Genomic DNA, 288,358 nt, shown 5'->3' with positions numbered 1-288,358 from the left:
TGGGCCTTCTTACAGTTGCGGCAGCTAAATCTATTTCAAAAGCTTACGTAAGCCGACCACGGCCATGGTGCCAAGTCCCCTTGAACTCGTGGGGGTGCCCGGTGTGTGAATAAAATTTCAGAGAGGAGACGGGGAATATGTTTGACCTTTTGTGAGGCGCACGGTAAGGGCCTGCCTCCTGAGCTCTCCGGGGCATTAACCTTATCTCAGAGTCACATAATAGCCTATTGACTGCTGCCTGTATCTATCCTGTGGCTTCGAGTTCAATGGCTGCTGATGTATTTTTCTCTGGGAGGACTTTTGGTCCACCGTGGCACTAACACCACTGGGATAAGGGGTTTATTTCCTACTGGGGCCACCAATGATACCGCGTTTATGCATTCATGATGTGTGAGAATGAAAAGTTGCAAAGTTTAAAAAGTTATTCTTTTCTCAAAGGAAGATTAACATCTTCTTCCTCTTGATAAGAAATGAGATACATCCTTGCTCAATTCAGTAAACTCAGGGGTTTTGCAGATTTGTTATGGTCATGGATGTGTCATAAAAATGAATACTAGACTCCAAGATGGCACCCATTCATATTAATGAAATTGCTCACCCTGGCCCTGCCCACTCCCCACTGGGCTCAGGATTTTTTTTGTAGGGATGATGCCATGCTCTATAAAATCACTTTTCTAAGCTCTGGGATGCGACAGGTATAGGAGGTAGAAGGACGTCTTTTTTTTCAAGTGTAATCAATGAAGAAAAAAAACATTTCAAACTAAAAGGGACTTTTATGCTGCATTCCTAGACAAGAAGAAGTACAATGGAACGCCTCTTGAAGTTCCTACTTGTAAACTCTGGGCACATCCATCCACCCCGACTTTAAGGGGGAGCACTTGTCTGACATCACACAATGGCAGCACCCATGGGGGGGGTTAGGATGTATTTTTAGACGGCTGTATTTGCATTAGGTTAATGAATGGGATATTTAGATACACATCCAAGTATTAAAAAAGTGCCATAAAATAAAATGTTAAAGGCGCCTGTTGCCTTATGCGTCATTTATTGTCAAGGAGGCTGCAGTGCAGATGGTTCATTTGTGTGTACACTTGCCAAAGAGACATCATTTTGTTACAATCTGACAAGTTTTGCGTCGTACACATGGAACACTTGGAGCATGGCAGTTGGACATTTTCCAAGGAAATCAGTTGCAGGGCAGTGGTTGGCAACTGGAGCAAACTGGCAGCAAGATTTATGACTCTGCATCTACCTCTCCTAATAAAGCCATGGGTGTGACAAGTAGCTCATGGTGGCAGATGTTTAAACAACTTTAAACAGACTCTGTTGTGTAATTGACACAACTGAGTCACTTTGACTCTTTCTACTTTCATGCCATGTTTAAACATGTCACAACATTTCAAAGATCTTATCATAAAAGGCCGAGAAGTAAACACACAGAAATGTAAATGAGTTCCCAGAAAAGAAAACTGAAACCAATAGATACATTTCCTTCCATCCATGCAGCTGTCAGTTGTTCCAGTCATATCAGTTTAAGAAAATCAACCTGCTTAGGACCGTGAACACTTTTTTTTTGTGAAGGTTAGTTATATATGTCATGTGATATTGTTAGTTGCAGTCTGTCCATGATCCAAATATCAAAATCTGCTGTCAAAAAAGCACTGCATGCATGAGCTATTTTGTTGTTGTGCATATTGTAGAAATCAAAATATTTCCTGGAGCAAACACAGTTTAAGAGGTACAACTCATGAAATATTACAACATAGTGCTGCAAGTCTATGTTTTTATGTCAGTGTTCTGATCATACTATATGTGCTCATTGATCTATTTGTCTTGCTAATATGCTATTGTCTTGCTTTTGCTCTGCTCCTTTTGTAATGTTATCCATCCGGTAACATTAGAAAGTACCACTTGAGGATAATATGTGTTTATCTTTGATTGTGATTTAATAGAATGTAAATCCCACAACTAGACTGAGCCAATTCAGCTTGTCTCAGGGCTGCAGAACAATTTTACGTAATAAATACCATAAATACCCTATAATTGCCTGAGCTTGCCCACAGGCTCATCTTTGCTCTTCCACTACAATCAAGGCTTGGATTAAAGCTTCATTTTGGGTTTAATACTGTACAAGCTATCATTTCTCAGGCAGAGACACTTGCACAAACAGTAGGCTAAATGCATTCCCCCATATTGGATCAAATGTAAAAAGTTCAGCGGTCTAACGTTGTATCATGGAGAGTAATATTCAGTCAGCCTTGCAGTCCACTGCAGCCTTGATGTTCTCATACTTTGCGTGACACTGCTGCCTGTCTCATCCTAAACTCCACCTCAACACCTTAATCCCAAACGACTCTTTGTCTAAAATGCGAAGGAAAACAAAAGGGCAAGCCTTGATGCTATGAATCATGGGAAACTTTTTTTTATTATGTTCAAGATAAACTCTTGATACAATAATTGTATGTGGAAAGCACTGATTAATTCTCAAATTAAATTTGATCAATAGCAGCATTATCTTTCATCCAGTTTCTACATGCAAAAACATAATAACGGATGTGTGTAAAAGGTTTTTTCCCTGTTTGAACAGATTAAAAGCCAGCTCAGTCGCCAGAATGAAATGTTAATAGTTTTTCTGCAAACCACTGATACATTTACATTTGTATGTGTCATACATTCACATTACGTGTTTATTATCTGACTGTCATATTGCAATGTTGAGGGGAAGATGGTGGAGTTACAAGCTAGAGGGCAGTGACTGCAGTTCAACACTGGAGTTTGAACATTTATAAGTTTGAAACAACTGTATATATCTGATGCAGAATCGTAACGTTTCACCATTTGTAAGGGTGACATCACTGGATATTTTGAAAGAGACCCCACGACATCTCCAGCTGTGTTTGTGGCGACAAAACCAGGTGTTTTTAATTGACCTCCACACATCACCTGCCATGTTTGTGGTGACCATAGCAGGTATTTTAAACCCAAACATTATCTCTTCCTAAGCCTGACAAGTAGTTTTTGTGCCTAAACACCTTAAAGGTTCTATTTGTAAGAAAAGTTGATTTTTGAGTCTCATTCCCAACTCATCAAAAACTGATGCTTTGAGATTGTAGGACGGGTCGGCTGCCATCCCAAAGTGTCAGTTTTTGATGAGTGGGAAAACCAGAGTGTCATTATTTGACAAGGTGGGACTGAGACTCAAAAATCTACTTTTCTTACAAATAGCACCTTCAAGCACAGCATGTTCAAAAAAGTAAAATGTAATGTGAAGTTTCAACATATCTGTGGACTGCAGAAACATTTCCAACATTTATTTGGGCATAGGGCCGTTCAAAAAGCTGTTAAGTGTAATAGAAGTAACCCTGAAGGATAATGGCCTTCTTCGCCATGATCACAACGAAGAAGACATGAATGAATCTCAAATCATCTCCATCCATGTGCTTTTTTCTCCAAACGCTTTATAATATGGCATTGCTAATGATCAATAATGCGTTGACATTATTGGAAGAGCTGACTTGTCTTCTGTGAATCTCCTGTTGAATCTTAATGGGCTGCTTTTCTGCTGCTGTGGGTCCATGCAGAAGAGAATCCTCTGGAGACCAGCGCTCCAGCTGAGGCCCAGCAGGCCTGGCATGGATCGGTGCATTTGAATGAGTTTCAAGAAATAATCTGAGTGTAACAGAAGCCTATGAAATGATGATCCGCCGCTACATTTTCATCTTGAATCAATCACCAGGAGCAGTGCAGCTTTAAACAAGAGTAAAAATTAACATCATAGGGCACTAAATACAGATTCTAATGTAACACAATATTCATGTTTGTCTTTACTTACAAAGTCTGTCACACTTTGGGGTAATTATTACAGTAAATGGGCTTTATTGAAGAAAATGCCTACAAAACGCAATGCAATTGAGTGAGAGTGGACACTTCATTTAACTCAGAGCAATTTACTCCAACTCCAATGATTAAATAAATCATATTCATATTAAGTATTGAACCAGTTAATGCCTTTGATTTGTAATATTGGATAGACAATAAGTTAAGTTAGCAACAATTTATGTTGAACACTGTATGTACTGCCACATGGCACAAAGACAAACTCATTTATTGTAGCTGGCAGGCACAGCTCCAACTGGGGAAACTGATCCATCTTCCTGCTCCAGCTTGAAATAGAATACGATACCACAAGAGCTCAGACTTCCTTCTCACCGGACAGACTGCAGCCTTTATTAGTTTTAAGAAAAATGACACTTGCTATGCGACAATATGAGCCTCAAGAGGCTGCTTTAAAATTTCATTTGTGTTCATGAATCACCAAACTGCTTGACTGTCAGTGTTCCTGCTGTCAGTCTGCTTTGATCGAATTGTTATTAAGCGCGTCCTGCATCAATTTAACAAGCAGGCGGGTTTTAGGAATAAGTTTGCGTGTCACACAACAGAGACAAGCCTCCGTATCATGAGCTGCTTGATATAAAGAGATGCCCATCAGCGCCAGACAGAACCTGATTCTACTGTGTGAAGCATTTTGTTCTGCAACACGATAGGGAGCAGATGTACATGCTGTAAATAAGCATACCAGGTAAATGTAATAAGGGATGTAGACTTTTGTTGTGTGACACAAGATACAGCCCTGAGGAGAAATCCTTCACTTCCTATTGCATGAGTGCTGCAGTCACGTTAGCATCCATATGGGACTATGAGGTGATATCCTGACACCACTCTGTTGTTGACCTCAATGCCCACTGGGAGTGTTTCACAGATAAAGAAGTGTTGGACAATGTACTTCAGGGTTGTTTTCCACCTAGGTGCTGCTCCTGTCTGTCCTCTACAGTGGGACAAAAAGGCCTTTTAGCAAAATGACAAAATAGATCATTTGTCATTGCCTTCCGAAACAATCCACATAAGCAGTTAGATTTGCTGAGATAATTCCTTCTTTTGCTACACATTGCTCACTAATTCACTGTCAGCACACAGTGGGAGAGTCATGACTAACATGATTACAAGAGCAACATGGGTCATTTTAAGGGTTTTCTGAAACAACCAATTCTGTTGTTTGGCTAGAGAAGGTAGAGAACTGAGTATGGATAATGGTTGCCTAGTCCGTTCATTTATTCAATCATTTACAAATAAATTGATCTATAAAATGCAGATAAATAGAGCTAATGGAGACACCCTCACACTGCTTGTTTTGTCTGACCAACAGATCAATTAATCAAGCTTGCAAACTACTTTGGGACGGCCAGTCACTGATTGTCTGGTTATGACTTTTGGGATTTCTTTTCATAATCAGAAGCAATTTAACTAACAACTTAACATAAATGGAGCCTGTGGAGAACTGTGTTGTACAGCATGTCACCGATATTACCATCATGCTGCAGCTTGCACATAAGAAATGAAAATGCGACACTTCCCGTATATTCTACCTTCTAACTTTTCATTTGAGTATTCATTGAGTATTCGTCTTCATCACATTATTTTGCTTCAAGTTATTTTTATTCTTCTTCGAGGCTCAGTTATGTTTTCCTCCCCCTTTGTTCAACAGGGCTGAAGATGCATTATGAAGGAGCCGCTCATCCAAGAAGTGTACATCCATGACTCATCTTAACCTATTTTGCTGTACATCGCCGCTACAAGCATGAAAACTAAATTCTTCAACACAACAGAAGTGATATAAGACGATGCCAAAGTGATTCAGTCAAATATGTCACAGCATAAATGATTCCCGTACGCAGCTCTATTTGTCATTTTCCTCGATATTTTATCTTATGTAATCTTTTGCCACTTGTACGCTTCACTGTTGGCTGCCTGGGTGATGGAAATCTAGGAAATGTAACTTTCTTGTGATACTTCTTCAATGTATTGAAGAAGAAATGTCCTACACCTGAACAGGGAGATCTAACCAACAGAGGCCTGAATGCAGATTGTCTGGTTGTTGGACCCACAATCAATGATGCACCAGAATTGGTTCACATATACACCAATGTTAGGGGCAAACATTGGGCACTGAGATGGCCCAAGTTTGGCCATTTCCACACCCCAAGAACCTAACCAGACTGTTGACAGGACACCTTGAACTTTAAACAAAGTCAATGTGCTGAGTGTGCTCCGTCATAATTGCATCATGATCACAAGTGGTGCTTCTGTTTGTTTAGGGCAGCTGGTAACTGAGTGTCTGTAGCAGAGGTGCTACTTGCACACTCTCCCCCTTACACTCAATCCCTGCTTTTAGAGCAGACTAATTGTAACAAAGCTATAGTAACAAAGCTATAAACAGCAAATGTAACCAAGTTAAAAGTAGATTATTTATCATCAACTAGTTGAGTGTGGCCTCAAGTGGCCTTCAAACAACTGCAACCTTTTAAACCATAGTGTTATACTGTGAATGTCTGAGTATTTATGATATGTTGGTATGTTACTGTTGGTATCAGAGAATCAAACAGTGCTGGAGAAGATTCGTAACTTCCTTCTCACACTATATTTACTTTGAGCGCTTCTTAACACCGTATTTCCTGTTTCCTGATGCACATTTACTGCACTCATCTTTTATCTCATTTCCCCTTCATGGGACCCTTTAACTTAAAAGGTTTATCTCTTTCATCCTTGTTTTTACATTTGTAAACACTTCCCTGTTTGGCTTTTCCTGAAGAGGACAAACATGACTGAGTTTACATAACTCCTACTATCTGCCACAGCCTGGAACCCAGAAATATGTAGATTTGTTTGCTCTAAAGTAGCGACGCCCCCCTGCTGTGTCATGTTGTACAAACAAACTGCAAATGTGCCACCAAATCCAACCTGGCAGTAGACGTGCCACATGGAGGGTGGTTAATTTGTCTCATCATTGGGCTTGTTTATTTTATTTATGGTGATTAATGTAATGCTTTAAAAATGAATGCTGTTAATGAATACTTAATGGCAAATTGCTATTACACCATTAACGTGAATGGGGACAAGATAGTCGAGACTAAAAACACACATATGAGCCATATCTACACAAGAGTCCACAGCTGCAGTCTGTGTGAATAATGTCACACTATGACTGATGGCTTCATGCCAGGCGAGACTTCACACGTATAACGAGGCAAGATAAGGGGTGTATGGGAAAACTGGTTTTCTCTCGTCAATGTGAGGGAAGTGTCACACCCTCTATAGACCTAATTCTCATCTCAGTAAGACTGCTCAACACTCCTGGGGCCTCCTTCTTGCTCAATAATTCATTCAACTTTCATTCCCGGTAACTTCTTAAGAATTCTATAAAAAAAAAACTTTTTTGGATAGTGACAGACCTGGTTTAATGTATGACACATGATTGAAGATACCAGTTCAATCATCAGTGTCATAAATCACAACTTTGGCTCATCTACATCAGATGATTTATTCAAGCTTTGTCTTCAGCAAGTAGTTTTCCTCACTAATCAATATTTTACTGGAGCCCCTTGTCTTTTCACTTATATTAAGTATATTATTGATCTGATACAGTGTTTTTTGCAGGTTTGCAACACTCAAAAAGAGCACTGAAACTGTCGGGGTTTGGATTCAAATCCTCTGAACAGCTCCTTAAAAATCTTTGTAGTCCACTGTCTGCTCTGTCATTACATCAAATCAGACACAACTTAGTGTGAAAAGGGCTGTATTGTAGGGCATGGTCAATATTCAGCAGCCCAGAAGTAAAAACATTTTGTGAATCTGACCCAAATGTAAATGCACATCTGTCTTATTTTGCTCTTGTTTGAAGCTGCTTTAATTTAGTTTTTATGGCCACTTGAGAGCAGCAAATATACATAATTATCTCTAAGTTGTTGTGGCATATGTGGTCATGAACAACTGCCATTTTTCAAATCCAGGGGACACATAGAGACATTAGCATTTACTGTTTGGAGTGTGTTTCTGCTCAGAGGACAATGTACAGTTTGTCCAATGTTCATTCTCTTTTTAGCTCTGTTTTTGGTTTCCTCCATCTCCTGAGAGGAATATTTGGATCTTTAGCTGCTAAACACTCTGTTCACCAGCTAACTTCATCTTGAGTGTAGTTTTAGACCAGAAAACCAAAAGTAAGGTTCAAAACAGACTTCCAGACAGGCGCTTAGGGAGACTGCAAAGTCCTTGTCACTCCGAGCAATCCCAAACAGTCCATTGTTAATATAAAATAATTATTAGTGCAGCTTTAACTGTCCAATGTTATTTCAAAGATGCCTCACTTTATTCCTCTTGGAGAATCTTGAGTGCAGTTTTCCACATCAGATGCTGTGTGTTGTCATTTGAGCAGTAACTTATGGATTTAAAGTATACAGATGGGTGATTATAGGAGAGAAGTTTCAATGCTCCTTGGTATTGTCTCACTGAAGCACAATGGAGGGATGAACAGCTTTCTTCCAAAGGATATTACCTCATTTGGTGTTTCGATGATGGTGGTTGAGACCACTGTTGAACACATTGGTCCTCCAGAGGTGTTCAGTTTAGTGTAAGGCAGGCATAGCATGTGATTCACATCATTGTCTGTCTGCTCCTGAAGGAACTCAGTGTATCTTAAAGGCTGCATGACATGTTCAACAATGTGTACAGAGAAACACATAGCTGATCAGCACCACCGCCACCTTGTAAACCACCACCTGGTCATCACTGCCACTCTTTCTTGTCTCTTGTGTATGAAGTGCCTTAGTCTTTCCTTTTATGCTTTGGTTCCGCCGACTAAGTGCTCCATCGTAACACCGGTGCTCTGCCATCTTCCATCTCCACTGATGAAAAAGGTGAGAGAGTGAAATACTCAGTCCCACCTGGTGCCCCCCTCCAATGTCTTAAAGTGGTTTCAGAGCCGCTTGTGCCATGCTTTAAGAGAAATATCATTCTGTCAAAAGATAAAGGACAGCAGCCCTGTCATAGCCATCCTCAAACTCAACACTGAACCCTGCTGCTGTTAAATTCATACAGCCATAGGCCGGGAGCAAATGTCCCACTACAGTAAGTAGGTTTCATTGTTCACCCACCTGGTGGTGTGTTCACTGACTCTTTCTAAATCCCTAATATGTGTCTGACATGGTTTTTGCAGAAAAAAGCATAATTACCACATTAAAATACTAAATGGCAACTATTCCTTCCTAACTAAAAATTCCAGAGAAATTCCAAGAATATGCAAATATTTTGTCACGTTTAGTTTAACGGCTGGACACAAGATGTCTCCTACTTCACTATTAGGTCCATTTTCAGTGTGTGTGTGCATACTGACAGCTTCAGGACTCCACGTAACACATTTGTGCTCTGAATATTGACCCAGGATTGGCTTCCAAACTATTTGTGATGTCACAAATCATCCTCATAGGCAGACAGAGCAGGATCCTCAATCCTGCTCTGTCTGTAAGCTAATGTAAATTTCTGTTATGCTTTCTAGCGAGCCTGAAACATTACATTAAAAAATCTAAAGAGCTGTTAGTCACTCGTTACTTGGAAGGCCTTGTTTCTAGTTTTTGTTGTTAGAGGGGTGAGGAGCAGTTCAGTGACATTCACAGCTCCATTGCACCCTGCAGTCATTGTCTTCGTCACTCCCCTGCGGCACTTCTTCAGTGAGAAGGCGTAGATTAATGCCTATGGTTTGCGAATGAGTCACATGTGAGTGTGATGGGTGTGATGTTTGACCGTCCATATACTTTTGACCATATATTGTGTGACCCTGATGTCTCAATAAATGCTGAGCAAACTCATCCCAACATCCGACAGAACATGTATCCCTGCGGTTTTCAATTACAGCAAGTGTTAATTGTTAATTATCACCTTCTGATGTTGAGATCTATACCACAGAGGGTATGAATGTGAATGTGAGGGAAGCTGCAAATGAAAAAAGACTGAACTGATAAGTTTAGAAAGGGGGCTTCTCCTCAAGACTGTCTCACACTTTAACCAGCAGATGGCGTCATGATCCAAGTGTTCGGCACTTTTCCATTTGTGATTTCCATTCCTCTGTAGAAAGTTTTCATATAGACTATACTGTCAGAACTATGTCAACACCAGAATGTAACACCCGAGATTCATATTGAATCTCAAAATTATTATTATGAGGACCTAATAGCCTCCACTCTCCACTGGCTGAAGGGATTTGCTCCCATGGCCACTGATCTTGGATGATCCCGTTTATCCCAAAGGTGTTGGATGATGGTTGAGGTCAGGGCACTGTGCAGGCCAGTCACATTTCTTATTTGAGTTAGAAGTACATTACTGTCTAACATATCATTTTGTAGCATCCAGAGTTCCCTCAACATTGACAGTAGTGTCCATATACCTTTGGCCACATGTTGTACTTCAACAGGCATCTAACCACCAGAACTTTAAACTGGCAAAGTTGGGCTGTATGTGAAAAGTGTATCTCTGTGTATTTTCTTTATTTTTTTACTAGGTAAGTTCTGATATGTTTTTTAAGCATCATTAAAAAACCTTTAAATAACAAACAGGCATTATCATTGTCGAACACACTTCACAGAAATCCCAAGCAGTATATTTTAACAAGGAGAAAATAAAAAACAAAACAAATAGATACAAATATTTAAAGCTTTTTCAAAAATTGAAAAAAAGATTTTCAAGTCATTTTTAAATTCCAGAAAACTTGGAACAACTTCAAAAAAACCTACAAAATGTACCCACTGTGTAACCAAAAAATTATTACACACAAAAAATCAGCATCTTAAATAAACACCAAACACCAAAATTATGTCTGTATTATTTATCACTGGAGCAAATGGTGCTGATCCTGTGCTGCCATCCAGTGGACTAATACAGAACCAACTTACACTGAATTCAACTTCACATTTACATTTTATAGCCTCCAGATTCACGTTCCATTAGTGTAATTTGATGTACACAGGCTACCAATATTCCCATTATCTTATCTTAAAGTGAGCAAATCCATCATTTACACCAGCTTTGTCTTTATGAGCCTTGTACTTTAATCCAAGAATCCAGCCCTCCCTCAGCCTGCATAGACGTGCTCCCCACGTATATTTACAGCATGTATGAACTACCTGGGGGTGTAAACCAAACACAGTGATGTCAGATTTATGGGCCACTGCGGGGCTGCCGGGGAGCCATGCTGCAGTTTGGGTTGGCCAACACACAGCAGGAGCCATCTCCCTCCCTGTCAGCTTTCATGTGGAGGAGACATTCATCTCATTCGTCTGTCTGCGGTCAGATTTCTGCTGCTGGAAAGTGGAACTTTTCATATGCTTTTATGGGATTGTCCTTTGATATGTTTGTCTTAAAGTTGATGCGACACCTTTTGAAACACAGCTTGAAAATGTCACTGCAAATAAATATGTGCTATTCTCCTTTGACTTTAAAGGATAAGTTCACCCAAAAATGAAAAATTCAGTCAGTATCTACTCCATCCTTCCATGCTGATGGAAAGCCGAGTGAACTTTCTTAGTCCATAAAACATTTCTTTAGCTTCACAGCAATTATCATTATTATATAATATTCTCCTCAACAACTGAAGTAGATGGAGACAGGGTCGAACTTGTGCACCCATTTCAGATGAACACTTTTAGCTGAGAAGCCACATTGAAGACTTTGGCTTGAAAAGGGGTGTAAATAATGTCTTTTCAAGTCAATACTTGAATCTCAGGGCTTTTGAAGACTTTGATTTCTAACATCTAAGACTATGGTACAATGTGTGCATGTTTTCTCAGATCATTCTTCATAATGTCATCCAGTTAAATTGTTAAAAACATTAATATACAACCCCAAGTGCAAAGGAGTTGGGACGCTGGTTAAAATAAAATAAAAAAGAGAATGCAATAATTGGCAGATCTTTTCCCATCTACAGTATATTCATTTGAATACCGTACAAAGACAAGATGTAAGTTGAAACTGCTAAACTTTGTTTTTTGTAAATATATTCTCACTATGAAGCAACACACAAAGTGAGAAGAACCACAGTGTCCCAACTTTTTTGGAATCAGGGTTGTATTCTTTAAATTCTTTCTTATTCTTATTTCGACCTAAATACCATACATAATTCAGATTCAGAGCATTTCCAGATAAACTGTCCTGACACCAGCAGTAATGATTGTTCCCAGGAATACTCATTACAGGATCAGAGAGATCCCACACTCCTAATCTTCTCCCCTGCACAGTTCCTCCCTGCTGGGACTCTTGAGCCTGACTGCAGGCTGAGGACTCCAGGCACATCCACACTGGGTCCTTTATCACTTCTAAACAGTGTGAGTCCCTTAAACCTTTAAATACTGACAGAGAAGGAAAGGAACACAAGCTTCTGTGTGGCAGTTTAGTGCCTTTCTCCTGAAAAAGCTGCAATATCCTGACAATCCTGCTGAGAGGTCACAGCTTCACCTCAATGTCCGGAATTCTGACAATGGACGTGGACAGAACCATCAAAACTTAATGGTAAAACACAAAACTGTTTCCTACACGGTATTGAGTTACCATTTGTATTCAACCATGTCAACGGCATTTCCATATAAACAAGGAAACCAAATTTATTTTAATATGAAATGATTTCATGATCTTAAAATGTACACAAAACTTAATTAAGATGAATGTCAGAGGAAAAAGTATCATCAGTTTGTACAAATTGCAAATAACCGTGCGATAGCATTTTGGCAGAGAGCGTCATCCTGCAATTATGGATTTGTTCTTTGCAGTTACAGTGTCAAGATTAATTTGACAAGATTATATAAATTACTCACTGGATGAGACTGTGGGAAAAAATTTCATGACTCATCAAAGCAAAAAGAGCTGAATCTAAAAACTAAATCTAGAGTGGGAAATCATTCATATTGAACAGTGAGTCTATGAAGTCATGGAGCTATATTAGGCTAATTATGTCGTTTGAGAGAAAAATCACTGGTTCAAGTTCAATTATCCAAGTAGTAAATCATCAACAAATCAAACCACAAAAGGAGGTTGTCATGATGAGGCAGAGAAGGTGGACGCAAATGCAGGAGACGGCAGGCAGGGGGATCACTGACACACAAAAGAATAGGCAAACACAACAGGAAAACACAACAGATGACTCAACAAAGACTGAACTAGAGGCTGGACTTATATACAAACTAAACTTACAAGACAGGTCATAATTAGTGGAAAAACACATGGAACAGGGCTGGAGATGCAGTGCACGTGTGGAGGGAAAACATACTGGGGAGTAGCGCAAGAACACAGGAGGGAAACAACAAGAGACACCACAAAAACCAAGAAAACAATGACAGGATAATGACAAAGGTGTCATTTTCAGCATCTGTCTTAAAATGTATAAGCTTTAACTCTCTAAACATTCTATTTTGCTGCAGAGATGAACTGAATGTTTATAGTTACAGTTTATATAATATACAGTAGTTGCTGTATGTGCTGTATTTTACGGCCTGACCAAAGGCGAGGTTAAACTAACCATCACATCAGTCAAATCAGTGTTGTCTGATGACCAGGTTTGTTTGTAATTGTTGGCTGATTCCAGCCTGTGTCAACATCATGATTCTGCAGGGGTCCTGCCTCGTCTGACTATTCATGAGTGAAGCATCTGTCAGAGCCAACATTATGATTTTCAACTGACAGATGACTCAGTGTGTGAGTGTGTGTATGCATGTTTGTGTTTTTCATTTCAAGTATGACTTGCATTAAAGTTTAATCGGGCAAACACATTTCTGTTACTGTGCAGCTTGTAAAGAAACAGTAAATGTCATTTGAAACTTTTTTTTGGTTTGCAGGACTGCAGTATTGTTATTGATGCATTCAATTTTCTCAGCACTGGTTGTGAACACAACCTGTCCTGCACCTTAGCTTGTTTAATGATCTATCAAAAGAAACATTCATTGGTAAAAGCGCTCCGCTAACGCTAGTTTGCAGGCTAGTTCGCTAACTGGCTGGTCAACTGCAGCACATTGAATAGCATGTAAACTCACCTACAAATATCACTTCTTGCTGTTTAGATGCTGGTGTGGTCTTCACTGTTAAATACCACTACACACAACACGCTCTCTGCTCATGGCTTGTATGCTACAGCTAAGTTTTTTTCTTGCTCATTCCCCTGCTGGGGCTTAGCCTGCCAATGCCACAAATCAAACACAGACACCATCATGCTCGTCCTGCCGTTATTACTGATGTATCCTTAAAGACAATTTTTTTTCATTTTAATAATAAAGAATGTTGACAATACATTTGAAAACACATTGACATTATTTTTGACTATCATTGATTACTTTGATATTATGGCAGCCGATGAGAGTTTGTTGATTTTGAACTGCTGCAAAAAGTAGCTGACTCATCCCAAAAGATTCTCACTCAAGGGTTAATTTTGGGAGAGGGGTTGTTGTATAAGCATAGAGGGTGTTGTATGCAGTGCAGACAAGGCTAATTAGTGATTTGTGCTATTGGGAAATGTGGATAAATTCCATTTTCACCTGCAAAACACCCAAGTGGATGCCAGAAGCTGGAGGTCCCTAGTCTCGCTGTTGAAAGGAAGGTGGACACTGATGCATAGACATAACTACTGGCCCCTCACTGCAGACCATTTTTCTTAGATGACACATGTGGTATATAATTATATTAAACCAGCTCCAGTTAAAGACTGAATGCATCCAGTTTTCCCACAAACATGGACAAGGTGGGAGATGAAGTCAAAGCACGATGGCTCAGACAAATTGCTGCATCATAGAGGACTTATTTCATTTCACTTCAGCAGGAGCTGTTTCCATCACTACAGCCTGATTACAAATCCACTTCAACTGCAGTGGGAGGAATGGGCAAAGGAGAACATCAACAGACCAACACCTCAAATTGACATCACCAAAGCATATAATTTGATGAGAAAGTCTTCTGACCACTTGTGGGAGAAGAAAAAGGGGCAGTAGGAGAAATATTACTGGAAATCCAGCACACATAACAATTTAGATGTCTGTCATTCATCCTGCTTGGACCACATACACAAAGAAAACTAATAAAGGCTCAAGAAAAACAAAACATCTAGCAATCAACCAGTATTTTCACTCATGAATCCATAAATTTAAGAAGCTGGAACCATAATATGTTTGACATTTGTGCTTGAAAAATTACCTAAACGATTAATTGATTATCAAAAGTGTCTGCAATTAATTTTCTTACAACCGACCGAGCTTGATGTAGAGTTTGAATATATTCAGATATGAGAATTAAAAAGAGCCACCATCTGCCTGTGGGAGAAAATGTGGACTGAAGATGTGAAGATTTTCCACATCCTCAGGTTTCCAAATTTAGCGTATGAGCATTATTAGGGTTGGGAATCAGAATTCGGTTCAGAATTGGAACTTAAATTCCGCTTATTAGAGGCTAAACGCATTAAAACCTTATTATTGTAAATTAAGGCTTCATTTCGTAGCTATATCTATCATGGCTCTCTGGATTTTACTTCTGGTTACAATGTAATTGTGTGATTCCTGGCCAGCACTGTTTTTTTCTGTTAATATTTTCCATTGTTGTATAGAAATAAAATACAAATCATGTTTTTGTTTGCTTTGTATATTTTTAAAGAATTTGAATTGACTTATTTTAATTGAAACAATAAAAGTAAAAGTAAATGCTTAAAACAGTGAAGATGTTCTTTGCATAATGCAGCTGCAACCACAAACCTAAAAATAAAAGTCGGCTCCAAGTCCCTCCTTTACGTATGTCTGAGTATGGAATGACTTACACATGCTTTGCATCCTGACTTGAATCAAGAAATATGCGTCCCTGGTGTCTTATAGATCTATCATGATAAGACAAATGCTTTGTCTTAGTGTTTGTTTTGTATAAACCAACAAAGAAATGGGTATAGCATGTGTCGCGAGAGCCATCAGAGCACCACCCACACAGTCACCACAGTGTTCGACTGACATGTGTGAAGTACTGCTGTTAGCACTTAGCAACAAAAAATGTGGCTGTCACACAGTTAAAAGTTTAATGATACGATAGCGACAGTTGGCCTGACTTTAATGACACGACTTTCGAGTGGCAGCCTCCAAGTGATGTCAGTCAAACCTCATGTACAGCAGGGAGATGACATCAGTGATTAGCTAATAGTCAGTTAGATTCTCCTTTGGTTACGGTGGATTGGACTACATTTACCAAGGGACCCGGCCTGCAGCTTTCCCACAGTAACGCTGCTACATGCCCTGTATGTGCTTTGGTATATGCAGATGATGCACACACACGATGCACAATAATAAAGTCCAGACACAAGACACACACAAACCCAGCTCCATCAAGCTGACACACACACTCATATTTCGCTCTGACATATCTGGTAACTGGACACTTGCTCTGACTGACAGGCAGCAGCAGAGATCCAGATCCCGTCCCAGCTCTTCCTAATTGGATTTGCGAGGCATCCTGCCGCAGGCCTCTAATAGCCTCTTGTAAGCCACCTCGGGCCTGTTGTGGACCACTTCCTCCGCGCACTGAGAATAAGGGACCTCCTGAAAGGCATTTTTGGCTGCACACCCTGATTCCTCAGAGATATTAGGCACTTGTAGAGTTTGACGGACTTTGATAACAATGTCAGAGCAACAGGACATGTGGTAGAATAAAGGAAATAAAAACCTTGCAAACAGTGCAGAGCCTTTTAGTGGGACATTTTAGGCTGGTTTGGAGAATTTGGATAAACAGTTTAGCTCACAATTTGTCCCATTATCTTAAATATCGCTTTGGTTTCTTCCCCCATCGTGTCTTCAGATCTCACATTGTAGTCTGTTGAGTATGAAGTTATCATGATCTATAGAATGAATTTCCAAAATTATTAAAATAAGACCAAAGTTGTAATAAAAGGGATTATCTTTTCAGGGGCATTACAAAACTTTTGAGTACTATGTCACAATGATGTATGTGTATGTGATGTATGTAAAATATTTGTCTTTACTTAGACTAAATACACTGATAGTGTGTCATTCTTTACAGTAACATTAGTAACATGATGTGATAATAAGTTATAAATTACTACTTGTAATAACAAACACAATGTAATACATTTTTAAGTCAAGGGACATTTCTAAAGAAAGGTGAAACATTTATATTATATGTAATATATAGGGTTTACTATAGCTATGTGTACCCATTGGCACTGTGAATAACTTGGGCACATATTTGAAATGTAAGGATACATGAGAAAAATAGTTTAACAAACAAAAGAAAAGTGAGAGTTTTTGAAGGAATAACTCCCACACAGGTTTTTTCATAACCCTAACCCCTCTAAAAAAGTTTCATAATAATGATAAAAGATCTTGTAAGTATGAGAAAAGATCTCCAGACACAGGGTGCACAAGAGCAGCCCTGAAATACAGTGATTTTTATTTAAACAAATGGTTCAACAGTGAGACTTCCAAAAAGAAAATACAAACCTGAAAATGTGTGTAATGGCCTCTTTTAAATTCAAGACACCTCCATAGAAAAATCTCTAATGCACATTATATGGTGTGTTTTCACAATACATGGTCGGCACAAACAGCTTGTAGCAAAAAAAAAAAGCACAGTAAGAAATAAGTCCCAAAAAAAAAAAAAAAAGAAAACACAGTTTAAACATCAAATTGATTAAATACAGGTAAGACTAAAAATAAAGATATGAGTTTGAGGGTTTTTTGTTTTTATGTCCTATATGTCATGGTTACCTACTGTCTTTAAAGAACGTATCAGGTGAAAACTCATCATTGCTGTAGCTGTATGAAAATACACATTACATTGTCATTAATGGCAAAACTGACATATTTGCATAGTGTATGCTCTGAGGTCTGCGGATTTTATCTGACAACAGTTAAATGAGCTCCGCACACTGATTTAATTTAAGTAGCATACATCAAGTCTGACACAGTAACCACTAGAGGGCTGTGAAGAGGCAACTATATGGCTCTTTGGACTTTCAATTTGGATTAGCAAACATTTCACTGCTGGCTTCCAGACCTGGGGAAAAGACCTAATGCACGACATAACTGCCCGAGCCTGCCCAGAAACACAGCTTTCATAATTTATGAAGAGTGCAGGACAGAAAGATAATTTCTGAGTATCTGAGTCGTACGCTGTCCTTTTGAGCCTCTTTCATTTTACACAGCTGAGACCAAGGTCCTTTAAACTTTTAGAAAATCCGAAAGTTGAGCAGCTTGCCTGTTGATTTACAGATTGTATGAATAATAGTCTTCGATACTGCAGTTGTAAGAGGAAAAAAACAGTAATCATCATCAGCAACTAAGAGAAGAACCTTTCAAAACCTTTTGAAACACGCTGAACATAATGATCTTTGTTATATTACAATCATGGATTTTCTTGATTCATCCAATCTGTGAGTCATAGGCCTGATAACTGAAGACACAAGGTCTGCCTGCTGCTGACTTATATTAACAGCAGGTCAAATGTGTTATGTCAGGTCGTGTTTCTGCTTTCAGGTCTCAAGACAGGTCAAGTCTCATGGAAGACAAGGTCAAGTCTTCACTCCCCACTTGACTTGTTTTCTCTTTCACTCTGTTTCATTGATGTGAATTAATGAAATGCTTTACACATAAGCCTCCACCAACTATTAGTTATAGGAACAGCATATGTTTATGCTTAATTCAAGAAGTTTGCCTTTGCCAAACACTCACAACAAAGTCTGATATCAAATGACCTCTAAAGGAGCACAAACCGGTCTAAGAATATCACACACAGCCAGGGAGGGAGAGGGCTTATGAGAAATAATGTCCTGATAGGAAAAAAAAGAAGATGGACCGGTGGTGAGCAGGTCTATCCATTCCAGGGGAGAAGAAGAAGTAGGACATCAGTGTTGAGTGATTAGAATAACAACAGTGGGAAGACAGCAAGTGTAGATCTCTGCTGTGGAACATACGTGACCGCCGACTCCATTTTTCAGCCTCCTGCCGGCACAGCGTTTGATCCAGCTCTATTTCTTCACGTCAACAGCCATTTGTGTGTGTGTGTGTGTGTGTGTGTGTTCGTGTTCTCAGATGCACACACACATGCCTGTCCTCCCCCGTGTGAGGTAGTGCGGGAAGTAGGGAGGCAGGGGAGGGAAGCTCTTATATTAATGGCTGCGGTTAACCTGAGAGGGTCAAACCCATTGGAGCTGCTGATGGATCTGGTCTGAAGGAGCTTTCTCCGTCTCTCTGTATCATACACACAAACACACACACACTTGTACACATGTGCTCAGGCCTGGTCTCATGACCATCAGTCTGTGGTTGTCGAGGCACAGTGTGATGACCACTGCCCTGCAGAGAGATGAAGGTGACTGGAGGGGAGGGCAGCGATAGTGGAAAAAAAGATGACGGATGTAAAAGAGCATATTGGAGCTTTAGTTACAGACGTGTTTATCAGAGGCAGAGGAGGAAGAAGTCATGTCAGCAGATGTGGTAAACCTCAGGGGGTGGATCCACAAAATGAGTACCTCAAGTTGGTGAAGTGGAGAAAAAAAAGGAAATCTGGTGGAAATAGAAACAGAAAAACAACTTTTTTTGCTTTGTCATGAATCTGTGACCAAGCTATATGAGCTAAGCTACAGTTTGCAGCTAAATGCTGTGACTAGTGGATGCCCAGCACACATTTCACCCAAAAATCTCTAGGTTGCATAAAATTAGCTCTTTCTCATTGTCACGTCTTTTTTTTTAATCTTCTTTCAGGGTTTTGTCTAACTCAGTGTTGGTAAAAGTCTTCCAAATGCCCCTTCACAATCAGCTCCTCATATCTCAATAACAAAAAAGGGTCATTTGTCTAATAACTGACAGAGATGGAGTCAAGTTTATCCAACTCAAACTTCATGGTAAGGGTTAGGGAAAGATCATGGTCATGGTCAAAGGAACCCAAGGTTAGGGTTGGGATTAGATGATAAAATTCACCATGATGTAAAATGGTCATATATCATGTAATGCAGTGGGAAAAACGACTAAACAACAGTCTACTACTGCCACCCATTGAGCTAAAGATGCAATGCTGTAACTTTTGAAATGGTCATTGTCAGACAAGGTTAAGTATGCATTTTTACGAAATCTACCCTGCAAGTTACACTCTAACTGTTAGGAGACAAACCCTGATCTGGTTGTTTTAGCGTGAACCAAAGATACTGGTGGGTTCTAGTTTTAGTGGTTGATTTAAGATTTATTGTATCCATGCAGAAAACCACTAAACAAAATCCATCCATTACAAGTGTTCTCTTTGTGGAGCCCACCCAAGATGGGCTTATGGCTATAGCTTACCTATGACGATACAATGGGTCATGATTATTCAACAAGGTAGCACAAACCAAGGACAGCTTGTCACATATTGCAATTAACAATGGCAATGCGAAAACAATAGTTTTGCTGTAATGCATTTGCAAGAACATCCAGCTATGGACTGCAAACAAACTTGTGTTTTCATGCACACCATTTTAGCACCAAGAGAAAATTATGACCAGTATCAGTAATCTAGCAATGGCAGGGGCATGTTGGAAAGAAAACTCTGAATTAACTGGAGCCGAAAAAGCCAAAACTGTGTCAACTGTAGAAACTATAGTAACACAAAATACACAGGGGTCCAAGCACTGAATAAACGTATTTCTGCGTAATGTTGTTATGGCTATAAAATATTATATTTAAAGATTACTTGAGAAGCATTATGCGTTTTACTCACATGCCAATTGTAATGTTTACAAGATTCTGCTCATCAGAATAAATGATTTATTGTTTTAATGCCAAAGTCACATTTAAAGACCCGCTTACCAACCTGACTAACATGCACAACTAAAGTAGAATATCGATCCAAGCATGTCCCACTGTGTGTCCCTGTCTTAAAGAGCAGCCCTGTGCCAAATGTTCCAATACTTTTATTATTTTAGTTTGTTTTGTGCTCGTATAGTATAGTATAGTTTTTAGATAATGATGCTATTTAATCAGAATTACCTCAAAAAAGATGACACAACCGCAGTTCAAGTCACATCGCTGGATATTTTTAAGGAGATATGGAAATACTTCCAGCCACTTTTGTGGCCTCAACACTGGGTATTTTTCATGGGAAGTTGGAATTTCTCCACATGTGATCGAGGCAACCAAAACAGGTATTTTAAGCCAAACCATGATTTTTTCCTAACCCAAACCCAATGGCGATAAAAGCTAAGTGGGACCTGCTAACAAGAAATGAAAGGACTCGACCCTAAAATTCATCCTCCCCTCAGTTGTGACAAGCTTATCATTAACTGCTGCATAAAATTCAACATATGACTATATGTCTAATCATAATATAATCACGATACAGTGAATACAAAATGTGTCTGTGCTAAATAAGACCAAGAAACACCTTGGTGCAGCACCAAGGAACAGATCCAGCACTGTTTCCAGGACACTTCAGGATCAAAGCCTTTCTGTTATGATGCGTGCAGATAACGTACTTTAGTTTGTACTCCTAAATGGCAGTAACCAGGAAGTACCCCAAGGAAACAAACTGGTTTCCAGAGCGAAGCATCTGACACAACTTACAGCCTTAATTGAATCAAGCCTACCGTTCCTATAGACAGGGTTTCCCTGAGATGCTATCAGTGATCTCAGAGCAAAACAAAGGGATGATGTCAGTAAGGAAACAGAGGAGAAAGAAAGACATGCTCCCAATTACATGACAGTATGATAGATTAAAGAACAAGCACTGTACATTTTAGAGCAAACATGTAGTAATGAGGCCTTGTGGAAATAGCTACTATTGATGAATGAAGAGATTAACTGCGTTTAATGAGCTGACCTGATTGTTTCCAGACTACAAAGGTGAGGCCTGATTTTGGGTGGAGTTTAAAGGATACGGTTGGTTATATCGTATACTTCTTATTGTCAACAAAACCCATTTAAAGACAAAGCCTAACAACGGATTTACCTTCTAACCGGTATTCTGGAGCCAAATCTTGATCTATCTTCTTCCTCTGTGCCATAGAGCTCCATTTTGCCACACTGTTGAACTGGGTGTCATGTTCCTGGGGGACCGCAGGTTATTTTGAATGAATCCCACATAAACCACCTTGACATAAATTCTTGCTAAGGCACCAAATGCGTATTAACCTGCAACTGGAAACTGTCCCCAACAAATGCATAGGAAGTATTTTTTCAAAATAAAATCAAATATTTGTGACCCATTCTTCAAAGTTTTTACATTTTCAGTTGGCTGCCGGCTGAGCAACACAGAAAGGATACAGGGAAGTTGGGAAGTAATGAGTTAACACATTTTTTATCGGGTCTTTTCATGACACTGTTGACAGTAAAAATAAATACTTATCCTTTAAAGTGCAGCAGTATAGTGTTGAAGCATTTCATTAATTAATCAGACTGACTAATCTACAGCAATGCTAACTGTGTGTGTCATTTATTTTTTTAACTCCGAAAATGTGAGGATTTGTTGTTTTTCTCTGTTTTATATCATCCTAAATTGAAAGTTTGCGACTTTGTGGACATAAAATTTTACAATTTAAAGTCATCATTTTAAACGTCTGACATTTCATAGACTGAACAAAAACTATCGATTCAAATAAAAAAAAAAATTAAAAACGGTTTAATCAATATTAATTATAAAAAAGGTGTGGGTTGCAGTGGTGTAGTTATGTGCCATTGCTAGAGATGAAACGGTTGCGTCAAGCAACAGAATATCTGCTATAGCTCTTTTTACGGAACCAATGTTTTTAGTTAAGTATGTATTTTTTCTCAAATACATAACTTCCATAAACTCTTAAAAGTGTGTGATTTTAATAGTCTTAAAGCTGGTGTTACTCTTAAACACCTTAAGACAAAAACCATCAGTCCACCTCTGATTACTGTGCTTTCTGGACACGGTCCCACTGGTTCCTACTGATGATGTAAACATTTTAAAACAGGTCACAAATAGAGGCTATCTTTTTTTTTTTAATAAAAGTTTGAGGAATTTCCTAGATTAGTTGGTCACTGTAGTTTGTAGCAAACATTACTCAATCATAGTAAATAGTGTTGGGAACTATTTTCAGCTGCGGATTAATAACACATTCACATAACACATTTGGCGCTGTAGTGAGTATTTAGGACAGCAGGAGGGTTTATGTGGGATCATTCAAAAAAAACTACAGTGTGTGTTCATGAGAATGAACACTGATATGTTTTTCATAGTTTTTGGGCAACAACTGAGCTTTATGGCACAGAGGAAGAAGATACATCAGGCTTTAGATAAACAAACAGTACTTCTGTGCTTTCAACTTCTGGTGCTTTTGGTCTTTTCATGATGTTTGCTGACAGAAAGAAAAACATACAATTTTACCAGACTTGTCTTTTAAATAGTGTTTTTTTGTTTGTTTGTTTGTTTTTTTAAAAAGTACAATCATGCTGGATCAAGTGACATTCATTTATTATGCTTCCATGACATAAATTTACAACACAGTTTTAAAACCTGCCTCCTCTGCCTGCACCGTGCACCTGTGATACAGAACAGAGGCAGACGACAGAGATTATAGAGCTTTGCTGCAAAGCACACAGACACGTCAGTACGTCAAGTCAGTCCGTCTCCACGCTGCTCATCTTCAGTCCTGAGCTCGAACGAGGGGGAAGACGAAAGGCGCATGTAAAGAAAGCTTATTCACAGTGCTTAGAAATGCTGTAGTGGTTCGGGACCCCTCCCTCCGGATCCACATGTACCCACACTGGGACAACAACAACAAAGAAAGCTTATCCACATCACAGCTCTCACCTCAACACATCATCGACTGTCTGGTCTGACCAGAGAGGTTTGTGGGCTGTAAAACAATGCACTGAACATTACCCTGAAAGTCTGAATGATATGAATGTATTGCTTTAATTAAGCTACATGAAGGTCTGGACCATCACCTTTCGAAAAAGTATCTCTGACCACATGATAGTACCAGTACAGCTGATTATAGATCTGCCTCAGACACAAACACAGCTGATTGTCTGTCACACAACATTACTGCTATTTCATTTTTTGTTACGAGCTTGAGCTTATTATTTTGCAGCTTTTAAAATATGCAGGGAACACAAATCCTGACACGTTTTCAATTTACATACTTTATCCAGACCCTATTTTATTGACCCGGTAGACAAAACTGATGTAACTCAGAGTTACATATGTGCAGATCTATATAGCAGAGCAGTATGACTGTCAAACTGATTTCCACTCACAACAAATGAGCGACATCTAAATGTTGTTACATCTGTACTGTGAGTGACAAATGATTTCAGACCCCCAAACTTCGTAAAAATGGAAAAAATCCTAAAAATTGTTTTGCCAGACGTACATATGGAACCCTGATCACATGGCCCACGAGATGTTGGCTGTGTGCTCCTTGGCCTTCATGCGCAGCACGGCGATGCTGGATGAGCGCCTCTCAAACTCAGGCTTGGTCTCGAAGGCGTGGTGACCGTTGGCGGCCGGCGTGAGGAGGGAGTCTGCACTGAAGAAGTTGTTGAGGGAGACATGACCGAACTGGTTCTGCTGATTGGGGAAGCCCACGTAGCCGTGGTCGGCGGCACCGGCAGTCGAACGAGGGGAGTGTGAGTAGGAAGTGACGCAGGGAGGGGAGCCTCGGGGCAGCATGCAGGAGGAGACCACAGAGCCACCGGGAGCAGGACTCGGCCACAGGTTGTTGGGAATCTGTTGGGTGAAAGAAGGTTTTAGATACTCGAGAAAATTACCTTAATTTAATTAGGATCCACTAGAGCACATCCTCTATTACTTATAATAGATGGTTAATTTAGCAAACACAAAGAATTCAACTACATAGAAGTATCATGTAAATATTAATACATGTTCAAACTGTACACATATATGTACAGCATAAACACTTCACTTGATGACAGCTGAATAATTTCACTTGCTTGACCATTAATTATTAATTAATTATAAATGTATTTTATGGGAACTTTAGTGTCCCGTCAGTAATTGAATGTGTAAGTATATTTATTCAAGTACTCTATTTAAGTACAATTTAAACAGTAATTCCAGGCAAACACTGAACCAACCTCCAATACATTTGCTTTAAAAACTTTAGTTAGTAGGTTTGTCAATTTCATGCAGCATCAGAGCCAAAGTAGTGCATTTTTAAATGAATTGATTTATCAGCTATGGCATTTAAAAAGCACACACACAAAAAAAACACTGATTCTGATAATCACGCTTTAAGACATTTACTCAAAGGTACTTTTCGTAATTTTACCGATTTTAACATATCTTTACTTTTACTCAAGTATGACTCTGGGGTACTTTCAATAGCACTGTGTGTACCGCATTAAAAAAATACACACTAAATTAAGAACTAAATTGCTACAGAAATAAAACTGTAGCTACAGATCTGAATGAAGTGCTCTAATGTAGCTTTTAAAGTAATACTATGCTATATCTTTAAATAAATATAGCATAGTGTGGAAAAATGTAGCAAAAATGTAAATTTGTTACTAAAGGCTTATTTCACCCATATTTTCGCATATTTCACAAAAAGAAAAACAACCAAGAAACACACACATTTTCTCATCTAACCCTGTCTGAATGTGCGCTGAGTTTTGTTTTTATTTGCCTGTGTTTTGAGACATCCCTTTGACTTTTATAAAAATTCCTCCTCCTCCACGGTATTAGGATGGAGGCAAAAAGATATAGAGAGATATAAGAGATATTCAAAATCTGGACAAATAAAACCAAAACTATCAGCGTGGCTAGAGGACAATACAAGAAAGTGAGAAAGTGATTGTTTCTGCGTCATTTATCTCAAACGTCATCTGAATGCACACTGGTCCAACCAATTCCAAAGACACAGGGCTTCTTATAATTTTTTGGGGAGTACTTATTTTTAAATTCATCATAAAAGTGTCATGTAGCCTCTGTTGGCATTTTATTATTATTATTATTAGATTATCAGAGAGCAAACAGGACAGACCGAACAAAGAGGTCTGTATACAGCAAATATTACTCCAGTCCACCAAACAGTATGTCCTTCTTTAATGTAAAATACGGCCCGCGCTGACAGCTCAATCACATTTAAATCATTTCATCCACTCTGAGGCAGTTCATTCGATCTCATTTGCCAACATTTCATTCAAACCGAGAAGACAAGCCAGTACAAGTAAACAGCATGTGAATAGCATGCAAATTCATTTATTCCTTAATTGTATTTTGTAAGAATTAAATGTGCCACTTTCATTTTCTTTCCCTCAACATAAATCAATGTGACATTTCAAGAAAAATAAAAACAAATAAATGCACCACAATAGTCCCGTAGGTTTTACATCAATAAATAAACTGTCTGTACCTGCAGTGTTCACAGGAAATCTAGAAAAGTATACAGACTGAAGCGACAGGATATGTTTTGGCACAGGACAGCACCTTTAGCCAAAGGCTGCCATATAGACAACAAATACCACAAACCAATAGTGGTTTGGTAAAGAGTAACATTCCACTAGGAAAGTTATATAAACTTCCTTCGGAGCAGGAAAATATGGTTATAGCTTGAGAATCAGAGTGATCCTGTCAACATGTTCCATCAATACAAAGGACCGAAATGCAGCTATATTGGCCAAAATCTCACTGCCAACAAAACAGAACAGAACTCTTTGAAACCCACAAGAATGCAATCCATGTCCACTGTGTTCAGGGAGACAAAACTCCACCCACTGCCAGCACAATTACACATATGACAGTCCATTTGGTGACAGTAATCCAGAATAGCTGTAAGAAAGGGCATGGTTGGTATCCAGGAGTATCTATCAGAAACATGTGTGAAGAAAATACGAGGCAGTCCAACAGATCTCTGACCTGGTCGTGAGCCAGAGCATAGCAGAGCTGTGACTCTGACTCTTTCTCATTTTTTTTTTTAACAATTCTTCCTCTTTGAATTCAACACATTAAGTGTTTTCTGTGAGCTTAAAATGTCAGCACACAGCCCTCTGAGGAGCAGCCTATCGCCTCCTGAAAAATCTACAAGACACTTGAGGCCTAATGTCAGTTTCTGACAGAGAGCACTGACACTGTGCGTCTCCTCTCACCTCATCTTGTACCTGACCTTTGTCCAAACAGCAAGAAGAATGTTCAGCTAACATGAAATCTGATATACGGCCATTCATTCAGACGTGACACCTCACAAGAGGCTCTAATCAGTGCTCAGCCTCTTATCTGAAGATGGCCTTCATAATAAGTGATTAATAGAGCCACAATGACATAAACTGATTTATGCAGATTCATTTCTTGTGACGTGTTTTAGAGGAGAAGAAGGAAGATAACAGGCGGCTGTGAGCATTACGCACCAGGGGCGTCACACACGTTCAGTCTGCTTTAGACGAATATATTAAATTCCCATCAGAGTTTCATTTTACATCAACAATAAAAGCCTAAATTGTTAGAAAACACTGAGCACAACTCGCCTGTGTGTAGCTGTCGGTCCTCGGCAACACTGATAAATCGTAGGTGGCTGCGAAGTGAGTTTTGGCTTGTTGGATCTGCCCGTAGCGCTCTCTTTTCCTCCACTTTGCTCTTCTGTTCTGAAACCACACCTGATTGGAAAAAAGAGAAAATGAAATTAGACAAAACAAAATATATTCAAATAATCGGGACAATTTTGAGAAGGCGTTTGCGCAAAAAAAAGACGTCAAATCAAAATCATGGCGAAATATTCTGTGAAAAAAGAGCTGCAGCAGCATAACGTTAAAATAAATTCTTCTGCACTTGTTAAATAAAAAAGAAGAAATATAAAAATGTGTGTTCGATTAAGAAATTTGTTTTCATTACTGGATATATTTTTGTGTTGTATTTATATGAGCTACATTGATGATTTTGGGGTTTTACGCACAGCAGCTAACTGTCTCTCCACATTGTATGTCTTTCTTTCTTTGTTTCTTATCTCGATACGTGAAAGTTAATCAAAATGAGAGTCTGGTGATAAACTCTACCTGCACTCTGGCCTCTGTTAATTCCGTCCTCATGGCCAGCTGTTCTCTCACATAAACATCTGGATAATGAGTTTTCTGAAACACTTTCTCCAGCTCCTCCAGCTGCGCGCTGGTGAAGGTCGTCCGGTGTCTCCTCTTCTTGCTGCTGGACACGTTACTGTCGCACTTGTCTCCCATGTCGTCCAAGTCCGTTTTCTCCTGTCCGGTTGTCACGGGAGACGCTCGCAGAGTGCAACAATTGTCCATCGACCTCCCGAGGTCCGAGTGCAAAGTGTCGTCGTCTGTTTTTGGCACGCCGTAATTGCCTAGAACGAAGAAGTGAAAGTTAATTAAAAATATATATTTTATGCTCGCCATGTCGTCGCAGCTTAACTGCAACTTAAAGCATAAAATAAATCTGGACGACAGAAATTCTTACTGTTCAGTTCTTAAAAAACGAAATTAGGTCAAATTTGATCTTTTCATTGGAAAATAATCTACCAGAAAAAAATCAAATACCAAGAAGGATTTAAATTTTTTAAAACTGTCGAAAAACATAAAGTAATTTAAAAATAAGCCCCTTCTAATGAGAATAACAACATAATGCATGAGACATTTTTGCCAAAACCAAAAAAGGATTGTTTGGATGTTAAGTTTCCCTCCTCTTCCTCTCTGTAACTCACACACACATGCAGACAAACTCCTGTAAAACCTGCAGCGTTGACGCACAAAAAGTCAAAGTCAGGAAAACAAACTTTTTACGCACCGTTCTGGTCTCCGCAGGGCGAGGAGCGGTGCTCGCCGCTCTGCAGCCCGAAGGCCTGCACGCATTTCGGGGAGGACTTGTTGAAGTACTGCGCGCTGTCCAGGCTCTCCATGACTTGGTCCATGTAGTAATCGCTGGCCTTCATCGCTTGGCTCTTCAACGCAAACTTATCCTCCATGTACTCCATCGTCTCACCCGAAATCCGCTCGCTTTAATCAAATGCCACCATAAAAAAAAAAGAGACACTAATCGCCGTTGCGCACCGATGAGCCGAGCGATGCCTTGTAATGCAATAATTCGCCAATGGAGTTAATTTGCTCCGTCTTGGAGGCACAACGTCTTTATAGCCCCGAAGAGAAGGAGCTCCTCAAAGAGCCCCCCTCCTCCCTGAACTCCACCCACGACCCGAATCCAAACCAAACAGCAGTTTGAAGTGATCCTGGACGCGCAAAGACTCTGAGAGGAAACAATGAAAACTGACTTTAATTTACAGCATGTTTAGACGTCCACAATGAGCCGATCATTTATCTGCAGCGACAAGCTGTGACTGCAAATAGGATTTCATCTGAGTCCTTCTCTCATTTCGTCTTTGGGCAGTTTAACCTGTGATTTAGTGAACAGCAAATCTCTAATACTTAGTGAGAAGGTGCAAATTAACATCTATTTATTTTATTGTAATTATTGTTATTATTAAGACCTTTATGTTCTTAAACTAATTAACCATATATTTTTATTAATTAGGCCTTTCCAAATTTTCCAAAACCTTCCATTTCAAGTCTATAAAAGCAATATATGGCTAATTTAACATTTACAAATATTTACAGAAAAACAAATTGATTTTTAACCTTTAATGAGGAAAAACTACTATTTCTGTAAGGCTACTTCAATAAATACCGAAATGTGTTTTCAATACCGAAAGCGTGTTTGGCTCCATCAGGCTGCAGAAGAGACAAGAAATTAAGAAAAATAAACAAATTTACATAGCTGCATTTAACATGACATCACAGTCAAAAGAAAATAAGGATCCAAATCATGTTTTGTTTTTCATTTTTATGAAATTGTTGTCCTTAAGTAGTTTAATACGTATTTACACGTGAACGCAGGCTTCAGGCTGAAGACGCACTCCAAACATGATTTAAATACAAAGTTTTTAAGTCCTGACATTTGGACAAAAATATACATTTTTCATGTGTTCAGAGGCTTCAGACAGAGATATATTTTTCGTTCACGTCCAATATGTCCAACACTATTTATCACACTCCGAGTCGCACTGGAGAACTTGGTAACAATGTTCATTTCTTTATTTTCAATAATGTTAAGGACGTTCGATAAAGTGGCGCACGTGTGACCACGAATTGTTCTGAATGTGAATGATCCATGTTTTAGGTCACATTTTTGAAATAAATATTAACAGGATTTAGTCAGGAGAAAAAGTGCTTATGAAAGAGAGTGCTTATGAAAAAGAAAAAAAAAGGAAATTGTGACATAAAAAAGCTGTTAAATTAAACAAGAGTGTCTCTGAACTTTGGCAATTTATTTTCTATCTATCTAATATAAGTAACATCAAATCAGAATTAATATTCCATATTCAAAAGTAAATGCGGTATTGACCTTTTCTTGTTGGACTTAAAGAGCAAACATCCTCCTCATGCAGGAAAGTTGAGTTTCATTGAAGCCAGCAGACACACAGGGCTCAAACAGGGAGGTTTGCACAAAGGACAGGAAGAGCTGTTCTTCTATTTCTTCTCATTGGAGGAATTATGTTACCACTAACCAAAGCCCATCTCCCACCTCCACATCTCCACCCACAGCCACACCACCTGCAATGCACGCCATGCCTGTAGCTTTGGTTCGCCCTGGGGTCAGTGGCAGTTACCTGGAGCTTCCCGGTGCCACAGGAGAAAAAATCAAAATAAATAGAGGTGCTCTTAAGTAGCAGGGGGGTGTCTTATTGGGCTTCTAGGATGACCTTGCACGCTGGCTCATGCTGAGGAGAAAATGTGAAAAGTTCACTGTGGTTTGGTGGGTCTTCAGCTGGAAATTCCTGCCACAATAGATGCTGCCTGAGTCTGAGAGCTCGGTCACCTTTAGGCCGATCAGTCAGACTAATTCTTGCAGTGCTGCGGCCAATATGTCATGTGAGCCACCTGGAAAGACCTAAACCTTCACTTTGAGTACTGCCAGTTTGTTATAACATTATGTAGCACTCATCATGGTCAAAATATGATTGAACTGAACTAATCATCATTCATTTCTTTCTCAGTGTGACTGATCACAGTCCAACACAACCAAACCAGGGTCTGCAAGGCCAAAATGTGCCACTTCAGAAGGCAGAAACATGACATCATGATGCACAAAGCCACCCTTGGGTCTAATTCAATCTATTGAAATGTCTTCAAACTCTGGCTAGCCACGAAACACAAAAACGACCAGCGTTTATTTTCCCCAAAAGCACACATTTTGTGGAGCTCATACAGAATGAATGTCATTCGATCCTGCAGAACTTCTGGCTCGTAAAGCTGAATTATCAAAAAGTGAAAGCAGCTCGTTTGTGCTTTAAGAGTTTGTTTTCATTTTGTTTGTTTGTCTTGTGTTTTTCCAGGAGTCAGGCATTCCTGAGCACTGACAAACTTCAGCGCTCAGTCACGTGAATGAGTCATCTGGGTTCAAGTCGACATGTTATACAAGTCACCTATGACTGAAACCAGAACTAACCCGCAAGCAACGTCTTTCAGAATAAACCCAGATGCGGACACAATTAAGAGTAAAGCAAATTTTAATAACAATAAAACAAAAAAGAAGACTTTTCTCACGTTACCACTTTAACCATCAAAAAGTGCTTTACAGAACAAATACTAAGCATACAACAACAATCAAGAAGGGCAAGATGAGCCCACACATGATCACATTTTAAATGGCAGCTGAAATTAAAATGCACAACAGATTTAGGTCTAACCAAACAGCCAGGAGCATCTATGACTGGTTGGTTTTACTCTGATTATTTTCATTTTTAATAATAATTTAATTTAAAAGACAACATTAGTCAAAATAACATTTATTATTTCAGGTTCATAGAAAAGTTTGAGTATAAACAATTTGTTATATCGTAATTTTTGAGTCCAGTTGCAAAAAGAAATGCTGTTTATCATTTAAAAACACAAACTACACAAACCTGGAGACACTTTAGCTGCAGATACGATAAACATTATCATACCGCAGATCAATTCTTTTTAGGATTTGTTTCCCCATAATCTCACTTCTTACCGCAAAACAAAATATAATGCAATTACACGATCAGACTTTATAGTAAAAACACAAATAAAAAAATCTGATTATTATAAAAATGTACATATCAAAAAGATTTGTGTGTATAAACAAGCATTTCATGATGAAAGTTTAGACATTTTACAAGATATTTCAAATGTCACTTGCCATTTACACCCGTTACATTTAAGTGACTAATCTGAGTTTACAAATACGTTAATAGTCTTTTAATTTTGGGTAATTTTCTCGCACGTGACATCGGTCCTGCCCTCAGTTTGAGTGACTTTGTGATGTTTTAAGCCAACAGTTGTCATTCAGAGTATAAATTAACTTTGACTTTTACCAGCAGGGTCCAGAGCAGAATAGTTTCTGCTTGTGTGAGTTTATTCCCAATTTCTTTATAAGTCGGGTTCACATTTCCAGGAGAGCTTGCACATTCCTCAGAGTTCATACCCATTTTCTTTACTTTGGCGAACAGGGTTGGCTAATTGTGTCATGAGGCAGAAATACATAAGAAAAGAACCTCTCTTATGTCAATTTCTTTGCAAGTGTTTGTGGGATTTACGGTTATTTAACATTCTGAAGTATTTCCAGTGCTGAGACTTAGTACAGCCATATCTCTCTGGTAAAAGCTATAATTTTCTGTTTAAAGGATTTACCTCCTATTCTAGTCACGTGATTAGTCTTTTTTATGATTTATTATTCACTTGAATTTTAAAATGCAACAGCACAAGACTAGATCTTCAATTCAGCTTTGCTCTCTCTATAGTACAACCACATGTCCTGCTGCTTGCACACATGTGCTGCAGATTGTCTATTGTATGCCCCAAAGTGTCTTTTAATACAAGAGGCACGGTCATTGTCACAATATGGTGCTGTCAGTATCACTTTTTTTTTTTTTTTGTACACTTACTTTATAATTTATATCAAAATTACTTATTTTGCAGGCCACATTGTTGAGATTTTAGATTTTATTATTTTTCAAGGCAACAACTCTCTTCTAACAATTTAGAGATATCAATCAGCACACTCTTGAAAATATCATCAAAGTGCAATAATTTTAAATAAAAGTTACAATCTTTTTCTATTACATAAAGTGCATAACCATATTAATAGGAGTCCACCAATGTGGCTTTTTCAGGGCTGATACTGATTATTAGAAATCAAGGGCCGATATTCATTTGCCGTTAAAAAATGAAAATCTTAGTGTCAAAATTTAGAACAACCAGTGATGGAATGGACCTAAGTACAGTTAACTAAGTACAATTTTGAGGTACTTTACTTGAATATTTCTGCTACTTTATCATATAAGTTTCGTGGAGAAGTATAAATTTAGTTACTAGTTACTTTGCAAATTCATATCATTTTATTGTTTATAGGCTATTAATTGTGATGTGATATCAGTCAGATAGTAATGTGGGCGGGACATTGTGTGAGAGGATGTTGCATCATGTTGCAAGTAGCACATTTTTAAATTAGTTTATTTTAACGGCAAAAAAATGCAGAACACCAGCTGATTATCGGCCAGGCTGATAATCAGTCTATCCCTACCGTATGACACTGACAAAAAGTTAACACACACTCGATGATCGGCGTGATTAAATACGCAACTCAAGCAACTCAGCACGAGTGTGCTAATTTAATTCATTTCCAAATATATGAAAAATGAATGGAAACCAACGGCTGCCTGGAATATTTTACAACAAATGTCAAGAAAATTTAAAATTGTAAGGCATGCATTCAAAAATGATCAGCAAAAATGTACAGTATACATAATTTGTCTCTGAAACTTGCAGGCACACTGTTATGGTCTTTAAATGCATCTGGGATTCTGACAGAAAACCTCTGTGCCAGACTTGAGGTCAGGCTGGCAGGGCAGTCCGGGCAGAGAGGGACATTCTTTATCTTATCTAAATGTGTGGTGGAGCGCTCATTTCACCAGGCAATGGATTTTGGATGTCTTAGGTTACATATAATTTACCCATAACCCAAAAGTAAACAAATGTAATGAAGACTGCTGGACGATGGTTTAACGAGTCAGAAGTTGTAAAGAAGAACTCTGAAAGCTAGGAAAAATCTGATCGTGTGTCAAACAAAACATTAGAGACAAGATGTGCATTTACAGCACTTTAATGTCACCTGTCTGAGTTCTCCATTATTATAGCTTAGTAATAACAAGTTGATGACAGAGAAAAAAAAACCCTGATGTCCCCCTGAGAGCCTGAAGAATCAGTCTGCCCCCTGAAGCGGGACAGAGCTCTTGGGTTTCACAACAACCCCCAAGTGGGCAGGACCACCACATCTCTGGCATTATCCAAGACAAAAATCCCCCAACAGCTCTCGTACAGTCAAAACACACCCTCCAGACATGTGCAAGTGAGAGATAGAAGGAAAGTAAATAGGCAGATATGCATTTCCTGCCAGGGAGCCACTCTGCAGCTCTGACTATTTGTTTTGACATTCATTAAGTTATCGTTTCCAGGCGGTGCACCAGCGAGAAACCTCCAAGCCTCCGAGAGGTTCGCCACCTCCGGCAGGGCAGTGTTTGCAGACCGACGCCTTAGCTCTCCAAATTCAAATAGACAGACAAGGCCATTATAATCCACGACTGAAAATAAAGAAAACATCGTTCTAATTCTAACACCAATGTTTGTGCTCAGCTCATAAAAGCAGAAATGTCAAGCCCACTGTTGGCAGCAGGAATTAAACATAGCCACAGAATGGGGAAATTGCACTTGGTCTTTATTAAACATTACTCTTCAGAGAGCACAGGAGGAGTGGAAAAAGCAAGTCTCTTCCCATGGCTACAAACTATGTTTTTTGTCAAGAGATCGTATCAGCACAGAAACAACAGTTCAGCATCCCAAAAGCACAGGTATTAAATGTCCTGGTTCTTATTTCCTGCCATCATTTGCATATCAAGCGTGACATTTGCCGAGGGTTTGTGATTTCGCTCCACGTGTTTTGGTGCTGGTTGGCTGCGATCACGTTCAGGCAGTGACACTTGAGCAGAATCAACATAATGGAAGTGCCTGGAGATATTTGGGCTGGTCCCGGTCCTATTGGTCTTAATTGATTTTCAGGAGAGGGAGCTCGAGTTTTCAGCTCAGTTTAAAAGGAACAGCTGCAGGCGGATTCGGTGCAGGCGATGAAATAGCATTACAAATAAAAATAAAGACAGTCTTCCTCATGTCAGGAAAAGATAAAATGTTATTACCACAACACATAGATAGTTTATTGAAAATGCTGCATTCTTTGTAGGGCTATGTATCAGAAAAGACAGCAAAAAAAGGCGATGCAGCTGTATAAGAGTCTGTGTTTTACTTGTACACTTTGCCCCTCTTCTTGCCCCCTCCCCAGCCGCCGCTCAGCTGAACAGGGTTGTCTCGGATGGAGATGCGCTCCTTTATTGATGGAGCAGATGTGGCTCCTTTAGGAGATGGGACCTCTTCTCCTGGAGACACAGAAGGAAAATGTGTCAATATCTCTTATATAAATAGATTAATCATAGACTTGAAATGGAAATTCATACAATTTCTGCTACTCAAAGTCCCCCTCCAGTCAAACATGTGTCTTTCTCCTTGTTTCTCCTCACTGTGTAGAATGATGCATGTGCAGAGTTTAACCTTCATTGTTGAAAGTGTACATTTTCTCTGTGCTCATTAAAAATCAGATTCTAAGAGGCACGCCTACAAGCATGATTTGTGACATCACAAATAGTTTGGAAGCCAATCCCAGTCCAATATTCAGGATTAACAAGCGTGACATGGAAACTTGAAGCCTCCAGTGCACATACACTTTACAGCGAAGTAGAAGATATCTTGAGTCCAGCAAATATTTGCATAATCTTATTCTGGATTATTTTTTTATGAGGAGGAAGTGGGGTAATTATACTTATACTTTCTTTTCTGCAAAAAACACATCAAACAGAATTTTGATGTATGACTAAATACATGTGTGGAGGGGATCTTTAAATATTTGATGCAAGGCATTCATCGCTGTGTTGTTTTTGCATTTGATCATGATTTTACTGGATTTTTGCTGACCAGGTCTCTTCTTGTCTGCCGAGTCATTTCTAAGGTCCTTGATAGCATGGGTATCAATAATCAATATCAGAAAACAGGTTACTAAAGGAAACCTGTGCATTCCAAAACAAACTTACTTTACCAATGTAAAGAAAAAAATCTAAAGAACTCCAATTTCTATTGTTGCACAAAATATATAAACTTCAAGCACTGTAGGGACGCTGTTCATAAAAAATCATGAAAATTCCAACTTTTCACCATGAGCTCATTATCTGTACCATGTAAGGCTGAGTTTGTGTAATTTATCCGATCCATTTAGGCAATTTTGTGGTAACAAAAGAGAAGAAAAGAAAAAAAATTGCTTTTTCTGTTGGTCTTTGTAACCAGCCAATCAATTTTAAAGCTTGACGCTTCTTTTATTGATTTTCATCAGACAACTAACACAGAGACAAACACTAATCAATGAATTAAGCAATTTAAAAAAGTCGCATTGGGATATATAGAAGTTTTAATGGATTAAGTAAAGTTTGACTTTTTTATTGCTGTATATTAAATGACAATAAGTGGAATTTTTTTTACTATAAGACACAATTTTAGTTTTAGTTTGACAACACCATATTAAATCTCACTGCAAAGACTTAAATCTGAGCAGGTAAATTTTGAATCGTGAGTGCTCCATCTCCCAGGAGCGCTGTGTTCTGTACCAGAGGCCCTTCCATTTCACCTGGGGATAAGTGCAAAGCTTTTCAAACACACGGAACAAAGGCAGCGCTTCTACCGGGCATGATGCGTTCCACGTGTAGAGCCCAGGCCCGCGGTCTCCACAGCCGCCCCACACAGGGAGCCAAACAGCGGGGAGGGCTCTGGAGGAGATGGGGGGGCCTGGGACGCATCACAGGTACTGACCCAGCTCCAAATGTCTGCACAGCTGGCACACTGTATAGAATATCAATACACTCACAAGTCAAACCTAATCCTAGTTTTTGATTTAAGTCATGTCCGTAGTGTAACACTGTGATTTTCCTCTCCTCGTGGTTTGTGTAATGGAGTTTAAAGATAAACCACCGCAGTCTTTTGTGTTTATTTTAAGACATTTTAGGCCAGCTTTGGTGGCTGAGTTTAGTTTATTAAAGACTTTTGTCCAATTATCTGTTCTAAATCAAAAACAGAATGCAAAACTTGACGCACATGTTGCTAATTTCAATGCAAGTTGTGCAGTCATGCTATTAAATGTACAAAGGTTTAAACAAATGGCCACACATTTGACCCACCCGCTGTGACCAAACAAATTGTTTTTCGATCATTTTACTCCTATTAGAGCTGAACAGCGGACAAAATTGAGGGAGCAGATACGCAACTTAAGTGGTTTCCTCTGCACATGTAATGAAAATATTTTGTGGGCCTGGAAACGCATTTTATGGCACCGTCCCAGCGAGTGGTGAGTATCGCATTGCAATAGGTTATAGAGTAGGTTATAGAGTATTTATGTAGTCTTTACTGCTATGGCAAACTAAGTGAACCTTCTCACTTTAAACCTTCACTTTGATGTATGTACACCACTGTACAGAGGCAAAGGGATATACAACTGTTTGATAATTACAGTTTGTTTTCTGTTTTTTCAGTCTCACTCTTTTACTGACTCGTGTGGACTGACTATAAAAAGATTTTTTGTCGAAGAAGCTGCATTCCTACTTTCCTGATTCCCTGATTTTCCTCTGATATGATGAGTTTTTGATGATGTGTTCCAAGTTTATGAATTATCTAATTGGCTTTTTGAGAAATGCTCTTGCCTTACACATACATTCATATTTCAATTTGTCCTAGACAATTTCGATAAGTGGTGTTTTCATCAGTTCAGACAAAGAGGCTTTCTTTCTCCCAGCCGTATTCCTTAGGGGAACAACAGTCTGCCTGCTTAGCCCGACGACTCTCGCTCCTGCTGCACCTCGTGGATATCATTTTGAAATCATCACCGGAATCCAATTTGGCTTCGTTACCGGGGACAGGGCTCTCCTTCACTTGCTCGTTTAATGTGGTCATCTGCTTTCAGCCTGTCAGTGGCATCTTTGTCATTCAAACTCCTGAGCCCCACTTCTGCTGACAGAAGGACCAGTCATTCTTCACTGAAAGAACTGGGTTTTTTTTTTCTTTCTGCCCGTTTCCTGTCAGAGGAGAAATTCACGGCACTCTGTCCCCGGCCCGACCTTGTGGCTCCCCTCCCCTCCCGGAGCAGCCGGCCGGTGGACTCAATCTGAGCTGAATAAGCAGCAGCCTTTATCCCTGGCTCGACGCACTCAACACCCAAGGGTGCAAGTGTGCAAGTGTGCAAACACAGAAACATCTGTACACACATGTGCTAAATGTACAGGTATATACACACACATGTGCATACATAGAAATGGTTGGTGCAGTGTTTGCTGGTGTTTATAATTACCATTGACTTTATGAATTAAATTAGTATTTTCATGTTACTGTTTAGTTTCTGTAGAATTTTCTGTCATTGCAAGACATTTTTTTAATGTCAGCTCAATAGTAAGTGCCGTAAAAAACATATTTGCATAAATTATACCGACTATGTTGTATAATCATACTGTTGCATATACATTACAGTACACTGTACATCTTCGCATGTCAATCATTCCTAAATACAATATGTTTGTATTTTTGCATATTTATGTGTATAAAATAATTTGTGTTCTGAGTGAATCAGTAATGCCCAACCAGGTAAGTTTGCTAAATAACTAGCTTTAGCATTAGCATTGGCAATAAACAGGGTTCACAAGCCTTCTTTAAGTGGAAACAGACAACTTTTCCCCCCCTAGTGTTCGCAAGTGGTATTATTGGGCTGCCAGTCTGACTGGATCACCAGTCAGCCGTCATTTTCCTGGGAGATTTCATGCCCTGTGGCAGACAAAACTGCAAAGTAAAAGTGAGGTTTAAAGGGAACCAATCCAAACGGCGACGGTGTCATAATTCTCTAGTTATTCAATTGTGCAATCAACTTTTACTTGGTATTGATTCGTTACAACAATGTCTAATTTGTCTAATGCCAGTTTAAACATCAAATTCAAGGACTATTCAAATATTTTTTTAAAAGATTTTTAGTTTGAGACATGGATTAAGGAGCATTTAATGATGATGAGAAGCAGGCTTTACAGAAGCTCGCAGATAACAATTAAAGAGAATGAGAGGCTTAAATGTGTGAACACTTCTCAGTCGTGCTGCTGTGTTACAGTGATGGCAGAAAACTGCAGGACACACACTTGCAGACGGCAGAACGTAGCCTATTTACTAATGTTAAACAAATATTATTCTTGAACAATATATATATATAAATTCAAGCACTTTCAAGGATGCATGACTATTTATGTCTATTTTCAAAACTCTTCAAGGCCTTGAATTTTTTTCCTCAAATTTACAAACTTTTCTAGGATTTCAAGGACATATGGAACCCTGAATAAATGTCTCTAAGACAATTTATGTGGATAGGTTTAAAGGTTTTCAGATTCTGTTAAAAGTTCAGTGAAAAGTGTAACATAGTGATTCTGGGTAGAAAATCAGCTGTGAAGTTCACAAGACTCACTTGCATGACCCAAAGAGTTTCTGCGAGGATAATTGTTCTCTCTGCAAGGCTGGGCAGTTAAACTGCTGTTGGCCCACAATCCACTGGCATGATGTAGACGTTCTGTGTATCCTGGGTCTGCCTGCACACACCACACACAGAAACACACACATAAATGAGGCCCAACATGACACGTCTCACGCAAGCAGTCCAGCATTTTGAAAAACATTCAACAACCAGCGGCTCTGCTGTCTGAACATATCTAAGAAACAGGAGGAAGAGGGCGGCTCCTCTTGCCAGTGATCATAACTCAAACTGCTCTATAACGGCACAGGGAGACCTGCAGTTTCTGACTTCAAAGACCTCACGAGCATCAGCATCGTTCTCGGGTCCTGGCAAACTGCTCCAAAGTGACACTGGGATTTCTGCAAGTAAAATGCAGAAATTGCAGCCAGTTGATCCAATTGAAAGTGTCACCGTGGAGCTAAACCTCAGACTCACCTCCCCCCTGCCTCCTTTAAATCGAAGCTGATGAGACAGGCTCCAAGGGAGGGAACCTACAGCGCAGACATGACTCTGACTGGTGAATATAAATACTACATACCCTCACATACATGCAACTGCCCCCCAGAAAAGATTCAAATCAAGATTCACTGTCATTCTATGAAGTGAATGAACTGCTGGGAGGGGACTGTACTCACCACAAGCTGCACTCGGCCTCCATTCAGAATGTCTGAGCTGATCTCCGGTAAGAAATGCACGCTGAGGAGAAAATAACAGAAAAAGCCCAAACATTTGGGCCAATTTCTTATCAATTCAGCAGTTTCCTCTCCTGAATTCTGTGCAATTACCTCCAACATATCATAGAATAAACACAGATGCCATGTATGATAATCTTAATGTCTATTTGTTAGGTAGGGTTTAGCACAGGCCTGCATGCTGACTGCCTATTACTCTGTTTTCAAATTCATCTGCCCAAGGGGTAAAGTTTCTCTGTGCTCAAGTTAAATCTGAGTTTATGACGTATATGATTTTGTGACATCACAACCAGGGAAGCAGCTAGTAACCAATTTCAGTATTAGTATCAGCTAAATCAAGTGTTTCTCGTCTCACTCTCAAAACATGGACATTATGGTAGATTATTACGTAAGTAGCGGTGAGTTAAGAGTTGGGATTTTAGTGCCATGTTAACCATTGCAATCACTTTAAGGGCATAACCCCTGCATGAGAGCATTTTCTAAATGTATTTCTTTAATTTTTACGAAAAAAGCCCTTTGGCCTGACTTTTTGCTTATTTTAATCGATTATTTTGTACTGTATTATTTGGCTAATTTTCTATTTCTGTTTTGCAAGGAAGTAACTATTAAAAAGTGAATATTTTAATGAAGTACAAGATATCTTTTTAAATGCAATATATATGCATATACATAGATTTTAGATTACTGAGGGAGAAGGACGAGATTTCAAGATTTTTTTAAGAGATTAAGACGTTATACACAAATAATTTACCCAAGCAGAATATTAATTTTGTCTAAACATGTCTGGATAATAATAGCAGCTCATTAAAGGGTCAGTTTACCCAAATTACAAAAGACATTCCCTTTAGTGGCACTTAGCACAAATACTTTTGGCTTTTTGCCCAGGTTTAGAGATTCCCATGGATAAATTAGAAAATACATTTTTGTCATTTGGTGAAGCAACCCTTTGAAGCAATTTGAGCTACACACCAGCTACACCACCTTCTGACCCACACTAAGCGCCTCACCTCTCTGAGTCCCTGTCAGAGTGAGCAGCCTGGTTGTGCAGCCACTGCCGAGCTTGATCCTGCTTCACTCGCTCTGTCTTCTCTGCCTGCTGAAGGCCCAGCTCGGCCTCACGAGCTGCAGGAAAACATCACATAAACGCGACAGGCAATTATTGATTTTCCTCCTCCAACTCCTTTTGTTAGTAAAGTAACTTTCTTGATGGCAATAGTAGCAAAGAATGAGTGTGCTGCTTTATCAGCGAAAGTTGGGGTGAAGGAGGAATGTTTCTAATTGACAGGGAGGCGTAATCAATACTGCAGTGAAGGAGCACACCAAAGTACAAGTTTAACAAATAAACAGCTCATGAGCCTGATCTGTAGCAACATTTGACATGTTCCACTGTAATTACAGCTGGCCAGGGTTTCCAGCACTGGGAAAGATCAGTGGTCAAAGCTCTCTGTGTTTATGTTTGGGCTTAAGGTGGTGTATTTGTTTGGAGCAGTCAGGAGCATTACTATAATACATTTAACGTTGCTGAAAGATGCAACAGGAGAGGATCTGCTTTTTTTCAACAATAGCTGGGGCCCTTGTGGTTCTTTGCAAAATTAAATTCAAGCAGTGTTCCAGCAGTTTGTTAAGGAAAGAAATCTGAAAGGCCACTGATTTACGGGTTGCGCCAAAATCCCATAATAAGGTCGTAATTCAAAGTAAACATTTATGTTGCGCTGACAGTAATGCTGCCGTGGATGGGTGTAAACTGATAATGAATTTTGACAGCTCAATGCTGGAACTAATGATGCATTTATTTAAGCCATTTACTTGCTTTTGCTGAGCTGTAAAAAGAAGAAGAGAAGCTTTACAGTTTTCATGGGTTAATTGAGAAGCCCCACTAAAGATGTCAAGTGATAGATGCTTCCCCCCGGGGCAGCAAAGGCCAGGAAACAGCTACTCTCACTTCCCAAAGCTGAAAATACACAGAGAGACAGGCAGTTCAGAAAAACCCTCAGAGAAATGTTTTTTTAAACAGCAACTTACTTATGTTTTGTGCTTAGTATAGCTCTGTATGATCCAAACAAAGGATCTATATTGCCTGTTCAGTTTTTATAAAGGTCCCTCTAATCATAGGATCTGATATGGATAGATAAAAACTTGCTACAAAGACTAACAATAAATCTGAAATCCCCAGAGGTGAACGCATAGCCTGGCAAACACATGTTAAGTGTGTACATACAGTGTGAAAAAAGTTCACATTTATGTTGCACTCAAGTATCATAGAGACACTCTCCTTTCCCTTTTCCCCTGTGAACTCCACACTAAAGCCCCCTCCTGACCCCCTCCAACCTCCTGAACCCCCCTCGAGAACTCCTCCAGGACATCAGGAGGGGGCCTGTAGGAGTCACGCCTGTTAAGAGAGGCTCTTAAGTGCATTAAGTGATCTCGTCTCTACTGAGAAGGAGAGAGCACTGACTTAATATCAGAGAGTTTGGGGAGGAGGACGAGGGTGGAGGGTTTGGCCTGCAGCAAACAGGGCAGGAGGAGAGACACGATGCTGGCACTTTGTAACTTGAAGAGGTCGGAGGGGAGGAGGCTCTAAAAAACACAAGGTCAGGCAACGGACCAGGACCAGTGCACACCCTAATAAGAAATGAAATGGTGCCATGAATGAGTTAATGACACGGTGTTTTTGCGACTCCTGAATAGGGGTGCAACTAATTATTTTAATCATCGATTATTCTGCCAATTATTTTCATGGTTAATCGTTTAGTCTATAAAATGCCAAGAAATTGTTAAAAATACTCATTTCAAATATCCAGAGTGACATCCTTAAAGTGCTTCCTTAGTCCAAACAACAGACCAAAGACTCAAAGACTCCTCATTTACTACCATAAATGACAATGAAAAGGAGCAAATCGTTACATTTAAGAAGTTAGACACAGCGAGCGTTTGACATTTTTGCTTGAACAATGACTAAAAAGATTAATTAATTATCAAAATAGCTGGTGATTAATTAAACTGTAATTACAGTTCTAGTCATCTCAAAGGACAATTCTGTCCTCAGAAAGTAATTGCTGAGATATGGAGGTATATGATATAAAGGACAGGGCAATAAACAAAATTAGTCAAACAATCAGACTCTAAACTACTTGCGTTGTTGTAATATTTTTTTTCTGCATTTGCAAAGAAAAACTTCAGTGAGCATGGTAATTCAGCAAGTAACATGAAATACAAAGTCAGCCTGTAAGAGATATTTACAACAGACGAATTTTAAGGTCCCAGTGAACTTGCAACAAACGAGTGTGACATGTCCTCTGACCACATCTGAAGGCAAAAGCATTTGCCAAATTCGCAGAGGAGGCAGAAAGCCTGCCATCATAAAAATGGAGATAACCGTGCACACTTCTGGACTGGATTGGACAATGTCTCATTAAAAGCATTCAGTGTTGCATTCATTTTTACAAACAAAAAAGTGGTTGTGTGAAGAATGAAAACAGGGAGCTTGAAAGAGAAGGACACCGTCTACTTCTCAGCTCTGCAGCCTGGCAATTTATTGTAAAAAGCAGGTGTGAATACTGGATTTTATTGTCCGATGGCTGTTACACTACACTACAACGGTCTGATACGATCTTCATTTGATGCATTAACTTTTCACGCTCTTGTCTAAATAACTTTGGCTAAGCTTTTGATTCGTTTACACTTCAAAAACATAAAACCCAAAAGATGACCCAAAATGATCTGTTAATCATGGGACCTACTTATTGACCCTTTGTCACTACTCATTACAGCTCGAAAAGGAAATATTAAAATACTGTGTTAAGTTAAGGGTTAGCATTCAGAGACTTGACAAACTTGCATTTTGGCTTGCTATAAGCTTAAGACTGGCATTAGACCAACAGAAAGAATGTGAAAACTGTAGACTTACTCTGACAAGAGCTGTAACGGTTAGGTGATTAATGATTAGTTGATCGAAATAAAATGAATTGCCAGCTATTGAAAAATAGCAATTTTTCAATCAAAAGTGTCAAACATTTGCTGGTTCCAGCTTTTCTTTGGCATTTTGTAGTTAATGAATGAGTGAGTCTTTGGGTTTTTGTCTGTAAGTCAGACAAAAGAAACAATTCGAAGGCATCAGTTTGGGCTCTAGGAAATTGTGTTGAGCAATCATTCTTCAACATTTTATAGACTAAGCGATTAATTGATTCATCATAAAAATATCCCACAAATGAATCAGTAATGTAAATATTCGTTCATTGCATCCCTATCTGCAAACTTAAAACTTACCTCATAAGGCCTAAGAAAAGCTAAGCTAAGGCTAACTCTTACCTTGTTCTGTATAGTACCACGAAAACCATTTTGAGAATCTTATTTTCATGATATTTGCAGAGTGGAAGAAGATCAGAGCATATCTGAAATTTGAGGACCCTAACTCAGGGTTTTCAGTCGGATGTCTGTGAGTGCCAGTGCACCTCAAACATACTGTACACTATGAAAAGAGAGTTCCAGTGCCTGACATAAATAGAAGCTCTGAGATTACGGGGGGAGAAATTGAATGCATATGAATGGTGGTAAATAGTCTGACATTAAGTTAGTTTGGATGATGGATGATAAACAAGATGATTGTGTTTCAGTTGGACTTTGTAGATGACTTGAAGTGTGAAATCGAGTTAAGTGCTCGGGAGGTAGGGGTTCCAAGCTGAAATAAAAATATATACCCTCGTGTCCCTCTGACATGAGGACGGATGTTTGGTGGGGCTGGATCTCAGTTTGGATGGAAGAAGGAGGTTGGAAGAGTGTGTGTGCCCAGAGGGGGGGTTGAATGGAAGGCGTTGGTGGAAAGAAAGAGGAGAAACAAGGAGAAACGCTTGGAGGCATACAACATCTTCAACATCTGCAGCACACAGACACTTGACGATCTAAAAAAAAATGCATTTCTAAATTTTTTGCCTTTAAAAGAAAATGTCTTGTGGCTCTGCTACATTCTCTCCCTCTATCTTCCTCTCTGGGTATGTAAGCCGATACCCATTTCAAGTGGGTTACTCATGTCCAGCACATCCACACAAAGAGCCCGGATAAAATAAACACGCCGCGTCGGATATCTTGGAAAGAATCTGTCATGGGTTTGGGGCTAATCACCTCCAGAAGGGGCTTGACTCAAAGCCTGAAACGTTAGCCCCTGTCGGGGAGCACTGGCTGGGCTGGGCTAGGCTGGCTAGGCCCCGGGCACTGGGGATGGATCCGGAGGAGGGGGTGCCTTCCACAGGTCAGGACCAGGGGCGCAAGAGGGGAGGCTGGCTTTGGCCCGTTTACAGAGTCTTGGGATCACAGAACCATGAGCCAGTTCCTGACACGCCACCTCTGACGCCGCCGTCGCCACTGTCACACAGTTGCCTGTAAAAAGGCAGCAGGAGTCGTCTCCTCCAGAACCGAGCTGGTTAGGGTTACTCATTTTACAGGATCCCTCTCAGTCTGATTAGAAAACCAGCTGAGGACACGGGGTATTAAGAAGAGAGGGAAGGGTGATCCTAACCAGTGACCCTTGTTACTTTATCAGCTGATGTAGCTGCTTCACTCCATTGCTCGAGAACACCAGTCCTGTTTGATGAATTATCAAGACAAGGGTGGAGAGCAGAGATAAGGACACTGGAAAGAAACTGAACTGGAAATATTGTTGTAATGTAATAGGTCATTTGGATGAAACCGGCCCTCGACTGCCAACTGGCTGAGAGCTCAATCGTAGCCATATTGTGCTCAGACACGATTCCACTGGGAGTAATTATAGTGTTGGAAAGTTGTCATATGTAATACACCTGCAGTTAATGTTAATACTGTTGTCATACTAAAACTCAGTTTTTAATGTAATAATTAAATTAGTAGGAAAAAAATAAACATCCATCCAATAAATGACAAGTTTGTCAATCTTTGCTTAAGTTTGGAAATTACTGGCTGCTGATGAAGATAAATCATCTTAAAATATCAAAATAAGTTGCTGCTTAATCTTACACCGCATAACAATGAATCAGATTTAATGGAAACAAGGGGACTCCTTCACAATTATTCTACAAACAAATTACCAAAGCGTTCCACCCAAAAAAGATAAAGTGGAAAGGAAAAACATCCCAAAGTTGGAGGTACAGTTTGTTCTTCTTTTTCTAGCTGTAACATAAAATGAAGCAAACATACTGTATTCCTCCACAGCTAATTGAGAGGTATTTCATGCTGATAGCAGCATTGGACTTGGACCAGAAAGAGACCAGTCACTTCACTGTCTGTTGGCAAACGCTGTTGTTGCAGTGTCCCTCTGACTGCTGGATGACCGCGAGCGTCGTGCTCTCTGGATGTGAGGCCTTGACCCCGGTGGGTGGGGGTGGCGGTGCGGTGCAGAGGAAAGATGGAGACAGGCCCTCATGATAAAAGCCAACTTCCCCTGTCCTCCCTACTGCCCTCCCTCCAGCTCTTCCCTTCCTTTTAAGTCTGGATATGGACTTCACAATGCCAAATCATCTCTCCACCTCAGGGCAGGGCAGGAGGCCACAGCAGAAAAAGATGGAGGGAGTAATTTGCCTCTTCTCAGACTATCCCAGTACTTTACGCAACAGTCTGTACCTGTAAACTCTCAGGATTATTTGACCAATTATTTAATTGGCAATAATAAAAACTTAAGGGAAAGAATGTCATATGTGATAAGTTAAAACCTGTTTTTTTATGTGTTATTTTGGCAATAATTAATCTTATGAAGCTAGACAACACGGCACTATCAAGGTATTTAGGCTTTTCTGATAAAACCCGAGGTTGATCTGGTTGACCTGCTAGGAGGGTAAGTACATCAAAGTATTGAAACTGTCATTTCCTGTAGCCAGTAGGTGGTACTGTGACTATGACTGAAAATTGGCATGTAGATGTCTTAAGTCAAATTTCAGGGACAATATTCACAGGGGCATGCTGTGTGATGTAAACACAACATTTTAACTCTAGGAGTTAAAGTGCATTGCATGTAAATGGCAAAAATTTAAAATAAGGTCAAAATGGCCTACTTCATGTTGGGTTTATGGTATGGCACCAAGAGGCTTTTTTGTAGATCTAGATGTGATACATATGCCTACTGAATTCCGTACATGTAGGTGAAACGTACTACGAGGGCTACCTTGTTGAAATTTTGTAGGGGGCGTTGTCGAGTGTTTTTGCCACACCTTATCTTGTGACCCATATCAGATTGCAATTTTTGTGCACATTTTAGTGAGTTTTCGAGCATCCCAAAAAAATGTGTTGCAAAAGTAGTGAAATTATTATCTCTGCAAAAACATTTGATCCATTGCAAATATTCTTTTAACTTAATACTGTGAACTTAAGCATATTCCCTGGTCAAGATTTTTGCACATTCCTGCATGAAACTGAACAGCATCTATACTTCTTGACTTGCAGTGCTTGCTTTTATGTTTTTTTTTTTATTTAAAATTTTCTATTATGTCTAGTGTTATGCACCAATATACCAAGGCAAATTCCCTGTTTGTGACACATGCTTAATAGATTTTAGATTCAGGTTCTGAAGTGCACAACTCCACTCTGTACAGATGTTCATGTCTGACCAAGAAAGACTTTTAAGAAAAAAAAGCTATATTTACAGGTGTTTCTACAGGGCACAAACGAATAGCATGTCTCAAGTCCTACCTTTTATATCACTGCTGTTGTGGCGTGCCTTCCTGTTCCGTGCCTCCACTGGACCCGGCTGGAAACCGCAGTTTCTGAACAAGGCAAGGCGGACAGAGGGATCTAGGTAGAGTTAGTGAGAGAGAGAGGGTCAAAGAAGGACAAGGCAGGCTGAAAACCAGAAGCAGAGAACCAGAACATTCGGAAAATATTAGAACAGCGTTCTGGTTCCACTGAGGTGGATGCCATTAGGAGTTAGTGCAGACAAAGACCTGTGTGTCGGTGGAGCGAGATGACAAGAGGCCTGCTATTGGAATCATGCATTTGCAATTGTGATCAAAGAGCAGCCTCCCTCTACATGACCGTGGCATGATAACTGGGGCAGGACTACTGTTTCTTGGAGCAGAGCAGAGGTGAGGTCACCTTTCACTGCAGCCGCACTCAACCTCTACAATGAATCGCAATGAAAATCATCACGGAATGACTTGTCAAGAGGTTTCTTGGCAATAGTTATTTCCTTTGCAGGCTCTCGACTAAGACCCAATAAGAGGCGACAGGCCCTGGTTTCTGCTGTCTGTTATGGCTCGTTAATGTACACGAGGTGGAAAGGTTCGCTGCTGTTGAAGCACGGTTGAAGAAACAAAGACAGGAATGAACAGAAGCAAAAATCACTGTGGATTTTTTCCCGTTTAGAAAATAGATTTATGTCCTAACTGGTTCTTTTTTACCGTGAGGGATTCTTAAGAAGGAAACCATGAGAGCCTCTGACCAAATCTGCATATATAAGCATATTTCTGCCATTTGCTCACAATAATGTTTCAAAATTATGCTGGCTAACCTGAAATATTAGACACATGAAATTAATACAAAGCTCAAATATATATTTTTACCCATACGTTTCTACACATACTCACCTCGACGTCTCTTTTGCTGGTGCTTCTTTGACTTCATATTCTGGGCTCTCTTGAGCATTAGAAGAGCTGTGTGGTGGTTAGTGAAGCCCCTACAGACAACAAAGACGAACATGAAAATCCAACAAGATAACAGAACACACACACACACGGTGATAGAAACAATCCTAGAAACAGTCATCATGAAGACTCAGTGTATAAGAACATAATGATTTACCATTCTTCGAGTATCTTTTCTGATCTTTTCGAAAGACCACTGACCACTGAGGTTGAGGCAGGAGATTTGCTTCTGAAATCATCGATAAAATATTGTCCCCATAATCATGAAATGCAGAAAAATATACATTCACATTCTATTATTTTACTTCACATATCAATATACTATCCCACCTTATCTTTTCTCATCTCATCTGGGTTACCCTACCTGTTGTAGCTCAATGGGGAAACACCCTGCCTTTCAGAGTCCACCTGTTCTGGAGCCACCCAGGCCTGCTTTGACTTTCTTTCAACCGGTGGTGGGAGTATGTAATGGGAGGGTTCAGGAAAGGGCCGTGGAGGCTGAAATACATACATCAATCAGTGTCAGTAATAATTTACAGCTCTTGTCACTTATTTGAGAAGATTTTTCATAGCTCACTTTTTAGACAAAAGTCTGTAAAGCAGCCATGTATCTTAGGAAACTTTACATTACATTACATTACATTTACATACAAGTCCACATTGGAGGTGTGTTTTTAAGGGTGAGGAGAGCTGAATGGAAAAACAGAGTTATATCTCTGTCTAGACAACATACAGTATAGACTCAGAAATGAAATACAATGTATACAATAATGTCCAGTCAATTTAACATGCATGTTTTCTTTCTAGGTATTTGGCTGACTCTTTAACCAGAGCAAGTTTTCACACTCAAGGAATGCTCATATTTAAGTCAAACTAACAGTTTAATTACTCTCCAGATCCCATTTTCTCTTAGTGGAAGCGCTAAATTGTTCATCCCCGTCTTTGATGTGTACCTCAGTGTCAACACATACAGGCCGGCCACGACAGCAGCTGCATCACACCAGCTGGCCTAAATCGGCTACCATGATGTACAGCACTGAGCCCGCTCCAAAGAAAAGATCCAACGAGAGGTAAATGAAGGGGAAAAAAACAGGACGACAGTCCGCCAGTGTGAAAAATGACATCTGCTGGTGCAGAGCAACCTTCAGCCCTCCAGGAAATAATCTTATTTTTCAAGAGAATAAATTTAAAGATCAATCAGGGAGAGTGAGACAAATCCTGGAGGGGGCGATAACCAAGATGCGAAAGGGACAGGGCAAGAAAATAACTCATCCATTGACATGACACAGGGGCTGGTAATTCCCAAATTTCACGGGCCGCTTTCTCTAAAATACCAGCCCACCAGGTTTTAAGAAAACTACAGAAAGGCCCGGGACGGTTGCTTTACCTTCAGAGACAGTGGTTGCTCTGACACTGGGTAACGTCTGAGAGGTGAGTCCTCAGAAAGTGGCAATGTCCAGTGTTTCTCCAGTGCTGCCTTTTTAAAAATAAAAATATTTTTTTAAATATATATATTTCTGGACATCAACAGGTGAGGAACAACAAAGAAAAGTGCCTTGAGATTCAGAACTAAACAAATAATACCATGAGTATTACATTTGTGTATGTGTTTTGTGTGTAATGTGTGTGGCTATGGGTGTACATGTACAGGTTAGTGTCTGTTCTTTATTGTGTGTCGTTGTATGTTTCCCTGTTTTTGTGAATGTGTCCAGCTTTACATGTAAAAAAAAAAACAGGTTTGCATATAAACCCTTTTTTGTTGTCATTTCCAATGCAAATATGCAGTTTTTTGTGCACATGTGCATGTTATTGTATGTATCTTTGCAGATGTGCATGTGTGTAGGATTGTGTGTATATGTAAAGAATGTTGGGAAAGTTTATGTATGAGTTTATGCATTTTTGGATCATCATCTGTACAGGTTTGTCTGTCTGAGGGGGGCGTGGGGTGGCGAATTACTGAACCATGAAAGTGAAGAACACATGAACTTGTGTGCATACCTCATCAAAGACAAATTCATCCATGTCTACCTCCTCAAAGGTGTCGTCCTCTCCGCTGTCGGAGCATGTGACAGCAGCCAGAGCAGATGCGAGCCTCCTCCTCAGAGTGAAGCCCCTCCAGAATGCCTGGAGGTACCCAAAGAAGAAATGGTACAGTAGAAAACCTTTCATGAATCAGGCAAACGTAAATATTGTGTGCTATCCCATTAGGGAAATAAAACATGTTAACCTCTCTTTTAATTGCTGAGTGTTCTGCTGTCTGAACTCTGCGTGACTCCGGGCTGTTCCGAGACAAATGGAGCTCCAGTGTGCCTCTAAATCCTCCAATTCCCAACGGGCTGGGGGGGGCACACTTCACTTCAAGTTGAGCCGAGCAGGAATCCTAGAACTCTTACTACCGCACTTCTTTGGAATCTGATTAATCACTTTGTACCCCCCCCAACAGGCACATACACTATTCCACTAGACCACCACCCCCACCTCCTACCTCAGAGAGCCCTAAAGGACTCATCAAACACTTTTTGTGTTGAAAAGGGATTTGGGAGGAGTGTTGAGTAGCATGTTTTTTAGAACAACAGCTTATACCTATGTACAGAGGATTAGCCAAATAAGCCTCCACAGCACGTATGAGGCCTGAAGATGGATGTTCAAGGGTGAAAATGGTCATTTCTACTGAGTGAAAGTGACTCCAGTCCTCAGTTACAATACTGGAAAATTTAAGATGTTCAGTATCAGTAAGGTCCTTGAATACACATGGTCAGGTTAACAAGAAGTCTCTCGTCCATGCTAAACTAGGCTGCTAGTGCAGATTAGTGCTGAAACAATTGTTGAAGAGTCAACTGACAAAATGAATTGGTAACAAATCTCATAATTGATCAATCATTTAAGGCATCCTGAAGAGAATGATATCACGCACATCTGAGCTTCTCTGTTCTTTGTTCTGGTGGCCCTCTCTGTCCTCCCGCATTTGTTTTAACATGGTGGCCTGGTAAGAAACAGATCACTAAAGTATATTTTTGAAAACATTTGAGGCGAGAAATATGCAGTAACAGAATCTTGATTCATATTTGATTAGCCTAGTTTTACAGTTTGATCCAAGTTTCGTGAATGCTGTGTTTGGATGCTGCTTTTTGTTTTTTTTCCAATTTTATTGGTGAACAACGCGCACATTAGTTTTGGTCTGAGATGCTGATGGTCTAGTGTGATATCTTGTGACAGTGAATGTCCTATTTTTAACCTTTAAACTGTGGGAGCTTGTGATGGGTATTGTTAACTATTTTCTGACATTTTATCCACTAGTTAATTGATCGCGGATTATTAAAAAATTCAAGTTAAAAATGCTAAAACGGGTCGCCAAATACACTTGGATGGCCATTAACATACCTGAGCGGCCCGTCCAAGTAAAGTCTACGTGTGGAAAACACTGGATCTAATTGTTGTTTTGAATTAAATACCACATAATTACTAGAGCATTGCCTCCAGTTTTGTACAAGCTCAGGAATCACAACCTAAATTTGAAGAAACCTAAATTTGTATCTCTGATTACAATCAAACTAACCAATCATTCACAAATACTGAAAGTAGTAGGCAGTCTCTAGCCTATAAGACTCTGTGGGTGGACTGTGTTGAGCACATACAACATACAGGGAAGTTGTTCATTTCCAACTCAACAGACACCATGACAGTATCCTTTCAAAAGAGCATCAGAGGGAAACTAGTTTGGTGGAGGATGTTGCAAAAATGACAAAAAAATCTATGTAAGCTGCAGAGGTATGCTTTCTATGTACAGTAATAAAGGCGACACACAGCTTGAACATTGCTGCCCTTTATTATAGCCTCCAGTTATGAGATTTAACCTCCTGTACAGTAAGTCAAACAAAAAGGTCAAAATGCCTGACAAAATTCCAACAGATTTACCTGGATGACAGTTGCTGCATGATCTTGGCCAACAACGCTCCCGTTAATATAGGAGGGTCCTGGCCCTGGCTTCACTCCATCTCCTCCTCTTCCTCCCCTCTTCTCAGCTGTGGAGGGGCTGCTGATGTTCCCACATTTCTGTCTGTATTTTCTCCACAGCTGCTGAATCACGACTGCTGCTGCGCTGCTCCAGAAAGGACACACACACAGACAAATCACAAACACACACACACAAAGTGAGGGCTATACATGATGTCATAGCACCTTCATCTTTCAAAACATGGATTTATTTCTGAGCAGACATCTGGAGAGCAGGACTCTGGAGAGTTTAAGCCTGTCCAGAGACACCCTTCACATGAACGATATATTGTCCTCCCAAAGATAGTGCAGTGTTAATGATGAAGCTGCGTGTTAAAATGAATAAGATGTTCAACATCTTCAGCTGTAAATCACATAAAGGAGGTTCCAATGATGACAAATGCTCTGCAACAGAAACTAATAAAATGCTGAACTGCTATAAAAAGAATTATATAAAAAAAAGAGTGTTTGCTTTAAGCCAGCAGTGTCCACTCGTGTAATATGAAAAAATTTGGAGGCTTCCATTAGAAACACTACATCAGCTGATCTCACTGATCTCTTATCAACAGTGTAGTGTTGGATGGAATGGATGCACACAACTGAACTCTATTGACTCAGAATATTTGGTGACTTACATTTGGAGGTCCAGGTTGAACACAGGCGCCATTTTGAGATTGGTGGAATTTGTTTTTCTCTTTGTTGCCAATGAGTTTACACTGCCAGAGTTCGCTTTGCTTACTGTTGGCCCTGTCTGTGGACCTGTTGTGTCAGTGTCAAATGTGTCATGCCGACTCTCTGCAGCTGACTTCTCATCCAAAGTCCAATAGCTGCATCTGATATTATCGCTGATTGGTATAACAAGTGGAACTTTTTCAGTGGACTCAGAAAGCTTCTCAGCATTGGCACTGCCCATGTCAACTGTTTCCTCAGGTATTGTTTGGCCTGCAGCCCTGTGTTGGTCAGCCACATTGGTGTCACCATATTCATGGGCAAATCTCTGGTCCGCAGCCAGCTGCAGAGCCTCAGTGTAGTGTCGGCAGGAGATCATTACAGCATCCAGGGAAGATGAGGCTTTGCTGTGAATACACAAGAACACACTGTTTTAGGTATGAATGTTCACTCTTTTTTAGAATGTCTGCATGTACTGTAGGTGAGCCTGTGAAAAACACCCACTCACACACACATTTCAGAAAATAACAGTTAGATAAAATCCTAGCTCCAGTCCTTATGGATAAAAAACAGACCTACTTATTGGGCCTTTGCAGTGATTCATGAGGACTGGATGCACCCTCCTCTGAACTAAATGGCTGTAACAGTGTACTACACTTGATGGTTTTGCCAATGCTGCATAAACACACAGCAGATACATATCAGGAACAGCAGTTTTCCAGTTTAAAGGCTACTGATTATGAATTGATTTTTGTAATACTGTGATTGATTTGACACTGGTAATGGGCAATAATATTAATAAATCATCTCAGAGCTGTGGATCATTGGATCTGGAAAACAGCGTAGTTGTAACCTGCATGAGATCGATTCTGTAGGCCTGCAGTTCAGATTTAAACACACTACCTAAAAAACATTTGTTTCTGAAAAAGATTTCAACTTTTTAAAAGTGAATCAAAGCTATACTCGTGTACCACATATACCACAACCAATAATATATCAACATCTACTATTACCAGAAGCAATTCTAACAAAATGCAAAAAGGTACTATATGTAATGTGAAGCAATTTAGAGCTGGCCACTTTTTGCAAGCTAGCCAATTTACCAGCCAGATACATGAAATAGAAATACTATCCTCACTGTTGGAAAAATCTATATGAATGGAATATCAGATTTAGCTGACATTTAGTTCTTATCATCTGAGGTGAGGTGAATGACTGTGAGCTTGTTTGTGTGTCGCTCTGTGTGCCCTAATACCATATAATGTCTCTTTCATTGAGGGGATAAACTGACTACAAAGCCACCTCAATGGAAACTTAATGAATCTATTAGCAATGCTCTGCTCTGCTCCCCTCCCTGTCTTTACCCCCGAGGGGGCAGAGACATTTTAGTGCCCAGTCAGTCTGGAGGGCCAGTAGCCTTAGGTAGTACAGCTTCTTCTCTACAAAGACCTAGCTCTTCCTTCTCAGTGGGACAAGAGAGAGAGGAGTCGGGAGGTCCTAAAGGATTGTGACCCCACTGACCCCAGCCCCCCGTACCTGCTGGTTCACTGCAGGGTCACCATCAACATATATACCACTGATATAAGAGTGCAGGAATGAATAAAATTGTGTTACTCTGTAGAAATAATATCGACAAGACTCATATTGAGTATTGCTAGCCTGTGTCTGTCTGTAACCCTGTTACCAGAATCCCCTGTGGTCACTCGTCTTTTCAATTATTGTTCATTATGTAGACGTCATGACAGCAATAACTGGTGGAGAGCAGTAAGCTACTGAAGACCAGCTAGGGTCAAGACAAAGCCTGTACCCAAGTATGTTGAATATAGTGTTTTTTACTGCAGACTGGATATGCATCTATGGCAGGGGATATACAGATGCAGTTAATCTCAACCTCAGGATAGATGGCAGCTCACAGGATAAAAAAAAAAATGGTAGGATGTCAAGTACTACGCTATAGAAACTAAAAGCAAAAATTCAGTCAATGTAGTATATAGTATCACACACAGGGAATTGTATACTAAAAAGACTACAATTGTTTTGTTTATTGAACGAATAATGATAGATATGTGTCTCCTGTATCCAAAAGATTGATTGCATAATTTTGGAAAAAGTTTTTGTGAAATTTATGGACCTATCAGATGCAAAGACGAAGAATGAGCTCTACCTGATGAAACATCGGATCCTATGGTTAATCTGAAAGACTTGATTAGAACAAGCTTTCAGGATCTATGAATGTACAAAAGATGGCTTTATGGCTGAGAAGTTGTTCTTTGTAATTTTTTACTTTTTTCCAATATCCCTTGGACTGCACTCTGGACCTTAGAATAGCATTAATCAGCATTTGTATTAAGAAAAAGAGCTTTTAGTTGCTCAGTCAAAGTCATAAAAATTCATATGTAAGGATTAAACAGAGGCATTTTGTAAGGAACAGAGGATTCAGCCTCCACCCTACACCCTGTAGAGAAAAGTTGTGAAACCATACCCCTGATAAACCCCATGGTTTCCCACCTTACAGCCACCAGCGGACTGACGTGTGGCACTCTTCTCACCTCCTCTAAACCCCAGTCAGACACAAGGTCAGGCCAGGGGTTAAATGGCTGTGTTGGTCCTTGCAAAGCCCCCAGAATGGCTCATTGTCCAGAGGCCAGGGGGGTAGAGGGCACACAGTGAGGGGTGAAGCAAAGGGAGCGCCACGCTACCCCTCAAGCCATAGGAGTCCTCGGTCTGACCCATATGGGCAGCCGCAGCCATGTTTCATCTTTTGTGCTATGTAATTTGGAAGGGTCATGAAGATAAGCAGAAAGTTGACCACTGTTTTAAGTGTTGGTGGTCCATCTTGCATAGGAGCGTCAATGTGTGCAGAGGCTAGTGACATCGAAGGACTTGTGAAAATAGATGGACGTTGTCTTTAGGCTCACTACGCCCTATGTATCAGACATAACAAGTGGATAGCTAACATTCCTGACTGCTTCGTATCTGTCTGTCTGACAGGCTGATCAGCGTGAGATAAAATGTGTAATATGACCTCTTGTAAACAGGTTTGAAGTTATTTATATTGTCTTATCCTGTTCAATTTCACTGGGGTTTGCCGTTTGATTCAGTTTTTCTTTTTCAGTGTGTTATAATGCCTTCAGGGTTTCACCCCTTGCATGTATGTTTCCTTACTTTTCTTCTTTCTTTTCCTCATACAAGAAATACATTATAGAGAAAAAAGCTAAATGAATGAGAGGACAAATATGACAAATGCAGATGCTTTCATAGAAGACACAGGGTCAGTGAATGGCTTGATGAGAATGAAAATGTGAATGAACACCTTTGGGAAAATGGAGAAAGTTACAAATACTAGGAGGTTTGTGTTGGTGTTTGCTTTGTACCAGTCTCATTATGTAGTGAGATTTCTTTGCTGCCCTTGTTCTTTCTAGTTGAGGGAAATTTGTGAGCATTTTGTAACCTAGTTGAGGGACCAAAATCACCATTCAACTAGGCTACCTGCATCAGGGCCCGTGCTTGTTTGTGCGCGTGTTGCTTGCCTTTCAGTCGCCAGGTGCCTGCAGGATTCTCTTGTTTTCTGTCTTATCTGAATCCCTCGATATCCAAACCGCTCTATACACCTTCAGTTTTTTCCCATTTCATTTCATTGGGGACTTAAGAGGCTGTAAAAGAAGTATATTTCAGTTCCATCATTCCCTAAAGAGGATCATTGATCATTATCCAAGTTGGCATTCCCCATATATAGATATGTTTTTTGTTTATATTTTTATGTGGTTTGAGGCTGGTTTGTAGGCAATACAATACAATACTGCCAATACCACCACACCTTTGATTTGTACTGGTTGACCATTTTTACTTACTTACTTACTAAAAATCCCCTCCCTGCTTCCCTATTTGATCCTTGGTGTCAGTATTAGAGAAAATGATTCTAAATGAAAATAAGATTTTTTTCTATTACAATTTTAGAAAGGATTAACAGTAAATAAATAAATAAACACCACACCACTTTCTCTGATTGCATAAGCAGTTAGTCATTTGTCTCTTACCTGAGCTCCCTGCTGTGCTGCTGCTGTAAATCACGAGTCTGCTGAAGCTGAGCCTGGCAGAATGCTATGAAGCTGCCTGAGGCCAAGCTGACTTGTTGAGCAGCAGGTGGCGATAAAGAAGAGTCTGTCTCCTGGTCATCAATGACCCTCAGGCCAGGCAATGCTTTCTGTAGAGTGGATCTGAAAAGGAGAGCAAACTGGATAAAATATCAGCAGTCTTTGTGGCTATTAAGATGTTTTATTTTGTCTTGATGTCTTATTTTTTAGTTACTATAATATCAATACAAAGTAATTTAGTACAAGTATCCTTCTTAAATGAAAGTACAGTATATTCAAAGACGATGAAGGTCTTTGAGAGCAACATGAACAGAATTCAAAAAAGAAATCTGAAATTTCAGTGACACTTGTTAGAGAGAGAGGTTCTGTCAGGTCTAAGATATAAGATGTGATGTTTCTCTGATACAGAAGGGTTAGAGCTTGAGAAGGAGTTTTGAGTCCCACTGAGGCAATTCATTGTACATGCTGCTCTGTATGCACTGTACATTTTGTCCTCCTGGCTAAGTGGACTAATCTATTTTCAGTGATTTAGTGAATTTGCTGTGCTTTATCCACTGGTACAAATGGTGCACACTGTGATCTGGAGACACAATCTGAATACAATTTGAGACAGTTTGGAACTGTTAACTTTGTATTGTTTTTTGGAAGTGTAGTCACACACGCCTTCACAGTGGAGGGGAGCCCTGAATGGCTGTGAGTCTGGGGGAGAGGTAACTGCTGCCTGAGGCTAAGGATGTACAAGCAGAGGAATCCCAGCTATCTGCCAGAGAAACAGACTCAGAGCGTCCACCAGCGGAGGCCAAATGTGGTCAGTGTTCAGTGGGAAAATGTGGAGCTGGAAACTCTACAAGACACTGGGGAACAGCAACAATAAAATCTGTGAAAAAATACAAGCCTTCAGGCTACAAAGTCAATTTTTTTAAAAACATTTTGAACAACTGGGTTTTTCAAAATTGATTCCCAGAGCACCATATGCTCTTAAATCTTGTCTACCACGTCACCAGAGGAGGATAAAACATGTGTAGAGGGCGAACCTTTCATTTCACCAGCTCAGGATGTGTGTTTTTGTGAATATTGCAGTAGTTCTTATTTCATACACATGTGCACCTCAAGATGTTTTACCTATCAATGGCTGGAATTTAATTTTATGGGTAGCTCTTGCTCCATTTTACTGTAATGATCAACTGTTCCCTACAGTCTCAACTGATAAGATGAAGTAGAGAGCATAGTATTAAATCCAGTTTGAAAATACACACACTGATGGTGGAGTAATCGTGGTGCTTAAGGTGATTATGTCTGGATTGTAAAGCCTTTTCTTCCGATCCCTTTGGGGATTTTAAACCTGTATAAATGCTTTGTACTGTATTCTGATAGCATGCAAAGTTTTCCAGACCCTACTGCCACACTGAGACAAACATGACTGCAAAGGACAGGATCTGTGCATTGTCAGAGGGATGCGGTTTTGATGTGGCCCACTTGGTCTCTCCAACACAGATCGGGATTAGATTCCAACCCTTCGGGCATGTTGTCTGGTTGGCTGTCTTCAAATGAAGTTCCAAACCTAAATACGACCTTTTGATCGTTACATGAGCTCATTGAGGTGGGGAAAGTAATTCAATTCAGGAACCGACGCCACTTAGACACACTTGGGAGAAGACAGATTATGTACAAAACAATTAGATGCCATCAGTTGTGGATGTTTACGATGGATGATTCCAGTTAAAGAACTGGGGACACTGAGTGTTCCAGGGGTTCTGAACTTAACCAGATAAAAAACTTGTAATTCTTCAAAAGAAGGTGGGAGCATCACAATTTAGATGCTATGAATCTCTCTCCTCCCTATAGCTACATCTACTTTGACTATACTTGGACTTGAACCTGAACCTTTCCTAAATTGATATAAATTTCAACCTCCTCTCTGAGGGAAACACTGTGCTTTGCACACATTCCTTCATCCTCCTTCCCCAGCCCGTATGAGCACAAGTCCGTATTTCATTTAGTGAAGACTTCCTCCAAAACACATGCTCTTAAAGTGGCCCTGATTAATCAGACCCAGTGTTTTCTTCTTCCACGTCTCCTGGATCACGGGCTGCCTACAGGGAGCGTAATTCTTAGAGCTTTCCTTTTGGTGCTTTAATTTAGCCCGTGTTATCACTGGCTCGGGATGAAAGGGCCACGGCATGAGTGTGGAAATACAGAGGGTTAATTCCACTGTTGGCATTGGAGGTTAGGTAAAGTTCAATGAAAAATTGAGGTAATGTTTCAGTTAAGGCTTAAGAAGGGTGAAATGTCCAGTGTTTTTTTCAGGTTTTTGGACAGAGAATGACCAGCTACACAAGAACATCTACAAATTAAAAATCAGAAATGTTCCAACTGTCAGCATTATTGACCAAAATGGCCGGTAGTACATAAGGCGGGAATATTACAAGTGCAACCGACATTCAACACCTTACACTTGTGATTTTGATGATTTAAAGGTGAAAAAATGACAGATGAAACTTCCTCAATACAACAGTGTAAATGCAGTTAGCAAAACAACCTATAAAAGAATTTTCTAAAACTGAAACAAAGGTCATAGAAAAGTAAAACAGGGTTTTGGGCCGGGCAAACAAAGTATAGATTTCATTTTTTGGACATTTTGCTAAATGGGTGTGAGTAGCTCTGAGGAGTTAAACAACTTTGCGAACTTCTATCAGCTGACATCATTGTTCATTACAGGCCAATAGAAGCATGAAGAAAATAAGTGGTCATTGCATATTTTTGATATAAACTCACAGCAACTGTCTTCACATCGGTAAAATAGTTAGGCAAGATAAGTGAATGAGCAAATTGACACTGAAAGGATAATTGATTTTTCTGTTGTGTCAATATTTTGGGAATTAGGAGCACTTAGTGCGACGTACGTACACGCAGGTGTCGGTGGCACATCGCAGTAATCTAATAGCGGACGCGGATCACAGTGCTAATCCTGGGAAGTGGACAGGAAGGCCTGTGCTCTGCAGGAATGTTTAGACTACCTGAGCCAACAGAGAAATACTGGCTTTTCATTGGTATGCTCCTTTGAACATCCATCATTGCGAGTGATGTTACAGAGCAAAGGAAGCTGAAACTGGGACTTTTGTCCAAAGAATTTTTTGAAAGAACTGCGGAAATTTCTAGTTACACCATCTTGATTTGAAACTGTTTAGCAGGGACTCGGAGGAGAGGGTGCTATAGCTAGAAGTGAAAAGCTATCCAGAAATTTAAAAGCGCACCTTAATACAGCACTGCCCGATTCGTCATGCAAGGAGATGCATACAGATTACAAAACAATGTATTTAGATCCTACAAAACAGTAGCCCATATATTTTGCTCTACCTCCTCCAGCTCTCGCCTTACCTCCAGCCACTCTCCTGCTGAAGAGGATTCCCTGTGAGGTGGACCTCTTGCAGGAGGTGACATCCCTCAAGACTCTCACACACAGTCTGGAGCTCTGAGGGAAAATTGGGAAAGCAACTTTGTCTACTCAATGTCTATTTTTCAGTGTGTTCCTCACTTTCACCAGTGTCCAATTCCAGAGACTTGTGAACATACTGTAAGCATCTTATTTCCACAGAGTCATATAACATGCTTGCAACGACAACAGAGCCATCATAAAAGCAGCAGTGTCATATAATGGATGGAAAAAAGTTTTTATGCCTCAAAGTTCAGTGCATGTAAATTTGTAACTATTCCAACTTCTTTTGTTAAGTGAAATCAATCTGTGACTGTGTGGGAGTAAGGGAATTTGGTTATGCAAGTGTCACATAATAGCAGTAATAGCATAATAATCTTTGATATTAGAAATGTTTCAAAATAAGAGTTACAAAATGCTTCACACAAGGCAGCAAATTAAAATCAACAAAATATAGAATCATTACTTACAGTCAGAAAACAGCAGATAAAACAACACAGGCTTTGAATTTGTCCACATTACATGCACAGTAGAAGTTGGTAAGCATTTACGATGAGGATATTGGATTTATACAGTCTGTTTAATCAAGACAATCTGTTACCTGACATGCAGTTGAATCGAAGATCCAAATTTTCAAGGGACACAAAATCAGATATAGAGGGCAGCTGGGTAATTCTAGGAAACACAGAAACAAATTATGACATTTCGAAAGCTTTACACTCCATCTCGAGCTAACAGTCATGTCGCTGTTTAGTACAGACACAGTCTGAATTAAGTGACTGGAGTTTTAATTTTTGATATCAAATTACTAAAAAAGAGAGAAGCAAAAATTGCAGTATGTGTTATTTTTCCTTTGTGTTTCTGTAACATAACAGGCCTTGAACTAGAGGAATGTACCTGTTTTGGGGCACAGAGAGATGTTGCAGGAGGGGAAGCCAGCAGGCAGTGAGGCTCTGCAGGGAGGAGATGCTGTTGTCATCGAGATGCAGCTTTCTGAGGAGGACCTGGTTGTTCAGACTGGGGGGCTGATGGACCAACAGGGTGAAGTTGACAGTTAACACTGGTCAAACTGTGGGGTTAGACTAACTTTACGCTGCTGCTGCTGCTGCTGCTGGTTGAGAGATGTCTAAATGACCTCATCCATCACTGTCAGTGGTTTTTGTCCTACTGTGTTTATAGTCATCATTGAGTGCCAGAAGTTAAGCTCTGCTGCAGTCAAGGGGTGCCTTAGGAAAAACTAATGTTGCATATATTAATATAATTATTCTTTGTTTTTATGTGCCTTCATTTTGAATGTTTCTCTTTCTTGAATTGCCTTGTTAAGCCATTACGAGTGAATTATGCTATAAAAGAAGAGAAAGATACATTTCAGTATTTGGACATACTCTCCAAATGATGTTTATAGAACATTCAAACAGAAGATATTGATTAATGGAGCTAATAACATTAATTAGTGCCTTTGATTTAGGTCTGCCAGACAGAGCCCTGGTATTGTGCATGTTGACTGTTTTGCATTTCTTTTTTTAGTTCACACGTAGCCTGTGCAACTCACAAATTCAAGATTGCATATCATGCTTCAGGCTGATGTGTCTCAGACTTGCAGGTCAAATTTCATTTTTGTACAACTTGTTACATCAAATCCTTTTTTTGATCCAAAAAGGCAATTTTGTTTGATGGAAAATGTGATGTTCCTTCATTTCATCCATCCATTTAAAACTGTAACCCGTGTTACTCGTATGTATCTGTAACACTTTCAAGCTTTTATTTTGAAGGTTTTAAAACCATATAAGAGGTTATCATAATTACTACCTTTTTAAATACAGAATCCTGATCAGAAAGCAAATTTGGGGTTTTTACTTTAAGAAAACAATAAATGAATATAATTTCATACTTTGTTTCAGCAAAGAAAAAGAAAATGAAGAAAATGATTATTATCCTACGAGATGAAAAAGGAATGATTTTGGCTGAATTCAATAAAACCTAGGTACAGGCACCTCGCCCTCCTCTTACATCCAAATCGGTTTCTCTACAGAAGTCAGACTTTTTTCTTTCTTTTTTTACCTCAGTAAGGCTGTTGGCTCTCAGGTCCAGTGTGTTGAGCAGAGCACTGTTCTCCAGCCCCTCCACACTTGCCAGGTGATTGTGTGAGCAGTTCAGGTGGAGCAGAGTGTAAACATCCCTCAGCCCTTTGGTGCTGATGAGCTGGTTGTGATCCACTGACAACCTCTGCAGTCTCCTCACAGACTCCAGACCAGCTAGTGATGAGGCGGAAAAGAGAAGCCACTTATTCAGATAGGAAAAAAGCACGAGTCAATCTGCATATAAGCAGTAAATAAGGCATAAGCATGTCTAAAAACCTAAGTTGAATTGAAAAGCCCCCTCCTTTTTTTATGAGTTCATGAGTCACAGAAATATGTTAAGAGTAGCTCAGTGTACAATTCAATGTATTTAACCTCTTGCCTGGCCGATATCTTTTTATGACTTTGGCCTCAGGGCCCAAGTCTACTTCAGTAAATAAATCACTTTTCAATGCCCTTGTGACGTGAAGGAAGACCAGGACTGAAAAGAAGAGCGATGCTGACCCCTTGTGGAGTGTTACAGACTTGGCAGAGTTCTCATTACATTTATCTTCCGTTTCCTACCAATGCGGGTGATGGAGTTGTGCGAGAGGTCCAGAACGTCCAAGTTTTCAGCACCAGCTAAACCGTGGATGGACGTCAGCTTGTTGTGTCCGAGTTTAAGAACTCGTAAACAGATAATATTTTCACAGTTGATAAAAGAGATGTCATTTTCCTGTGACCAGACAAAACAAAACACACAAAATTGAGGTAATATTTAACCAGCAATACCAGAGATCTGCACTATTCAACAGCACAAAATAGAAATAGGTAAAAATGAAAAATAGTGGTATTGGGGCAATGAATTATAATCATGTATTGACTGAATATCCACCTGTACATCGATGTAGCAGAGTTGCGGTAAGTGGTTGATGCCTTCCAGAGATTTGAGGCCGCAGCGTCTGAGGCTGAGGGACCGAAGTTGAGTGCACTGGGCGAGAGTGGATAAACTACAGCCAGGTAAGTCCTCCAGGGTCACTGTGGTCACCTGAAAGAGAGGCAATGATGCTTCAGTGCTCAGGAGTTTTCTTGGATTTTATTAAGTTGGCATGTCAGACATCCCTGTGCATATGTCATTATTAAATTAAACATTATATTTTTGATTTCTGATTTGAGCATTTACCTGTTGCAGAGATTTCCAGCCTGTGGACTGAAGCAGAGACTCTGGGCACAGAGGTGGCAGACTGCTGGCCTCAGCTGCCCTCCTCAGCCCTCTCCGACTACGGACAGATCCTTTCTGCTTCCTCCTGTTCTGGAGGGAGAGTTTAGACCAGGGGATGCAGTCCTTCATCCATGACAGCCTCCTCTGCTCTGTGTGCTCGGGGAGGCACACAGGTAAAGAAACAGACCCAGTGGAAGGCCTTGCAGAGGTCTGACTGATCTTCTTGTCTAGTTCTTGGTGTTGTGGTATGGCCTCAGAACCAGTGGGGCAAATTATAGACTCGAGGCTTGAGGAGGACCAGGAGGTGCTGAGTTCTCGTTGTGAGGAGTTTTCTGTTTCATCTATATGTTTTTTCTCATTTTGACCTTTCATGCTGTGTTCTTCTCTTTTCTCTTGCAGCTCATGTGCTTTTACCACTTTTACCTCCTTTTCCCAAACCTGCATCATTCTATATTTGCTTCTCTCCTTTTCTTTGATTCTCATTTCTTCTCCCATTGTTTTGTTAACCTCTTCCTTGTTTTCTTCTACATCCCTTTTTCTTTTCTCCTCCTCCCGCTTATTCTGTTCATCTTTTGTTTTGCTCTTATATTCCATCTTCCTGTTGTCCAAATAATTTTCTTCCTTGAGCCTCATGTCTTCCTCTGATTTTCTGCAGGTGTCTTCATCCCTCGGTCTCCTCATCTTTTCCTTCTGCCTCCTACCCCGTTCTTCCTCTTCGGTTTTCCTTTCATCTTTATTCTTCTTCTCATCCTCTACAATGGGTCTTAGTTCTTCTTTAATTTTTCTATTTTCCCTTTCCTGGTCTTTCTCCTCCTCTACCCTTTTTCTATGATTTTCTTCTGTCTTTTTCCTCTCAAGTTTTATTTCTTCATCTACATTTCCATTTTTATCCCCCTTCCTCATCTCTTCATCCATCTTTTCCTGAGCCATATTTTTTCTATCATCAGCTTCGTTTTTCTTTTCTGTCACCCCGTCCTGTTTCTTCCTCTTCTCAATCTCTTTAGTTACTCTCTCCTCTTTGTCTTTTCTCTCTTTCTTCTTTCTGCACTCGTCCTCCTTCAGTCTTATTTCTATCATCATTTTTCTCTCTGTCTCCATCTTTTCCATCTCCTTCGTTGCCTCTTCTATCTTATTTTGTTCCTCCTCTTCTATTTTCCTTTTCTCCTTCTCCTCCTTCTTTTTCCTCTCTACCACTTCTGCCCTTTCCTTCTTTTCTTCCTCCTTCATCATTCTTACCTCATCCTCCAGCTTCCTCCTTTCCAAATATATCTTGATTCGCTCCTCTTCTCTCGATTTTTCCCCCCTCTCCATTCTCCTCCTTTCTTCTTCCTTTTTTTTAAGTTTAATCTCTTCTATTTGTATCTCTTCCTCTTTCTTTCTCCTTGTCTCTTCCTCAATTCTTTTCCTCTCTGCCTCCATCTTAACTTTCTCCTCTTCTCTTTTCCTCTTGTCCACTTCTTCCTTCATCCTCCTCTGCTCCTCTTCCCTCATCCTCCTCTCTTCCTCCTGTCTTTTCCTCTCTGCCTCCATCTTAACTTTCTCCTCTTCTCTTTTCCTCTTGTCCTCTTCTTCCCTCACCCTCCTCTCTTCCTCCTTTCTTTTCCTCTCTGCCTCCATCTTAACTTTCTCCTCTTCTCTTTTCCTCTTGTCCTCTTCTTCCTTCATCCTCCTCTGCTCCTCTTCCCTCATCTTTCTCTCTTCCTCCTTTCTTTTCCTCTCTGCCTCCATCTTAACTTTCTCCTCTTCTCTTTTCCTCTTGTCCTCTTCTTCCTTCATTCTATTCTGCTCCTCTTCCCTCATCCTCCTCTCTTCCTCCACTCGCCTCTGTAAGTTGCTGATCAGTTCCTAAATGGTAAATCATTACAAGTCAATACAACAAAGCAATTGTCCCATTTCATTAGAAACATTTACTTGCAGGTACATACAACAATCCACATACAAAATGCAAGACCTAAAGCCTGAAAACCTAAAATGTTGTTTATTATAATCTGATATTTGAGGTCAGAACCTCTTAATTGAAAAGTCAAACATACTCAAAATGGCAAGTGGTTTTCCACATTATGTGCTGACTCCACAGTGTTGAAATAATAATGATTTTTCAGATTATTAACTTTGCTTGGAAGTCCTAGGACTTATCAATGAGCAAGGGAGAGTGCCAACAACCAGCGGTGGCCTTTGCAGACGGACAAATGGTGAAAAATGTGACAAGAAGATTCAAGCTTACCTGCTGGAGCAGAAACTCCTGTTCAAGTTTTTTCTGAGCTCTCTTCTCCATCAACTCAATTTCCTTCTGATGCAGCTGGATACAGAGAGATACAATGAAAGAATAAACATGATAATGGTATACATTTTTTCTTTGATGCCTTCATTCACACAGCATACGTTTTTCTCACTTGCTGGCAACTTGCTATCTGTCAATCAACTATTTATCTTGTTGTCAAATTGAATACATTTGTTTTCTTTGGATTTTCTCTCTCACTACAGAATGATATTTCTTAAAAATCAAGGACGCAGTATCCTTCTCACGGCTTTTTGCAGGTTGTCTGTTTCCATGATTAAAACATCCATTTTTAGACATATCTGAAGTTCCAGGTTCTGTTTTAATTTTTTTCAGTAAGACATTCATGAGGACCCCCAACAAAGTGGGCGATTAAAGATTTGCTCAACTGAAATACTTAACAAAAAATACATCTGCTATATTAAAAAATAATTACAACAAGTAATCATGTCAAGTAAAGACAGTCCAGAGTGGCTCACCTTCTCTGCTTCCATTATCTTCCTCAGCTCCTCCTGGAAGTCTCTTTCAATTTGTCTCTTGCGCTCTTCCATCTTCATCTCTTCATACTGTCGTTTCTTTTGCTCTTCCTCGTACTCACTCATTTTCTTTCTCTCCTTGTCGTTCAGTGAGATGTCGAGGGTCCTCGTTTCAAACAGCAAATGCTCCTCACTCTCCATATTTGTTCCAGCTTCATCTGTGTACAAAAATGTAAGGCTTTTTTAGTAGCTCGTCGAGCAAGAAGGGAAAACATGCACATTCAAACTTGGCTCCCTTTGAGCAAGTCATCCCTTTTATCTGCCTTCCCATGATTCTGGCAGCACTTGAGCAGGTCAGGAGGAATCTACCGTCATTCTTCCAAGTTTATTTGAAACTAGACTAGTGTAGCAGTTATGGTCTGTCAAAATATTAAATGTATACTATCAATAAGAGCATTTCCATCAGCTAGAACACTAAAATATATATAAAACGGTTTGGGTTTTTTTTAAACTAAAACATTGTAATTCCAGACATGCAGCCAAAAATCTTCATTACCCTCAAAGCTATAACCACCGACAGGACTTAAGAAAGTGAGAAAGTTCAGGCCTGAACTTGTAAAAATATAACCCTTTATTATCTGTTCAAAAGACAATGATCTTTATTATTACTATACCACACGACTGTCATTGATGAGTGCAAAAAGAGGACAACAGCGACCTCTTGTGGGCAGCTGTTCTATCACCAAAGAAGTTTTATCAGACCAGATGATCAGACCTTTAGCAAGGCCTCAACAGTGCAATTAAAAGGAGAGGAAAGAGATATAATTTAGCATCAACTTCCATCAAATATGTGCAGTTAACTCCAACATTTAACATGTTAGTTACTTTGAATTTACATTGTGTTGTCACTCAGAAATAAGTACATACTGTGCAAGATTTTATTGTATTTATTAGATTTGTATGACTTTTTTATGTTTCCAAAATTCGTCTGCAATTCACTTCATTTCTCTAAACATGTACTGTACCTTCATTGTTGGGACACAGTGACACATTGTGAGTACAAAGTCTGTCTGACAGTGTTTCTGTCTCTGTGAGTGCAGGAAGAAGGCGGGCGTCAGTGGAAGTGTCGTTCTCTTCATTTTGTGGGTCACAAATGACCTGCATCAGAGAGAACATAGATTAAGAATAGTTTTCCACATTTCATGAACCGAATGTACTGAGATGTTTGAGGACCTGTAAAGAGAGCATTTACCTGCTCATTCAGTTTCATCATGTCCTTATCAAGTCCAATAGACGAGTTGGTCATGTCCTCAGTGTGATGTGATACAGTGAAGTCTGACAAGCAATTAAAAGAAAACCAGATATGACCCATTATCATGGAAAACAATCTCAATCATGGCATCATTTGGAGGTCTTTTTATTATAAATCTCTTGAAATACAGCACAATTTATTGATAGAATCATAAAAGTGACATGTTAGTCCACCACAGAGAAGCCTCTAACAGCAGGATGTTGCATGATGTACTTGCTATTAAACAAAATGTCATACCTTCAAGGTCCTCAAGGATGAGCTTCTCACAAACTGCTGCTCTGCTTTTTGAGGTTTCAAAGTAGCTGAGCAGAGATGGTGGAATGTCATCGAACCCCTATTGTCAGAATACAATAATGGTTAAGGTTGATATTTAGTCTTGTATCTACATAGCAGAGATGTGAACTCGAGTTGAATAGATTCATTGTTTTATTAAATTGTAACTTGACTTGACATCAAATAAATGACTTGACACTCAACTCTCGACTCGAATTGACTTGGAAGTTAAAGACTTGTGACTTGACTTGAAACATGATGACCAGAATGACTTGTCTGTGTTCATTTTATTTTAAGGAAATATCAAAAATGTAAAAGTATTTCTGATTTAGAAGAAATTGAGAAATAAATAAGCTTTAATAATATTATTTGTTTTATTGTCATTAAGTGTACTTCACTGAATATTAAAAAAATATAATATGGATTGAATTAATTGTTATACTTTTAAAGAGGTAAGAAAATTTGGCCAATAATATCATTATTATACAGGTATAGGACATTGTCCTTTCTCTTTTTCTCTTTATCTTTTTTATAAGTACTGAATACTGCAGGTAAGACTGCAGGACCTTGAGGGGGAAACATGGGACTTGACTTGACTTTTCTTTACTTGCCCCCTCAAAAAAGTGACTTGGGACTTGCTTGCGATTTGGACCAAATGACTTGTCTGCTACATTGAACTTGAAACATGTGTAAAGTGAAGCTTTGACTGACTGGTTACATGGAAAAGTGTTAGCCTATATAAATAATTGTAGTTAATATGCATAGACTGCATTCCAAATTTGTCCATAATCCATCCATTATCTGCCCCTTGTCCTGTTGAACATCCCAGGGGCTACTTCTCAGTTGTGCTATGTTTTAATAGCCTAACTTATATGGCTTCCAGGTGTATTTTCTTGATGGGTCTTTCATGCATTTATACAAATGCAATGAATGATAGCTTGTGAGGAAGTTAACTTTGAACTTTCACCTTTGACTTATTGGCCCCTAAAGCTAACTTAAAGCCTTAAAGACTTGAAAATAAAATATAAGAAATTACATTAAAAATACAATATAAATAGCCTACGTAAAATATATGCTCAAACCCAAGACTGCAGCTGACATAAAATAATAGCTGCTACTAGCTTACATTTAGCTTGCTGTCAATATTATCTGAACATTATATTAACGTAATATGTTAATACATTTAATCATCTTATATCAGTGTTCTGGAGACTAACGTCATACTTACTGCCTCTTCGTGAAATGAAAAACTCTGCTGCTCTTTACTTTCATCAGTATCAGACAGAACTACATCATTTAGCTCACGCATGATAGTGTCATACATCTCATTAGCATCCGCCATGGTTTTAAACCGTCAGCCACTCGTAAGCATTTAACGTTTACACTCAGTTACAACATTCGTGCTTACAAAGTTATCTTAAGTTGTTGTTGTTATTATCGATAAAACCTAAACTTGCTGTTTATCTTGGCACGTCAAAGCTAATTTAACTCTTGCTAGCATGCAGAACAAGGTCCTTTCGCGTCTAGTAGGTACTTCAGTCTCCATGGCAACAGCGCTGTGAAGTATGAAGCCTGGTGAGGGACAAACCGCGCAAAAGGCAAAGGGAAAAGTCAAGTTTCTGTTTTCCCACTTCCCAAGAGTTAGAAACTAATAAATGCCTTAACACACTGCATTTTCATGTATTTGGTGTCGTCTAAAGTTATAGTTAAACATCAACATTTAGCTATCTGAACTCAGATGTTGAGTGTTTATTGGATCAAATAACACAATCATGATCCCAAAGGTGTCCAAGAATGAAGAAAAATATTAGCAAGTAAACTAACAGGTGGTCAAGCTTTTCCTGCAGGGAGGCCCACTTTGAAAACCTCTGGTATATTTATATTTAAAAGTTAAGTGCAGTAACTTTTCAGTAAAAATCATTTTTGGGGAAATTTATCAAACACAGTAATATTAAAATCTTCATACATATAAAAACAAATTGAGAGTCATTATTCTCCGACAAACATTTAAAAACATTTCACAACTAGAGTTAGAGTTTGGCAGAATAAGCAGTTTGAAAACAGCTGAGCTATTCGGTTGCAGCACTGCTTCGTGGAGATAAATTGTAGTGTCATGGACTTGTGTGGGCACTTTGGCAGCCAGCTCGAAGGGGTCAGTGGGCCTAAGACCTTGTAGGTGAATCACAGGACCAGAAGAACAAAAAATGTGTCAGGCTGTGAACAATGCACACTTTTTCCATGGCATTTCTGATCACAAAGACCGGTTCCTCTCTCCCGTGGTGAAGTCTTTGCACTCGTGCTGTACTCCTTCTCTTTGAGGAGATTCCAGTGGCCCACACAGGTTTTCCCATACACATTCCCGAGGGCTTTCTAAAAGGAACCCAGTCTCCTTCCTCAAACTTTCAAAGAAGAACAGCATGTCCTTCATCCCAAACTGTCTGCTCCGGAGACAAACTCAGGCCTGTTCTCCGTTCTCGTGACGATCCAGGACGAAAACAAAACAACAGAATGGCGCCACATCAGACTACTTTTTCCTTCAAAGCCCAAAACTGAATTCCATAACGACAATGAAAGGCACCACATTGACAACACTTATGTGGCCTACAAGGTCAACAGCATCAGAATCTTCACAGGTCCAGCACAGAAGGGCTTTCATAAAGGTCATAATGGGTCAAAGCACAACTTCAGTCCTGAGGCTGATGGGCAGAAACAGGACACTTTGGTGCTGCCCCCGTTGTTGGAGTCAAACTGCCTGTCCCTTATGTTTCATTAGGTCCTCTAAGATTCATTGACCAAGTTCAATTGCTCAAAAAGGCTCCATCAGCAACCCTTGTCCACTCCGATTAGGGCCAGGCCCTTTGTCAGTGGGCAAGGTGTCCGTCGCTTTTGTCCAAGTGCACGGAACCCAGACAGCAGCCAGACAGGGCCAAGCTGCAGATTTATACAGCAGATTATGCCAGTCAATGGCGGCTCCGGCCCAAACGCAGTAGTGGTTTGGATAGCAGCCGTGTGTTTACACTGTCAAGGGTTTTCTGTTACTCGTCTGTAGCCATTATCTTGGCAGCCATTGGGCCTATCAAGCCTATCATTTCCATCTGGGGGATTTGACGAAGGAAGGGATAGGAGGAAAAAATTACCACAACACAAAACTACCCTTTCACTTTCTCTTACTGCCCATTTTAACTGCACAGGTTGCATGTCATAGATTTATTAATCATGATATATTAACAATGCATGACATGAAATACTTAATAATTATGGTTTTGTGCTTTTGGAAGCGTTGGGAATGGATAATTCTTCTCAATGCACTGAGCCAGATTATAGGCTTCTGAGGGTAAGGCGCCTTGTATGTAGACCTGATGGTAGTTAAAATATATTAGGTGCACGTGAGGGGGGAAATATTTAAGCGAGCTAATCCTGCACGAATGCAGTTGTAAGCCTAATCACTCTGTTGCATTCTTGTACTGTCAAATCAAATTCTTGCCTGCACAACCCATCTCTGATGTTGATTCTTCACAACTTTCCAAAGATGTACCTGCCCCGCATTTGCTCAAAGTTCAACCAGTTCATCCTCAGCACCCTCCTAACCAAGATAATCTCTCCTTCAGTGGGATGACAACATCAGTGAATCGGTTGGGCTTGGACACAGACTTGGATTGCCTTTCAAAGTTATCATTACGCTGCCAGTGTGACCTTAGCACATCTAAATCTGCTTCAAATGACCGTGGGATTACTGTAATCACAATTCCCCCTAACAAGCTGGGGGCTGGGAGTAGTCTGCTCCAGGTTCAGTGAGTTACATTAACAGATCTGCTCATTTTTAGTCATTATTTTGACACTTCTTCTCAGTTATTTGCTTTGTAAACTCTATATGTGGTATTGCACAATGCTTTGAAAATTAAATCTGAACATTTGCATGTGTCCTCTTTCAAATATTTAATAGTCACATGCTGAGAATGGGATATTACCACAGGGCTGTCAGTGGTAACATTGATAACCAGGGGCAAAATGAAATGTGAGCTCTTTTGTTTGCTTTAACTATAGGACTGAATACTGTGCAGGCACAAAGAGTATCTCAAGCCAAACTCACTGTTTTGTGCTGAGCCACAGTGACTTCCACTGTGTAGAGGCAGACTGGCTCTCAGTGAACAGAGACAAACTGTAGAGGACTCTCACTGTTGGCTGTCTCTGAATATTAAATGCAACATTTGCTCTTGAACAGAACATGCAGAATAGAGAAAAAATATTAAATTATACCTTTTTTCGATGAAGCTTTAATCACTGGTTATTAGCAGCTTTTCAGCAGCCTTAATTTTAGCTTGATAACAATCAATTTATATTGGTTTTTAATCCATTGTTAATCCATTGCGGATAATCTTGAATGAAATGTTGAGATTCAAGTAAAACTTCAGAAAAAGTTGAAGTGTGTTTCACCTGCTTTCACCTCTCCGAAGTACCAAGTGGATAGAATTTACAACATGCCACATCAAATGTCACTGCTGTCAAATACTGACATCTAATATTAAAATGTGATTTTCTGACCTTTATTGTCCTGTCATGCATGGCAAAACCCACCTACATGGTGTCTAAGTGGAATAAAACAAACCATAAAGAGGGCACTTGGCCCAGGTTTGGTATTATTGCTGTGATGTTCTCTGTTGGGTCCCATGACTTGTTCTTGGCCGTGTGTAACAGGACAGTTCCTGGTGCAGCTAATCCTCTCTTTGAAAAAGCATCTCCACCTCCAGCCAGCCAGCTCCAGAGGTGAGCCTGAGCATTACTGCGATTATCTTGTTGAAAATGAACTCTGTGTGTGTGTGTGTGTGTGTGTGTGTGTGTGTGTGTGTGTGTGTGTGTGTGTGTGTGTGTGTGTTGAATGTCCCCTTTGACATGGATGTCATATTGTGTGCGAGTGCCTGTAGGGCTGGGCAAATATTCAATATTATTGTTTATCATTCCAGAGCTGTTCAAGACAATAGAACACACATACTGAAAGTTTGTAGGTTGGTGAGTTTAGTGCGTTACTATGATGTTATAAATAGTTAATCTATATATAAATACATCATAGGGTTTGATAACAGTTGCAGGATGTTACCTCTCTATGTGGGAATAATACAGATCTTAAACTCAATGACTTTTTACTGGCCAGTCCTGCAAGTTCAAAATTCATCTTCCACTGTTTTACTGACTTGACTTTATATCTATGCATGTCACTCTCGATTCATTTTCTAACTACCCACCACTTGCTATATACTGTAAGTGGGATGTACAAATTAATAGGAACACTCGTCAGCACCTGTCAGCACTGTTAACACCTCTATAAACATTGAGACCTTCATGAAGGTAGTATTTATTATTGTATCAGATTAGTTTTAGTTCCCATTTACAGGACAGGACAGGACATTATTTGTATGGCATTAGAGTAATCTAACTATTTTTTAAGATTTCTTTCCTTAGCAATGATTTCCTCTTTCGTGTGCAGAGGTGTGTTAGAGGTCAGTTCAGGACAACTTGAAGGCATCATGTTACCATAGTATTGTTTTACGTCTGAAAAAACACTGTGGCTCGAATATGATTTTAAAGCTTCAAAATGTAGCTTTCTAGAGAAAGATAGTTGATTGTTACGTCTCATCTCCAGATCGTCAAATGGTAAAAAGATTTGGGTTGGCAGCTCGGGTTGGACGCCAACCTAAAGATTCAGCATTAGACAAAGTGGGGATGAGACTCAATGATCAAGTTTTCTTTCTCCAAGAAGTTTAATTTTGTTGCTTTAATCTTTTAATATCATTGGCTGTTGCAGACCATAGTGTGGGCATAGAAGCTCCTATCTGGTCAAATTAGGTGACAGACACACAACTACACAAAGAGAGACAAAACAATCACCAAGTGGTTGCAGTCCTATAAAAGAGGGATAGGAGGCCTTTTACTGTCTGTGTCCAGGGGTTCGTCATCTCCTTGGATAAAAGACCACCCATTGTGGCCACATTGCTGTAATGATTGGCAGTTTCAACATTTCATGGACTCAAATGCCATTAGAGCACAGAGACACACTTAGTCTTAGGAGCGGAAGTGAATCTGACCAGTACCAACAGCTGCACCTACTGTATGATATATGAGGTGGCAGGACGTCACCTTCAGCTCAGTAGTTCAACAAAAGAAAAGGAGACTGTATGGAAACAAAGGGCAGAAGAAAATCCCTTGGGTAAAAGAGAAACCACCTTTAAGTAACCCACAGTCACAAACTAGGACACTTTGACTTAGACAAGACACAACATGGTGGGAGCAGATAGCATTTATCATTATCAAGTGTTTCCATTCTAATTTCACCCATCCAAACTCCAGCCATCAGCACTTCTCATGGCCTCGCCGTGTCATTTTGACTCTCGTCTTCACTGGAAAAAACACAAAAGTGCATCAAGGTTGTGAGGGTGAGCGTCACTGTTACCTCACCACTCACTGTTTTCTTTTGTTTTATCAGACCAGGTTTGAGCTGAACATTGCATACAGTATCACAGCACACAGGCTTTACCATTTATCAAAGCAGCTCCCAGGCAGCACATGAAGTACACTTTGTTTCCTCTGGGTGTAAACTGAGCTTTTCAAGACAATAGCACACACACACACTGCAGGTTTGTAAGGTAAAGAGTTTAGTGTGTAACTATGATGTTATAAATAGTTCATCTAAATATAAATACATCATAGGGACGGATAACAGTTGCAGGATGTTATCTCTTTATTTGGGAGTAAATACAGTTCTCTCAAAACTCCAGGTAAAAGTTCATCTTTCATGTGCTTCCATGCATCACTTTCACTTAATATTAAAAATAATAAAATAAAATAGCCATTACTTTTTGTTTATACAGATAGCAGTCTCCGAAATGACAGTTTACATCTTATAGATCTAATGTGGAGGATTTAGAGTGATTTAAGCAGAGCTATTGGCAGGAATGGAATATAAATGTTCATAATTATGTTTTAATTAATGTATAATCACCTGAAACTTCATTGTGTTTTCATTAACTTAGTGGACAATGGACAAACCGAACATTGGCTCTAGAGAGGGACTTTCATGTTTTTTTGCCTTTTAGCAGCCACCATAGGGAAGGGGATGATGATGATGATGATGATGATGATGATGATGATGATGATGATGATGATAATAATGATGATGTTGCTGCTTAATCATAAACACTGGACCTTTAATTGCCATCTTTATACACTTTGCATTTATCCTATAGTACTTGGACAACATGAGTGTATGACTGGGGTGAGCGTGAGGAATCAGAAGCAGCATTAAAACATTTTCTCATTCATGACAGCTGTGGGTGATTCCCATTGGCTGAGAACTTGCGTGTCTGTGACGCAGTGAAAACCAATATGCCTCGACTTTCCATCAAAGGTCTGGGAGGGGTAAACTCGTGACGCCGGAGGGCATCATGTTCCCAAAGTCAGGGTCAGTCCATGAAGAATTCAACAGGTAGGCAAGGTAAGCCACCATCTGTGACCAGCTCTGTGTTTACCAGCGTAAAATCAAAACAGCAGCACAGACTGGAGAACACAGAGTGCCTGGTGTTCAACACAACTTATAAATTAAGCAATTGTTTTATTCCTATTTCAGAACAAGGAACAGTTGTCATCCTTGGACACTTTGGTTGCTTTCATACAAATTTCACAACTGACAAACTCAAGTCTAAGTTCAGGTTCCAAAAAACAGGGCATGAGAAAAAAAATACATTTCTATTTCTGATCTGAGTTATCAACAAGATGACCTATGCACACGTGAGACAGCTGTGTTATTGACAGCTCAACCAGCTGTGAAAATATTGAAAATACATTCTAATCCAAAAACATGGGGCAGCAGACAACAATACTGGAGATGAAGCAGAGCAAAGGTCACGGCACTGCAAGGGGCCACAAAGAAGCCATGAAAAAGTTCATTTGTTAAAAATGAATTTTCTGCATAGCACGCTTTTTGCTTTTTCTTTGTAACTATTCACCTTTGGATCTTTACTTCTTGTCATTTGGATCCAAAATCGACATCAACTAAGCCTGCCAGGTTCATAGAGTCTTACTGCTTTAATTTACCAGGCAGCACACCTTCATAGCAGCATTAGTATTTCATGTGTTTCACTCAATTTATCAGGGTTTCCCATGGGGCTGTCACCTATTTGTGTGTTATAAATATAATGAAAATTCAAGAGAGGCAAGCTTATGAAGAGGTTTTGCACTGCAACATGTGAAATGAATAATTAATAAAAACATCTGCCAACTATCACAACTCAACACAAGGCACCACCCACTGAAAATAAACAACCTGATCAATCAGTCCATACACACAGGAAGCTATGTAAAATAACAAATTAATATCATAACAGTAAACACTTATTATTTACAATATTATTGCATAATTCCACCACCAAAAACAAATTTCAAGACCTTTTGTTGGATCATGAAGGGTATTAATTACCATTACAAATAGTTTACATGTTTTATCATTATCATCTTCCATTAGATTTTTTGGACATTTTCTCTCAAAGTCTGATCTGTAATCCTATCCTTCAAGTAAGTTGACCTTAAGAAATGGGAGGTTTTGATCATCCTCTTTTTTATACTTTATCTTTGATGACATAACACATGGCTGACTCATGACGAGGTCACTGCACTTATCGTCATGTTCTATGAAGAAGGAGGCATTCTTCCAGCCAGAGGGTCATCCCTTGATACAAAGATGCACACAGTATACATACAAATAAGCAGAAACATGCACATTATCATACCCACTACCAAGAACATCCTGGACATAATTTATATTTGTGGAGCTGTGATAATGGCTCCTCTCAGATCTGTAAGCGTGTGACCTTCAGAAAAATCACAGTACGCTGAGCCCCAGCTGATGCTGCTTACTGCCTGCAGATTAGACTAACAGAGTTTAGTTTAAAAAAAAATAGGTATAATAATAAACAACATCATTGTTGGACTAGACTCAACCAGTTCAGGTAAATATGACGTGCATAAAGGTCCCAGGGCCCACCAGAGAAATGGTTGTTCTTTGTCTCTGTAGATTGAGCTGTAAAGTGTTTTCTGCCTCTGAATCCACTATGCCATCGAGAAATCTTCATAATCAACCAGAGCTACTGCTATCCTATTAGCCAAAGCCGCTGGCTGCTCCTCTCAGCCGCTGCTTTATGACTTGACAAATTCCCTGACCACAAAAACCCTGAATCATTCACAATCACCATAATACTGTACATGATGCCATATATCTACTGCATCCAATTCCCAGTGAGTTAACCCAGGCTTGTCAGCTTTGCTGTTAAGCCTCAGCTCATAGTTCTGTGTATTTGTTTTCTGCATCTCCAGTGAATATACAGAGAGGACAATCTGCTGGATGATGAACCAGCAGCAGGGGTAGTAGTTAGGTTTTTGTGTTGCTGATAGTCTCTGCTGTGACACTAAAGACCTAAACATCATGTTGTATTTCCAATTTCCTCGCTTCATGAAACCATGATGGGTTTTTTTTCTTCCCTGTTATATGAAGAATCATTTGGTGAATGTACTATAGTCCTTGTGTTTGACATTTTTAGCCATCCTATAGCTGCATGGCGATCCACCTATTTGATCCAGACTGAAATATGTCAATAACTGTTACATTGCCATGAAATTTTGTCAGATATTCATAGTCCCCAGAAAATGAATCCAACTGATTTTAATGATACCCTGACTTTTCAAATAGCACAATAAAGTTGACATTTGCAGTCTTGATCAAATATCTTAAAAACTGTTGGATAGATTGCTATAAAATTTGCATCACACATTTAAGTGCCCTTAAGGATGACTTTTATCTAGTGCTATCATCAGGTCAGTTTGTCCAACCCTTTTTAACTGATAATCAAATACTTGCAAGACTACTGGGATACCCTCAGCTGTACTTTTAAGCTCAGCTCAGTCGCTAAAACATAAATGTTGTCATTTTACTTTTCTGCCATCCACAGATACGTTCAAATTTGTACTTGTCATACGTATCATATCAATATTTCCACAATATGTGTCATATCACATTATGTGTTTATGAGCTGACTTTCATCTAATGAAGTGGAGAGATTGGTGGCGGAGTAACATCTGGGTGAGAAGGCTGCTATGCGAGAGAGCACTGTTGGAGACGTCATGTCAGCATCTGTAAGTGTGGAGTGGACATGTGGATATTTTTAACAAGATGTCCGGTCCAATTTCCAGCCGTATTGTGTTATGAAATTCATAAGTGTTTTCTTGCCTAAACCTAACCAGAGCATGAGTACAGCGTTTGTCACAACTTAATATGGAAAATTGAACATACAGAAACGTATAGCTGAAACAAAATATACCTGTGGTTTGCAGAAACATACATTTCCAACATTTATACTGGCGATTGGATTGCTTTTATGTTGAGCGCTATTTAGCAAATGTTAGCATGCTAGCAACCTAGGCAAGGCAAAAAAAGGTACGTTTATTGATATAGCACCATTCAGGCACAAAGCAGATCAAAGTGCCTTACAGGGGAATAGAAATACACTAGAAATAAGACATTAAGGAAAAGTTAAAATTGCTTTTAAAAAACAATAAAAACTAAAGCAAGCAAATAAAAACTTACAAATTAAAAAGCAGACCTATAGGCATTCTGGAAGCTTGTTCCACATGTGGGGAGCATAGAAACTAAAAGCTGCTTCACCTTGCTTGGTTCTGATTCTGGGAACACTGAGTAAATCCTGTCCCAGATGACCTGAGGGGTCTGGATGCTTCGTGATGTACAAGTATTTAGCCCCGATACCGTGTAGTGCTTTATAGACAAGTAATACAATATTAAAATCTATCCTTTGACACACTAAACTGAGATGGTGAATTAATAAACAAATTCCTTCTTTAACATCATCATGTTAGCACTGTCAGTGTTAGCATGCTGATGTTAGCATTTAGCTTAAAGCCATACAGAGTTGCATGGTTTTATTCTCTAAGTCTTGTTATCTCTCATTTATCTCATGAAGTTTGTCTTAACACAAAGTTTATCATTGCGCTGCACTCACACTGACACATATTCCACCTGAGAGCCGGCCACAGGAGGTGATGTGCTCAAACTGCCTTTTAAAGGGGCTACGGATGAAAAGAACAACTACATTTTCACAGCTTTTCTTTAACAGGAATTCACAGCGCTACTCTCAGAACAGATTATAATACCTCTCTTGGTTTCTGAATGGGTGGTGGCAGGTACCTGTGGTATGTATATGTGAACTGCAGCGTCATCAGCCCAACAAAATATACATGCACTAATCGAATTAACATGAGCATTGGTTTTCTTTCACTGCTCTCAGGGTTTCTGTGCTGCCCTGCTGATGAGATGGAGGCTATTAGCAGCAATCAATAAGTCTGCTCTCGCTGAGCACGTGCAGAGAGGGGAAACTGCTGTGAGCAGGCAATATCTCCGACATTTTGTACAGTGAAGGACGACGGCTTGTGTTCATGGTTCATGTCAGGAGCACAGAGATATACGACACAGTGTCTGAGATACTCTTCATCCTTCAACAGAGCAGAGTTGGAAAGAGCAGCGATAAAGGATATGAACTGGAAGTAATCGGATTTGTGTGAGCATCAAATGCACAATCTCACACACTGGCAAAGACCTCCTGATCACTTCTGTGAAATTTCTGTGATGATGTCCTTGATGTACCTGAAACACTGTGGGTGGGTGCAATACCAGGCGCTGGGGCAGCTGAGGACAGAGACTCGGGTGGTTTTGGTCTCTCTTTTAAAAACGTACAGTTGCATGATTTCCATTTCACATCAAACACAGATTTCCAGAGAAAAAAGGGGGGTTATGTGAGGTATACATTTCTTATTCTGCTGTCTTCATATCTATATTGTCCAGTAGTGGATGAAGTATTAAGATCCTTTACTTAAGCAAAATTACTAGTACCACAAAAAATACTCCACAATGAGGAGAAGTACAGCCTATCTAAAGTCCTACCTACCATTATATCTGATGTTATTGGATTAATATTACTGCTGCATTTATGCGTATGCTGTATTTTACTGCTGTAGATGTTTAAATTTGAGCTTATTTTACTACTTTATATACTGTTGGTGGCATCATATTGTATAAGATATGTTTGTAGTGTCACTGTCCTGTGAGAATCACATATCTCTTAAAAGTCAACTTTTCAACAGCCTGTTTTCAGCTTTGTGACGATGGAAGAGGGTTTTAAATAGTTTATTTAGGAACCCTTTGGAGACACATGGTTTTCACTGTAAAGGGAAGGGTATCTGAAAAGTAACTAGTAACTAAAGCTGTCAGACAAATATAGTGGAGCATATTTTTCTATGAAATGTAGTGGTGCAGAAGTATAACGTTGCTTAAAATGGAAAGTAAAGTACAAGTACTGAGAATTTGTTCTTAAGTACAGTACTCGAGTAAATGTACTTAGTTATATTCCACCACTGATGTATCCCTTAGATTTAAACTGTGAAGAGGCTCTTTTTCTGGGAAAGGTCTCCGTCTGGTTCTCCATCACAAATATAATTCCTTACGATGCCTTTCCATTGTTTACGTGTGGGAGGTTTGATTTTATGGTTATTGACATTTAATTGCCTGAAACAAATAGAATGTAACATTTCTGCATATAAATGTCTAAAACCACTGTATTTTGTTTGTGCTTTGCCTTGCAGCAATGTGCTGCAGTAAAGACTCAGCCATGAAATGTGGTATGAGCCTCTGTTGTGCCCCTTAGTTTCACTTTGAGTCATACATTTTCACAATGAGGTTTTAGCTGAAGTATTCTCACTTACCTCTCACGTAGATGTGCCTTTGCCACACTTTTAACTGCCAAAACTGTAACCTCAACCAAAGCTCTTCTGTGAACTACATAGCAGTTAGCAGACTTGATGGTCTGCATGTAATGTCACGTTGTAGATGGCGGAACTTACATGTTAATGTTCATATGAAATCTGTATTTCGGCGTTGTGTTCACTTAAACAGATCCATAGTTCCTCCATTGTATCATAGTGGGCAAATATTGATTTAATTTTAGTCTTTATCGGGTCACATTTTGTCATTACTCAATAGTATCTTGGATTTTATAGCACTTTGCATGATATAATATCCGATATTCAGCATTTTTCTGACTATTAGAATCAGTGTTTTTTAATCTGATCCAATCTAAATTAACTAATTTTAAAATGTGCTACTTTTGCTAATAAATATAGTAAATTTAGTAATAAATATATTGACTAAAAAGTACAATATTTTCCTCCAAAATGTAGTGGAGTGAAGTACAAAGGAGCTGATTGGACTTAAGTACAGTACACTCCATCACTAGAAATAAAACAGCAACAGCAACTAAAACATATGCATATGAGTCCACCCACGCCATAGAGAAGAGCTGCAAGCCAAAATTTCCAGGACATTTTATACTCTTCATGGTTTCATCACACAAGCAGTCCCAGTATCCAAGGCATGGAGAAAGGAGGAAACTACTGAACCAGTTTAATCATTTCTCACACAGAACAGCCTATGCTGAGAAAAGTAGAAAAGAGGTGCATCACATTAAAGTTGCTGAACTGAACTAAATTTTCCCATAATAATCAGAATTAGGTTTTTTTTCTTTTTTTATCCAAACATTGAACACTTAAAGTGACTTATAACCAGCTTGTAATGTATTACATCTAGCTGTAAGAAAGGGGTTTCATTACTTTACCTAAAGCACCCTGTGGCCACTTACAATAACTTATAATCTCATGATAATGCATTATAAAAGTGATTCTAATGTGTTATGGGAAAGAAAGAAAGAAAGAAAGAAAGAAAGAAAGAAAGAAAGAAAGAAAGAAAGAAAGAAAGAAAGAAAGAAAAAGATCTTCACTGAGTTATATTTTTATGCCTAAACAAACTAAATAAACAAACTCTCTTTGTTTTCATGATTGAATAAACTGAATAAACAAACTGACCTTAAAGGACAACACAATTTCATACTGTTTTACTTTGTTTATATTTGGCGGACCCTGCCACCTTTCTAGCTTCAAACAGTGTTCTGGGACCTTATTTTCCTCTGAGAACAGCTTGATGTAAATATTCTCGTCAATGTGCAATAGTGTAAATATTTTGGGAGTTCTTGTTTCTTATTTATATTGTCTCTACTGCTTTTTTTTACTTATATTTTCTATATATTCTACTTAATTATTACTAATGTTTTAATTGATGCTCTCTATTTAATAATGGGAATTTCCCCATTGTGGCACTCTTATCTTGTCGTATCTTGTTTATTCAGTTATGGAAAACATCCTACATAGTGCCCCTATGAACAATGATTATTCTGATAGACCTTTGTTTTAACTATGTGTTCATGCTTATGTTTATCTTTATTTATGGTAGCACGACTCAATGTGTTACTATAATGTGTATGCTGTAGTCTCGTTGTGTGAAATGACTCTACATGACCATACATTTCTTAATTTAAAAGAAAAGCCTATTTATGAAATTCAATTTATTTTTTTTCCTGATTAGGAATAAAAGATTTCTAACTCGCCTTCTGTTTGGTCACATTTTCGCAATACAGCCACGGAGGTTGCGCGAACGGATGACGCGCAATACGCCGACCTTGACTAAAACCTCGCTTTTTACGCGTTAAAACGATGCCTCAATCCTCGATACAGCCTGTGATAAGATATGAAAAGACAGCATGACAATTAAATCGGTATAATGTCCAATTTAATATGTCCAGTGAAGGAAACGAACGTTTATAAACAGACGCACATTGCATTCATCCGTGAGCCGGCCCCTTCCTTGTAGTAGTGGAGCGTACCAAAGGAGAACAACAGGGAGGTTACACAATGGATTACGCTTAATTTACCTTAAATCTTACTTTTCCTAGCATGTTTAACATGTGCTGTCATAAAGCAGATATATAACGTATTTGCCGTGACACATAAAGTGGATAAGGAGTGGGAAAATAATGCGTCATAGGGGCGTGGAGGGCGGTGCACCCCTCTGAGCGTGGCGTGTCTCTGGCTTAGAGCTAAAAGGAGCCAACCACCGTGTCTGGGACTCACTGGAGAGTGATTCACACAGAAGCAAGTATGCCTGCCCCTTGTATGTGCTCTCATAATTTCATTCCTTGAGACGCATCATTTCAGAAAAGGACGACTGTTATTCCACACTGGTGAGTACCAACCACTGCATCCTCAATGGGATGTATTAGGTTAATGATAGAGGCGTGTGATGTGTGTGAGCGTGTGAGGCTGACTCAGGGTACCGCACTGGAGGATGTGGCTGGCCAGTGAATGATGAAACACTTCACATGGATGTCATGAAGACTGGGCGGGAGGGAGGGTATTAATTTATGCGCATTTCTCCGAGAACAAATTGTGCCCGGCTAGAACAACGAGCCACATGGCACCGGTGTGACTTTGTTGGGTTCATCCTCTTTTAAATGCTCCATCCGTATTTTTCTCATTCTGGCTCAACCATCGGCCCGTTTCTTTCTTTCTTTTTTTTTTTTCTTTCTTTTTTTTTTTTTTTTACTCATCATTCCTGAGTCATGTGCAGACAGGGAGGGAAAAAAAGGAAAAAGCCTCTTTACCTTTTGTGCGCTCGCTCATCCTCTGCTTTCACTCAGACATACCCTGATTTGCCAGCAATAACTGCGATGCCATTGCCCATCACTGCCTCAGCATCAGCCGTCGTTTTTTCGCTGGATTATGAAACGACGGCCTTTGCCTCATACAAACCAGGCTAATCTGGAAGCGGTAAAGGAAATCTATTAATCACTTGGTTGGTGGGGAGGGGCGGGGGGGTATGTTGTGTTTCAGCAACATGGGCGCGTCGGAATTGTCCCATCACGTTTTATGAGGCTAGGGAAATTTAATGTCAAAAATATGTGAAATGCATCACCAAGACGCCCTAGGATGCTGAGATGTAAAGGACAAGGATGTTGCGCACCTAGCCCGCCTTTGGGTGGAAAGTGTCCACACCCTTGAATCTTTCCGTGTGCTATTTATACTTAAACCGATGCCATGCAGGTAATACATTATGATTATGTCTTTTATAGGACAAAAAGAGTATAACCCAATGCTTCCTCGGCTGTTTTAGTCATGGAACAGGCGCATGTCTGCGCGTATTTTCATTCTGAAAGTTGATATTTAGGGCTTTCCCCATCCCTGAGAGCTGCGGGGGGGGGGGGGGGGAAGGAGTGTTTGGGTTCGTATGCAAATTGCCTCCTCCCTTCAATTATTCACGAGGGCTGGAAACGCGATAGTCTCCATACCTCCAGACCTGTCACTGTCCCGGTCACCTCCACAGCCAGGCCAATGTTCCCAGGGTTTATTGTTAGAGCAGCCATTCATACAGTAGATTTTGCAGCCTGCGTCAGCCATGTGATTTCCATGTGAGGACTAACTCTGCATCCCCGGGATAATAACACCCTAATGCATTAAGGGGATAAGCAGGGAGTGTGAACTTATGGATTATGTTGTGTGAATGAGTATATGGGATGTGCATGCTTAGAATCAGACTCAAACATTACTATTTAGATTGTTCTTTTTCATTTGTGTAAAAGGTTGTAGTTAGGGGTTTAATTTCATTTCTTATATTTTAAAAAATGGTGAACAAAAAGTCAATTCTTGTCCTTGTTTTCAGAAGTTTGCAGATTTTGTGTTATGCAAAGTTCATTCAGGGTCAGTCAGACGGCCATTTATGAGGGCAAACAAGAGGCTGAAAGTAAACACAAAAGTCAAACTGAACTGATGACTACACTCTTAGCAGTGGCTCATCAAATGTGTTCCCTCAGTGACAAAGCAGTGACAGAGTTTTCACTTTTATTGGCTCTTTACTGACTGAAATGTTTCCTCTTCTCCCCCATAGACACTTGGTGATAATGACGAACTAAACTTCGTGATCACTCAATCCTCCACAAACTGTCTCAAACCAAACCTTCAAACTCGCAGCTTTGCACGGTTCAGAAAGTGACATTTCACAGACGACCGGCCTTGCCCTTCCAGCCCGCCAACCACATAGACGTTCCACTCCTCGCCCTTGATTGCTTTATCAAATGCCCAAAAACAGCAAGGCCGTCAAGAGAGAGCTTGACGACGATGTCACAGAGTCTGTCAAAGATCTGCTTTCCAACGAGGACGCCTGTGACGATTCCTTCAAGAAGAGCTCGCTGATCGTCAACAACCATGAAGGGGAAGGGAAAGAGTGCGATGTGGAGGAAGGGGGATCGGACAGCGAGGAGGAGGAGCGCCCGGCCTGGAACAGCAAGCTCCAGTACATCCTGGCCCAGGTTGGCTTCTCTGTAGGCCTTGGCAACGTCTGGAGGTTCCCCTACCTGTGTCAGAAGAACGGAGGGGGTGAGTTACCGTCAGCAGACATCTTGAAGTTTCACTGTTGGCAACCACATGAGCAGTAGGAGTGATCAGTGTAGAACAACACAACCACGGTGATAGTCATAAGAAAACATCCAGATATTGATGGCTTTCATTTCATATTTTTGGCTGATCATTCATAGAAGTTAATCAAGATTCAAGATTCATTTTAGTGTTATTATTATTAGTAGTATCATGTAACAAAACTCCAGTTGAAGTTCTCTATGCTACTCACTCAAAGCTACACAAACTACTGGATAAATAATTGAAAAATAACTTTTCATGGTGGAGTGTTCAGGATGAGTAAAGAAGCTGCTTCATAGTCTGGCAGTACAGCATTGGTTACATGTTACTGTATCTGTTGTCAGAGACCATCTTACTGATAACAACTCATTTACTAAAGTAATTGCTGAAATCTGGAAATGTCCATCAGGGTGGAAAAAACAAGCAATAAAACAATGAGATTGGTTGTAAATAATTCAACAGATTTGCTAAATTTTAATTGGAGGTAAAGCTGAAGAGGAGAGCACCCAAAATGGCAGTAAAATTACTTTATGTACAGGAAAACCAAAGTCAAAGTTGCATCAGGAAGGTTGTCTGTAACCTGTGACAGTTTGTGTAATAAGTTTACCCTTTGCTCCTGGTTCCTCCATTTGACTAACCAGAAGACCTGTCTAAAACATGTCTGTGCATCTGATTACTGTGGCATCTTTCCACATCAGAATTCTTTGTAGCAATGTTGCCACATTGTCAGATCTCAGCAGGTAACTTGTGAGTACAGCATTGTTACCAATAGAAATAATTGCCACAAAACTAAAAGATGCAAAGTGTAATTAACTGGAGTGATCTTTTAAATTGAGTACAGTTGGAGAATAAACCTGCAGTAAGCCAGCAATCATTTCACGTATGCTGACATGCTGAAAGTTGTCAAATTAAGCACAAAATGTCGTGACAGTGAGGCATCAGGATCTTATGGGTGGGGGCTCGGATGAAACACTTGAATAAGTGTAAAGAAGACGACTGTAATTCTAGTTTCTGAGAGTTAAGAGATCCAAGTTTGGACACATCGGTGCATTGTTTATTTAATTACAGAGGGCAAACGAGGACAACAAGAAAGATTTATGTGATTCACGTCTATGGCGTTGAAGAGTAAGCTGGAATGCATACATGTATAATAATAACACAGAGACATGCAGGTAATTGTATCTGAATACTGTCAGGTCAGAAGTATAATCTTCCTCTTTATACTGTTTTCAGGTTGTGTAGCTTTTTCTATCATACTGTATGCTGTGTTTAAAGTTTGGGTGCAGGGTCCCATATCAACATCAGTGTTAAAGTGAATGTGTATGTCTGTGATAAGAAATACAGTTGTAAGAAAGATCAGCCAAAATCCTCCAATAAGTAAAAAATGGATCATCAGGTTACAGCTCTTAGACCCTAAAAAGACTCATCATTATTAGTCCTGAATTGCATATTTAGCATCAACATGCACCAGACAGATGCTGGTATCATGTGCAGTGTGTTCAGTGCTGCCTGTGTCAGAAAGATGGAGTCCTTCCTATTTTGCACGCATCTGTCAAAACCAGACTGCTAGGTGACCTTCAGTATTGACATGAGTGTCATGTGACCACCTGTGTCTCTGTCTGTGTGCAGTCTGCAAATCAAAACCACAATACCCTGAAATGAGCACATGCAAGACTTGACCGCGGTCTGTACTCTAATGTGTACGTGTCCCAGGAAGGAGACAAGGTGTTGCACTTCCCACCTGGTGATTATGTAAAGCCATTGACTGACTCAAGAAAGCTGATTAAATGAAAACCGTCTCAGGCAGGTTGTCTTAATCCATGTCAAGTTTATTTGTGTAGCCTATTGTTGTTGTGCCTGTGGGCTTTACTGAACCACAACAGCGACAGTTCCTGTTTTCGTCCGACTATCGAACAAGACACGGAAAAGTCCCTAGAATATTGTTAGCATGTAAGGAAAACAATGGAACCTTGATAAAGGAAAGTCCCCTGGTCTTTAAAAGGACAGATGTGGAATAAGTTGTTTAAAACCAATATTTATAATCTGCGTTTATTGACTTTTCTGTCTAACTACACATTTTATTACTTTACCATCGTGTTATTACAAGTCTAGGAACATGCTTAGTATATGGTATGCTTTACATCCCTATAGTATCGTCACAATGTCAATATTTAGTTACTGTATCAAATATTTGGTCAAAAAATTTATACTTGATTTTTTTTTTTACCAAGTCCTGGTATTTATGAGTGTTTTTGAGGAGATCTCAAAATATAGATATAAATATTGTATATTGTGAAATAGCCTAAAACACAATAATTCTCAACTAAAAGTGTTATTACAAAGTATTTATATTAAAGGAGTTCATTGCTATCAACATCAATTAAATTATTTTGATTTTATATGTGATTTTGCATAGATTTGCCATCATGTAATACTAATGCTGTATAAATGTATTGACTATATCATCCAGCTCTAATACTCACCTAGAATTTTTTAACATGAATGTCAAACTCCCTTTGTCCATGCATTATTATCTGTCATTATCCTGTCAAGTAATCCCATGAGGGATCGTCTGTTTCAGCAGTGTGACGCAGCCAAAAAACATTTTAAAAAATACATATTCTTTCCATGAAAAGTTGCCAATGGCAGTAAATGAACAACATTTGTGTTAATCAGTAGAACAAAATCACAATAAAGGTATTGTTATATACTTAAAGTCAATGAAATCAGTCCATTGAAAGGAAAAGTTCAATAATATAAAGTCTTTACATCGTTCCAAATTAAAGGTCAGGTGGTGATGAGGGGTGAGGTCTGTGGACGGGGGATCTTTGATGGATGTGAGGTTGGATCGATGAAGTCTGTCTAAAGTTTGGGCAGCTTGGTAGAGCTTGAAAGATTTAGGAGGGCCAGCTGTGTGTGTGTGTGTGTGTGTGTGTGTGTGTGTGTGTGTGTGTGTGTGTGTGTGTGTGTAAAGTGAATCATGTTCTTACAAGTTTGTTCTTGTACATAATTTGCGTAAGACCCATCTGTTATTATCTGTGTGTGTGTGTGCCTGTGTGTGTGTGTGTGTGCCTGTGTGTGTGTACAGGGGCAATTCAGTTCAAATCATGACCTCTCTCTAGATCCTGTCATGTTTTCGTGTCTGTTTTAAACAGCTCTGGTCACCCTGCTGTGTTCAAATAATTAGATTACAATGGGGCAGGTCTGTGTGCCTGTGTGTGTTTTTGTATGTCATTTGTGTCTTTATCATCTCACACAACCACAGAAATATATTTATATATATATATATATATATATATATATATATATATATATATATATATATATATATATATATATATATATATATATATCGTGTGCAGTGTTCATACACGTGTATGTACATCATTGCCTTTCATCTACTTACTCTAAATTTCATTTTATGGCTGCATGGCAAGTACAGAGGGGCCTTGTTCTTTGAGTGCTGAAGTTAAAAGATTATTTCATTTCATATTTTCAGTTCATATGAAACTGTAAAATAAAAAAAAGAGTCAAATCATTTTCAAAATGCTTGTTTTCAGTGCAAGCAGTGCAAAACGCTCTGGGATGGCAGCCAACCCGTCCTACAATCCCAAAGCATCGGGTTTTGATAAGTTGTGAATGAGACTCAAAAATCAACTTTTCTTACAAATAGCACCTTTAAGGAAACTTTGAAAATTGTACAGCCCTTTTGCTTAAAAAACAACCAAAATAATTTATCAATCATGAAAATAGTTGCCAAGTAAAGTAAAGGTCAAGTAATTGATCAATCAACTAACCATTTCAGAGCCCCAAAAAAAGGCTTGACGAGTTTCCTGAGGAAGGAACAATGATGAGTGATGATAGGTGGAACTAACATAAGTAACAAAATAACATATAAACTGAAGCACTGCAGCATTTTGAACGTTTAGAAGCGTAAGCTAAGAGGGCTAAGCAATAATAACAGTGTTTTAGTATTCACCTGATAAAGTTTCTATCCTGGATCTTGATGAATGAATGACACACCATATTTATCAATCTAAAAACGAGGATCAGCATCCTGTTAACATGGAAAATACTGGTTACGTTACAGGAGACGCCGGAAGTCTCGCCCATAATTCACGCAAGGTATCATGTGGGCTGGCAATAAGATTGGTAAGAAAAAACGGGCATTCGATTTTAGAAACGTGGCAGATTGGGATATAGCAAATTCAAAATGAATTGTCTCGGCAGTAGATATACCAATAGATACATGGTCTAGGAAATTTAAACCATCGTCATATGGTTTGAGTAGCCTTTCATTCATAATTTACTGCTCACGTTGTCCCCCATCTTCATTGTCATTGCCATACAGACGTAACAACAGCTGCCTTGTGAGGCAGCCTGGCGAATCTATTTGTGCTTGTGTCTGAACCACAGTGGTTTGGACCAATCCCCATATTCTGAGGAACTACTGGGAACTACAGGTGCAGTTCGGGTGTGACAGCAGAGAGAAATCCTCAAGAGGTTAACATAGATGCTGCTTCATCATCAGTTATGTCGGAACTGGGTAATATTTTTTCATTGAGAGATAAGCAAAGATTAGCACTGAAGGCTGCATCTCCCAGATGGCTTTGGCAGGAGTTTGATGAACCAACTGGTAATCTTAGGATAACTTACGAACTTATGATTCCTAACTTAGGAAATTCTTCAGTTAGGACATCCTAAACTAAGATAAGATTTCAGACTTTCAGACTGAGTAAGGTTTCTGTAATGAGTCATCATCCTGTGTTTTATTTCTCAGTCCATTTCTCCTCCATTCCATGAGAAAGTCTGTCAAATGATTTTCAAGATCGTTTTGATTTGGTCAGTCATTTGTCATTTCTTGTAATGCAAATTACATGCAGTGCTGCCAAAAAAACACAGAAATGTATCTGGTCTGAACAGAGTGGATAAACCAGCTACTTTACATTCATGTACTGAGAAGAACTGTGAAACTATTTTAAGAAAGATGAAATGCACTCTTTTCGGGCTGTTTGCTTTCTCAAAGTGCCATCAAAGTGTTTGAATGTCAGAGGGAGACTGTCGAGGGTTTTAAAAGACAATGGAAACCAGAGGAGGTTTTGATGTCGAAGCCTCCTCCCAGAGTGAGCTGTGTACTCAGTGAACCAGAATTAGATGTTGTAATATTAGAAACCAGTTAGCATACTGTACATATACAAACACACGTGCTTAAAACAACAGATAGACTCGCACACACACGTGTACTTCCTGTCTGTGACCACTCCCATCCAAGCCAGACCTGGGAGGGACAGCAGGACTCAGGAAAGGATGTGAATGAACGTCTTGCCAGGTGAAACAATAAACTGTGTTGAAACAGGGATGAAACTAATCTTCAAAAAAATGCACCCATGGCGGAAGTTTTGACACTGTCATCAATGACACATGGCAAACCTTACAGCGCCCTACCCCGACCAACCACCAATGCAATGTTGTGGTGTAGCATGTGAGGTGAGAGGAAAAAGGTCATAAAAGGGGATTTTCAGATCTTATTTTTCAAGTGCAAGCAACACTGTCGCAAAAAGGTGTGTTTTCAAGAAAGGGATGGCTGGTTTCTTCATTTGTAGCGTGACATCTTTGAAATGATGTGATGGTTTCAAAACCTTCAGCGCACACACAGGTGCTTTGATTTCACGTGAGAAAAATCTTCTGCGCTCCATAAGGAACTGGAAGATAACAGGCACATTATCTTAAAATCTTCTTCCACTGAACATATCTTACCACCGGCCATTTCTCCTAAACAAAGACTTTTAGGTTCTCTTCCCACCATCATGTGCCTGGTAGTCTCACTGCTCACGGGCACTCTGACTGTCACGAGAGATGTGGCCCCCTGTATTTTATTGCACCACACTATTACAGCCTCTCCTAATGTTAGTCATTCACCCTGAAACCTTAATTCTAGAGAGGAATGTCATCTTTATAATGTGCCTCAGAGTAATCCCACTGTAATTTTGGTAATTTTAGACTTCAGTATCTTTCCTGGTTTCCAGAATTTTTTTGATTGCACCACACGCCATGGGGGACGTATTAGGTGGAGACGCACAGATACAGCTCAGCAGATGTGTGTGTAGTAATTTGTGTGTGCCTGTGTGTGTGTTGGGGAGATAATGAGACAGATACTGTTATAGAGGCTGCTGTGTATTTTTATGTGCTTTTAGGCAAATGTGTCACCATCAGGGGGATGTTAGGCAGAAGTAGTTAAAGTTTAGGAGGCTGCTGTGTTTGTGTGCGTGAGTCTGAACGGTAGTAACCAGGTGGCAGATAGAAAGATAAAGAAAAGCTGGTGTCTGTGTGTGTGTGTGTGTGTGTGTGTGTGTGGTGCCATGTGCTACTTTCAGGAACTGAAGTAGTTTCACCTTACAGTTGTCTGATGACATTGTTTCCCTTCATTGCGTGTTCTTCGTCTAACTTGCTGCCTGTTTTTTTTGTTTTGTTTTGACTGGCAGGAGCGTACCTGGTGCCCTATCTCATCCTGCTGATACTGATCGGCATCCCGCTGTTCTTCCTGGAGCTCGCCGTGGGACAGCGGATCCGCAGGGGCAGCATCGGGGTGTGGAACTACATCAGCCCTCGGCTGGGGGGCATTGGCTTCGCCAGCTGTGTGGTGAGTCTGCAACTGGGGCCTGAATCAATCCTCTTTATGACACATACACCGAGTGTCGGTATGTAACTAAGTACATTTAGTCAACTGCTGTACAATTTTGAGGTACTTTACTTCAGTATTTTTCATTTTCTGCTACTTTATATTCAGGCAAATGTTTTACTTTTTACTTCACCACATTTATTTGATCATTTCAGTCACTAGTTACTTTGCAGATTTCATGTTGCATCATAAAATAGCGCACATTTTTTTATTATCTCATTTTATCTGCAATTAGATAAAAAAAAAACACTGATTCAGATAATCAGAAAAATGCTGAATATCAGATCGATAGGCGATAGTCGACCCACAGTATACAGTATATAGAAATATAATTGACCTCTACTTTTGATACTTAAGTACATTTAATATTAAATTGCTTGAAGCATTTTACTCAGGTACGATTCATTTCTCTTTTACCAAAGTGATATTTTAACACAATATCTCTACTCAAGTATGACTTTGAGGTACATTGTACAACACTGCAAAGAAGAGGTGAAGCAGAAGTATGAAGATTTGTCAACAGCACGGAAACAGTAGACATTAAATAATTATGCTGCTATAATAAATGAAATATGAGGAATTATACAATTTTAATTTAGTTTTAAATTACACAATGTTTTCAGAATATACATATCTATCATGAAAAAAAATTTAGACTAGAAATAAGTAATGTTTAATTTAAAGATATATTTTCTAATTATGAACAAACCCAGAGAAATCCATAATTAAAAACTGTTTTTCATTTGGTCCCCTGTGGCTAAGGAGGAAGGAAGTTGGCTTTCATGGCTCAACATAACCTGAATAAAACTTAAAAAATATTACCTTGTTTTATGAGCATTTCTGTCGGACATTTTCATTTTCAGTGGTGGTTGTTTAATAATGACGCTCCAAACTCCATGCTACGTCACAAAATCATTGAAGTGCGTCTTTTGTTTCAAAGAGAGACCTGGCAGAAATGACATAGCATACTGTTAATACTGTTTAATAAACAAATTCATACATTCTGACTTCAAAAGCAAACAGCTTGGACCCCAGGATAACTAGATATTTCTTTTTAAAATGAAACACATTAAGGAAACTGTTCTTTTGGAACATTGCTATATGTTAAAAATAATACAACCTATTTATAACCTGAAACCACTTCATTTCTATCTCTGGTGGAATACAGGAAGTGATGTAGTCTGCGTTCCCAGCAACAGCGGAACTACGTGTTTGCACAGTGGTCATTCATGCATGTCTAAATGAGGCAAGAGGAGAAGCAACATTTCTGTAGTATTCAGGTTTTTTTGTGACACTTTTCTCAAAAGATTAAGTCTTGAGTCTCTGCTTGTTAGGTTTGGTGCCTTACAGGATGATTTACACTGCTCCAGAGATGATTTTGAAACTAACTCGCCTCTCTTGCCTGTAGGTGTGCTTCTTTGTGGCTCTCTACTACAATGTCATCATCAGCTGGAGCCTCTTCTATTTCTCCCAGTCCTTCCAGCAACCTCTGCCGTGGCATGAGTGTCCACTCGTCAAGAACAAGACCAATACATGTAAGACACATCAGACTTCTTAAGACCAGAGTCACCAACCGAGTCATTGTTACAGGCCACAGTCTAATTTTAACTCCTTCCAGAAGCCTGAAGGGCTTTCATAGCTGAGGCATAACTTCTACCATTTTGTCCAAAGATGTGGTGCCAGAGTGTGAGAAGAGCTCGGCCACCACCTACTACTGGTACCGCGAGGCCCTGGACATCTCCAACAGCATCTCTGAGGGTGGAGGACTCAACTGGAAGATGACTGTGTGCCTGCTGGTTGCCTGGTCTATGGTTTGCCTCGCCATGATCAAGGGAATCCAGTCTTCTGGGAAGGCAAGTCTCTCTGTTTGCATTGTTTCCTTTCTTGATATTTTCTGCAGCACTCGCTCTTGCTCTCCACTTTGGGTTTCCACAAGCTGAAATAATTGGTGAAATATTAACAAGTAGGAAACGAGGCAGACGTTGAGACAGTTAGTGAGAGCCGGAGAAGACGAGAACAGAGGAAATGGTTTACTACAGCTGCCCTGCAATCCCAGCAGCTTTGCCTATACAACTACTCAAATACAAATGTTGTACTCTGGTAAATGGGGAACAGTGCCACAAACAAAAAGCCCCTTCCTGTCAAATGTTTAGGAAAATCCTCTCAGAAATACTTAGCTCACTTTAAGGTAGAGCGCAAACTCAGGCCTGGTCCAAAGACGCTGCTAACTGACTCCTGTAATGTGACTTGACAAATTTTTCTAATGATTCAGTCTCAGATTTGACCCTGAGAGCTCATGTGATCTTGAGTGGGATCAGTTTCTGGATCAGCTTATTTTATCTCCGTGTAGCAAAGCTGACAGTAGCGTGACTAGCATCCGGAAGGATTAGCCCACTGGCTAAAGGGTTGGCGTTTGCTTGCAAACTCACCCGACTCCTTTATAGGTGATCTTTATCATTCCACACTTTCTCGTATCACATGACAAGCATTGGCCGGCGTACTTCCAGGGTCATAGTCAAGCTTGTGCTAATTGGAAAAATGGTCACACTTTTTAATCTTCCCAGAATTAGCTTTGATGGGGAAGTCATTTGATTCTGGTATTATCCTCGCTTCTTATGTCAGGCCTGGGCCGGGTTGCAGCAAAGTGCAGGGTCAGAATTAATACAGTATATTTCAGCGATCACATTTTTTCTCTGCAACACAGTAAGGTCTAAGATTTAAATGAACTTAACTCAATGAAATGAGTCTTTGTAATAGTGTCAAGATCATGAAGAGTTAGCACCCAAATCTGCAGCTCTATTGGGATTTTTAGCCTCTTTTAGCTCATTAGTTTAGTTTTACAGCACATTCACTCTGCGGTTCAGTCTCAGCTGCATTCATCAAAGTGTTGTGCGCAAATGTTTCCAACACAAAGGCTCTGATATAGCTGCTGTGCGCTAACCTGCCCATTGATGGGAGACACGAAATTAGCCACTAGCTAGTGAGGAAAGTGGAAAATCTAGCAGGTAAAGAACCTGATATTTATCTCAGTAGATGGTGGAGAGTCACTTGTACTTTATTTATAGTTGTGTTGCTCTGTGCCTGTTGGAAGTGGTGGCTGTTTTGGCTGTGGTGGCCAAAAAAATTATGCATCTTTAAAGACACGGTCTTCAGGTTATTAAACATGGGGTCAAACTAAATTTTACAGTAAGGTTGTAGATTTAAATGTACTTGACTCACTCAAATGAGTCTTGGCTTTACAGCACATTTATTCTGCGGTTCAGTCTCAGCTGCATTCATCAAAGTGCTGAATGCAGTAGACACAAAGTTAGCGACTAGCTAGTGAGGAAAGTAGAACATCTAGCCGTTATGACCCAGATATTTGTCTCAGTAGTTGGTGGAGAGTAACTCGTAGCCTACCTTATTTATCAGGTAGTCAGAAATATGACTCCAATGCGTCGCTCTGTGACTGTTGGAAGTGAAGTTGGCAGTTGTTTGCTAACGTAACGTTAGCTATTAAAGCTTTTCAAGCCAGTAGAATGTGGTGACTGTGTATCAGACAGCTTGTTTGACCCCTACTGACCAAAAAAATATGCAGCTTTAAAGATTCAGTTTTCAGGTTATTAAACACTGGGTGAAACATTTTAGGTGAAAACAATCGAGTTTCACCTTTGCAGAAAATAAGGCTAATATACAGTGATACATTTAGTCTGTATAGGTTCTTTTAATGGTGTGCGAAACGTTAGCTGTCACCAGCTAAATACAAAGTTCCCACCTCTGTACCAGACATTGTCCTTAGCTCAGGTCTTATCCCAACAGCTGTTTGCTTGGCTCCACTGAACGATCGTCTTTTGCACTGCATTCACCACAACAGCCACAGACAAAACAAGATGGACGCCCTCAACAAGAGAGGTGATTTAGTCTTGCAGTGTGCCACGATGGTTTTGCAGTGCCAGACAATCTCATTTCCCCTGTCTGTCTGTCGCTTCCTGGAAAGGATAACCATCTTGCTGGTAACCACAATCATTGTCACAATCACTGTCAGCTCATTCGGAGGGGTTGTATTTGCATAAGGGATGTTCAAGTCCTTCCACTGACATCGTAGAGAAAAAAAATAAGAATCGCTAAAACAAAGCTATTAAGGAAATAACTCTTTATTTTTGCAAGCAGACAAAGAGAACCACCCAAGCTACTGATTTATTGAACAGTTTGAGCCAGATGGTCTTCCACCAACTACCTGGTGTGTTTGGATGGCCTTTTGAGTTGGCCAGAGTAGAAATGGGCATGAACTTTTCCTTGAAGGGGCCAGCTCGACGCGTCTTTGAAGTGTAATCAGCACTGTGTGGTACAAAAGAATATTAATGCCCTCTCCATCAATGTTCACAAAAGCCTTTTCCAAGGAATATCCCCACTGCGATCTGCATTTCTCTCCCATTCGTGTGTGTGGGTGGGCGTGAAAGGGATCAGACCATTTTGGTTACCATGGTTATACGCGCTCTTTTGGCTTGGCTTGATTGTCAAGAGTGTGGCAAGGAAAGAGGGGAGGGGGCATGATTGGCTTACGATGAGGGAAAGAAGAGAGGGGGCTCGCGTGGACTTAGTAACATAGCGGTGAAGTTCATCGAAAATATTTGAAAGAGATTAAAAGAAGCCTTTAGATTACCTCCGCACTGTGTATGAAAAATCTCAACAATAACATATCTGTCACCATGGGAAAACTGAACATTTTGTTTTTGAAGATTACAGCGCAGTTCTCAGAAGATGACCTTTGCAAGAGGCACATGCTGTCTGGCATGACGCGTAATCTTTAATAATAAAAGTCCCTTTTTTGATGGAACACAAGACCGAGGTTACAAAGGAGCAGACGTCTTCTTATCACACAAAATAGCAGCCTGTTTGGCTTTGTGCTGACCAAGGCCACGACCGTGTTCTTAAACAAGAGCACAACGCTGGGAGGTGTAATCAGAAAAGCGCTGACAAGAGCTGCAGCTGAGAAGAGAAGTTACAAAACAAAGCACCGAAAAGTATTCCAACTGTAGCATTTTGCTCTATATTTTGTGATAAATGGTGATTTTAAGTTCCTTGAAGAAAATGTATTTCAAAGCTGTGATGTGCCATTTCACACTTGCCATACAACCGACTTTGAATCCGTGCTGCTGTCAAGAAACAAACCTGTAAAATGTGTCTGTGTGCGGTCACTGCACAACAGGAAATTCCCCAGTATAATTAAATTTCATTTTATGCTTCAAAACTGCACATTAGCAGAAAACAAAGCTAGGGGACAAACATTTTAGACACGGAAAATTACAAAAATACTTGTTTACAATCAAACTGCCAAAATATATGAATGAATCCTGCTTTCCCTCTAAGACGAGTCATTACACTATCTCCCTCAGAGCTACATGTGGACCACCGTGTAGTAGACGTAATGTCTCTGAATCAACTATGACTCAACCTTCAACCATCTCCTAGTGCCTGCCCTGCACCCACACCTCTCTGCCGGTCCTGTAAGCCCACGTGTCACAGTGCAGCGGCTGAGTCAGGCCTCTCGCTCTTTAAGTAACACCTCGTCTACACAGAAATGGAGAAAAAAGGACAAGAGGCCCGCTGTCTAATTAGCAAGATGGCTGGACAAAGGGTGCTGCACAGGCTCAGCAGCTACCAGTTCTGGCCTGGGACCCTGGTTACACAGCTTATAATGATACCTTCAGTCACTTCTACATTGAAGATGTTTAAAAATGTAAAGACATGCCATCGAATTGCTCAGATCACTCTCCTTTTTGCACAATTTGATGTCAAATTATCTTGATTGCCCCTGCATAAATAGTAAGACAGTCAGATCACACCACATTTATTTTTACACTCTGTTGTCTGACAAGTGTTCTTCAAAGAGGAACTGAACACAGACACGATTTATAAATGTTTCTCTAGAAATCAAGAAACCCATTAAAAATCTGTCATATACCGGGTAAAACACAATCTAGCATGTTCTAATTGTTAGAAACGCATTTTGTCCTTGCTGCGCATCAATGTCACAGTCACAGTGTGACACGCTCAGAAGAGGGACGAGACGTTCCAGACTGACTTTATTGAAGTTTAGGTGGTTTAACAGGATGTTCTATCTGCTTGCAGGTGATGTACTTCAGCTCCCTGTTCCCCTACGTTGTGTTGATTTGCTTCCTGGTGCGGGCTCTGCTCCTGAAGGGCTCTGTGGATGGAATTCGACACATGTTCACACCAAAGGTAATTCACATTTTAAGCCACTTGAACTGTTGAAGAGCAAATTCAGAGCAAGGAAGCTTTTGGGAGTTAAATGTGGTCACCAGAGAAAAATGTTTCTTTGAGGTATGTATCTTGATTGCGGGGAGTAGAAACATGGGGGGGGAAATGGTCACAGTTCAAAACCTACATCAAGTTTACTATCTTACATGATAAAAGGAAAGCATCAAATCCTCACATTTGACCGATCGATCAGTTGACCGAGCACGATTTGTTTGAAATGTTAGATATCCCCAACTGAACATTTGGAGTGCACATCAAGGCTTTCTGTATCATCAAGCAGCCACTGTTAAATTAAAATCGCTCTCTGTTAAAAAAAAAAGTGTGTGAACTCAAAAATTACATCTCCGCTGTAATAGGCCGGCTCTTCGGCAGCAACAGACCAATGGCACCTCAGGCTGAAGAATCATGTCACCATGGAAACAGGAGTTACTGAGGCATTATGTAACGGACCAGCCGAAGACGCTCAGATGCAGCAGAGTCTGCCTGTCTCGCGTCTGCTCTGTCTCATCGGTCGACATCTTACGACTTCAAATGACACCGTCTACCGTGTACCTGCAGACATCAAAGTCCTGCTGGGTGTGTGTTCTGCTTTGTGCCCGGAACAATTTGAGACTCTTGTAACTGAAAACCAACACGCGGCAACTGTCAAGGTGCCAGATGTCATGTGGCACGATGGTACATTGAGAGTCTGCAAAATACAAGCAGAAATAAATGTAATGATATCAGATAAATGGAAATGATGGACTGTTGATTAAAATGCATCCGTGAATTAACTTCGGGACGTGACGTGTATTGTCCCCAAAGTCAAATTTCTCTTGCAGCCTCTTGCAGACAACGAAAATATGTAAACAAATGCTAAAACCCCCAAACTAGGTCCAATAAAACATGTGGCAGCATAACACCCAACCATCAACGTCCAACCCAAATTTCAACCACTGTTGCTTGGTAATCTGCCATAATTTTACAGCATTAATTTAATGTATTTATAGCCATATATTTATGTGTACAGCTGCAAATGTGAATTATAGACAATTTCTTAACTTGAATGTTGAAATGTTCTCATATTGCTTGTTTTGTCCAACGAAGAGTATAAAACCTAAAAGATTCAATCTACAATGATTTAAACAGGAAGAATATACGTATGGCAAAATAATCTTTCACTTTCAACCGCAAATGTTTATTCAGTTGATTGATTGAAAGAAAATTCATCACTTTGCTGATCGCTTAATCGTTTCTGTCACTGTGTCAAATATTTGCAGGTACCAGCATCTTAAATGTAATGATTTGTGCCTTTTCTTTGTCATTTATGATAGCAAATCAATCTCTTGGTTTTGGACTGTTGGTTAAAGATTTTAATTGAATAAATGATTAATCAATGAAACGTTAAACTAATTGGTATATTGATGGATAATGAAATTAATCATTTGTAGCATCCCTATATCTCAAAGTCCAACAGCGTTTGGAACTGGCGTATGTGTTATTCGTGGAGGATTCGTGGAGAAGCGTGAACAAGCAAATGTTTGGCACATGGGCAGTTAACAGATAGCTGTTGATTGACTTTTTGTCAATTAAGTCAGCAAAACCTTTATATATATGTTTTCTTTTCCTCTGTAAAGCACTTTGTGATGTACCTCACAAAGGTACTTTACAAATAATGTTTATTTAACCTTTGCATTTTGCCGCTAAGACATTAATTTGGCTTTCCTCAGCTATGAATAGATACCAACTCCCCAAAGCCCTGAAAGTTTTTTGTTTTATGTTTGTAATAATCTTGTGCATACAAGATGAAAAAAATATAATTCTCTGTGACTTGGGGAGCACCATATATTGTGGATTTTCTTGTTCATTTTATCATATTTAGTCATAAAGTATTTAGTTAGTTTGGAAAATAATTTATGACCATACTTCACAGGGTTAGGGTTAGGGTTAACCCCACAAATATCACTGTATAAGAAAATGTCAATGTTCCCTAAGAACATACACCTATATCTCATATATTAAAATAAATATAACTGTTTCCCTTCAGCAATACTAAACTCAGCCATATCTTATTGTGTTTTCAGTTGGAGATCATGTTGGAGGCCAAGGTGTGGCGAGAGGCGGCCACGCAGGTCTTCTTCGCCCTGGGCCTCGGCTTCGGGGGCGTCATCGCCTTCTCCAGCTACAACAAGAGGGACAATAACTGCCACTTCGATGCTGTCTTGGTGTCTTTTATCAACTTCTTCACCTCTGTGCTGGCCACCCTGGTGGTGTTTGCAGTCCTGGGCTTTAAAGCCAATATAATGAACAGCAAGTGTGTTGCACTGTGAGTACGAGCTTCCTCTCACATATAGATATTTATAGACATCGATGTAGATATAGAGGCATTTCCTGCCGATGAACAAAGAGCTGATCTAGACGTTCAAGTGTGAATGTAACTCACAGTCTAGTCATGATTGTGGCTCGTAGTATTTTTATTCTTTAGATATTATAAAAGCAGAGAAGGATGCAGTTTGGGGTAGGATTTTTAAGTATAAAGTTCAACTTGACCACCTCCAAACAGCGATTGCTCACTTGTTGTGTACTCATAGTGCACATAGAGATTGGGATTTTTTATTTCTAACCATTCCAAAACCAAAAGCACAAGAATGCAAGTGTCAGCAATGTATAAAAATGATAAAGAGCAGATAAAGTGTCTTTAGTTGCTGACCTGTAAAAACTTCTGCCTGTTTTTTAGGAACACTCACAAGATTGTGACGTTGTTGGGGAATGGCATTGAAGAAAGCCTGATCCCTCACCACATTAACCTCACCCAGGCGAGTGAGATCAGTGCTGAGGACTACCATCAGATGATAGAGGTCATCAAAAAGGTGCAGGAGGGCGACTTTCCGAAACTGGGACTGGAAACCTGCAGCATTGAGGCCGAGCTCAATAAGGTACGTGCAAAAATGTAAAAAAAAGTTAATAGAGAGTTAGACGAGAGGATTGATACCACTGTCATATTTATTTTGTAAATATGAGGCTATAGCAGCCGGTTAGTTTTCTGTTAGACTGCTGACTGATAGATTAGCACAAAGACTGGAAACTTGGGGAAACAGCTAACCTGACACTCGCTTATAATAATAACGCAAATGTTGAACTATTCCTTTTACTCCATCAGTATAACAAAATTTACATGTCAGACTGACTGCTACATTGCTTAGATTTATGATTTTAAGCTGCTGTTAAACATCTAATGCTTACACAATAAAAACTTTACAGCAAAGGGAGGTTATGGAGGGAGGGAGGGAGATTATGACTTAATTTAAAACAGATGAGACTGTTGGGTTTTCATCGTACATACCTCAACTGGGGTAAAATAAAGGCTCTTCTTCTTCTCTCACCCTTACAGGCGGTCCAAGGCACAGGCTTGGCCTTCATTGCCTTCACAGAGGCCATGACTCACTTCCCAGCCTCGCCCTTCTGGTCCGTCATGTTCTTCCTCATGCTGGTTAACCTCGGCCTGGGCAGCATGTTCGGCACCATCGAGGGCATCCTCACTCCGCTGATAGACACTTTCAAAGTGCGCAAGGAATTTCTTACAGGTTAGATCGAGCAGCTTTTTGAGTCCAAGCCCTTCAATTTGAAGTTGTTTTGTAGTGTTAAGTAAAGGGACTGTGATCCTATGGGTCATGCAGGTCCCAACAAATGTTGTGGGTGCAGGATATATGGTGCAAATGCGGGTGGATGCAGGATTGCAAAAAGTGTTGTGCAGACTTCTTGTACTGTATGTTGAAAACTGAGGTAAGATTTAACTTAATCCCTGGATGTCTGTGAAATCTGAAGCAACTCCAATCGGAAATATTCAACCTCTTCATATATGGAGGGGTTATCTGATATGAATGTACAGATTTTTATATTTATACATATGCAAATTAACAAGGACATTACAGTACAGTACATCAAATTGCCAAACCATTTCCAGCATAAAGTATAGTATAAGTAGTAGCATAAATTAGTATTATTTGTGACAAATGTGTCTAAATGTGTATTTTATAATATTATGTTATATAACGAATTTAATGGTCGATTATGGCCAATAAAATCTGTAAATCAGAGATGGACGTCTGTGTATTTGTTGTTTACTGTCTAAATGCATTGATGTTTGCACGATCAGCCCCTAAAATCAAGTATCGGTCAATGCTCAAAGCCCCAGCAATATGGATTCTTTTTCTATTTTTGCAAAGCAGCTGCTACTTGATTCCCTAGACATCCATTAACTAAAGCTCAGACACTCGAACATACCATACGGTATCAGCATTCTATACCTTTATACAGCATTCAGAGGCAGAGGAAAAAGGAATACCCATTTCCTAAGGCACCCAAAATTGAACCATTCCCACGTACAGCGGTGTAGATAGAAACAAAGAAGCAGCAACATCACAGGTTTGATTAATGATGCTCCTGACTCAGTAGTGCTACACACTACACTGAACAGATGTGGGCCATCCCTCCGGTCGTTTGACTCCATCAACTTTAAATGCACTCCATTTTAGCTCAATTTATCTCTGCTCCTCTTATTTGAGTTTGGCAGTGAGTGGAGGAATAACGACAATAATTAATCGCACTGTAACTAACAACCTGCTTCTCTCCTGCAGTGGGAGTCTGCGTGATGGCCTTCTCCATTGGTCTCCTGTTTGTTCAGCGCTCAGGGAACTACTTTGTGGCCATGTTCGACGATTACTCGGCTACTTTGCCTCTGCTCATAGTGGTCGTACTGGAGAACGTTGCAATCGCTTGGGTCTACGGGATTGACAAGTAAGTAAACAATGTCATCATCTGCATACTGTTGCAACTTTTTCTGAATTACATATCAAACAAGTGCAGAATTTAAGCTTTTAATGGCTATTTAAGTCTTGCAACTAAGTAGAAAAACAGCTATCATATCAAATCGAGTTTCTAATTGAAATATCATGACTAATAAATGTATATAAAAAAATACCTAGTTCAGTTTTCATTACATGGAAAAAGATAAGAAAACTACCGACAAAGCAATCGCAGTTTAGATTTTTGGGAAGTTTTGTTTCAAATATTTTTAACGAACAATCTTTAAAAACCTAAAATGATATTTTTATCAATGTAAATTTTTATACACAAGTAGAAAAAAATAGGAGACATAGCTTTTTTTCTACCTTGCATACCCTTAAAAGGTTGGAGTGTGCACTCACTTATGTCCAATTACTTGATAATTAATTATTTCTACATGCTGTATGTAATTCCTGTAAGAACCAGCTGTTACTGAAAGTCACACCATCATTTCTAGGCCACTATTTTTGAAACCAATTAATGAGTGCATGGTTTAAATTAAAACATGTAAAATGAGCCATGAAAGCACCATATACGTAATCATCATGTAAAGGGCATCAGGTTTATGCAGCAGAATTATGAAACTATTGTGAATTCTGTACCACAAGCATCTGATCTCAACTCCTGCTGTGCCACCTCTCTCTCAGATTCTTTGAAGACCTGAAGGACATGCTCGGCTTTACACCGTACCGCTTCTACTATTACATGTGGAAGTACATCACGCCCATCCTGCTGCTGGTCCTCCTATGCAGCAGCTTCATCCAGCTGATCATGACGCCGCCCAGCTACAGTGCCTGGATACAGGAAGAGGTGAGTAAATGTCTCCGGTTTGTTTCTCTTGGGACCAGGAATCAATGGAGGTGGAAGTTCTCCAAACCTGGAACAAGTTAAAAGCAAATTAAAGGGTTCAAAGTAAATGAGGCAGTAGCTAAAAATGGTGGAAAAAAGACAAAGTTTTCACAGATAAACACATGTTCAGGCGTCTTTTAACCCTCAGACAATCAACAGGATGTGGTCTGCCCCAGAGACATTCAAGCACCTGTTTGATCACATCAAGAGAAAATTTTAATTCATTTTAAAAGCTTCAGTAAGTGGAGTAAAGGCCAAATGGGGAAAAGTGTCCCCGCATTCATTTGTCCAGTGAAGCTAACACTTCTCAGCTCACCCGGACAGCTAATTAAATTCACCTGCAGCTGAACTAAGCCTCACTGTGAGATGGATTTACCTTACCTGAGTGAACACAATGACTTGTCATCTGTTCTTGAAGTGCAGACTCATAATAAATTCAAGTAGACCCTGAAATGAAGCGGTGAGAGCAGGGCTGCAACTAACAAACATTTTCATTACCATAAAACACAACTTTTGATTAATAGATTTTGTTGCTTCATTAAGATTAATACATACTTTACAATAAAATTACTGGTTGTAATTGTTTAAAATAGTTGTATTGTATTACCACTCAGTTATTTTAATCATAACTATTTTACATGACTGTACTTTGTGTAACTGAATATTATTTTACATTATTTAAATTTTTACATTTTGAATGGCTTTGGCTATTTTTACTAGCCCGTTGTGGGACTGCTTTTACTTTGTTAGTATTTCTCTTTTATATTTTTTCTTTGTTTTGTTTGACTTGATGTCATTGTAAATAAGTTACAATGGTTAACCCTCAAAGATCTCTCGAGTATAAATATAGCTTGATTGATTTATCATAAGCTCACAATGCGCCTTTTAAGTTACCTGTGCTTTTAGCAGGTACTGACTCTGAAGTGAGAACAACTGTCTTAACATCTAACAATAAATGTGTTAATAATGCTATTATTAACACTTCTATAGTCTAAATAAAATGATTAATTAATAAGGACTTATAAGGTCCTTTTTACCTAACTAATGCTTATTACAAGGATCTTTATTTAAAGTGTTACCAATCAATTGATACATTTCCCAGAGCGCAAAGTTACATCCTCATAGTCTACAATCGAAGATATTCAATAAATAATGATAAAAATAGAGAGAAAAGCAGCGTTACATTGAAGCTGAAATGAATTAAATTTTCTCATTTTTATAGTGTAACAGTATTGAATAACATAGGCCTGATATCGAGACGACTTCAGCAAAAATCACAAAAAACATTATAGACTTATAAAATATACCATTAGTATTTAATGAATGTGGCTGTTGTTTACACAAGATGAGGTGCCACAACCTGAGTGGCTATTTTAACAATTTCTTGAGGGAAAGAGTCCCTGAGTCCCTAAGAGTTTCTGTCATTTAAACTCTAAATTATGAGCACTAGAAAATTCAAAAATGACAACATTCAACATTTCACACTAACGTGCTGTCTAATTTTGTCTGTCTTCCAGGCCAGTGAGCAGACCTTGCGCTTCCCTACATGGGGCATCATAGTCTGCATCTCTCTGGTGGTGATGGCCATCATGCCGGTGCCTGTGGTCTTCAGCTTGCGCTACTTCAACATCATCGACGAGAACACCAGCGGCCTTTCCACCGTCTCCTACAAGAAGGGCCGCATCATCAAGGAGAGCGCCCGGCCGGGGGAGGATGATGACGCCAGCCTGATCCAAGGCAAGTCGCCCAGCGAGGCGCCCTCGCCGATGCCCGGCAACAGCATCTACCGCAAGCAGAGCGGCAGCGGAGGCACTGATGCGGACACCGCACCCAACGGCCGTTATGGTATTGGTTACTTGATGGCTGACATGCCGGATATGCCCGAGTCGGACTTATAGACTGACTGTATAGTAAGCCCTGCCCGGCCATACCGGCTGGCCACTCCTCCCCTCCAACCCTCCAACCCTCTGCGTGCGTTTAATTGGCCGTATCATCCATGTAATTTCACTTGTAAAGTATATTCTTTGTAGATATCGTAGCTGCTCTTTTATTTGTCGTCTCTGAACCTTATATGACTGTCTACCTTAAAAAAGGTGTGGGAATAAATGTCATCCTTGTCTAACCCTTTTGCTTGGCTGCATCCCAAACTCATCTCTAGCGCCTGCTCCCTCCAGCCTTTGCTTCCTCCTCCTTGCAGATGCTATAGAAAAGAAAAATTGTAAGCAATAAGGTGGATGTTCCACAGGGCCTACTTGAACAAGAATCTGCACAGAGGAGCCTGCAAAGGGGCGGGTTAGGAGGTAAAGAGGTCACCTTGGGACTGTATCTGTGTCTATGGGCAGTGTAAATCAAGCCAGCTCCGAGTCCTGCTGTAAAATAAGTGGCTGTGTACATTATGACCCCTAACTGCTGGCCAACAAGTACTCAGATTACTGTAGTAGCAGTGTAGCCGCTCTGGATGGCGTAACGATGCAAGAAGAGATTTTTGTTGGTGAAAGTTCAGGTCAACCGAGTTCAAACAGCGAGAGGATGGCCTTTGAAAACCACTCCCATGATTGTTTGAGACAAAAGTGTGCCTAAGTAATTTATATTTGTTTATAGAATACATGATGGACGTTGTATATTTAAGGTATTCTGTAAATATAATATAAATATTATAAATATATTTATCTTGATAGTTTGGATATCAGAACACCATGTTTTTAAGGTTCAGAAGTACTTCAATCCCTTAACTCCTGTGTCTTCGTTTTTTTTACATTTTACTAATGTGCTGTCAATGTTTGAGAGGACTCCTTGTAAATAATTTTTCCATGAAATGGCTTCAAATGCAATGTCTTTTTTCCCTTGTCGAGATTAAAGATCAAATATGGTCCATACCCTGAAACTGTTGCTTCTGATTTTTTTTGTCACTTCGAATTGAATTTCTCATCAGGACAAATTTCAGGTTGTTCCCAATACGCATGTCATTATTCCTCTGAAATTACAGATATTATAATGTAAAAACCACAATATCAAACATACTAACATCCATCAACAAATACAAAATACTTGATGTAAATAAATGTACTCTGGAAAGCATTAAGGAGAGAAATTAGTCATTTATGTTCTATAAATCTATAAATCCAGTAAGTACTTTTACTTGTAAAAAATAACCATTACACTTTTCCACTTGTCTCCTGTCCACCATATCCTTTGTACAATGACAACAACATACACAGAGAGCCATCGCAGTACATAAAATAATATTTACTCACATGTTCTGTTTGACACAAACATCACAAAAAGTGATTTCAGGCAACACAACATAAAAACTGTGTACAGAGCAGGCAGCATTTGAGAAATCCAGCGTTCCGTTTAGTGATGTGGAGTGAATGGGCTCACAGGTAAACACATACACATACATGAGAATAAATAATCAAATATACACGTTTAGAGGCTTTTTTCCTTTGGCTTTCTTTCCAGTTTTGTTTTTGTTTTTCTTATCATACGACAGGTAAACAAACATCTCTACTCATGAGGAGCAGGAAGTCCTCTTGAACATCTGCACTGCTCTAAGCCCTGATCACAACACAAATTAGACCATCTGTGTCCCTTTTACAAAGATTGTCCTCATCTCGTAAAACATGGCCCATTATTTCATAAGTGCATGACAAAAGAGAGAAAAAAAGTAATTTCTTTAATCAAATTCTAATGTGTGTCCCCTCATGAGTTCTTTGTCTTCAGGATCAGTGCACTGGAAAAGTGCGTATGGCTGTCAGAAAATGAGGTAAACATCCCCTTCAACGTGTCCTGCTGCTGACACATCGATCCACTGGGGAGTTGATCCCTTTACGACGAACATTCTGTTAATAAAGTAAAACAAAATGGTATTGTTTATTTAATGTAAAATTAAATAAATGCCAATATAACAAAAAATTTAAACAGAAATTAATTTAAAAAGGAGGTTATAAAGGGGAACAATACATACAAATGTGTAAGCTCAGTTATGATGGAGCTGCTCTGTCATTTTGGCTGCGATCTGCTCTCTTTTCTCGGAGTGTCTATTCAGGTCTTTGACCTCCATCGGCAGTGTGCTGTTCCACACCATCAGCACCGACTCCTCGTCTGAGAGCAGAGACAAACTCACACTTCAGACCAATGTGGAGAAAATGTTTTTACAAAACATGACACAAACAGAGAAAAATCAGACTCACCGAACTGATTCTTGTCTTGTGGGAGTCTCCTGCCCAAAACCAGCACTACATTCTTCCAATTTAGTGTTTCTATTCATGAAAAAAAAAAAAAAAGATTTGTAATTACTCACCAGACACAAAGGCTTAACAGAAAGGCTTGTTTAGATGCAGCCTTTAAACAAGAAAATAATGACAACAAAGAACAGGGGGGAAGGAAGACATATTGTTGTGGACAAAAGAATCAGAATGACTCAATATGCAGACAAAGTGAGCAGCATGCTGGGTTGTTTGTTTCACACGTTTCTTCACACAAACAACCCCGATAGACAATGAATCACTCTGAGTGAAGACAAAAGAAATACCCAGCTGTAGTGTTATGAGTTTGTTCTACTGATTACACTTCTTTTCTTTATTGTTTTTAATCATTTTCTGTCTCTGTAAAGATCTAACCAATAACTATTTTACCTGATTTTTAAGCCAAAAAGTTTGAAGTTATCAATAGTCACCTGAGCTGTTATTATCACCATCTCTTATAAAACATGAACACTGATGCCAATTAGGTCAATAAGAAGGGTAGGGGATTGTATTATTTAACAAAATTCCTCTATACTAAGACTTATTATGTAACAGCTGTCAGTATTGACTCCTCACTTGAAGAGAGAGCTGTTATGAAATTATTTTTCCTCATTAATATGCAAATTTAGGGAACATGGTGCTCCAAAATCCAGTGAACTCATTTAGTATATGGGGTGACTGTGGTGGACTGTTTCTGTATCAATAAATGTACCAGGGCCAGTTTTTGCAGGAAGCATCCACACACGGACACTGTGACAACATATCATGTAATGGCTTACACATGTGGCACCATGCTCTAATGGTCGAAAAATACAACTAAGGAAATAAATGCAGAAATAGTTAATGAGGTGAATAAAAGTGAAGCAACACCTATGAGTGCAGAGGCAATGTAGCGTATGGAGTCGCAGCGGGGGCCGATGACCTGCAGCGTCTGGTGTTTGGAGAGCTCCAGCAGCAGCAAGTGGCCCCCTCTGGTGCCGATCCAGAGAGTTGCAGCGCTCTGCACCAGCAGGGCCTTCACTCTGGCCCAGGAGGGAGCCGCCTCGGTGGGCAGCTCCACCTCGCTGCCCTGCCGGCCTCTACAGCCAGAGTCCTGCCTGCAGGGAGAAATTAACACACAGCTGCATTCTGGAAGACTGTAACAGCAGATCATGGACTATATTGGGAAATGATACATAATAATTGTTCGTGCATGCATGTGTGTGTGTACCTGATGATCTGAGCACAGTCGATGCAGTCCACCATCCTCTCGCTCCTCTTATCCCAAACCTCGACGGTTGGTGTCCCGGCTTTGTTTAGGTAAACGTATTTATCCACAACCATTCGAGACACACAGGCTTTACCGGCCAATGACCGCTGCTGCCTGAGGGACACACACACATAAGATGTACCGATGACAATGACATAACAACTGACCTTCACTTTAAACTTCACTTTTTCAGCTTGTCAAACATGCAGGAATAATTGTGAAGAAAACACAGATTTATGATGGACTCATACCATTAACAACCTTTTTATGCAGGAAAAGTTTTTTATGAAAGTACAAGTGCTCATTCTTCAGTCGCACCCAGCTCAACACACATCAACACTCGAAGTTGATTTGATCCAAAAACATTCTCTTTCCAAACTGCGTCAGCTCAACTTTCAACAACAAGCTGCTTCTCATTTCCCAACGTGACATGGACTCACTGGAAGATGAGGTTTGGTCTCGTATCGATGGACTTGCACACATCGTAGTCGGTGGTAAAGGAGTGGATCTTGGTCCCGCAGCCGGCCCACACAGACCTGCTGTCCAGCGCATGCACCGACTGGCCCAGGCACATGACAGGCGTGCTGATGTTTCCCACAGCAAGGATTTTAACCGGCTGCCCGTTCTCCTGCTGGAAAGAGAAGAAGAAGAAGAGAATGTAGGTCCAAACTGCTGATGGATACAGTATCAGGATATATTTACAGCAGAGGACGATAAGGCATGAGTAACATCTGAAAAAAATGTATCAATATCAGAATATCAATGTTTAAAGAAGAAAAACAGTCATGTTTTGAGAGCAAACATAGTGGGTGTTTTATTTAATATCTAATATTTACCTTGAGCACAGAGTCCTCATAAACTGTGAGAATTCCATCAGCTGTCCCAACCAGCAAGTAATTCTTTCTTTGGCTGAAAAGAAAAAAAACAAAACAAAAAAAATGCGATTTTAAATAGGTTGAAGAGTCAGCATAATTATCTGACTTCAAATGTTCACAAATGTTAAATGTTACACATGGATCTCCAAGAAGATTTACACAAAATGTAAACTGTGAATTTAGTAGCTCTAAATCAAGAAATCAAATTACCAAAACTGGAATGTATCTGTATGAAAATGCTGCAGAGCATTAGTTTTATTTAATAAGAGGCCATGAACAGCCATAAAGAGCTGTGGATAACATCAGTATTAAAAGGAGAGGTCTGTACATTTTTACCTCAGGATGCCACAAACCGTAACCTGACTTGTTATCTAGCAAACATGATCAAACAACAGCAGTTATCTAGTACCATGTTTTAATAGTCCTTCATGTTCAAGACCAAATTTAGTCCAATATTTGGCAAAATTACCAGCTTGTGATACTGAAAGCTGCATTGTGACACAATGCCGATGTTAGTCAGGACACTTGGTTGGTCGGCTCATTTAAATCTTTGGCCAGATTCATGAGATATTCATCATCCTCAGAGAATGATTATCTAAATATTAAGCAGACCCTCTGATTCACAATATCCTCTAGCACCACTGTTAGATCGAGATGCCCACTTCACAAGAGATCTGTAAAATCATTTGTAGGATAAAAATTAACTTTGTACATGTATATTCATGGTTCTCAGAAAATGGAAACCAATGTTTATGTGAGCCCCTAACTTGTGCTAGTGAGACCAGAAAATCAATTTGTTTTTGTTATTAACGTAATACAGTTAATATAATACATGAGAATAGTTTAATGCACCAATTAATAAAGTAAAAAGGAAAGTGTAGCAGCAAGACATTAAATCCTCCATGAGTGTACAGTCGCATCAGGTTTTAGTGTTTTGTTACACTTACGTGCGTCGAGGGTGCACATGGAAGTACAATGAGGTGACAGCATCTTTGACTCTCTGCAGGTGGTGCCACATAGACATGTCCTCAGTGCTGATGACCACTAAGGAGCCCGATTGTGTGCCTGCCACCAGCCAATCACAGGCCTCGTCAGGGATTTGGACAGTCACAAGACACAAGACAGGACTGGTGTCAATCTCCTGCAGGAGTGAGAAAAACAAACATAAAAGGAGAACATGTTGCAATTAAACACTGGGATTCACGCACTCAGCGTTTTCAATACCGTGCAGCTACAGCTACACAGAATTTCAAGGCAAGTTTCAAGTCAAAATCAAGTACATATCCAGTGTTGTTGGTACCTGTGTAGTAACTTTGTTGGTGTCTAGGTCCACAGCTGTGACGGAGCCCAGTCGCTGGGTGCTGCTGCCTCCACCCAGCCAGGCTCTGTGGCTGATCAAGGAGCCGTCACTGCTGCCGGAGCTCACAGTGAAGCACTCAGCATTGAACGCCCGGGGAACCACCAACTCCCTCATCAGGCACAACATCTCCCCTGAATTTAATCTATCGAATACCTGCGCACATCACAGGACACAGGATATAGTCTAAATACAGAACTTCTTTACAGCTTATCTCTACATTGCTCTGCCTTCTTCGACTATCTCAGTAAAATGAAAGCAGCAGCAGCGCCCTCTAAACACAGATACATATTCTTCAGGTCCTGACCTGAGCTGAGGTGGGTCGAGCTTGAGGGCTGTCCCTCAAACAGTCCTTCATGAGGGCCTGGAAGCCCGGCCAAGGTGAGCAACCGTAGTGTTTTACTGGATCTGCGTACAAAACAGGGAACATGCCACTCATGATTACAATTGTAAGCACAGCAGAAACAAGTGAACAATTTTGTGTAATTAACATGGTTTCGTCCTCTTACAATTATGATTTGTGTGCTGCAGTTTGAGAATAGATCAATCCAGAATTAATTTTCTTTGTTAAATGTGATTCTGTATCTAAGTGAACTGACACAATTAAGAAAAGAAAAAGTTTTCTATACAATGATTAATTAAAAAAGTGTGATCTCATAATATCTCCTAAAAATCACAATTCTCAAAATGTGGTACAAGAAACATGTGCAGTATGCAAGCTCCCTCTAGTGGAACGTAGAGGAATCCCAGATTAAATTTTTTTTTAATAAAAATACAGTATAATACTATTAAAATACTGCAGAAAAAAAACTTCAAATGGGACTCCAAACAGTAATGTTGATGGCAATGAACAGAGCACAAGTGCTACTTAAGCACCACAGCTGGAGCATCCAAAACACCTGATGACAGTAGCGCAAAACAGTTGAGTAGACAGCTGAGTAGGCCGACGCTACTGTATTTTAGAGTCAGTAATGATTGTGGTACTTGAAGAATACTTTCTGAGGTGGAACTGAAACATTACAAGCATCAGCACTAAAAAGGATAGTGGCTCATCATCAGTTGTAATGTGAGTTAATATCTGGTTACAGATTTGATGTTTAAGCTTCAGGGAAGAACTTTTTATTTATTACCTGGCAGTTTTCCCTGCACTGCGACCTCATCGAACTCACTGGGGAACTTCATGCCGTCAGAGATTCGCTCACCACAGGTCAGCAGGTCGTAGAGCAGCAGGCCGAAAGAGAACACATCCGCCTGCTGGTTGTAGATCACATTACCTCGGGCGACCTCTGGTGCCCGGAAACCTGCCAGACATACAGTCATTAATTTCAAGCTTGGCATGACCTTAAATATAATCAGGATGTGAGCTCAAGGTTTGCAGAGGTGTCTGACCTGGTGTTCCCTCGGAGCTCCTCACTCCCATGCTGCAGCAGTACTGAGCGATGCCATAGTCTGTGATCTTGGCGATTATCTCCGAGTCCGTCTTCAGGTTGAACAGAAGCACATTGTGGGGCTTCAGATCCCGATAAATGATCATGGATGAGTGGAGGTACCTGCTCACACAGATGAAGCAAATTTTCACATTTTTAACACCATAGTTTTCCAAATTTGAATCTGATTTAGAGGATTAGTTTGGTGTTAAATATGAGTCATAAACTGTTTGGTTGATTGTGTTTACCACAATTAAAGATGCTATGCTTAAACTATGCTTCCATAAATTCTATAGAAAAAAAGGTTGGACAGGCTAGACAAGACAAGAAATGTCACAGTATCATCCCAAACTCTCTACCTGAGTCCGTCGGCCACCTGCAGGGCGATTCTGTGCTGAAGTTTTTGGTTCAGGCTGCCGTTTTCGTGTTCAAACAAGGAATCCAGTGAGCCTCGCAGAGCCAGCTCCATCACCAGGACCTGCGGAGATGAGCCGGCTGCCAGGAGACCTACCAGGCTGGGGTGACGGAGGCGACCCAACACCACCAACTCCTGGAGAGAAACAGACCAGGACAGAAGTGATGTAAAGGAAAGATCGTGGCAGTAAACTACAGGTTAGAAAAAGCTGGTGTTCACAAAAATCCTTTCAGTTTCTTTATTTTAGGTTGTCAGTGGTACCTGTCTAAGGAGTCTGTAGATGTAAAGCTCAGATGCATGCTTGTTGAATATTTTCACAGCTACTTCTTCATTTTTGTAGACACCTCGATAGACGGTCCCAAAGCCACCATCCCCTGAAAACAAAAAGTATCATAAAATTTTGTGTTTCATTTAATATTGTTTTTTAGAAAGTTTTTAGGGTTATAATAATATTATAAAATTATAGGGTTTAATGGTCATTTATTAAATGAGATATCATAAAAATGTTTATGTGTGGAAATTAGATAAGCGTACCCAGTCTGTTCTCTTTAGACATGTCTACCTCCAGCTCTTCACTGTCCAGTATTGTTCCTGCAGGCTGATCACTCAGCACCAAGTCAGGAGCGATCTGAGAGATGGGGAGAGTGCAGCGGGGGTCCTCTGAGTTCACCAGCAGAAAATCTGTGATAATAAAATCAATGACATAATAGATAATTGATAGATAACTGGAAAAATGCAGCGCGTAAAAGAGGTGCTACTGAACGTTTCTAGCAACCAAACACAATGCATTTTGAACGAAGTTTCTATGGATTAAAAAAGGAACATTTTTGGCTCCACACTGACAAAACACGTGTTGTTTTTCAGTGTAACTTCTGTACCATTGTCGAAATAGGTAAAGAGGTCCTCGAGCAGAATCTTGCTCCACTCCTGTCCGTCCTCGAAGCTGTAGAGAGCCCACTTCTTCAGCAGAGCCTCACCGCTGCCGTGCATGTCTGTGTTCAGCAGGCCAGGAAACCACTCCTCCAGCAGGGAGTCGATGTGATCCACCACCTGACCCAGCAGCACCCGGCCTGGTGGGAAAAGAGTTAACAATGATGGTCATCATCACGGACATGATCACTACTAGCAACAGTAGCAACATGTTAAGTTTACTTAACTAATAAATTACTGAATTAAACTTCCGGAAATCACAGCAGTCGTCTAAAACATGACTAAAAGTAATCCCCTACAGTGTTTCCCCTACAAAACACTCCTCATGTCACGTAAACAGAGTCATCCCTAGATATTTGGAGTCTGATAAGACCTGAAATTTTAAAAACAATAGCACCTTTTCTTGAAGAGGGCACAGTGATCCTGACGAAGCTGGAGGGGTTCTCCTCCACTGAGGCAGCCTCCACCAGACAGTAGGCCTCTGGGGACCAGCTCAGGTACACGCCTCTCCTCCAGTAGATCCGGTTAGGCCGCATCACTTTTTCTGGATTAAACACAAACCAAGATAACTCATTTTATAAACCACTGGGTAATGGAACAGGGACTGTATCTACTCTATATCTACTTTACCTTTTCCACAAAGCAAATAAGAAGAAAACTCCAGTAAGCGGCTGATCTGGCGAGACCAGTAATCCATGGGGAAGTACGGCATCTCGTACAGACGCACAATCACCTCTGAGTTCTCACAGTGAGGCAGCTCTATCACCGGTCTGTGTTTGGACAAACTGTAAAAGAAGAGAAGAGTGAGTGATAGAGATGGTGAAATATTTGGATATGTTCATTTCCTAAAACAAAACATCTGTAGTTGTACATTTAAACATACCTGCTGGGTACCAGCAGCTGGTCCTCGCCGAAGGGCAGAGCGATCTGAAATTTCTCCAGCAGTTTGAAGAACTGCGTCAGGTGGCTCTTGGGGAAACATTTGGTCTCAAACAGAAACTTCTCCACCATCGAGCGCTGAACAACTCCTTTAGGGTGCTCCCAAAGGCCACAGCTCTTTAATGTCAGTTTCTACACAGAGACACAGACAACACCTGACTCTGTGCACCTGACAGCGCTGACACATTCTTTAATCATTTCATTTCATTTACTTTTAATGATAACACACATAAATCACCGTTGGGCGACATTGTAACCTATAAATTTATCAAATTTGCACAACGAAGAAAACATGATGCCATAAAGAAAGCAACGACAACAAAAAGAAAATTCTAAAGACAGAATGAAAAAAAAATTGTCCACAGGCTTTTATAGGCAATGGAGAGAGACAGAGGAGGTCTAATTTTTCAATCTGAAACTGATTGTTTCTTCAAGCATCTCAGTTAGCCTGAACAAAGACACAAAGCTTGTGTGATTGTCTCTGTGTGTTCACATGAGGCTACCTGGGAGATGATGTGGCACAGCCACTGCGGGTCGATGAAGTAGAGCTCTTGGAGCTGAAGTGCCGGATCGTCAAAGTGCAACAAAACCCCTTCATTGACAGAGAAGGAAACAAAACAGTCAGACAGATATATTGTTGATTCTTCAGACAATATTTAGAACATTAAAGTCATGGTGATATATATATATATATCACATATCATCCTGTTGTCTGCCTGTGACAGGGACACTCTATTCTACTAAAGCTTTATAACAATCATCCATTTCTTTCCATAAAGTTGAAGGTCTGTATGATGTTGAATGTTTCTGACCGGCTTCACTGAGGAAGTGGACAGCGTGAGGCAGCTCAGCTTCCTCCAGCTGCAGCTGACTCTCCTGGATGAGCTGCAGCAGCTCCTGGTGCCTGAGAACGGGGAACTCTGGGGGAACCCTGGTTCTCTCCTGCAGAACGCGGCGCTCCAGCTCCACGTAGCATTCTGGAACCAGCTGGCCCATCACAGGCTGGCCCTGGATCTGTGACATGGAGAGGAGATGAGAGGGTGAGGACATGGGAGAGGAGCAAGAAAGGAAATGTTTACTCAGCTGTTTGAATCAGTTTACCTTAAAGCTGGTGACCTCCCTGGCGATGGCCTTGCGGAGCTTGGTCATGGCGTCCGAGTCCTCACAGACGGAGACCATGTGGTAGTCCCTGATGGCAGGGAAACCCTGGTGGTTCAGCAGCTCCTCTCTGATCTTGGTCAGGCAGGCTTGTAGTTGCAGCTCCTCGCTCACATCGGTGTGTGTTCCCACCAGGATGACCGGGGACAGAGGAGCTACAGCCTGAAGGACAGATGAGCAACGATTTGACAGAAGATGGACAAAAATATGCTTGTTGTCTGAGCTAGGTTAAATTGAGAATGAGGAGGATCTATTTTTGAATCGCTGTCCTGTCTACAAGGACATAAAGGATGAGAACCCAGGAGGGTTGGGCACTTTGTGTGCATAGCATGAAAATTAAAGAAATTAAACGATGCATGTACATAATTTATTTAATTTCAAAGTTAGATGTGATTTCCAAACGTTTTTATATTAGAAACTTTAGACATTTCTAATTAAACAAGTGCAATTAGTCCGTCACTGATGTGTTTTCTAGTGTTTTTATGATGCTATTTTCAAATGAAGCTTACGTTGATTCAGAAAATTGTTGAAACATAATTCTTGTCATTACCACAAATACATTTTTACCTATTTTTTAAAAAAAGTGACATTATAAACTGAATTTTAGACAAAATGACCGGTATGCTCAGTATGTAGTGTAAAATATGTTAATCCTAGAAAGGCTTAACACACATACATACGATCATACACATACTAAGAATGAACATTGTTTTCTCATGCTCTCTCCCATATCCCTATCTCCTATCATCTATCGCAGTAATCAGCAACTTACATCTCTTCAAATAATGGTTTAAGAAATAAATACATTTACATTCTACCAATATAATTTAAAACTTAAACTCATTTGTGATTTTTTTTCTAAATTGCACAACATGATTAACAAACAAATGAGGGTATTCATCACCCCTCTGATCTCAATAGTTCATCATGATAACTCTGTGAATCTTTGGTCTATGACTCACTTTGATGTTGAAGAGCCAGGGTTTGAGGGCGTCCACCTGACTGGCTCCTTTGCTGAGGTTGTACACGACCAGGTAGAGAGCTCTGGAGGTCAGGAAGTGAGGGTGAGAGCCACTGAACTCCTCTCCTCCTGTAAAGGGGGAAACATGACATAACATACACGACTTAAAACATATGAATTATGTACATACTCTGTAATAATCTTGTTTTGTTCCTCATAAGAATGTCTACAACTTGTTCTTTGAAAATTGATTGCTTGGACAAAGACGGAGGACAATGTTCACTTCTGTGCATGTGAAAAACTTCTTTTGATTGTTTTTCTTGCATGTGTACGTGGTCATAAACTGACAACTTGGACCTGAATACGTCAGACACATTTTTGATATGATCTTGGTTACAAAGGGGATTTGGGCTCTAGTACACTGTTTAACACACATCTCTGCAGCTGTCACCTGCTGTAAGGACTGTTGCGTAACGTTAACTGTTATTTGTTGACCAACCTGAGAAGTCCCAGACGTTCAGCACCATCTTCTTCCTGTCCCGTTCCCTGATGGTCCAGTCACGGACGTCGATGCCAGCAATGGTCCGCTTCGAGTTCACCTGGGAGCGCTTCAGCTTCATCAGCTGCTGGATCAGGGTGGTCTTCCCACTGCCTGCGTTCCCCACCACGATGAGCTTCATTCGGTAGTACGGCACCGCCTTCTTCAGCCGCTGCTGCAGAAACCTGGGGAGGGAGGAAAGGAATGGCTGATTTATTCTGAAGTTAGGTTAATTATATTTCTTGTTTTACAAATTCAAGATCATAAAGTGTGGTGAAAATAGAACAAATGTGTGATATTTAAATCTTCCAAAACCAGCCCCTGACCTGACAATGTCTTTGGTCTTGCTGCCAATGAGTTTGAGGTCCAGCTGGAGTTTCAGGCCGTCCAGCGGCAGGTCCCACAGTCTACTCAGTTTACCCATCTCATCAGGGAAGGAGCGCAGGTTTGTGTTACGACTCACATCCAGGGAGGTCAGGCCTTCCAACAGGCCGATCTGTGGGGGGATCTGAACAGAGACGAGACAACCATCAAAAGCAGTGCTCTGTCATTAACACCAGGATATTCTCTACTTTCACAACATTTCATGGTGAACAATGAAAAAAGGGCTGAGATAGCTGAGAAAATCATGTCAAATCTTTTGAAAGGTAACCTATTCTTTACCTCAGTGAGCTTGTTGTCACTCAGGTGGAGTTTCTCCAGTCTGACCCATTTGTAGATCGGTCCACTCAGATCCAGATCTTTGATACAGTTCTGACTGAACATCAGCTCTCTGAGGTTGCTGGACTCCCAGAGTCCCGGTCCAGGCAGAACAGCAATGTTGTTGGTCCTCATGTCGACGGACCTCAAGCTGGACAAAATGAGGTATGAATCAAGTGTTACTAAAACATTTTTCTTTAGTATAAAGCTGAAAACCAAGCTTTAACAGACAGTTAGTGATAATGGTCTGGAAAATTGTATGAATTAGAACTATAGAAAACTAGTTGAGTATCTGACTTACTTTGGGAGATGAAGTATCGCCTCAGAAACTTCCGTGAAATTGTTGTTTGCTAGTTTCAGTGTCGTGATCTTGGATGAGAGATGTGACAGGGAACCTGGAGAAAAACAGTAAAGATCAGACACTTTATAGTACACATATTAACCATTAAGTAGTTGCTTGTTAGCATGCATATTGGTAGCATATTGGCTCTTTATTAGTCATTATAAATCACTTATTCATGCCTTATTCTGCTGAGAAATATATAAAAAAAACAAAAAAAACACAAAACTAAAACTAGTTAATATTGTCCAAATAGCTCTAAATTAAGTCTAACTGTTTCTATTTATTTTTCAATTAAACTGACTGGCCAACAAAGCCAATGTCTTCATTTCTAAAATGCCTTTACAGCTACGTTAACAGTCTGATTCTACTGTGTTTTGGAGGGAATTCTGTTTTGATTAAATATTCTCTCATTAAACCCATTTACTCTGTCTGTCCACATGATCTTCCTCAAGGTCACTTGGTGCTTTAGTGTTTTCCAAAGTACAAATTGGGCAGACAAAGAAGGTACAGAGCTCTTCAGCTGCAGGTTTTGAATCTAATAAACAGTTACTTGAATGGTACTCACAGATTTTGTTCATAGAGACACTGAAAGTTTCCAGTTTGGGGCAGCCGGTCAGGAAGTCTGGAGAAATATTCTCCACACTGTTCTTGCTCACATCCAGCAGCTTGATCTCCGGCAGACAGAGAGGCTCACAAAGCTCAGTTATACTGTTACTGAAAAGAGAAAAAGAAAAACGTCACCACAAATGGAGGCTTGATACTGTTGACATTAAAAATGTGTTTTTATGGAGGAACCTGATTTGACAAAGATGCAAAAGGGCTAAATTTGACCAATACCTTAAAATGACAAGTATGACAAATTATCATGTTTTCAATGCTATTTTCTATTTTCTTATAAACTACTGCATTTAATTGAAAACAAAAAGTCTGCACATGTATCCCCTGATTAACATGACTGCAAACATTTTCTGTATGAAAATAAGAGGTTTGTGCAGCACTGGTGGAGCTGTGTGCTCTCTGAGTGCTTTCTAGTAATGCCTCAGCACAACAGTGATTTATTTAGAAATGTATGTGACGAAACTGAACCAAGATAATGAAGTTGAGCTTATTAAGATTGGATTGCACAACCCTTTTACACAGCAGGAGTCACTGTAAACCCCCGTCAATGTGTTGGCCCATTTAAGGGAAAACACGACAATCACTGGAGATGTGCCAGGCTTTGTGCTGTGCAATAAATTACTGAGTGAAGTGAATTTTATAATTTCATAATTTTCCACATTTCCTCTTTCTGAAATGGGAAAGTCCAGAGAAAAATGTGTTATGTGGTTCTGCTGTTTTTATAGAAACCAACACATCAAAACAGTGACAGTGACATTAATGTGAGTGCGTTCACTTCCTTATAGCGACAATGAAGAGAGTTTCTCATCAGAACTACGAATAATTTGGTGAAAAATCGAAAACAACAATACACGTTCCCTGCTAATGTGTTCAAACCAGCAGCCTACCCTTCCATAAACAGCTCCTCCAGCTGATTCACGGCGCGGCCCAGCTCGTGAGGGAATGTGGTGATTTTGTTGAAAGACAGATTGAGCTGCCGCAGTGATGGGCAGGTGACAGCGGGGTCAAAGGTCAGCAGAGGACCCACACAGTTACGGGAGACGTTCAGCATGCTCAGTGAGAGCAGAGACAGCAGCTCGACTGGCAGCGACTGGAGCTGGTTGCCCTGAAGGTCCAGTCGAGTCAGACTCTTCAAATTCTGTCAAATCAAAAACAAAGAAGCTTCAGCATAGATTTCTTCCAGTCATTTTATATCTTGTTGCTTCAGCACATATCAGAGGGATTACCTGGCAAAGAGCTGAAGGAAACTCCAGCAGACAGTTGTGGCTAAGGTCCAGGCGGAGGAGATGTCCCAGCTGTTGCTGGACGAAGACATCATCCATCAGACAGGACAGAGAGTCCAACTCATTTCCTGACAGGTCCAGCAGGCGGATCCTCTCCTTCTCTTTGGGCAGAGCAGCAGAGTTGTCACCTGATCCAAACACTGAGGAGGAGACGGATCATTAGCTACGGTTTATTATAAGTCAGGAGCTTTCACAATGGCAACAATGATGTGTAGAGAAAGATGTATAATTACAAGACATTGTTGCTCTTTTAAAAAACAAAAAAGGAACTTTTTGCATTGTCAAACTCAAATTGATGTGGAATTACAGGAAAAATAGCAGCATGTTTTGAAACCTTCACTGAACTTTTTAAAAAAACAACCTCCGTTTATTGTCTGTTAGTTAGCAGAATAAGTGACTTGTTAAATCCTGTTAATTTAAGAATCTTGTGAGAGGCCATATTTAAACATTTTAACTGTTTAATTGTCTTTGTAACAAATTGGCTTAACGCGACTGAAAAATAATCTGGTGTGTTGTGTGTCCTGTGGTTGTCTAACACTGTGTGTTTTTGAGGAAGATCCAGATCCAAATGCAGATACATTCTCCAGATGTTAAAACATTTTCTGTCATGAAAGAAGTCTGTTTTCAGAGTGCTTTCTATTATTAATACTTTTTCTTCGATATCCAAAAAACACATCCTACACATGTTTAAGCTTGTATGTAATTACTGCATAAAAGTATATATTCCTTCACGTTCCTGTTATTATTATCCAAGGCATAGTTCTGTATATACAGTTAGATCTACAGAGAATCTGTGTTTTCTTCAGCAGTTTTGGATATTGTTTAAATAACTGGCAGCAAGCTTTTTTTAGTTGACTAACAGTCACTGATTAAATGAACAGTGTGTTCCCCCTTGTTAACTGTCATATGAGAAGCAAGTTACATCATCATCAACATGTGTAGGTCAAACAGAAAAGCAAACAAAGTTTTTTGTGAAGCTATGTTTGACAGAATGAGAATCAAATCGAATCTGATGGAGATACCTTTTTGACCTGAGCCGGTTCTTCCATATCTCCTGTGTACGGACTCACTGTGTTCAGTCTCAGTCTGACCACTCTGGAAAAAGAAAGAAAGGCACAGACACCAGAGAGAAGAAGTGACAGTGAGGGAACAGACGCACATTTAGGTGGGATTTACAGTCTTACTTCTAAGAAAGGGACTGCAAGGAAAGTAAATCTTAAAACTAAACTGCATAAAACAATATCAATATCAGACAAGCATAAAATTTGAAATGTTGATAAAGAGGTCCTACCTCTGCGCTGGCATGTCTGCGACGCCCCTGCTTCCTTTTGAAGGACCCCCCTCTCAACTCTTCTGTCGAGTTATTGTGCGGCTTTGGAGACAAAACCCCTGATAATGAATCACTGCCTACAAAAGGAAAAGGACACATTGAGAGGTGAGGACATCATCATCAGGAGGTAAACTACATTTGATAATCAGGAACGAGCTATGCTATGAATTCCCTCTCAGGTTGAGGTGCACTTCAGGTATGTTAGAAGTCTCGGCATTTTAATTAAACCATTACCATTGATATATAAAAATATTTTCTTTTCTGTTTTCAGCTCCCAGAAAGATGCGTATGAGGAGACATCTATTTACAGACAGTGGAAATGGTCATATTTTTATCATGTGAGGCTTTTAAAGCTACAGTCACTTAAAGAAGACTTTGAACTAAATGATCACACACCAAAGAAACATAAATTACTGGTAAAAACATCACTTCACTATGTAAAAACCAACCAAGACAAATCACAAGCTGTGATGTGATCAGTGTGACTTATTTGATGCGCAACAGGGAGAGTTAGAAAGAGTTAAGATGGATGACATAATGTTAATCAATGAAGTGGAAACATACAAGATGTAACTGTGTGGGATCTGAAGACAATGTTACAGTAAAGAGATTTTACTTGAAGTGAAACAGATTATTGTCCTCAGTTTGGTCTGTAGTAGAAATACATTGTTTGTCAGCACAGCTGTGATTCAGGCGCACAAATCGAATATCAGTTCCACTTCAAGTGTGAACACATTTTCTGCCTTTGTTGGAACAGAGTGTAAAAATAACTTATATAGGTCATACTGTTATTAGTTATTAGTATTAGCTTAAGCCAACATCTGTGAAACTTTACCATCACTCTCCATGTCGTCATTGAAAAACAGGCTGTCGTCCATGGAGACAAAACTGAAGCTGGAGTCGTCGCTCTCTTCAGAAATGTAGCCAGATGTCAGACAGGGGTCAGCCAGAGATCTGGGAGGACCACTGCTGCTCTTGGACCTCTGGAAAGACTGAATGTACCTCGCCAAACTAATACCTTTACCTCGAAGACAGAACACAGTACGTAGAAATGAAAGATTTGGCTGCAAGTAAATATTCATCCCATCTGCTGTTTACTTCTTTCAAATAATTCATCAGCTGTTAAGTCTAGAAAATGTCTGAAAAGACAGAAAAGCATAAACTCTTCCTCACTGTTGTTGTAGCGCAGACTGTGTGTTCTGCCTCTTTCAGCCAGCAGGGGGCTGAGCCAGGCGGCGTCCAGGCGGCCCAGCCTGAAGCCCCCGAGGCAGAGGGCGCTGTTGTTGAGGTCCAGACCCAGACGGCCCAGCAGCTGGATGACCGTGGGTCCGTCGCCCCGCTTCACGCTAACAGCCAGAGCCCTGCGGAGGTGCTGCTCGTGGGCGCCTCGGCTGAGCAGCAGCTCCACGAGCTCAAGGGGTCCGCCTCTCTCACACACCTGGAAAAGATGGCCATGATTGAGTCTGAACTGTTGATTATTTGAATTATTGATTAAGCTATCTATTAGTATGGCTGTGCACCATTTAAAAAAAAATCAACAACTGTTTAGCACCAAGAACTGTCATCAAAAGTCGGGACACATTTGTCGGCTGGTAAAAGGCAGGAAATTAAACATAAACTACTCCAGTTTGTTCCTAATGGTGTCCTGTGGGTTTTGTGACCTCTGACCTGATAGATGAGAGATTCAGTTTTGGTCTTCTTATTGATGTCAGCACCCAGCTCGATCAAACACTCCGCTAACGTCATGTCTCCATCCTCGCATGCTTTTTCCAGCATGCTGTAGTGTAGCTCTGAGTCGCACCACATCTTAGCCAGAGCGAGGCACATCGACTTACGCAGCTGACAGCAGACAGAAGGAGAGAAGAGACTAATCAGTTTATTAAATTACAGTGAAGGTTTACAATATCCGTATAACATAAGAATAAGAAAAAGACAAGTGGTCCTACACGCTTAATCTGAGCAGTATTAAAGCATGTCTGGTATGTCCTGCTCGGCCCTTTTGTACTGCATGTTCCTCTATGTGTACAGTACAGCCTGTGTTTCATCATGACAGCAGATCAAACTGAAATACTCCAGAATCTAGGAAAATGCGGCCCTGTTTATTTTGGAAAATAGCAATTAAAAGAGAAATACTTGTTTGTCTGGAATCTGATCTGTAAATTCAGTTTTTGCAGTCTGTAATGAGAACTCACAGGGTTGTTGCTCTGGTCAGGAGTCTCTTCTCTGAGGTGTTGGAAGATCTGCCTGTCAAAGTCTTCTCTCTGCAGTTCAGCTGCAGCTCCTGAACAGGCATCCAGCATCCTGAGACCCACCTGGAAACCCTGCAGGACACACGACCAGAGACAGATCGGAAGTAAAAAGCACAAAACTATAATCAGTAACAGTCAAGAGAAGTCAAGTCAATATGACTTACAGTATATAGCCTGTAATATCTACAGAATACAACAAAGTCTACACTGCTACGACTGAAGTTCTGAACCAAGACAATTAGCAATCAATCATATCAACATTTAACATTACAAGATAGCATTTCAGAGGTTACTGGCTGGTTTTTAATTCTGAGAAACACTGTAAAATTAAAAGATAAGTACTCAGTTTTAAAGCAGGGCTGCATGATGTGGCGGTCATGATAATACATGACATTTTGACATAATGTGTGTTTGATTCAAAGCAGTTAATGCTGTAATTGGTCACTCGTAAATCATCTTTTTATTTCTATTCATTCTTCACATTTCAGTGGTAGGTAGTGGTGTCTAGTCATCTTGCTGCTAATTCCTGACAAACTGTCAACAATACAATTTAAGGATAACCTTTTGCATGATAAAAGATGGGAAACAAATATTTAACATGTATTGTGGTCAAACAGAATAAAAAAACAAGACTTTTCTTGATTTAAAAAAAAGGGAATGCAGCAGTCACATTGATTTTCTACGTGTTCTATCACTGAGGTCACCTTCAGGAGCATCTCAGAGTCTTCTTTGTACTGGACGAGTGAGGCGACCACAACCGAGGCCAGAACAGGTACGATCATCCTCGACAGCTTCTTCTTAGATACGAGGTAGTTGAGCAGGGTGAGACCCCAGTAGTGTATCTCTGGAGGAAGTTTGGAAGTTAGTGAAGGAGGTATGATTTGACCATTTTAACATTGAAATCATGATATTTTAACTGCTCAGATAAGGGAATGTTTCCATAATTAATAATTCCACTAACCCTATTCCACGAATCAGTGGTGTCTTAGTCAAAGAAATGTTGCATTTTACTTTTCCTCTGAAACTCTTACTTCCTACTTTCAAACCTGCTTTTATGGACCTAACCTCAAGAAGGGAACAAAATGGAGCAATTACTAATAACTGACATATTATTTTTGTGTCAATTAAATAATTAGTCAGTTGTACCAAGATTATCATTGTAGAGGCAAGACTTGTCCTGCTGCAAATTCTGTTTAAGACACTCATGATTCATCATGAATTATCAATTATCAATCACCAATTAAAAATCATCAATTATGATGAGGTTTAGCTGATTTTTCCTCTCCATTGCAATCATGAAACTGACAAAAATCAAATTTTTGTTCCTCTCTTTCAGGGCTATTTTTCAAAAATAACTATATGCCTACCTCGTTCCTGTGGGAACATCTGTAGTGTATGCAGCACTGTGTCTATCGCCCCCTGCTGGCAGAGCAAGTCCACTGCACCGGAGCAGTCAGCCAGAGCAGAGAGCACCTTCAGACCAGACTTCTGTATGAGGGAGCTGCTGATGAACTGCACATAAACACAAACAGCACTGAGTATCAGGCTGGTTGAAGCTCTTCATACTCTGTCTGCGTCTAAATAACAAATATTGTTTGAATATAGTACAATTTCAAAGTGCTGTGGGTTATTACATGGCAGACGTGAGTCTCAAGCAAGTCCCAAGTCATTTTTTCCTTGGGCAAGTTAAGTCAAGTTGAGTCCTTAGTCAAGTCACCCAGTTGAATTTGTGTTGTTCTTTCTTCTTTTATTTTGGACATAAAAAGATGTCCCATCTTCAAATGGATTATATCTACTTCTATGACAAAACTCTTTGTATGGTGAAAAAAGAAGTTAAATAGCATAGATACTATGGTTAATTATTGGCTTTTGACTTTCCCACTGACATGTGATGCTTCTTTTCTTGTTCCTCCCCTTTACAGAAGCTGTTTTTGTCCCTGTTTTGAATCCTGCCCTCGGGCAGTGGGGTACCAAACAGCCACATGGGAAAAAAAGAACATGCTCAGCATTCATTCGTACCATCAAGTCAACTGGCAAATTCTTTTTAGAAATGTAATTACACCGTTCCGATGTTCTGGTTGCGGGAGAGGCTACTGTATAATTTCTGCAATGAATGGATGGACTGTTGTTTAATTTATGTAATGAGTGAGAACTATATGTACTGGCTGAGTATTTGTACACTGCTTCTCTTTTATGAGCAAAACAAAATCTTTACCTTCTACCCTCCTGTATTTTTTTTGGGGGGGGGGGGGGGGGGGGGGGGTTATATCATTTTGATTTTAATGTATTTTGTATGGTGAGATTTTTTTAAAAAGCGTGTAAAGACAAAAAAGTATCAAACAGTGAAAAGACTGACAGAAAATGTAAAGAATTAGAGAGATATTTCAGGGTTTCTCAGTGCTTCCGTACCCTGTTGAGAACCTCCAGGTAGAGGGTGTGAGCTCCTTCCACCACACACTGGTTTTTCAGGACCTTCAACGACACATCGGCCATGTCAGGATCTGAGACCGAGGCGCCGTTCTCCCTCAAACTTCTGTCTGAGAATCCACAAACACCAAGGAAAGATGTGAAGACAAAGAGGCAAGCAAACTTACACACACAGACAAAACTGCTCTGTTACATTCAATAATCTAATCAGGAGTGTTAACAGTGCAATGCTGGGAGCAAAGGAAGGGTAAACTGCAACCACATTCCCCTGAAGCAGCTTTGAATTCCCCTGCTGAACAAAGAAAATGTATAGTTGCTCTGCCATACATAGTGGAGAAATTATTTTCTGAGTGAGCATTGTAAAATCAAGTGCATCCACCTTTGTTGAGGTTTGTCTTGTTTTTATGCACACCACACAGACAGACAATAACACATACTGTACATGGACTGATGAACTTCCTGGTAAGTATGAATGATAAAATCTCAGAACTGTACTTGTTCCTTGATTTGATGCAGGAAGAATTGCAATGTAATGGTTATTGTTACAGCTGCATAAATAGATTTTTATTGGCCACTTTGAGGCTGCAGATTTCCAAACAAACTGAAAGACAGAAACTAGTCTATTGCAGTTTCTTGAGGAACATTATTAACATTCATTTAGACTGTTGCTTCTGTCCACCAAATGAATCCAAGCCAAATAGTTTCATCTGCTGTCCCACTTCCTTCACCGGATAGTTAAACTTAGCAAACTTTGTCTGTTTGATGTTTGGTGCTGGGCAGGGAGTGTACAGGGTTTATTAGAGCTTGTTTACTGCTGGAAACGATGTGAGGCTGATCCAGAAAGCACTTGTGGTGAAAATCCAAAACAGTGTTTAGTGGATCTTTTTAGTTTCTTCTTACTGGAGGAACAAACTTGGTATTTAGCAAGAACAGAAATGGTCACAAAGGGAGTGATAGAAAAAGATAACGCTGTCATCAAAATAACTTCACCATCAAAAACCTAAACGAAAAGATCAGCACAAAACCAACATTGATTGTCAAGTCAACTCTGGGCCATTCATAAACATGACAGAAGGAGCATTTCTATGTAAGTGAAAGTAGAAAATACACATTAGTGTACCTGGGCAGAGAAAGACCAGGCTGGCCTTCAAAGCCTCCAGCTGAACATCTGGCTCGAAGTTGTGGATCTTCATGGTGCTGAGTATCTGACTCATGGCCATGTTCAACTCATCTAGATTGGCTGTCCTAAAGGCAAAAAGAAACAGGTTTGACTCAAAAATGAAATATCAATGTTATGATATTTTGATAAGTCAGCAAACAAAAGAGCGGCACACAAATGTGGAAAGCAACAGTGCACTCCTCAGCGTGCCTGTTTTTCCCATTCTGACTTCCTTTTTCTAAATCCAACAAATGAGTCATAGAATGGGAACTATTTGTGCTCACCTTCCCTGGAAGAGCAAACTGAGCAGTTTACAGGCGCTGATGGAAACTTCAGCTGACGTTGAATGTCTCTTCATCATCTCCACTAGGTTGACATGGAGGCCACTGGACAGCAGCAGAGAACACATTTTACCTGCAAAAAGAGAATAGCAGACATTCACTGTATGAGCCAACAAAACAGTATTTATATATATGGTTGCATCTGCACAGATTTCTAGATAAATGGGGTCTTACTACATCAGCATCTTTCAGAAAGCTCCACTGAATCAGAGTATATGGAATCACATCTAGAATGAACTTTCTCACACTGTACTGTGTATTTTCTTGATGATGGTGTTGGTATGGTATGGTGTGGTTTTACTAATCATTTTGCAACCAAACACGTTGAAGATAACATGAAAAAAAACACAAAAACTATAAAGCTTCCTAAAAAAGAGAGGTGCTGCAGATTCAGGTGATAATTCTCTCTGGGCTCATCACTCATTTCATATGCATTATTATGATAAAATACCAGTTATAAGTGTGTACTGTTGAAGACTCACTGTTGTGTGTGATGAGTGTGGCTATGGCACTGGTAGCAGCTTCAAACACACTGGGAGAGGAGGAGTGGAGCAACATAGCTGCCATTAACTGTCTGTGAACAGGAGTCCTGGAAACCATATCCGAAAAATGTAAATATATTATTATTATATCATCAGACATTTTAATATATTTCTCAAACATCCCTTGTGACGTGTACAAGTGTAAATTATGCTGACCACTGAAATCTGATTGCCTTCATTTTCTTAAGTCTAATAGAAGTCAAAGATCATTTTTCATTTCTTTTGTCTGGATTTTCTTTGTCTGCTAAGAAAATGTGACAACTGACTACAGATATTTTAACCTTTCACAAACTGGAATATGTGCTTCAGAGTAAGGAAGTCCAGATGTAATAACACATATGTGGAGGGTGTGAGTGTGTTCAGTATTTCAATGTTTCAGTGTGTACCTCTCATCTTGCTCCTCCTCTGAACTGCTCACTCCAGCTCCGTGTAGTAATAGATTGTGAATGGCCCAGCTTGCAGCTTCCTAATGCAGCAGAATTATATGATTAAAATGATTCTATGTAAAATATTTGCTGTATTTGAGGACCAGCAGAAGCTAGACTGACCTGAACGGCTGGTTCAGCAGCATGGAGATCCAGTGCCATGCAACAGGCCTCCATCCAGCCCAGGCCCATGTCCTCCACCTCCTCCTTACCCCTGTTCTCCTCCTCCTCCCCTTCCTCCAAACCCTGCTCGGCCACCGCTTTGTTCTGCACGATGGTTGCAGCTGACGGAAGGAGACATCATGGTACAATTATTATACTGTACAAGATCTGATTTAACCATCAGATTACATTCACAGACTATGTGAGTCTTCTGTTCTTCGGAAGAGTCGCAGTCAAGTTAAAAACTATTAGTTTGTTCAGTTTAACTCTGCAAGATCTTCAGGATAGAAGTGTTTTGTGGTAGAGACTAAAGACTACAAACAGTCACATTTAAAATTTACACATGGGGTTTAAACAAGAAGAGATGAGCGTGTGTTTAGATTGGGGAGCGGCTACTTTTTCATGCCAAAGAAAGCCAGAAAATCAGTAGGGACAACAGCGCCAACAATTATTTATGTTAAGTTTCCAAGTGGTATTGTTGTTGCCGCAGCTGTTGCAAAGACAACTGGATCGTTTCTGTTTTCCTCAGAGTCGCAAATAACGACAACACAGGACAAAACGTGAGGTTATTCCATCATTTAGACTGTAACAGAAATAGATCACCAGTTAACCTTTCCTTTCCCGGGTGACCGTGCGCTCCATAACAGACAAAATTGCATAGTGATCGCGAGGTTTATGGGGGACCAAAGTAATGAAGTAATTTAATTAAATGCTTATTCAGAGTTACCTATAGATCTATTGCACAGCCTGGAAACTATAAGTTTAGTAAGCTATTCGTGTTCATTATTCAACACTCTGGAGACACAAGTTGTAGGCACATGACTGACAACTTGAGGGAATCAAACAGCAGGCCCTCTATAAATAAAATGTGCTGTTTTTGTACCTGGATATAATTTCTCTTCTTGTGTGCACAGTGTTGGGTCAAGGCATTGTTCTGTTGTTTCTATCACTAATCCATCTTTGTGGATATAAATAAATGGGTTAAATATAGTATGTGAGTGTTTGTGTGTCCTCACTGAGATCAGCCAGGCAGGAAAGAGCAGCAGCTTGCAGCTTGGCATTGTCTGGGAAAGTCTGACAGGCTCTCACTGCGACCCTCTGGACGCCGTTCAGTACCAGGATGCTGTAGTAACTCTCTACAAGATAACACAGAACAAACACGACCCGGATTAAGCTGATGTCTCCACTGACCTCTTCAATCTTAATCTGCCAATTTGAAAACACATTCACTTATCAGGATGAATAAAATCCAAACACTGCTGGACAGATAGTGAGGATTCATTGATTTCACAAAGACTGTTATCATTAACGACCTTCGATAACTGAGGAGATACTCCAAAGTTGTTCATTGACAGTGCATTAAAGAGCAATTCCACTTATTTTACAGATTCAAGTGTGTTTACAGGTCTTGGAGAGTAAGACAGTGAAAGTGGCGGAAGAAAAAACTTAACTTATCCACAAATGCAACTAAAAACGTCTCATATTGGAAGAAAGCAGGCATATTAAAATGAGTCTTAAATATGAATTAATAATTAATAAAGGTTGTAATTTTGAACATTTGACCACTGGCTCTGACCTAATGTAAAGTTCTTGAACAGGCAGCAGGCCATCTCCTGCAACTCCTCCACCTCAGGGAAGGCGTCCATGGCGGCAATGATCATGCTGTAGCAGCGAGCACCTCCTGACATCAACATCTCCACGTTACTGCCTGGAGGAGACAAGATAATAAACTCAGAGCATCTGTGATCTCTGCTTTTTGCTTTTCAAACATCAACCTTCATGTTTTGGCTGGATTTGATTATTTCAGTCTGCGATCAATATATGAAGTGATATTGCAGGTTTATACAGTACAACACAGCATGTCAGTTGGGTATGTACTGATTGGCAGTCACAACTATACTATATTATTAGGTTCCTAAACCAAAAAAGGTTTGTGTAGCAAATTCAAAATGGTAATAAGAAAGAAGAAGAAAAACAGCAAATAAAAGAAAAACAGGAAGGTCAGAGAAGAGTGATTTCTCCAAATAGCCTGGAATCCCCCCATGACCGTGATAAATTATACATCTGTGGAAAAACACGGATTAAAGTGGAAAAAGTTCATGCCTGAAACTTTGTCTCTTTTCTTCATCTGCGGCTGTACTTTTCATGCAGAAATCATGCAGCTAATTAGAATTTCAGTGCAGAGCAAAGTCTCTGTTTGTTCAGTCATTTCTGATGTTCATCCAGCTTTAACTGAAATAAAAGTAATAGTTGTCATCTGCAGAAAAAATACATGACATGGCGCCTGGTCAGCCACAGGCTTTTAATACAGACGGAAAATCTACTTCTTGCAGACACAAACAGATCGATATGTGATCAAGCTTCTTTCTGCACAAAACAAGGAACACTATTTTGATCTGGAAAAAAAAGCCGGGATGGCCGGTTTTTCCATCTGATATTCATCTGTGCAGCATATTTAATAGCCAGCAAGGAACAAGACATTGTAGTGCAGAAATGACAACTGTAGTAAGTATGTAAGTGTATTACATAACTGTAAAACAACCTATTTTAGGTTGTTTATAACCAAATGGAAGTGATCAAAAATGCATTTATATTGCTTTTAATTGTATTTTTTATTATTGTAAAGCACTTTGTGATTTTGTATCTGTGAGAGGTGCTACAAATAAACGTATTTAAATATCTTTTTTTAATATTCGTCCATCAATTCAATGACTAAATGTACAATAAATGCCCAAAATCTGTGCTAGCCTTTTAACTTATGCATAGCTAGCAGAACTGTACAAACTCACATCAAACCTTTCTTTTCTTAAACATCCTTTCCAGTGAAGCCAGAACAATGTACTCCTCATAATACAAAGATTACAAATACACAAGCCCTCCCTGAACTCTGATAACTGCATTAGTATTCCAATAATTAAGATTACATTTTCATGGAAATTATGGAACACTCCAAGCCAGTTATCTGTTATATCACAATGCCCTTGCGAGCAAGCAAACAGACATAGTACACGAGGAGTTGCTGTGTTCTCCACCATCAGGGAATTTCCATCAGGATTTGACCATTTCGACACACACCACCTTCTGTCCGACAAACAACTGTTCTGCAAAACATCTCCCATGGTTACTAGCGTTGGTGGTGGCTATAATCTAATTTTCATCAAGACTGTTTAAAAAGCGTTACAGTGACATCATGGTCCGGTGATGATGCTTGAAATAGACCGTGTGAGATGAAGAAAGAGTTGATGTGTTGATGTTTAATGTGCCTCCTTCATGATCAACATGTGGTGTAACACATCAAGCATTACATTAGTAGAGTGAGAGCACACATTCCTAGACCTCTCCACTAACAGAGATCTAAACTGAATCCGACCCTCATCGGACTGAGGTTCAGATTTACTCTGTAGTTTGCAAATACACACTACGTTCAATCAAGATCAATCAACCAATCAGAAATCAATATATGGCAGGACTCATAGTGCTGACATTTTAGCCCCAGGTAGTTAAATTCATACTCTAATTGTTGTCTTTCCCTCTTAGACCTCATAAATATATTAAGGTGTAATGAGGTCTTACCAGGACGAGCCAGTGGGAGCAGCACCTTCATGGCCTGCAGAAGCAGTTCGGAGCTGTCTGAGAACGTCTGAAGAGCCGCCAGAACCACAACATGATCCTGGTTCTCCACAAACTCTACGAGGTGGTCATCACTTACTGGAGACACAGACACAAAAGATATATTCAGCTGGTGTATACACAAGCATTTAGAAGGATGTGATTGCAAAGCTAGCTAAAATGCTGGTGGTTGACACACATATTAACATGCTATCAATAGGCACGTTATCTGGCTAATGATAGTGTATTAGCAGTTTCGTATGCTAACATTACCTGTGCTCTGAGATGGATGATAATTTTAGCATTTTGGAGGCTAAGTGAGTTATTCTTACATGTGCTCTGAGCATGTGTTGCAAGCATCAAATTCATAATGACTGTATATTTACAAAAAACAATAAAGTTCATCAGTTTGAACATTAAAAATCCGGTCTTTGTACTGTTTTCAATCAAATATAGGTCATAAAGTATTTAAAAACCTGTTGCTTTGTTTCCATTTTACACAGCGTCCCAACATTTTGGAATTAGGCAGGCTGTTTTTTCTTCTTTAAGTGGTAAGAAATAAATAATAGTAAAGCTTCACTCTATGTAAAGAGCATTTTAGCCTCACAGGACTCCAGGCATGGCTATGACATGGCTATTACGCTACACAAAAGTTAAATAAGTCCAACTATTTGTTCTGAAACAAAATACAGAATCAGAAAACATCTAAAATGTATTTCCCTAGGATTGGCTGGGGTAAACCTCTACAAGCTAGTATATATAAGGTTAGAGTCTGCTCACCTCTCTCCAGGAGGAACTGCAGAGCTATACAGCCGTGGAGCTGCACCTCTTCACTCGTAGGGAACGTCTTCATCGCCTCCACCACCAGGCCAAACACATCCTCCTCCTCCTCCTCCAGCACCAGCAGAGGAACCATTTCTTCATAAACATGAATTAAACAAGCATAAAAAACACATCCCGCACCTAAACAACCATCTGACCATTACAAAGAACAATTTATTCATCCAACAAATGAGCCATTTTAAAGTCAAACAATTGCAGATATGAAAGTGTTTTTTGGGGGGGATTCTGTAAATATTTTCTTTAAAAATGCTACTGAGAGTCAGAGGCAGGAAGTATTGGGTTTGCTTGATTATTGTGTTTGGCAGTGCAGCTACTGACAATGTACTTTCACAGACAAATCAAAGCATTCTGCAGACCATGTGATTTACTTTTTAGTCTAACCTCTGCTTTTGTCTGAAGCTTGTCATTGCACAAAGCGTGATGAAATACCGGCCATCGCACATTATATTGTAAATGAGCATAAACAAGAGGTTTGAGATTAAAATGTTGCTCTAAAAAATGCAAAAAGACACTTAGTGTTATTAAAGTGGCCTTTGAAAAGAACCCCTACATACTACAATAAAAAGTACTCGACATGCACAGATTGATAGCCAGACTGTAGTTCTTTTATTCATAACTGATTTGGTTTTAACATTTTTCTCTTCTTCCTTCCTAAAATGCTATTTAATTCAAATACCTTCAAGATTCCTTTTGTATTGCTTTGATAACACTTATGCAGCACAACATAAATCTTATTCCAATCAGATGTAGAATCAACCTTTGGGAACTGTGAGATTGTTTTTAGCTGTGGATCACAGAAAACGGTATTTAAATGACTTTCAATCTTCAAGCGCTTGTACTCTATACTATATGTACTATATGTAGCAGGAGTGAGGCCCTGATGTGTTGTAGTATGTATGCTGTGTGATTGTGTACCTGATCTGAGCAGGAGAGCCAGAGCTCTGAGTCCAGCCATCGTCACTTTGCAGTCTGCTCTGTACTGAGATAGTACCTTCAGGATCTGCCTGGAAAACAAAAATTGAGGGCAAAAATTAACCAGGAATGTGGACAAGTCACTTTAACCATTTTCCTATCTACAAGCCAGGTCCTAACTTTTGCACACATAAAGCAGTTGTAAACTTCAAGCTGATTTACAGACCTGCATATCATTAGGTTAAAGAATTTGTTTTATTACTTCTTACTGTCTAAGCACACTTGTAAAAGCACTACTGCAAACACTAGTACTAGAAATAGGGGAAACATGGCTTAAATCAAGAACTGAAAAAGTAAAACAGTCTGGTGTAACACAAAGTGATTTGGAGATGAAAATGTGAGACACAATATAAAGGAACTGAAAAGAAAAAAAAAGAAGGTAAAACTGACATTGCGTGACAATATAATTTGACTATATCCAGTTACTTACATCGAACAGGAACTGAAAATTTAAAATGACATCTGTACAATCTGAACCTGAAACATCTGAGAGCCAAATCAAACCATCTATTAATCTATTAAAAATGGGTTTATAAAGGGTACATGAGCGTCCTGCTCTAATGTATAATGACAAAGACTTATAGTTGCATGCTCCTGTTTAGCAGGTGTAATGTTTACTAAGTTCACAAGTTTAATATGTTAGCTTTCGGTAATTAGCACTAAACACTAAGTACAGCTGAGACTAATGGGAATATCAGTGTCTGCTCCGCAATAAATCTAATAGTTGTAGAGATGTTTGGATCAAGGTGGTGGACTGACCACCCAACAGCATTTCCATCTCTACAGCCATCTTGCTAACAACTAATTGCAAATGAAAATATTGACATTGCTTTGCCCTAGTTGGGGTCAAAATGTGCACCACAACTTCAGAAAGATACAGCGTGTAGTAGATGTATTAACATATGTAATTACTGACCAAATCCATGGCTTCTTTTGAACATGAATGCTATGTAATCTAATCAACTATGTCTGTGTGACATAGTCATGTGACACGAGCCATTAGGGGCATATGACAAGAAAATGGATTCACTCTTTCACAATTAAAAAATAGCGCATCACTGCTACTGTGCAGCACCCAGTAAGTATGTCTTTACTTACTGGTGCACTCCCAGTACCTCCCAGTCCTTGGCTGCCTTCAGAGGTCTGGTCAGAGAGTCCAGCGTACCGGGGCATATTTCAATCAGCCGACACAGCAATGACCAGCCCACCTGTAGGAAAAATATTACACCATGACACACTTGAAATCAAACAACCAACAAATAGAGAAAAGTAGTCATTCCTGAACAGATGAAGGAAGTAAACCTGACAAATGATCCACTAGTGAAAGTGCGCCTTAACCTGCAGATGATTTTCCAAAGAGTCGTTTATGATTACATGAGTCTCACTATTTGACTTTCATTTTGTGCATAGCTGCAATCTCAGCTCTGATAAGCTGCAGTATACAGTAGTCACGAGACGCCATAAACATGCTGGATCAGGCACAGGCATGTCAGCTGTGGAAGACTGTCTCAGCAGGTGATGCTGTTCAACACTTGTGTGTTTACATGAGGACTACACACTAATCAGTCTCTTTTTTTTTTTTTGATGCTTTTTCTCTGTTTCAGGCAGACAAAGTTCAAGATTTTTTGTGAAAGGATAACTAAAGTACACAGTCAAAGGTTTATGAGGTACCTGCTGGACTCCTCGGCTGTGGATGTAGGATGACAGCACCACCATGAGGGGGACGTGGACATCTTTGTCTTCAAACAGTTCAGCTGCTGCATCAAAGAACAACAGATAAGAAGACATGATGTGACAAGTTAGCTTTGAAGAAAGGGACGCAATGTTTCACTTTCATTATTCATTTCTATTTTTAAATGCGAATAGCAAGGCTTGAAGACCAGTCTAGCAATAACACGGACTCACTTCTAAGGGTGTAGCTGTCTTTTTTGCATTGACAAGTATTGTTAAAATGAGCAGCACTCAATCACACTGATAGAAGACTTAAGACACTAAAAAAAGGAAGATTGAATTGACAAGTGGCAATTCAGTTGTTTAAAAGAGAGCATCTTGACGTTTTCTGATTATATCTGTGTATGGCCATGCCACAAAATAAAGATTTTAATTACATAAAACTACATTAATATTATCAAAAAGTGTACATGAGTATTGAACGTTAACTATGCACGATGATAAACTGAGGTGTAGATGTTGATTTTTTTTTGTTGGATTAAACCACCTCTACCAAAGTAATAATGAATTAATGCGACTAAAGTCTAAAACATCTGGATCTCTACGTGTCATATCTTTATCTGCAGACTAATAACTTCTTCATGGGTTGAGTGTAGGGCATGAACAGGAAAAGTAAAATAAAATTTACAAAAGGAAATTGGAAAGTCCCAGAAATATACTGAAACTCTTTATCTGTGGATAGGAAACCCCACCAGACAGGTGAAACTTCTTTCATGCCAAACGGATCAGTAATGAAGTTATTAAGTCAACCTCGAAGTACATTTAATAAAGTGTTTTGAGGTACTTGTACTTCACTGTGAGTATTTAAGTATTCTGTTCAGCTTCTTGCTTCTGCTCCAATACATTTAAAAAGCAAATATTGTATCATTATGATTTCCTTACATTTCTCTTACAGCTCTAGTTATTGATCACTTTGGAGATTATGTACAAATGTATGATCAGTTTATCATATATGATGAGGTGGTATGGATTAAACTACTACACCAGTATAAGCTCAATCAGCTACAACATTCAAATGATTCTTATGTGTTAATGCATCAGAAATAATAATCCAATAACACAATACATCATTTAGCATTAAGATTTGGCATTTTCCTGCACACCTTAGTAGACACATTTAATTATAAATACTTTATAAACTGTCATCTACAGTGAGATTTTGAATGTAGGACTTGCAACAGAGTATTTTAAGGCCTACTCATAGTTAAATTAAAGATCTGATACACTTCACCTACCATTGCTCTTAAGTCAAACAACATGGCCAAAGGAAATGGTGCGTGTGTATGAAGCATGATACACATGCAGGGGGAATGTGTTTCCTACCATTGTCGGTGTGGGCCAGGAAAAGCAAGTCCTGGATGATCTGAATCAGTGTGCACAGTTGTCTGTCCTCTTTCGGGGTTTTCAGCCTCACCAGGAGTTTCTTCAGCCTTTCCTCCAGTTCCTCTGTGTTAACCATGGTCTTTAAAATACTGTTTCCCAGCTGACGGGGTGCCGTGCATTTAGGTCGATCAGTGGAGTCCCTCCGAACCGACGAAGGGCTTCAAGCGGCCACACTGCTGAAGCATTGCTACAGCAGCATGGAGAGAAACGACTAAAAGCGCCACTATATCCACTCATATCATTACATCACGCTGCTGAATATTAGCCGCGTTACATCATGTTACATTAGCTACAGTACAGCTAAGCGGCTGTCACGATTAGGGAAGCTGTCAGTGTCGCGGGGTTTCGGTTCCGACCGTTGACATCACCGTCCGCGGCTAACTTTCCTCGGCCGCATAAACATGTTCCTCTTTGTGGAGCTGGAGCCTCTCTGTGGGGGAAAGCTCCTCACTGACAGGCGTGTTCCTGCTTCCTACAGTCGCATCATATGACTCTGGCAAGAAAAACTTCCCGTTTGTTAAAGAGGAAACTGGAAATTAGTCACCGCGGCAGCAGCAGCAGCAGCAGCAGCAGCAGGAGCAGCAGCAGCAGGAGCAGCAGGAGCAGCAGCGGCTCCGGGTGGGAACGGCGACTACGGCTAATCAAGTTAACTGCCACACAGACCGACAGTGGTTCAGTCGAACTGTCGGTAAAGTTCCGACACAGATGTATCACCGAATCGTTTTGGACTCAAATTAGATCGGGTGAGGATCAATCAAATGGCATCCGTATACCTCAGAAGCTGCAGCCCACCCCGCTGTCTAATGTCACCTACTGATTTACCGGTTTAGGAACCAGTGAGATACGCTTGGCACTGATTTGCGCCATATTTCGTTCAAAAAACCCCTAATTGAAGTGTTTGTTTGCGCGTTCGCACACACACCCGGCGTGTACAGCCGATATTAAAACTTTTAACGATTTCTTGAGCGATACATGCAAATTCGGCATGCATGACTTCAAAGAAATCTCAACTTTTTCTGTCGGTTCTTCTTCACCCACCTTTGGTACGTTTTGCACTGCGCATCTAGCACAGTAAATACGGCATTGTCACTGTCGCTGCAATGCTACAACTTCTCAGTCAGTATTAGTGATAAAAGTAATATTAACATGTGTACAACTTGGGGAGTGGGCCAGAATCAGACTCCAATTTTTGTTTAATAATGTAGTGAAAAAATAATGACTGAAAACAGGTTTCTTTATTGAATGTCTAAATATTAATAGTGAATAAATAAAAGATGAGAGAACAGCTGATATGAAAGCATGTTGTGATATTTTACTTATAGGTTAGGCTACTGCAGCCTTAATAGCTACTTCGATTTATGCAAATGCCTGCTATGTGATGAGGTTGATCAGGTAAATACAGCTAGTCTGCTACCTGGAGAAAAACTCGAAGGACAGGTAAACTGGTCATTACAATGTAAATGGGCGTGTCTCCCCCTTCCTCTCCTGCGGCAGGATCATGTGAGTGAGCTATGACCCGGCCCTTCAGACAAACTTCCCCTTTGTTGACGAGGACTCCGCCGCTGCAGCTGCTCCTTAATACGCTTCTCAGAGGTGTAGTTGTGAGAAATTTGCGCAAATAACATCTGTTTCGGTAAGACATGGTATATGTGTGATGTTGACGTTTTATTCCGTGAGTGAGGCTGTTCACCGACAAACGATAGGCTCATGATGAAAATGTATGTGGGCAGAAACTTGATGACTGAATGTGAATAGGGTTGCCTGTGTGACAGTGTTTTTTTGTATTCCTATAGTTAAGTATAGGCTAGTTTATAGCTTCGTTTAGTCCATATGAATATGTAAAGCAATACGCGTACTCCATTAGTCCACATTTTCAAATCAGATGCGTGCGTAATGAGATATTACTGGCAACCCGCTGTGGACAGTACTGTGATCCAGTCACGGTAGATTAGGTTCACATTTAAAATTTTGCATTATTTCATTTGTGAACCCACCCACGTCATACATTTAAGACAAAAAACAACACTAAAAACAGTTGAGATTCAACACGAACCAATAACAAGCCCAGTCAATGCTCTGTAACAAAAACAAAAGAAAATCCCATGCAAGAAAAGATCACCCTACTAAAACACAGCTGTGGCACATGATTTAAGAAGGGATTCCATAATTGGCCAAATGTCCTTTCACTACCACACAAGACTGGGGGTAGCCATTAGATTAGGTTAAACTTTATTGTGTACAGTTCCTGAAACAATGACATGTAGTTGAACAGCTAACCAGTAGTGCAAAAAGCAGAGTGCAAAGCAATGCACATGCTGTATGAATGAACAGAAGGGGATAGATATGAATACATTAAAATACATAGAACCGTTATAACACCATATTATAATATGAATACGATAAGATAGCCTATACAGTATGAACAGAGAAAGATATGCAGTGCAGGTATCAATAGTAATGCAATAGTGAGAAACCATAGACAGAATAAACAGCTTGAGATATGAGTATATGCTCTATAGATCAGATATGTGCAGTGGATACAGTATGGACAGTAGTGTACATTTATATGGGTAGGGTTGGTATATAGTGCAATCAAATCCTACACAGACTGGAATACAACTAGTTCATATCTGATGTTATTTAAGTATACATTTATTATGTAACAATGTGAAGGATGCACTAAAATGCAAAGTTTTGAAGCATGCTGTTGCTATTTACAGGTCTACCTGATTCACTTGTCAGTAACTTGGTCAGCCTATATAAATGGTGTTGATGAAACAGGTATTGATTTATAAGCTAAATTGTGCTACATTCATCTGCCACATTATGCCGAATTGAAGAGAAGACCAATAAATGGTCTGAACTTCTGGTTCACCGATATGGTATGTATAGATAAATTAGAATTCACTAAAATAAGAGATTACTTTAGGGAGTCTGGCGCTGTGTACCGGGAAATGGCTGTCACCTTGTTCCCAAAAATAAATAAGTAAAAATGTTCAAAAGAAATAGCTATCAAATAACTGAAAGATGACTCGGATGCGGATTACACATCTTATTAATGAATACGTCCCGTTTTAATAGATACATTTTTACATAGCAAGCTGTTTGAAACTTTTTTTCTCTTTTTTTTTTTTTTTACCTTTGCACTGACGGTGACGTCACAAAAACATGGCCGCGCCCTGAGCAGAGTTGCAGCTATCAGGGCCAAACACTCGTATGAAGTCAGATTAAAGCCATTTCACTGCACCGTTTAGGCAAATTTCTCCATGATATGACAATCTGCTGCGATAACAGAAACGTGTGCATAGTCAACCACAGGGGCTTAATATGAGACGTTATCGTTAGCTAAATTAGCAAGGAAGTTAGCTACAAGTTATATATCGACGTGTTGTCTTCTCCCTTGTTTCTTCTTTCGGGCTGGACTGCGAAAGAGAGGTCGGGGTTTTCAAAATATTTGGACGTCTGTTATTGAAAGAATGTAGGACTATCATCTTTTATTGTTTGGGTCCACTTTTTCTCGACTCTAACATGTTTGGAGGGAGTTTTTAACAACAAATGACAGCACCTCATTAGTAAAGAAGTAAGAACAAGAAGGTTCTTGTAAACCCTGGCTTGAGCCTGACTCCTGGTTTCCCCTATGTCCAGCAGCCACGATGAATACAGCTTGAAGCACATGGGCAACCTTATGGGCAGCAGGAGACAGAAAGCAGGGGATGATGGAGAGCAGAGTCTCATTGGACATCCATCTAGGGACTCTGCCACTGGTGGGGACCTCCTGGACCAAGATGCCCCCACATCGGGGTTTGTCTATCTGTTGGCGTTTTTCTCCGCCCTGGGAGGATTTCTCTTCGGGTATGACACTGGGGTGGTCTCCGGGGCTATGCTGCTCCTGAAGAAGGAGATGAACCTGAGCAACCTGTGGCAGGAGCTGCTGGTTTCCAGTACAGTCGGGGCTGCAGCCCTCTCTGCTCTAGGCGGGGGCTCCTTGAATGGGTGGCTGGGGCGCAGGATCTGCATCCTTTTGGCCAGTTTCATCTTCACTGTCGGTGGCATCGTCTTGAGTGTTGCCCCTGACAAGGAGGTGCTTCTTGTGGGCAGAATCATAGTTGGTTTGGGCATAGGTGAGTTGATGTTTGGAAATTATGAAATAGGGAATTTGAATATGTAGTCTTTATCTATATAGCTATTTGGTCAGATACTAAAGCTTGTTTTTGTTTTCTTAGATTAAATATTTTTTATCCAAACCTGGAAACTTTTTTTACCTTTTTAACTGTATTTTTTATTGAGGTTATTAACGGCAACTTTGCGTAATGTGTTAAATGAAAACTCTGTCAGTTCTCAGTTTTCACTTTTTTACATTTTGTCATGGAATTCAGACCAGAAGCCTCAAGCTATCTTCTCAGCTCTGTAGATTACCACACCCTGTTATTTTAACCTATATCTAAGCTATGTACAGATACAAAGTCCCTCCAAGCAACCTCTTACATCGCCCCACCTGACCTGCTTTTCCAGTACTAGTATTGGCTTGTGTTTGCCTGAAAGAAGGAAAGGACTGTGAATTATGTAACAGAGTAGAATTAGAATTTATTGTCTTGACGGTTGACTGACTGACTGATTAACATGAAGTGTGTTGGTCATTTTATGTGTACGTCAAAATGAAACCCATTCTTTTTTCCCTTCAGGCATTGCCTCTATGACAGTTCCTGTGTACATTGCTGAGGTTTCCCCCCCTCACCAGAGAGGTCAGCTGGTCACTATCAACTCCCTCTTCATCACTGGTGGCCAGCTCATTGCCAGTGTGATTGATGGAGCTTTCAGCTACCTGAGTCACGACGGCTGGAGGTTTGCGTTGGTTCTACACTCTCTTCTCTGTTAATAACTTTCCATGACAGAACTTAACTTTAGGTTTGTTTGGTTGTACCTTCTCTGTGGTCCCTGAGGGGAAAGGAAAGAGATGTCGCTCATCCACTTAGTAGACAGACTGCAGTGAAAGTTCTCCATCTAACCAGTTCAGAGGCGCTTTACCTACAGCACTCATTAACAAAATGTCTACTCAAGCTGTGAAGTTAAAACAGTCGATTAGCAGAGCAGCGGCAGCATCAGTCCTCTGTCTAAGTCTACACAGGATGCATTGAGGCACAGCATTCAGAGAAAGTCACCCACATTTTGGCAGAGCTCAGAGGTCGACACAAAATATATGAATATTCGCACATACTGTAAAACTGAAGAAAATAGACTTTAAATGTAAAAGTACTTCAATTACTGCTATTACACACATACTATATAGCGCAAGACATCATGCATCTTTTGTAGAAAGCTGATTTGATTAAAATAAGAGTGTATCTGTCCCATTGGACACACATCACACAGACCACTGAAAAAAGTTGCTGAAACTCCTCTTGTGTAGACGAGCTTTGACACTTGATCTCAGATATATTGGTATTAGCGAACAGTTAAATTGGCGATCAGAGAGCACTGGCAAGAGTATTTGTTAAGTTGTGAGCAAACAAAGGATCATAAGTGGATTGGGTTTTAAAAAGACAACTGATCCTAAAAAAAGTCAAATGCTGGGATTGGAGTCTAAAATATTAACTCAGATTTCAGCCATGTGGATCGGTTCTGAACATCCTCAGTTATGTGTCTTTGCCGCCCCAATCCATGATGATGCAGCTTGAAATCGACCCCCTCCAAGACATTTGAAAGTATTCAGACCCCCACTTTGAGAATCCCATTGATCCAGTGGTGGCATTCCTTCTCCCCTTCACTCTTCCTCGTTCTCTCCATACTGTAGGTACATGCTAGGTTTGTCCATTGTCCCAGCAGTGCTGCAGTTCATCGGCTTCTTCTTCCTGCCAGAGAGCCCCCGCTGGCTTCTCCAAAAGGGCCGCAGCCAAGAGGCCCGTGAAGCTCTCAGCCAGATCAGAGCAGGCCAGAGCATTGACTTGGAGTATGACACCATCAAAACCAGCATTGAGGAAGAGGAGAAAGAGGCGGGTGGAGGTGAAAGAGTTCTGTGAAACAGAAAAGAATAACAGCAGTGACTGAATTAGCTTTGCCTGGATGTAAAAAAAACATGTTTGGTACAAACATTTTGTATTGTATTAAATATATATTTTTTTTTTCTTGCTTGTTGTTTAGGAGGGCTTGTTATTTTGAGGATCCTCCGTCACGGTCCGACTCGCAGGGCTCTCATCGTTGGCTGTGGCCTCCAGATGTTTCAGCAGCTGTCTGGGATAAACACAGTCATGTAGGTCAACTATTTATCTTGTAACAGCTCCCACATAATTATCTTATCTCCCACCATTGTAAAAGCCCCTGTCTAACTGGGAACACAAAAAAGACATCATCCATGAATTGATTTGGCTTTTCAGTGAGCCTCTGCTCTCTTATCTAGGTACTACAGTGCAACTATTCTGCAGATGGCGGGGGTGCGGGATGATAAAATGGCTATCTGGTTGGCTGCTGCAACTTCTGCCACCAATTTTGTGTTCACCTTGGTTGGAGTCTGGCTTGTGGAGAGAGTGGGCCGCAGGAAGCTGACCCTGGGCAGTCTTATAGGTTTGTCATTTGGATAGTCATTTTTAAAGACAACTTGTGACTGACGTTCACTATTATTATTTTATTTCTATTTTTTGTATGTGTTTTTTCTTTGCGCCACGATTAGGTAATTAAAACACAATTTATATATTTATAACCCATATGTTACCATTGCATTTAGTTGTTGATCTTCTTTAGAGGGACATAAAATGCACAGGTCTGTCAGATACAATGTCTTGCTCTATATCTTAGTTGAAGTCTTATGCAGAGTTCTGTGCAGGATTTATGCATTTATAATTTATGCAGACAATATTATTCTTCTTTTTCAGAGCTTTATGTGGTGTGTTTATTTTCTATAATGCAGGTACTGGACTGAGTCTCGCCTTGTTGGCAGTCGGGTTCTTGCTATCTGCCATGAATTCTCCGCCCATCACCCTCCATCCAGTGGACTCACAAAACTCAACCTGCAACCTATATGCGTAAGAGAAGGCACCACATCAATCCTAACCACCAACCATTAATTTTCATTTTGAGATGTTAGTTTATTGTTTCTTATTCATCCAGATAACAGGTTTATGTATTCAATGTGACTTCATGGCAAGATATTGCTACTCCAGTATCGTTTTGGCTTAATTGTTAAATATTTCTCAGAATTTCAAACTTCAACAACAGATGTCCCAACAGTGAAAGATTGTTTCTAGTCTCATAATTTTCGCATTATAAAAGGAGAAACAAAGTGTAAAAGAATCACCAAGACCACTTTCTACACTGCCAGAAGCTACAATCATGTTACATTTTAAATACTGTCACTTTTTCTCAACAAGGATTTCACATTTCCTTATTACCATCACTCTCTTCACCTACAAGCAACCCAGAGCTAAATACATGAAGTCCTTTTTGAGGAGTTGTTCTAAGGCATTCTAGGAAATGTAGGAAATTGCTTACAAGAAATACATGTCCATTAGAAGTCTTGAGGTAAAGTAGTTTTTAACACTTGATGTCTAAGGTGTTGTAATGAGTTCAACATCATAGTGATTTGTGTACCTATATTTGCTTTTGTGATGATTTGACCAACGATCCTTGAGAATGAATCCATTGTTCTTCATGCATCCGTGAACATTGTTTTTAAAGCTTCACTATCCTTGTGTTATCAGAGGCTTGAGTTATCACTGCTGACAGTGGTATGTGTGCCTGTCTATTGCTTAGCAAACAGTGTGACCGCCCTGTGTGTTTGGACATGGATGTATTAGCATATGAGAGGTTTTACTTTCAGCTCTGTCCTCCAGGTCCTGTGAATTCTGCATGTTGGATCCAGTTTGTGGATTTTGTTATCGTGACAATGGCACCACAGTGTACGACGCCTCCTGTGTTCCTGTCAATCAAACGTCCACAGATCACGCCTCCTGGGGAAGGTTAGACACTCATTATCTGTGTGACAGAGAGGGTGAGAGATAGTTGAGATAGGAACATATGTGTCACAGTACAAACTCACGAACACGAACACCCAGTTCATGTGGGTCATTACAAGCTCATCATCATATGTTTGCCATTTTAAAATCTACTTACAGTTAAAGCACCTTTGATCTGCACTGCAGTGAGATCGCTTTTGCTGGATTTGAATTGAAATTGGTCAGTAGACAAAACCTGTAGAGAAATCTTGGTATTGATTTCTTGCAAAATTTCTTTCATACAGGTGTTCCAACCAGACAGAGGCATCTGGCAGCCTGTTCTGGGCCTATAACTACTGTCCAACATCCTACTCCTGGATCGTCCTGATGGGCCTCCTCCTCTACCTTGCATTCTTTGCTCCAGGTCTGAAATTACTTTCTCAATGTCTTTCAAACATCTCCGATCTAACAGTTGTCCAGCAAATTTAAGAAAAGTTAATTTATTTGTATTTATGCAATACATTTACAACATAAAAAACCACAAAAATATCACACAACTTTCACGTACTGTGACACAAACCATTTTGGCTTATGCACAAAAAAGTTACCAAATAAATTGGATGCTTTCCTGTTTTTGGCCCTAAACATGACAATAAATCTCCCCGCTAACAAACACCTGCACCAACAATTATGTTTATGATCACAAAGAATAACAAATACACAATATATTGCCACATAGCTCACATCAAGAAATGATACATGCAGTACATACATTATGTTTGTGAATATTAAAGAACACCTCTGTGTGTTAGGTATGGGCCCCATGCCTTGGACAGTGAACTCAGAGATCTACCCACTATGGGCCCGCAGCACCGGCAATGCCTGTTCAGCCGGTGTCAACTGGATCTTCAACGTCCTGGTGTCTTTGACATTTCTACACGTTGCTGAATTTCTGACCTATTACGGTAAGACTATATCAGGAGGTCTGATGATAGTTAATACATCGTCATACCATGAACTGCTTTTACATGTAAGGTGAGACATTCTATCAGAAATATGTGTTGTCTGTAATCATTTCTTTTGTTCTATGATGGTATTTTTAAATTATTTTAACTGTTTGCCAGGTAAGAAACAAATAGAACCTTTTTCTGATGCAGAGCTGAGTTTCTTTCAGAGGTGAACGTACTTGTCCCTCAAAATCTTCCATTTCTTATTACATTCAAACTGATGAAACTGAAATCGCTTTCCGTGAATTTGCTGCCATCTGACACTCTTTGTAGTGTGGTGAAGAAGAGTCGTACAAAAGTACATATTTATTTACTTCTTTAGTTAACCTCTCCTTGATTTGGTCCATGTTTACAGAGTAGAAGGAGCAGTTGAAAATGCACAAGAGGAAATGCAATGCTACCAAGCAGACTTATTACAGTCATTGCGGTCTGAGTCGCTGCAACGTGCGGTTACATTTCTCGGGAGGTGCACGTCAGGCTACGGCATTGGCTACAGCAGAGGTCATGCATCAACACAGTTAAACAAAGATGCATACATCAAGCTTTAATGTATTGTTTCGTCCCATTTCATACTTTACTATACAGTAAGTAATGCTATGCTGCTCACAGCTCTGCTTGTGAGTCATGTCCAGAATTCCCTGGTTAATTAGTTCATTACCTTTATTCCTGTTCTGTTGTCTGATATGTGTCTATTTTTAATAGAAATGTAAGAATATGTTGTCAGTGAAAGCATTTCCCTGCAACTTTCACTCTAGTCTTACCCAGAAATGTTGTATTTACTCTTTATATAACCAGGCGTGGTCACTATAAACAACATTTTGTTTATAGCAACAGGACTGTGGCGAGGGAGATGAGAACTGAGTTTTGTTTACAAGCAGTGTGAGACTAAACAAACAATGTACATACAGTATAAAAATGTTGAAAAAATATTTTTTTTAACTATAAACCATTAATTTATCACAAATGTTGGAGCCATCTCGCTGTGTATTGAGGTGACTGTGAAGTCTACAGTTGAAGACAAAGCAGCAAGAAATGCTCGTTTATAAACGTTTATAAACAAACAGAAAATATGATTAATAGTGGCAGCCATAACTCAGAATGTAAATGTATATGTAAATCTCTCTACAGGGGCGTTCTTCATGTACACCGGCCTGGTGGTGTTGGCCCTCCTATTCGTTCAGGGCTGCCTCCCAGAGACTCAGGGACTGCAGCTGGAGGAAATTGAGAACCTGTTCACCGGTCAGCTCTGCTCCTGTGGAGTCTCCTCACCAAGTGACAATAGCCACATCCACTACATCCGGGTAAAAGGCAACAACCGCCTCCTCTCTGACAGCGATGCCTCAGATGTAGAGTAGACTGGGAAGATTTTCTCTCTCCACTCTGTCTTTTGGTTTGCTGATGTGGGGAGGAAAGGTGATCATGACGCCCGCTGGTGGCTGCAATCAGACATAAGCCAAATTTTTTTACGGCTCTTCAACGAGTGATTCAAATGGGCTCTTTCTCCTCACTCAGCTGATTCTTTTGCCAGTCTTCTGTGTTTTTGTACGTTTGCCTTTGTCTCAGCTGGGAGTTGTCTACTTTTCTTTCTTTTTTTTCTTTGGAGCAGCAGCTTCTTGTTTCACATCATTCCCCATGTCATCATAAAGGGGAACACAGAAGCAAGACTTCCTTGCAGTGTTGGAACAGTGTTGTTGGAATACTTAATATTCCAGGAAAGCTATAGCATGTCAAAATAATGTGACACTGAAACTAATGGTGGTACTCTTCCATGGAATTTTCTTGTTTAACAAACTGATCATCTGTGTCTTATTAATATTAAAGATGAACTCTGGGGAATGATTTTTGTTTTCCCAGCAAGTAACATTTTAGTAACAAGTCTTTGTTTTTCCAGTGGGTTCAGGAACCAAGTGACCTGGTTGCTGAATCATTATTTTTAGACACTGTAAAGAAATCTTTGCAGGAGTCCAAGTGTCAGTTTTTTGTAGAAACACTCAAACTTCTGATATTCCAGCAAGAATGTGTTTGTATGTGAGTCTTTATTATCAGAAGTTTTAAATTTATTAAGATTTTAGATCCACAACATGGACTATTTCAAGTACTTGTCCTTGATTGATTTGGCTTATTGAGACATTTGCATATCTGCACACTCTTTTAAAACAGTAGTTTAATTCCTGTTTAAAAACTACTAACATGGGTTTGATCTTTTAGTCGGTGCTGGTGTTAAACAAAACAGTTGATTGTGGGTTGCTGCTATTGTGTGTACAGTGGGAGAGATTGCACTTTAAAAACCAAACTGGTGTCTTGCCTTTTGAAAGAAGAAGATGTTTATATGTCAGGTTGCCAGAACAAGTTGCTCAAGTCTTTGATTTTCTAGCAAGGATCGGAATTCAGCACAGCACATTACAGAGCGGTGGATTCAGACAACGCCATAGCCTTTATCACTGTAAGTACCGTATCAAGGTGTTAAGTGTGCTAATAACTTTTCCGCTATGCTACAATTCTGCTAAATATTCTTTAAATTTGATGTATTTGTTTTTGCAGCTCAGATAATGGTGTCCAAGTAGTCCAAAACAACTTACATCACGTTTGTCCAGAACGTCCTGTTTGCACTGTGCAGGATTCCTCATGAGAAGGTTTCTGACATTTCTGTGCAAATAATAGATGTTGCTTTCAGTGTTTTTCTGAAGAACAAACTTAATTTTGTTTCTAGTTACGTAGGACTCCTATGAACTTTTAAGAATGTTTAACCTGAATAGTTTTCTGATGAGTGAAATATTTGGATATTGCACAAAAACCTTCATCCTTATGGGAACAAATCTTTTTTCAGTATTTATAACTGCATATTTTGTGGTTGCAGATCTGTAATTATTTCACATTGTGTCATATTTGTTGTGAAAACTCACAAGCAGTAGGAAAGAAGTGATAACATCCAGCCACTATTCATGTGAATCTCATTGATTACCAGCATGTGCGAGAAATTCAGAAAGGAAAATGTTTTCTTACTTTTGTATTATAACAGAGATTGTAAGCCATTTTGTACAACCATATTTATCCTCAGGTGAACTAAAGTGATGAGTGTACTGAGAATGATATCTGTAAAGACAGCAGTATATAGGCCATAAAACATTGATATCATGACATATAAGATGTGTACATTTTGTTATGTGTAATGCACATTTTGTGTATGAAATGCTCGCGCTGTAAATTAAATTACTTTCCATTTCTCTCATGTTCCATTCATCATGTTTTCCATTATTTAGGAAATAAACACAAGCGCATTGAAGACATGAGGTCAATCGTGACATTGTGTCAAGATTGACCTCATGTATGTATACATGTATACCTCATGTATGCCCTATGGTTTTGTTTGATGCTTTACATTCGGATAGCCAGTAGTTGTGCTGTTTATTTGTATGTGTATTTAATGTATAAGTACATGTCAGAGTACTGTTAGAACATAGCAATGAACCAACAAATAGCTCCTGTATTAGTTGTGTTGTAGGGCAATAGTTAGAGGGGTTTAAAGGGTCATTTCATCCAAATAACGAAAACCAAATCCATGAGAGCTGATTTTATGATCGATTCATTTGTAATTAATGTTCTGCCATTTTGTCCATGACAATGAAGTCATAACGTAGTGGAAAATGCACTTTATAACATTCAAATTGCTCTTTTTATCCGACAAATAATGGGATGTAAGTCTACTTTGTTTACTATCATACATGACAAATGAAAGAACTGGATCTGCATGTTTGAGATGCTTGAATTAGCAAAAGTATTGCCCAACAATTTTCTCTGAACCCTTTAGTGCTTAATTCATTAATATTTTTAGCCCTAAAAAACAATGTTCTTTCCTACTGTTTGTGTTTTTCCTATGCAGATAGCTTTCGGGGGGTTTGAAATGTCCTCTGACATTTCTGGCACCACAATGAAACATGGTTAATGGACTGACACAATGACACCATGACACAATATCTCCAAACTCTGCATGGCTAGATGCCACCAGAGTTGATGGTGATGATGTTTTATATATAATTTTGGTGGACCCGCCCTCTAAATGTTGTTTAAAGTTTTCAAGCCAAATAGTCCAAATCATTTTGTAGCCTGTATTTCTAAAACAAAAGCTTTATCCAAGCAGAGTTTGTTTGATTTGGAGTGTAAACATAACAGTTGTAGATCTATTGATTCACACAGTGCAGGTCTGCAGTGAATGGGAGGAAAACTGTGTCATCTGTGACACATTTTCTTTGATAAAAAGAGTCTGTTCAGTGTCTGTAATGCAGTCTTTGGCTTGGCTTCACTATAATATGCACTGACATGTGTTGAGTCATTAGTGAGCCTGTAGTTTGCCTGCTGGTAACTTGATAGGCTTGTAACGGGACTCCTGTATTGATGGTATTATCGCCCAGCAGGAAGTTGTAGGGTGGAGTGCTGGAGGCCTTTACACACTAACCTAACTCTTAACATGTAGCCTGGGCTTGCTTTGTTCCATTACCTTTTGCTACCTTTTGTTTCTGTTTGTTTTAAACCACTTGCAGCTCCAACAACAGCCACAAAAACATATGACTTAAATCTGGGATGTATGATTTACATAATACATAGTACATATCATACACCAAGAGATCATTGCACACCCAAATAAATATTTTGTAGGAGTATGAATATACTGTTTATAAGAAAACATGAGTCCTGACAGTGATGCAACAACTAAAGAGAAACAAGGAAGATAAATATTTATTACAAAAAGAAAAAGGAAACATATGCCCCACCTTATAACCCAAAGATGTCAGTTAATTTCAGATGTATCAAAGTATTTTTTGTGTAATCAGAGATATTTGTGCTAGTATCAATAAACAGTAAAATGGTCCTAAAGTTGGGTGTTTTTATTTCATTTATTTATTTATTTAGTTATTATGTTTCATGACCCATTATAGGCTCCGCCTGACTCTACTCTACCTTTAAGCTGCCTCTCATTTTTTTCTCTCATCCAAGCAAAGATCAGCCATGTAGCTCCTTGTTGTGACCTTATATCTACATTGTATCTGCTTAGGCTACACTACCTACTTGCTTGATTTGGCAGTTTAATCTGAAATGCCACAGCTGGCTCAGTAGTCATCTCCTGGATATCTTACTCTACTCTTACAAATATCTAATGCACTTTTATTTCGTCCTTGAATTCCTGTTTGTAATCAAAAAGAAATTCTTCGTAATAACCAAGGAAACTTCCTTAATTGATGTAAAGTTCCCACTTAATCTTCTTTAAACCTCTCCAGCACCTTTTCACAATAGTTATGGTCAACAGCCACAGGGTGGCACTGAACGTTCACTTGAGTGAGAAACTCAGAAACTCTAGTATAAATTAGATTGCACTAACCTGCAGGTATGCAAGCATCGAGTCCAGATTACACACACAAACAATCTTATTTTAATGTGGTACAAGCAATATCTGTATGTATGTCATAAAAAGGTTTTTGAGTGCCCATTTCATACAATGAAGATTATCCTGATCACTTTATGTAGTTTGCTTTGTGTTATGTTATATTACTCTACTTTGGCCATTCAGTGCTTGGAGGCCTAAATTATACCACTTTAGATCCACGTTGGTGTGTGAGAAAACACAACTTCATCATGAGAGTATCACACAAATGTCAGGATGCGCTTCATGCCCTGTCACAGAATAAATAAATAAACCTAATAAATCCTGATTAAAAGCACCTCCAACATTAATAAACCATACATGCAAAACAACACTATTATCTTAAAAACATAAGCTAGTAAATGGACCTTTAGTTGAGATTTTTTGCTGTCACATTTCCTGGTGTACTTTTTGTTCAGTTACAGTAAGAAAAACAATCTGATATCACAGGTCAAACAAAACAGAAATCACATGGCCAAAACGACAAAAATTTGAATAAGGGTTACTACAAAAAAGTAAAAAGATTATAGTAAATAACACAAAAATAATGTATGTTTAAGCAATTAAAATGTGCTGCGGGGACATTACATTTGGCAGTACAGTTTCCATGTGTTTTAGACACTCAGACTGTTTTTGTTATTTAAATTTTTATTGAATTTTAAGTTTTGGCAATTTTTAGTGTACAAAAACAAGGCAAGTCATTCATACTCCTCATCCTCTAGGATCTTGGCATAGACCATGTTGAACATGGGATATAGAAAAGTAAAGCAGTGAAAAATAAGCATGATAAAACAAACAAACAAACAAAATAATTATAAAAAGGAAAATATGGAAGTGACAAAGTTCAGTCCATAAAATAAAAGTGTAGCACATTCACCGGTGATCTGTAATGACTTCCAATCAGTCTTTATATGAGTCCAAAAGAGATCCCAGGGCGTTGTCCCCTCACCCCCACTGGTCCTGGAGGCTGTGACCTGACCAACCATAATAACAGAAAAAGACTTGGGGGAGGAACTGCTGAGCCAGACCAGTTACTCAAGATATTAACAACTTTAACCCAAAATGGTGTCACAAATGCACACTCATACACATTTTTAACTGGTAACTGTTGGGAGAGTTTAAACAGTTTAATTTATAGACAATATAAATGATTGATTTCATTATAAATCCCATTTATTATAATGAAATTAATCATTTATTTTGATTTGGGTGTACACCTTTGCAACAATGTATTTGACACTAAACTGTATATGGCACGTTAAATCACGTAATAAATCCTGTAAATCTTTACCAAATCAAAAGGTTTTTCTGACTTTGTGACAAAAATGTGCACAGCACCCTTGTCATGACGTCACCTCGCAGCCGTTTCCCAGGAGAGGGCGTGGCTTGCTGACGCATTGCGGCTCCCTCCCCGGTGCGTAAACGGAGCAGAGAGAGGCACGGCGGCGCGTGAATCAAGCGGTCCTCACGTGTGTGTGTGTTTGTGTGTGTGTGTGTGTGGACGCGCGCGTGGATGTCTCACCTATCAGCGGCAGCGGCGTCAGACTGCATGTGGAGCTCGAGCCGGAGCTGAAGCATCCGGGCCGGACTGCGCAGAGATGCGGCGCACGTAGTCGCGACATGCGGACACACCGCCTCGCCTCCTCGCTGATATCATGGTTGAAAAAACTCACTTGAGATAATTTTTATGTTTTGTTTTTTTTTGTTTTTTTCATTAATGGCGGCGCTGAAGTCGAGGTGAGCAGCTCCGTTGCTCGGTCCTGCGCACTTTTTTCTCGCTCTTTTGCCAGGGCAAGCAGCCAACACAGAGAAATACGCCTTTTTTTGTTGTTTTTCTATCGACTGTTGTGTGAGGAATCATGACGACGGGGCAGGATGAAAGCTCAGTCCGAGTGGCACTGAGGTAAGTCGCTAAAATGTCTTTTAATTTTTTTTTTAATGCGTAGCTGTGTCTTAATTGCCCGGTGCCACCTGTCAGTCAGTTCCGCGGGCCTAGCAAACACCTGCAGGTCAACAGGCAACATCTGCTGACCCACTCACTCACTGTTTCTATAAATTATCAGCCTCATTTCACTTTGAGCACTGTGACCCACATCCACAAAAACTCCTGATGCTGCTGCCTGCTTTTAGGGGCACATCTTCGGTCTGTTTGTGGCTCACCTCCGCTGAGATTTGCTGATGCACAGTCCCCTTTTCTGCAAAAAAACATGAAGCATCACACCCTTTGCACAGGTGCACACACACGGGGCCGTCTTCAGCACCCTCCGGCCTGCACGAAGAGGGATGATATCATCTTTTGTAACGGCTGAGCTATCAGAGAAAGAAAGACAGGGAGGGTGGGAGAGAGACAATCAGCCTGTGTGTCTCCTAAAGCTGGGCCTCTCTCCTCAAAGCCTCCTGCAGAGAGACAGCTAATCGATGAAAGAAGAGCTTCACTGACAGCCAGGTTTCAAGGAAAGGACAGTGGACCGTTCAGGGCAGCTCCAGTTAACACTGTCAGTGGCTCCAGTGATTCAAGCCCGTTTGCTTTTGCAGAAAAGGGAGAATCAGGCTCCTTTTCCTCTGAGTATATACACTTAAATGTACCATTGTGCTGAAGTAGGCCGCTCCCACCCAGCTGGTGAGGTGGCACAGTGACAGTGGCATAATTGGAAAGCAGTCTCCCCCTCTGTGTCTCTCATTCAAAGCCATGCAGAGACCATTTGATGATTGTGAAATGATAGATAATGGCTGTATTGTTGCATTCATCTTGTCCCCCTCCCCTTATCTGTTTGTTTTCCATCTTGTCCCTGCTCGTGTGTTCCTAATACACACCCTCATGTGCACTTGTTCCCAAAAGTGCATCATCATTGTTTGTGTGTGGAGCATATTTGTCCAGAGCTTCCTTCTTGGATGGGGGAAAATCTGCATTTTGATGCTGGTGATGCAGCTGACGTGATCGGATTTTGTTGGTTTTTGGTGGGTTTGTGTTTTTCGTTGGGTTTGTTTTAATCTCAGATATGTAGCTTTTAAACATAGTTGATGTGATGTCATGGTATAAATCTTGCAGCAGAGGTTTATTTTAGCAGAAAAGGGCTTCTTTCTAGAACAGTCATACAGGGTGAAATCCGTCGTAAAACAGACGGACACACCAATTTTGACACAGACAGTGTCAAAATATGTCAGTTTAATTTGAGAAAAGGGGCAAAAGATATCTTGGGAGTTGTATGAAACCACCAGGCCGCCTTACTGAAGCAGAGTAGAACATGCAGGTTAAGTTAAGGTAAGTAAACCAAAGTGAATTACAGTGCTTAGTGACAAAAATGGTCTCTGGAGCAATCTGCAAAGCACAAATCAATGATATGATGATTTAAGTGTGCCACGTACTCTTCCGGCGTCTGTGCTGCTGTCAGGTGATTCGCCCATTAGAGTCCAGCAGGAGATCTGCTTGAGCCTTTCTGTTTATCCCTCTGATGCTGCAAAGTAGAGCTCTAACGTATATTTTTATCATCAATCGATTCAATTTCAGTCATTTGTGCTGGTTCCAGCTTCTCTAATGTAAGGCTTTGCTGCTTTTCTTTGTCATTTATGATAGTAAATGAAGAGTCCTCGGGTTTTGGACTGTTGGTTTGAAAAAAGCAATTTGAAGACATCTTTTAGGCACTGGGAAATTGTGATGAGCAGTTTTCACAGTTGTTCAACATGTATAGACTGAACGATCAATCAATTAATTATGAAAAATTATGAAAAAATGTGACTAAAGTTATTTAGTCCAAGTCTCAAGATAGTCTCAGGTAGGCATGAGATGGTATGAAAATTTAATTTCACTATTATCCTGGCCAAAATAAATGCGATTCAGAGCTGGATGGTAGTCAGATTTGAGGTGTCCCTGTTTTTCTTTAGGTTGGAATCCGAAGTGTTTCCACACATCTGATTTTACTTTTTTAGTGGGGATACGATGGGCAAGCTGTGCCTTCAGTCATGTTGACAGGTCTAGGACTTTGGAATGACTTGAAAGATGTGGGCAATTCAAGATTATCACAACAATGAAAATTTACCAAGATCAATCTATCCTGAGTGTTTGTTGTTTTATTGCGATGTGTGGTAAAATGTCATAATGCCCCGTTTCAAGTCTTTTTTCATGGGCAAGTCGGGTAAAATCAAGTTGTGTCAAGTGAAGTGGAGTCCTTAGTTAAGCCAGTAACTGGTAATTATAAAGAGAAAATACAGGTATTAGTACTTGTTAAATAATGATATTATTGGCTAATTTATTTAACTTGTTAAACAAGTATGACATTAGTTGTTATAATAAATTAATGATTGATACTTGGTGAAATAAAAGTAATCAAACACAAAACGAATACAAGCTTATTTAGGACCCATAGACCATCAGGTAGTGTTGCGAGGAGATTGACTGACAGGGTACTTATCCAATCATGACAATGCTATTGTGTTGATGTTGTTGTACTAGACTGATTCTTAGAATATATTGAAATGCAATATGACAAGACCACAAACTATAGCTTCAGAACTGATCATAGAGCTGAACTAATGTGTGATGTGTTTGAATCAACATGAATGACATATGAGCCAATTTATCATAATTATGATACGGGATGTTTGCTGTGAAGTTCAAACAATTTATGACCACGAACTAAAACCAAAAATACATGTTTATCCAAACTGGGTATACAGTAAGTATGTGTTTGAAATGACTTGCACTTTCTAAAAGAGTCTTTCTAAGAGCATGCAAATTGCAGTTAAAGTGCGGACAGCATTTATCCAGTAATAGGTGGATGTTTTGTGTTCTCGTTCCAGGAACTAAAATTACAGCCCTGTATTTAGCACCCTGCCATAAGTAAAACTAGTTCTCTTTCTAAAATGTCCCCTGACAACTTAGTACAGTTGATCTCTGTGGGTAAAATATTTTGGGCAGTTTTAGGCTCTAGACTCCTACTAATAATCTACAATTTTGAAGCGTTCGGGACATAATGATGCCTGTAAAACCAGTGTTGTAATTAGTACATTGCTTTCCTCTTCGCCTAAGTGATGGTTTTGCAGTGGCATGTTGTAACTGCAACCAACTGGCAAAATAGTTTGTCAGGACTGTTGACAAGTCTCGCCATGCACGTGCTCAACCAGTTCAAATTGGGTGTGACAGTCCATTCTCTCAGCTGCTTAAAATCCAACAAGCTCCAGTTTATTTGTCTGTGCTTACTCCTCTAGTACGCAGGAGTCGGTGTGTGTCAACAAAATGTAAATGCAGTGGAAACAGTGTGGAGCTTATCTGAGAGACCAGTGATTTTAAATGTGCACTTTAAGCCATAATGCTTGATCCCAGATTGCATACTACCTTAAACAGGGTTGCATAAGGACTGAGAGGTCCACTCGAGTTTGTTTAATCAGTTTAAGACCCCAGCTTATCTCGACAGAAGCTGTCCTGTTCTTTCAGACATCCACAAAGGACGCAAAGCTCCAAACACTTGCTTTCCATATGTATTTGCGTCCTTAGTATGTTTTTACCCATGCACAGAAAGGCTGAATGTTGAGAAAGAGTTGCACAGTGCAGCTCCCTGGCTACAGTGTATGGCTTGTACTGTAGTCGGCTTATTTGCACAGTGCAAGACGTCACAATAGTTTGTCTTAAATGGTCGGTGTACATTGAGGGGAAGGGCTCAGGAGGACTTGTCAGACCTGCCTGCTGCTGTAATACAACAAACAAAAAGCAGCTATCATTCATTTTCACAGCGATGACAGATGAGCAGTGCAGATCAAAGCGAGAAGGACCGACTTATGCTGTTTATTTCTGCTCTAACAACTTTGTGTGCTGCTGTTTTGCTGATGTTGCCAAGCTCTCAAACCACATGAAGAAGAAGAGAAATTAAAAGATGTAACGCATCATGAAAATTCAGTTTCTTTCTTTTTATTTTCCCCTGTAAGGACTTGTTGATGGTCAGCTGAAGGGCATAACAATGACGATAATGAAATTAAATAGGCCCGTAAACCTCTTAAGGCTTAAGTTACAGGCGTACTTTAATGTAATGACATGGAGGCATGCAGCAACTGGTATAAGTGGCTAAGACTAAGCCCCAGGTTGAAGCTCACGAGCCAACTGTGGAGACAGGGTTAACTGTGAGCGAAAAAGCTTGTTAAAATGAGCTGCACGATTAGAGCAGATATCTGCTATTGCTTAATGACCAGAACGGGCCGTAACGCAGATGACAAGAGACAACAGCTGACAATAGCTGTGGGGGTTTACAGTGCCAACAGAGGCAAGGGGCCTCTCAACTGGGGAGGATACATGGGGTGCAGAATGACTGAAAAACTGGAAAACATGGAGAAAGAGTACAATTCCTGTACAAATGTTCAGGAATTGTGTATTTTAAAGCAATTGTAAGGAATAGGTTTCCTCAAACAGTCCATATATAGCCCAAATATACTTATTTTGAGTAGAGCTGCAACGAATCAAGTAGTTGTTAACTATTACATTAGATAGACATTTTTCACTATTTTCTGACATACAATACAATTAATGAATTAATTAAAAAATGATCAAAGGATCAATCAGTGATGAAAATGATTGTTAGTTGCAGCCCTGATTTTAAGTCTTAAATGAATATGGCACTATATATTTAAAAAAAACATAACACATTTTCTGGGTTTTGTCAGGATTTACATACAAAAGCTAAACCCTGATTATTTTTCGAGTATGATACTAATCTGACCAGAAAGTACCATGGGTAGGGCCTGTAGAGGACTGGCAGAGGACCAGTGGGAGCTCAGATATGTTACGTTCAGATGCATGTTGGTTACCCATGGCATCACCATGCAAACACAAAAGCCCCGCTGGGTCCAAAGCCTCTCTAAAGACCTTGTGCTTTGTTCACATCCACTGAGCCAGGCCAGTCTGTCAGGAGTTAGCCGCTGACCCATGGTGCTGTGAATCTGTGTGTGTATAAGTGTGTGTTGGTCTCGAGTTGTTCTCTATTTCCTCTTATTGTTGTAACTATTAGTCTGGTGTGATATTTATTCCCATCTCTGCTGTTTAAAGTTTTCTGACAGGGAATTTCTTTAAGCTAAGTATTCGTGTTAAACACCTGCTGATAGTATTAGGGGGAAATCTGTACTCTGTTGGCCCATATGAAACACAGTATTTACATTCAATACAGGGTTTTCTCTGCCTTTATAAGGCCTAGTTACAGAACCCAAGTTGTTTTGTGCGCCACCTAAATGGAATGAAAGTAAAATAAATGTTGAGAGCATCAAATTAATAAATTACTTTCCAGATTTGGTTGATTTTGGTCCCTGGTGGACTAATTTAGCAAGTTTTACAACTTTTTATGTGTGTGTGTGTGTTGTGTCATTGAACAACACAGGCAGGCATCTTAAGGCCAATAATAACAGTATGTCTGGGTACATAGAAGAATAAAAGCTGAGATGAATGGACAGATAGATAAATGGGTAAATTCAAAATTTACAATACAAAATGTAAATACATAACAAACAGCAGGAACCACTGTACATGGTTATTTCATGTGGACTAACAACCTCACCAACCCTGAATATTTAAACCATCAGTCTGAACCGTAAAATGAGATTCTACTTGGATTTTGTTCCACAGTGCCGTCGGGGAGTTGGCTTTTCTCTTTGTTGCTTTTGTCTGGAGCGATGACTGTTGGCGTGACCTTTGTTGTTTCCATCCAGCGCATCCTCATGCTATGATCCTCATTCTTTTATCAGAGAAGCTGCCTGAGGGGAGCTCACATTGTGCTGTATTACTGCTCCACACATGCCACTTGTCTTTTTAAGTGTTAGCCAAAGTGTTAAAGTGTTAGCCAAGTTACCCAGACGGAAGCTATGAATAACACCTACTTCGCCTACAGCACTAGTTGGAGGAGGAGAGTGAAGAGCGGAGCTTTGAATAGACTCAACTCGTTACAGTGTAAGATAAACTGACCTTACATCACTCACTTTGTATTTTATGGCACTTAGGCTGCAAGTCAATATTATTTTATAGTGTAGCCACTCGAGTAGTGATAGGTATATATGCTGCTACATGTAATCAAGTCTGTAGCTGATACTCTTATGAGCTGTCATAAGTGCAAGCCTGTTTAGTGCATAAAATGTAAAAAAAAAATAAAAAAAAGTCACAAATGTCCTTTTACAAGCATCCAGGGATTGAGGTGACTCCTCTGGTTTGCTTATTTTGCCTGACCAACAACTATAACCCAGAAATACTCACTTACAATGGTACAAAACAGAAAAAAACTGCAAATCCTGCCATAAGAGAAACTGGTACCAGTGAATGTGTGCCATTCTATTTGACAAATGACTTGAATCATTATTTATCAACATTGTTGGCTTAGTTGATATAGTCTATACAGCTTAAGCAATTAGTCAGTAAGTCAATTAGTCAAACATATTCTGCCTCCAGCTTCTAAAATTTAAAGATATGCCACTTTTTCTTTTATATATCTTCCTAAAATCAGTAAGTTTACAGTTCAGACTAGTGCGATATGACAATGCTCTATTCTTTGTTTGATTGTGTTGCAAATAACACTCACAACGCAATATTTTTCATCATTTGGATGACCATTTGCCTTCTTCAGCACATCATGGATGAAGGCAAGAAATTTGCATAAAGGCAACACAAACAAACATGGAGGAAAGTGACAGAATGGGGAAATTCTGAACAGGAGAGACTCCAAGCAGCCAAGACAAAAGCATAATGAGCGTGTGCCTAAAAGAGGGGTTACTTCTGTCGCATGGATGTGGTTTGGGTATGAAAAGTCTTGACATGGAGCAGAAAAACCTTTTAATTGTGCTGCAGCCTGGTTTGCACAACAGACATAACACAAACATTTGAATCGACACCTTTTTATATTTTATACATTTTGTAAATATTTTGTTACATGCTTAATTAACAATATGCTCAAAGGTTCTAAATGAAAAGAGAAAAATAATCATATATGATTAAGTACCTTATGTTTGTCAAGTATGTAATTCAAAATGTAATAAAAATAGGCCTTACTATGTGGTAAATTTATATAAACTCCTTATTCACATTACAAAAAAATGTGCTGTATTATGATATGTTTAATCATTTGGATATGAAATGACCTATATCTGTATCAGACTGTAGGTTGCACCAAACAAGCAGTCTGAAAACAACATCTGGATCTCTGAGAAGCTTTATACAGACTAAACTAAATGTATCCAAGAAGTTCTGTGTCAGGACTCCAGACCTCTCTGTCCAGTAGGAAGATTCCCTGTAGCAGCAATGATCAGATATTCAAAAATGTATCTTTAGTAACTGACTTTGTCATGGTGACAAGCTGCCCTGTAACACAGTAATTTGACTGAAGCCCTGATACATTTCCAGTGTTTAAACCGTCATGACCCTCTTTCTAGACAGAAGGCTTTTCCATTCCAAGACGATACCAAGCATAGCCTACACTTATATCCAACTTGCCCCAAAATAGACTCGACTGGCCGCAGCATTGCTTGAAGACCTCAGTTATCTATATCACGACCTCTACAGAGTCAGCGCATTTCTGCCAGACGCATCTGCACTGACGCAGAGGGCCATACGCACCACATGTGGACAGGTTTACGACAACAGATTTCCTCCCTCATCCTCTTTACCCCATTATGTAGCACTTGGGAGACAAGCTGGTCATGCAGAATAAATTGGATGTAATTATAGAGTAGTTTACATGCACACCACACCCATGCAAGTATGTTGTTCTCTCTGCTGCTGCCTTTGTTTTTCTCTTTTTTTTTTCATTATCTTGCTCCTTGCTTCGGTTTTCATTTTAACACACCTCAGTTTGTGTTGTCAGCCTTTTCCTCTCTGTACAGATCAGTCCAGTTAAGGCCTCGGCAAAAGGGATGAGTCTAAATGTGGAGCTGGTGCCACGAATAGGATGTGGATGTAACTTAACTTCCACCATCAAACTGCCAGCAGAACGTCACAAATAGGCCTCAGACGGTCACAAATAGCTCTGTTTGCATAGTGAGCTGCCACCTTGTTATCTATGTTAAGAGGCTGTCTCTGTAGTTAATAAGCAGGGAGGCATTTTCTATGTTAAGTGAGCTGGTCTGCATAATTAGGCTGTGTCTGTCTGTCCATTAAATTTGATATCTGAGGTTAAATCTGTTGTATCACGACATCAAGGGTTTAATTTGGATGAGATTTGGAAATCCCCTCAAAAGCACTTCATAAATGTTAAGACTGGGCGACAAAATCAATCACAATACTTTTGACCAAATAGGCCCTACTTCGATAGTCGATATATAGTCTCATATTGTGATAACAACATATATCGTATTGACAATTGGTTAACTGTTTCAGTTATTTTTCAAGCAAAAATACCAAATATTAATTTAATGTATGTCTTTGGGTTTGGGCTCTTTATTCAGACAAAATAGAGTATTTGAAGACGTCACCCTGATGATTCATCGTAAATAATGATAATATTGTGACGTTTAATGCTGCAACAATTAATCAATTACTAGGCAACTATTACATTAATTGCCAACTCTTTTGATAATCGTTTTGAGTAATTTTTCTTTGATTCAACCTTCTTAAATGTGAATATTTTCTGCTTTCTTTACTTCACTATGACAGTACACTGAATATCTTTGGGACGTCATCTCGGGGTTTTTGGAAACACTGATTGATGTTTTGCACCATTTTCTGACATTTTATGTACCAAACAACTGATCGTTTAATTGAGAAAATAATCAACAGATCAATAGGGGGAAAATAAACATTTGGTGCAGCCCTAGTGAAATTGATAATGAAAATACTGTAACACCTTAAGATCATGGTCTGTGTGCCGCTACTTTAACGATACAACATCTTCACAGCTTTTGTACAATGAGGTTGTCAGACACCTTTCTGCGTCAGACAGTCTTGCACCTAAAAAGCAGGCGTGGATTAAACGGTGCTGAAGGCTGCGTATGCAAATGACCCTTACCACCTGCTGGCATCATGTGGCAGCTGTGTGAATCTGCATATTAATGAGGTGTTAGTAATTTGAATTTTGCTGCAGGTGTGAACCCTCAACGTAGGTGGTGGGTGTTGATTGGCCACCCACAGGTAAATAATGGCAAGAAAAAATAAAATAATTTATCTGACGGAGACGCAAACAGTTAAATGTGGAGCCGAGCTGACTTCCACTCGACCTCGACTGTTTACCTAACCTATTATCTGCTATCGGGCTGCCTTGAAAGCTGCAGATAGAGGCTGGCTGATGTGTCCCTCACCCACTCGTGTGCACACACACACACACACACACACACACACACACACACACACACACACACACACACATTCACACTCTCTCTCTTCACATTTTCATGGCTAGCTTTTGTGTCACTGGCCTGTGGTTGACACAGAGATGGGACTCCTATGTCAACATCGCATGGTTGAATGACACTGCAGTCCAGGACTGACTCTGTGATTTGGGCAGTGAAGTGGAATCTTTGAGGAAAGTTCACATAACATAACGTGTTGTGATTTTTTTCCTTCTTTTCTATAGTAAATTGAATGATATCATGCTCATTTTCTGTCTGTGGTGAATTCTTAAGAAGTCTGGACTGAACTTGCAGTAGTAGTTGATTGATGACTGTGTAGATGTACAGACAAAGCTTGCTATAACAGGCGTGTAATATTTGCTGCCATTCTGGTTGGAGCTCATCATCTCATCATATCAAAACTTATATAAACAAAATTTTGCTTTGTTTTTTGGTGGCCAACCCATCTATTCAATCTCAGGTACATCAGGCTTTTAAATGCTGAAGTAGTGTACAAAGAGAGTGTGACCATGAATTCACTCTTTCTATTAGGCCGGGGCCTTTGTGGCACGTTGTTCGCCATCTCTCTACCCACTCATTTACTGTCTTCTCTCTAGTGTAGGCAAATTAATAAATGCACAAAATTAGAGCTACATCAATAAATCGATTTACAGTATCATTTAAAGTTGGCCGCTATTAAATTATTTGCATCTTTTTCTGATAAATAAGCAGTTTGAATAATTTTGTAAGAAAAAGTAAAAATTCTCTGATTCCAGCATCTTAAATGTGAAAATATTCTGGTTTCTTTACTCCTCTGTGACAGTAGGTCAGATTTAAAAAATGTATAATAACTTTTGATGTTTCTAGAATGTATTGTTGCATGTGCTGTGAATCAAATAAAAAACATTTATCTGCACCTTTTATTCCTGTTAACAATCATTTACATAATTTGTTAAGAAATTATACTCAAATTTGTTAGTGGGTGCACCTAAATGAAAAGGTTAAGATGCACCAGGGCAACCAGCACAAAATCTTAGTCTGGAGCCTTGCAGATGACATCTGTCTTGTATTAATACCTGTGACTGTTAGTCACTGTTAGTGTGTAGTTTTGAGCCTGTACTTCTGTTATATGAGATGCTTGTCATCATTACATTGCCAGCCCTATATTAGTCATGCCAGGTAGTAAGAGTTTATTTGTTGTGCTAGATGATCCATTTTTAATTAAACACCTCTTATATTAGTTTTGATGTGTGGGAGTATTTGTGTGAGTGTTTCCACTCCTGAAAAGGACGCATCATTCATAGCACAGTGATGTATCCACAAATAAAGTGTCTCAACCAGGCTGGAAAAAGAGGGAAGCTTTATAAACACCGCTGAACAATCATTTTTCTGTAATGTGAATCTATTCTGTGACCATGTTCACACAAGGCATTGTTTGGATCAAAACTGTGGGACATTTTACGCTTCAGTCAGATTTGTTGTGGCAGGTGTGAACGAAACAGCAAGGAGGAGACTGAAGATTATGGGTCATGGCCTTCTTCCAAGCAAACTGAAGAGAAACAGTAGGGACTGATCGCATTTGGCACAAACGTTTGTGGTTAGACATTCAATATGAATCAAAATAAAATGTAAAAAGTGAAAGTTTCAGGAAAATAAACCTTTTAATTGTGGTTGTGACAAAAAAAGTATTAATTAGGTAGGCCTGTAATGAAATACTACATTTAGACTGCATTTTAAAAAGCCTGACGTTATCTTTAGTACTGGTGTTATTTCTTCTTCGGCTTAGACTATCTTGAGAGGAGTCAGCGCAGTTAACCTGAATAGACAGCTGCTTTTTGGCATATGCTGTTAGCTGGCTATCTAAGCTTCAGGCTAAATTAACAGAGCAGCCAGTGCTAATGACAAAATACAGAATTAGTTGTGAGTGACATGAGATATGTCAGAAACACAGTAAGCTGCTAAATCCACTGTTTCCCACTAACATGACCACCAAAAGATGTTTTTCACCAACTGTACTGAAAAATGTGCCACTGAGAGGAAGAACAGCTCCATGTTCCCTCTAACACTGACCCTAGCCCGCCTGCCAGTTTTTCCTCTCCATGTCGACAACTACAGATGATCCCTCGCTGACACCTCCTGTTGCCTAACCTTCACCTCCCCTCCCCGCCCCCGATAATGATGGGGTGGTCTGCTCCCTGACCCCTGACCTGCAGGAAGCAGTAAAGCCGTTATCAGCGTGCCACGGGGACTCGCTGCAGCCCTGTTTGTTTTTGAAAGCACATTTTCCGAAAGGCTCAAGGATCAGTGGGATATCCATGCATGTCCAAAGCTTTATTAGAGGAAGATGAACCAATGAGCTCAGGTCAGCAGCAGAGCTCCATGAACATGGTGTGTAGATTATAAAACATAGGCAGTGTGTCCTGACAGAGGCCTGGGTGTGTGTCTTGTGTTTGCCAGCTCTGACCTCGTGATAATTTGTGATGAGTTTGTTTTGTGTATTTACTGTTGCTCTGTAACACACCCAGTAACAAGTCTGTCGAGATAAACCATTTTATGAATAAATGTGGCTAAGTGTGAAGTTTGGTTTAGTTGACATTGCTCTGCTTAGTAATCAGGAGGTGGACAACTGAGTGGTTACAGCTTTGCCTGTTAAATTACCATAAAACAGAAATGGCTCTTTCCCACTCATTCTAAACTTTTATTGCTTAGAAGATGGAGATTTTTTTATACTAGAACAAATATGATATCTTACATTGAAAGCAAATTACCTTTTTTAATATCTTACGTCGATAAATATAAACTAATTTTCAACAAAACTCTTTGACAAAAGTAGCCAAACCTTTTAGATGTTACATGTTGTTTAAACATAACCAGCCATACAAGATCCAAATAAAACAGTCTCGATTTAGCGTCAGTGAGCAAATGAGCATGCAGCATGCTTGTTGTGCCAAGATCTAATGGGTTGAAGTTTGATATGCCATAACTAAGTTTTTAATAAGTAAATTGCAAGTTAAGATTTGCATCTTTCATACAGTCTAACCTTTTCTTTTCAAAGCTGTGTTGATATGATTTCTGTTACTTGGGCTCACAATTTTGTACTTTTGTGACCATACAAGGCCAGTGTGTCACTTCTGGATATCTTTACTACAGTGGGATTGTACCAGACTAAAACCTTCAGATCTACAGTAAAGACTTAAAAGAGTGACGTTCTTTAGGGAATAAAGTCTCAGCCTTCTCTTTGTCTTTGCAGAGAGGGGCGAGCTTTTACCTGTTTCAGGATAAGTCTGTGCGCTGATGTCATGTTTGTGAAGTCTGTTGCCTAAACAACCTTTTGTTTATGTTGAAGTGATGAGAAAAAGAAATTAAGGTTTTGATACTTACTCGGGTATCCACCCTCCCACTTCCCTTAGGGCTGCGGCATTAAGGATGTTTGACATTTTTAGAACCATAAACATTTATTTTTTTTCCTATCTGACGTGAGGGCCGAAGGGTAGAGTGTGTGTTGTACAGATGATGTACAACTAATGTTTTATTACCTCTGCCAAGGAGGTTATGTTTTCACCCATGTCCATTTGGTTGTTTGTTGATTTGTCAGCAGGATTACACAAAAACTACTGAACGGATTTTCCACAAAACTTGGATGGAGGATGGGTCTCGGCTCAGAATAAACTCCATTCGCTTTTTGACATTTTTCTTACATTGTCTTTAATTTCTCAGGGAGTAATGCATAGATCTTGATGGAAAAAATCAAGCATAATTAGGTGGCTGGTATCTAGGAGTGAATACAATTTTGTGCAGGAAAGTGCCATCCTGGTTTTATAATGGTTTGCAATTTTTGTGAGATATTGATTATGTTATTTTAAAATTTGAATCACTGTGCTGAATTTAAAACTACTACAACTTTTTTTCTAACTCAGCTTTGAGCGAATTAATATTTCATATCCTCTAAACATAAGTTGGACGTTTAACCCAGACTGAGTTGGCAGCTTTTTACGCAATTAACAGTGTATAAATAAAGCCTGACTAAGTGGTTATACTTTAAAAAAGAGGTAAAATTACCCCTGTAGGTCAGGAATAATTATACGATAAAAGCCTTTTTTATGATGGTGGCACAGAGAAAATGTTGTGGCTTTCTTCACTAGTTGGGTTGGCAGTGAATTACCCTCATCCTGAAGTGTGTGATGGGTGGCGGGATGCTGACTGGGTTCGTCTCTCTGATGCCCCTCCTCCTGCCATCTTTTAGTCGGCCAGAGCAGCATTATATCCTGCTGGGATCGGATTATGACTTTAATTCTTGGCTTCCATTGCCGGTCACCATGGCAACCACATCCCTCATGTCACGCAGAGTACAGTCTTTACAGACATAAAGACATACTGGTGTAATATTAGTGAATATTGAACTTCTACAGATAGGAAGTTAAAGCCTTTGTCCGTGATGGATTTGTGTCTGACTGATGCAGAGGTTTCATGTGCTTGTGGTTTTTTCCTGCAGCTCGTCTGAGGCCTGCTGTTCAGTGAAAGTAGACGGTGCTCGCAGCTCTTTGTCTGCTGCAGTAGGTGGTCCCGTCTGGCTGAATGAGCAGAGCATGAAACCACTTCTAGCAGCGTTTTTGATACTAAAAATGTACCGTCTCATTAAACTGCAAGGCACTTTTAAAGCATCTACCAAAGCCGCAGAGGATTTTTATCATGCATCTATCCTGCTTTGGCACTGCAGACAGTTTTATTTCAAATTATGTGTGGTTGTAGATTCCTTTCTTTCGTTTTTTTTTTATGATTTGATTTTTTTGTGGTGCAGTCATGTATGAGTCCGCAGCCAAACTGCAGTAGTCAGCAAACATACTGTAAAATTTAGGACTGTGTTGTATATATTAATGTCCTGCTTCTGCACAGTGAGGCGCCTCGTTCGACTCGTCTTTCACAGCTTTGTGAAACCCAGATATCATTCCAGCTCCCACAGTGTTAAGTCTCTCTTCAAACCTGCTCACAACCCCCCCCCCCCCAGTGACATACACATCAGCTGAGCTCTGTTGAACTAATCCCTGTACTGCTGAGGATGTTTTTCTGCATTTACGTGTAATATGCAACAACTGCCACCATGCAGTCTTTTAAGGATGGCAGTAGAAATACAGTGTAGTAAAATACTGTGCTGTATTTTTTGTTTTCGTCTAAACGTTGGAGAAAATTAATGAAAAAGATGCTCTGGAATGCAATTTTAAAAAGCCAGGTAAAGCCAGAACTAGGCCTGGGCAGTATGGCTGAAAAGTCAATTACGATAATGAAGTTTCATATCTGTAGATATCGATAATTATTGTTTTTAATTTTTTTTACAAAAGGTTACATTTAACCACTTTATCAGGGCATACGGGTACAATTTTTATGTTAACAAAACAATGAAAAACACACTTAAAATTAGACAAACAAATAATAATACTGCCATACCTGTGAGCTGACCTGTCTTTTTTTATTCACAATGATGCCTGATGTGGTCAGTGACCCTGTTATGTCTGATTTTGAAGGTGGTGTAGAAATGAACCTCCTGCTCTTTATTTTATCTTGATTTTGGGATCTTTGTTGCCTCACACAAACAAGTTATGTTGTATTTTCAAAAGCTTCCAAGGACCCGAGGGCAGATGTGCAGGGTTTGTCTTTTTGGACAGTGATTGACAGGATGATTAGGACAAACTGCAGCAAGGAGCTTCAAAGGCAATTAAGTACATTTACAAGTTACCTGACCAGTTCTGAATTATCATTGTGTAATAAGCTGAAAAGGTAAACCTTCTGGCACATGATGTCTTATTAAAAATGTTTCCTGTAGTGAGTGAAAAAAGAGAAAGGAAACAGATGAAGGCTGATGGCCTCGGAGCAATCAGCTGCCCTATCAACTCTCCTCTGTCTCTGCTGCCTCACTACAGCTTCAAGGAGGCACGTAGACGTCCGCCTGCAGTGTGTGGCATCGAGCCAAGTGTGTGACAAAGAAACACACGCTCTTTCTCTGTCATTACCTCTCTTTTCTTCTGCACACACTCTGTCTCTACGTCCTTCACACAGGCTTAATTGTCTCCTCTGTGAAGGACGGTGAGACATTGTGCTTAAAGTTGAGTGGGCAGCACAGTGGCAGGTGACATCATCCCAAGCTGCTGCACTGCTGCTCTCAGCAAATCTGCACAACAAGATTCGGCCTGTTTACTCTTCAGTCTGCAGTGACCACTGCGAGTGGAGCTACAGCTTTTGTGTGTGGCTTTGAGTTTTGGCTTTGTGTGCACGAACAAAGGTTGCTCTGAATATTATTTTCTCCTCCTCAGTCAGGTTCTCTGCAGTACTGCTTTCTGTCTGCAATATGGCTGCAGCTAATGATTATTTTCATTGTTTTTTCCACTAATTTGTAGCACATTACATTAACATGTATCAATCAATCAATCAATCAATCAATCAATCAATTTTTGATTGTCCATGTATGAGCAGATTGTAACATGGCATGCAAAACGAGACCTTCCCCATCTCTCTTGATTTCCTATGCAAGCCTTTAGATGATTTCAGCTGTGTAATGCTGCTGGACTGTGGATTTCTATGTTCTCGAGTACCTTGGATCAGTGCCTCTCTCTGCTCTGCTAACAGAACTAACATTAGTTTCAGCATTAGAGTCCACTAACATAAAGTAACGGCTGGCTTCCAGCACGACACAGAAGTTTCAAAGAGCCATTTTAATCGATCAATCATCTAGTCTTTGTAAATGTAAAAACAAACATAAATTGTGAAATGCTCATCACAGTTTATTTCCCTGAGCCCACATTGAGATCTTCAGATTGCTTCTTTTGTCCAACCAAATGGCCAGAATCAAAAGACTCCTCCTTTACTGTCATAAATGCAAAAGAAAAGCAGCATATCCTCACACTTCAGAAGCTGGAATCAGCAAAAGTTTGACATTTTTGTTGAAAAACATAGATCAGTGATTCCCAAAGTCCAAATTGGTGCCTTTAAATGTCTTGTTTTGTTCACAACCCAAAGAAATTCAGTTATTGCCATAAAGGAGGAAATACACCAGATATATAATTACATTTAAGATGCTGGAATGCTGAAAAAAATGACTTTTTTTGTCTTAAAAATTGCTCAAATCTATTAATTGATTATCCAAATACTATATTATTCACATACTACTAATACATGCAATAATTAAGCCTGTCACTACTGAATAATGACAGGTTTGACATGATTCAGTGTCATTGGCACGACCTCCAAAAAGGTGATATTTGGCGTTGATTGTTAATTTCTTTTTCTTTACATGGAAACCTGCAATATAACCAAATAAAACCTTTGTCTGGTATGCAAGAAATGCATTTATTTGGCGCCACCATTCTTAAACACGTCCATAAATCTTGTTTAATTTTAGCAACATTCAATAATTTACTTGGACTTTTTTCTATGATGACAGCTGGATAAGAAGTGTAACTGTAGACGAAGCTGAAAGGAAATCACAGACTGCAGTTTCACACACTCTCACACCTCTGCTGTTGCTGTATATCCCTCACCCGTCCCTGCAGCCATGTGTGGCACCCATAATGATTTATTGAGTGCAGTGAGGTTTGTAGGGGGCTGGAGGGATTAGGAGGGGGTGTGGCAGCAGGTTTGGGCGTGCTCCGGTGTTCATAACTGAACGCCAACAGCTCAAAAACAAGCCGTGAATGGGCAACATTTTTAGAAAGTACAGACAAAAACTGCTGATGTTTATAGACAGATTTGAACCCAAACTGTCATCTTGTTTAATACAGAGCCCCAGAAAACTGTTTCTGTTGTTTTAGATCCTCTTGTGTTTGTATCTGAATCTGTTACTGGCTGATGATGGCCAGACGTCAAGTCTCTGCTGCGGAGACATTATGACCTTTGACTCTGACCCTCACCTGACCTCTGACCTGAGCTCCTCCCCAAACACTCAAAATCCATCGCCCCTAAAACGGACGAGTCACCACAACTGTTTTTTATGGTTCTTGCATTGATACAGTGATGCTCAGTTTACTGTGCAGTTTACAAATTTGACCACTTTGGCTTCAGTCATCATGGATGATAATTTCTGGAAATTGAGCCAGTTCTTAAAATCCTTGTTGTCTAAATTTGCAAATTTTTTCCTAATTAAAATATCGAAATCCACAGATTGCTTACATTGTAATGTTGGCCACAAATTTGCTCGCTCATTGTACCCCCTCACAAAAATAAGTAAAATCAAATATGTCTAAATACTACGGATTCCAAACAACAAAGCGACAGGGAGATGAGGTTATCACCAATCATATATCCTTTATTTATGCAGGAACAACTCATGATTTATGATTACATATTTAAGATTTTTTTGATTGTTTGTTTTTCACTAAAAAACAAACAAACATGCATGTCCTATCGGTGATGCAATAAAAACACATTTGTTTCTGAACAAAATGTACGAAAAAAAGTGATTCCAATGTGTTTTAGTGCAATTTTAGTTTTTATTTTGAAGTTTTAAGAATATTTTGATGATTACTGGGATAATATCGTGAATTGTATTTATGTTGGACAGGATAATGGTGACATGAAATCTTCATATCGTCCCGTGCCTACAATTGAGACTGGTTGACACAATTTTAGCAAGAATAATACTCAGATTTTCCTCAAAACAACAACTCACTTTGTTTTAATTAAAATGAAATAAACTAAAATGAAGTATTTAAATAAATATACATTTACATTTGAAAGTTTCTAATATAATTGAAATGTTGAGTATTTATGTGAAGGAAATATAACAATTTCCCTCCAAAAACAGCTCAATTCTGGCAAATTCTTTGGTAATTATTATAGAATAAGTGTAATATTAATATTTGCATTAATGAGAAATAAATCTCCTCCAAACCCTGATGGTACAGTGAATGTTCTTTCTGTTAACATAGTGATGAAAAGAGAACAAATTTGGGAAATGCCATCAGATTCCCGGGTGTGAACGTGCTGTGGGAGAGACAGACAGGATTACACACCCAATTAGTGAGCTAAATTGTCTGAAACAAAGACCCCCCTTGTGGTTACTGGAAAGGATTAGATTTCCTCTTACAGGCCGAGGAAACTATAATTGGTTAAATACGGTGAATTTGACATGGAAGATAATTGATTTTCTGACTGGGATCACTTTTATTGTTACATTACAGCAACATGTGCCGTGTGATCCAAACAATAGAGCACAAGCTCTGTAGACTAACTTAGAGGGGATTTGTTAGGTGTCTTTGTGTACTCAGGATTTGTACTCTGAGGATGTATCTCATCTAAACAGCTACTCTTTACTCAAACCTGGGGGCTGCTCAGTACTGTGTCAGTTGTGTGTTTTTTCTGTAGCAGATGCTTACCGAGGGAAATGAACACCACTGCTTACACTTCTGCCTGGAAAACGATCTTCACAGTCTTCTCAGGCTTCAGAAGATCATTTCCTGGTTGTGTGTAAAGGTAAATATTAGAACAAGTAGTACAGCCAAGAAAAGACAACACTTATGCAATATCATGATAACACAATATTCAAAATCTAAGAGTCTCATATCACGATAATGATACTATATCGATATATCGCCCCACCCTAATGTAAGATATATAAATCTCTCTGATTGATTTTAAGATGTTACAAGTTAGTTATACTCACAAAGGATAGTTTTCTTTTTCAGGGCCAATACGATACTGATTATTAGTAATCAAGAAGATCGCTAACAAATATTTGGAAGCAGTACACATCTGCAGAGTCAAACTTTGAATACTGAAGCTGCAAGAAGCTGCAATTATTTGTTAAAGGTAAAATGTTTGACAAGCAGCATTAGAATGAAGTACTGTAGTGTTGCAGAGATGTCCTGACCTACAAATCTTCTCCAGATGTAAGAAAACATGTTCGTCTGGTTCAGACCACAACAAATGTCATGACTTTAATAGTTTTTCAGTGAAATGAAAATGATGGTGCCAAAATGATCAGTCCCAATATTTGTCAAAATCATTTTTACCATATTTTTGGTACTTGTACTTTACTTGAGTATTTCCATTTGTGTTACTTTATACCTCCACTTCACTACATGTTGGCGGCAAATGTTCTACTTTTTGCTCCACTACATGTATTTGATAACTTTAGTCACTTTGCAGAATCAGATTATTCATTGTTGATCGGCTGCTACTTGTGAAGTTTAACCAACCAGAGACCACAGAGTGGTGACTTCACAGAGAGAGGTGGCTACATCATAGCCAAATTACACATTTTAAAAAGTATAATATTTGGTGGCAATTGGACAAAACAAACCCAAAACATAATGATTTCAATAATCTACCAAGCCCATGATCAATTTAATTAGTCACAGTCATTTCATATATGACATTTGCTGTATTAAATATTGCATCATAAAAGTTCATTTGTTAGCAGAGATTGTCTTTTTTTTAGGCAAAATACCCCAGCTCCACTGTGAAATGCTATAGGAAACCCTGAAGTGCCAGTTACCAGATTAGTATCATAAATAAAATACGATGTTGGGACATGCCTGCACAGCTGTCAGGCAAGTCACATGACTTCGCTGAGCTGTGCACCTAATTTACTTAAACCTAGAGGTGGGCGATATGACCTACAGTTTATATCACAGTGTTTTTATGTTTTTTGCAGTGACTGTATTATAACACAATAATTCAAAAATAAGAACGGATTCTCGACTCAAGCATGATTCTTCCTCTTTCACTCTGTTGGCAATATAAGGAAACATATCTTAAAGAAAACAAAGGGTATATGCGTTTTGATAGTTTAATCAGTAAATGTAATGTGATTCCTTCTCAGAGTTAGACAAGTGGTAGGATTAGGCATCTCAACAGCATTTATTTGTCAAAAGAACAAAGAATATTTATGTAGGGAAGTACAATACTGAGTGTACCAGGGGGGTTGTCCATCAAGTGCATTTACATATGGCACATAGAGTGCACTATTCCTAAAATGCTGTAATACTTGTTACAGTAATGATGGTACTGCAAAATGTGACACCAATGAAGGTAATGAAACGGGTATCCCGCCCACCCATACTTTAACTTACAGACTGTTGTCTAGTTGTACCAAAGATGGTTTGGAAAACAAACTTCTGATCTGCCAACAAAACGGCTGTCGGATTTAGATTTTAACCAACTTCTACACTAAAACTAGCTAACCCAAGCAAAACTACCCCTGGGGGCTGTCAGCAGCTTCTTCATGATAAGTCTCACTCAATACTAAAGCAGCTTCTTGAAGTGCTGAGTTTGCTCATTTGCTTATTCTTAATGTTCAGCAGTGCTGCATCTCACATGATTCATTATGCTCATATGTTTACATTTTTCAATGCAGCGTTTCATGCTGTCAATAAACACTTACATTTAAGGTGGTTTCATGATTCAAGACAACAGAAGAATCTAAATTCTTAAGAGTCTAAATTCCTCGATGACCAACATTACAAGTGAAGTAGCAGCCTGAAAATGAGTGAACCTTTCAGGACTGTATATCAACAAAAACAGCCAACAGAAGAATAAAGAATAGTTTGCATTTTAAGGTGGTATCTTTCATTTGTTACCCCACTCAGTGACAGTCTTGTGTAGTTATTTGCAGACATGTCATGACCTCCAGGCAGGACATTACCTCTCCTCCCTCGCCTCCGTCCAGCCGTGTAATCCTGCAGCCGTGGCGTTGGTGTCAGCGCTGGGATCCAGTGTCACACAGACGGACACAATGGCCGCACTGTGCTCCCCTCACAGCATTGTTCTCCCCTGAACTTGGAGGCACAATGAGGCCCTTATCCACACTGGACAGGGGGACCGGCAGGCCCACTGTCAGGTGCTTTTCTTCCAAGCTTGTTTGTGAGCTGAACCCATGAGGAGAGTCTATTTAAAAACGGCACAGTGATACTTTCTGCTCAGTCACATTTAACCATAGTGTGAGGAGAACAAAGATGCTAAAATGATTCAGTTGCTGCTACATGCTAACACTTAATGTTAGAGTAATCCTGGACCATCTGATTCTTTTCCCGGAAGTAAATTAGTTGCATTGCATTAAAAGGGTTCCCTCATTCAATTCCTGATATGATGATAAAGTTGTGGTTTAAGATTATCACTATATTAGAGTGTGGTGAATGAAGGTGACTAGCATGATGTTAAAAGTAGAAAAGAGATTTCTCCTCACTGCTTGTGGAAGATATTTAATGAATCAGTAAAGCAAAAGTTTCGTCCCTGCAGACCTTTTCCAGAAAATGCGTTGTTATTATCTCATCATCTCGAACCAGCTATTACTCGGGGGAAGGTCTGAAGGGACTGAAACATTAGTTTGATGCACTGGTTCAATAAATGTGCTGAATGTAGAACGGTGTACGTGCATAAGAAATAATGGATGTGCTAGTCTCTTTGCTTACCTGCTAAAAGCAAGAAGAGAGACTTTTTGGTGTGGCTAAAATATAAGAATATTTATTAAAATATGTGTCCGATATAAATATATATTTCCTAATTAGCATGATGGGAAAAATCCCATTGAAAAGATCATGATTAATGTATTGAACCGATTTTCTTTTTATCGTAACATCAGTCTAAACTCTTAATGTTAGTTTTCAATAAAATCTGAGCGCTGCAATGATTAGTCGATTGATATACACATATATACGTACTATATACTTTTCTGATAAACGAGGAATAGTGTCAAACCTTTGCTGGTTCCAGCCTCTTAAATGCTGCTGATTTGCTGCTTTTCTTTGTCAAATGAAGAGTCTTTGTGTTTTGGACTGTTGGTTGGACAAAAGAAACAATTTGAAGACGTCACTTTGGACTCCGGAGTTTTTTGAAATTATATAAAAATATACGATTAAGCGATTAATCATGAAGATAATCTGCAAAATAATCGACAATATAAATAATCTTTAGTTGCATCCCTAGATTCCACAATTATGAATTATTGCAAAGCTCTTCTTTTCAGCTGTCAAAATTTGGCTATTACAATATGGATTTGGATTCACAGATTCTTTAAACTTTATTTAAACTACTTTATTACTACTGCAACATAAGTACAGCATAGTTATATGTAACTATAATTATATTATTGTTACCTGTGTCAAATGTTGTTATGTTTTCAACCTGTATGTCTCAAAAGTGATTTGAATGAGTTTTATTTATCATTAGAAAGTAAAGACAGGATCATTTGGTGATGTTGGACACTTCATCGACACCCTCGATCACCACAATTCCACAGGCTTTTTTTTCTACATTTCCTTTTTTGAGGCTTTTAGCATTTCTAAAGTCCAGAATGACATTCAAAAAGGAGCTTTGTCTCTATTGTCTGTATCTTTAAACGCAGCCCCTCGGGTGTGTCTGTCTTATACTGTTTGTTATACTGTCTTTGTTTTACAAAAGAAATACATGCTCAGTTTCATTGCAGAATGAACACATTGTCACTGTCTCTCTCTTCCTCTCTCATATCCACATTGAAGAAGTTAATCCCTACCAGATTTCAGCTAGCCAGTATCCAGGACAGCATTACTAGTATTTCAGACAGACGGATACACTAAAGCAGTACATGTTAACCCAGTTGGCAGGTTTTATGGGACAAAGTACTGGGTCAGAGTAGGATGTTGACCCTGCACTGTACAAAAAATAAACATCTGCGGCAGATGAAAATGTATGAAATAAATGTAATCCCTGTGATTCAGGATCGTCAGTTACATTTGTCCATCACACAAGAAGCAGAGAAAGCAAAGTATAGACTTGCTGGAGATCTTTTTTATGGATTTTGGAGTGAGAAGGAGATTTGTTCTATGTTTTTCTCAGGCCAGATGACAAAATTATGCTAATGAATCAGTGCAATGACCATGTGTGAACAAACTCTATCTCCAGTGTACTGCTTTGTGAAGCAGCTCCATGATTTTCCTTACTTATTCAGCAGCATTTTTCAGAAAGATTGTAGTGTGATTCACACTAGTTGGACAGGATCAGAAAAATAAAAAAAACACCAATCCTTAACATCAGCTGGGGACTTTTGGAGGCCATCTGAAATACAATACTGCAACCCTGAGCAGCAATTAAAATGTTCTTACGGAAAGTATCAAGAGTTCATTCCAGTCCCCAAAGAAACGCTGATTTATTTTTTAGCTTCGCTGATCTTTTGTTAGCTAGTTTGATTAGAGCCGGAACCTTACTTTTTGCTGTGCTTTTTGTGAGCTTTTATTTCCTCTCCAGATGTTATTTTGTTGAACTATTACACACAGAATCTAAATCATATTGATTCTATTCTGGCTCAGATGTTTGGGTGGGGTTGGACTTTCCTTTCATTGTTGGCTGTGATGCCAACTATTTATTTTCCTGCTCTAGGCTGCATTTTACTTGCCCAGACTGAATTAACATAAGATTTTAAGATAAGCTCTCACGTATCAGTTATGGAACACTTCGAGGGACAGTATTTGTGTTTTTGTGTCAATATTTCAAGTTATTGAGGGGAATTGTTTGCCTTTTTGTCTTTTAGTTACAAGTATCCTTCATAACATTTGATGGCAGCCTTGCAAGAAACTGCTATTGTTTTCAAACACTGGTGTTGTACCCAAAAATGTTAAACTATCACACATGCTTAACCTATTAACTAAATAAACTAAAAGGTAAAATATATGCAGCAGATCTTTTGTACTTGGTCGTGTTTTAATTTTATTTGTGTACCTAATAAAGTAGCCAGGGAGCGAACCTCCTCACTGGGTGCTTCAACAAAACTCTCATACGTGTTTTTTTCTATTTTCTGCAGGATTCGTCCTCAGCTGGCCAGGGAGAAGATAGAGGGATGTCACATCTGTACATACGTGATGCCCGGGGAGCCTCAGGTGATCCTGGGCAAAGACAAGGCCTTCACATACGACTACATGTTCGACATGGACTCCCAGCAGGACTCCATCTACACCAGCTGCACCGAGAAGCTGATCGAGGGGTGCTTCGAGGGCTACAACGCCACCATCTTTGCATACGGACAGGCAAGTCTTTGTCCTCTGTATCACAGCTGCAGGGCTGATGGTGCTTTATAGCTGGGTGGATGTGGCTAAATGGAAATGGGTGTTTGAGAAGTGGAGAGTGTTGACATTTGAGTAAAAGGAGACCAGAGGGGACTTGTGTTGTGGAATTTGAACCTCTGTGACCTTGTCTTTGTTCAACCATGGTTTTAAAGGTATATTTCGACATTTTGGTTAATGCACTTATTCACTTTCTTGTTCGGAGTAAGATGAGAAGATCAATGCAACCCTCATGTCTGTACACTTAATTTGAAGCTACAGCCATGAAGCACTTAGCTTAGCTGAGCATAAAGAAATGTAAAAGTACAAATATTTCAGGCAGCAATCTCCTCCTTCCACTATCAGTGTCACCCCATCTCGGCATGAAACAACAAGAACCTCCGAGTTAACAAGCTACACCCTGTAAATGACACGTTACTCTAAAACTAACCTTGTCGCTAACGGCACAAGAGTTTACTAGCTAGTAGCTGTTGCCTTTTTTTGTGTGTGTGTGTGTGGGAATTTAGCCATTTTAATGCCAGGGTTCGCCTTCCCGCATGCAACACAAGCTCCCCCGACACTGACTTCTTCTTCTTCTTCTTCTCCCTCTTCGTCTTCTCCTTCTCCTTTTCCTTCTTCTTCCTCTTCTTCTCCTTCTTCTTCTTTGTCGTTGTCGTCTCCAGCTTTCACATATATGAGGGTAGTATTGAAGTGTATTTGCCCAAACTATTCCTTTAATCAGTATATTTTTTTATTTCAATATGTATGACTAGAGCTGCAACTAACAACTATTTTCATTAGAAATTAGGCTACAGATTGTTTTCATGATTATTTATTTAATTTTAGATTTTAGATTTAAGATTTTCAATTTAAAATCTCAAAAAATTGTGAAAAATGCTTATTACATTTTCCAAGAGTCCAAAGTGACGACTTCTTTTTTCCAACCAACAATTCAAAACCCAAAGACTCTTTAGTTACTATGAGAAATGACAAAGAAATGCAGCAAATCCTGATATTAAAGAAGCTGGAACCAGCAAATATTTGACATTTTTACTTGAAAAATGACAAACGATTAATGGATTATCAAAATAGTTTGCAATTATTTTTGTTTTAATCGAGTATTTGATGCAGCTCTAATATCAACATGGCAGTATGTCACTTTTATTTATTTAACCCAATATCACGTTTTTATCTCAGAGGGCTTTATAGTCTGTACATGCAACACCACGGATTTGGATAAGAAAAAACATCCAGCATTCAAAGGACGAAGAGGCCTCAGGAGGAGCAGCTTTCAGGATGAATAAACATGCAGTGAGAGTACACAGAAGTAGCAGTCGTAGAATTACAAAAGAGCAGTGAATCCCAACCAGTGGTACTTGTACCCGAGGGGGGTACCTCTGCACTTGTCAGGGGGTGTGTGCAAAGTTAGTGGAGTAGCTCTGCTAATTAGGGAAGTTTAGTGTGTCACCTTGGGGTATTTTTTTAATCATCAGACCATTTTAATGGATCAAAAGATTAATTTGGAAAATAATCTGCAGATTAATGGATCAATCATCAGTTTCACTTCTACTCCTCTTTTTTCTTCAGTTACTCCCCTTCTCCTCCACGCCCCCCTCCCTCTTTTTTTTCCATCACCAAGTACACCACATGGGAATAACGTGCAAGTCCCACCACCCCCACCTCCCCTACTGCTTAGGTTGCCGTGGCGACGGAGCTTCTGCTGTACGGCACTCACACGATTCAAAGTGAAATCAAGTGCACACACACCTTTTAGACAGCTATACATCTTTAATGTGTGTCCATATTAACCCATATCTCCCCAGTAGCTGCTGCTGTCACTGCTGGCCTACTTCTGAAAGCACATTCAAACACAGTGTGTGGCTGGTTTGGCCTGGATCAGACCTCTGTGGCTTTACAGGGGCTAATCTAGATTTAGACGACCCACTCGGCTGCATCACAAGAACTCTGCCCGGTTGGGTTGCAGATATAAACAGACAGTAATGACATGGAGAGCAAATTTTCTGTCTTATCAAAAGGACTCTGGTGTGCATCATTTTAAGCACGAAACTGTGGGAGACACCAAGCTGGAAAAAAACAATTAATTTAAAAAATGAAGAGCATATCTCTTAACTGACAATAGACTCAACAGTCTGAGAACATCACCTTTTTTCTTCACTGGACAAACTTACTCTCCAACCACCTATATAGCCTGCAGGTGCATGCAATGAGTTCATGTCATGTCAAATTAAAAAAAAGATGGCAACACAACGTTTAAGTCAATAAATCAGAACTATACATGACAAAATGTAATGGTAATAATAATTCTTTACTGAATGTTAAAGCATACAATGGTATTTTAGACAGTAGTGTTCTTCAAAACCGTTAATAAAAGACCCTTTTCTGACATGGCAAGGCCCAAATGCTCAAAGCAGATCCATCAAGAAAAATGATTTCCCCAGTTTTTTGTGTAAGAACTTTACTGTACTGTTACAGCCGCAGATAAATGCCAATACATACGGACTAAGATGTTGGGTGTCCTTGTACATTTGTAATACTATTGGAAAATCAAACAGGTATGTAGTTGTGTTATGTCATGGCTCATCTCTAACAATCATTAATAATTGTGAATTTATAGATGATTAAACTTTAGTCCATAGTTATTTCACTGTTAACAATGAAAGCAATTCTTTATTGAAAAGTTACAGCTGATGTTTATCATGCTTCGTAAATATGTAATAAATACTTATATGTAAAAAAAATAAATACTTATATGTAAAAAATACTATAAACTATACTATAAATACTATACTGTATATAGTTCATCTATAAACATTGTTTGGATGGCCTTTATGAAGTTGCGACCAATGTCTATTAACAAACCTTTATTGCTTAATAAATGGTTTATAAAAAACATTTTATAGTCTAATAACTATTTACTAATAGTTATGTCCATTCACACACCGACATTCATACACTGATGGCAGAGGCTGCCATGCAAGGTGCCAACCTGCTCGTCAGGAGCAATTTTTGGGTTCATCATCTTGCTCAAGGATGCTTCGACATGCAGTGCCAGGGATCAGATTAGTTGATGACGTGCTCTACCTCCTGAGCTAGCTAGTTTGATTAACTATAAATTAACTTCAAGTGTAACCCTTATCTCTACTACCAACTGTCACGAAAATGCTGCAGTGCCAAACCAAGAAAACCCTAAACAGTAGTAATGATGATAATAACAACTTTATTTATACAGCAGCTTTCAAAAGAGCTTCCAAAATAATTTTAATAATTGATAGAAACCATCAAATGTTAAACTGACATAAACAAACACAAATCATTCAAGACAAAATAGAAAAGCTCTCCTCTAACACAGTCAGCAGTTTTAAAAAAAGATCAAAGATAATGAGGCACAACCAGAGACTTTTTATCCCACACATTCTTCTCCCTTGACAAAACTTGACACCTTTATTACCCTCAATTCAACTGGACCGCTAACGGTTCAGTCACAGATTTTGGGTTTGTTATGCTAGGAGCGTTCAATTTAGCCTTGAGCTGCTAACCTCGAGCAGAGATGAGCAGCGAGCTACAGAGGTTTGGCTCCAAACCCCCAGATTTCATTCAAACTTGGAGTCTTCAGCTGATCCTGACTCAAGTAACAATTGAGGCAATTGGACATTGGGTATTAGGTTTTATTCAACTTTCTTCACGTATGCAGTATGACTCTCAAAGACTGTAAAAAAGTCTTTGATGTGTGAAAGTGGTGGAGTTCCCTAAAGCAAAGGTGTGGTCATCCTGAGATTTTCATTTTATTAATGACTTGTTTTTGTTTCTGATATGTGACATTTTCTCCTTCCTTTCCAGACGGGTTCAGGGAAGACCTACACCATGGGGACAGGCTTCGACGTAAACATTGTAGACGAGGAGCTGGGTATCATCCCCCGTGCTGTCCACCACCTCTTTAAGGGCATCGAGGAGCGCCGAGAGGCTGCCCAGGAGCAGGGACGCCCTGTACCTGAGTTTAAGATCAACGCCCAGTTCCTCGAGGTAAATACCCACCTTTAAGCTAAAAAATATAAATTAAATAAAACAAACAAAATATAATCTTTCTCTGACTTGCACTATGACAGGCTGTACAGAGATGTCATGGGTCAGGCTTTTATTGTTGACACTGCTGGTTTAACAAGCTTTGACACCAGCGCTCCATCATTTAAAAACATCCACACTGACAATTGAACTGCAGCAGCTGTCGTCGGGGGGTTAGGAGGTGTCGGGGGGGATGGTGGTGTCTCAGTCTGGACAGGAAGAGTTAACAGGAATGATGTGAGGAGACAGTTGTGCCAGTCCGTCAGATTGTGACAGTGTTCAGATTCCTCGAGAAGACCCTGAACTGGAGAGTGGATGAGCTGTGGCCAAGAAATGTGGGAAATCAAACACAATCAGACAGTGATAGTTTCAGACATACTGTCTAAATTTGACCTTTTTTACATGGTGGCAGTTCTTATTTCCTCATATTCACTTGTGTTGTCTTCACTTGATTCACTTTTCTGAATCAAGTGATTCTTATTAAAAGTGTTGCGGCATCGCTGTACCAGCCTGTCTGTTTTCTGCGTCCGTGTCTGGCGGCGTTGTACCTCCCAGCAGCTGTTTGAACACACTGTTATAACTGATTTCACCATTTCACTGATTTATTAAAGAATATAACATATTGATGTTAAACATGTAATTTAATACAAATACAGTAAACAGTATCTCATAAGAGACATCTCTTTGTCGTCCATGGAGAAAGTCCCCAGACTCCCATAAAAAACACTCAATTTTCAGACTAGTTGCGTTTGGAGAAACTTTATAAACTTTGTGAAATGCTGTTTACAACAAATTCTTCACTATTTGGGTCAGCTTGTTAATTCAGCAAATGTTATACATCATGATATTTCTTTCTTTATGTCAAAAATCATATCCGTTTGCTTCAGTGATGTCTCTTAGTTTTGGTTCTTATATTGTTCCTAAATACAATTCAAGAAGTTCACTATTACGGTCCGAAATGTTATGAATTTGAGTCTTTAATATTCTGTGAATTTTAATGATTTAATCCATGATTTGAAGTGATGTATCTGACCAGTTAAACTGTGTGTCTGTGTGTGTTTTGGCTCTCTGTAGCTTTATAATGAGGAAGTTCTGGACCTGTTCGACTCCACAAGAGACATGAAGCAGAAATCTCATATCAAGATCCACGAAGATGCCAGCGGGGGAATCTACACAGTAGGAGTGACCACACGGACTGTGTCCTCCGAGGCCGAGGTAAAAGAGTGTGTGTGTGTGTATGTGTGTGTTTATAACAAACATCTAAGTGTTGATATGCCTAACTTCTTTACTGAGATGGGTCTTTGAACAGGACTTTATCACTGCTCAAATCTACAAAATTTGTGTCTGTATGTTTTCATTGGTTTGGAAATAAAATGAGGATTAAATAAGTAAACGTTTGAATGTTTATTAATGGATCTACACTCTTGATTGTGAATCTCTTTACCACCACGAGGCCAAAAAGACTTTTATTCACTTATTACTCATATATTATTCATTCCTTCACTGATGTTTGCTTTTATAAATGTTAGTGTTTGTTGTTCCGAGCTGTGAGTTTAACATTTAAAGGTCGTTCTCTTCCTGTTCAGATGATGCAGTGCCTGAAGCTCGGAGCTCTGTCTCGCACCACAGCCAGCACTCAGATGAACGTCCAGAGCTCTCGATCCCACGCCATCTTCACCATCCACCTGTGCCAAGTTCGCGTCTGTGCCTCTGACAATGTTCGTACATTCTGAGTATCTTTTTAAAATGCCTTTTTTAAAGGGATAGCACAGTGATGTGTAACTAACTCGTGTTTGTCATTGTCATTCAGCAAGAAACTGACACTGATAACAGAGTCTCCAACGGAAACTCCGAGATGGACGAGTACGAGACACTGACAGCCAAGTTTCACTTTGTGGACCTGGCCGGTTCTGAGAGGCTGAAGAGAACCGGAGCGACAGGCGATCGAGCCAAAGAGGGCATCTCCATCAACTGTGGATTGGTGAGCTTCTTCCTCCTCCTCTTTGACACTCCAGCAGGATTTGTGAAGTCACTCAGGGATGCAGAGAAGCCACTGATATTTAAGAGTTGGCCGCCATCTAGTGGCAAAATTTCATAAATGCACATCCTGCGCTACAAGAAATAATGAACAGGTGAAGGATAAACATGTAAACATTTTATTTTTAAAGCTACATAAGTGGCATGATGTACTGAATAAAAGCCATTTTAACATAATTTCTGCTATTGGAGCTGTCACTTCCACTTATTTTAGATGTGTTGATGGCAGCAGTGAAAGTCTAGCTTAAACTTCAGCTGCAGTGTTATTGTTTCTTTTTCTTGAAGAAAGGGCACATCATGAGGTAGTTTTTTGTCAGTATCACTGTCTAGCAGGTTTCCAGATGCAGAAAGTAGAACAATTGCTACATTTTATGGGTAAACAGTGACAACAAGAACTGTACGAAGAGACCATAATTGAACATCTGATACATGGTACAGCTTCTCCCCTGTATGCCCAACTAAGGTGAAAAATATAATTACTTCCTCCAGACTCATCAGAATCATTAGCCCTTGTAAAACAGTGATTCTGCAATACTGCCACAATGAAGGCTTGTCATTATGCTGGTTCTGCTTTTTTTTTTAAAAAAGGTAAAGTGTTAGGGAAGCCAGATAGGTGTGCATTGTAACACTACATCTCCAGCTCGTCTGATGTGTGACAAATATTCTATATCTATTCTATATATATTAACAATAACAATGCCATAATTTGACAATAACAAACATTTACCTTCCCTGTTATATGGTGGTTGATCTCTTCCTCTACTCGGAGGGTAAGGAGCTCACAGACCTTGCATTGTCTCCCCAATTCGCAGACATTTTCATTTGCTGTTTATCTTATTTGAGTTAAAACCCCCAGTGGTTCATCAAAACATCACAACCCTGTCACATCCTGCTGGCTCACTCTTCCTATATAGATGGTAATCTGCACCATTACTACCTCTAGTGCCGGCTTAAATGGGGAACAACAATGCCCCCCAATTCCGTGTTCATACCTTTTATACAGAAATGTGAGGTGGAGTAATGGCGCAATATTCTGGTCTTGAACAGGCTGTGTAAAATGGGCTATTGGGCTCTTATTCGGTTAACGCACGAATAGAAAAGTCGAGGAATAAAATGCAACAGCTAGGAACCATGTGTATGTGATGAGCAGCATGTTCATATATTGTGTTTTTTTCTGATCCATATTATTCCAGTTTCATACTTGACATAGTAAACTGCTGAATCACCTTGAAATATTTTCTCCTCTGATTCTCTTCCTGTTGCTGCAGCTTGCTCTGGGGAATGTAATCAGTGCTTTGGGTGACCGAGGCAAGCGGGCCTCACATGTGCCTTACAGAGACTCCAAACTCACTCGACTTCTACAGGACTCATTAGGAGGAAACAGGTTTGTGGACTGAACTGATTTCAACTTTTTTACTCATGTGCCACTTGTACAAAGAGAGATTTTGGAATCAGCAAACCAAACTTCTTTCTTTCATCAAACTTAATAGAGTAAATACAACCCTGCAACTTTTTATCATGATATATTAATGCAAAAATGAGTGGCAGAATAAATCAAAATCAGAAAAATAGAGTCTGCACCCTAAATAATGCTCCTATGAACATTTATTACCTCTTCTTCAAAAAGGCCCTTCTTGCTGGTCTGAAGACCTAAACTGTTATTACAACATAATATTAAATATCCGGCTTTCTTCTTGTCTCAGCCAAACTGTAATGATCGCCTGCATCAGCCCATCTGACCGCGACTTCATGGAGACGCTGAACACATTAAAGTATGCCAACCGAGCCCGCAACATCAAGAACAAGGTGATGGTGAACCAGGACAAGGCCAGCCAGCAAATCAGCGCACTGAGGACAGAGATCGCTCGACTGCAGATGGAGCTGATGGAGTACAAGACGGTAGGGAGAGAGGACATCATAGGGCAGAGAGTGCATTGGAAACCTGAAATAAAAGATAACCTTGAATATCTCATGTCAGGGAGCTGTCAAGGACATACTTTAATTGTCCTATGTACTGCCTCTTCCTCCTTTATACAGGGTAAACGCATGGCGGGTGAGGACGGTGTGGAGAGTTTCAGCGACATGTTCCACGAGAACTCAATGCTGCAGACGGAGAACAGCAACCTGAGGGTGAGAGTGAAGGCAATGCAAGAGACCATCGATGCTCAGAGGGCACGACTCACCCAGCTAATCAGTGACCAGGCCAATCAGGCCCTCTCCAAAGCAGGTAGGTTCAGACCTGCTGACTTAAAGTCTTTTAAGTATTGGCAAATATGTGTTTTTTGTTTTTATTTTTTCATCGTTAAATCTCATCTTTTGTATGAATTGCTTGATTCTCCTCTTTGCAACATCCCATTGAATACATGATCGGGTCATGTTTAGTTTGATTAGAAAATCCATTTTCTCCTGCTTTTTCTCCACTTAAATTGTCTTAATTTTTTTCCAGGTGAAGGTGGAACTGAAGAAATTGGAAACATGATTCAGGGTTACATCAAAGAGATTGAGGACCTCAGGTAAACAACTCTGACTGTCGATTTTAGAAATGCTAACCGTTAGAAGTTGAGATGAGACAGGAGAAGCATAACACAATTTCAAAAACGTTTGGCCTTTCAGCACAAGATGCATCATACTCCAGTCTCTGATTAAAAGTATTTTAGTATTTTATTTATCTGGGAGAGATGAAAAAGCTCAAAATTGAAAGGAGAAATGAAAAATCATGGTATATTTTCAAGTTCTTTGCCCTGGCTCATATGTGTCTTCCTCCTGTTTCTATTTCACCCTCAGAGCCAAACTCCTGGAGAGTGAGTCTGTTAACGAGCATTTGAGGAAGAATCTGTCTCGTGCCTCCAATCGTCAGTCGCTCTACGGAGGACCCGGCTCTTTCTCCTCCACGTCGCTGGCCCCTGAGAAGGAGACTTCTGACATCATCGAACTCGCCAAGAAGGACCTGGAGAAACTGAAGAAACGAGAGAAAAAGAAAAAGAAAAGGTAATAAAACTGTTGTAGACGTACAGTGTCAAATTTGATCTATGATTTGGCTGTTTCTGATTGGATGTGTTGTCGCTGGTGTGCATATCAAAGGCATATCACTGAACTCTTTGCCAAGTCAGTTTGGCTTGTTAGAAAAAGAAATACGGCATCATCTCAACAGGAACATACATTTTTAAAAAGCTTTAGTCATGAAAACTTTAAAAACAATAAATAGCATTAACATTTAATGTTTGTAATGTAGGTTGATGTTGTGATAGTATTTGAGTGCTGATGAACGTAAGAATTTGAATGAAAGGAGTAGGGCTGGGCGATATGGCCTAAAAATTTAATCTCCGATTTTTTCACACAAAACTCGATTTACGATTTTAATCGTTTTTTTTTTCCTTCTTAAAAACAAACTACAAATGACAAATAAATTACTCAAAGTATTGCTTTTATTGTAAACAAAATGGCCTTGCCATTGTAAATAGTGCACCTTCAAAATCATACACAGGACACACGCACACACATGGCATGTGTACCATTATGATGAATCATGCATGAACATTTTGTGGGAATAATGTATTAATTTGATTAAATACATTAATTGCATTATACATTAAGGGGGGCGTATATTTGGATTTTCCCAGTGGGGAACTCGTTATTTCGACATCACTTGAATGCAGCATTAGCCATTTAGACTCTTACCTATAGTGTTGTGCAGCCTGTGTCCAAAGCACTGGAGGTTATGCCACCCATTGTCTTTCAGAGCTTTGATCATGTTGGTGCTGCTGTCTGTTGTCATACAGATGTGTCGGTCTTCAGCAAGGTTCCAGGAGCTCAGAGCATCTTTTAGCCCCTGGGCAATTAGTTCACTCTGTGGTCTTCAGGGAAGTAAGCTGTTTGGAGGCAGACACTTTGCAGAGCCCAGTCGTCGTTGATAAAAAGCAACGTCAAACTCATGTAGGGCTGCATGGTTTGGCTGGACCATAGGTCTGTTGTTGTGGAGTAAAACGACACCCCCTCCAGCTCTCTAGCGATCTTTTCACATGTATATTTGTACAGGTGAGGTAAGGCAACTTTGGCAAAATACTTGCGGCTTGGTAGTACATACCTGGGGTCGAAAGTATTCAGCATGTGAATAAAGCCCAGCTTTTCCACTGTATATGGGCACCATATCTTTAGCGATATGCAACGTGACTTCATCTGTAATAGATGTCCACCAGGCCCCTTTCTTGTCATACGGGATACAATGAGAAAGTGATTCCGCTAATGTTGGCTGCTTTTTAGCCAGTGTTTGTGGGCTACATGTCGTAGTGAACAACATTTGTCCCACTCTGATGCATTGGTCTGTTTGAGATGCTGAAATAAATTGGTCTTGCTTGCAACAGCCTTTAAACAAACTTTGCAGAGGACCGTGGTTTGTTCGAGGTCTGAAGCCGCAAAACCGAACCAGTTCCATCTACTTACTACTGAGACTGTGTCTTTTTTGGGAACAAACTCTTTGCTTGCTGCATTGTTGTTGTGTTCGTCTCTCTGTGGGAAGTGAATGCGGGGGGGAGGGCGGAGTCCACTATGAAGTACGGGAGTCCATGGGGAGTAGCGGCGGAGGAAGTTAAAGAGAAAACCGATTTTCACAAACTCGAAACCACAAACTCGAATTAATCGATAAAATCGATTTATCGCCCAGCCCTAGAAAGGAGTAATTCCTGATGAGAAATATACAGCTGCTCTGATCAGAGTCTCCAGGTTGAAAATGATCCGAGTCGTGCTGTAGGACACTTTAAGGGGGGATTAAAAGATGGGACTTTCAGTGCAGAGCTTCCTCTGACCATTCTTTCCTCCATTCTTCCTTCCTTCGTTCATCTCTTGCTTCCTTCTCTCGTTTGACCCTTCACCCCTCCCTGAAGACTCCAGCTGCTGTTGGAGGAGAGAGAGAGGGAGGAAAGGGAGGAGGTGGTGGAAGAGGTTGAGGATGCCAGGTTTGTCAGAGCTTCCACCCTCCTGTTGCCATTCACCTTCCTTTGCTTCCCCTAATTCAGCATTTTGTTTTACTTTTATTTATTTTGGGCAGGTATTTCCCCACCTGGAGTGAGACTCATATCATAGAAGCACTTCCCCTCCCTAAAACTATTTTTTAACATATAATAAGCCCTTATCACTTTATAGATCTCCTGTGTGAACCCCGTAGCTCGTTCATTGACCCATCACGCTACATCCTCGCTTTCCTTTGCATCTTTTAATATTTTTACTGACGTTGTAATAAAGGCAACCTAGAACTAGAAAGAGTCTATTATGAGAGACTTTCAACACAAGGTCAACACTATTGTTTGCGCTTTTAGTAAAAATGTGTCCAGCAGATTATAGCTGCAGCTACTGATTGTTTTCATTATCTATTAAACTGCTGACTATATTTCAAAACAATGAATTGATTAACTGTAATAAGTAGGGCTACACCTGTGTAGTAGGGGATCACTACAGCTATCTCCAGATGGCAGGAGGACCAAGGATCTGGTCTAGGCTCCCCCAGCATGATTCAACTCAGACCTACACTATACATAGGTTGTAGTTTGGATCAGGATTTTCCAGTGTCACAGGGTCTCTGGTGGTCTAGTGTGTTACCTTTGTACATGTTAATATGACACCTCACTGCTTCTCCCAGCCGCTCCTAAGACAGTAGTCGGAATAAGTTGCCCCTGCTCCAGAGGAGAAATGGCTTCAAACTGCAGAAACACCAATAAAAGGATCTATTCTAGAAGAACGATGAAAAAATAATGAAATAATAAAAGCAGAATATATTACTGTGACAGTAGAAGTAGGTACAAGCTATTCTCAGTAAACCACATTCAATTTAAAAGGAAAATAAAATGTATACAAAATTTGTCTCAAACTGAGGTCTTAAATCGCTTTTTGTCCAACCAACAATCTAAAACTCAAAAACTTATAAAATAAAAAAATCCTTGACGCGTATGTGGTATTTTTGCTTGATAAATGACTTAAACGACCTAATAGTTCGCATTAATGAACTTGCATTTATATACCACTTTTCTAGTCTATTGACTGCTCAAAGTGCTTTACAACACTTGTTACAATCAGCCATTCACACATTGGACTTCCATGCAAGGTGCCCTGCTCATCAGAAGCAATACAGTGCTTCCTATCCAAGGTGCATCACGATATTTCTGTGTTCAAGAATGGAAGGATCAGCCTTTGGGAATAATTTGGGGATCAGTATCTTCCCCAGCGATACGTCGATGTGCAGCTGAGGGATCCGGGAATGAATTAGTGGACGACCTGCTCTACCTCCTGAGCCACAGTGGCCCGATCAAATTTCTTTGATCAGCTAATCTATTTATTGACTAATCGTTGCAGCTCAAGTTCAGATTACTGGTGTTGAAGGTTGAAACTTCCTAAAACATGTTGAAAGAGACTTGAGGTTGAGCGCACTGGCAGAATATGTATCCTCTTTTGTGACAGACGGGATATTCAAACATTGGACAAAAAATGTCTTTCTTTTCCGTTTTGGTCCGAATGATTTTGTGCCAAACACTGCCTAAACACTGCTAACCCTCTGTGTTCGGATAAAATATATTTATCCAACAGATCTGCTTCGTGGACTTGATCCACAAACAGTTTTTTCTTTTTGCTGCATATTTCTTCCATGTTTTTTTGCTTTTTCTGGTTTTGTTCAGACTCTGATTAGATGCCTCCCTCCTTTGTTAAAACAATACATTGTCTTTTTCACAAACAAGCTTGTGAAAATGGATCAGTGTTTTCTCTGTGTTCAGGTTTATAGTCCATGTCATGATTTAATGATCAAGGCTCTCTCGTTATGTTTTATGGATGATGTAAACAATGTTTTCTCTCATGAAAAATAAAGTGCCTACAGATGTCACAGAAAATTAACACCTTAACAGTTACCAGCTTTATTGCAACTGTGTTGAAGTCCATCAAATAGCTTGTTTGCCAAAAAGACAGTGTGATGCCTTAATGAGAACTGTGCATTATGTAATTTACAATGCTAAGAAGAGGAAACAATGTCTTTATTACCCATGAATGTTTTGATTACATGTGTGTTACAGTACCTGTGGAGGTGTACCATGTGCACCATGTGTTCTGCTCAGTAAACATTCATGGCACAGTCTAGATGTTTGATGTTTAACCATGTCTCAATGTTTCAGTGCCAACAAGGAGGAAGTTCCTGACAATGAGCAAGAAAAGGGCACAGAGAAGGAAATGGCAGAACGAGTCAACGAGGAGACAGAAATGGTACAACTGAAAGCCTCTTGTTTCATCTTTATTTTTGAATTGGTGGAGTGTCTCCTGATATTGAATTATTCGTATGTAATCTTTTAGGAGGTCCAGGAAGGCAGCGACCACGAGGAAGGGGAGGAGGAAGAGGAGGAGGAGGAAGAAGAGATGGATGTGGAGGAGAGCTCAGATGATTCTGACTCGGAGTCGGATGAAAAAGGTACGAGGGATGACATCTGGTCTCTCTGTCACTGGTTCATGTTAAAGGGGCTGCTGATTGTCCACCAGGGGGAGCTGTTCAATCAGTGGCCTTACACAAAACCGACCAGCACCACAGAACACTGTTTGGGGCTGTTGTGGTGGACAAACTGAGATCATTGTAGAAGTACTAACACCACACTGTAGAAATTCTCTGGTACAAGTAAAAGTCATGAATTGAAAGTCTTACTTAAAGTATGTAAGTATAGAAAACATACTTAAAAGTATTAAAGGTACACTACTCATTGCAAAAAAATGTCCCCTGTGACTGTTATACTGTTATGTATTATATCATTAGGTTATTATGACTCACACATTAATGAAAAAGCAGGCTTTTACTGTTGTATGTGGTTGAGGTGGACGTAATTTTTAAACTTTTTTTATGTAATAAATAGAAACTAATGGAGTTGCCTATCATTTTTCTGCCAAAATCAAATATATTTTATTTATATAGCCCAAAATCACAACATTGCCTCAGTGGGCTTTTCAATCTGTACATTGAGCGTAATATAGTAATTGTGGCTTTTACCATCTCTTTGATCATGTATACTATAATATATTCTTTAAAAAACTTTAAAATCAAGACATAAAACAGATGTAATGTCCTTCAAGTACATCCACAGTGGTCTTCCTCTGGCTACGATTCAACTCTGAAAGTTGGCACAACTCAGAAACACTTCAGGGAAGGAAAGCAACAACATGCCAGCATAATGGGAAAGAGCAATAATTTACTTAAATGGCGATGAGATGTTTACAGAGTTAAATGAATTTGTTCTAAACTCAACAATTAAAAGTACTGAGGCAAGCAACAAAGGGGTCCAAATAATCCAAATTGTGTTGAGTCAACGCTGTTACTTTAAGGATGTAAACACTTTTGTTAACTGCTCTCTTGCAAACTTTAAAAAACAAACGGAAGTAAAGTAATTAATGGGACAAAAGAAATATATTCTTCAAATAATATAAAATAGTTACAAGAGACATGTACTGGAGAAGCATCTTTTAACACCAGAACAAAACAAACTGTTGATTTGTGATCATCTGTGTCCAACAGAGAACTTCCAGGCTGATCTGGCCAACATCACCTGTGAGATCGCCATCAAGCAGAAGCTGATCGACGAGCTGGAGAACAGCCAGAGACGTTTGCACACGCTTAAACAGCAGTACGAGCAGAAGCTGATGATGCTGCAGTGCAAGATCAGGGACACCCAGCTGGAGCGGGACCGTGTCCTCCATAACATGAGTAAGACAAGGAGGCCAAGTACACCGTACATCACTTATCCAGTCATGGTCAGGAAGTTTGGATGAAACTGTGGGTTTAGGTGCTTTTGATCAGTTTATTTCAGTCTTAAGTTCTTGCTTGTCCTACTTATATTTGGAAGAATTTATATCTTACCCCACATGTTTGATCTCAGTTTTTGTTCTTTAGTAAGAAAGAATAAACACTGCAGACTTAAATTACTTTAGAGAATCCTTTAAAGTCTTTAAAGACTCCAGACAATGACAGATTTATGTTTATCAGCACTAATGGATCAAAGCTTTGTCTGATGCTGATTTTCAAAGTTTTCAGCTTGTCTAATTTAAAAAAAGCGTCCAAAAGAGATTTTTTGACAACTGCAGATGAAGGTTTCTAACTGTATAACCCATTTGAGAAAATACATTTGTATTTGCTGCGCAATGTGAGTGTTACATATGAACCTCTTCCAATTAAAAGTGATTGACGACATTTTTACAGCATTATTGCATTCTGTCTTTTAATGGATGGATTGATGATCAGTTTTCCATGATGTTTCTGTTTCATATTTTCAGATTCAGTAGAAAGTGGCACTGAGGACAAGGCTCGCAAGATAAAAGCTGAATATGAGAAGAAGCTGAGCGTCATGAACAAGGAGCTTCAGAAGCTCCATTCGGCTCAGAAGGAGCATGCCCGCCTGCTGAAGAACCAATCACAGTACGAGAAACAGCTGAAGAAGCTTCAGCTGGACGTGGCAGAAATGAAGAAGACAAAGGTGCGATTGGTTACAGTAGATGTCTGTGATCGTACTGTTCTGTAATGCTGCAAGTGGAAATGTGAGGTCTCAAGTCTAGAATTAAGTTTGTTTGGAAGGACCTGTTTCCATTGTGATTAACAAAAAATTTACCAGAACAGTTGATATAGCACTTAAAAATGAAGGTAGGGCATCATCAGAAACATCTAGTCCAGTTGGATCTGCAGGCTTCTCCGCCATCTGTTCTCTATATTTCATTGATGTATTTTTGCTATATTTGTGTGGATTATATGGATATTTTTTTATTTGATTGTTCCAGGTCCGTCTCATGAAGCAGATGAAGGAGCAGCAGGAGAAGAACAGGATGAACGAGTCTCGCAGAAACAGAGAAATTGCTTCCTTAAAGAAAGACCAGCGCAAGCAAGAGGTTAGTGTTAATCTACATCATGTTTTCCTTTCAGTTGGCTGAGATAATGTATTTCTGATATCATAATTTACCTGTTGTTTATACTGTACTTGTGTTATAGCACCAGCTAAGGTTGCTGGAGGCTCAGAAAAGGCAGCAGGAGCTCATTCTGCGGAGAAAGACTGAGGAGGTGAGCAGCAGCTGGAAATTAATGTTTTGACAGTATGGATGAATCATGTATGCAGAAATACATGTGATACATTATGGATGCAGAAGTGCACGTGGAACGCTTTCAGTTCACATTTCTGTTTGCAATGTCTGTCAGGTGACAGCTCTGAGGAGGCAAGCCAGGCCCACCTCAGGTAAGGTCGTCAGAAAGGTCAATCTCCCAGAACAAGTCCAGGACTCCACCCACAGACCTCCATCTGGCCGCATGTACTCCTCCGGCATCTCTGCTCCCAACGGCACTCGGTGAGTCTGTGTGTGCAGGTGTGTTCATTGCACATTTATGTTTCCAGGGAGCAAAATAAAGAGAACAGAAAATCCTTCAAATCCCTAAAATGTAACACAAATCTCTCCATGCAGATGGCTTTTTTGCAATACTTATGTTGGATTTTAAAACATAATTTTGCACCGGGAAGCAATGCAGACTTCTGATTACCAGCTCTGGAACAGCTTATCTGATATTATTCCTGAATGTGCTTAAAAGATCAGTCAATCACATTACTGACTGATGCTGTGTGTGCAGGTCTTCATACAGGCGTACAGTCGGTATATACTCCACCAGAATAGCACGGAATAAATGGCAGTCTCTGGAGCGAAGGATCACTGACGTCATCATGCAGAGGATGACCATCTCCAACATGGAGGCCGACATGAACCGCCTCCTCAAGGTAAAGCTACAGCAGTACGTTGTTATGCCAAAGTTACTGTAAGATGCCTTGATCTATTGATTGCAGAGCTAAAGAAGGATAATGACCAGAATGTTATCAAGTTTAAAATCTAAGATCTGAAGGAAATACGATTTTTTTATTGGGCTTTAATCTTGCGTGTACCTCTAAAATAGACTTGAGGCATAAATACATTCAGCTTCCGTTTGTGATTTTGCTCATGAGACACAGTTGAGACGTGAGCCTGAAAAGAGCTGCATGGATTAAAAAGCGAGTGTAGGCTATCTCTTGTGGTCTAGACACAAGGTTGTCAAACAAAAAAGCGTAACATTTTGTTGGAGGAAAGTATGGGTCTTCCCCAGATGCCAAAGGCAAGCCTGAGGGTATTACAAAAGTCAGAGTCTGAGCTGGGTTATGGTGTTGTTTTACATTATTATCTTTAATATCATAACCCAAATCATATCAGTAACGTTAACAGCTCTAATGGAGTGAAGTTTTGGTGAGCAGACATTTGGAGAACACTGTCAGATCAATGGAGAAGAGGCGGCTATGGTTTGCAACGAAGGATTTAAAATTTACTTGTCAATCACGCTGATTAACGGGGCTCAGCTGGCAGACATGCTGCTCCACCAGAAACATCTCTACATGCACAGCAGGGCGCAGATTTCAGAGACTATTTTTATATCATCTTAGTTCTGATGGTAAGTTAGCATGGGAAAGAACCTATTGTTGATCATCGCTTCAACCGTTGATGTATGATTCAATCACCATTTGGGACAAGCCCTTATCCTTGCCATCCTCAACATCAATAGAAAGTGTATAATATAAGAATAGTAATACACAAAGTAATTCATCAATAAGTAATATCAGGTATTCTGCTGATTCTATTAGATATTTTTCTGTTAAGCCTGTCCAGACAACATAGACTATAGAAGTGCAAGTCATTTTACCATTCACCATTTCACCAAATGCCCCCAAAAAAGTATAATCATGTATACTTTGTGTTTCAGTTGTCAGTAATTTTCCATTTAACTCTCTGCTGAATTAAAATGATCTGGCATTAGAGAGGCTTGAGAATGGTGTAGCAGATGTCGGTGAGGGGGCTGTTGACATGTATTCGTGTCAAATATGCAGCCTATGATATTTAACCAGTGAGAACTCTGTTTTGCCAAGTCATCTTGTTGTTGCATGAGCCATCGTCATCATTAATCGGCAACAAAACAAAAATAAACCCAGGCATAACTCTGGGAAGGGGGAATCTGTTACTCTCTGTTTCTCCATGGCCTTTACCATGTACTCATTTAGTAACTCAATTGGCTTAAATCTGAATCTCAAAGTTCTGTCCAGTTTCTTACAAGCCGGTGTGTTTATGTCTCATAGCAACGAGAGGAGCTGACCAAGCGTAAAGAAAAGGTCATCAGGAAGAGGGACCGACTGGTCAAGGAGGGGCCAGAGGCAGAGAAGGCGGTGCTTCCTCTGAACGAGGAAGTGGACGCACTGACAGCCAACATTGACTACATCAACGACAGCATCGCAGACTGTCAGGCCAACATCATGCAGATGGAGGAAACCAAGGTGAGACAGGCTATAAGCAGACTTGAGAATTTAGTTCTCCACATAAATGTCTTCATTTATTTGAAGTTTTCTGAAGTCATCCTGTTTTGTTTTTTCAGGAGGAAGGCGACACAGTGGACGTCTCTGCTGTGATTAGTTCCTGCAGCCTGACAGAAGCTCGTTTTCTGTTGGATCACTTCATGTCAATGGCTATCAACAAGGTACCAAGTCTTAGAATAGTGGTTATCAGGAGTAAGCACATTGGTACAGTTAAAATATATCACCACGGTCTGTGCTTATGGCTGCTCTATGACTTGAAAAGGATTTTTAGGTACATATCAACACCTCTCTTTGCCTAATTTTCACAATTTCACTTTTTAACATCAACTTGGTCAGAGATTACAGAAGGAAGTTTGCCATTTGGTTAAATCTGCCACATGGTGATGTCATCTAATACACATGATCCCTGATTTTAGATCATCATTGGGTCTTTGTAATACTCTAATTCCAGCAACTTTAGAAAAATGCATCAACTACAGATAAATATGACCATGTGTGATACAGTATGTAATTATGTTCATTATTAATGTAGTTATTTAATCTATGGCAAGTGAATAACACTGTAAACATTGTATGATTTCAGGGTCTCCAGGCAGCCCAGAGGGAGTCTCAGGTGAAGGTGATGGAAGGCCGGCTGAAGCAGACGGAGATCACCAGCGCCACACAGAACCAGCTGCTCTTTCACATGCTGAAGGAGAAGGCCGAGTTCAACCCGGAGCTGGATGCACTGCTGGGGAATGCACTGCAAGGTAACAGCAACGTTTAGTGAGGTGGAAGTGGAGATGAGGACCCAAAAACGCAGACCAGAGCCCTGGATTAACCCAGCCCAACTCCCAGAAGTGTCATGTCAAAGAAAACTGGGATGTAGTTTTTTTCTGGGATGATGATGAGGTTTCTCTTCCACAAGTTAATTCTGTTAAAAACGTGTGTCCGCACATCTGGGGATGTGGACTGGGTTGCTGGTCAGTTGCATGATTGGGCCTATTGACCTACTCTTGCCTGTTGCCTTCTGCTGAACAGAAGCTGGCCTAATTTTTAAACTGCTGTTATTTGGCTCTATTTTTAAAGTCTGGTACAAACATCATATTCCAATAATGAATATTCCAAAAACTTTTCAACTTTAAAACTACAAATTTTATAGGTTACGCATGTACTGTAATTTTATAACATTTTTGGCCAGCCTCTGTTCAGCAGGATGTTTTGTTTACAGTAGCTGCACTTCATTTTCTTTGGTTTGTTTTGTAGAATTTCGGGGGACTGTGTTTTTGATTTGTGCATTGCCTTTTTTCTGTTCCCCCACGTTTTCTTTTTTTGTTTTCTTATGTTTTTACAGAGCTAGGTAACATCCCAGCTGGTAAGTGAAATCATATTAGACTCTTATCTGTGTTATGGATGCATGGTTCCTTCCCTTTGCACTTTGTAAACTAACGAAACATAACATGAACAGGTGCATGAGGTGCAATGCAACCAGGCTTCCCTCCATCTGTCTGCTGACCTTCTCCCTTCCCCTTCATCTGGATACACTCCTCCTCCTACTCCTTTTTGTCCTCCTCCTAGATCACCATGTGCTACAGCCTCCATGCTTTAGCACCCTGCTAACCCCAGACCCTTCCACAGGAACCATACAACATGGATATTTTAGCTCTGCCGGACCTTGTATGTCAGCTGGCCCCATTGGGATCAATGGACTAATGATTCCTCACAATCCTTCACCTTGTTGTCTCATATCAGGTCTTTTACCTTCGCCCCAACTCGCCCACACATCTTTCTCTATAACCCTCCCCACCTGACTGCTCTCTGACCTCTCACCTTCTTCGATCCATCTGATCCAATTGAGCTCAGTGAGGACCAAGATTTTGTTTGTCAAAACAGCATGGCGCTGCGCTGACATCGCCCCATCTGCTTCATTTGTTCATCTTCTCTACATCAATTTGCGCAGCTATTTAATAAAACGTCAAGAGAACTGCTTCACCCTTTAGTGAAAGTAAGCAAAATGATAAATCATGTAGTCCTAGACATGGTGTACTTGCTGAGAACGGTTGTAAAAAGACATGAGAAGTCAACTCACCCGAGAGAGTTTCTTCCCAATTCTGATATTATTAACTGATCTTATTTGACAGAAAATGGAGACGATAGCAGCAGTGATGAGTCTGCCCAGAGCCCTTCTGCTGAGGGAAAGTAAGTCTGTGTGCTGTGTCATGTCATGGTATTTTGTGTTATGTTGTGTTATATTGTGTCATGTTGTCATCCTAATTTATGCTATGTTCTGTTCTATTGTGTTGCATCATGTTATGTTGTGTTGTGTTGCATCATGTTATGTTGCTTCATGTCAAGTTAGGCGTGTTTACATTTTGTTTTATGTTGTGTTGTCTTTTTATGTTCTGTTGTGTCATGTTCTGTTGTGTTGTTGCATGTTACGTTGTGTTATACATTATGTTATGCTTAGAACTTTGCTGTCTTGTGCTGTTATGTTAGTTGCGTTATGCTATTGTATGTTGTTGTGTTACTTAGTTAATGTGTCTTATGACATGTTTATATTATATTGTGTTACGTATTATGTTATTGTTTTATTTATGTCTTAATTGTGTTCATGTAAATGTTCGTGAATTTGTATCTTTTTTTATTGTGTTTGTCTTTTCTGTTAGTTGTATTCTACATTATGTTAATGTTATGTTACTTTGTTTTTTATTTTTGTAAACATTGTTAATCATTTGTTTCATATTATGTTGCTTTATGTTTTGTGACATAATGTGTCGTATAATATGTTTATGTTTTGTGTTTTTATGCGTGTTTTTACTTTTACTCACATGTCAAACTCTTGTATTCCCTCCAGCACTTTGGCATCAGATCTCATGAAACTCTGTGGAGAGACCAAAACCAGAAATAAGGTAATACAATATTTATTATGGTTATGTTACATACTCTGCATACACTAGCGTCTCCCTAATAACGTCCTGTCTTAATTTCGACGTATCTTTGCTCCACAGGCTCGTAGGAGGACCACCACTCAGATGGAGTTGCTGTACGCAAACAGCGACTCCGCCCCCGATGCACCGACTGCAGACTTCACCAGTCCGATGCTGCCGTTAGCTGAAACGCCAGATGGGGGCGGAGACGTGGACTCGTCAGGCTCATCAGTCAGGGACTACACAGCTCTCTCCCCCGGCTTTTCCTCTAAAATGGGCAGCATGTAAGTCCAGGCCCGGCACTCTTCTGCTAACAGAATAATTACTACTTCCTTCCGTCCTGCATGTTTGATGTTGCTGCTACTTCCTCTGCTGTATTTAATTTTGTTTCACATTATTCATGAGCATCCTTACATCAAATAGCCATACCGACCTCCAACTGATGAGTGCTTTGAGGTAAAAGCATGAAGAGAGGAGCCAGTATTAACATTTGTATGGCTTATTTATTACTGTCCTCTGCTAAAGGCGCCTTTGTAATTCCTCATTAGAGCTTAGTCACATGCTGAAGGCAAAAATACTAACCAAACGGCTTTAACTGGCCATGCTTCAAACCAACTGAAAATGCACATTAACTTGTATGTAAAAAAGAGCCTTGGCTGACAGTGATCCATCAGCAAATAAAGAAATATAATAAAAAATGTAGTGTAGCATAAATTGTCCAAAGTAGTTAAACATGAGCTTGGCGAAGAACCTCAACTGATTTGGGACTTGAAATATCAGGTAACTGTGTTTCTGTGTGTACTGCATGCTCAGCTTTTCATTGATGCCATTATATTATGTTGGTTTCCCATCCTTCTGTTGTTTTATTATTATCATTCTTTGTGTTGTTTGTCGATAACTGTATGAAACTGAACGATCAGTTCTGGCTCCAGAACTTCGTCAGGGCTGGAAAAGCGAGCTCCGGAGCCTTCCCCGCTCTCGCGCAGGAAGACCTATGACAAGGCACAAGCAGCGGCTGACAGGGCAAAGGTCAAGGAGATTAAACAGTAAGAGCTTGCTGCCGACATTGTGGCTGCAAAGCCAAAAAGAAAAAAGCGAAATAATTTCACTTCAACTCTACTAATACTGTTTTCTCGGTTTCCTGCTATGGAGAAGCATGTGGTCTCAAATCAAAATTGCTCTGCGCCTGGTGTGATAACCTTTGACCTGCCAAGTTCTATGCTGAATTTAAAGTCATATTGTTCCTACTGAACTACGATAGCATGTCTCTTAATTGAGCCATAATATGGATGTTTTCTCATTCACTCCGAGTAGTTTTGACTCAAATTCAGTGTTCAACTTGCTAATGAATCCCTCTGCTGCTGATCTACTTATGAAACGCATTTTACTTACTCAGAAAATCGCTTTCCTTTCCTTTCCCTTTATTTTCTTTATCCTATCACTAAATTCTAGTTAGTCAGACTGAAATGCTGTTTCGGCTTTTTTATTTTTTGTGTGGTAGAAGTGCTGTTTAAATATGTAGGATGTCTAACTATTCATTATTTTTCATAATCTGAGCATGGTGATCAGGGTGACATACAGTAAGCCAGTAAATTAAGGAAACTTGAGACTATTGTTAGTTAGTAAATACTTAACTATTATATTATTATTATAAACTAATAGTTACTTAGATCAGAGTTAATAATTGAGTTTTTCACGCTTTTATTGGCATGAACTTTTCAGACACTTATCTCTGTGCTTTGTGCACAGGAAATGATTTCCAACTTGAAACAACAGTTACTTTACTCTGCACTCCAACAGGCATGGTCAGTGTGAGTGCATGGGGTCGATATATGATAATTAATATTGCTGCATCCATGTGATATGACGAAGTCAGCAAATGCCAGAGAAAAAAAAAAAACTGTTAATCTCAGCTTTACAAATTAAATTCAAATTGCCTGATTTCATGCACCTTTCATACCTAATCATGGTACTGATCACCTGTTACCAATGAACCTGTTCACCTGTGGAATGTTCCAACCAGGTTTCTGGTTGTTTCCCGAAACTCAATGAAGTTGATGAGGAAAGACATATTAAATATTTTGTCTTTGTGCTGTTTGTAATAGTGTATATGTCAAAAAGGATTAGCTAATTATCACACTGTGTTTCATTTACATTTTAAGCAGCGTCCCAAATTTTGTAGAATCAGGGTTGTAAATTTGCATACAAGAAACAAAATACATGATTTTATTACATGAAACATTGTGATTGCACAGATACGAAGAATAAACCTTTATTCATTCCTAAGGATTAAATCAAGTCAGTTTTATTTATATAGCCTAGAATCACAATCACATTGCTTCAGTGGGCTTTACACTCTGTACAGATTCTTGTTTGTTTTGAGTTTTGAGTCTAGACAGATAAGGAAGTTAAAATTGAACCAGGGACTCTGCAATTACAGGGTGTGTGTTTTGACCATGACAGCCCTTAAAGGAATCCTTCAGGCTAAAACATAACATTTACTCTGCCACCACCTTCACCACATTTTTTGAAAAATAACAATCAAGTAGTCTTGTCATTTTTCATCCATCCAACAATGTTGTTTTTTGGTGTTTTTTCATTACAGCCTCATGCTGGCTTGGCTCTAGTTAGATTACAGCTGCTGACAGAAAATACTTTGATATAATGTGTGTTAAGCTAGTATTCATTTAATTATTCAATATATTTATCCATCTATAAAATACCACAAATTGCACTTTGCTTCAGATTTTTTATCGTTACTCCAAAGGAAGGTCGTTGTTGTACATTGGACAGGTTGTAAAGCCACTGCCTGGTACTCCCATTGAACAGGAAACCTCAGTAATGTCTTCTTTACAGCTTCAGATGAGTCTGAACACGTGACACACACTTCCCTGACAAGCCGTCCTGACAGTTTGCTCCCATATGACATGAATGCAGCATATGCGTCTCCCGTCTGTCCTCGTGCAGTCCTCCCACACTCCTGCCAGTAGTGTGTAAACAGCTTAGCACACACTTTAATTATGCTGCAGCTTAATTGGCAGCCCTACTGTCTTCCTTCACAGCCCAGTCATCAGGAGCCTGAAGAGCAGCCCACCACTTCCTCTCTTCCTGCTGCTTGTCCCAGTAACCACATCACTGCATTTATGACAGGGTATCTGGGGCGTGGTGCAAACGTCCTGTAGGATAAGTAAGAAGCAGAGATAAGTAAAATTGACACAATCCTGCCAGTGAGTCAGATTAGAGTTAGGCAAGGATGAGTAGGAGCATTGACAACATGCCTTATTTCCCAACTTAGGGTAGTTATCTCTTATTAATGTCGAGGTAGACATGTAGATCAGTGGAAGGTACATTTTGATTTAGCAGCGTAATATTGGAGTGTTTTAATATAACAACTAGCTTTCTCAGGGAAGAATTGTTATCATTTTGTTTGTCTTTTAATTTTAATAATCTTAAGTGCACACACATCTCAGGAATATCGAATACTCTCATCCCCTCCAGGTTGAATGGATGCCTCCACCCGTCCTCCAACCGCTTCCTCCGTTCTGTTTCCCCTTCTTTCTACAACCCACCCAAGTACAACTTTTTTGTTTATTATTTGCCAAATGCTACACTAAAACTTCACCTTTGGTGTGTTGGGCAAAGGTGAATCTGAAACACAGGCGCACATGGTGTGGACTCCATCCTTTTCACTATAATCTGCAGATTTTGGGTGTGACTGTAGTGTCACCAGAGCCTCCCAGGAGTGTCATCCCACCCTGCTAAGACGCATCCTTGACATGAACGGTCATAAACGGTTAATGTGGTTAGAAACAATGAGTGGATATCCTTTCTGGGATCAATAGATAATAACAATAAACCCAAACAGTGTCTTCTTGTTCAGCTTATTTCTGCTATTCAACCTGAAACCTCTTTTCATTAGCCTTTTTCCACTTCAATGAGCCTTTTATTCTGCACATAACACACCTTTTAAAAGCTCATTCAATCACAACTCCTGAATATCGACGTCTGGATCTGTGGTACACCATCACCTCATCCCGCTGCTCCACCGATACTGAGAGCTACGACTGGTGGAGAGTAGTGATTGTACGATTACACTATCGGATGCCAATTTGTCAACTCGACCCGCCAATTAGTGATCGATGTGTGTATATGTGATGCTATTGGACTTGTGGCCCCTGGTGATCCGACACTACTGGTTTCCAATGATTGTCTGTCTTTGTCTGCTTGGGTGTTTTTATCTATTATGGGCTGGGAGAGAGGAGGCCTTTGAAGGTGCAGGGGTATTTATAGATTGTGTCTAGTGTTTCTTTTCTTTTGGCACAATAACTCTGTTCACAGCCTCATTTTTCTTTCAACTGTTACTATCATCTTTTTCTGTTTTTGGTTTGCAGCATCGTGCTAATCAGGCACGAGAGCTGCATGCTGTGCATGAACTCTGGTTGTGTGATTTAGATCCTCGCTGCACTCAATTTATTAGACAGCGTTGTGTCCGTTCTGCAACTATTGACAGAGAGTGTGTTTTCCAGGGGCGTCATTAACCCGGTGCCGGCTACTAAGGGCAGTCGGTCAGCGACGTTACAATGCGTCCACGTGGCAGAGGGACACAGTAAAGCCGTTCTGTGTGTCGACTGCACTGATGACCTTCTCTTCACTGGATCCAAAGGTTAATACCCACAATCCTCCATCGTGCCTTCACCTCTTCACGCTCTCTCATCTCTCTCATCACTATTCCTCACATGTCTGCTCGTTAAGGCACCGGTAATTTATTACACTCTGACATGCTGTGAATGCTGTTATATACCAGCAAATAAAACCTGACAGGGATTAATTAAGATTGTCGTATGCACAGTGTGTGGATAAATGAGGTGATGCAATAAAATGACATTGTACATACAGTAAAAATCTAATGGTGAAGCAGCTTTTTATGATAATAAATAGAGGTGAATATATAGGCAATCAACTAGATTGAAGTGCTCATTCATCAACATAGACCTTATTATGACTCTGCGCCAGTGATAGCTGTGGCTGGAAGCATTATGTTTTCAGGTTGTCTGTCTGTACGGTACGTACGTCCCATTCTTGAAGACTGGAAAGTATACATGTCAATAAAGTGATAACTTTGATTTCATGATATCACTACATAGTCTATACTATGAGTCTGGACAGACATGGATGTAAACTGCAACTAAACTGCGAGTCTGTAATTCTAGTTTTTTTACCAGATAAGTAAACTGCTCTTCCTAACTTCTGTATTTGGTTTTCTCATCGTTAAGAATAAGGTTTATGTTGTTATAAATTCCTTATAAATTTTTATCTTGAGCTTCACTAAATATGTAATAAATGGTGATAAGGCTGACAGACTGTGTGTCCTCCTGCAGACCGGACCTGTAAGGTGTGGAATCTGGTGACTGGTCAGGAGATAATGTCCCTGTCCGGTCACCCCAACAACGTTGTGTCGGTCCGCTACAGCTCCAGTTTGGTCTTCACCGTCTCCACCACCTACATCAAAGTGTGGGACATCCGGGACTCGGCCAAGTGCATCCGAACACTAACGTGAGTGTGTTTGGCATGTTTTGCCATTTAGTTACTTCATATATGAAATGACATAGAACAATAGAACAAATAAATTTAAAACGTCTAAGTATATATTGAACACACTTTTTTCTTTCTTCATGCCTTTTCCACTGTTTTACAAATATTTAACAAATATATGTACAAAATTAGGCTCCCAATGATCTTAAACCTACCGCATCAGATTGTAAATGTATGCTTCAGTGCCGTCTGTCAAAGAATCTGTATGTAAATCTGTAATAAGATTGTTGAGAACAACAGTTGGTAATTATTGTTATTTTACCAGGATTCCTTTCAAGATCACAAGTAAAAAAAAAAAATGAAACTTACCAAAACATGTTGTATTTAACACCTTGAAAACTCAAACTCATATGTGTCTCATCCTTGTGCCTTCAGGTCCTCTGGTCAGGTTAATGTCGGGGATGCATGTGCGTCAAACACCAGCCGAACAGTCACGATCCCAGCAGGAGAGAACCAGATCAACCAGATCGCTCTCAACCCCAACGGGACGGTTCTGTACGCCGCCGCTGGAAACTCGGTCAGAGTTTGGGATCTGCGAAGGTAAGAAGAAACATGAGCACAGAGAAAATTTACACTTTGAGTAATTAATGTGAAAACGGCCTCTAGTGTCAAACTCTGCACGTACATCATTCTGCACAGTGAAGCTCAAACATTCAACTGTAGGAACAAGAAGAAAAACACATTTTTGACTGGAGGAGGTAACTTTAAATTAGGTTTGACACATCTGAAGTTGTGTAATAAAATCCAGTCTGACATAAAAACTATATTGGCAGTCTGTTTATCTTTTTCTGCATTTTTTTACTTTACTCATTTTGATCCCACTGCTCCATTTTTCTGATGCATAATACTGTGAGTTAATTCAAAGCCCAATTTCTCTCCGCTGCACACTTGAGAGATCCAATTCAATGTGACACCTGACAGGGATCCAATGCAAAGTTATCATCCATCACTGACAGCCAGCTAACAGAACTTTTGATGGATTACCTCTTTGTTCCTCTTAGGAAATAAAAAACGTTGATAACCAGCCGTTTGGATGATTGAAATAACTTTGAATCAATATGCAATGAGACTGAACGTTGCAAACTCAATTCATAAACTTTGATTACCCACATGACACTTTTTAACATGAGTGAATTATTTATTAAGTGGATTTATAACACTGTTGTTCTAGAAAGACTAAAACTGATATTTAATTTCATGTTGTGAGCCAAACTTAGAGACTGGAAGTTAAATTATTGACTCATGAGTGTTTTTTTATATTTTCTTTCTTTGTCAGATTTGCATCCACAGGGAAACTTATAGGTCACCTTGGTCCAGTGATGTGTCTGACTGTGGATCGGTCTGGAAACAACCAAGACCTGGTGATCACTGGGTCCAAGGACCACTACATCAAGGTGTGTGTCCAGGGATCCTTCACCTCTTCATGAAATTACCTATATATGCCTCAGCACTTACTTTGGGATAAGCATAATGTTTCTTGTGAGCCTCATCTAAGAAAACTAAAGACTAGACGTTGGTTATGATGTGTTATATGCTTCAAGCATTCAGAAATATATAATAAGAACTATTGAAGTTGCTCCATCATTCAACACTTGTAACATTCATTGTTGATGCTGTTGCAGTTGTTTGATGTGACTGAAGGCTCTCTGGGGAGCATCAGCCCAACACACAACTTTGAACCTCCCCATTACGACGGCATTGAGTCACTGGTGGTCCAGGGGGACATTTTATTCAGCGGCTCCCGAGACAACGGCATCAAGAAGTGGGACCTGGACCGCAAAGACCTGCTGCAGGTACTGAGATAATAGACATATAGATATAATACAAAGACAGACTGAGGATGGAATGAGATATTTAGGTTTTTATGTTGACGCACAGCTCTGGGTTGGTAAGTTTATTTGTGTATCGTCTTTCAGAAACACGGTATTTCAAAGTCTAAATTGAATTTTAAAAAGACACATCTTAAATATCTTAAATAAAGAAATGAAATAGAATATTTAAATAAGATCAAATTAATTAAAACTGAGAAAACGGAGGAATAAAAAGTAAGAGAAATGGGATTTAATTTATTTAAAGGAAAGCCTCAATTTAAAAGAATTAAGAGTTGGAGTTGTTTTTTGGAAATTGTTCTGAATCAAGGGTGCATAACAACTGAAATTAAAGTATTATATCATAATCTTAATATTTCAGTGTTTGACTTTTAATTATAGTGTATATGTAAAGAATGTTTGCATCTTGTATACATGTATACTTAGCAACACTAGCAGTTTTGCATCTCACTTGCCCGTTTATCTGTGGGTCCGATGTTTGATTGTAACATGGTATTTTGGTCATTTTTTTCAGCTGAATTAATTCGAAGTGTAGTGACTGAGATGACATTTGGCAATCATGAGCTTATAATTTATTTACACAATACAAGTGATCACAAGACATAGAATCTAACACGTTTCGAAAGTGGCCCACACACGTTGTTTAAAAGACTTTTCCACCATGAAAATAATAAATATGAACATGAACACAGACCCCTTCATATATCCTGACATGGAAATGTGTGAGGAAAAGAGTTAAGATAGAGTTTATCCAAAGATTAGAATAGACAAATAATGTTAATGCATTTTATTGGTGTAAGAAGGAACATATCAACTGCATAATCATCACTACAAGCATCCATTACTTGTTTAGATAATCTGTCCTACTATGAGAGTATCTAATTCCTTCTCTTCTCTCCAACAGCAAGTCCCAAACGCCCACCGTGACTGGGTTTGTGCGCTGGGAGTGGTTCCCGGGTCTCCGGCCCTGCTGAGTGGCTGCAGAGGTGGGGTGCTCAAGCTGTGGCACACGGACACACTGGGGACTCTTGGGGAGCTGAAGGGTCACGAGAGCCCCATCAACAGCATCTCTACCAACAGCAGCCACCTGTTCACCGCCTCCGAGTGAGTCTAACACCAAACAAACACGCACTTTACAGTGTATGTCTGTATGTTCCAGTGTCCCTGCTTTGGATTTCAATTACTTTTATGATACGTTTTTAATTTCTTGTACATTTCTATACAACTAAATGTATCAATTGATTAGAGATGCACCGATCCACTTTTTTCCAGTTCCATACCGATACTTGAATTTGGATGATTCCTTGATCATTACTGTTGTTGTTGTTGGTGGTGGTGGTGGTGGTGGTGGTATCATGTGTAAGCTTACATGAGGCTGTAGTAAACCACACAGCAGCTCTTATTGAAAGGGCAACATTTTTGTATGTAAAACAGGTATCACAAAACGGGTGTAGGAGAGCAAATTGCTACGCTAACTCCTTAATTGTTTCAAAAACTTTCACAAATCAAGTTCACATCAATGCATTACCAACTACTAGTAAATAGATTTCTATACATGAGTTCAAAGGTTGTAAGATAATTTCACATAATGACAATCAAACAATGAGACTATCAAATCTGGATCAGTACATGGATCAGTACATGGATCAGTGATGTCAGTCCAGTATCAGATATGTGCATTATCGGCAGTATCGTCACCCTGCAGTGGTTCAGACCAATTTTGAACCACAGACATAAAACAAAGCAGAAAACTGGGTCACACGTCATGAGTCACATCAAAATTGCAGTTTTGAAGCAATCTCTGACACAGTTCTTCAAACATGACAGCATCAGAATAGTGAAACAAGCTTCAAAGCTCCAGTATCAGATACATCACGTGGGTCTGGAAGAGTTTTTCTCACCTTTTAATTTTCCTGTCTTCCAGTGACCGGACTGTGAAGATCTGGCGTGCACGTGGTGGACTGGACAGCACCTTAGAGCCGGGTGACAATGCGGATGAGGTGGCCAGTATCTGAACACACCGCCACCTGCTGGGTTTGACTCTGGAAGGACATTAAAAGCATCTTTTGATGCTGCAGCCCTGCACTTTGACCCTTAACTTCTCAAACCCAGTGCTGACTCCTAAAACACATACCTTCCATGCCATGTAACCTTTATGACTGAGCCAACAGGATTTAATCTCAACAGAAACTACCACATTAATTCTTTTCTTAGACTCTGTATGCTCAGAGTGTAGTTCGCCGTACTGTTAATGACTCTCTGCAGCATAATCTTTTTCTCTTTTGCGCTGTAGACGATACGTCGCCTCGGATCATGATAAGAACTTGTACTCACAAGTCATTTATTTAAGACTTAAACAAGACAAACACTCAGCGTTGTGTCAGGATAAAGTACACCTGTGGACACAGTTAAATAGTAGCAGTGTGTTTTGTTAGATTAGGTAAAATAGACAGGAAGTTGAGTGTTAGAGGGGAAAAAGGTGGCAGATCTAACGGGTTGCTAGCTGGTCTTTGCAACCCAGTTTTCCGCTTTCTTGGGATTGTTGAGATTGTTTCTCTGCACTTGATGCAGAACCAATGTCCCTGCGCTCCTTTCCCCCCCAAATAACAAAAGTGGCTTTACTGTATGTGTTAAAGACAAATCACCGTTCCCCTTAACTTCCCTCTCTCCTGCCTTTAAGCTCCTCCCTTCTCAAGTTCTGCAGCTGTTTAAGACCAGCGACCAAAATCATGCAAACTTGTCGTCTTCGCTGTCCTTCACTGCACTCATGAACAGAACACACTTTACAGTAATAGTTCCACTTAGAGCATAGAGTTTTACATTTTGGGAAATATGCTTATTTGTGTCTTATTTGCTGTGATTGTGATGATGCGTATCTGCCTGTTAAATATAACGCTCCAGCCAGAAGCTAGTTAGCTAAACATAAAGGCTGGAAAAATGGGGAGAGAGCTAGCCTGTCTCTGACCAACTGGGAGAAAGCAGTCAAAGCCTCCATTTACAATTAATTGCAGTATGTCAACAAGCTCACATCTTATTTACAACTCTGTGCTGTCCTTCAGTGCGTCACCTTCTGAACACCACAGGATGGCGCCTATAACACACAGGCTACACCATCCCTCTGAATTACTGGCGCGTTGTATCACAAGCAATCATCTCGCGTTCCATTTGCTATTCAACTCACTACTTCTTGCTGCGGCTGACAGTTCACATGGACCGTCATTTGTTCGTGAATTTTGATATCGATTCCCAGACAGTGACAGGGCTAGTTGGCTAGCTAGTCTTGTTGTGAAACATACTTTCAGAGTATATTTACAGTTTGTCAGCTTTGAATCTTGCTACCCTAATGTTAGCTTTCTAGCTAATAGCCGAGCTGAAGGGTTCTGTGAGCTTAGCGGACTAGTTTGTCTCCCATTACCAATGATGTGATTGCGACAGCCATTAGTCAAACCTTCAGGTGTTGCCAGGGAAACAACATTCTGGTTGTAAAAAAATAATAATTTTGATCGCAAAACACATTAAAATATAAATGTATGGCTTAATTTTTTTCTTTGGCATGTGACCATGGTATGGGGATTATGCCCTTCAAGGTGTCCATAATTATTTATTTGAATCTTGTTAGCATAACATTAGCTTGCTGGCTAATAGCAGAGACCAAGGCTTTTATGAGCTGAGCACACTAATTTTGTCTGCCGTTGTGAAGTCGTATCTAAGTAGCCGATATCATAATTGTTCTCCTTATTAGTCAAACCCTCAGGTGTTTCGGGGGTAACAGAGTTATGGCTTGGGAATAGCTGTAGATTTTTCTGCCAAAATGCATTAAAATATAAAATTTTTGGTTTAATTAAGGGCAGCCTGACACGTTGTCGGGCGTCATATCTTCTTTGTTTAATCCATACAAAAACCAAAGGATAAATTAGCAATTTGTTGTTTTACAGGGGGTTATGTGGCGGTCTTGGTAACTTCCCTCCGTCCCCAATGCAGTCACGAATAAGATTTAATGAGTTAATTAGCTTCGGAGATGTTGCTATGCAGATTTTGCTCCCATCAGCCAGAGCCAGGCCTGTAGTTCCCCCCTGCTTTCAGTCTTTATAATAAGCAAAGCTAACTGAATGTAGCTGGTATCAATCTTCTCATGTAACTCGTTGCCAGAAAGTGAATACGTGTATTTCCCAAGATGTCAAACTACTCCTTTAACTTTTGAGCACTTGTGAAAACTGACACAATTAGTCTTTGAGAAACACTTAATCCTTCGTAAATGTGAGCAGGTTCAGCGTTTATATTCTACACTTGTTGTTCACGTTTCATCGTAACGTAAAAACATTTTCACTCTTCACATGTCGCAGTTAGCACTCACTGAACCTACACTACTGAGTTGTCGTCTAACTCCCATGCTGCTAAGTCGTGTGCTCACCTTCTTCAACCCTATAAGAGGGCTTCTTGTCATGGACTCCGGGTGAGGTCCGCTTTGTACTGAGCAATGTGTATGTATATATATGTACTAGTATCTTTTTTGTTTTTTGGAGAGGAGAGGCCTTCAGACTCTGCCCGTGTCGTGACCGACATCTGTCTCCCAGTTCTGATCCTTGTGGGGCCTTCCTGGAGACCATCGTGGTCTCCCTCATGTAACTGATCTGTCTGTCGCGATTGTGTGCTGTCACTTTTGAATGTTCGGTGAAACAGCAGTTGTAGGCATTATTCGAGTACATATCTGATGTATGTAAACAATGTATTTAAAGAAGAATCTGACTGAATGTTAGTTTTGTGGGACCACCGATCTGAACGCAGTCTCACACGTTGAGCTGAGAGGACCAGGATTGGCAGGAAGACTGACGAGCAGTATTAAAGCTTTGGAGGTGGCAGGTTATGTTTAGTGGCCTACGGTTAGGTTTTTTCTCCCTCTCTGTTTCGTTTGTTATGCTGTCCCTGTTCCACATATCCTGGGCGTTCCCCCTCTGGAGTTTTAGTAGCCATTCTCAAATGGCGGACTCTGTAGCGATTCTAATGTCAGATGCCTGATGAGAATAAATGCCATCTGTCAAAAACAACCAAATCTGTGTGTTTGTGTGTGTTTTTTTTCTTGGCTCTATGATTCATTTAAAGATTCCTAGTGCTGTTTAGATCTCCAGGATGGTTACTCGTGCAAATATCTACAATTTAATGTCTTATTTTTGTCATTTTGTAAACGTAGTTTCACATTTATATTTCTGACATTGAGCTCCTGATTTCCTATTTTGGTAAAACTTCACTTTAAATCCCCCTATTTACCATTTATATGCAGTATACAAATATTTAATAAATGGTTTATAACGCACTATATAATAACATTTTAAGGTATTGTACAGTGTGTCAACAATTCTAACTTCTCATAAGAAGACATAACTTTGTTTTACTATATTAACATTCATAAGCCTCCACTCCAATTATGATGTTTACAAATACATTAATAATAGTTGCATCTGCTCACAACATCATTGTGGTGTGTTAGAAACCATTTATTAAATGTATTTTAAATGTTTTTTGGTCTTTTAAACAGTATTATATCACAAAATCTGATAATATAATCTGATAATAGAAGAAAATCAAAAAAAAAATGATGTGCCTGAAACACTGACTTTGTCTTTCAATCACATATAAACTCGTCATTTGATTTTGCATAAGTTCTACATATTTATTTCATTTAATGCAAAATATTTCTGTCAATGTGAGTTAATTAAATAACTGCCTGTCTGCTTCAACTAAGTAAATGCAATTTTTCAAGTATTATACATAAAAGTAACCCATATGTGATGTGTTACTTTCATGTATAATACTTGACTGTCTTTATGTCCATATTGTCCTTAGATCTACATCCAGATACGACAGCATCTTTGTCTTCAATGAAGATTATCCATTGCTCCCATTTTCTGCCCCTTATTCCTCAAGGGAAGCATTAGTTTCCCCTTCTTTATTGTTCACATCTGGGAGACTGAATTGTTTTATTGTTTTTATTTGTTTATTTTTAATCAGTAACCAGTAGATCTTTCTGGAGTTTAAAGTTTCTTTTTAATGCTCCTTCATCTTTTATCAATCAGATACAGTATCTTGCTGTTCCTGGGAATCTTAAAACCTTAAAATGTCTGTCAAGAATCTCCCAAAGTGTTTCAGTCAGTTTTCACCTGACCAGAGGATGTGTGAATAATGAGCATTTAAGTGCCCACACACACAACCTCCAACACTGCTGTTTTTTATTTATTTTTTAAATCTCCTGCTCTAATTCCTTTTCACATCTGTTTGCTGTAGGTGAAGCTACTTCCTTTAAAACAGATGGTGGTTTTAGTGAGGACAGTGGTACTGTTTTCAGATGTTTGAACTGGGGAAAATGGACCACAGGGTGGCAGTAGCAGCACCCACAGGACTGACCAGGCACAGAGCTGTTAACAGCCAAAAATACTTCATATATTAGATATTTGGCTAATGAGGGAAACTGTGGAAAAGCTTAGATTCCTCCAGATTAATGCGACAGAGAGGTGTGGTTCTCACAGGACAGAGATGCAACACGCATGATGGTCTTATATAATATGATACATTGCTGTAGATTAAATTAGCCGATAGTGACTAAAGCAGCAAAATGCAACTTACACATTAATGCGGCAGTAATATCAATCCATAAACTTCAAATATAATATTATGTGTTGCATGTAAATTACTCATTTATGCCATTTATGAGTCATTTTAGTTCCCAGGTCGTTTCATAGGGGACAGTTCTGAGTGTCACAGTAGGGACTGTATTTTCCATACACTCCCTCCCTCCCTCAGTCCAGGGACCTTTGAAACAAATGTTTACCAAAAGTACCTTCAGTAGGTGCCGATGTGAAATGACTGGTTGCGTTTGAACATGAGAATTGATCACTTGCGGTGTGCTGTTTGTCGCCTGCAGTTCAGTACATACAACTGCACTGTGGTCCAATATTTCAACTGCACAGTAATTAACTTCTTCTGTCATGTTTGCCTCCAAGCGCAGTTCAGTAAAATTCTAAATAATTTATATGGGAAGTAATTTACTAAGAGCCAGGCCTCATGGCTGAAATCAATACCACAATATCAAGGACATTTGTCCGGTACTGATTTGTATCAAGACATAGTAAATGTGTGTGTGTAAAATCATCAAATAAATGTTTAACGAACTGTGTTCCACTTTTTAATCAAGCAGCCTGAAAGAAGAAATGACCCAGCAACAACAAGCAGAGCCCATTTCCTCTGACATTTCCTGGGTGCATCAGGGAGGAAGCTCAGATATTGCTCTGTGGTCTTCCAAGTCTGCAGTCTGTAGAGACTGTCCTCAGTACAGTCTGCATGACAGGTAATGTTAGCATTCAACCACTTCCTAGCTAGTATAACCATCTGATAGGCTATTTTTACATGATATAATAAGAGAGGTGTCGAATAATCAACACACTGTCCCTGGCCCCTGCAAAATGTGTAGGCAACCCCACATAGCCACCAAGGACTGTCCACCTCTGAGGCGCCATCTGCTACAGGAAACTTCATTTTGGATCAGGAGTCCTCGAGGTAAGAACAAACTTTTACCCTGCATATATTTATCAAAATGCTTGTCAAATTAAGTAGTTAACAGGTACACTATGATACAAAGCTTGTGAAAGTAAGCAGCAGTTTTTAGTAGCTGAAAAAGAGCATGTGCATGTGTTTTAGAGGAGTGGTGCTAAAGGGAGGGGTTTGTCATTTTTCTGTTGGATACTTTCAAAATTTAGCTTGCTCCTGATGGTTTCTATAATCTACAGCGCTTACATGTACTTAACACTTTGTTTAATGACAAAGTGTTGAGGATGTTTGGGGCAGTCTCACAGCTTGAAGAAAGAACCTGCTCTGTTATGGCTACGTTGGTTTGCTTTGTCCACAGCTGCTACCAGATTCAACAAAAGTAATGTTCCTTGTAAAAAAAAAGGTCTGAGCACTTCTTCCACCGTTAGTCAGCACAATACTGTGATGATAATACTGAAACACAGATTGTATACGAATAAAAATTACCGACTTGATCAACTTCTTGAAAGTTTTACTGTGGCAAAGTGTCTAACACATAGTGTGATGTTGCCACAATCAGTGGGAACTCATACAGAGACTTTGTTCAGATGGCTAATGAACAACTCGGGGCCATCAGGGAGCTGCTGTCATAAATCTGTGTGACAGGCAGCACCAATCACCGGCCGCCTGATGTGACAGTTACAGTGTTGACTGTGTGGATGTCACTGAGGTTATGTTGGGTTGAATTTGACCCAGAACACTTTAAAAGTACTTTAAACTTTATTCCTCTGAGTCCACAGACACCGACTCTGAACCCCAAATACTTTAAATCACCTCCATTATACAGACGCTTACCTCTTGTTTAGCAAAGCCCACCACCATTACTGCTTCTCTTGCTGACTTTTTCCATAAACATCACATGTATTCATTGGTCAGGAGCCTGTTTCTTTGATGTAAGTCTATTAATCCTCATTTAAAAACAGCACCACCAGCTGTTTCACAAGATGCAGAGATGTGCACATTTTTACTCATTGCTGAGCAGATCTCCGCCCTTGGAGAGAGATTTTGACCTGCCTCAGCACAAATTTGAAAGACCCTTTTACACTGAACAATGTGAAATCACACCAGGTGATTACTGATGGTGGGTTTCTTTACAGAACTTCCATTTACGTGGCAGAAAACTCTTTAATAAGCACTTATATTTGACTAAAATAAACATATTACTGTTAGTTCAGGGCCTAAAGATTTGTGTTTCCTTTTGACTGTTTGTGTCTTTCGGTTCTGTTATCAGTTGCAAAAGTTAAGAGAGGCCAAACAATTGACTAGTAGAGAAAATGATCAGCAAATTTATATAACCTGCCCAAATATATCAAACAATCATTTTATTAGCATTTTGACAGAATTTTTGCTTCATATTTTTATAAAGTTTGGGATCTTCACTAACTTTCTATAAAAGTTCTGATTCTGAACAATAAGATTTTAGCAACACTTACCTGAGCAACATGAGCTGATGTTGAGTTTGTAATAATGGATCCATTTGTGAGTCCAACAGAGTTGAGGAGGTTAATAAATTTTAGAAAAACTCAATGCATCTATCACAGCAGGACTATGTCTCTCTCTTGCAAATTGAGAGAAAAGGGAGATTGAGGAGACGGTAATTAGGAGCAGTCAGAGCTGCTTCACACTCTGATAATTTGAAATCTATTTGTGGCGCTGAGGCATGAATATAATACAATTATGTCACTTCAGATACACTGGCAGCTTAAAGCAAAAACTATTTCACAAATGAAAAGGATTAATACTAAATTCAAGCCATGCACAAGTCAAACTACTTGCTCAACTCAAGCTTCAGATGCATAATGAAAGAATGATTCCTAAATGGTGCCGTTTAATAAAGTTTTGGAGGAATTTTAAACATTGTTTTAATCAAAGTGTGATCCTTAAATTGAAAATTATTTTCGGGCCAATATGCATCTCCAAATACTTCATAACAAAAAGCAAGGGAAGAAAATCCAATTACCTTGGAGGTGCGGTGATAAAACAGTTCCCCAGTAATAAAGTTCATTTGTCACACAACCACACCAAGGAGTTGTACAAACCCCTTTCTAAATCACCTGTCCCTTTTTTATTACAGATGATCAAACTCAACAATTCATCTGGATCACTCCCTAAGCTGCTGTATGAAGTTAATATCGCACTTGTATTGAATAAAGGTTGAGCTCATTTAGACCCATTATATAACCTCAAGTTATTGCTCCCAGCAGAGAACAACTGACTGAAACAAAACAGTTTCAGAGCTATGCTTGCAGCTTCGCAAGGTTGTACTCGGGCATAGCTGTGCTTTGAGCTATTAGGCCATTGGTTAAATCAAATATTTAATGACAATGTTAACATGTTATTTAGCAGGTATGATGTTAAGCATGTGTACCGTTTTAGTTTAGCATGTGAGCATGCTATCATTTGGTAGATAACCTTAAATACAAACCACAGCTGAGGGTGATGAGAATTCCATTCGTTTTTAGGGTATTTGGTCCGAAATCAAAGTGAGAAGATCAGCAAAGTTATTACAATTCATCATGAGTCAGACTTGAATGTCTGTTCCAAATTTCATGGCAATCCATCAAAGAGTTGTTGAGACATTTTAATTCAAACTTGCTCAACCTCACGGTGGTGCTAGAGGGACTGCAGATGACCGTCAGAGTCATAATGCTGTTATTGTTCGTATCCTCAGGATCTGTTTTTACACTTTCCCATTCATTGTCAATGCAAGCAGCCGTGCAATGCATTCTGGTCGCACACTCAAGCGTTTCAAGAGACGGGGCATCGTGTTGCCCGCTCCTCATTTGCATGAGGGGCATCCTGAGTGATGCACTGCCAACAAAAACTATTCATTAATAGTGTGTTTACACAAAATCATTTCAGTAAACTTTTTGGGTAAAATAAGACAAAGTTTCCAAATGAGTCCTCGTGTTGGACTGGTTTAAAAGCCCTGAGCAGATAGCTAGTGAGTGGTGTTTGTCCAGTCAGGTGGGATTTATACACATAAACACATGAAGACCTCTAAATCAGGACTGCCAAAAAGACACTAAGCTAAAACACAATAACCCAGGCTGAGAGGCATCAAGACCAGCAGTCCTCGCTCCAGAAGCTTCTCTCTTCTAATGCTGCGTTTCAGACAACTCAAGAATTTTGACCTCCTACATGAAAATGTACAATGGAACGCCAGTCAAAGTTATTTTGTTACAAGTTTTTTGCACACTCTTGGCATCGTGCACATCGAACACTTTGAGAACGAAGTTGGACGTTTCAACAAGGAAATTCAGACCTGACGTGTCGAATGCAGCAAAATTCTGGTGCAGGAGCTTTTAAGCTCTTCTCTCCCAGGCCAGGTGCACATCAATTAACAATCAAGATGAAGCACACCTGGGTAGAACAAGAAAGGACAGGAGGAGAGAAGGGACAAACAACACACAGCCATAACAGACAACCTGGAACATTTCTGAACTCCAACTATAAAAAAGTACAAGAGAATGCCTCTCAAAAGTCGGACTTCCTTCCAACTTCTATACTCAAAGCCAATCCATCCACCCTGGCTTCATTCAGAAGCAGTTGTCCAATGTCACACAACAATCGCAATCCTATTGCTATAAAACTTCTACTGCATGTCTGTCCCTTTAGGTGCATGGACTACCTACGCTGTCTCTTATCCCTGTTTTTCTGAATCACAAATAGAAAAGTCTTTATATGCTGATGACGCCTTACTTTAGTTTCTTGAAAGCCCAACAGAACACAGTGTACTTGTCAACAACTGCAGTCTGCAAAAACATTCATTAAATGTGTGAAACTGGGTTTTTTCACAGTGTCCACAGCGCTCCTGAGACTCATTCTCTCTGTTTCACCTGGATAAAAGTCTCAAGAGGGGAACAAGTGTGTGATGTAGACACAGGACAGCGCCACAAATTCAAAATGAATTCATAGTTTTTTATTCATTTTTTTATTCATGTCTGAAGAAAATATGAGTCACATCATCTCAAGGGCATGTTTATGCTTTACAAAATGCCAGGTGCTGAATTCAGGTGGAGATGAGAGGGCTGTGGTGTAAGTAGAAATCACTTTAGCCAGACAATTACACTGAAATTGTGCCACTCCAATTCAATTCCTTCAACCAAAATGTGACTCAGTGAATATGGAGAAAGAATCTGGTTTCAGATCTCTGCGACAAAAACATTCAATATAGGATGGAGAGGCCTTTTAAACCCAGAAGAAGCTGACATGTTATCGCACACCATATGGGGAAAAAGTGTGTTTACACCACTGCCCCTGACCGTTTTTTTTATGGTTTTGTCCCCTTAGTTCCAATCTTAATGCTGCGGCCTACAATTAAACACTGAGGCTCTTCAGTTTGTGGAAACCACTGCCAGTCTAAAAAGAACAATACCCCTGAGCACAATGTAGTACATACCATGTAGTAGGCCTATATTATATCTATAAATTTTGGTTTGTTTCAAAAGAAGGGAAAAAAACTAGAAGAGAAAGATGAATACGCTCCTAAACAAACTATACTGTGCCTCTATAGCAGTAACACCTAACTTATCTTTTGGTGTGGGGTTGTATGAGGTACTTATCCCTAGTCAGCGTATTACCTGCGGTAGATGACCGTCAGCTCTCCCCCTTATCAAGCACTTGCAGCTTCTTGGTTTTGAGGTAATAATTGAATTAGATTGTTTTACTTCTTAGATTTCTATTCAAATGAAACAGTCAGAGAAGGAATAAACACTTAGTGACATATGCAGCATGAGCTGGGACTAGTAATTGGCAACAACTTAATTTTAAGGGACAGTGTAAGACAAAAAGGTCGAGAACTGCTGCTCTGTACTATAACAGGATGGTGAGACGCTGCGTTTTGATCACTCAGACGTTTGGTGCTTGCCCACTGAAAACACATGGCTCTTTATCTCGCAAATCTAACAGGTGTTAGTCCTGCAGAATGAATTTTCTGTCTTTGTCTTCAGACTAACTGGAGTTGACACACACAATCCCATTTTTAGCTCGCAGTTTCATGCTGGGCACATTAATTGAGTTTGTTTTGCTCAGGTGGTCTTTGTCATCTGGCATCAATGTGACACTTCTCTGTACAATCATAATGCTATAAACTAACCCTGCCTAACCCTGTAAGGCTTGACTCCGGCCTTGTGACACAACTTTTTAAACTGAGAGTTGCAGTCAGAAGCAGCTTGCTCTATGTGGGCAAATGAGAAAGTGTGTTGTACAAGTTGGAGGTACGCAGAATAGTAATAATCCATAATTAATACATAATTAGTTTTGCTTCGTGTTTCTGACCCGTCAGATAGTTTACAGCCATTTTCAATCTCATTTTGGGACGCCGCATGTCTTTAATTGTTTGAACATTAACAGTGTTCCTCCAATTATGTTGAGTTAAAGTTTATTGCTTTCCAAATTATTTTCCAATTTCATTTTCTCCCACCCACTAGGATAGCTCAGTTGGCTCTCCTGTGAACGATTCATCATATTTTGTATGTGGAAGATGCCAACTTTTTGTTCTATAATATTTTAAAGGATGGTTGTGTGGAAAATTAGCTTTTGGATAACCCAACCTCAGACACGTGATTAGAGGAGTTCATTTGTGCAAACAAGTAATTAAATAACAAAACAGCTCATTTTTTAAACACTAATTGTCTAACTACTGCTGGGGAAAAGAGATAATTCAATTGCAATGACACAGGGCTTTTTCACACTTCATATCCCACTGAGTTAACAGAAAAAGTTTCATTTACATGAAACAGAGGAAGTAGTTGTTACAAAACAATCCTAAATGTGAGTTTTAAATGCATGAATCTCAGCTCCAAGCCAAGTAATCAGAGCTAAGACTAGACAACGTTATCGAGCATTTGCAAATCTTTTGTGGCTGTTTCATTAAAGTCTACTTTTTGTTTTGTTTTTTCACTGAAACCGTATTAACTTTTCCTGAAGGTTTACCACAACCTTAACGTTAACATCACATGCTCAAACCCATTCCTCACACCTTAACTTTTGATACTTTTTATTTATAAATCAAACAGTCGAGTCCTGAAGTGTTGTCGGTGGAATCGTGAGCCTTTTGATGATGGCAGTGTCAGTCAGTAACCCAACAGTGGTCATCACACATCACCACCCTGGTCAAAAAAACACAGGAAAGGCTACAGAAACTTAGGAAGGCTAAATTCTGGAGCCAGATTCTGGTCAGCCTTTACAGAGGAGCAACTGGAAACATCACAAACTGGCATGGTTTGTGCACGACCCAGGACAGGACGGCTCTACAGCTGGTGATTAAAACTGCCCAGAACATCATCGGTACCCATCTACAGAGCATCAGTGACATCGGTGAAGTGAGATGTCTGCACAGAGCCAGAAGGATACTAAAAGACAACACCCACCCCAGCTACAGTCTGTTCACCCTGCTGCCACCTGGCAAAAGATACAGAAGTATCTGCTGCTGTACCACCAGACTACAGAGCAGCTTCATTCTCCAGGTAATTCATCATCTGCACTACATTTTTATAAAATAGACTCAAAGATTGTTTATTTTTTAAAACCCTTATTTTAAATCCTGAGCTAAATTCTAAAAAGAAAGCAGATTGTCTGTTTTCCTTGACAAGCTTTGTGGTCCTTACAACAATTACTGTACACTCCTTGTGTGTGTGTGTGTGTGTGTGTGTGTGTGTGTGTGTGTGTACGCGCGCGTGTGCATGTAAGTGAGTGCGTGTGTGTGTGTGTGTGTCTTCCCTCCCCTTCACCCGGTCCTCTCTCCTCCGGAGCACCGAGGCGCACACAGACGCGACTCCGGCGCGCTGCAACTCCGCGTCCGCGCATCTCTCTCCAGTGCTTCGCGCTTCCACAAACAGACGGCTTGTTGGTTTCACGTTGCGAGGCTTCCTGTTTATTTCTCCACCCTTGTTCCCCTCTTCTCTTCTCTCGGTACCTCTCATGCCGCCGTTACGGCGCTGGATTCGGGGCGACTTGTGATCTACCAGGCGGCAGCTCGATGAATATGGCGTGTATTGGGGACGCGGACCCTTTCACCGCTGCGATACCTGCCACCAAAGTTGAACTCACGGTTTCTTGTCGGTGAGTACGGACTGCTGATGCTTTCCCACACAATCTCCTGCTGTTACAGAGACAAAACATGTGTTTATGTGTGTGAATTGTTTCATAGTGTGATATCTGACACCGTGAGTAACTGTCGCTACTACGATGGATGTAGTGGCGAGTACACGCACCAGAAACTCCGTTTGCGCTGGGATTTTTTTTGGTTTGCTGTAAAATACACTTTACTATCATTGATTTCAGCCTGTAATGCAGGCTTTAACGGTTCAGCCTCCTCTAAGTATCGCAGTGGTGGAGACTGAGTGATAATTCAGGGACTTCATGTGGAGTTGGAGGGACATGCAGCTGAGTCTTGTGCGTCTGCTGGCAGCACTTTGCCTGTGGATGATCACCAGATGGAGGTCAGAGTTGACATGTCTTTACTGGACTGTCACATCTCTAATGCAGCTGCCACATGCACGGCTCTGGGAATTTGTGTTTTATTTATCACAGCCACTTTTGGTGCCTGCAAGGCCAATAATGTAATGTCCCATAAATTCATGTTTTTTGAAGGATCTTGTGCGGAGCTGGCTGAATGAAGCAGCATGTACAGTGTGTTTGGTTCAGATTGTGGCAGTTTTACTACTGAGGCACCATCTTCCACACTTGTTTCTGACTGTAGCAGTAATGTGAGAGGGGCGTACTGTGGATGGAGATAGAAAGTAAGGGGTTTGGAGCGAGGGAGGGAGTCATTTCTGGATGCTGTAGTTTTCATAGTAGTCAGCCCTTATTTATATATTTGATATATGTATTAATTTTTACTAAAGTGGATGTTGGTCACAATATCTCCATCTGTCTGTCTGTCTATATTACAGCTGTGACACTTAGTCGATTAATTGATCAGTCAAATGAATCAACCATGAATCGATGATTGATTAAGTCAGTCTAATCAATCTATACGACAAACTATCTATCTATCTATCTATCTATCTATCTATCTATCTATCTATCTATCTATCTTCTGTGCATGTATAGTCATATACAAATATGTAAGAAATGAAGGAACAAATCAACATTAAGTATCTTTGTCAGCTGTTTATCCACCACACACTTCCAGAACAGCCTCGGGGTAGAGCTGCATCTAACAGTTGTTTTCATAATCAGTTCAGCTGCTGAATAATGTTATAATAATATTGAATATAAATGAGCAAAATTGTTGCTGATAATATTGTGTGTTTTGATGATGGTGGCAGAGAGCTCTGTTGAAGACACTGCTCCTAAATCTTACAGGTGTTCAACAGAGGTGTGAATCTTCACTGGCGTCGCGATTCGATTCAATTGTGATTCAGCTGTCGCGATGCATCTCAGCGTACGGCATCCTCACTGATCTCTAATACTGCACGTGGCTACTTTTTCATCATTTAAATTCCCTCCAATAATCAGACTACAGCAGTCTACAAAATTAAAGCTACATCTTTTCAATATATAAAATTACAAAAACAAAACATTTATCCATCCGCAGTGCCTTACATGTTTATTGTAATCTACAATGATATTGTTTTCACATGGCAGCTTTGAGATAAGGCATTTATTGACTCTGCTGCACACACCTCTCTCAGAGTTGGATGCCAAAGTTGACAGCGCCTCCTCAGATCTTGGCTGATTAGCTGGGTTTGCTGTTCCAGTTGTTGTTTATGGCTATAGACGTTAGCTTCAGGTGAAAGTGGCTGACGTGATTAATAATTGTCGTGAGGCAGAAGTCACGCTCAGCGAAGAGAAATTGTCCTCACCTCTAGTGTTCAGCTGGGTTGAAATCTGGTGACTGAAAGACATAGCATATGATTCTCATCATTTTCATTTGATTAGACCTTGAGAACATTAAACTGCAACACTTTCTGATAGTTGATTTATCGTCAGTGTCGTTTTCAGGCAAAAGTGCCAGATTTAGTTTTGGCAATGTCCCTTTTTTGACTTGACTTTCTATTATAGTAAACCTCTGTTCACCACAAGGTCCGAGTCATAGCTGTGCTGGAACTGAATCGACTGTATCTCATTATCTTAATCAGCAGATAGACTTCACCTATTGTTTTGGACAGAAGAATCAATTTGAATAATCAACTTGCACTTGTGAAATAGTGACCGCAATTTTCACTATTTGAATTTATAACAGTGTTTAAAAGACCAAATATTTTAAGGAAATAATTGACAAATAAATGGATAGGAAAACAATGTATATATTGCCTCCATACATCAAACCAGTCAGTGACCTGACCAGTCTCTCTCTCTCGTGAGATGTTTCTTTCTGGTGAATGCTGCTTTACAGTGAATTGTTCTGTTTTGCTTCTCCCTGTTCGGTCATCATATCAATACAACCCAAGATTCTTGTGTGTATACATTCATAAAATATGTACTAATGATTGCTGTCATTATTGATCATTCTTTTTCTCTCAAGGTGACGTTTTTACATTGCCAAAGATATAAAACAGAGAAAAGTTGCTGCATGTGAACAGCTGGAAGCAGTACGTTTTGGTTTAGGTTCAGCCAGCTGCTGCTGGAGCTGCTGTTTTACATCAGTAATATCAAGATAAAAGCCTGAAAATGGCTCGGTAGAAGAATTCAGCCTGTTAATGACCTTAATGATTTTGACATTTGACCCTGTGAAGATGCTTCTTCCAGTATGAGGAAGCTGCCATCTGGACAAAATAATTCTTCTTTTGAATTGATGGCATCATGCAAGAAAAGCTCTTATGTTATGACTCATGTGTGCTTTCCCACAAAATGCTTTTTTTTATACATGATGCAAAACATAGCTTCAGCCCATGAATAGGAGCATGTAGTTGAATGAATGGATGGATAGTGACGAACAGCAGTAACCTTTCTTTAATGATTGTAGAGGAGTTTTGAGTCATACGACCATGAAGTTATATATTTTTTCTCTGTGTCTTGAGGAGATGTGCATGTAACAGCTCTTAGGCACATACTTAATGCATATTATATGTCAAGAGAGGAATAAGCAAGATGTCGTAATGCAAAGTTGTGGATGTGCAGCCAATCGCCAGGATACGCAGTTTCTATAAACCACTGATAGATTCACATTTGTATGTGTCATCGGCTGATTACCGTATTGACGTCGCATATCACGTTCGCAATACATGTTTATGACCAGACTTTCATATCTGGAGGTGGAGGGGATGGTGGTTGGAGTTGCAAGAAGGCTGTTTCAACATTTGAAAGTGTGAAGCCACTGGATATTATTTTAGGAGACGTCGGGACAATTTCCAGCCGTGTTTGTGGCGACAAGAAATGTATATTTTCGACAGGTTGTCAGGACATCTGCAGCTGTGTTTGTGGAGACAAATCCAGGTTGATTTCACCAAAACCTTGGAACATATCCAGCCATATTTGTGGCAACAGAACAGGTATTTTAGGCCAAAACATTACATTTTCTTAACCATAACCAAGTGGTTTTTGTGCCTAGACCTAACTAGACCATAAGCATAATGTTTTGGTCAGTTGGACAACCCTTTGCAATCTTCCGCATTCATCCTCATCTGGTTCAGCGAGTCTTTAAAGAGCATCTTAAATGTGAACTCCATTTACTTTATACCTCAATAGTCAGTTTATTAGTCATGAGAAGTTCGGCTCTGCCTGGGAAAGCAGTTGCATAAGGGCTTCATTTTTATAGAAAGCCTTCATGACAAACTGGGGAGTTTGAAAGGAATGCGTGTTCACCAGACATTGAGGGTCTTACGAAAGATAAGATTGATTTGCATTATGGGAAACAGATTCTGAATTTTTGGAACCTGACCCAGAACTAAGGACTAAAAGACAGGACATCTCGGTCTCTGCTGCATCAATTTTGAGCTTTTTTTTTGCGTGTCCCCCAACTTTATGGAAGTGCAACATTAAATCAGCACTCTAAAAGTGTAAAATCTTGTTTTTGCTCTACCCCAGCAGTGATGTAGAAGTGTACTCCTGCATGTGTCAGTACACATTAACATCACTGTTTTAAGCCTGTTGTTAAGTCACAGTTTGAAGGATTTGTATCCTAATCAATTATCGCTTGACCTCCTGTTTATATTTTCTTGATTAATAGATTAATTGATTAATTTTGTCTTTAAAACATCTGTAAAAGGCCCATCACGATATCTCACAGCCAAAGGTTACATCCCCAAATCGTATTTTGTCCGACTAACCTGCCCAAACTCAATTTCATTGAATTTACTATGATTCGGAAAAGCAGCAAATTCTCACGTTCTGTAAAGTGGAACTTTGAAATGTTTGACAATTTTGCTTCAAGACTTCAATTATTGATTGATTATCAAAAAAGTTGCTGATTAATTTTCTGCTGATGAACTTATCACTTAATCTACTATTTGTTGTGGCTCTTATCTGCTCAAAATTCAAGTTTCAGTTGTTCTGAATACCAGCGCTGTTACATTTTTTTTCTATAGGATGAAGTGGCCAGTTTTTACCTTTTGATAGACACATCCATTGCTGTATCATTTAATATGATTATTTTTAAGCAGAAGACAACTATTTAGAGCTGAGAGCAGAGTCGACACCCTCGGCAGCCTCACTGACACTAAATTTACCAGCCCTGAGCTCGTGGGTGGTGTGATTTTCCCACTTTGGTGTCTCTGAATGTCGGCAAAGCTGCTGAAGCATTCAGTCTAGATAGATCCCATTCTACAGTGAAAGCCCTCCTTCACTCAATATATCCGAACCCTCCCCGCACTCATCATGCGTGTAGTCAAGCAGAAGAAGTGACAGATTGATTAACTCAAGTCCAATATTGTGCATCGCTGAGGAGTGAATCCCTCAGTCTGCTGCAGCAGCACACAGACGTTTGACTGATGAGCGCCTATCGCTCCTGATCACAAGGCCTTGATGACACACATTCACACACAGATGGAGTTGAGTTTTGTGCGTGGATAGTAAACAGATAGCCAGGCTTGTCTTTAGAGCTGCAGGATCAAACGAGCCCTGCAGCCCGTCGGTCCTCAGAGAATGTTTTGTGCACCAAGACGTTGGTGTGTCAGTCATCTGATCTGAGTGGTCCACAGCGGAGAGATAGCCGTGACCTTTGGACACAAAAGGTAGGAAGTGTAAGCCGTCGAAGAATTGACGTGTTGTGATGTGGCTGTATTGAAGTCGGACGCTGACCTGCTGAGAGGCCGGTCGATGTGTCACAGCCGATGTTGCACTTTCCGCGAGGAAGGTGAAGAAAGTGACAGAGAGACTTGTTGGGAGCAGAGAAGGAATCCTGCGTTCACGTTTGTTATGTTTCAGAACTGTACACAAAGAGCCAACGTCACTGTGATATCAAGCAGGTCTATGAGACACATTTGAAGAAAACAAATTACCTTCTCTGTTTGAATGCTAAAAAAAAGCCTGAAGCAGTGCTGCAACTAATGATTTTTTTTTTTTGTTGGCGATTAATGTATTGCTCCTTTTTTTTTCATTCAATGTCAAAAATGCCAGTCACAACTTCACAAAGGTTTACAGAGCCCAGAAAGCGTTTTGTTTTGTCAGACCAACAGTCCAAAATACAAAAAATATTTAATTTATTCAACGGAGACGCCAAAACAAGCATGTGTTCAGCAATTTTTCTTGAGAAATCACTTCAATTATTTTTATTTATTTATTTTTTTAAAAACAACACACACTGCACCAGTTTCCACCTGAAATGTCAATTTTTTTTCGCAAACAAAACCATTAAGAATTTCTCTTTATTTTCAGTATTAACTCTTCACGTTCAGAATTGCCACCTGTGAGCGTGTGTGTGTTTTTGACCAACAACTCAATGACAACATGATCGATTAATAGTGACACGGTTATTAAAAAATCAACTACTGACCCAGTTTTCAGAAGACAAGTGATACCCTGTTACACAAAAAAAAAACCCAACCAGCCAGATGTGTGCATCAACAACAGCAGTAGCACACTGGTTCATTTTTAATCCAGATTTTTACAGTTTATGTTTTGATTTTACTGTGTGGTGCTTGACTGATGTGTGTCTGTTAGCAGTTATAATCTCCCTTCCCTTTAATACATGATTTAGAAAACTCCAAACAGTAGCTGACCATAAGCCGTGTTGGTGCCATGGATCTAACAAGGGAAATCTGGACACAGCATCAGAGGCAGAGCCCCGTTCATTCCTTTAAAGCGGCTCAGTGGCGCATAAAGCCAGAAAAATTTTAATTCCTGCGTGTTAGTTATTGTACTTTGGGCTGCTGATTTAGGCCTCTTAACAACACTGTCAACAAAAAAAAACTAATAGATTAAAAACTGTCTTATACAGAAGAAAAATGATTCATGTCCTGTCTGAGTGGTAGGTGTAGATAGGTGGCAGTTTGAAGGTCTTGAATATGGAGAAGTGATCTTGCGATTGCTGAATCAAGAGATAAGGTCCATTATAAGACTGCTTGTCAGCTAATCACAGGGCATGATTAAAACTATCTTACAATGTAGAATTAGCCACACATTGTGACTTCAAGCTGGAATATTAATGTAACAGACAACAGTGTAATATACAGGTACAACTGCGTACATTGTTATTTGACCCCATATTCTGGACTACAATGATTAAAGAGTCATGCCCTGTTGTCATGAGGGAGGGTAGATTCAGAGTAGTGTGGCTCTGTGTTGTAATTACATGCAACAATTCCTCCAGGTACAGTTTGTTTATGTAATTTATCACTTTTTCTGTTGATTTATTGTTCACCAGATTTATTTAAATAAAGCTGAAGTACAACTTAAAGTTAAAGTTAAATATCAGACCAAACAGATCCCCTGTCTCTCCTCCACTTCTCCTTCATAGTGTTGCTTCACTTTGCAGCTTTGCTACCTGAACTGTATCAATCAGTTTGACAAACCCTCCACCATTTCAGTGGAGCAGAGCAAAGAGCGTAAAGCCAACAGATCGAGTCGGTCTCATGTGGCGGGTCCAAACCGCAGGAGGCCGAGTCGGGGTCATGCTGAGCCGCTGCATTAATGAGTTTTTTGAAGGACTAATTTGGCCTAATTAAGGCCCCAGCCCGCCACGTAGCTTCACCTGGTTACTCAAGAGAGCCAACAGGGCTCCATCACATTACTAACCACCTCACCTCCTGCCCCCTCTGTTCCTCCGCTTTCATCTTTTGCATAGCCACTTTCCTCCATCTCTGTGATTGCTGTGGACGGATCTGAAGACATTCTGTTGATTAGTAGTGTTTGATGCCTTTATTCTGAGCACAATATGATTTTAATGTGGTTAGTGTGCTTTGAGCTTAAAATAACCCAGGAATCTTAGACCCTCTGAGCGTCACATACATCAGCATCACATACATCAGCATCACATACATCAGCATCACATACAGCATTTAGATTGATGTAATTTGAAAGCTTTTACAGTTAATATACACTATGTAACTATGTAATCTGTATGAGACATGCAGTTTGAAAATATGCATTTACAGTTGCTTTATTTTTCTAGAATGAGAAACGATCTAATTGATCAAGCCACAGAATTAATTCCAGTGGCCAGCCCAGTCGCCAGAATGACAATTAATGTTTCTGCAAACCACTGATGCGTGCACATTTCTACGTGTTTTGTGTACCAAATTGACATTTCTACAATCCGTGTCTTATCATGTTCACATTAAATGTTAATCAGCTGACTTTCATATAAGGAGATGGAGGGGATGGTGGTGGAAGGCTGTGAAGCCAGTGACGACTGTTCAAAAACTGCTTTTCAACATTTATTTGTGTGAAACCTCTGGATATTTTTAAGGAGACCTCGGAACAATTTCCAGTCGTGTTTGTGCCGACAAAGATATATATTTTTAGCGACATCTCGGGACATCTCCTGTGTTTGTGGCAACAAAATCAGGTATTTTTGAGTCAAAACGTGATCTTTGCTGATGCCCATTGATATGGATGAAGCAGTGATAACATGTTTTTTCCTCCTGTGCTACGGAGGAATGTTGTTCCAAACAGTCATTCTTTTACAGAGTTATTCTGTTCTCATATTTACATGGACTGCTGATGGTGTGTCTTTCTCTCAGTGAAGTAGGATTCAGCCCATCCATCCATTTTCTTCTGCTTATTCGGGGCCAGGTTGCGTTGGCAGCAGGCTAAGAAAGGTGGTCCAGCTGTCTATCGCTGCAGCAATGTTTTCCAGCTCCCCCTGGGGCATCCCAAGGCGCTCCCAGGCCAGATGTTGGATAAATAATCCCTCCAGGGTGTTCTGGGTCTACCTCAGGGTTTCCTATCAGTTGGGAGAAGAGGTGGTGGCTGGGGAGTAGGCTTTGTTTAGTTCATTATCGGATGCACATCACTACCACGCATACAGACACACAGAGAACCTGAGAAAATCTTTGAGAGTTAAGAGTGTCTCAGGTGCTTCAAAGGTGGATTGACAGGAACACCTCAGAGTATTCTTCAGACTGAATTGACCTTATTGATCTGGTGTTACCCTCCCAGCAGGATGAGCTTTTGCTGTTCATTACTTCACCGCCTTCACCGAGGGGACCTCTTTATTAGCTGGTTTAGCACACACTGTTACTGCACGCAGTGAGGAAACCTGTGCATCGGCTAAATGTCTAGCTATTGGACTTAAGGGAGGTTACGCAATGGAAGTGACCGCCAACGCTATAAGGCGAGGAGGTTTTTCTTGCTGAGAAGGTTTTGTTGCTACTCATGCTCCCGTGGAGTCTGGAGGCTGGCACAAACACTGCTGGGGTTAATGTTTCCTACCCCACTGGAGCAAGAATGTTGGCTCTCACATCCATCTCATAGCATGTGTTCGATTAGCTGGAGGAAGCTCCGTGGCTGAAAATTGTTGTGGAAAATTTTGATGGTTGTTTCAGGGTTAGGGTTTGATATATGCTCATTCTTCTACAGGAATATGATCAGATGTAGTGATTAAAATAATTGCTGTTAAGCATTAATCATTCACTGGTATTGAATTGTATTGTCCAGTTGTTTTGTCAGAGCTTTATCACTGAAAACAGCTGCCTGCTGCTGCCGGGAACTATGCATGGAGAGCGAGAAGAGTGAAACAAAACATTACAGTTGCTGGCTGTAAAACGAAAGCAATGAGCTGGGAGATGCTAAAACACCTGGTAGAGTGGAGGGGAATAGCAGATTCAGGTGATAATTCACCCAATTTCACGTTATATATATTTATAGTCATTAAAGTCATTGTTAATACAAAAATATTGATCAGTACAGCTTTAAAGGCAATATTTTTTATTTTGACGTTTTAGATTATTCATGAAAAACTACATGTACTTTGCATTATAGGAAGTTTATTTGCTTTACTCTAGAAATTGGCTTTTTGGCTTCAGCTGGTCTTGAATTCGGCATGATATAAAAATCTGGAAGTCAGGTTACTAAAGTATGCCAATGTTGTGGCTGAATGAAGACTTTGAGATGTGGTTGAAAGCCCAGAAAGATGGCAAGTGGAATTCTTTGAACTACTTATATAAGATGCCACGATCCTGTTAATAACTAAATAAATGAATAAAGTTATTTATTTATTTATTAACAGGATCGTCTGCCATCAAGTTGCTCACATGTTCAACATTTTTTGGCATTTTGGCATCTTGTTATCATGAAGTTAAAACATGCTTCTCCCCCTGCATTTTAAGGCTGTATTAAAGAAGTACAGAGCTGCTTGAGAACAAAGAAGAATGATTTTATTCTCAAATACCTGTAATATTTAAAAATAGTAGACAGGCAATTGTTGTGGCGAGATGCTGGAGTGATGGGACGCCCTGAGCTGTTAGGGGTTCGGTGCCTCGATAAAGTCCAGACAAGTTGAAGCTTTTGCACAGTTAAAAACAAACATCCCTGTACAATGAAATTCTTCCTGTGCCTTGTACTCTGAAGGCAGTTTGAAACACAAGGTATAAAAGTGAACAATATAAAAACAAAAAGATATCTGAGATCAGAAGATATTCATTGCTTTGTTGTATTTTAGGAAGCCTTTTGAAGACCTTGGCCGGGGGAGTACAGATGAAAAATAGCCTGTTGGCTAAATCTGGCATTTTTAGTCATTACGCTGTGTTTTATTAATGTGCGCTGTCCCTTCTTAAATAAACTAAGCTGATCACAAGAGATAAACAAAGAAGAGAAAATAATGAGGCATCTTGAAGTAGCAACCAGTCCTGACTGTTCTGCCTGGTCTGTGCTGGATTTGAACCCTGCAGTCCCCACAGACTGAGCTACTGCCGCCCCTTTTAATACGATATGGAAAACCCCCGTGGATGATGTAACCTGTTTGCCAATTAGAGGTGAGGGTGAGTGGGTGTGAGCAAGGGAAATTGTATGCGTGCATATTCGTAATTAGGCCTGTCACAATAATCAATAAATCAATTAATCGTACGATAAATTAAAATGAGCTCGATAATTTTGCCGGCCTCGATAATTTCCATTTGCATGCTTGTTTGTTTTCCTCGTGTCAGTCACCATCCCCATTCACACTGCCGTTTGCATGCGGGGTTCCTGCGCCAATTCTCCGCATCCGCCTTTGTGTGAAAGTTTCAGATGTGGCGAGGGGTGAAATTTCGCTGCGCCTCCGGAGGTATCAGAGGCGCAGTATTGGCGAACTGAGCTGGCGGCGCAGAGCGAGGGTGTGTCGATCTGATGGTGTTGGTGTCTGATAACTGTACAGATCCTTCACTCAACAAAATAAAGATAAATGTCCCACAAAGCAACGTTACAGGACCAAACAACAGTAACGTAGTAACTGGTCGTGTCTTTGGCAACTTATATGAGGAAAAAAATACCGCAGTTATTCGTGGATAAGTGTCTGTCAGCCTGCCGGTCCGACCGACTCTTCGTCACATTTCTGGCCGAAAAACAGCGTCTGTCCCCGGCAAAAAACTTTAACTCACCAAGTGTTTGTCGTGGTGAAAAAAATCACTGCGATGGTCAGTTACTGTTGTCATGGTGACGGTCAGCCCTCCCGACCAAGACTCAGTGAACTTCATGAACCCCGCGAGTGAAATAGTCAGACAGCGTCCAGTTTACTGATGGCGATTATGTAATTATGTAAATTATAGAAAAACGTAACTTTGTCACTTTCCAGGATGTTTGGTGGGTCAGGATCTCAATCACAACACATTATAACAGCATCCATATAATTATAAACAGACAGCTGGTACATGTTTAGATTAACGGGGAAACACCTTGAAAAAAACATACGTCATCATCATGACGTGTACCGTCACGCCTCCACATCACTACAGACAATGGTGCTAACATTGTTGCTGCAATAAGGAATCTTGGCTGGCCATGGCTCAATTGCTTTGGCCACAACCTCCATCTTTATTTATTTTGGATATTTAAAATGTCTTCTTCACATTCCAATATTAAATATTCTTTAGAAATAAAGCTTTATTGATCTTTGAAAGGGTGTACTTGCATTATTTTGCCATTATCATTATATTAGTTGAAAAATGGTCTCAAAGCGACAATATTATCGTTTATCGCAATAATTTCTAGGACAATTTATCGTCCAGCAAAACTTGTTATCGTGACAGGCCTATTCGTAATACACAATTGAAAAACGAGCACACACTCACACTTCTGCTGTAAGGAAATCCCATTTGATCCTTTTTGTGTGGCTGGTTGTGGACCAAATCAATGTTCCCCCTTTTTCAAGAGCACATCTTGTTTCATCTCAATCGCTGCCACAGATGGAAGACCCCCTCCTTCCTCACGTGCAGGTATTTAAAGCTCCAGCTGCCATGTTTAGGTTGCTGTGATGTAACTGGTGGGATTTCAAATGTAATTCTGGTGTCGAGGAGGGACCGCTCTCATAAATGTTTGATGAAAGACGAGGCACTCTGCTCGGGCCGCCCAGACGTTTCCCGGGCTGCCCGCGGTGGAAAGGCCTTTTTAAAGAGTCGCCCGTCTCTATCAGGGCCAGGTGGAAGCCCTAGGGTGCGCATGAATCAGAGGGAGGTTACCATATCCATGTTAGTGTGTGCAGCTTTGCCAGCACTCACACACGTACAGTTATGCCCTGTTCTTCTTCTTTTCTACTGGGTCTTGTTCCCTGCCTCCATTCACACTCCTCTGGGAGTACAGTATTGCTTTTTACTGGACATTTATGCCATTTGGCAGGTGAAGTCAGCCACTTCTCACTCCAACACAATCCCTCAGACTTTTCGGCAGTCATAAACACAACCTCGATATGACTAGGCTGGATTCCACCGCTTATTATCATTTATTCAAGGTCCCAAATCCCGGGAAAGGCCGGTGGGCGTGCCCCGACAGCGAGGCAGCAGAGCGTGGTGTTTTACCATCTGGGCCACACTGGGATCAGCACAACACAAGTGCCTGATCTAGATACATCACTAGCCATCAACAGCTTCAAGACACTCGCTGCTTGTCATACAGGACAGGACGGGCGACAGAACGCTCGCCCCGCAGCTAGCATGATAGCAGGAGCCTCTCTCCCCCCTCCTCCCCTACCTCTCTCCCTCTCTCTGTCAGCAGAGCACAATATGGAGAAAGTCACGCTGCTGCGATTACTGCAGCTTAAAGTGAGGCTCTTCACAAAATCTCCCTATAAGAATCTAAATCACACTCTGTAGGTTTGGAAAGTGGCTATAAAAGTTTGTTGTAGCTCTTATGGCGTGGAGCATGATGGCTAAGGTCAACTTAAGTTTATGTCAGCCATGGATTCAAATGTGACAGCGGAAACAGTGTGATCCAAACACTCGTATGTTCCCCAGAAAAAAATGGTAAATGAGAGCAACATCAGTGGCTTGCAAACTAACTTTAGGGTGCTTACTGCCGACTACAGTAATTGCAGTGTGTGGATGGTGCGCTTGTCAATGAAATATATTGGGCATTGTATTCTGGGCTCTTTTCTACTGTTATAATTTTACAGATACCAGTAATTAGCTGATAATATAGCTTTCCCAATCGCGGGCTGATAAATTATCTACCTACCTTTAACCAAAAGAGACATGTCTGCCCCATAAAAACAACAGGAACAACTTCAAATGTGTGTGCAACTTAACAGATCTTTTTTTCCCCACAAGTAGCCAATATCCATAAATGCATGTGACTTCAAGCACAACCATTACACAACATCCATACAGGATTTGTAGTATTCGGCTGTTAAAGAATGATAATGAACATTTTTTAAACACACTGGTATGGTGTCGGTAATGGGAAGGAAAATTAATTGAGTCATTGAATTGTCTCTAACGTAAAAAGTCCCCTGAATGTATTCCTTTAATATTCCTTAAACTGGTGAAGCACTGTTTTACTGACAAGCTACTTTATAGTAGATTTGACATTCTGAATGTTTGAAATGTCAATTTTAAGATGAGTAAGATTGAAGCAAAGAATCTTATTCCCTATACTGTGTCAGTCTTCTGATTTAAAGTGTCTTTCAGTAGATTATGGTTATAACATCTATGCCTGTATTACCTTTTTATGTGGTGTAAAACACTTTCAGCTGCTCCACAACAGTAGATTTTGGGGGTAATGTGTCCCTGCCGACGGCCAGTGCACTCATATTATCTAGTTTTTCTGGGTTAGCTCCATGAAAGCTTTATGGAGTTTTAATGTAAGATTTGGCAGGAGTACAAGCTGCATGAGTGAGCGAAGGGTTCACTTCAGCCCCTTTGGGTGTTGTCAGGCTCGTCCCTGTCCCCCTGGCCGCCTCCTCCTGAGACCTGGACACTGTAAGCAAATGACACACGGTTAAAAACTACAAAGCCCCACCAGTGACGCAACAGGCCGGGTCCCCCTTCTCTGAGCCTGAGCTGCTCTGCGTCTCTTTCTTCTCGGGTCTCAGGCAGCTGTGTCTTGTCGTCTTTGTGTGCATCTTTAATTCCTTCAGAGCTGTTTAACCGTGGAGCACCTCAGCGGTGCCGAGCATCTGCTCTGTGATGGGACTCATCAGCGCATTTATCCCTTCGCCCTGCAAAGAGCAAAGACTGGAGTGTCATGTAAATTTGATGGCAGCCTCCGCTGTTGTTGCTGGCACCCAGGGAGTGCAAAAAAAGTGAAAAATAGGTCCTCTCGTCTGCCGTTTTTCTGTATTTTTGAAATATAAATGGGCTTCACTCTAAGCACAACTTTATAGTCTGTTTAATGTTGCTGCCTCAGTGACTGGACGACACAGCTTTTGTTAATGAAGTCAGAAGAGGATTACGGTTAAACAACTTGTCGAGGTCAGTGAGGGACCTAATTAGGCGAGGTGTAGTGATGTGATAAGTTTCTGGTTAAACTTTCTTTGTTGAGGAGAGAGAGCTGTGCAATCTGTTTTCATGACAATGTGTCTCTTTGTTTTCTTGTTTTTCAGAAACCTGCTGGATAGAGACACGTTTTCCAAGTCGGATCCAAGTAAGCTCCCCTCCCATCTGACACACACACACACACGCACACAATGAACACACACGCCAGCTCCCAGCAGGCCAAACAAACACACGCAGACACGTGCACATTAAATATCCGCAGACAAACATCCACCACATGCAGGCAGATTTTAACTGTACTAACACAGGCCAGCTTACACTACACATGGACACACACACACACAGACTCTCACACACACACTCACGCTCTGCCTCGCCTGTGTGAATCAGTAGACATTTGCATATGTCAGGGGTCGTATTCGTCACTGTGCTCCGCTCCCAACGTGAGTGAGGGGAACCAGATCATCCTCACACACAAACCAGCCACTTCCCTCCTACAGATTAAAGGACACGCACACGCTCACACACACACACATTCACACATACACACTCCTCACTCCCTTGACAGCAGGGGTTCAATTTGGCAACTGGTCCAGTGGTTTTTAAAGGCCCAGTCTGCTAACCGACAGCAAATTGCCCTGATAGAGAAACGCAGAGTTGGAATGAAGATGTTTTTCTCCTCGTAAAGATGCAAACTGAGTTCTCATTTTCGAGGAGAGGTTTGTGCTAAGCGAACTTTTCAAGCACTAAGGCTGAGGATCAAACCTTGAATCTTTTCTTTTTTGATACAGACTGAAGTGTGTCTGTTGCACAGCAGATCGAAAGCTGATGACCACCTACAATATAAATGTCACACAAGCAGTGAACACTATGATTGTCTTTTGGCCAAATCACAGCAAGAGTCTATGACTGTGTGATCACCTGTTCTGACTCTGGGATCATTCTAGCGATGCTTCTTTGCAGATATCCGATATACCGATATTTCCCAACTCATTTCGCCAGATTCCAGATTGCGATACTGATAAATGCAAAATGAAAAATTTCCACCTGATTAACACTGAGAACATACAGGGTCAATCCCAAAACACCCCTCGGCCCTACCGCTTAGGCCTACCCCTCTGCTTTGCATGTTCATGTCAGTGTTGCCTCCACTTTTTTGATGGTACATGACGCCTGAAATTTAACCCTGAGTCCAGCAGCAAAGTTGCTGTACTCTGTACTGCTCCTCTCATATCACAGAGCACAGGATGCTAATGTTAGCCTATAAAATACTGATAGTGGCCAGGTAATGAAGCAGCACTCTTTTTTAACTTATCTCTCGCTATCAACAACTGCTGGTGACATGTGATGGTCTTGAAGGGTCGTACCATTTCATAGGGACCACTACCCCTTGTAACTCTGCTCTGTGGTGCAGGGGTTCACTCGAAAATGGGTGGAAGGGATACAAATTTGAAATGGGATTGGGCCGAGTCTCTCCTGTAGTGGAATTAACATACTACTACGCCTACTCTTATCATGATGGCAGATGCAGTGCTTCTCAAAATTTTAAAGAAGGCAAACTGAAAAAACGACTTATTTGCAGAAATGTTCCTTTCAGGCTTCTGATGCCAATGATTGATTTCAAAGCCTTTATTGACAGACACTGATGATGTGCTCATATTATCATGCATCCCTAAGTTAGGCTATTCTTTGATCAGTAATTCCAAATAATAATGCTTGTGTTTGGACAAAATGTAGAAAATATAAAGCTTAAAAATAACATTATAGAGAGACAGCTGTATATATTATTGAAAAACGTATTGTTCGGTTATTGTTACCAACACTCGGTTATCTTATCAGCAGGACTGTTGAAAATAAAAGCCAGCCTGACTAAACACTGAGAGCAGGTCTTCTCATACCCACGTACACAGGCACACGTGCACACACAAGCTTGAGGATTGTAAAGTAGTTCCTTGCTGTTTTCATCTGTCGTGCGTGCTTTGTTTTCTCTAACAGACTGTGACAGTCCTGTCTTTTAAAAGCCCTCTAAAAATAAACATGATGGGAGGAAATAGTCATGATTATGATGAAAGGATAAAGTTGAAATATATGTATCTTTTTTTTTTTTTTTTTTACCTTCTGTTCATCCTGGGTTTGGTTCGCACACATTTTTCCTGCATCACCTTGTTTCACTCCCTGAATATTCAGCACTTTGCCACCTGGATGCTGCGCAGCGAACCCAGTGGTGTTTTTAGCATCGGGCAGTGTGTGTGTGAACACATAATTGATGAGCTCCCAGAATCGCAGATTGGACCTTTAAGTGTCAGACGGTGGGAGAGGAGGATGAGCATCCCTGCCCACCCCAACGTTTATGCAAGGAGGCACTTGTGCTGCGTCCATGTCTCTGCTCTGCTGACAGCACTGGCCCCAGTCACACAGCATTAGACCGCCTCAGCAGAGCCACACACACACACACACAGACGCGCACACACAAAAGTGCACACATCCAGGGCCTCAGGCAGGCTCACGCACCATATTCATATTAGCTTATAAAGCTGGACAACAATCCAGTGTTTCTGTTTGGTGCATGTTTGTGTGTGTTTTAGCTGTTGTTGCTGTGCTGCAGGAATATGGGTTTGCTTTGATCACTATGGTTCAGCAGATTGGAAAAGGGCATTTAGCAGACAGGAACATTATCAAAGTACTGTATGCACCTCTGGTATGGCCTACATTCAAAACAGAGATGGCTAGCTACTGTATGTTATTTTTTTTAGCTTGGTCCCTCATTATCAGCCTGATGAATATGATGAGTTGAAAGTGCGCCCGTATGGATGGCGAGGATGCATCGCTATTTACAGGCGTGTGATTGATGTATCGCTCCCCCCCACACACACACTAACGCAGAGACCATGTGTCATCCCATGCCTCATTGCAAGATTAAAGGATGACTGTATATTCAACCAGCTGAGCCCCGGCTCGCTGCACACCATCCACAATGAAACATATACAACATCCAGACTGACAGTCTGCCAAAACACGGCGAGTTTGAGCACTTCTGCCACCACACCAGACGCAGGATAATTAGGGTGTCTGTTCTCTGTGTTTGTGCTCAAAAACAGTGACATTTTCAGTCGTAAAAAACATCAGTTTGCTATAAAATGTTAGTAATAATTTAGTGTTTCTGGGCTCCACGTGAGCTGAACAGGAAATGCCAGTTTGGGGGGAAAAAACAAAATAATCACATCGGCCTGGTGATGATTTCCACTCAGTCACAACTGTTAATGAACCCCTGATTAAGTCAGTCATGTCATTTGATCAGCCGGTGGTAGCTCATACATTAACTCAGGAATAAATTTACAATTAATTAATTCTGTAATTAATGATAATGCATGTCACCTCAGTGGAAGGTGATGCCTTCATAATCAGATGTCACAAGATCAACTCAAGTTCTTCTCTTTTTTAGCTCCTAGAGTGTTTTTTTTTCCCCCTATGGGTGTCTCTGCTGACAGGACCTCCATTTAAGAGTTGTTATGCTACATTTAAATGGGTTCACCTTTTGGCTTCAGCGAGTCTCTGTCCGGTAGATAAAAATGTTAATTTCTTTCTTCATCCGTAAAGCTTGTCAAAGTTCATCTTTTGTAATTGTTTACACAAAAAGCAGGTCTGAACAAGTCACATGTAAACCTCTGTTAGTTATGAACATGTTTTTTTTTTGTAAAGTTAATGTAACCATAAATTATACATGGTAGTTGGTTTACTTAAGTTTAATTACCTTAGTGGCTTTTCAGTGGAAGCAGTCATAACCCATTACAGAGCATGATCGTTCACCAAACAGTTTTTTGATTTTCACTAGGCCTTTTTTTTCACTTATATATAATGATTTTATTCAGTTCAAGAATCCAAAATCATTCACAATACAGTATAGTATAAGGTAATTTATGATATAAGAATAGCTTGTTTTGCTCCGTACGTGGTGACAAAATCTGCCTATTAGCACCACAACATTTTATATCTTGTCAAGATAAAATATAACGCTCAGCTTCATCTTTCAGACTATTTCTTGACCAGACGCAGGTAACTTCCAGTCATCTTTTCATCGCTGTGAGACTTTCAGGCAACTTTTCTTGCATTTTTTCCCCCCTTCCTCCTCACGACCACTTTGAATGAGGAGAAGAATTCTTACACACCGTCAATCATTTAGTAAAAGTACAGGCAAGACTGGATTTTAGGAACAAAATTGTTTCTTTAAAACATTAAATTCACATTTTTGTCAGAGACCATTTACAAAAAGCATTAATCTCTGTTAAAGCTTTGTACCAGATTTAGCAAATTCACTATAAAAGTCACTAACTAACATCTGTAACCACTGAGCTACTGAACCAGCTCACAAACCATGCCGTGAGTCCCCATGGATTGCCAACCAGCCAGGCAGACCATCTTAGTGGTTACTTAGCACTCATCACAAGCTCACAGGCTCATGTCTGTTTTTGTTTTTTTCGTCTTCTTTTTTAGTGCTTTCGTGCGACAAGATAGGACAAGGACAGACAGAGGTTGATGCTGTGGCCTTTTAGAGTTAGTGATCATTGTTGCTCAGGTGGAATGGGTTGGAAACAGGTTGCTCTGCCTTCCTCATGAGTGTGTTTTAAAGATTATCCCCAAAGGAAGGCGCTCGGATAACAGCAGCAAACAGCGACCGTACAAAACAGAGCCGTTCGAGGTGTGTCAGTGATGATAACGGTGTTTTTAAAGAGGGAAAAACAGTGCAACAGTTATTTAATACATGAAGTGCAGAATGCTGTCTTCATTACTAGGTTTGCTTTAAAATGTCTGTGTTGTTTTAACTATAACTGCATACTTTAATACTAGTATTCCTTTATAATTATGGGGAAACATAAGTTAACCTAACTGACTTTGTTTGGTCATTTAGTCATCATTGTCTAGGGTAATTCGATGTTGTGTATGTCAATGTAGTTTACAGTATTTTGAGTGTTAGTGCAGATACATCTTAAACATACTCCATCACTTCTTCAACTCTTCAGTGTAAATGTACCTAATAGCTACACTGTGTATGAGCAGGCTAATGTTAGTTTTGTCAGTTGGTTTAGTCAGCTACGTAACAGTTATGGTTGTAGATATTAAGCCATACATGATCTCTTTATTGAACTATTTTGCAGTGCCACTGTGCAGTTTTTGATTATTTTTTATGCTTTATTTACAAAGATGTGTGAATCTCCTCTTAGGCTGATAAATACTTACTTATGTTTTAACTAAGCTAAAGCTTGCACTGTCGTAATCCAAACGGGCATTTATATACACAACACACAACAAAACCAACACAACCTCATACTAGAATGACTGAATAGGTCGATTGCCAAGGATGCATATCACCTTCCAAAACATCATCACTGTTAACATACCGGCTATAGGCGAAGTGGACCTTCGCCGTACACTTGCAGTTTGGTTAGGTTTAGGAAAACACTGGTTTGGGTTAAAATATGTCACGTTATGTGCGTGATGTAACCTCACTACATTAGGAAGTTAAAATAACTCACCTTTGACTTCAGGGTTCACACTGGACACGAACAGCAGCAACCCATCCCGAACACCTCCCTACGCGGACATTTTGCCCATTATACTACATCTCCTCACTTCCTACTTTGCAACTTAACAATAACTACAGCCCTGAGAGGTCACCGCCAAACAAGAACCGTGAATATGGGTCACGACGAGCTGCACAAAACATAATGATATATTTTTAAACAAGAAGATCCCAAATGGCTGGCATTTGTTTTTAATTTGTAATTTTAAAGGAGTTAACCATAGGTCAACCATGGTAACAAGCAGTTTGTGTCTTACATTGGCATTTCCAAGAAATCCACACTTTTTCATTATATAAACATTTTACCAGTTAAAACACATTTCCAAGTGTCTGGTCCCAGGGGTTTTCAGAGTTGTGAGTCGCTGCCATGTGACAGATATGTGTGAATACAGTAAAGGCTGCTAGAATGCAAATGAAATGTCATTTTAGTGCCAGCTGATTGCCTCGCTGTGTTTTAACTAGTGGGCTGTCATTAAAAAACACTCCAAGACTCCCTCAGACGGAGACGCTGGAATGTCAATCAGGAGGACTTTCCTCCACCCACGCAAACACTCACTAATCCCCTCCCTATCCTCCCCCTGCCTCCCTCCCTCATCTCCCCCTCTCGGAAATATCATCATGCTGCAAGGCAAAGTTCTAGTGACATTTAATTAGGGAGTTTTCCTCTCATGTTGGGGTCCGGGGGAAAGAACACGCTCTCAGCTGACTTCTCAGCGTTGTTTATTCACTGTTAAATACTCTTCAATCAATCTAACCCTGTCTTGTTTCTGTCCCCTCTTCTGTTTCTTACTCAACAGTTTGTGTGCTGTACATCCAAGGAATAGCCAACAGGGAATGGAGAGAGGTGAGTACAGGGGTGTGGTGGTGGTGGGGGGATCATTTATAAACAGTGAATGTTTCCAGGGAGTTTAAATGGCAGCAATGCAGCATTTCAGCATGTCAAATTGATGGAATACAGTGAGTTTTTGGGAGGCAGGCCTGTGAGTCAGCTTACGGTATCTGTTAAATGATAAGACCATGAAAAATAATGCAGTGTTTTTGTCCTTGTCAATGCTACATTTAGCTTGTTTGATCAACGTGATGGTTTGGGTTTATCACATTTAACACTCACTCTTCGTGTTGTGTTTACGTGTTTTGTGCTGAGCAATAATCATCTCGTGCAGGCATTCATTCTCAGATGTAGAAATGTTTAATGACATTGCTGTATCATTCCTGGGGCAGTCTTGTTAAAATGTCTGTGTGACAAAAATAGAGCAGGCCTTGTTCGGACTGCCAGCCCAAATCCAATTTTGGCATATCTAAAAGCAGCCCAATCGGCAGAATTAACGTTGGCAATGTACTTTTCTGCAAACCACGGATATGTTGAAACTTGACATGTCTTCATGTTGCAACTTTACTACGCTGTTCTTATGGTCTGATTAAGTTCAGGCAAAAAAACACTTGGTTTGGGTAAAAAAAAAAGACCTGTGTCGATCGACACAAACACGGCAGGAAATTGTCCCGTCGTGGTCTCCTGAAAAATATTCGGTGGTTTCACACTTACGAATGTTGAAACAAACCCCTGAAATGAAAGTCAGGTCATAAACATTTAATGTGAACGTAATATGACACTTGATAAGTATGACACGTACAAACATGAAAGTATCAGTGGTTTGCAGAAACGTTAACTGCCAACATTTTGTTCTGGTGACTGGGCTGTCCAAATTGTACCCAGATTGATTTTAGCAAGTCTGGACAACAAAAGACCACATTAAATGCGATTTAAATAAATTGCGTCCAAGCCACATTTGAAATACTTCTCAAATTGGACTTCAAAGTGACTTTCATGTCACTTGCAGCACAACACACAGTAACAAAGTCATCCAGAGTGACGGAAAGTGCATCAGAGTGGTTGAGCAGATTCCATGCTGCTGCTAGCAGAGTGGTATGGAGGACATCACGGAGAAGATGTCCATGGACAGACACTGAAAGAAACACTTCTGTGTTGAAAAGTCGCGCCTTGAACATACAGTATGTAGTTAGTGATACCTTTAACGTTACTACTGCAACCCATGCAGATAGAGCAATTATGTTTGGACACAAAAATCCAATTTGATCACTTGCAAATAGGAGTGAAGACAATCCATCTGAGCAAATACAAACCTGATTTGCCTGCAGTCTGAACAAAGCCTCATTATCCTCAGTGATTTGTAAGCACTACACAAATGCAGATCACCGACTGTGGCAACTTTACATTTTGACAAATAATTGTTGCTTGAAAGTTGCAGATTCATTTGGGAATCCTAATGTTCTGACTTGTTAATGATTGGGTCCAAAACATTATTTGAACCAGTAAAACTTCACTTTGCAAATTGCAGCTTGCATGTTGCAAATTTTGTGTCAGGCTCCAGGTATCATTGGGTGAAAATTTGAAAAATCCTTGCAACCTTTCTTTTTGTTTTTTTTTCATGGGTCCATTTTGGATTTGGGACTGGCATGCTTAGTCAGGATCAATCACACAGATTGTGAATAAAGTGACATCAAGTGAACATGACATCAGCCCTTTAAAGCTGCCATGTTCCTTTCTAGAAAACAAAATCATTGGATGAATGAAAGATAGAGAGAAAAGTTTGCTATACTTAAGTTTATTTAAGGATTTATTCTTTATACAGTAGCAATGCTTGGACATCTTGGACTCAGCACTTAGTTTAAAGACTTGACTCACCTTTCACCAGTGTCACTTATCAACTTCAGGTGAACGTTTAAACAGTCAGCATTTTATTTGACATTTAGCATGTATCATGTAACATATTGGTCTGTTAGCGTGCTAACAATGACAAGAGAGTTGAGCCTTTTCATCACATTATTTCTAAGTAATGTAGTCAAACATATTCAGATTTTAAGTGGTTTTTAAACCATTAGAAAAATCTGATGTCAACAACAGTTCATTTTTCAACATTCACAAAGCTAGTGTTTAATACATGCCCACACTACTCTCTCTCTGACCATCTTTTTCTAATTTCTCTTTCCAGTTTGGCAGGACAGAAGTCATAGACAACACCCTCAACCCTGACTTTGTCCGCAAATTCGTCCTGGATTATTTCTTTGAGGAGAGGCAGAATCTGCGCTTTGACCTGTGAGTTAACAATTAACTTATGCGTGTTGGTTTGTGTGTGTGTGCTTTTATGTATCTGTGTGTGCTGTGCAGGCGTGGGTGAGAGTGCTGCTCAGTGTAGAGCAAAGTTAAGGTAAGACTGAAATATTCATGGTCAGCGCGGGGGGAGATGTAAGTCTTCTCCCTCTTAAATAAAAGACAAGTTTTCATGCCACTTTTTCACCAGCATTTCCATTTGAATACATCACATTCATACAATGCTTTGAGACAAAATAAGGCCAAGTGTCTACAATGAATCATGCACTTGGCATTTTGTGATGATTATGATCCATTTTTTAGCGTTGATCTTTTCACCTCGGTATCCACTGAAAAGACAAGGTCGTTCTCACATTTGAGTGTAAATGTGTTCATCAAGCTAACAATTTAAAATCCTGCAAAAGTCAGTTCATTATAAGTGATCAAAATCTTGATCACTTGACCCTCAGACAGTATTGTTACATTTTCTTTTCTTAATAAAATGTTTTCACCATTGTTTTTCTTTACAACGCAGTGCAGAAAAAGGCCCTTGTGAAAGTGACAAATGACCTCCTTTTAACAGCAGATGCAGGAGATTGCTCGGTCTTAATCCTTTTAGACCTAAGTGCGGCTTTTGACACAGTTGATCATACAATTTTAATTGACTGCCTTAAGCACTGGGTGGGTATCTCGGGGTCAGCGCAGAGTTTTTCTCAGAACTTACCGCTCAAATAGAACCTTCTCTGTTAAAACAGCGACCGCAGCGGACAGCGAACACTTACTGGGTTTATTTTGAGGCTCCATGTTCTTGCCCTTCATGTATTTTATTTTGTAGTATCATTTGTAAACGTAATTTGCAATGTGTATTTTTATTGATATCCAGAAGATTGGATGACTTGGCTCTTTTAGAAACTACTGAGAAAATTGGATGTCCTTAACCTCTTTCAACCCTCTAAACGACCTCCTTAATCTCCACCAGTGAACTAATATCTGTGATGCAGCTATTTAATTAGGCTTTTGAATGTCATTTTCTTCCTTAGACTTGCAAGGAATGGCCTTGCACCATATCTGTCTTCACTGTGGACTAAGTGATTTAATAAACTGACACTTTGTCCTGTGTTGTTGTTAGTTGTGACTCTGAGGAAAACGGATGCGATCCACAGCAATAATAATACCACAATGGGGGGGACAAAAGATGACAATGGTGAGACAAAGTAAACTTTGTTTTACTGCCGTAGCGTATCACCACATTACAGAGCAGCTTCTATTCCTCGTATTTTAATTTTATGACTTATCCGACCTGGAAAAGTCATAATCCAACCCTCTGACAGCTATTAAAGGAGACCATTGTGCTTTTTCATTTTTTCCTTTCCTTCAGTGTTTTATATATGTTCCTGTGCATGTTAAAGATATCAAAGACCACACATACAGAAGCTCCTCTCTCCCAGTGAAAACACTGCTCCTCAAACGCCTCCTCAGTAGTCCCACCTTTTATTCTGTGACTTCATGACATCACACTATATCACCATGTCACACAGTTGCATAATTTTTGCCTAGCAGTTAGTTTGACATGTAAGAATGGTTTTAGCACAGTGCTGGGTCAGGCGTGTGGCAGCTGACCAATCAGAGGAGGCTGGGTATTTGGGAGGGGAGGCAGTAGAGCGACAGGAGCTAACACAGAGCGCGAGGTAATAATGTAAAGTTGTTGCTAAGAACTTTTTAATATGAAGTCAGAGAAGCAATCAGAAAATGTGTGGATTCTGGTTGCTAGGTTGGCAGCAATTCAGCTTATTGGTTTGAAAATAAGTGGGCCGCCCGTGTGATGCGACTGACAAACAGATAGAAAATTGTCCTGATTGGTTCATTAGGTTCAGGTGTGCAGAGTGTGTGTGAGACTGACAGAATTCACAATGAATTCTGGGTGTATGACAGGAAAGTATTTACCGCTTCTATTAATAGAATACACGTTCTCTCGTCCACATCAGGTGCACCTGCTTAAGGAGTCACGGTGCTGTTTAAAGAGAAAAAAAAAAGTAATTTTTCCTCATGTAGCCCTAAAAGTCGAGCTGTCTGAGTAATTATGATAATCTGAAATTTTCTCTATTGTGCTCCAGCCTCACACATATTCACTGTATTTTCCCATGATAGCTCATGAAATATGGAACGGCTCTTTTGTTTGTTTACTTGTTGGCCTGTCAGCAGGGCCTCATGCTGCTTACAAGCTGTGGGAGGTTACAGTGAAGGTCAAGGAGAGACGCTAGCTGTTGGGTGTGTGTGTGTGTGTGTGTGTGTGTGTGTGTGTGTGTGTGTGTGTGTGTGTGTGTGTGTGTGTGTGTGTGTGTGTGTGTGTGTGTGTGTGTGTGTGTGTGCGTGCGCACTTGCGTGTGTGCAAGCAGTGGATTGAATTTAAGTTTTATATACAGTCTTCACCAGATAAACTGCGCGTTTGTGTGTACAAATGTGTGTTCAGGATTTTGTTTGCACTTTCAGGGAACTGTAATTGTGTGTGTGTGTGTGTGTGTGTGTGTGCGTATAGCAGGATTTCTGCTGTGTGTGTGTGGGTGTGTGAATGTATGAATATGTGTGTTTGGAAATTTGTGTTTAAGGACGTGTGTGCATGTTCATTTTGGTGTTTGTGCATGCCTGTTCAGCTTTTTGTGTGTTTGGCGAGGCATGTATGAATAATTTGTGTGGTATTGGGTATATGTGAGTTTGTGTGACCGTGCGTGCGTGCGTGTGTGCGTGTGTGTACTGTGCTTTACCAACTGTGGACATATTCCTGTGTGGTAGAGCAATGCAGTGCAGACTTTGCCAGAGTATCATGCAAGATATTAAATGCTGACAAGCAAAGGAGAGAATATAGGATAATGGTGTGTGTTTGTGTGTGTGTGTGTGTGTGTGTGTGTGTGTGTGTGTGTGTGTGTGTGTGTGTGTGTGTGTGTGTGTGTGTGTGTGTGTGTGTGTGTGTGTGTGTGTGTGTGTGTGTGTGTGTGTGTGTGTGTGGCCGACTCCCTGCAGGGCTCGTTGTGAGTGGATGAGCATCAGGCCCCGTTACTATCCTGTGGGCTGATGGCCCTATGACACTCGCAGGGAGGATATGGCTGGCCCCAGCCCACACACACGCATGCCTTTCCAAAAAGGCACACACACACACACACACTTTTTAACACAGAGACACACATTCACTTTTCAGGCATTATTTTGCACTCATGTTGAGCTGTAATGTCCACGTACACACACCACGTTCACACATTGCTCAGATTTCTCATTACAGAACCAGTGGTTACTCCTGCTCTCCTCAGCCTCTGTCCTGAGGTCTGGAAGTCTTTTTTACTGTAGCTCCCGAAGCCCTCATTACCTCCACCTCCTTTACTTCCACTCAGCGCTTCACATCCCTTCAGGACATCCATACACCCAGACAGCACCGAGCTCCCCGCAAACCGCCAGCAGAGCTGCTGCTGAACCATCCCACGCTCTCTTTACCAGAACACCCCAAAGCCAAGACACATTTTGCTTCCTCCGTTGCTATCTGTGTGCCTGGAAATCCTGTTAACCCTCATCTCACTGCCGGCCATGTTCAGTGCTCATCTTTGCTTCTTTTTTTTTTTCCTTTTTTTGGAATTGAAACTTGAGATGCACACTGAAGCCAGTGGAAGCCCTGCAGGTGGATGGTTGTCTAATCAAGGGTTGCAAATTGGATCAGACCTCAAAAAATGAATTGAAATAGTCTCCCAAAAGGAGTGAAAGAAGAATATATAGCTGTATTTACCTTGTATATATTTCTTCTAGAGTATAGGTAATTGAGAATGTGTTGAAATTAGATTTTAGACCAATTTACCAATTTCAAATTTAAAGGAATCTTGAAGTCATTAAGAAAAAAACATTTTCAGATATCAATTTATGGAAACAAAGTGTTGCTGTTTATGTACTTTATAGTGTCTACAGTATGTTAGACTGGCTAGAGAGGTCAGACGAGTAATGGAAGAAGCAAGTCTTTTGGGCTAAAGCTTTTCCTGCATCCTATTTTAAAAATGCAGTGTTATTGTGGTAAAAGCCTTCAAACCTCAGTCGGTTAATATTAAAAATCAATATAAACAAGTGTAAAACAGCAAACAATCCACTTTTGCATGACAAGATTGAGAATACATGAATTTTCTTACATTTATATGTGAACCAGAAGGAATCATTTATGGCAAATTACTGTCCTGCATTCAAAATCTGCTGAAAAATCAGTTCCATCATATTTTGGACTCTGTCCCTGCCAAAATATTATACCACAGATAGAAGTGGAAGGATTTAATCAGAACCAACATCAATAAGCAAAATCAGATCAATGACAAATAAACAAAGTATCTAGTCATTAGTTAGCACAGAACAAATCTGACGAAGTTGCATGAGATACACGCAATTCGCCCCTTCTTGTTTTTAATGTAACTGATTATAAAATAGTGTCAGTTGTATCCTGGTGTGCGCTGGGATATTGAATTTTTGATCTACTGTGATTTGCCCTGTACTGGCTGCACCCAGAAGAAAAATTTTCTTGTTTGTTTTTCAACAGTTTAAATGCAAATGAACCATTTGTTGGGTTAAAAAATGTTGGAAATGTTCACATCTTTCATGTAGATACTTCTTACAAGGGATGGAACAAAATATCGATCGAGGAATAAATTGTAGTGGTTCCTATTGCGATACATTATTGATACAGGTTCACTAAATGGATTTCTGACTTACCAGATTCACTACTTCATGTGTCCACCTGGCGGCGCTTTTAAAATAAGTGAGGGGGTAAAGTTGAAGAGGAACCTCACAGGGGGGAAATGGTGGACAGTGCAGTTACACAGATTGAGAAGCTTTTAATGAGACATGTCCTGTGTTCCAATACCCATACTGCCATACTATTTATTATGCCAGAAAAAGATTTAATATGTCCCAATATTAGGTATTTTAAATGCCATATGCCGAAATACCAGGATGTCACATTTTGCATTATGCAGGTCAGCATGCTTTTCTAGCTACTCTGACCCACAATCCTCGGCGCAGCGGAAGACATGTCACATAACGTCACGGTGTGTCACGCAAATACAAACAAAGATAGCGCAAACATTTGACAGAATGACAGACACCGGACTGACAGATGAAAGCACATTTAAGGGAGGCCCTTAGATGGATAGAGGAGCTAGAGGGTCAAAGTTCAAGGCGACAAAGTAGTAGGTCTCAATTGTATGCATACTGCATGCAACACAATGCGCTTTGTAAGGGCAGCTGCAGTACGTACTAAAAGTTAAAAGAAAAAAGTATGCAGTTCAGGATGCACCCAATAGTTGCATCCTTCTTTTAAACATTTAACTCCATAACTGCTTTGCTTTCTGGCATTTCAGCCTTTTGGCTAGTGGCTGTTTTACATTGGAATGATGGCACACATGGGCATGTACAAGTTGCAGTCAGTGTGTGTGTGTGTGTTAAAGAAGAAGAAGACTTTATGCACTGTTTTGCACACATTTTCAGGGGTATTGTTTCTTCTTCAGTTATACATTGTGATGTATTGTAGAGGATTGTCTTGCAGTGTGTCAAGTATCACAGAATCGTGGTTTCCTGATACCATCATTATCATGGGCAACGTATCGTGATAGTATCATAGTGTGAGTTACTCTGTGATTCCACCCCTGCTCATTACATTCATTTTGCAGATGTTTTTGTCCAAGGCAACATCATTACAACTCCCAAGAAACGGCTTCACGGCTTAAAAAATCCCACAGAAAATTCCTTTTATAGTCGTATTTTGGGGAAAATATCATGCTTAGGATAACCTGTCAGGACCAATTACAGCATTGAATATGTGCTACTAAAACATTTGTGTAGCATCACATATCTGTTGGTCAGAAGGCTTTATGAAGGCTTCATAAAGCTGTTAAAAATGGTGCGCTGTCGTCTGTTGTTTGCTTGCCTCTCAGGCCCACACTGTTTGTGTGCCATCATTAGTCATCAGCGCTCAGTTCAAACGGAGCTCTGAGCAGCCGCTCCCCCCCGAAAGACAGACAGCACAGGACCAAGAGAAATCCTGTCTGGCCCAGTGCCGATGTAGAGTGATGTCATCCACACACACACACACACACACACACACACACATTCACGCACACACATCCAGTCACACAAAGCAAATGTGCACTCACGAGGCGCCGTGGGACATCTACTCCTACAAACACTCTCCTGTGTGAACATGTGCAGCCAAATCAACATACATACATCAGTAGTATGTTTTTCTTCCCTCCTCTCTCTCTCTCTGTCTCTCTCTCTCTGTCTCTCTCTCTCTCTCTCTCTCATTATTAAATAAGATTAAATGAATCATTTATGAACATTTGGGAGTGACAGAGGCAAGGGACGAATAGAACATGAAGCGCACCTGTGCATTTTGCCGACGGCATGTTGCGTAACAGCAGCGTGTTTCCTTGCTCTTATGGAATTACATTAGTAGCAGGACTGTATTGGAGGCCCCTGCCCCCCTCCCGCAGTGACACGCAGCGTCTCCTAGTTTTGTCAGCAGGCGTCTTATCGTACATGGCACGCTGTCTGTGTAAAGAAACGCTCAGGCTCTCCTTTTTACACACTCGGCTGCATGCTGCTGCTCACACACATCGCACACGCATATTGACACACACCTGAGACACCTAGGAAGGTGACGGGTTATGGGGAGTAAATAAAGCAGGATAGATTGCTCTCTGGAGAGGCAAGTGGATCACATGGTTTGCATGATGTGGCTGTTGCTTACGGTTTTGGATGAATGCTCCTACAAAGGATGGATGAGCATGCCAGCTGGAGAGAAGCTATGATTGTTGAACTCTCAGACCAAGTAGTTTGTAAGCCCAGCAGTGCTGTCAGCTGGAAGTCATCCCTCTCAATCATCACCCGCTAGAAGTGTGTGGTGTTGTCTGTATCTGTAGAGACCCTGTCTTCTGCTTGTATTCCCTTATATTCTTTGTATTTTGCTGTGTTTTAGGGTTGCCATGTTTAATAAATTTTCCTACCAACTAATAAGCTTGTGACGACAACGGTGCTCCTGATCTTTTCACATAAAAAGATCTTTCAAGCACTGTGTTACTTTACTGCTAATGCAAACCAAACATTTCCTACTTCTGCTTTACCTTAAAAGCATTTAACTCGTGAAACACGAGTTGACTTTTATTTTGAAGTAGGCCTAGTCACAGGAAATGCACTGTGTTCAGTGAGTTTAGCAGTTACTGCTATCCTTCATCAAAAATTTGTCTACAGAGCAAAACAAGATTTTCATTCATTAAGCATTTGTTGACACCAGATCAGTTTCAAAATGTGTCACAGAGTAGTTTTATTCAGTCTGTGGGAGTAATGGAACAAGAGAGAGCTGTTAGATGAAGAGCTGCAGGTGACAGGCTGCACACCTCCAACTTCTCAGTGAGGTAACCAACTCCTTTTTCCTCATTAGCGTGTTAAAGGTTCCCTCAGAGGTCCAATTTGTAAGACAGTTGATTATTGATCATTCCCAATACTGACGCTTCGGGGTGGTGGCTGGCCCGACAAGATGACAAGTTGGTAATGAGACTCAATAATCAACTGTCTTACAAATTGGACTTTTAAATGTTTACTATTAGCACTGAGTTGAAATCCAAAATATTGTCAAACTGGTGTTTTTTTTCAGGATGTTTCTTGGCACAACCAATCCTGGAGGTCATCAGATGCTGACGCTTTAGGTTGAAATCGCTTCCTGCACCTTTGAATTGCATGTTTACAAACAGCAAGACAAATCCAGCATAGTATGCCTTTAAACTCCAATTTCAGACATGCAGATTTCAGTGATGAGATTCAGGATTCCTCTAAGCTTATGCATGCAGTCATTCTCTATATCTATCTTCCTTGTACAAATGTAATCTGAACTGATGCATTAGTCTCTAAAGTTTCATCAAAAGTGACAGTGAAGATGTCTGCCAAGTGTCCTGTCAGAATAAGAATCAGAATCAACTTAATTGGCCGAGAACGTTGACGAGGAAGGAAGTCCATATGTCAGCAGCTCTTAATATATTTACACACAGTGCTAAGAGTAGACATACTGTCAGCTGCGAATATAAACATAATACTCTACAAAGATAACATGGCTGAGACATAAACATACAGGTTTTATATACAGTATAGGCAGGTAGGGAAGAAAATATACTGAATATAATGAGAATTTTTCTATCCAGGTCTGTGGTCGGATTGTGCAACATAGCAGTGGAAAGAATACTGGAATACTCCATCCATCCATCCATCCATCCATCCATCTGCGCATCCATCCTAATTTTCATTATTTTATTAAAATGTCATATACTATTGCAATATTATGTATTTTCTGTAAGATATCTCTTTAATTATCTAATTACGTCTTTTATTCAAATTCTAAACCACCCTGAGTTGCCATTGTGTATCAAATGTTGTCTCGAAAACAACTGCTACAAAATCAGCACCACTTAAAACTGTAAAATGTGAGATATGCTGGATAAAGTTATAAGACTTTCACCTGACAGCCATTAACGATACTGAATCCACTGATATTGTTGCAGCCTCATGCATGAAATCGGATCAGTAAAGCTTTTGGCACTGTAATCATAAGCCTACTTTAAACCTGAACAGCTTTTTTGCAGTGATTAGCGTCAAAGTGTCTCGCATTAATGCCAGAGAGAAGCTTTTGTCATAGTCTGCTAATTTGTTTTTTGGCAGCGTTTCAGTCACAGAGGTGCTCGCAGCCTATCACAGCCCCCACTCTGATGTGTCATCTCTTCTCTCCTCTGCAGGTATGATTTAGACTCCAAGAGCGACAACCTCTCCAAACACGTGAGTGCCTCCTTCACCTCAGCTGTTTAACAATCAGTCATGCATTCATGGAAATATCATACAGCCAAATGTTTGCCCTCTCACTACAATAGCAGCCTGATTTGAATTGGAATGTCAGAGGTAACGGGAACAAAACAATCGTGTCGGCATTTAACTCTTCTTAACGAAAAGACTGAGGATTTTTGTGAGCCATATCAAAGACATTCTGAGACTTTTTACACACCTGAGAAATGTTTCTGACCGTTTCTGAAAATATTTTCAAATGAAGTTACACTTGTGACTAAGATGTGGAATGGAGGCAGGATATTTTACAGTTAACAATAAACTTTATTGTCTAAAATTCAGTAGTGCACTGAAACAGTAAATGTACTGGGAATTTAATAATAATAAATTATATCAAGCATCTTTTTCTGCATTATAATCTCTCAAAATAAGTTTTGTGTCGGTGCACATCGGGCAGCATATACGGTAATACCGATATGTAATTGGGTAACTGATATATCGGTCGGGCTCTAGCATAATAATACTCCATACTTCATCAGCTCAACTCATCTCCATCAGCACCAGTGTACAGATATTTTGGTGTGCTGGTTTAAACAGGTGCCTCATGAATGCAACAAGGACAAAATATTGTAATATAAACAGTTTGTTGCATGGATTTCAAGAGAGCGAGAGAGAGGGACAGCTCATCAAAATGATCAAATAGATGATGGGAAAGATCATGAACAATCTGACGGGCCTTTCTAAAGCAGAGACAAGTGTCAACTGAAAGGCTTTAATAAATAGATGAGATCGTATCAGCTTTGTCACTCCTTCTCATGAGGGGCTCAGTTTTTGCAAACATCCTGCGTGCCTCCTGCCACTGCTGATGATGGAGTGCAGGTTGACGTTACTCCCAAACACAATTCATTCATTCCTGCTTTTCCTGGTCCAGCTCTACAAACCTGTAACGTCAGATTTCACTGCCCTACAGCCCCATCCATCACTTTCAGTTCAAGCAGAAGCTCCAGCAGCACCCTGCTCCAGTTCTGTCTATAAACCCGGGCTCCATCTCCACCCCCAGCCCCCGTTCCTATTAACCGGCTTCAGCCTCATTGCCAACTGCAGGCGGAGTTCTTTTCCTCAGCCCCAACCCCAGTGCGCCCCCGGGCTTTTACTGAGAGCGCTGAGCAATGTGAGTGTGGCGACTCACTCTCAGCATGAAAGCTGAGGACGCTTGGATGCGTCCTGTCGTAGCTGTGGATGTGTGGGATTAGAGATCTGGCACGCAGTGATGGCTCTATTGTCCGGGCACAGTCCATCCCCTGTCGCATGGCTTTAAATAACAGAAAGTGGAAGAAAATGGAAAAAATGCACACAAGTACAGTATCTGTCTTGGCAGCTTCAGTGGCAGCGTTGGAGGACGCCTCCTTGCTCTCATCACAGCAGATGTTTTTCCTACGCCATATGGTTTGCATACCTTGTGCAGATATGGCTGTAGGGGATGATGTGCAGAGACAGAGCATTCAGGAAAATCTAATTAAGAGTATCCTCGTTTCCTCGTAGATGGAGTGGATGATGCTTTTTCATCCTGACAGACACTTGTCACGGCCCTGTACACAATTCTGTGTTCCACTCCTCTTTCTCTTTGTGGTAAAATACACCAATACCCTTCTTGCAAATAGTAATCTCATTTCAAAGTCTTTATTTTAAACTTGATGATTAGCAAATGAATCCAGGCAGGGAAATAGCTTATTTGTTTGCAGGCAGTAATTAAGTTAACTGGCGGCGTGTTCCCTCACGACTATTTGAAAGCAGTCAGGATTTTACTGCAAACGTGTATTCCCCTTATTAAACGTGCTATTGTTAGAAAAGCCTTTTGTGACATTGGACAAAGGGGGAAAAAAGACTCGTCTGACTGCACCAGTGAAAAGTGGACAGTGATTTCCAGCCTAGAGTTAAGGACCCCTCTAAGGGACCTGAAAATAAATCTTAGGCATTGTGACATGATGCTCTGCAAATTTCAGTTTTGTCAGGCTTTTCTCTACTCGTTAACTTCTTTCCTTATGAAATCCTGAATAGTTTTAGCTCGTTTTCAAAGAATCGGTCTGAGAAGTTTAAGTTTGAACTATTGGATTCTGTAATGAGGCTTAGTAGCACCAACTGCTTCATTTCAGAGACTTCCAAGTCTGGTATTTACCAAAATTGGTCTTATACTCATCCTTTTGTCTATTATGACTAAGTGTTTGACAGTTTGCCTCAACAGCTACAGTGATTTCCAAGAGACTGCTTTATGTGTTAACTGTTGGTCCGACTCAGTCTTGTTTGAGATGATTTCTGAAAAATACTTTTTGGATTCTTTTACCTATTTCTAGTGGCTTTTGTTGTGCGTTTTTTAAAATCAGTTTGACCTGATGAAGATCAGGTGTGTGTTTATGAAATACATAAACCTGCCCACAGTGATAAACATACCAAAACGAGTTGTAATTCAAGTAATATACAATGTGAACTAAAGATTTGAAAAATGCGCAAAATATCTCAAATATAACAACTACAATGGCACTCAGTAGAGCGTATACCTCTGCCAAGGCCCTACAGATCGATGTAATTCAATCAAGCCTTATCCAATATCAAATAAAACATATTTAAATCCGCTGGCCCTGGATTTTTTATTTGGATCTGCATCAAATTGTAGTCCCTCTACCTCAATACACCCAATTTTTTTCATCAAAATCCATGCATTATTCTTTATATGTATATTATATTTACATATTTTGTGTAATCTTGCTGACAAACCAACCAACCAACAAGCTGATAAAGCAAATGCTGACCCCAATTGGTGAAGGTAAAAACACAGTTAAAATATCCATCTATAACAAATGGTCACCACACCCATATGAATTATTACCTGAATTAATTGACAAAAATATGAGGATCAGACCCAGAAATTGTGGATTTCTCATCAACTCACTGAAGCACTTCTACATTTTCACTTTAAGGACAAATACATAGACATGTACTGTATATTTGAGGCCAAATGAGCAGCCAGACTTGAAGATCAGATGTAGGACTGGTGAAAATCAGCTGTGATATTTTTTTACTCGGAGATACCCTCCAAACCTTTTTTTTTTTCTTGCCACCACTGAGCCAGTTAATCTGAGGCACTTCAGCCTCTGGCCTCAGATTTCTGAGGCATAGTAGGCGCTGTGTCCGGGGCTGCTAGCTAGCAGCACACTTCTTATGGAAAGGACAGAGCGTTTTTTGTCATCTCTTTTTGTTTCGAGACCTCGGCTGGGGGAGAAATTTGCTCAGCCGGCAAAGATCTTTGGAGCAGCCCTTTCTGCCCGCCGGACTCAACATGGCTCATCTGTCAAGCACTTTTACACACACACACACACACACACACACACGCATGCACAAGCGCACGCACACATGCAAACACAATCTGGTAGGGGTGGCCTCAGTATCAGTGCATGAACAATCATTCCTGGCCCGTTGTAAACAGACTTTTTAAACCCCCCTGCCCTTTTCTGCTTTGCTCTTCTTGCTGGCTCCTCCTCCCCAAACTGAATCCTCTCCTCTGGTCACCCTACACTGATCAACAAGGACACAGGCTCTTCTGCATACTGGGCTAAGAAAAGACAAAGGAAGACATTCAATTTAAAAGATCTGATTTTTAAATGTTAACAAACATGGAAATAAGCCGAGGAAGTGAAAAACTTTACAACCCACGAGGCTGCTTCTCCAGTCCTGCTTTGTTTATGTTCTGTGTGCCTCTGTGGAGCTCACATTATGAGCATAAATGGAGAAAAACTGTTTGGCTTGTTATGTTTTAATTGAACAGCTTTCTCTGCGTGTCCCTGCTGATCTGTATGATCGCTGTTTGTTCAGTCAGATGGAAGTTAATCCCACAGCTGGCTTCATGAAAGATAGTATGATGAAAATGATTATTTCCAGTGTAGGTTCAGCTGCTGAATTCTCAGCTAATCAATAAATCATTTCATTTATAGAATGTTTTTTAAATTGTGAAAAATGCCTATTTATAATTTCTCAGAGCCCAAGATGACTGATGTTGATGATTGTTTTATCTGAGCAACAGACCAAAATCTGCTTACTATCATTTATTGCACAGAAATCAAATCAAATCAAATCAAATCATCACATTTAACAACCCGGACACAAAGAATTTTTGTCATTTTTGAGGATTAAACATAAAACTGGAAAAAATGGTGTCGTTAAATTAAAATAGATTTACTAAAACTGAAATAAAATAGTTGGAATGAAATAAAAATAAACCCTTTATCGTGAAAAGAAACAGTAACATTTTATTAAAACTTGTTTTTAAACGGTATCTACACTGTTTCTGACATCATATGGTGTAAAATGATGCATTTGAAACAGTGAATGCTAAAATAAAGAAATATCAAGAACATCTTCATAAAAGATTCACTCTGCACCTCGTCCCTCTGCTCTTCCTCCTGCAAATGTTTCTCTATTTTCTGCCCCACGTGTTTTCTTGCATGTTTTTCACAGGACTTCCTGGGCCAGGCATTCTGTACGCTAGGTGAGATTGTCGGCTCCCTGGGAAGCCGCTTGGAAAAGCCTTTGATGTAAGTAGCACACGTTGCACACACACACACACGCACCAACAAACAAACAAACACACCTACTTCTATTTTAATTAGACACTCATAATTGAAAGCGAAGGGGCAAACGACCTGTGTTGCATTACTCTAATCAGAAAGACACTGTCATTAGGTGCCACAAAAAGCTGCTTGGGATCTTGTTTTGATTTCAGATTCAGCACCATTCAGTGACATGAATGGAAAATCAGCATGTTATTTTAAGATCTCTTGCAAACTGTTTGTCTTTGAGGGAAGCGAAGCAGGGGCATGAAAATGAGCCAAGATGTTGATGAAAGCGAACACTGTCTCCATCAGCCAAATGAGATGAATAGTTAAACAGCAGCAGGCCTAATGACAGTCTGTAAACATGTTGAGATGGTAAACAGCGTGTAGTGAAAAGGGACAGTTCACCCAACGGGAAGATGTCAGTGGCGACTTCTCAGCTCGTTGTCTGAAGAAGCCTAAACTGAACTGAAGCCTCAACTGAAGCCTGAAGAAATAATCAGGGACATTCTCACATGAATAAATGTCTGATTCCTGCCCTCTATCACTGACTAGTAAAGCAAAACAGTGATTAAACCTCTAACCAGTTCATGGAAGATTTCACACTTGCTGCTCTTTGTGCAGTTAGTTTCTGTTTGAAAACATCCTCTAGTGCACAGGAAATCTCCCACTCTCACTCTTTTCATGTTTCCTTTCACTCTTTAATGTCAACTATCTAATACTGACAAAAATGAGGCAAAATAAACCGAGTCATAAAAAGAGGAAAAACTGAGCAGTTAACACGGACACCTACAGGGCTGAAGAGACAAAGAAGTGTGTCGTCAACAAAAGGTTTGATGTTGCAAATTACAGATTATATATTATATATATAGACTAATAGATTCACTTTCCAATGAGTGAATGCCTGTCAGTCCATGCTTGTTTTACCTCGGTTTCTATCCTCCATCAGCAGGGTTGCTGATGCACTTCTCCACCACAGACTGTACTGAAATCACTGTATCAAATCAGCCCAGAACAAAAATGAGCCCATAAAACTAAAGGATACATCCTCTCTTAGCAAACTTGATCTACAAATATACACACAAATATACAAACTGTAGTGAGACATTTACTCTTAAACCCATCATAGACTCCTCATAAGACAGTTCTCTACTTTACCACATTCATAAACTGGGTTGAAGTGTCCTGTATTCTCTCAGCTGCACTGTAACTGCCCTCCAACACACACGCACACACAGCAAAACTGCAGCATCTTCATATCCCAACAATAGAGCCATTTTTGGTTGCTTTTGTTTTTTCCTCCTGAGCCAACGAGCCATCAGCGGTCTGACCCTCACCTCAGCCACACAGTGTGTGTTTGTGTGTGTGTGTGTGTGTGTGTGTGTGTTTGTGTGTATGTGTGTGTGGAGGAATCAACGAGTGGTTGCAGCTGAATGGGCCTGCTGAAGAATGACACACAAGAAATATGATGTAAGAATGTGTTGCTGTCGCTGAGTTATGTAATCTGCCTGCAGTCATTCACTCAGATCTGTTCTGCGTGTGTGTGTTTGGTGCATACTGTACCTGCATGTTTTATTTTTATTCCTTTTTTTTTAGATTTGTGAGGATATTTTTAGGTGTTCTTTGTTATTCTGGGATCCTTGTCTGTATTTGTAAGTTTGAACAACACACACTGTGTGTGTGTGTGTGTGTGTGTGTGTGTGTGTGTGTGTGTGTGTGTGTGTGTGTGTGTGTGTGTGTGTGTGTGTGTGTACTCACTCAGCTGCCTCCAAGTGAAACAGAAGAAAAAACCCATCTTAAGTCAAAAGCATCACACTCCTGCTCAGTGGAGTGGAGGCGGATCACAAAAATAAAGAGCAAAAAAGACGATTGAGCTGACTGAGATGACAGTCTGCTCCAAACAATCAAAACAGTTTCATTGTGAGATGATGTCACACTTTGTTTATGATACAAATTAACTTCAGTGACAAACAAAACACTTCACAAACCATCCTGTGTCACAAAAATCTGTCTGCAACAATCCTTAGCCGCTGCTTTTGACTGAAGAGTATTAAGTTTGCCAGGATGTTTTCCAGCTGCAAATGTAGGATTTTTTTAAATGGCTTTCTTACCATTTGTGAGACATGCGTGCATTTTTGTGTGCATTTTTTTTGCACATATTTGAATGGAAAATGTGCCAGATGTATCCCAACATTGTCTTTCACGATCCTTACATAGAAGGGAGTGAGAGAGACTCAGTAAAAAAGTGCACCGCAGGTCGATCCGATCACAAAATACAGCAGGTAGAGAAGGCGATGAGACCACTAACATTATATGACCAGGGCAAACATTAGTCTACCCAAACCAAAACTGCTTAAGAGTCTGTTTTTGAAAAGTTGTTCTCCAACACGCCCAGCACGTCTTCTGTGTGAGGACATTTGAAAACAAATCAGTCAGTTATACAAGGTCCCAACTTTCTTATTTAATTTGGCTAACTAATTTTAGACAGGAAAGAATAACAGCAGCAGCTAGCTGCTAGCATTCTCTCAAGGCGTGCACACATGAGTGACATATTGAGACTACCAGCCCAAAACTGTTTTTTGGAATATCCAGATTGTATCCAGATTGATTTTGGGAGGTATGGACAGCAAAAAAAAACACTCAAAAAAATGTATCCACCATTTCATAATTATTCCTTTCACAATGTAAGCTTATGAGAAAAAGTCTTTTTGCATCATGTGACAATGTAATCACACACTTTGGCCACTACGAAAACTTCCTGGAGGCTTGTTCTGGACCCAAAGATCTGATCTGATGACTTGCAAATAAAAGTGCCAACACGCCGTCTTTCAGGTCTGATTTGAGAGACAAATCAGATGTGCCTGCTGTGTGAACATAGCCATAGAGACTTGACGTGTGACCTGCCTTCTGGGTCTGACAGATGACGATTGGCCTTGAATATGATCTATCCATTGAGGAAGGGACCGCCTGTACTGGGTCGGCCCAAATTTCATTGCTTCATTAGACGTCATGTGGCTGTTACTTTACTTAAACATTGGTGTTTATCCAGGAAGTAGGACAGTGGCATATGCTGTTAAACTGGAAAAAACTGTGAATAGCAATACAATATACAAAGTCAGACAGGTTATCATTTAAAACTTGACAGGGTGTGCACACTGCCAAAATAACAAACATGAAAACCAGACAAAAAAAGAAAGTACCATAAAGATATCTCACAGATACAAATCCTGATCGAGATAAAGAATACAATTTAAAGTATCGTGCTGCTTTTGCCCCCTTTTCAGTCTGCACTGTGAAATATATACTCTTTATTACAAATATATAAGATATCGATTATCAGCTCCAAAGGGAATTGCAGCCTAAAAATGCATTTTAGTGGAAACCATGTACTGATGTTTTCAGCCTCACTGTCCCTGCACTCTGCAGCCTCTCATCCACTCCTCCATCTTTCTAGTGACTCTTTTTCCTCTTTGCCTCTGTGACTCTATCCATCTCTTTTCTCCCCTCTCTCTCTCTCTCTTTCTCTGCCAGTTTTCCATCTGCCCCCTTACTGAGCAATCTCTTTGCTCATACAGTGAATTAATTTCACAGTTCTTCCCTGTGCATCAAAGGGACAGCAGTGTGTCTCAGGTGATGGGGGGACGGGGGTTATCAAAGCCTCGCTTTAATTTGCCATCAGGTTGTCCACACGTGTTATCATGAGCTCTCTCTGTCATTACTGGACAGTACTTAGCCAAATGAAATTATGTCTCTTCTCTTCTCTTCTCTTCTCTTCCTCGTCGTGAATCAGGCCCGGGGTCTGTGGCATTCATTTGGTCTATTTTTAGTGGTCAGTCTCCCTTGGCTTTATTGGCTGAACGTTACGCTTCGTCAGCTCGGGATGTAAACAAACATTGCTGCTGAAATGTCACTGGATGTGGTTACATTACTTTGATGTTCTTTTTTGAAGGTTTTCATTCAGCTTTAATTAATATCTATTTAGACAGTCAGGCAACAAATGTGAGAGAGACAGAGAGGAAGAGACGTTTGATTCTAGGTCTGCGGGCGTCTCAGCTGAGAGATTTTAACCGCAGAATACTCTTATGCTCTCATGGAAACTGACTTCTACATCCCTTTCACACCTGTTATTAAAATTGGATCTGTACTGATTGCACTAACACCAATCTAAAGTCTCAATACACTGCGATCCAGACTACCTCTAGATGTGGTCAGGCATATCCTATCATATTCTAATCCTGATGTGTATTCATCTACGTAAATATGCAGTGAACCAGTGACCTTCCAATTACTGGACGATCCACTCTATCTCCTGAGCTACAGCTGCCCGCTCTGATATATGCAGTGTAAAAATTAGCTTGTATGTATTATTTGCATTGAAGACGGCTCAGTTTTCTTCTCTTGGTAAGAAACAGAAAAGGTGTAGTTTGCACTCAAGGTTAGATTATGTAAACAGTTTTTGTTTTCAGAAGGCAATGAAAAGACGACGATATAAGAAACTGATGGGGAGCTATAATACAATGTGGTTAATTAATTTCCTCTACATTACTCTGACCTTTCTTCAACCACTCAGACACATTGTCACTTCAACCCTGTGGTTTCAAACTATTGTCCTGCCTGTCACAAACTCATCACTTGAGACTTCAGTCTGCTTGAATATAATACATCATATTAAATATGAAACTTCTTTTTTTGTCTCTCTCTTTTTTTTTCTAGTGGGATCCCGGGGAAGAAATGTGGCACCATCATAGTGAGAGCAGAAGAGCTAGGCAACTGCAGGGTAAGAGCCTGTTTGGTCCAGCTGTTGATTCACTTGAAGTCTGACTTTCAGACTTTTCAGATAATTTCCTCTAAGTAGCCCATATTACTGTTTTTAATATCTTACAAAGTGACAAGTGTGACCCATCTGGTACTCTACACAGTTTGAAATAAAACTGAATTACTGGGTGTTGCTTTTGACAATACACAGATTTTACAATGAATGTCATTAAAATGCTGTAGTTACTAAAAAGTTTTATACAAATTCAAGTCACACAAGAATAGAGGTAAAACATAAATATATTGTCTTTGTACTGTTTTCAATTGAGTTTATGTCAAGAAGGATTAGCAAATAATCATGTTCTGTTTGAGTTCTGAGTCACAACTTCTTTGTATTTCACATTTCTCTTAATACTTTCCTTCAGTGCATTTTAGCTCTGATACTGCATTGCTTTAAGAACGCACCAAAGGCACTATTTGTCAGACAGTAGCGTTGCTATAGCACCAGAAATGTGACTTCAATTAGACAACTGAGTGTATTTTCTTAAAGTCTAAAAATACCAGCGAGCTGCTGCAGCAGCCAGAAGAAGCATCAAGCACAATCACAAAATAGATCCGGTGCTTTATTTAACATGTCTTGTTCACCATTTAAGATTTGTAGTAACTTTTGTTTTTTGTTTCTGTTGGCTCCACTTTTGTTCATGGTGCAAGTTGTCAACCAGTGTAGGAGGACTGGTTTATATTTCAAGACACAGTGGACTGTTTGACACTGTTGTCATGGCTTCTGCTGGACTTTGTGATGAGTCAGACTGTGACTGTGTGTTTGTATCCCTCTTTCTTGCAAAGGGAACAAAACATCAACTCAATCATTTTGGATTAAAAAAGAGCTTTTTCTGAAAAAGTGCCTCATTTTATTGTTAATGTTCCCACCTGTTGTATGTCCTTTTACAACCTTAGAAAACCTTTGTAAAAGAGTCAGAGACACCAATTTCTTTTCTGGCAATATACAATAAGCCAGAATGTGTCGCAGCCTTCAGAGAAGTTAAAACAAGTTTTCCTTTTTCATCATTTTTTCTTAGATGATAAATGAAAGGAGCTCATATCCAGTCTGTGTGCTTTTGAAAGGCATCTAGAGAAGCAAAGCAAACAGCTCAATAAAGAACGAGAGCACAGAGAGATTGTTTGTACCAAAACACTTCCACTTTTTGGAAAACATACTCTTAATTTCTTAACAATAATTATGAATTAAAGATGATATAATGACAATAATATGCAAATCTTCAAGGGTGAAATATAGCCGGATTGTCTCGATTTAATCTTGTAGTCTCTGCTTTAGATCAGGTTGAAAATCTAATTTTGATATCAGCTCCCAAAAGTACTGATTCAGCTGCTGACAATGTGAACTACTTTATCATTTTATCATTTTTGTTTACACAGAATTAATGTTGTGAGCTGTACATTTCATTAATTATACAGGAATCAGAAAGATTGATTTGACTTTTAAAGTCAGAATTATTCTCCAGAATCTATCTGTAAATAGTGGAGAAACAGGGTGCATATACAGACAATAAACAGCAGTATCTAAGGTGTAAACTGTACTGTAGCTATAATTATTTATATTTATTATATATGTATTTATTATTTTATATATATTTGTTTATATGTATTTAACTTTGAGGCTTTATAACATCTATATTTTGGTTACCTCCCTCCTTTTCAGGAGTCGGTGATGCTGCAGTTTTGTGGCAACAAGCTGGATAAGAAGGACTTCTTCGGAAAATCAGATCCTTTCCTCGTCTTTTACCGCAGTAACGAAGACGGATCGTAAGTTGACAAGCAGCTTCCCCTTGGCATTTGTGGACATCAATTTGCTGAATTAACAAAAGCATCTACCTCAGTTGTGCACACAAAAACACACATACACAGCACATGAAGATAAATGTATATAGACACTGTGATTTTTTATGCTCCAAAAAGCTCCCATACAGAGGATATACGGTCTAAACTGCCTGTGTGAGGTTACGTAATTCTCTGTGCTGTATATGTGACTTATGTCGCCGAGCCGTTAACAGGAGACAGCAGCAGAAGGAGGGATGAGCAGAGATAATAGGACGGAGTTGACAAGAGGAAAATAAAGGGAGAAAGGATGGATAAGATGAAGTTAAGTGAAAACTGTGTGTGGAGGTCGCAGTTTCTTTTGCCCCGCAGATGCTTTTATTCAAGTCGACTTCAGCGTCTTAGTGAAGACACACATTCTCTCTTTGTGCAGCTGGGTATTTACTGATGCAGCCTAAATGTTCAGCCGCAGGGTATAACAGCAGCACGCCGCAGCTACAAAGAGCCAGACTAGGTGCCGCAGAAAACAGCACAGGGAGTGGTTATTTGAGCCAAAGATCTTGCTTTATGTAATACTACACTCTGAATAACACTCCAGTTTTAACTTTTAACCCAACTGAAATGAATTTGTATTTTTTGTCTGCAGCAGCATACATGTCTGTACTGCACACCACGTGTCCTGTGTTCTCCTTTGAGAAAAAAAATCAGGAAAAAATATAAAAAATATATTTTATATTTTTGTTTTCATGATGGCACTCATCAGTTTTGCCTACATTTGATGGAGTACAGTTATTTTACCTGCCAATTTTCCATAGAGCAGTTTTGAGTTAAGTGTGTGAACTAATCTCCTGTTAGCAACAGCTCTGAGAGGTTTATTTCCTCTGTTCAATAACTTCTTATCAAAAAGAATGAAACCTTAGGACGGTGTAAACTGACCAGTAGAGGAAAATCCTGGCTAGTGATTTAGCAGTTAGCTCGGCAGCTACAGTGGTACACTAAAAAGCCTTGTGAGCAGTCACTATGTCACGGAGCGTCCTGCCCCACATATTTCACATGGATGAGCAAATGTTATTTTATTGTGTAACAACACCCCGTACGTGGGGAAATTTTAACTTTTGCGGCAGTTAAATTCCAAATGGAATCTGCAGCCGCAGAATTCTGACGACAACTCTGCAGATTTTCATCAGATTTTAAAAGACTGAAGTTGCTGCTCGTAAAACTCAGATCATTCACACATCTCCAGCCACTTGTGCATGTGGGACAGTCGTTTGTTGTTTTCAGTTAGCCTCAGGATGAAAGTTTGTGTTGCAGTGTGACAATAGTTCAAAATTGGATTTACTGCTGAGGTACCAAACACATAATATCTATTTCAACCTGCTTGAAGTAATATTAGGTTGCTTATTTTTGCTCAAAAACAATATTGGTCATCTTAAATGAATATCAAATATCACTTTACAAGCAAAGAAACATTCCGCTGAATTCTGCCTCTGAAAACTGGGAAAAACAAAATCTGCAGAGTTTGCTCTGTCTGCTTATTCGTCATCATGCATTATTGGTCCTGTTGTTGTCTCGACAACGCTCCATACTCATATAAAAACAGAATATGAGCTTCTCTCCCATGTGTGTTGGCATTTCTATTCATTCTTAAAGAAATTCACTTGCTTGCGATGAATAGTTGGGACGTAAGTCCGTAATTACGAACACAAAACAAAACTGTCTGGCTGCCAGAGTGTTACACCAACACTCTGTCAGCTGTAGAGACAAAGAGGAACATTTCTGATATTTCCCCAGAGAAGATTTTTCTTCCTTAACAACAAAGAACTGTTAATGATCCATTTAAAAAAACACTATGCCATTATTTCTGACTACAAAAAGGAATAACAGGTAAGGTGATTTCAGTTTGACTTGAAGGTAAATTTGTCATCTGTTAACATCTTTGTATGTCTCTCAGGTACACCATCTGCCATAAAACAGAAGTGGTGAAGAATACTTTGGATCCAGTGTGGCAGGCTTTTAAAATTCCTGTCAGGGCGCTGTGCAACGGAGACTATGACAGGTACGGTACAGACAGTCAGAACCGCACATAAACATTTCACTGACAGTGTTTACAGTTAGACTGATAGAATAAATGGGAAACAGAGCAAATTTGACATAAAAATACTTGACATAATTTGACATTTAACTTTATTTCACTGAGTCTCTAAGTGTGCAGTCAGTAAGATTTGGCTCATTAGTAATATCTCGTGGCAGCTTTGCTTGCAAATACCAAGCTTACCACCTGTTAGCTGACAGATAAAGTACTGCAGACCTGAGGCCACGTGTAACAATGTTTGAACTGTTCCATGAGTACAAGTACTGACACCTTTCACTAGAACAAACTGAGTCAGGTGAGGCAGTTTTTATGACCCAGTGGAAAAAAAGCGAAAGTTGATTTTGCTTCTTCTTATTGAAAGTTTCATCAGTTTCTCTATAAACTGGTAAAAACTACTGTGACATGGTCGACGGCTACATTTATACATGGCTTTTATCCACACAAACACTGATGGCAGTGAGCTACCCTGCAGGGTGCTGACATGACCATCTGGAGAAATTTGTGGTCAGTGTCTTGCCCAAGGACTCTTAGACATGTGGATAGGAGGAGGTAAGGATTGGACCACCAACTGTATGATTAGTGAATGACCAGCTCTGCCTCCTGAGCCACAGAGCCCCTGGGCACAATGGAAGTACCACCGTACTGTCCCTGCTATGTTTGAAATGACAGACAGTAATACTACAACAAGCTGCATCAACAGAAATCTTTCATCATGAATCAATGTAGCTTATATACCCAAACTTTGTGTCTGTCAGTTGCCAAATTAGCCATGATTGACAATTTGGGTCTTGATAGTGTGCCTAAAACAACACAAAACCACATTATAAACATGTAAAAACGTGGTTGCCTTACATCAATGGTACGTTAATGTAGTTCTATATTGGCAATGCATCATATTTTAACCCTCAAGGCCTTTACACACTAGGGACATGACGAATGAACGAAACAGCAAATTTATCGGTTCAACTTATTTTTTTGCAACCGACAAGTGATGTGATTTTGCAAAAGTATGCTATATAACAGCGGTAAATCCGTCACTTTTGTCAAATTGTCTTTATAATATTGTGTCCGTTGTCACATAATACAGGGTGATGACAAACAAACAGTCAACAGGGCCGCCATTGCCAATAGTTGTGACATCCGTTCTGCACGTGATTGGTTGATGCTTTCATTCTTTGTGCAAAAGTTCAGAAAAAATAAACCCTGTTCCGGAAAAAAAAAAAGGATTGTGGAGGCTCGTGCATCTTAATTTTATTTTATTCTAATCTTCTTTTCAATTCTTCTCTTATTTCCCTGACTTGCAGCAGGGTGTACTGATAACAACCCTCAGAAAACTGCTTTTAACGTCCCCTCGTCCACTTAGGACCACAACCTTCCACGGACCAGTTGCCAGCTTTTTAAGCAGAAAGACTGTAAATCATTGGTGCTAATTGGATTTTTAATGGGTTTTTCCTCTTCGCCCCCTCGCCCCCCTCTCTTCCCCTACAGGAGCATTAAGGTGGAGGTGTACGACTGGGACAGAGATGGAGGGTGAGGGAACGCTTTTCGTCTGTACTGTAATGTGTGCGATGCATTGAATGTTATGATGCTCCGTCGATATATACAGTATTGTTTTGTTGGCCTCCTGCCGTGAAAGAAATCCCACATACATTTGCAACAAGACCCAGGGGCAGAGTAAACGTTATAATTAGCTATGATCTATATAATGTGGTTATATATTTATTTATTAATCCTACAGGCCATTCAAAGATAGAACGATACCATTTTCACCTGATGACACTGATATCATATGCTACTATGTGCAAAGTGGGGAAGGGCATTTGGGATTATAGTCACACTCCAAAACATTTGTCGCCAGAGTAAACACTGCAGAGAAATATCTATTTGACAACACTCCCTAATGCTTTAAATATACATTAACTATTAACGCTGCTTGAACGGTCTCTTGACTATGTTTATCCCCCAACTGACTCTATGAAGTTATCGTCATAGAGTCAGTCGGGGGATAAAGATAGTGTTTATCTTCTGCAGTGAGTAAATTTCCAGCATTCAGGGCCACAGTTTGCTCCCTCATTGGTGATTTCACAGGCGGTTTCTGACATTTCAAGGGCATTTTGCCCTGAGCTCCCATGTCCAACTGCGCCTATTATCTCCGTGAAATTATGAAAATGGTGGCTACGCCCACGCCTCCGGCTACCACGGAGCTTGTTAGTGACACTCCTGATTTCTCCTGGGCTTTGCAGAAGACTTTACAGACAATGTGAATATGCTACAAAGAAATGAATCAAATCTGCTCTCCTCTTTTGTACTATCATTACGGGTGTCACCGCTTCACTGCTGCAAGTTTTTCAGTCGGAAAGAAATGTGACTGTGTTCATTTTTACAGCCACGACTTTATCGGCGAGTTCAGCACCAGCTACAGAGAAATGTCCAGAAGCCAGTCACAGTTCCACATCTATGAGGTGATATTCTTCACACACACACTTCTTCTTCCACTTGTTCCGTATCCTCTAGTCCTTAGCCCTACCATAACCTGACCCTAATTCACATCTTATATTCTAAAGTGAAGACCAGACAAAACATTACAAAACAAACTTTTTGTACAAAAACAATGCTCTTGCCCCGTGCACATCTCTTTGCCGCTCGACTTAAGAATGACGGAGCTGTCATTGCTAAAATTGTAAACCTAAAAAAATTGAATCAATCAGTTGTGGAGTTGGAGAATCATGATGCACTTAGTTTATTGAGATCAACTTCTACAGATTTGTTCAGAGTTGTGGGACCTGAGCTACAGACCCGGACTACAGTGCTAATGCTACCAGCACCAGTTTAATAAGGAGAGTTAAATTGAAGTGAATAACGTAGTTTATTGTAGTTATCAACAGAGGAAGACTTTAGTTAGCACAAACTTATTTGGCCCAAGGAACACAGGTAAATCCCTGATTGGCCAGATACAAAATACATCTGACAGAATAATGTGATTAAAGAAACTTTGACGGTGTCGGAGTGGGAAGAAAAGTAGAAATTTCCCAATAGAGGAATAAAATGAGAAAGAAAATATCTTCTTTATTGAACCTTTACCAAAGGTCCTTTTAGACAACTATAAATACTCAAACTATGTAGCTGCATCTGAATACTGATATTCTACCAAGCAATTTTATTATTGCAACAATTATTATTATTATTATTTTTTTTTTGTCTTAATATATGATCATGTGTTATTGTGCAGATCTTAAAACCCATGCCATTCAACAATTGGCTGAGCTCACAAAGGTCAGCGCAGCTTGAACTGTAAGCATTGTGCTGCCCACACAGTGAAGTGCATATAAGTGGATTAACATTAGACAAAACATACAACAGAATAGAGGAACCGCCAGCGAAAAGGTGTTTTCCACAGTAATATGAAGATGAATTTTCTTCCTCCCCTTGCCGTGATTCTCCAGTGCTCCTTGTGTTCGTTTGTCCTTGGACATGAATGAAAGCAACATAGACCTTGAGTAAGACTAAAATTGGATCTTTGCAATGGACTGATCCACCTCTTATAGAAATTCCCATGCTGATTCACTGTACCTTACCTTGATCGCTTCATTTGAAATGTAGACACACACATACTCAAAATGATGCTCCACTTGATTTTAAATGTATTTCAAACTAACTCAAGGTCAGCCGGTTTGATCCAGTTTGAGTGCTGTTTCTCTCCATTGGGAATGCTTCACCACCTCATATGTATTCAGCAGGTTTTTATTGATTTGGAGGGTGTCCATAAATTTTTTATATGTAAAAAACCTCCCTCTCTGGTCTGTGTTTTCGATTCAAGTCATGACACATGGAGGAATACGTCAGCAGTTATACACCAAGTCCAGTGCTGTTAATCTAGCATCAGTTCCTTAAAATAGTGACTTCTGCTTCGTCTTCTCAGGCTCACTGACCACTCCATTAACCTCCAAACTGCATGTAAGAAAAACATAAATCACAGAAGGTCAAAAGTCAGTAAAGGTGCTGATGAAGCAGAACCTGAATCACCTTCTGTACAGGCAGGAAGAGCAGGGTGTGACACATCTGAGGAACAGATCTTAGGCAAACACTGATGGAGCAGTTGTGTCCTCACCCAAAGTCTAAAAAGCCTCTGGGTGCAGGTTGTGTTCAGTGAGGTCGGAGTGTAATTAGTTTGAAAATCTGTCAATCAAACCTAATAGGAACTTAAAATATCCCCTTGATCAGGAGTAACATTATAAAAAATAAGAATATGAATTTAAATGCAGGACATGCAAATTACAGGACGAGCAATTTCTGCTGTTTGAAGTGATTTCACTGAAGTCAGACTTCTTTGGAAGCAGTGACTGGTTATAATAATGGGAACAGGGAAACTAATTTCTGTATTAAACTGAATAATGGTGTATTCTCAAATTTTAAAAGCATTTTTTAAATTGTATTCTGCTGAATAGAGTCTCAGTCAATTGAAGAAGAAGAAATGAGTCAGGGTCTCTCTCATGTTGTTTCACCCACTGCTCACTAATCACAATAAATCAATCTCATGTTTTCTCCACAGGTACTAAATCCAAAGAAAAAAGGAAAGAAGAAGAAAAAGTACCTAAACTCAGGAACGGTGAGTCAACAATTTGTTCATCTGTAACTGAAGTTTTTTTCTGTGACACCAAAGCTGCACGTACACTGGAGACCCAGTGCTTAAATTCAGAGTTGCTGTTTAAAGTTTATTTGATTGATAGTGACAGTGGTGTCAGAACGACAGACACTGTCTAACACTAATATATCACATCTCTTTTGAACCTCAGATTTTTCCAGTTCTTTTGAACATATTGTCACAGAGATCAAAAAAGGCAGACAAAGTGGCAGGTTCACCAACAGAAAGCAAGCTTTAATGAAGAGCTGATAACCAAAGTCCAATAATCCAAAATGCAACAAACAAAAAGGCAGGCAAAAAACTGGCAATGTAAAGGCAAAAAAGGACAATCCAAAAAACCAAACAGTAATACACAAACAGAGGACAAACCACAAGCCCAGAACACAGGGAACACATGAGGACCAGGGAAGTCAACCAAGAGTGAGGGGGAAAAACACAGGCTCATGGTTCCTTCCGTTGCAAGTTAATCGTTGGAATTTGCAAGTCGGTATTTCTGACTTTCAATGTAAAAGCGTTCCAGTGCATTCACTCAGAGGAACACTGATGCTCGCTGCAAATGGGAGGCAAGTCGAATGGCAAGTCTCCAAACTTCACAAGCAGCTACAGCTAGATTTAACAGTTGAGGGCACTTAAAGAAAAGACAGCACGAGTCGGACACAAACTGTCTAAGTTAACTTGAATTTCCGACTTGGATGGCCGTTCCATTGCACTTTTCGTTCATGCTGAAAAAATGTTGTCGCCACACATAAGTCCAAACTGTCCACTGCAGTTTAGAACTGAAAAATGTCAAATCTGGTAACAGCCCTGGGACCCCAGACCTTCAAAAAGCCCCTTGCTCAACACGTGTGACCTGCTTTTTGATGACTGTTCCTTACTTGTGGTATCGTTTTGCATAGTTTAGTTTATGATGTGCTCACATGGTGCATTTTCCTCATACAAAGTTGTGTTTCATCAAATAAAAATACAGTAATGGCATATAGAAAACCTAGGGCCAGCTAGTACTGGTTAGTTTCTTGTTCTTTGTGCAAAATACAATCAAACCTCCATCTAAAGTGTGCTGTGATGATTGGAACTTGAAGGTAACGGATGCCCAACAGCAAGTCTGGGCTCTGAATAGGAGTCATTAGAATTGTGCCACACTAATTTAGCCTCGTAGACATGCAGGTGTATAATGAGTTTGTATTGTAAATGTAATTGAGTTTGTCATTAATTAAATGAACTTGAGAATGAGAAGCAAAACAAAGAACAAGGCACAGAACTTCATGTTGAAGAGAGATGGGACACCCTGACCACTGACTTCAGAAACGTGATCATCGAGGGGAGAGGAGCTGGAAATATTGACACATTTTGTCTTTTATGTTTTATGTACTTATTTTAATTCATTTGTTTTTTATCATAGCCCTGTATTCTTTTTTACTATATTTTAAATAGATTTTTTTGTTATTACATTATATTAACATTTTTTTAAATCAACTTTTATGTGATTATCTTATTATATCTTTATCTTTATTGATTTGATTTGTTTGAAAGGTGTATAAGGTATATAAATAAAGATTGATTGATTGATTGATTGATTGATTGATTGATTGATTGATTGGTGTAATCTGAGAAGCATTAACAGACTTCTTCTTGTCTAATTCCGACTCTTGTCTGCCTCTCAGGTCACCCTGCTGTCCTGCCTGGTGGACACCGAGCTCTCCTTCCTGGACTACATCCGAGGCGGGTAAGTTCACAACAAATGGCAGCAGCAGCATTACTTGCATCATTACGTCCACAGTCACTTGCAGTTGTGATGTAGTGTGGACTCTGCTGAGAGGATTACTGCACCGTGTTTATCTCTTAGCTCCAATATTAAGACAAACAGCTGCAGATAGCCCGCTGCTTAATTGCCCGCTGCTGCATGCTTTGAAACATGCTGTGGTATAATCTAGCCTGATTGATGATTCCACGTTACTCCTGATGTGATTTATCTTCTCTTGTAGGACGCAGATTAATTTCACAGTGGCAATTGATTTCACAGCATCAAATGGTAAGTGTTTTAAAGCTTCGCTCTTATCAAACAGATCCCTTAAGTGTATCGGACAGATAAAACTTTGGTTGTTAGCACTCAGATCTCTATTTGATGTGAACTCTTGCAAGTCAATTTTAATTTACTTATCCAATGACACTTAAAAGAGGAAAGCAGCTGAAAGTTGGACAGTTATTTGAACATCTGTTACTTTAAACATCTGCACTCAGTTTGATGTTCTTTATTAACCACAATTTGTTTCTCAGTGTAGACAGAAAGTCGTCATACCCACATTTTCTAAAATCACATTTCCAATTCGCCATGTAGTCCGTGTTTATGAAGCCCCACAGGTGAACTGCTGTGCATTTTTAGTGACAACAGTTTAACGACAAAACAAACAAAAGGAGCAATTCTGCACAGAGGACTTTGTCACATATGAGTGATGCTCTCATTTCAGTTAATATATGTAATACAATTTCGGAGACATCATTATGTCACAGGAGAAATGACTGGCTTACTTCACCGCCATCAAATCAGTTTCCCACATTTCAGCATTTAGAGTGGCAGAAGTAATAGTGATATTATGCATGTAATTCCATTACTTCTGGTTGTTGTTGGCAGTTGGGACCGAGCGGAAGTTGTTCTTTGAGCCCCAGTTGCTCATATTTGCAAAAACTTCTAATAGAAGTTGTGTAAGCATATAAAAACTGTCTCATTGCTTTTATAATACTCCACAAAGCACCCCATTAACATTTATAGCATATTAAAAAGTCCAGGCTGGTGATGTGTTTTCATTATAATAAAACAAAAACATGGAAGGACCGGAAACTGCTTTATTGTATTGTCTGTGTATCTGAAGCCTGAGATATCTCATCTCTGTGCCCCAGAGCTCCACCGTTGTTCAAAATAACATTAAAAACACATAAATGAGCCACACTGTTTCACTGGCTGACATGTTCCTTTATTATGCTAAAGATGGGAGCTGTAGTTCATTTTGATTCAGTCCAACATAAGCCATCCTCCTCCTGGAAATCCTGAATGTGTGTTGATCCACAGACGAATCTAGTCCGTAACAAATGCACCGCATGTCTTCTTGTTTGGATAATGTTTGCTAAAACTAAGGTGCTCAGCTGTTTTAGGAAATTAATGTGACGTTTTTAAGAATGAAACTACATATTTCTGACCCATTAAGATCTAAGCAAAGCAGAACTAGCAGAATAATGGACTTGGGGCTGAACTAGGGGTGGGTGTTCTGACAATTTCAATTCTTGATTGATCTCGAAGGAGTTCACAATTAACTATTTCAGCTGATCAAGGTATTTAATGTCCTCTTGCTTTTGTTTCCAACTTTCCAAACTGACTGGCAGATCTACACTACGTGAATATACCAATATTGTGATGTAGCCAACTAGATAGTGATGCTATTTGAACAAATTACTTCACATGGCTCTTCCTTGGGTGGCTTATTGTATATAACGCAATGTGAGCAGCGTGGGGTTGCTTTACTGCCATTAAAAAGTGACTTACGTTACAGCGTTACCAGAGAAAGGTAACTCGTTTGTACATTTGCATTACCAAAAATGAAAACCCTTTCCAGTTCTTTGTGCATGTTGCTGCTTGTATTTTCCATCTTCCTCGTCCGACCAGCTCCATTAATCTTTTATATTTGATATCAACACACAAAAATGAATGGGTACAGGGGAACATATAGCCCAGTAACTCATACATGTCATTTATTTGCAATTGAGCTGCGATGAAAAGGGTTGAATTAGTCTTTGAAAGGAAACTGAATTCGAGGGTACTGACAGGCAGCTACAGCTCAGCCTTTTGACTGCTAACAATCAAACAGCAAACTCAGTTTTAGCAGCTGCCTCTTTGAAAACAAGAAAACACAGGCATCATGTTAATACATGCAATAATGAAACAGATGCTGCCCTCTCTGCTCTGACCATCTTGTTTTTTGTGACAACAAAAGGAACAGGGACAGACGGTGAAATTCTAACAGTAACTTATTACTTATTTGAAAATGTAGTAAAATGAAAAATGAACGGCCTAGGCTACAGGACATTTCAAAATTGAGAAAAAGAAAAGAGAAAAAGAAAGAAAATTGAAATCGTAGATCGTGATTGCAGTTGAATAGATCTTGAGACTATCTATGATTTTACTCTTGTTGTGGTCTTGACGATAGGAAAAATAAAGAACAACACCAGCCTTTTCCTTTAATGTCACCATTGTGGTAACGGTGTTTGGATCTACTTCTTAGTAGGTCAGCAGATCACTGTAGCTCATCATTTTATCAGCATAGTGGCTAATGTTACCACTCTGTGCTGTAATATTGAGGTTCCTGACACTGCCCTCTGAGGTTTGAGGCAACCAGTGAGATTATTTCTGTCTCCAGTGCAGCTGTGCCTGAGGGAAATGTTTGTGTAACTAAAACTCTAGTCTGCGTTTTAACCCTCTTCCACCCACTCCCCTCCTTTTTATTTTAATATGACTCACAGCCCAGGGGGAGCAGGCGTAATTACAGTTTGATGCTGATGTGTGTTTTACTGTGTTGAACCATTCGGGTCCCAGGCAACCCGTCCCAGCCCACCTCGCTCCATTACATGAGCCCATACCAGCTGAATGACTACGCCATGGCGCTGCGGGCTGTCGGAGAGATCATCCAGGACTACGACAGCGACAAGATGTTTCCTGCGCTGGGCTTTGGTGCCAAGCTTCCACCAGATGGACGGGTCTCACACGAGTTTGCCCTGGTGAGGAGACAACCTCTTTCTCCCATCATGTTCACCATCGAACATCCACCTGTCTATATAGAGTACATGTGCAGATCTTCCAATCATTTGTCCCTCCATTTATCCATTTGTGGGTACATATTGCATGAACACTAAGTAGAACATGAGGAAGAAGACTGTAACTTTTTATGTGGCTTCTACCAGGTCATATTTGGAAGGAAACTGCAGGATTGATTTACAGAAATCAAATAGTTGAAGTCGGCACTGTTCGTCCAGTGCTAACAATGCTAAAGTGTCCTGCGGTGTTGAATACAGCCATTCCAGCAGCTCTTTGAGGCTGTAAGTAGGCATTGGCTAGACTGTGAGCTAAATGATTATGTCAGCATGATTTTATGTGATGAATTAAAATTTAGCTTCTTCTAAAATGTGCTGAAAAGTACAAGTAAGGCTGATAGGACAACCTGATACCAAAGCCAGGTAGACCTGTCAGTGTCATGGTCAGCCGTGTCCAGTACAGGCACCAAAAATACTTGATTAGGAAAAGATCATGGTTTGACTTAAAATAAGTAGTTCCTTCAACAAATCAACATTGACTATTTTAATCCAGGTCTTTGCTGTGAGACTGCGCTAGATGTTTGGTCACAAACTAAAGTATTCGACAAATTACAGTTTAGACCTGCTGATGGTGAAAAACGTCTTTGAGGAGCACCAAAGTCAGAAGAATACAATTGACATTTTACACAAATTTTGTGTCAATCCATCCATTGGATGTGGAAATATTTGATAATGGATAACTGAAAACTTCTGATCTGCTGTCAGAGAATCACCAAACTAAATTATTCTCTAGAAATCATAGATGTCGGTACAAAATCAATCCAATCGTGGTTAAGATAGTAATTGTCAAGTAAAATCAGAGACAAAATATTTGGAGATAAAGATTTACTTTGTAACATGAAGCAGTAGGGCTCATGTGAAATGTGGTGCTAATTTTGAGCAACATTATGATTAGGACTGGCAGTATGAAAGAATTTGGCTTGCTCTACCGCTGCTGTCGAACATGGCACAGAGAATAAATCTTCTAATGGCCTTCTCGCCAGCCGGAGGAGCTTGTCTGTCACAGTTAGAGCAAAGTCTACTTTTATGTTTCTCAAGGCAAAATATAAACATAAAGTCATGCTATAACTATGTAAAAGAAAAACTTTGTCAAAGTAAACTAAAAACACATGCAGCAACCAGGCACTTTTATACACAGATGACCAATTACAGGCAGTCGTGTACATGTGGGTGGTGAACGCTGCTGTCCAAAAACAGGAACAAATGCAGCCAACAAGCCTGTGCACACTGTGCTAATGGAAGCCAAATGAGCTAGTTGGTTTGTGTCTGTAAACAAGCCAACTTTAGTTTATATATATATATATATATATATATATAAATATATATATATATATATATATATATATATAAATATATATATATATATATATGTATATATATATATATCATTTTGCGAACTCAAGGATAAAGAATCTGTATTATCTGTGTTCTCCATTCAGCACCATCAGCATTCAGCCATACATCTTTCTAATTTTCCATCTTGCATCCTCCACCTACCCATCCATCCGTCCACGCCACTGTGCCAATGTCAAGCGCTCCGGGGCTCCAGACATACTGACCACTCCTCAGCCACCCATAATCCTCTCCCTGGTCTGCTGCCACTTCCAGATGTTGCTCCAGAGGCGTTTACAGCCATTACAGCTGCTCAGCGTTGGGTAACAGCCTCCCCAGAGGCGCCAAACCTTGAGACAAGGCACATATGCATTAATCTAACCATTAAGGATTTAAGTCAGTCAGCTCTTAAAGAGGAAGGCTGCAGCTGTGTAGCCACAGCGGGAGGAAGCCACCACTGAATCCGACGATATTATGCAAGCACCATTTACAAAGCAAAGTAGTCTCAAGTGCACTGTTCATGCTCATGGGCAACCAAGCAGAGTCAGTCAAGATGGTTTCATACTGAAATAATTAGAAAGCACAAAACATATGGCTCGCTTAAATAATGTATTGTTTGCTACTTCGTGAGTTTCTTTTGGATATCCGAAACCCAGTCAACCAGACAGCAGTTTTAATATTTTCAAAGGATGTGGCATCTGCAGAGATAGAAAAATACTGCAGCAACTTTTATAAAACTTCTGCAAACAAGAACTCACTTAGGAAGCCAGGAGATTATTATCACATTCTGTCTGTTGGAAGCACACTCTGTCTCACTACAGTGGGTTTTACCAGAATGCTTCTCTTGGTATCAATTCCTCATGCAGAGTTAAAAATGTGAAATGTCTCGCCTCGGGATATTCTTTACTGAAGTGCTGCAACAGAAGAATTAAACTTTTAACATTTCCCTAAAATATTGTAATATTTCTAATGTGAGATTAGATTTTAAATCCTTAAGGGCTTACAACCCTCTAGTGCATTTTACACTGGGTAATAATTGTATATTATATTGGAGCAAAATTTATGTTTTGCCCTGAGGGTCGCCATTTTTGATGTCTCTTAGTGTGCATGTAATCCTGTTATTCTGTAATATGGAGCCAAAGCATGCGTCTTTTGAAACTAAAATGTAATGCCGTCCCAGACTTTTTCTCATTAAGGGATATAAAACCTACAAATATGTTATATTGGTTTTCTCCTTCAGGGAGGCACAGTTCTTATATATTTATGTTCAGCTTGTAGGTGTCACTGAATAAATCGAAACAATGTGTTCAATTTCATTTAAACTCTGATGCATAGTGTTAAAATGTGTGGAGGTCTCAGGTGTATAACACTGACTTATTGGTGCAAATGTATTCTAATTGCTCTTGAATATATTTATCACATTTTTCTAAATGTTAGCTGGCTGACATTAAATCAATGACGTAGCTGTTTAGTCAGTGTTGTAAAGCAGAAAAGTGGCTGAAGATACATCAGACTAACAGCATCATCCTGAAAGACAACAACTAATATGTGATCTTTGTAAATGAGGTTGGCTTATTTTAGAGTTCTAGGAATTACATGAAAGCATAATCAAACTCACAGACAACAGAATCACACTGACTGTCTTTTATTTTATCTTCGTGTACAAGAAGTACAAACTGTGTTTTCAGCTTGTAATAATAGCACAAAGTGAGATTACAGAGGACTAAAGGCTTTGTTTGTGTGCAGTCACCTGAGTTATGTTGCAGCAGCTGTGAAGAGACCTTTGATACAAGCCAACACATCCTCCATTTAAGATATATACTTAAATTAAAGTTCAACAATGATGGCCATCATCATTTAAATCACTTCTTCGAACCTCTTTTGTAGACTTGCTTTCTTTCTTTCTTTCTTGTTTCTAATTTCCTCTTATGTGATGTCTTTTATTGTCTCACCATCACTTATTGGTTCTATTTGTTCATCATTAATTTATTTATTTATGATCTATTATTCTTTTTACTGCTCTTAATCTATATATCTGTTTTTACTTCCTCTGATAAGATGTTGTCTTGTTTTATTGTTGATTTTATTCTTTTATATATCTCTTTATCTGCATTGCTTTTCCTCTGTGATTTTACCTGTTTGATTGCTTTTATTCCTTTTACTTGTGATTACTTACATTGACATTTTGTGTTTCACCTTCTTGTTTTAACTCACTTTAGACTAGACTTCCTTGTGTTTGGCTTGACTGTTGAGTGTTTATTCTGTAATATTTCCTGCTGAGTTTCCTGCTTTTGCTTGTCTGTCAAAGCATTTTGCAAACTCTGTTTTTAAAAGTGCTATATAGATAAAGTTTATTATTATCATGAACTCAAATCACATTATGGGATACCTAAAACGTCCTTCATACCTTTGTGCATAAGAAATATCTTAATTTCACAAACTGAATCTGCTAAATTGAAAAAAAACTTGTTCTGTACTTATCAAAGAAAAAAATGAAAACTCTGTCTTGGTTATTTTACATGAATATATTTTATTACAGGACTGGTACCAGGACTCCACACATTAAATGCAGTATAGTTTCAGCTTGTTCTCATTGGCCTTGTTCTCCCCAAGCTGCCATGAGAACAAGGTCATAAAGAGAGCAGTTTATGGCTCCTCTTAGGTATCTTGTCATTTTCTCTAAACACAAATCTAATCCAAGTTTCTTACAAAGATATCTCAAGAAACTGAGACAGCCCAGGGTCTTTGAAAGGTTGCAGTGCCCCCTTTGAGTGGCTTAACAGATGATTTAAGAGTGATTCTGCAATTTTACATTTACATTTAAGTAATTGTCTTCGGTTTTGTCTTCCTGTTTTTGTGCAGAACGGTAATCCACAGAACCCGTACTGCAGCGGGATCGAGGGGGTGATGGAGGCCTATTACCAGAGTCTCAAATCCGTGCGTCTCTACGGACCCACCCACTTCTCCCCTGTTATTAACCACGTGGCCAGGTAGGTCCACTATAATCACAGCCAGGGACGTGAAGCATGTAGGCGGACGCACACGCAAATGTCACAGAGTACAATACCACCAATCTCCAGCTCTGCTGAAGAAATTCCAATAGGATCAATCGGCTTTTGTGAAATTTCAGCCATGCGTGTGGGCTGCTGTACAGCCATCTGAGAAGCAAAGGGAGGAGGTTAAAATAAATGTGCTAATAGCTCCGTCACCTAAGAGGAATCAATACTCGCTGTGGTGGTTTGGACACGTGCAACAACCACAAACAGCAGGGAACAAGTCTGCACCATGACTGCTGGGCTGCTTTATATTGCAGGAGAAGGCAACAAAGACATAAAAAAAATCAAACAGAGAAACCTCATGCACAGAAGAAGAAACAGTGCTGTGAATAACAGTAAAAGTCACACCTCTCAGCATTTCACACGTGCAGTAAATGAATCCCTTTAGGCACAAGACTAAAACTGGAATTAAAAGAGACATATAGGCCCTCAAGTGCAGTGAAATTTTTATTAGAGCAACAAATTCTAAATGCAAAAAGCTGCTCTTGTACTGTTTTAAATATTTAATACAAATAATATACACTTCTGGTAGAGATACAACCAGAAACTGTCTTCTGCGCTTGTCCAATTTACACAGATAACCAATGATGAAAAGTAACACGTCGTATTTTTACGACCTGCACCTGACTTTTCCAATATCTGTATCTTGTCTCAGGATCCTCAAGACTGACTGTAACAAGCACTTTTCCCACCTTTCATCATCAGCTTTCAAATCCCATCTCTCTCTCAAGTCTCTCTCTATCTCTCCCTCTGAGTGCCGCCCGCCCACTCGGCCTGAGAATAGCTGCATTGTTGAGCGCTCGCTTCTGTGGCGCGTCTGACTAAAACCCAGGAAGATGAGGCTTAAAAGAAGAGAAGTGACACCGAGTCATGTCAGATTCGTAATTGTCTGGGCCGTTTGTGCGTAAGAGCGTGGTTTAACATACACTCTCAAAATATTGTCCTGTGACATCACTTCAAACATGTCACACCGATTTATGTAACAGAAACATAAACTGCTACAAGTGTGAGTTTAGAGCTAAAAAATAGACCTGACTCCAGTGTGCATCATATCAGTCTGTTTGAAGCAGAAGCAGTACTTTTCACAGTGATAACGGTTTCTTCCGGCTTTTGTTTGTGCAGAGGCTGACAAATATAGTAAAATTATAGGATGAACAATCAGGATAAACAAATTATAGATGGAATATGGATCCGGGAGTACAGACCAGCTCTAGACCTGCATACAAGAGGCCCCAACAAAGCAATTTATAGTTGATTGAGATGGTTGTTGATGGACTTTAATATCAAGTTTGGAGGTTAAACATACTACAAGGAGCTTTAACTGGTTATGAAACTCAATTTAATACTGACGCCTCTGTATGATCTACATAAGCAAAGGCCATCAGAGAGAAGTTTGGAACCAGTGTTGTCTGTGGTAACAGGACTCTAATCCTCGTTCTTACAGCGATTGGTACATTCATTTAGATCTAGGTTAACAACATTGGAGTGAATACTATTAAAACTGTGATTACTTCTTCGCCCACTTAGGAAACCCTTCTGAAACCTTGAAAGTGAAGCCAGTGTGTTACTTGTTATCATACTTTGTTACTTACGCTCGTTCTGCCGAGCACTGGGAAGTGTCATCCATCATAATTTCCCCACTGACCTCCCGAGGAAACTCTTGGTTAGCAGAACATTTTATGTTGGCCTTGCTACTGAGCTTTATCTTGCTGTTGGCTAATTATAATGAAGACATAACACAGCGAGGGGACGCTGATAACAAAATTACTGTAGCTGAGAAATAAAATCTGTCAACTGTGGGACATGTAGAATATATTAACATATAAAACTTAAATGTAATTCCGAATAACAGACTAAAAATAAAAGACATATATGTACTAATTGCTTTAAATATAAAAAAAATCAATCAATCAATCAATCAATCAATAACTAGAGTTATTAGCACTGGTTACATTATAGCACTGATGCTTACACTGTAAATGGACCATTTGACCTCAATTAGATAAGATAGTTTTTAGTGTTCACTGAGGGGTCATAGCCAAATATTGGATATTATGTGCTCCAATCATGTTTAATTACATGATTGGAGCAACAACACATGTGATTTGAGACAGGGATTCATTACAGGGCAACTCCAGTGAGTTCATTTTGTAGTTGATGGACTTGACTGAGACAGAAATACAAAACGGTCAAAGTTGAAGCCACAGAGTCCGAGATATCCTGACTTTTTTTCCCTCGTATGGGTCAAGTTCCAAACACATTGGATCTCACACTTCCCAAAATGCAACTAAATGATATCTTTTTGTTAGATTCTCCCAGAATGTCTTTAAACTCATGTTTTCTGGTCTAAACTGAAAAAGAAAAATGAAGTCAGTTAATAAAAAGTTAAAAGAAGTGCAGGCTTTCTGCCTTTGCCTCCTTTTATTTGTCTCATTTGACCTTTGACTCTACTGTCTCTCTTCCTTTATGCCAGGTATGCATCGGCAGTGATGGACGGCTCGCAGTACTTCATCCTGCTCATCATCTCTGATGGCGTGATCACGGACATGGCGCAGACCAAGGAGTCCATAGTGAATGTAACGTACTAATTTTAACCCTCTCAGTCTATAAACTGTGTGTTTTATTGTTCCGACTTTATTGTTTATTGAGACTTCAAAGACGTTGTCAAGCTGTAAACACACAGTGGATGAACAAATGTGATTTACAATATAGTGGACAGCAGCAGTCCGTGTACATCATGCTCATATTTATTCAGTTAATTTAGTGTAAAACATGTGAGGACCCCGGGAGGTCCAGCTATGATTAAACCACTCATGAGACCCTAATGAACCAACAAACAATATGAAATGAGAGAATATAAAAAGCAGATCAGCTGCTGTCTTTCCCTCTTAGTGCTTCCTCTCTCTCTCTCTTTCACTCGTCTTCACTAATGAGAGAAGAGGGGTAGTCGGCGGGTCACCTCCCACTGCACCCACCAATGCTGCTGCGTTAAGCTCTAATAACACTGCTCTCTAATCAGAGCTGATGTGTGTAAAGTTTTTTCATATATTTGGATCCTCCGCCGTGTGCGCTCGCTGCCTCTCCTCCCCCACGCCCCCATGTGATGTAATGTTATTGTAAAGTAAGATTTGAGAGTAATTATTTACTAGCCTGCGGAGGATCCATGCCCCTCATATCTCAAGCAATTTGGGCCTCTGTCTAATAACCACAGGAAGTTATGAAACACTGAAAACCTTCATTCATCATTCATCACTCGAACTGTACTTTGCTGTCCCACTCGGCTAAGATTTAATAAACAATATTGCGATGCAGGGCAGCAGTTCAGCTGCAGCTCAGGGCAGAGGAAGATGTAAATGGACTCATTTTTAAGCTGTCAAGCTTTAGGAGATTTAGACAAAGTTGTAGATGCATGAAATTAGAAAACTCCAGAACCGGTCGGACGAGAGGCTTTATGAAACCGGCTGCAGAGGGCAGATGGGATTGGTTGAACCCCGTCTGTCTTAACAATGGCATTGAATTTTGCTATTGAGCAGCCTTTCTGTGGCCTGTTAGCTTACAGTTAGTAATTCGCGGGGGTATTTCACTGACAGCCTGCGGCGTTTAAGATAGCAAAATGGTGAAAAGAACAAACGCGGCTTCTTCCCGCCTCTGATGTGCTTATTCTGTCTCCTTCCACCTCTAACAGGCCGCGTCTCTGCCCATGTCAATTATAATAGTTGGGGTTGGACCAGCGGAATTTGACGGTAAGCAGGGTGAAGATCACGTGCGTGTGTGTTTGCAATCTTTTGTGTACGTGTGTAGGTGTATGCGTGTGTTTATTTGCATGCAGTAATCCTTCGCCTTCATTATTCTTCCTATCTCGCCTCCCACATGGTTCAGTCCTTCCTTGTGCAGCTCGTCTTTTCTTCCCTCCTGCATTCTCCTTACCCTTAATTCCCCTCCACCACCTCCTCCACTGAATCGGAGGTCAAGTGGATGAAAAAAATTCTTATTTGTTGGTGGTGCGTTTCTTTTTTTAAATGGACGATGGCCACATTTCTCACCTCTCTCATGTTTATAATTCACGGAGCAGTCCTCTGTAAAAGCAAGCTCACTCACAATAAGCAATTAGCCTGCAAAGTCAACGGGATTCAACGATTATCACGCTCATGAAGCCAGAGTGCACGGTTGCATGATGTCCCCGTGGTGCACATCGCTGGCTGTGCCTACACATATCCTTGCATGTTTCCCCCATGTGCACAGTGGTGTGCTACTCACAGCCCGATGGCTTCTCGCTCGGCGACGCAAATTCTGTGTACTCATGCCACGTTTTGCATACCAACACTCCAAGGAGATGTAAGCCATTGGCACGCTAACGGCTTCAGCAGATTAAAACACACAAACTGAGTGTCATGCTGGCTTTGACATGGCGGTCTGAGTCTCCTGACAGGGTGTGACTGATGTGCTTCCCTCCTCAGAAATGATCGAGCTGGACGGGGATGAGGAGAGGATCTCATCCCAAGGACGATATGCCGAGAGGGACATTGTTCAGGTACAGACATGGCTGACTGACTGTGAGACTGTTCGCTCGGCACAACGTCCTCGGAGGACTGTGGGATTTATGATTAATGGGAAAAGGTCATGGTGCCTTACCCTCTGCTGTGCTCTTGTTCCGTCTGCCATGTTTTCACCTTTTCCTCTCTGTTCTTTTCACTCTGTGCCTTTCTTTTGCTTCCTCTCATCTGATATTTTATCCGACATCTCTTCTCTTCTCTCCTCTCATTTTCTATTCTTTATCCAAGCTCCCCTCCTTCTCTTCTCCTTTCCTGTCCTTATTCATTTGTTTCTTTCCTTCCCACACTTTCCTCTCCTCTTCTTATCCTCTCTTCGTTTCCTCTTCTCTTCTGGCCTTGTTTCCTTTCCTTTTCCTTATTCCCTCTCCTCTGCTTTCCACGTTTCCTCTCCTCTCCTTTCCTTTCATCTACTTGTTTGCTCTCTTCTCCTCTCATCTCCTTTCCTTCTCTTTACCTTGTTTCCTCTCCTCTCCTTGTTTCCTTTTCTCTTATGGCCTTCTTTCCTCTCTTCTCCTCTCATCTCCTTTCCTCTCCTTTAGCTTGTTTCCTCTCCTTGACTTTCTTTTTCACTTATGGCCTTGTTTCCTCTCCTTTACCTTGTTTCCTCTCATCTCATCTCCTTTCCTCTCCTTGTTTCCTCATCTCCTATGGCCTTGTTTCCTCTCCTCTGCTCTCCTCGTTTCCTCTCCTTTCCTTCCCTCTGCTTGTTTCCTCTCTTATCCTCTCATCACCTTTGCTCTCCTCTCCTGGTTTCCTCTTCTCTTATGGCCTTGTTGCGTCTCCTCCTCTCTCATCTCCTCTTCTGTCCTCTCTTAGTTTCCTCTCCCTCTCTGCCATTTCCTTCTCCTCTTATCTCATCTTATGTCCTCTCCTTGTTTCTTCTCCACAGTTCGTTCCTTTCAGAGACTACATTGACCGGCGGGGAAACCACATCCTCAGCATGGCTCGTCTGGCTAAGGAAGTGCTTGCCGAAATCCCAGACCAGTTCTTGTCCTACATGAGGACCCGTGGGATCAAACCAGGCCCCTTGCCACCTCCTTACACCCCCTGTCCACCACCGGCAATCCACCCCCTCCTCACCAGACGGGTAAGCCGAATCTAAAGGCCGAGGTCTCCCTCCAACGCCGGCCAGCCAACTCTACTGGTCTCTACTCTCCTCTCTCTGCTTCTTCTTCTTCCTACTCTTCACTGGAAGCTTCTGAGCACACAGCGAACCTCGCCAGTTCAAGAACATTTGGCCGTGGGCCATGATGCAGATAGTGGGACTCTTCCACTGTTTAGAAGAGGGGACTCTTCCCTTAGTGGACTAAGTGGGAGGTTTTGACGGGTCGTGGTCTGAGATCACCTCCCTGCAACAGGACAGAAGCTGACCACTCACGGCTGTCAGACTGAAAGGGCCCAAACTCAAGAAGCCCTTTTTTGAAACACTGTTCATCTGTTTGCTATTTCTATTTCCACTTCCTCTACTTTTCACAAACATCATGTATCTCAATATATAAATGTTTACAAAAATTGACGGGGACTGGAGTGGAGAATCTTTTTCAATTTATACCGATCAATGTGAAAAACCTTTCAGATTCCTATTTTTCGGCTGCAGAAACTGGAGGTTGTGACTTTGTACAAAAACGTTTAGGCCCTGGTGCCACATTCTTCATTACAGAGTGTGTTTTTTAAAAAAAAAAATAAATGGAGCATGTGCTAGTTTAAAAGAAGCATGCACTGTTGTCTTGCACTCAGGGCTTTGTCCCTCCTACAACGACCTCCCCTGCCCCCCCCCCACTGCCTCACCACCACCACTGCCATGTTCCATTAAGAGCAAACCCATCACCTACCTGAAATCTTCCCACGCTCCTCCGCCGTCTGCTCCGTCCACCTGCCTTGACTCAAAAGGAAGCTGTGCTCCCTGGGAGTCTGGTCACATGAAATGCAGCAGGGACTTGAACCAGCCTTACTCTTTTTTGTCAGAAAACATTCACAGGCAACGTGTCCACCGTGGGTTCT

The 288,358-nt window shown here is 39.9% G+C and overlaps 7 protein-coding genes across 12 annotated transcripts; 4 read left to right on the top strand and 3 right to left on the bottom strand.

The window, feature by feature from the left end:
- Window positions 1-24,231: 24,231 nt before the first annotated feature.
- alx1 (ALX homeobox 1) lies at window positions 24,232-28,786 on the bottom strand. Its single transcript, XM_073471339.1, has 4 exons — window positions 28,600-28,786; window positions 27,855-28,159; window positions 27,330-27,458; window positions 24,232-24,573 (listed from the first exon to the last, which is right to left on the bottom strand). The coding sequence occupies exons 1-4, from the start codon at window positions 28,784-28,786 to the stop codon at window positions 24,232-24,234; spliced, it is 963 nt and encodes a 320-aa protein (XP_073327440.1).
- A 6,397-nt stretch (window positions 28,787-35,183) lies between these two features.
- On the bottom strand, window positions 35,184-69,957 carry lrriq1 (leucine-rich repeats and IQ motif containing 1). The gene is made up of 27 exons (XM_073471865.1): window positions 69,844-69,957; window positions 68,580-68,676; window positions 68,283-68,365; window positions 68,056-68,188; window positions 67,034-67,248; window positions 66,501-66,575; window positions 65,636-66,121; window positions 64,238-64,699; window positions 63,950-64,102; window positions 63,640-63,790; window positions 63,059-63,252; window positions 61,895-62,022; window positions 61,599-61,672; window positions 60,943-61,036; window positions 57,508-57,687; window positions 53,437-53,877; window positions 52,724-52,907; window positions 50,807-50,932; window positions 50,196-50,285; window positions 49,173-49,306; window positions 48,966-49,037; window positions 48,758-48,840; window positions 47,859-47,960; window positions 41,216-41,330; window positions 40,152-40,212; window positions 39,472-39,592; window positions 35,184-35,317 (listed from the first exon to the last, which is right to left on the bottom strand). Exons 1-27 carry the CDS (start codon window positions 69,955-69,957, stop codon window positions 35,184-35,186), a joined length of 4,302 nt encoding a protein of 1,433 aa, XP_073327966.1.
- Window positions 69,958-83,675: 13,718 nt separating this feature from the next.
- slc6a15 (solute carrier family 6 member 15) lies at window positions 83,676-107,515 on the top strand. Its single transcript, XM_073472009.1, has 12 exons — window positions 83,676-83,794; window positions 85,495-85,982; window positions 92,504-92,661; window positions 94,109-94,235; window positions 94,372-94,553; window positions 98,812-98,922; window positions 101,025-101,266; window positions 101,678-101,876; window positions 102,332-102,524; window positions 103,578-103,737; window positions 104,433-104,595; window positions 106,152-107,515. The coding sequence occupies exons 2-12, from the start codon at window positions 85,682-85,684 to the stop codon at window positions 106,530-106,532; spliced, it is 2,217 nt and encodes a 738-aa protein (XP_073328110.1). The 5' UTR covers window positions 83,676-83,794; window positions 85,495-85,681; the 3' UTR covers window positions 106,533-107,515.
- Window positions 107,516-107,813: 298 nt separating this feature from the next.
- On the bottom strand, window positions 107,814-139,306 carry lrrk2 (leucine-rich repeat kinase 2). Its single transcript, XM_073472917.1, has 52 exons — window positions 138,787-139,306; window positions 137,404-137,489; window positions 136,831-136,940; window positions 135,676-135,764; window positions 134,698-134,835; window positions 133,882-134,016; window positions 131,885-132,016; window positions 131,325-131,444; window positions 130,270-130,430; window positions 130,108-130,187; window positions 129,662-129,768; window positions 129,123-129,252; window positions 128,800-128,924; window positions 127,662-127,789; window positions 126,620-126,764; window positions 125,957-126,096; window positions 125,196-125,324; window positions 124,672-124,842; window positions 124,177-124,441; window positions 123,839-124,027; window positions 122,965-123,080; window positions 122,696-122,768; window positions 121,617-121,813; window positions 121,278-121,528; window positions 120,338-120,486; window positions 119,731-119,824; window positions 119,394-119,580; window positions 119,057-119,238; window positions 118,692-118,915; window positions 118,194-118,321; window positions 117,175-117,393; window positions 116,886-117,087; window positions 116,577-116,665; window positions 116,018-116,205; window positions 115,765-115,919; window positions 115,532-115,678; window positions 115,083-115,274; window positions 114,739-114,885; window positions 114,466-114,578; window positions 114,149-114,339; window positions 113,752-113,912; window positions 113,493-113,663; window positions 112,670-112,770; window positions 112,306-112,518; window positions 111,953-112,146; window positions 110,967-111,039; window positions 110,571-110,761; window positions 110,092-110,244; window positions 109,752-109,978; window positions 108,828-108,896; window positions 108,602-108,738; window positions 107,814-108,476 (listed from the first exon to the last, which is right to left on the bottom strand). Exons 1-51 carry the CDS (start codon window positions 138,920-138,922, stop codon window positions 108,614-108,616), a joined length of 7,638 nt encoding a protein of 2,545 aa, XP_073329018.1. The 5' UTR covers window positions 138,923-139,306; the 3' UTR covers window positions 107,814-108,476; window positions 108,602-108,613.
- A 1,077-nt stretch (window positions 139,307-140,383) lies between these two features.
- Window positions 140,384-151,007, top strand: LOC141001680 (proton myo-inositol cotransporter-like). Of its 3 annotated transcripts, none has more exons than XM_073472829.1 (11): window positions 140,384-140,479; window positions 142,495-142,967; window positions 143,529-143,688; window positions 144,638-144,846; window positions 144,985-145,093; window positions 145,241-145,404; window positions 145,748-145,862; window positions 146,670-146,795; window positions 147,077-147,195; window positions 147,584-147,736; window positions 148,907-151,007. In XM_073472829.1, the coding sequence occupies exons 2-11, from the start codon at window positions 142,520-142,522 to the stop codon at window positions 149,131-149,133; spliced, it is 1,830 nt and encodes a 609-aa protein (XP_073328930.1). In that variant the 5' UTR covers window positions 140,384-140,479; window positions 142,495-142,519; the 3' UTR covers window positions 149,134-151,007. The 3 variants fall into 3 exon arrangements, with proteins under 3 accessions (XP_073328930.1, XP_073328929.1, XP_073328932.1); XM_073472831.1 differs by lacking the exon at window positions 140,384-140,479 and adding an exon at window positions 142,213-142,281 and having other exon boundaries at window positions 142,492-142,967; XM_073472828.1 differs by lacking the exon at window positions 140,384-140,479 and having other exon boundaries at window positions 142,052-142,967.
- Window positions 151,008-154,804: 3,797 nt separating this feature from the next.
- kif21a (kinesin family member 21A) lies at window positions 154,805-213,341 on the top strand. 4 transcript variants are annotated; one of them, XM_073471578.1, is made up of 35 exons: window positions 154,805-155,097; window positions 179,236-179,458; window positions 183,332-183,514; window positions 184,628-184,768; window positions 185,140-185,271; window positions 185,364-185,534; window positions 186,859-186,974; window positions 187,294-187,489; window positions 187,628-187,817; window positions 188,037-188,103; window positions 188,375-188,578; window positions 192,742-192,829; window positions 192,917-193,031; window positions 194,121-194,309; window positions 194,876-195,075; window positions 195,374-195,481; window positions 195,582-195,650; window positions 195,786-195,931; window positions 196,209-196,353; window positions 197,731-197,925; window positions 198,024-198,125; window positions 198,548-198,713; window positions 199,298-199,318; window positions 200,085-200,142; window positions 200,798-200,852; window positions 200,952-201,154; window positions 201,803-201,916; window positions 204,369-204,443; window positions 205,397-205,533; window positions 206,249-206,423; window positions 206,838-207,002; window positions 207,739-207,856; window positions 208,085-208,255; window positions 209,196-209,395; window positions 210,216-213,341. In XM_073471578.1, the coding sequence occupies exons 1-35, from the start codon at window positions 155,054-155,056 to the stop codon at window positions 210,304-210,306; spliced, it is 4,773 nt and encodes a 1,590-aa protein (XP_073327679.1). In that variant the 5' UTR covers window positions 154,805-155,053; the 3' UTR covers window positions 210,307-213,341. The 4 variants fall into 4 exon arrangements, with proteins under 4 accessions (XP_073327679.1, XP_073327678.1, XP_073327680.1 ...); XM_073471577.1 differs by having other exon boundaries at window positions 201,791-201,916; XM_073471579.1 differs by lacking the exon at window positions 199,298-199,318 and having other exon boundaries at window positions 201,791-201,916.
- Window positions 213,342-222,851: 9,510 nt separating this feature from the next.
- LOC141001115 (copine-8-like) lies at window positions 222,852-287,957 on the top strand. Its single transcript, XM_073472083.1, has 20 exons — window positions 222,852-222,934; window positions 237,210-237,250; window positions 243,478-243,524; window positions 245,692-245,795; window positions 254,588-254,627; window positions 259,140-259,216; window positions 263,948-264,011; window positions 265,710-265,813; window positions 267,777-267,881; window positions 269,406-269,447; window positions 270,304-270,379; window positions 272,467-272,523; window positions 274,221-274,282; window positions 274,542-274,588; window positions 277,142-277,323; window positions 281,611-281,738; window positions 284,278-284,380; window positions 285,490-285,547; window positions 286,262-286,335; window positions 287,247-287,957. The coding sequence occupies exons 1-20, from the start codon at window positions 222,852-222,854 to the stop codon at window positions 287,457-287,459; spliced, it is 1,707 nt and encodes a 568-aa protein (XP_073328184.1). The 3' UTR covers window positions 287,460-287,957.
- Window positions 287,958-288,358: the final 401 nt, after the last annotated feature.

Source organism: Pagrus major, chromosome 8, assembly GCF_040436345.1.
Source record: "Pagrus major chromosome 8, Pma_NU_1.0".
Lineage (NCBI taxonomy): Eukaryota > Metazoa > Chordata > Actinopteri > Spariformes > Sparidae > Pagrus > Pagrus major.
Note: the sequence above shows the minus strand (reverse complement) of the source record. Positions and strands in the feature narration are given on the sequence as shown.

Coding starts and splice junctions, on each gene's coding strand:
- slc6a15 (XM_073472009.1), top strand. CDS start 85,682: ATGCCCAAAAACAGCAAGGCCGTCAAGAGAGAGCTTGACGACGATGTC. Junction 94,554..98,811: donor GAATCCAGTCTTCTGGGAAG/GCAAGTCTCTCT, acceptor ATCTGCTTGCAG/GTGATGTACTTCAGCTCCCT. Junction 102,525..103,577: donor GCGCAAGGAATTTCTTACAG/GTTAGATCGAGC, acceptor TCTCTCCTGCAG/TGGGAGTCTGCGTGATGGCC.
- LOC141001115 (XM_073472083.1), top strand. CDS start 222,852: ATGAATATGGCGTGTATTGGGGACGCGGACCCTTTCACCGCTGCGATA. Junction 274,283..274,541: donor CTGGACTACATCCGAGGCGG/GTAAGTTCACAA, acceptor CTTCTCTTGTAG/GACGCAGATTAATTTCACAG. Junction 274,589..277,141: donor TGATTTCACAGCATCAAATG/GTAAGTGTTTTA, acceptor TTCGGGTCCCAG/GCAACCCGTCCCAGCCCACC.
- kif21a (XM_073471577.1), top strand. CDS start 155,054: ATGACGACGGGGCAGGATGAAAGCTCAGTCCGAGTGGCACTGAG. Junction 185,272..185,363: donor GCGTCTGTGCCTCTGACAAT/GTTCGTACATTC, acceptor ATTGTCATTCAG/CAAGAAACTGACACTGATAA. Junction 200,853..200,951: donor AGACCAAAACCAGAAATAAG/GTAATACAATAT, acceptor TTTGCTCCACAG/GCTCGTAGGAGGACCACCAC.
- lrriq1 (XM_073471865.1), bottom strand. CDS start 69,957: ATGGCGGATGCTAATGAGATGTATGACACTATCATGCGTGAGCTAAAT. Junction 68,189..68,282: donor TGATGAAACTGAATGAGCAG/GTAAATGCTCTC, acceptor TCTCTGATGCAG/GTCATTTGTGACCCACAAAA. Junction 61,673..61,894: donor CTCTCTGTGCCCCAAAACAG/GTACATTCCTCT, acceptor TGTGTTTCCTAG/AATTACCCAGCTGCCCTCTA.
- alx1 (XM_073471339.1), bottom strand. CDS start 28,786: ATGGAGTACATGGAGGATAAGTTTGCGTTGAAGAGCCAAGCGATGAAG. Junction 28,160..28,599: donor GCCCTGCGGAGACCAGAACG/GTGCGTAAAAAG, acceptor TCTTCGTTCTAG/GCAATTACGGCGTGCCAAAA. Junction 27,459..27,854: donor TAACAGAGGCCAGAGTGCAG/GTAGAGTTTATC, acceptor TTTTCCAATCAG/GTGTGGTTTCAGAACAGAAG.
- lrrk2 (XM_073472917.1), bottom strand. CDS start 138,922: ATGGTTAACACAGAGGAACTGGAGGAAAGGCTGAAGAAACTCCTGGTG. Junction 137,490..138,786: donor CCTGGCCCACACCGACAATG/GTAGGAAACACA, acceptor TCTTTGATGCAG/CAGCTGAACTGTTTGAAGAC. Junction 134,017..134,697: donor GCAGTTCCTCCTGGAGAGAG/GTGAGCAGACTC, acceptor CTGTGTCTCCAG/TAAGTGATGACCACCTCGTA.
- LOC141001680 (XM_073472828.1), top strand. CDS start 142,484: ATGTCCAGCAGCCACGATGAATACAGCTTGAAGCACATGGGCAACCTT. Junction 143,689..144,637: donor CTGAGTCACGACGGCTGGAG/GTTTGCGTTGGT, acceptor TCCATACTGTAG/GTACATGCTAGGTTTGTCCA. Junction 145,863..146,669: donor TCAACCTGCAACCTATATGC/GTAAGAGAAGGC, acceptor TCTGTCCTCCAG/GTCCTGTGAATTCTGCATGT.